The sequence below is a fragment of the Astyanax mexicanus genome, chromosome 14, assembly GCF_023375975.1.
Source record: "Astyanax mexicanus isolate ESR-SI-001 chromosome 14, AstMex3_surface, whole genome shotgun sequence".
NCBI lineage: Eukaryota > Metazoa > Chordata > Actinopteri > Characiformes > Acestrorhamphidae > Astyanax > Astyanax mexicanus.
Window position 1 is genome coordinate 16,409,284 of NC_064421.1, and position 226,648 is coordinate 16,635,931.

Here is a 226,648-nt window from a genome sequence, read left to right on the forward strand (position 1 = left end):
TATCAAGCGTTTGAGTGTTTTAGATTTTTAGACATCACTGTACATTTTTTTCCAAATTCTCCACATATTAATCTATGAGGACAGATCTTCAATGCAAATGGACCAGTCCAGTACATTCACCCTCTTTTTTCAGAGCCATGGCTTTGAAATGTGTGCAGTTTGTGCATTTTCACTTCGTCTTGTTGAAAAAGCTCAGATCCTGGCTTTTGGACCTGCTGGTTACAGTCTAGATGACCCTTTTGATTTTTGGCCCAGAGCTCACAGTGTACATTTCTTCCAAACATATCTGTGGGGTGGTATTTATTTTATATTTATTAACAAATGAAATTAAAGTTGACCAGACAAAACATGAAATAACCTGGGTTCATAGTGATTGCAACTTAAAACAAAAATTTAAGAAACACTGTTTATTAATTTGCATGTTCCTTTCCTGTCCCAACTTGTTTGAACAGACAGGATACTCTGCCACATCAGATAACAAGCTTCTTTGATTAATCTTGTAGTTGATTTTTATCTTTTTTTTCTATTTGATTAAATGCATATATTATCAGCTGTAGCTGTAGTACTGCTTCCAAGCTGTTAAATTCACACAGAGCTAACACTAATGCTAAAGTTTTTCAATGCATCAAGATATTTTTATCCCATGTCTACCGGGACTTATTTGCACCTCAAAGGTGAGATGTGGTATTTTTAAATATTAAAAAAATATCTCCCTCAATGATTCATTTATGAGCTGTGGGTTTTATCACATTTCTCAAATGTGTCTATCTAAATGAGTGGCTCAAGGGAGGGTTACGACTTTAATTACTTTTAGTTTACAGAGTTTTAATTAGATACAAATGAGTCAAGCAATTATCTGAAAAGCAAAACTGTGTATTTTGAATTAACTTCTGATCGAATACGTACTATATGTGGTATCTGGGACCTTAGACAATGAGATATTAAAGCCAATCTTAATAAAACACAAATGTATAGCACTGCTACAGAGCAGCAGCAAGATATACACTAAGCAATATTTATTTTTGATAGTGTTATTTTCAATGGACTGGGTCAATAGAGTAAATAAAAAGGCACTCAGTAAAACACAGTCAATAGTCTAACTCCTGAGATCAGATCTGAAGAAGGGACTATTGCCTTGGGTAAACTGATTATAATAACTTGACTGACGTGTTTAAAAGTGATGTGATTTATTATGTTAGGACCGATACTGTATCTGTAATCCATGTCCTTATGAGACTGCCCTCAGTAATACATTATGGATGAATCAATAATCAGCAGCGAGCCACAGACTGCAGCAAAGAGGACTGGCCAGCCTGGGGCCTGGAGTATTAGACATATGCAAATAAATATAAAGCTAACCAGAAATGTGCAAATTCCACATTTCACAATAATGTTTTATTAAAACCCAATTGCACAGCACAAGCACAACTTACATTCAACAATATTCATCTCTGCAAAATGATATGGTGATATTAATAATGCAACTAGATGAAATCGAAGGTTTTTAATTGTTCTGGTTGTTTCTAAGCACTGTCCGTCAATGGAATTATAAGCACGTCTGAAATAAATAAAAAGTGTCACTCAACAGCATACATATATTCAATAGTTTTACAGTAAATAATTTAAAAGTAAATCTTTAGTATAAATGTCTTAAAAGTGCGTGCACAGTTTATACAAAAAAGAGAGCTCTATACACATCAACACTTTTTACATTCCACATCTAACACAGAGAACATTCAAAGGCACAGAACTTCACTTCAAAACGATTAAAAATAAATTCAGTCATAAAAGTATTTCAAGTAATCTGACATTTGCAAAAAGAGTTTGGTCAAAAGAATAAAAAAAAAACAATAGAACAGACTTGGTTTTGTACCAAAAATAATACAATTAATTTAATACCATGACTTAAAATTTGAGCACAATGAATCACTTTTACATGTAAACTATTAAGTGAGGAAATTAAAAATTCGGCTAAACTTGGTGGTGGTAGCTTTCCTTGTCATGTACTGTACATGTAATATAGGCCTAATAATAAAAACAAAATGATATTATTACTAGACTTCATTAACAAACGTCAACCACGTGATCAAATGGGTTGATTTACACTGCTTCATTTTCATGTTGGACCTGCACATTTTTGGCACTTTAGTTTTTTTTAATGGTCCAGATCAATCATACATTGCAATAAATACAAAATAAGAATATAAAAAATCTCACAAGTTTACATAAAGTTAATGTAACAGGTAGATTAAACATAGTAATCTGCTGAAATCGATCAATGTAAAACCCAAACTATAGAATTAGCCCAAATGTAATAAAACGTTCAGTAGTATGTTAAAATAAGTGATAAAAGTGCTTTGCCAGAGCTAAACACCAAAAATCCATGAGGGAAGTATGGCATAGTCTGCACAAAAAAATTATATATCACAACATATCACACCTGGCATTGTTTATTATACTGTATGTCTAACTATTTTTTTTATACATACTTAACTGAATTAGTCAAATGGAATCATACTTAAACAGAGTTTCACTCAAGAAGAAAGATTGCATAATAATGGCAATACCTCATGAAATTTAAAAAGTGCATATCCATGTTTTTAACATTATCTTTGCTTCATTTCCTCTGATCTTGACTAAACTATTCTTCTTATATTCATTTATAGACTTGAATAAATAAACTTAGAACTCTGTTCACTGAGTATGCTGTAATGAGTTTCAAAGAAATACTGTTTTAATGGAATTAAAAGCTAAAACAAAAGCTTTTAGAAATGGCCCTTAGTAAAATGGCTAAAAAATAAGTGTATTTAAGATACTGGTTAAAACTATCCACAGATAAATACGTACATATTTGTATACTTCTTTAGAAAAGGGAAAAAAGTACCATTGAGCACGCCTTTACAGATAATATAATAACAATAAATCACGTTACGTCACACGAGCTAGAATGATGCATTTACAAATGTAGGCCTATAGTAGCACAAAATGTTCAAAGCACTGTATTCATGCATCCCTGAAACGTTAACTGTTACAGTCCGGTTAACTGGACAGTACATTGGTTCCACTTATAGTTCAACTTCTTATTCTTATACACTGTAGTTTTTAATCAGTCCAAATGAAAACAAAAAGAAAACTAACAATATCAGCAGCAACATTAGCAAGATAATGGATCTGTATATCAGCGAGCCGCCTGGGTTCGCAATCAAAAGCAAATCTAAAGCAAATAAGTCCTAAATTCAGTGCAAATATACAGAGTGAACCTTTCACATACATGTACCTATACTTACACCCGGAAAAGAGAAAGAAAAATGACAGCTACTGTGTGATGTACCTGCGTGAGTCTCTGCTCTCAATGACACACACGTATTACATCTTCTCTTCATTACACATCTTCACAACATGACACGGGTGCACAACATGCCCTGCACCTTCTCAAACGATGATTCAGTTACTGGCCCTACGTCTGTGAAGATGATAATTATATTAGTAATGATGATATAATAATATTTTTTTTTAGAACACCATTCAGATCATATTAACAAACAAACAAACAAAAAGAATGAGTATCATATAAAAGTCCTGTAAATGAAATACTCAATTATTATTATTACAGTTGTAAGAAAGGAATTATGCAGAATGTGCACATAACATTCTCTACCACAAGATTCTCTCACCATGGTCAATCGTCTCATTGTCATTATCACAAGTAATTCTTAGTTCAGCTACTGTACTCTCTCTCTCTCTCTCACTCACTGAAATACAGTTGTAAAATTGTAAAGATGATAAATATATACGTCTAATTATCTTAAATATGTAATTATCTTTTGATAAAAGGTTCAACAAAAGTAAAAAATGAATAAGGAAGAGTGCGTGAAGCACTGCAGAACTCTGAATATGTATTAGTCCTTCTTCTCTTCCTCCATGTCGTCCTCAGACTGCGCTCCCTTATGGCTGAGTTTTTCCAGCGTGGAGGAAGATGGGAGAGACTCCTGATCGCTTCCGTCAGTCTTTCTCTTGGTGGTCTCCTGCACAAACTCCTGAATCTCCACCGGGAGCCGGCGGAACTTGTCCTGATACTCCTGATCCAGTTCGTTTTGCAGCTGCAAGCACATTTCATCACATCCATTAGCTACAAACTGAACACGCGCATTGTGTTAAAACTACAGAAAATGACAGTGGCCCTTCATCAGCAGCATTTACACTTCACCAAACAATAAGATAACAAAAGTACCTAATGCTGCTTTTCCTTTTCTTTAAATTGAATTCCTCAGCATGCAAATTATTCTAATAATTGGCTTTACTGTGCTTCTGGGATAATTCCTACAAAGCCAAATACATTTATTTTAGAAACAGAGTGGTCTGATACATGTAAACTATGAGGTATAGAAACGATTTATTCTGTTAAACTTGGTGGTGGTAGTTGTCCTTGCCATACTGTACATATCAGTGTACATATCATCTGGGACTAATAATAAAAATACAATTATATGACGGTATTAATATACTTGATTACATTGCTTCATGTTCTGAGGATTCATGTTGGATCTGCAAAACTCTAATCCCTTTTTCTTTTTCTTCATACTGATTTCTACAAAGTCAATTCAATTCATTCTAATATAGAGTGTTCTGGTAGGTTTTCTGACAGCCACATTTTTCTGACAGCTTTTGCTGGATACCTGGCAACCCTGGCCTTGCTAATGCCGCTGATGCGAGAGTCACGGATAACATGAAAATTTCTGAATGTCAAACTCAGTCTTCATCTGCTCATTCACACACTCACATCTCTAATCCAAAGAAGCACAGAATTAGACATTAAGAGAGCTGGTGAGCTAAAAGATAGCACAACAGAGTCATTTTCAAAATCACCAGATTAGGAGAAAAAAAAAATAAGAGATCACTTGAAAATGATGAGTTTCTTTGATTTTACCAAATTGAAACCTCTGGAATATAATCAAGATAAAGATGGATGATCACAAGCAATCAAACCAAGCTGAACCGCTTAAATTTTTGCACCAGGAGTGGCACAAAGTTATCCAAAAGCAGTGTGTTAGACTGGTGGAGGAGAACATACCAAGATGCATAAAAACTGTGAATAACAACCAGGGTTATTCCACCAAATAATGATTTCTGAACTCTTAAAACTTTATGAATATGAACTTGTTTTCTTTGCATTATTTCAGGTCTGAAAGCTCTGCATCTTTTTTGTTATTTCACCCATTTCTAATTTTCTGCAAATAAATGCTCTAAATCACAATATTTTTATTTGGAATTTAGGAGAAATGTTGTGCGTAGTTTATAGAATAAAAACAACAATGTTCATTTTACTCAAACATATACCTATAAATAGCAAAATCAGAGAAACTGATTCAGAAGCGGTCTCTTAATTTTTTTCAGAGCTGTATATGTTACCACTGGGCACTAGGGTATAAGAAAATGTGGAAATAACCCATTTGGCCCAGCAGTTATATATAAGCTGCAAGCACTTTTCATCATATCTGTTACAATATGAAAATGTAGATTATGTAAAAACTACAGAAAATGACGATGGCCTTTCGCAGCATTTACACTTGACCAAACAATCAGGCAACTGGGCAATTCAAGATGTTTCTCAGAATGATTTGTTCTAGCCTGACATCCTTAATCATGGACATTACAGTTTGTAAAAGGTCACAGTACACGTGTCAAGCACAAACAGACACAACATTTCAAAAGCTTTTGGCTTTTGGTGGGAAAAGTGTTTGAGATAGGGCAGATGAAAGCTTTAGGAGGATTAAACCGAATCTGCTAGAATAACAAAAAAGGTCCCACTAATGCTGCATACAGACACAAAAGAGCTTCAAAACTCTTTTTTTTTAAAATCAGTAACTACCTTTTGTTTATTGAAATGCTGGAGATTCTCTTAAAAAGATCAGCTGAACACAAAATACTGAATGAACAGCAGAAATGAACAGCACACTGGTCACTCTTCACTGACATAGTGATGAATGCTACAGTATTGACAGCAGCAGATCAATATCCATTCACTGTGATTTAACCATGTTCTCTTTAAAGCAGCACCATCCAGCAACTGCTGCCCAAAGCAGCCCATTTCCACACACAGATTCGATTTGGTTCAAAACTTGACCCAATGACAACTGTGTCATTACTCTAGAGAGCGTAGACTCGTTACTTTATCATGTGCACCTACCCTGTATCTACTCACACTGACCTTTTTATCAGACATACCAATACATTGTATAGCTGTAACTAGAGGTGGGCGATATGGCTCTAAAATAATATCATATTATTTCAGGGTATTTTTGCGATAACGATATACTTGGCGATACAGGAAAAAAGAAAAATAATTAATTAATTTCATTAATATAGTATAAGAGTATGACAGCATAATCATAATGTGGCAAAATAAATAATATAGCATAAAATAATATAATGCAGCAAAAAATATTGCAGAATATTTAGCGCTTGCATATAAACTGCAAACTAAAACAGTTATACAATAAATACAAATAATAGATATGGATATGGATGGATATGGAAACGATATGGATTTTTAATATCACGATATTTCTGTGTCACGATATATTGTATACGATATAATATTGCCCACCCCTAGCTGTAACATTGCTGACCTTAGCTGTACAATTCATCAAACTCCCTGCAACTAAATGTCTGTCAAAGCGCTATCACAGAACCACTGCTGACTAGATCTGATCTAGGTGGTGGATCAGTCTCAGAACAGTTAATCTCATGCCAGGTTTCTATTCAAACATTTTGGAATTTGGTAATTATGCAAGTTATGCAGGATTACAATATTTCAGCATAAAAATGCGAAACAAGTAGTAGAAACAGCCACTAAAGTTATGCAACTAAATATATAAAATAAATAAAAGTTGGCAGGAGTTAAATTCTTTTTTAATCAGGAAACTCTACATTAATGTCGAGTTTCCTGATTAAAAAAGAATTTAACTGCTGCCAGCTTTTATTTATTTTCACAGTCAATTGCAGTCTTTTTTTGCAACCTAAGAGACAGCATTGCAGACAGGATGACCAGTGTCCAGCTAATGAGAGCTGAAATCTCTGTGCCACCTTGAAGAAGTGCAGCACTCACTTGAGAGAGCCAGCTCACCAGATAATACTGGGAGAGCACTGCAGAAACATTTTCAGACTATCCTCTGGTTCAGAATGCATTTCAGAATGTCTATAGCAACCTTTGAAAAGCTGTGCGTGTGGCATGATCGAATCAACCGTAGGGCTAGTCGTTTCCAGTCACTTTTCATAGGAGAATCACCATTGCTTTATACAAGCTGGACACTCGAAACTTCTTGAATTATGAAAACATGGTTGGAATTTCAGACATAACCCTATTTTGATTCAAATCCAACCTAACTGCATGTTATCAGCTCAAAAAATTGCTGATGTATTTTCAAACCGTCACAGATTTAACTCACTCTGCTCATAGGTATAGGGTATAGGGTATAGTATAAAGTAGTATATGGAGTATATAATAATATAGAGACTATTGTTTAGTATATGTAAGTATAGCAAGTACAGAGTAGTATTAACAGTATAGGGTATTCTAGAATAATATAGAGAGCACTGGGTAGTATATGTAAGTATAGAAAATACCGAGTAGTACAATAGTATGAGAGGTATGGTTTAAAATAGCTTAGTACAGAAAGTATAGGGTAGTATAGGAAGTATATGATAGTATAGGAAGTATAGGGTAGTATGATAGTATAGGAAGTTCAGTGTAAAACAGGATAGTACAGAGAGCACAGGGTAGTACAGGAAATATTGTGTAGTATAGAGAGTATAGGGTAGTATTATGAGTATGGGGTAGTATAGGAAGTATAGGACGTTAAGTGTAAAATAGCTTAGTACAGAGAGCACAAGGTAGTACAGGAAATATAGTGTAGTATAAAGGGTATAGGGTAGTATAGAGAGTATAGAGTAGTGCAGTGAGTACAAGGTAGTATAGGAAGTATAGGGTAGTATAGAGTAGTATATGGTATTATAGTAAGTATAGGGTAGTATTGAGAGTACAAGGAAGTATAGGAAGTATAGGGTAGTATAGAGTAGTATATGGTATTATAGTAAGTATAGGGTAGTATTGAGAGTATAAGGTAGTATAGAGATTATAGGGTAATTTATGAAGTATAAGGTAGTACAGAGGCTATAGGGTAGTTTAGGAAGTATAGGGTTGTATATGAAGTATAGGGCAGTATAGAGAGTATAGGGTAGTATAGAACGTATAAGGTAGTATAGAGAGTATAGGGTAGTATAAGAAGTGTTATGTAGTATAGAAAGTAGAGGCTAGTATATGAAGTAAGGGGTAGTATAAGAAGTATAGTGTAGTACAGGAAGTATAGTGTAGTACAGGAAGTATATAATATTATAGGAAGTATAGGAGGTATAGGGTAGTTTAGAAAGTATAGTTTAGTATTGGTAGTATAGGAGGTATAGGGTAGTTTAGAAAGTATAGTTTAGTATTGGCAATATAGGTTAGTATAGGGAGTATAGGTTAATTGGGAAAGGTTTGGTGTTACATATAATTACATGTTTATTTCGAATCTATAATTTATGTTCATAACTGCAGCAAATATTGCGGCCCAACAACTTTGTTCATACTTTCATAAGAACCACATTTATGAAAAATTCTAATCATGATTCAGGTCCCATCACAGCACTGAGCCAGGTCTAATTAAGATAGAAATTATCTTTATCTTGCCTCTTATCAAGGCTGCACGCATATATCCCTGTTGGTGTTATTTGACCTCAGTGCAGCTTTTGATACAAAAGACCACACGTTCCACACATGGTTGGAATCTCAGGCATCGCTTAATCACGATTCAAATCCCAGCTAACTGAAGGTTATCAGTTCATAATGTTAAATATTGCATCTTCCAATTATACAGAATAAGATATGAAATCCCACAAGGCCCTATTTTAGGGCCATTATTATTGACACTACACACTTTGCCACTGGGCACAATTATAAGCATATATGGCAATAATTTCCACTGTGACGAATACATGGCCTGCAGGCAGGAATTTGTCTGATAAGCTTTCAATCTGGCCTGCCAAACAAATTTACAATCCATGTTCTCAACTGTGACTAAATGTGAAGTTTAGCCACTAACTGAAAGAAGTACATTCTCCCTAAACCACACAAACTGAGAAAGTGCCAAAGTCCAAAACAACCAGATTCTTAACTTAGGAGTGAGAAAGAACTTCTTCCAAACAGTGAAATCAACATGAGATCTGATTCAGAAAGAGAACTAATTTAGCTAATTGATCTGGGAATCACTGTGGTACTGGAGTACACTGGAGTACACTGTGATAATAAAGCTTAGTATTATAGTTATTACTAATAATAAAAATGTATTTGGTCACAGCATATCTTTCCTTTTATTTTTTACTGCTGCCTCTTTAAGACAGAACACAATGTTCTCCAGAAATATTAGCTAGCACAGTTTGTGCACTTTAAGTACCTGCAGTTTAAAAAAAACTAAGACTGAACACAACAAACCTATTAGGAGGTTATTATATCATGGCTGTAAGTAGCGTTAGCTGAGGGTTAGACAACTGGGCCTCTGACCAACACTGTTATCAGTCAGAAAAAAGCGTCATTCGTTGGTCAGTCAGTTGGGCCAGACCCCTTGGAATTGTGTAATATGTGGAGTTGCTTACTTCTGGTCTAGACAAACAAAAAAGTTTTTTTTTTTTTTTTTTATAAATAAATAAATATATAAACACTAAAATATTAATGCTGATACTAATAAGCCACTTTGTCAGTTCTTTAGGAGCCAGTAGTGTTTCCACACTCTGTGGGAACGTCTGCACCTGAGGCCGCCCTGAGGCCTACAGGACTGGGGAAAGGGGGAGATCCTGCAGTTTACCACAGAACTGCTTATGAACTAATCAGACACTCAGCTGCACATATTAAAAAGGCAATTTAGCTCAAGACTGTAAGATTTTCACAGCAAATGAATGGATCACTATATGGATCTGTAGCAACATTTTGTGGGTCAAGGACGCTCTGTAAAGCTGTGGAAGTACGGTTCATTAGAGCTAAGTCGAGTTAATGATCCCGACAAGCCTAAGTTCTTAGATATTTACCCGTTTACGCAAAGACCCATGTAAATCAGCTGGAAGCAGCATCCGCCATTAACCATAGAAGACAGAACATCAGTGGTGAATAGTGGATGAAGCCATCTCCTCTTGATGGCTGACGAATTCGCGTACATCTGCAGTGTCATGATGCAACAAATGCTGAACATAATGTAATAGTACACAACAACAGTGTACTGTCACACAGCCACTCTTTGAGTGAGCCATACCGCTCCATCTGTCATCGAATAATCCACTCAAATATGAAAAGACAAACTGAAAGACAGACGCAATCACGCGTACATTCATCATCAAGTGAATTTCCCTCCTATAACATGACAACATTTTTTTTTACCCATATAACAAACATATACAGTTCCAGTCAAAAGTTTTAACACCTTCTTATTCAATGTTTTTATTTCATATTTTTTCCTACATTGTGAATGAATACTGAAGTCATCCAGACATATGAGGAGCACATAAGGAATCATGCATGTAGTAAATTAAAAGTGTTAAACAAACCAAAATAGTCTGTGAAGCATTTAGATGCTCTTATCTGGGGAGCTTGTGGGTTCTAAAGCAGGTAACTCTGATAAACTTTTCCTGTGCAACAGAGATAACACTCGATCTTCCTTTCTTGGGTGGTCCTGATGAGAGCCAGTTTCATCATTCATCATAATGTTTTTGTTGGTCTTTGAGACTGCACTCGACGATACTTTCAAAGCTGAACATTTTTCAGATTGACGGATCTTCATTCCTTAAAGTAATAATTTCTTTACTTTCTTTAGTAAGTTGTTCTTGTCATAATATGGATTAGAACATTACTCAAATAGGGTTATTCACTGTATACCTGTAACTCTACCTCTTCACAACTTTATAACTGATGCTCTCAAACACATTAAGAGGCAAGAAATTTAAGTGTTAACTGAAAGCCATTCTAAGCGACTCTCATTTGAGGACATTCCATTACTGCTTCTCTGCACCATATATGTATATATTTTTTAAACGTTGACCCTTTAGCCTTATATGGAGACACTGCCAGTACTATTTAGTGGTCACATGACGACATTATACTTAACTGATTAAAAACAAGATGGCGAGAATCCCAGGTAAAAGTTTCTACAGCCTGGTAAAAAAATTATAGATTTTTATGTTTGAAACTAGGTTATTTACTTTCTGTAGAAAGACAAAATTATTTTTTTGACTAATTGGGTCCTTCTGCTCTAAAATGGCAAGTTTTTTTTTTTTTTTGGTTTGCAAAAATGCTTCCTATACAAAGATACGTTAAGTTTCTATATTTTTTATACTTGTTAGGTACTCCTGAATAGAAAGAAGATATTAAAAATGCACAACAAGCTAAAGTCTGGGTCTCAGGAGGTTAAGGAGCTTAAATGAATTCAATATTTTAATTTATCAAGTTTATATATATAAACGATTTATATTAGTTATTAGATCCAACAGTTTTATCCCATATCACAATTTCTGTCCATATCATACACATGCTCAGGTCTTCTTCAGTTCCATAGAATGGAAGGTAATGGAACCAAAATATTTATGATATATACAGCCATTGGAGTCAAAGATGTGACACTATTTAAAGAGAAGAGTTAAACACTACCAGAGCTCAATAACGTACGTACCTTGGGTTTCTCGTCTATAATTTGCTGAAGGATGTTCTTGTGCGTCTCTACAAGCTTTTCATGTCTTTTTGTCTGAGCATCCTCCAGCTGTAGGAGTGATTAAATACAAACAATTAGAGAAAAATAAAGCAGATTAAAAACCATTTCAACAGCCTGTGGCCATGTGATCGCAGATGGTTCTCTGATAAAGAACATGCCATACCCTCTTGATGTGCTGCACCACTTCATTAACGTAGGATCTATTGATCTCCAGCTTCTCCCTGGAAGCACAGACAGTTGATAAAATTCCATTTGGAGCATTAATTGAATTCACCCGGAGATAATGCGGCCGATACCAGAACACATCCATTACATTTCTAGTCATGCTGAACTGTGAGAGAAACAACACACTGATTACTGATTATAACATCATATGACTACCTGATCTGGCTAGTAGGGGCAGCATCAAAAATAAGCAGATATTTTATATAGCATTTGTGATTCTAGAATAATGTTTATTCAGTATATAAATAATTTGTCAACTGTAGACTCTGATTCCAGCAGTAGATTTGGTCTTTTACTGCCATCTAGAGGCCACTTCATGCTCTGCAATACTCATTTAACCGACTGAATAACAAACAGGCCGTCATGTTTTCCTTGTGCAAATGTTAAATATTTGCACATGTAAATATTTTTATAATTTAACAGATACGAGGGATTCAGGCTTGCTCATAACATGTTAAACATTAAACCCAGATGCACCAATATGGGAACTCTGGACTGATGCCAATATCTGATGATTTCTTGGCACATACTGGTAATCTACATGTTCAAATGTTTGCAGACACCCCTTTTATTTAAATGCACTCAGCTACTTTAACTTTATACCCATAATAAAATACAGACGTGCAGATGCACACATACAGCTTGCCTAGTGCCTGTAGAAAACAAATGCCATAAGAATAAGGACACTCTGAACCAGATAGAAATGCAGCTTTTGGCAGGATTCCTGATGCCAGGTGTGGGCTAGAGGGGTATAATGCCCCTCAGCAGTAAGCTGTGGAACAGTCTGTTCTCTAGAATGATGGATTGCTCTCCACACAATACTTTTGGGGGTGAGTTGGGGAGTTGGAGATGAGATGAGGTGGTGATCAGCCAACATCCTGACATCAGTAATGCCTTCATCACTAAAGGCAATCAAACTCTCACAGCAGTGCTCCAAAATCTAATAGAAAGCTTCCTTGAAAAGTAGAAACAGTTACTCCAACAAAAGCTAGATAAACAATGGATGAGCTGGAATCCCAATACTTTTTTCCAGTCAGTATATAGTACCAGTTTAAAGTTTGGACATACCTTAAATTTACAGTTTTTTTTTCATTATTAAAGAAAATAAGGAAAAAAGTTATGCTAACTATGAAGAGAAACATATGGAATTATTTAATAAAAGAAAATGTGTTAAACAAATAAGAATAGGTTTTATATTTTACATTCTTCAAAGTAGCATCAAAGTAGTTTAAATGAAAGCTTTGCAGATCTTTGCATTTTTTATGAGGTAGAGTTACCTGGAATAGCTTTTAGTCAACAGATTAACTTTTTTAATTAAGTTAATTACTTTACTTAATTTATTGCCCTCTTAAAGAAGCATTAAACACTAAACTATTTTTTTCATTAATAGCTGAATTGTGTTCCTTTGCAGTAATGAAATATACCAGTCTTGTTTAAATGTTTTCTAAACCTTTCCTAACTTTTAAAAAAGGCTTTTACTGTGGTAATTTTCACCTCTGCAGCGCCCTCATGGGTTTAACTGTGCTATGGTATGCAGAGTTAATCAATAAATCTGACCCCCTGTTCGAATCCTGTTCATGTAGCTTGCCATTGGCTACCGGAGCCCTGAGAGAGCACAATTGGCCTTGCTCTCTCTGTGTGGGTAGATGGCGCTCTCTCCCTTCATCACTCCAAAGAGTGATGTCGATCAGCACAAGGTGTCTTTGAGCTGATGTATCAGAAACTATTTCCTCCGAGCGTATACAGTTAATAACCCTATTTGAGTAATGTTCTAATACATATTATGGCAAGAACTACTCAACTAATAAAGAAATTAATTACTTTAAGAAATGAACACTACTATTCGTTCTCTTAATCAATAAGCTTTGATAAATCAATAAAATATAAGTATAATAATAAAATAAAATTAAACATTTCTAGAACTTTGAAAATATCCTCAAGTGCAGTCACAAAGACCATCGAACATATTATGATGAAATTGGCTCTCATCAAGGAGACCAAGAGTTACCTTGGTTGCACAGGTAATCATCAGAGTTCAATAGAGTAACCAGCCTCAGAAAAAGTTAACAGCTCCCCAGATAAGTAAGATAAGAGTATTTTGGTTTGTTTAAGACTTTCAAGTTTGTTACATGATTTCGTATGTGTTCTTTTTTAGTCTGGATGACTTCAGTATCAATTCATTAATATAGTAAAATTTACAATGTAGGAAAAAGTAATGAGAAGGCGTGTCCAAACATTTAACTGGTACTATATACTGTATATAATATTTATATAAAATGAATAAAATGCATTTATTTAATCACAGCAGGCCAGAATGACCAACTAATCAGCTAATTCAGAGTGAAATAAATCTTTCATAAAAGATGGGTTTAAAATATCCCAGCATGTCTGTCTGATGTCTATAATTTTATAAGCAATTACCTGCTGATCCTGTTATGGTTTGTATATCACTGTGCATCACTAATTGCATCTATTGTTAGTCTGCTCACAGATTGCATTTGTACAGAACAACAAAGCTCTACTCACTCCTCCGTCAAGTGTTTCTCTTTTGATTTGGCTTCATTGAGCTTCTCTTGCCTCTTCTTGTCCATTTTCTTTTTCAGCTCTTTCTTTTCTCTGTGGACATCAATAAAGCAGTTAGTCGTATGTGCAGACTAGACTAAAGAACATCATAAATATTATACTTATGTACAGTTATCAGGCTTACTTTTCACACAAGTCCTTTAACTTCTTCATTTGGTTGCTTTGACTCTCCTCGGCTACCAGGGTCAGCTTCTCCATTAACTGTGACACATACGACAAAACCAAAAGCCTATTATTCAATTTAAAATTAAAAATTATTCTTTGTTTTAATAACAGCCTATTTTACCTGTACTATAATCACACTCTGTACAACATGTAGTGAGATTTGTACATTGACATTTTACTGTACATCCTGTACATTTGCATTCCTAGACACTATTGACACTTTATGGTACATCCTGTACATTCAAACTCCTGAACACTACTTACACTTAAATACAATACTTGCACACGTATATATTTAGTATTGCGATATCTGCTGATACCTGCTTTCATTTTTACCATGTTAATTCTGTATCACTGCACTATAGTTAGGTTACTTTTCTATATTCTTTATTACTGCATTACTGCACTACGGTACTTTCATACTTTGTATAGTTTTTGCATTTATATATTTTTGTAAATATTATTTGACCACTGTAGTAGGTGAGACACTTATCTGAGATTACAGCATTTTTTTAAATATATCTTAAAAGGTATATAGTTACGTTTTGAAGTCTCAGTTAACATCTATAATCTTATATTTCTTACTGTACCACCCCTATTATAGTTGTTTGTTTTTACTGTGTTGTATAACTTCTACTAGCTGTTAAATTCCCTTTGGGATCAAAAGTCTGGGATGAAGTCTGTCTTTCAGTCTGTCTGTCTAATTAAATTTATTACACTTCAGCTTAAAAACAGGTTACTGCATAGAAAGCAGCTCCACAGTGTCACATGTGTACTGGGAATGTGTCATAGAAGACATTACCACCCATAGTGGACAGTGCAGTGTGTGATAATGATTGTGACTGCTGACATCCAGCAGGTCAGTGTAGTGCTCCTTAGATATGCTCTTTAGTAGGGCCGCAACTAATGACTATTTTGGTAGTCGACTAATCTGCCGATTATTTTTTCGATTAGTCAACGATTATTTCTGCCGTCTCTAAAAACGATAGAAACAGAGGAACATGAGATTTAAATGCCATTTAAATATGTAAATTAACATGAAAATTACTGACATTTAATGATTTATCATGTAATCTGTTGTGTTTGCGCACTTTTGGAGACACAAACTAAGTCTCCCATTGCGCTTCTGTCCCCAGCACTTTGTGTAATGTGGTACTGTTACAAATGAACGATTATATCGACTAATCGTTGCAGCCCTACTCTTTAGATATGCGAAAAGTCATGGGACACGGCAGTTCCTGTTCCATGATAACTGGCATGTCAGTGTATAGCTCTCATGCCATTGCGGCAGAATGATCTGAAAGAGAGAGAGAGCGGTTTTTACTGCACCTGCTTGATGTGTTCTTTCTTCAGGTACTTCTCGCTGTAGTACTGCTCCTGCCTCAGGTTTAATAGCTGCTGCTGCTGCTGCTCTTTCAGCTCAGCCAGCTTCTGACCACACTCCTGGTCCAGGTTGGCCAGCTCCTGCTCAAAGAACGAGGCTCCATGCTCCGGGCTGGAGGAGAGACACCTGAGGAACACATCTCAGTTTGACTTCCATCAACCTTTACACTACTGGGTAGCAAACCTTCCCACTTTTAAAGAGTGAACAGAGTAAGAATGTGTGAATAAAGAGCAGAAGAAGCAGACCTACCTCTTCTTACCATCTCTTTTAGCAGATTTCTGTAACACAGCCCTTCTGCGCAGATAGTCGTGCTGAAACTCGTTGTATTTGGTTGTGTGCTCCTTGATCATTTCTGTGGTTTTCTTGTGATGCTTCTTCATCAGGTCCTTCATTTCTTTATAATGTCTCCTCTGCTCTCTGACAAACACCTTCTGCTGCTTTAGCTCCTCTAACGTATGAGCCTCCATCTCTAAGATGATACAAAGTTGAGAAGACTTTGATTAAATGGTCATATCATTAAATTTTATGAAAACAAGGCTGTGCAAAACAGGGCACTGCATATAGTGAGTGTCTCAGGCAGATACAGAAATGATTACAGGAGGGCCTGAGGGCATAAATGTATTTTCTTTCTGGCCTACAAAAAAAGCTCCTAGCTTTTAGGGTAGTTTACCTCTTGGTGAGAGATCAGCTGGAATTCCAGCTTCAGCAACCTTTGTTTTAGTTGTACAGCCCTCTAATATCGTAACAACTTAAACAAACAGCTCTGAAAAAAAGAGATCAGTTAAAAATGATGAGTTTCTTTGATTTTACTAAATTGAAAACGTCTGGAATATAATCAAGAGGAAGATGGATGATCACAAGCCATCAAACCAAGCTGAACTGCTAGAATTGTTGCACCAGGAGTGTCAAAATTATCCAAAATCAGTGTGTAAGACTGGTGGAGGAGAACATGCCAAGATGCATAAAAACTGAGACTAAAAAACAGGGTATTTCCAAATATTGATTTCTGAACTCTTTAAAACTTTATTAATATGAACTTGTTTTCTTTGCATTATTTGAGGTCTGAAAGCTCTGCATCTTTTTGTGTTATTTCAGCCATTTCTCATTTTCTGCAAATAAAAGCTCTAAATTACAATATTTCTATTTGGAATTTGGGAGAAATGTTGTCTGTAGGTTATAGAATGAAACAACAATGTTAATTTTACTCAAACAAAATCAAAGAAAATGATTCATAAACTGAAGTGTTTTTTTTTTAGAGCTGTACATCATAAAGTTTCATTCACCATTTTAGAAGACGATAAAGAAAGAGTATAGAAATACACCTGAGGAGAGATGAATTAGTATTCCAGCCAACTTTTCTTTTCATTTCTTTGGTCTCTTTATTTGGAATACAAATTAAAGCCACAAGTCCCTTAGATATTGACCTAATTTGGATTCCCTGACAGTCATTAGAGTTTCTAGTACAAGCAGTCACTGACCAGTGAGGACGCTCTGAATGAGATCTTCAGTCTTTGCCGCAGGTTTAGCTGATCCTGAAATACACACAAACACACACACACACACACACACACACACACACACACACACACACACACACACACACACACACACACACACACACACACACACATCCCTCTAGAGGTAAGTGTTGGGCATATTCAAGGTGACCACTCTTAATTTACCACCCTAGACAGAACAGTCATTACTGTACTAAGTGTTTATATGAACCAAGGATGTCTCGATCAGGAGCAGTGGACCATCTATTTTAACCTTGATCTAGTTATGTTCTTTTTCTTTTTTTTTTTGTTTAAGGCCAACGCCCTTATGTGTTGCTCACATAGGTGGAACATAGGTTATGTGGCTTCCAGGCTTGCATAGGCAATGTTTCTTGGCCTCAGTTCCCATTTGGAACCCCATGTGCAGTGTACAACTCAGATGGGGCCCATGTTTAATCCCTTCGTCACTGACCCTGATGGGCATCTTTATGCAGAGCCAACATGAAACCCATGAATAAAACAAACCTGGTTTGAAGTTGGGCTACCCATAATGGCCCCAGATAGTGTTCTCTAGGTGTCACACAATTGTTATACTGTGGTGTTATAATACCACATTATATAAGACCTTGTTTAATTTATTATGTAGCTGCATTATCTATAGAAACAGAGATTGGGGGCTTAGAGTGGTCCAGCAGATTAAGGCGCTGCCTGATCAGGAGACCACCAGTTAGAATCCTGTTCATGCAGCTTGCCATCGGCTACGGGAGCCTTGAGTGAGCACAATTGGCATTGCTCTCTCTGGGTGGGTAGATGGCGCTCTCTCCCCACATCACTCCAAAGGGTGGTCAACGCCTTGTGTATCAGAACCAAGTCGCTATCTTTCCTCCTACTAATGAGTGGGTTGGGCAATTGGCCATGTAAATTGGGAGAAAATGGGATAAAAATTAGAAATAAAATTATAAAAAAAAAAAAAGAAACAGAAATTGGTCAGACCTACATTCGCAGATATCAATCAACATCTGCAAATCTAAGGTACTTGGAACAAACTGGATCAGATAGAGACATCCCTGTGTTTATCTGTGTAATGGTGAGCAGTTTATGTTCACAGGTACCTGTAGGCTGAGGCTGTGGGGAGAGCTGGGAGGCCGGTTTGGGCGTGGCACTCGGAGCATGACTCAAGCCATTTTCTACAGGCACAGGTTTTGGCTCACTCTTCACCTCTGAGGCCTGCTCGACTCCAGGCTCAGTCTGGGAAAGAGAGAAGTTAGTAGAATTGAGGGAGGAAAATCTGCATTTTTTTAAATTGTGCATGTACACTGTCAGCCATAAAACTAATAAAACCATAAAAATCTCAAATAATTAAAAAACAACCTCCACATCCACACAATGCTAGTTTCTATTAGCACCCATTGATGTCACCTCCTATTAAAACCATGTGTGTGTATATATATATATATATATATATATATATATATATATATATATATATATATATATATATATATATATATATATATATATACTATATTAAGTAAGGTAATGGGTCAAAGAAAAGGCAGAAAAGTCGAGAAAAGCAGTTTGGAAAGTTCATTTAGATTTTTTTGACACACCCAATACTTCCTAGCCAATTAGAAAGCTCATTTGAATGTACTTTGATATCATATGGGAAAAACATGATAATTGTTTTTTGGTGTTTAAAGGTTTTAACCCTTCTGTCTTCAGTAACTATAATGAGGATTATACTACCTAAAATAAATAAATACAAAAAATAACCCACTCTCAGTTTTTAGTAGAATTATATCTATTATATGTGCAATATCTACATGTGCAATACTGAGTGTTCATGAGCAACTGATGTAAATCTTTTTTTTTAAAAGAGATCATTTTAATTAATTGATTTATAATGTTTATATTGTTAATACTTTGTTTGCTAAGGGATGTTAGGATGCTAAGGGATCATCTCATCTTATCTTAGATTTACTGAGCCTTCCTTAAAGGCATGCACAGCTTAAGCAGTTCTGCGGGGGAAGAACAGGATAAAATTCCTCCTAAAAGATGTGCAGATGTTTGGCAAATTTGGCAACCATTCTTAATATTTGTAGAAAACAGGGAATCTGGAAACGTGACCTGTTAAATCTAGACATATTATATAAAGCAGACATTTATTTTTTATTCTCTACTATCTCGTTGTGTACATATCTGTTTTTTATATATACATTTATTCTATGTATGTATTCCTTATTGATCTTTTCCTTTTTACATGCTTATATTTGTGCAAAGGGTTTCCTGTTTTTTATTATTATTATTATGCAGGTCTAAAGGGAGTGGTTTTGTGGGGAGGGATAGGATTAAAAGAGCACAGAAATGTTTGTATCCTGTACGTGCCAAAAATCTTCAATAAAACAGACTTTAATTTAAAAAATAAGAAGTGTAGGTCTGGTCCTCAGCTACAGGAAGTGGCTGGTTGAGGTTTTTACTGTAAAGTGGGTCCAACCAGCTATTGACTCCCAGGTTCACTTATTTTTTCCACTACCACTTTGAGCGTTGAATGAGTGTGTTTAATAAAGACCTGCAAGATCATGATATTTTGTGTTATTATTTTAGGCACATTATATTTGTACCCTTATACCCTTGACTTGGATGAAAATCAGATAATTTTATGACAAATTTATGCAGAAAACCATGAAATTCCACAGGGTTCCCATACTTTTTCTTGCCACTGTATTAACATTTTACATTCTGCCATGAATAAACCTGTAAAGAAACAAGCACTGCTGCTGATAACTGCTGCAAAGTAATAACCAGGCCCCACCTCTTTGGCATCCTTCTCCTCCTCTCCTTCCTCTAATGTCAGAGCAGCCAGCTGCTTGGATCTCTGCTCCATTAAGTTGACATATCTAATGGGGTTTGACAGGGCCTCGATGACATCTGTTCCAATAAGAAATGCACAGTCAGTTCATCACAAACATGGAGCATTTTATACAAATCAGAGCTTTCCCTGTTTACAAAAACTGACATCTCGTCATCATTTCCTGCATCATTTCCACACGGGCATCGTAATTGGCTTTCCCCCTGCTGTCTCCTAAGAATGGGACTAGAATGTTCCCCGCCACCGACGTTCTTAACGGGAAATGAGAGCCAGTCAAAAAGAAAGTGTGAAATAGTGCTGAAAAGGTCAGAGCTGTTTCCCCTGTACGCTCCTGTGGTTCAACACATTTTAAGTAAAATCGCACATGCTGAGCAGTGTTGGCCACAGGAAGTGCGAGTGTGTCCCACAAAGGTGCCTCACACCTTCATGTTGTAAATGGAGTTTTCCCTCTGAACCACTGGCACTGTGATCACGATAAAAAATTACACTCATACAAAACCATTCCTGATAAAAAGGCAATTATTACATGACAAATTCATTCTGGAGAGACTTACCTGCAAATGTATCTGGAACATAATCTTTGACTTCAATATAAACAAACAGAGCAGGAAGAGTCAGAGACTGGTTTTTCTCATTCCTCAATCCAATATATCGATAACCTGAAACAAAAAAGCACATGTATAATAATAATAATAATAATAATAAAAATATACTTTAGATTTTACATTCTTCAAAGGAGGCACCTCTTGTTTATTTCGTTGCTGTCCAATGAAAAACAAGTATCTTCATTTTTGTCGATTTTTAGTTTACTACATAATTTGAACACACTAATTGTCCCTCAGACTGTACCAAAATTTCTCGATGAAAGGACCAATAGAAATACTTAAAAATTGTACATTGACACTGAAAGTTTAGAAGGTTTTTTTTCTCTCCTGTAAAATTGCTGTTTTGTAGTTACTTGTTTTTCATTGAATAGCGACGATATACACTGCCTGGCCAAAAAAATAAGTCACCACCTGGATTTAACTAAGCAGATGATGTGGGGATACTACAGTTGGTCAGGTCTAGGTTCAGCAACAGTATGTGCTGAAAGAATGAAGTCAGCTGACTACCTGAATATACTGAATATAGACCAGGTTATTCCATCAATGGATTTTTTCTTCCCTGATGGCACGGCCTTATTCCAAGATGACAAAACCAGAATTCATTGGGGCTGGAATTGCGAAAGAGTGATTCAGGGAGCATGAGATCATCATTTTCACACATAGATTGTTCACCACAGACCTTAGAGTCCAGACCTTAATCTCATTGAGAATCTTTGGGATGTGCTGGAGAAGCGCTGCTTTGTGCAGTGGTCAGACTCTATCATCATCAATGCTGCAAGATCTTGCTGAAAAATTAATGCAACACTGGATCGAAATAAATCTTGTGACACTGCAGAAGCTTATCGAAACAGTGCCAAAGCAAATGCGTGACACAATCGAAGATAAAGGTGATCCAACAAAATACTAGGTTGTGTGACTTTTTTTTTGATGGCAACTTTTATTTTTTTGGCCAGGCAATGACTGCTCTAAATGTGGTTTTTAAAAAACAGGAAAAATCTACAGTACCTGGTCGAATGGCGGACACAGGAATTATCCGATGACCAATGAACTTTCCACCTTCCTCAAATACTGCTATTCTCAGGGAGGAAAGAGTGGGAAGAACCACCTGTTCAAAAAGAACAACAGTAAAATACAATAAAATATTTCTTTATTGTTTTGTATATCCTTAAATCTAACTTTCCAGTCAGACTCTCTACCTTTTTGAACACAATCGGCTCCTCATCCCACACCGGGTTGATGGCGTTGTTCTGGGACGTCTTCGTTTTGAATGCTTTCCGTCTAGTGTCGACTGGGAGGCCAAACATGTCAATCTCCACATACACGCCCACTTTCTTATCAGTGAGGAACTGTCCTGATATGATCTGATTGGAAGAAACAATAATAGCAAATTGGCAATGGGTCTTTAAATGTTGTACAAATATACATGTATAGAGTTGCTTTCACAAAAAAAAAAAAAACTTTGCAGAAGAAAAAATGTAAATTATTTTTTTAAGTCATTTTGTAGCTGCCGGATTCAAATTATGTAAAAATGTATGTCAAAATTATGCAAAAATGCTATATGCAGGGCATATAGTGATGGCATATATGTACACTTTAGGAAATACATGACATTTCATGTATAAAAATAATTTTTAAATATAGATAAATAGCAACAAGCAAAAAGTCAACATTTAAAAACATTTATCTATTAAAATCCCAGAGTCATTTTCAGCAGCCAGCAGAAGCGCTTAGCAGATGTGGATCTTCTTGAACTTGAAAAAGCATCCCAGGTGGTTCCTCATGAAACTGCTTGTGAGAATGCCAAGAGTTTGCAAAGCGGACTAGGGCACAGGGAGCTACTTTTTGAAGAATCTAAGAGAGTCAGATTTCTTGTGGGATTAGAAGATTTCACATGATGTAACCGACACATTAATGCCCTTTACTCATGTGAACTCTGAAGAATCAGGTGGGTTTGGACTGCACTTCCCATTTCACACCCATATACACACTACTCTACAGCTGGAAATGTTCCATGTAAGATGTTTTCTCACTCCAGCATGACTCAGCGTGGATTCTGTGTACACACTAACTTGGACACAACTTAGACCATGTACTAAAGGGGGCATCCCCATTAGAAGGGAAACATGGCGACACCCTTGCTCACTTCAATATAGGCATCCTTACTAGTGTTGCTTCATGTGCCTTATAATCCAGTAGCCTTATGTATGAGAATAGGCCAGAAAATGGACGTTTATTGATAGTGCACTTTATAATCTGGTGCAATAAATATGGTAAGAAGGGCTGTATTATATAAACAAAAAATACAATGTATTTTATAATGCTGTTGGATATGAAGATAATGATTTGATTAGTTTGACTGAAAAAAGACTAAAAATACCAAATTGATGGTTCTTCCCTGCTGCCCACTATCCATTCCTCAACCAACAAAATATAACAAAAGAAAAAAGACTCACATTCTGAATTAAAGTCAGTGTAAAGAGACACCTGGGCAGGTAAAAATGTCTGTTTAAAGAACAGACATTAAGCTCTAACCTTTATCGATAAGGTGTTGGCTACAATCCCATCCACTGTGCTCTCTGTGAAGGGGTCAAAGTGCTTGTCTGGTCGTCTCATAAATTCTGGCTTGAGTCTGTAGCCACTTTTCCCATTATACTCGTACATGCCCAGGTTCAGCTGCATGGACAGATCTGAGTGATAAAGATAAAAAGAGAAACAGATAAAGAAACACATTACAAGATACAGATTATTATATTTGGACCATGTTTGATCGTTTGATCTCTATATTTTACATATAATTGTAAATAAAATCTTAACAATGGCATATGTTACCTATTGTCTGGAAATTTAGTGCCACCAGCTGGCAGCCTGCGTTCCAGAACACTTGAGGCATGTAGTTGGAGGAGTCCACTCGAGTTCCTTTAGGGTAGATCCTACTGAGCTGAAGCTTGTTGTATCTTACAGCATTTAGGTTAAGGTTCACAGTGGAAACATTTAGCCTATTGTGACACTATTTTTATCGTTATTGTGAAACACAGAAGGGTGAAGACTAGTACATGTCTCCTCTGATACATGTGAAGTCAGCCACTGCCTCTTTTTGACCTGCTGTTGATGTACCATTACCGAGTAGCATCACAGCACACTCGGAGAAAAGGGCAGTGACTCGGTTCCGATACATCAGCTCACAGACGTCTTGTGCTGTGGACATCACCCTTTGGAGTGATGTGGAAAAAAAAGCATCATCTACCCACCCAGAGAGAGCAAAGCCATTTAAGCTCCGGTAGCCGATAACAAGATACATGAACAGGATTCAAACCGGCCATCTCCTAATCATAGTGGCTGAGCCTTAGTCCGCTGGACCACTCGGAGCCCACACTACATTTTTCTGAACATATTGTGAATATTAGGGTTACACAACATACTTTTTCAGGATCATCATTACCACCACATTACATCACATTGCAAGGATGTTAATTTTTCAGTTTTAGCACAACATTTGTGCAAAAAATTTCATGCTATATTTGCCCAATATTACTTATTTTACTCCAATTTTGGATATACATGGTGTACTCTTAACATGTTAGTAACATGTTAAAACAATGATTAAATGTAGTATTAATCCCTGTACTTTTTTTATATCACAGTATATATTGCATTATCTTTTTGTTCCTCACTTCTGTTTGTTCTACTGTACAGTTGTAGCAGATATAATCAATGCTTAAAAACCGTGATCAACAGAACATTTTCTTTTAAAGAATGAAATTAATCCTGTTTAAATGGAAAAATATCAATGTTGTAAGTTTTGTATAGTAATTAAATGACAGTTAATAAGAGAGTGCTGCTACAAAGGCGTTTTTGCTGCAATTTAAAATGATAAAATACTTTTGAAAATAACAGTTTTCTTACCTGGACTTTGCATTAATCTGTTATTTTTTTGCTAGTGAAGAACTATATTTTTCAATATAACTGCCTGTTTCACTCTGCATTTCTCTCTCTTTATTCCTGAATATTCTGAATACTATTCTTAACAATTAGGTACAAATTATGAAAGCAGAATAACTCTGGCTAATAACCACTGAAATTAGCATCATCAATCTCACGTGATAACGGTACAGTAAATCACTGACATAATTAAGCTTAACTTTTGTGCCTTTTATTCACACCACGATCAGCCAATGACTTGGACAGATTTAATTATTTGGGTCACAAGTGGGGCATAAAAAATGGATGTGCTTGTCCTCGTTTCTCCTCATGTGCCTAATCAGACACCCATATGGGTTACTGGCGGAGTGCTCTTATTAAAACATGAAGTGGTAGAAAGGGAAACGTGTCAGTGCATTCACTGCGGGTAGAAAGGATGCTCCACAAACTCCACGGGAGTCTTCGTGAGCTGCTCCAGAGCCTTGGTTTCCACAAACGATGACATTTGATAACTGCGGCTGACTTCTAAAAAAAACAAAAATAGGAACAGGTGTCAGTGTGTAGTTCTTCTCAGCAGGAGTACAAACTGTTCTCCATACAAAAAATATAATAATAATAATAATAACAATAATAATATATAATAATAATAATAATAATAATAATAATAATAATAATAATAATAACAATAATAAAAACAAGCACCACATGGAATTCTGCTCACTTTTTGAGGTCTCGAAGGAGTGGAACTTGGTAGGTTGGATGTAATTGACTAGAGTGGACATTTCCTCTGTTGCAAAGGCCTCTGAACCTGCTGTCCCCTGAAATAAAGCACATGCAGACCTATCAGATACTATGTGTTCAATTTAGAAATATGTAAAAGTATGTAAAAGTAAATAACTAGTACTCAGTTTGGCATATGGCTCAGAGTTTTCTTAAACTGACCAAGGTGTTAGGTTACCATAACACGAATATGGTGTTATTTCTGTCTTTTAGAGTTTCAAAATAAAAAAGGGAAAAGGCCCAAGGCAAAACGTGAGGCTGGTATATAATCAGTACTTCTGCCAAGTGGTAAAAACTTATAGTAGCATCCAAAACACCTTTAAATTCTGATTTGGGGTATTTTTACTCGTTTTTTGCAATGCTCCCAACATAGCATGCATGTTAAGTTGGAAGCATGTTAATGGGAGAGATGAGAGAGCGCCATATTCCCACTCAGAGACAACATAGCAAACTGTGCTCTCAGGCTCTGACTGCTGATGGTCAAGCTGCATAAGCCAGGATTTACACCCACAATTCTTGGGCCATAGTGTCCCAAAAAGGGCTAACAGGTGCGTGTCCACACATATTCAGATCATTAAAAATATATATATATATAAAAGTCTGCACTTGGTCACTTGAAACAATGCATGCATGTTTCTAGCTAGGCCTGTCACGATAAGATTTTTTTTAGAAATTATTGCGATACACAATGTTTTTGTAATTTTAAGACTATTAAATGCCACTGACAATGATAATAAAACAGCATGAAAAGCAATTAAACATATTTTAAAGACCAAAAAAAATAATTAATCATTTATTGTAATTAGTTTGGGAATTATATACTTATTTCTTCACCTACTTTAGTCCACACTGTGTGTATGTTATGGAGTCACAGTTATCGAAGCTTGACTGGCTAAAATACTGTTCACTGTTATTTATGTGAACAAACATACAAATAAACACTATAGACAATATCATGATTATTAAAAATTATTTAGGTCATTTTCATTTATTGTCGAATAAATCGATATTGTAATTATTGTGACAGGCCTATTTTTAGCTAATTTTTGTTTCATTATACAGTGAACTACATGAGCCCTTAAGCTACAATGTCTACACAAAGATAGCACAAGATTTCAGTATTCAACATATAAATAAACCTAAATACAGTTCCATTACGCAATATACAGCATTATGCTTTGTTTAGATTTAGAATCTATAATTTCATTACTTGTATAGTACACTATTTGGGGAGCAGTGTGATATTTGATGATTTTTTTCTGCGTGTTTCCTTTTTTCTTTGTGCTGTTTCCTCTGAATCCCCAGCTCTGAAACATCAGTTAAAAGGCAGTTGTGTTGTCCAGCATCACAATAGAAGTGCTGAGAAGAGAGAGCACCATCTACCATTTACTATTATCTTTCCCAAGCTCCAACTGTTGATAGTAAAGCAGCATGACTCAAGATTCAAACTGACAAAGTGTCTTAGCATCTTAGTCTGCTGTACCATTTAGACCATCTCTACACTGATTTGTATTAAAGATATTTAGGTTGGATAACTGCAGAATCCATAGCATTGTCACTTTTGAGGTTTGTTTAGGATCATTATTTTCAACAGAAACCATTCTTTTATCTTCAGCTGTTTTTCAACAAACAGTGTAATGTTTGCTTCCAGTTTTTTGTTTCTGGTATTTTATTAAACCCATTCTTTTCTCTACCAGTGAAATATTCCTCATGCCGCTGGCAAAAACACAACCCGCAGCATGATCAATCCTCCCTTGTACAGCTCTAGAGGTATTTTTTCAGCAGAAAAAAAAAATTCTCAAGACATGCCTTTACTCACTGCAGCCAGGAAGTTTTATAAATTCTATATTTCACCAGTCTGCAGGACTTTTGTTTCTCTTGTTTCCAAAAGGCATCAGACCAATTTAGATCTTCCACTGAAAACAGCTGGTGCTTAATTTTGTGGTAAAAAAAATAATAGTGCACCACCACTTTAAAGGCTGCATAAAAGTCCCTTAGACTAATATGCTGCCTTTTTACAGTCCTATCAGCAGTTTGAACTCAAATATATTTTAAAAAGGCATTTTTAAAAAAAAAACCCTGTTTTTGGTCACTGAAAAAAAGGAAATGCTGCTGTTAACCCACCTTCACTGTTACTCATTGATTGCTGCCCACTGTTCCTTGCACGTTTGCTTACACTTAACTATGTGTGCGTTTGCTCACTAGTGTGTACTATGTGTGAATTCACTGCACGGCAGGGTTAAAGTTGAAGTCAAATTTCAAATTTCACCATTGTGTCCAACACAAATGTTTATATATATATATATATATATATATATTTATCTATTGTTGTCAATCGGTTAATATGTCAACTAATATTTTTGTTTATTCCAAAATTAACAAATTTAGCAAAATAACCTCTAAAGATACCCTTAGCCCCTCTCTCTCTCTCTCTCTCTCTGACACACACACACACACACACAGACGTGATGTTACATATTTTTTTCTCCATAAATAAAATGATTAAAAATAGTGCCTTTTCCAAATATTAATACACTTAATAACTGGTAAAGCTGAGCAATACTATTTTTCAACTGACTCCCTCAAGACCAAGTCCACCTATTTGCACATATCCAAAACACCAGGAAAACAGGATCATTTGACATCTGAATACTACATTTTCAAAAATAATACTATCTAAGCACACACATACACACACATACACACACACACAGCCATTAAAACACATGTAGTTTAGATGCCCCGTCTAAACTTCAGTACCAGGTCACAGACAGATGACCTGACATTCTCTTGATGTCATTCAGTGTTGTTAAAAGATAAAGTAGCCCACTTACCTCATCCATTGACTTCTTACAGTCATCATCGTCGTCATCATCCTCATCATCATCATCCGCCTCCACCTCGGCTGAAGCTACATAATGTCAGAATTGAAGAAAAGAGAGGCGTTAAAGAAATGAAATTGCTGATGATGTAAGCTCAGAGTTGGTAATTTTGTATCTGTTCTGTTGTATCTTCCTCCTTCCTGTATCTGCTGTGGCCACATTCATCATTAAAAGCAGATGATGAACCGACACAAAGACAGGGTCAATATATCTCACACATGGAAGCAGGAAAGGCTGAGGAGGTGAAGTCCAGTTTCTTTTCTGATGAGTCATTTAAAACGCCCACCCACCACTTTATGTACAGGGAGAACGTTCTGGAAAGGGCAGCAAGAAAGTGAAAGAATGGCATTGTGGGTAAGAGTAGAATATGTGTGTGTTTCTTTTTTTGTATAAATGGGGTCCACCAATCTTCACAGGAGGTCCTCATTCTAATTCACTTTTGCTGAAAAGCCTAAATGCACTGTGCTCGTATGCAGTCAGCCATGGTTTCGAGTACATAAGGCACTCTGCAAGTTGGGTCTCCAGCGATCGAAGTTAAGTGCTGGAGGGTGTTTTGTCCTGTGGAGGAGCCTGCTGTGCAGCAGCTGTTTTCTTCCCTGAGAACTGCCTGGAGTTAACCTTTAGAAACAGTTCTAACCTCCAGAAAACAGCTTGCAGCGTCTGCCTCACACAGCACAAAAAATGCATCTCTGTCCACATTTGAAAAGATAAAGATCAAATCCTTCACACTGCAATCCCAGAATGACCTCCACCAATCGTCAAATCATCAGTTTAACCATTATTTAGCACGTCCTTCTGCAAACACACCACCAGATGGCATTATAGTGATGAGGAAGAGCTTATCTGAACACCTGAAGCAGGTGGTGGGTGATTCACAAGTCAGCGCTGAATTCAGTCCTACTTACTTTTATATTCTTTATCTTCACACTAAGGCCACGAATAAATTAAATAAAGCAAATACCTGTTTTAATGCTCATAGTATCTTAAAATGGGATAATTAAGACTGCACAATCTTTACATATAGAACCTGAGAGAGTGTATCTCATAGATGCACTTCTGTCATGTAACCTGTACAGAACTCACAAGTGGCAGTGATTTTTACAGTTGCATGTTTAACATGTTATGTATATATATAAAAGATATTTTATTTACAAGCTTGATTATCCCTTTTCTAATTCGCATTAGATTATTTTTGCACTCTGATCAATGTAAAAGCTGCTTGTGAGTTGTAAGAGAGCATTTTAAACAGCACAGTTACATTTTTCATTTGTTTTATATTTTTGTTATTTGTTTTCATACAGGTTTTATTGTGCTTGCACAGTTTTGGGTCCTTTGACTCCTGAAAGGGCTACATACAGCTTTGGAAAAAAATAAGAGACCACTTCAGTTTCTGAATCAGTTTCTCTAATTTTGCTATTTATAGGTATATGTTTGAGTAAAATGAACATTGTTGTTTTATTCTATAAACTACTGACAACATTTCTCCAAAATTCCAATTATAAAAATAATGTCATTTTGAGCTTTCAGACCTCAAATAATGCAAAGAAAACAAGAAATATTCATCAGGTTTTAAGAGTTCAGAAATCAATATTGGGTGGAATAACCCTGGTTATTAATCACAGTTTTCATGCATCTTGGCATGTTCTCCTCCATCAGTCTTGCACACTGATTTTGGATAACTTCATGCTACTCCTGGAGCAACAATACAAGCAGTTCAGTTTGGTTTGATGGCTTGTGATCATCCATCTTCCTCTTGATTATATTTCAAAAGTTTTCAATTTGATAAAGTCAAAGAAACTTTTTTTTCCAGAGCTGCGTAAGACTTTAGAATCATGATGGCACGAGTACCTGCAGGACCCGCGCTTGGAGAGGATGGCTCAAACACACTGGAGGAGTCACTGTTGGTGTTGGAGGCTTGCTCGGACAGCTTCTTTTTGGTGCTTCCATCCGCCGGCTTGGGGTGCGACTTTTTGTTCTTGACGAGGATCTTCCCCATGAGTTCCTGTGGACTGGGAAGTGGAACCCCTGACTCCAGCTACAAAAAATACACAACAAAGAAGCAACTCACACCCTGGAACTTATTACTCATAGACTTATTTATATGAACTGAAGTTGTGATTTTTGGTCAAAAAAGTAAAAATTACACTCCTCATCAAAAAAATTAAAGAATGTGTTGAGATGACCAAGGAATTCAAGTCATACATACAGAAAGCTTGGTGTCATGGTGTGAGGTGCAATTTTGTATGATGCCAGATCACCTTTGTTCTTTGACAGCCCAACATTATGTTAATAAGCTCCTGCATGAGGTCCTACATCATCTGAATGCAGAAGCTGGTGTTCTATTCTAACAGGGCCATGCTCATCCACATACTGCTGTCATTTCAAGAGCTTGCTATGAAGATGTTATCAATATAACAGATGCTTAATGCGCCGAGTGGTCGAGCGGTCTAAAGCGCTGCCACTATTAGTGGGAGGTCGCAGGTTCGAACCCACGCAAATGCAGCTTTGCCATTAAGCGCTCAGAGGGAGCAAAATTGGCCCCGGTTGGGTAGATGGCGCTCTCTCCCCACATCACTCCTAGGGTGATGTTCACAGCAAAGGGCGTCTGTGAGCTGATGTATAAGAACCGAGTCGCTGCGCTTTCCTCCAAGCGCACTGGCTGCTCGGCAATGCTGCATTAGCAGCAGCTCGAAAAGAGGTGGTGGCTGACTTCACATGTATCAGAGGAGGCATGTGTTAGTCTTCACCCTCCTGGTGTGTTGGGGCGTTACTAGTGATAGGGGGAGTCCTAATGAGTGGATTGGGTGATTGGCTGTGTAAATTGGGGAGAAAATGGAAAATATTAGGAGAAAAAAAATTATATAAATAAATATATATATATATATATATATATATATATATATATATATATATATATGCTTAAATGCTAAATGTGTGGGTTTCTACCAGAAAATCTGTAGGAACTGCTTGAAGATATTTAAGTTGAATGGGATGTGTAATTTCAGAACGTACAACTCCATACTGAAACGTCTGGCGTGTTGCATCACTACTTCTGCATGTGTAGCTCAATAAATATTGCCCATATCAGTCTATATGTTTAATCATAAACTCATAATCTTTTTGATGAAGAGTAGGTGTAATTTTATTAATCATAATTATATACGTACAGGATATTTCTCAAGTGGCTCGGTTAAAAGGGCATCTCCAAAGATAGATCGGCAATATTCCGCCATCTTGGCCTGTTGCTTTGGCCTGTGATTAATTACAAAAACATATACAACTAAACAAAAGAACAAAGCACAATGTTAATAATTAAGAATGCATCATTCACAAGCAAGCATGCGCCTATTTATCAGTCCAGCCATTTCATGACCTTTTCCTGACATATGCTAATCGCTCACTTGTACAAAAGCTCTGGTTCGGTATAATGAGCTGTCAGTTTAGTGTGCTGCATTTTCCTGCACGTGGCAAAGAAACAGAGACGTCTCGAGCCGCAACTGTGTATGACATCTCAAGAGAGAGACGACTGAAAACAAATTATGCATTACAGAGTCTTCTATAATCACTCTACTCCTTGTTGCCATAGCTGCAATCAGCTCTTAGTGTGGAGAACATTGGCACTCCAAGGCGAAAGGTAAAAGAGGCTGCTGGAGGCGGGCAGTGTGGCACGTTCACTCACGAGTCCACATGGTTCTCGAAGGACAGGATGATGGGAAAAGGAGAGGTTTTAAAAGCACATTCGGCGATGGCTTCAATTACTTCCTGAAAAAGAACAGATGTAGGGAAGAGAGAAGAACCACTAGTTAAAAGACGATTCTTAAAAAAAAAAATAATGTAATGCTTTAATCAGCTTCAGCATCATGTTCACATTACCAGATTTAAGTGAATCAACTGAGATTTGTTATCTTAATGTGACAATTTATACAGGGTTCTAGATTAGACACAATGTTTTTTACTTTTTCTCATATAATTTGTCTGTGATTTTGTTAAATTGGGTTCATTACATTATAAAGTCAAAGTTTCCACGTTTCTGTGATGCTAATAGAGCATACTGAATGGATTACACAAAATCTCACTGTGTCACTCTAAACTCTCTTAAGCCCTCTCCGGGTGGGATTAGTTTCTCAGGGGGTTCTGGGGTAATTTTCTCTTTTTTACGGTGGGTTCTTTGTGACTTTATTCCCATCCAGAACGACCATGTATGTGTTTTTCTCAGATGTTCCTCATACAGGCTGAATTTCCTACTGTTTTTCACTGAACTCTGTGGTCCTGTCTCCCTTAAAAACTAATCCCATCCGGATGGAGCTAAAAAACTAAAAATGGAAACATTGACATCACCATATCCTTTTACAAATATTCATAGTAGTAATACGGCTAAAATAATGCTACTATTTTTGATACTGCAAGAATTTAAACAAGGGTGTCAATATGAGCATGACCAATATGGTATATTTTCAAACACTTTTGCTATAGCAAAAAAGTATATTGATTCAAAACGCCTCCATATTGCATCGAATGTGAATTATAAAAGTATGAATGCTTAATATTCATAACTTAAATTATCAGTTTAACAGTAATGCCTACTGCATATATATAAAAAAAGGTAAAAAATGATTAATATATGTTGACATATTTGTGCATTTAATGTGTTTACAATGCATTCAAGTCTGGTTTACCTTAAATGAAATTTCAGAGGTCATGGTGAAGCCGTGGGTGATGACCGGCTCCTCCTCAGCCGTGCGGCCCTTCCAGCAGTCCAGCTCCACACAGCGGCATCCTGACAGCAGCACCTGCCTGTACATCTCTACTGACGAGTTCCCCGCCAACTGCCCAGCTGAAACACACACACACACACACACACACACACACACAGAGCCTTAAACTGATTTAATAGGTGAGAACTAAGAGGCTAGTGCACTGGTCCTCAGCTCTGTTCTCTGTCAGTCACACAGTCCTATGCAAAAGTTTGGGCACAGTAGGATAAATAACACTTTTTATGGGTAGTACTGATAGTACAATTTTGTAAATATGTGTTTTAGCTAATAATAATGTACTCCTTTTTTTAACTATTGTGCCTTGCGCAAGTTTAGACACGTTACAGAGTTCTCAGTATTTACTAACACTCCCTCTAGCAGATTTCACAGCTTGCAAAAGTCAAAATTCTTAATTTCTTTTAGCCAAAATGCTTTCTACTCTAGATCTCTGTTAAAACAATGATAGAACAACACTCATGCTTCACAGTTGGCAACGCATTCTTTTCATGAAATGCATTTTCTCTTTTTCCTTCCAGGCCAAACAGTTCTATTTTGACTTCATCAGTGGAACCATTAGGGGATTAATTGGATCAGGTGTGTTAGAGCACAGAAATCACAGGAGATATGCCAGACAGAGGTACTCCATTATCAGGATTTGGAACCACTTAACTAATAGAGGTATATCTGGTTCAGGGCTTATCTCCGGTAGCATATTCAGGCGAGACGAGTGTCATATGTGTGTGTGGATGAACAGTGTTTCTAATAGTCCTCCAGAGCGTTCACAGACTGTGCTGAATTAAGAGCAGCGCTTTAATGAAATCTCAGTCGTACCTGTAAGATAGGTGTTGTGGGAAGAGTTGATGAAGTAGTGGGAGAGAGGGAAGGTCATATCTTCACTCTGGTCCAGTTTCTCAGGCGGGATCACACCATTCTCATCACTAATCAGAAACCTGGAAAAGCCCTCCACTGAAATCTGCCCTGTAACACAGTACGACAAGTCAGTTATTATATATATATATATATATATATATATATATATATATATATATATATATATATATATATATATATATATATATATATATATATATATATCAAGGACTTCAGACATTCAGGTATAAAGGTTTATGAATAATGCATAAAATAGGTTTCTATAAATAAACAGTAAATATATTTTTGTATATGAATTTATGAATTTGAATATAAAAATCACATTTTATTTGTTTTCTAAATGATCCCCACAAAAGCTTAAGTGGGGCTTTTTCAAGCTACTCTCAAAGCTCCTCAAGATGCTCCTCAAAACTCCACAAATGTGCGAAAATCTTGGGGCCCATTTTTTCATCAATTTCATTAATTCGTTTTAATGTGTTCACTGTAATTCCATAAAATTCAAGATTCAAGATTCAAAGAGTTTATTGTCACGTGCACAGTAAGAAACAAGTTTCCTCGTACACTGTACACTTTTGCTCCTCGCCAAGTATGCCGCATAAAGATAAAAGTAGAAAATACACAATAAAGAAAGAAAAAAAAAACATATAAATAATAATAAATTGGTGTTAAATTTACATCCAATATGAAAATATGTACATAATAACAGTAACATGTTATGTGAAAACATTACATTTTAGGATTTTACTGTATTTTTAATTAAAATAGGGTGGGATGCATGTATTAGGCAGCAAGTGAACAGCCAGTTCTTGAAGGTGATATTAAAGTGGTATTAAAATCAGGAAAAATGGGCTAGCAGAAGAACCTTAACCACTCTGACAAGTGGCAGATTATGATGATAACTGGGTCAAACCATCTTCAAAACATCAAAACAGGAGGTTGGGTTTTTCCAGTATACAATGGTCAGAACCAACAAAAAGTTAAACCTGCGGCAGGGTTGAAATCTTACTGATGCAATCCATGGAGGCTCCAACTTACAGGACTGAAAAAAAGAGACTGCTGATTCTGCACCTTGGTTCCAGATACCCCAGAACCCTATCAGAGGTCTTGTGAAGTTAAATGCCTTAAATGCTCATGTCTTTTGTGGTGTCACAGTGGGACCTATTCAATATTAGTCAGGTATGGTGCTTATGTTATGGCTAATTGATATATTCTTTGCCTTTACTCTAATTTTATCATTACTATGGATATGAGTGACACAATATGCCTGCCAGAGTCACTCTGATGGTTTTGCACGTTGCAGAAAATGAGCTGCCTCACTCAGCTTTAGCATTTAGCACCTAAAGTAACAACCTGGCTCATCAAGGAAATTAACGCTGGAATTGCAAACAGACATCAAATTAAACACGAGCTGCAAGATCTGCGTCCCCCAAACAGCGAGTGAGCTTGCAGAGAACACACTCGGAGATGGGTGTCCCCTGTGACAAATTCTCACCAGTAGTTTACATTAATTAAAGCCATTCTTCGCAGAGCTCCAAAGGTAATTAACCGTGGCCCTTTTAGAAAGCGCAGAAGCATTGCATAGCGACACTACATGAAGTGTTTCTGAGTAATCTCAACGGGACTGCCACCGTCAGTGTCACCATGAGGCAAATAGGCTTTGGTTTACATAAGGCAGAAACAAACCACCTTCCTCTCCCTGGAAAAGCGGATTTCAAAAGACTACAATTACTGTGCCCTGCTGAAAGTTAGCAATTGTCTAGTCACGGTGGAGGACAAAGGGAAAGCGCGAGAGAAGTGTGGGGTACAATTCACATAATATCTTTGGCTGTGAATAGTCACATTCAATTAAGGGCACAAAGATCAGTCAGTTACATTTAAATGTAAGCTGTAAATACCCTACTGTCTTCCTACGCATGCAAAGATGCTCCTCAAAAACTTCACACAGTGTGTGTTCTTAAGTTACCCCTGTTGCCCACGCAACAATGCCCAAATTTGTAATAAATTGACACACTAGAACTCGAGAAGATGCAAGAAGAGATGAGACAGGGCAAAACAAGATGAGATGAGGCAAAATTAATAAAGCCAAGATAAGACTCCCCATTTTGAGCCTTGTAGCTAACTCAAAAATGATGTGGAATTTTTTGTAGTCAAACTAAAAACAGGCAAGAAGAGACAAAACAAGATGATACAAGGCAAGATGAGACATGAAAAGACAAGACAATGCAAAATGAGACTAGAAGAGGCAAAACAAGACATGAAAGGACAAGACAAGGCAAAGTAAGACTAGAAGGAGCGAGACGAGAGACCCCTTTTATGTTATGCATGTAGCTAACTCAACAATGTGCTTAATTTTGTGGCCAATTTTCAGGCCACTATTCAGAAACAAGAGTAGAAGGGAAGAAATGAGAGGAAATTACACAAGGTGAAGCCAAGCAAGACAACCATTTTCAACCTGCAACCTCCACCTTTAACCCATCTACGCAATGAATACACACATAAACCATAGAAGAACACAGTGACATTGGGACCAAAGGCTTCCCAAAACTGGGTACTAAACAAACAACCCTGTCAACAATGACCTGATGCTTTAACTTTATGGTCTACACAACCCTCCAAAGTTTCATTCCTGCTGGTTAATTCTTTCTAGGTGTGTCTATTATTTTATGATAAGTATATATGTATATGTTCAAATCCCAGGTCATGCTGTTTGCCATCAGCAGCCGAAGTCTGAGAGAGAGAACAACTGGCTGTGCTCTCTCTGGATGGGTAGATGGCGCTCTCCAGACATTACTCTCAAGGTAATGTTGGTCAGCACAGGCATCTGTGAGCTGATGTATCAAAGCCGGGTTGCTGTGCTTTCCTTCGAGCGTACTGGATACCTGGTGATGCTACATCAGCAGTTTGAAAAGAGGGAGTGGTTGGCTTCACATGTGTCGGAGGAGTCATGTGATAGTGTTGGAGGCAGTACTAGTGATAGGAGGAGAGGTAACTGGCCTTCTAAAATAGGGGAGAAAATGGGATAAAATTAGAAATAAAAAATAAAAAAAATAGACTTTTGCTTTATTGTCAGAAAAATATTATTCCATGTGAAGGGCACAAACATCAGTCAGTCAGATTTAAATGACTGTAAATATCTGTAAATATGCTGTAAATATCCTGATGTCTCTCTAGGCATTCATAGATCCTCCTCAAACACTCTGCAGGGGAACAGAGCCTGCAGAGCTGCAGAGAGCGCGTGTTCGCAGGTTACCCCTGTAGCTAACCCAAAAATGTCTGTGGTCAATCCTCACATCAGTACTCAGAGTGAATCCTGAAGTGTCTGAAGTTGCGTGGGCACCCTCATATGCCCCGGAACCATTGTTCCCTGTCCGTCTCTGAGAGTGGGCTGGGAGAAGAGATAGTTTATAATCTGTGTGACAGCAAGGTGTCATGCCGGCACTGCAAGCTAAAGAGCCCAATGATCACCTTCATCTATCCGCATCTCCAGCCTCTCCAGGCCAAATACGTCTAATCAATCAGCTGTCACAAAGCAAGTGCCTTTCTCATACAATCTGCCAGTGACCAGATCCCCCCAGTGTAGCCCGGCTTGTGGAATTATATAAATAGGCAGGCTCAACTGCAGTGTTGGGAGACATGAACTGCATCTCAGGAGTTGCTATGGTAATGAAACTGAGGGAAATGTGGAGAAATGTATGAAAATGTTGTGTTTCTGTGTATAAGAAAAAGGAAAAAATCTAATTGCAACAGGTTAACAGATTTTTGCTGTTTTGCTGTTTCTAACTCAAACTCATACTTGTAGAATGTGTAAAACTAACGGGTCGCAAGAGTACATCTTTCAACCTATAAAGTGAGTAGCTATTAACACAGCAATACAGCAGAGCTAACAAACGCATATGGTCATGTTCACACTTTAAGCTCCACAGTGCACTTTTGAACAGGAATAAACAGACATTTGCTTTAATATTGCTCAGAGTTCCATAATAGTTTAAATGTAGTTAATTCCAAAAAGTAAACCAGTGTAAGCAAGTGTGCCATGCTCCAGAAAGTCCTATTCTTTTGGCAATACTTCTCTAGAGGGACTAGACCAGCTGTTTTGGCATTTGAACGTCAGTGTCAGTATTGGATGCTACTTAAAGTAATTCTTATTTTAAAATATATATTCTCATTAGAATGGGTGTTTAAAACAATTTGAAAACCAGGTAAATATTTTATTATTCTTGGTTAGGGTTTCAAATTTGGTAAAAGAACAGAGAAGAAAACCTCATCTTACCATCAATAACTGAAAACACACAAGGATAGAAATAGAATTCCAGCAATGCTATTGGTCCTAGTCAGTATAAGCCTTATTTTACTGGACAGTATGGTATGTTTATTCATATCGAATGTTTCTAATGTTTTCAGAGACCATATGCTCATAATTAGTGGTCAAGCACACAGCAAACACGGCTTCAGTCTGCCTATTATAGCACTGCTCATGGCTATCTTGTCATCCCTGGACAGCGTTGGCTGATGTGACATGACAGCACATCAACCAGCTGAAGGAATCAATGGGCACCTGAGGCAGACTCGCCATGATGGCTCAGGAGCGTGCATGTTCATAGCTGACCTTTTTGAATCATGCTGTTGCTGGGCTCAAACTTCTCCATGAGGAGCTGCGTCTGCTCCGTCCTCAGTGGAGGATACAGAATCTCGTTCAGGCGTGGATCCCGCTGCTTAAAGTTGATGAAGTCAGTCATCTGCTCCATGCTCAGGTAGTTCTTGCCCTTGGCTCCACTAAAAGGGAGATATGATAGAGCTATAAGTGGGACTTTTTCTATTTTTTTTAATATTTGGTTCTGTGGGTGTATGCGGTCACCTATTATGATAAAAAAAAAAAAACACTGACTGTAAAAAGCATAAGTGCTGCTGTTTCATTTTGTTCTGTTCTATAGAAATTAAACCAGAATTACAGACCAGGTTGTGAAAAACGTGACCACAGTCTTTGCAGTAAAGATAAAAGGGACCAGACTTACCTTCTCATTTGTTAGAGCCGGACCAAGGCATTCTCAGATTAATAGGGTCTCAGACCACCTTCATTGAGTTTAAAGACCACTTTTCTTATGGATACCCAGTTTGTCTAGTTAGTGTAATGTTTCATCATTAAAAGTGCAAAAATTATTTGGGTGTAACAGTACAGAAAATTCACGGTTCGGTTCACAACTCGGTATAAACCCCACGGTTCAGTATGTTTTCGGTACGGTTGGTGGAAAAAAAAAAGAGGCTGTGGCATAGCCACATTTTTATTAACGTCATGATAACAATGGTTCTTCATTAAAACCATTTTTTTACTTTTTTGGGATGGAATGATGTAACAGGGCTCGAGCTCTTTTATTAAATGCTTGAAACCAGGGTTCTCTCCTACTGTCATCATGAGGGGCTCAATCTTTTGAATCTTGTTTAAACAAACAAACAATAAGCATGATTGTGGATCTTTATTAAGAACAAAAATAAAAGCATTACTGCTTAAAATGCTACAAATGTTTTTTTTTCCTAAGAACATTATTGGATGCATTTCAGTGTTTGAGTTCTTTTTAAGAGTATTAGATTGTCAAAATTAAATTATATTAGTGGTGTCAATCACTTAAAAATAAAACTGAATCATGAGGGAGAGAAAGAGAAAATGAGAGAGAGAGCAAGTAAGTGAAAGAGAAAGACACTACAAGCGCCTAACCCTGCGTTCACACTGGGAAGCGACAGGCGACCATTCATTTTCTATTGCAGAGCGCGATTTCAGTGAAGCGGCGGTCCAAATTATCTGTGTTTCTGCGCACACTCTCTATCTGCTTGTGTGCTCGAGGCTGCACTCTCCGGTGCACTGTTTCCAGCCCATGTGCTCAGTGGTAAACTTCTCAGGGCCAGCTATGGGTTAACAACAGTGCTACAGCTACACTTTCCGGGTGCAACACTCTTGTAAACATTAGTTTTGGATTATGTTCATTGGTTCCACAAGTCTCCTATAGACTGCCTGTGTACTGTGTATTCTGCGTGCATTCTGTGTGTTTGCGCGTACCAAACCATGAACTCCGTACCGTGAAGGTTCTCAAAAAATACACCTACCGTTACAGCTCTAGACTCCAACAACCCGACTATGCTGGTTGGGCACTTTCTTACAATATTGAAGAACAATGCTCTAAAAACTGAATTCTAGGGGAAATTAAAAGTGCCAGTATCAGCACAGGGACACTTAACTGCTAAAATTTAAATAATGGTGTTGGAAACCAGCCAGCAAATGTGCTAGACCTTACTATTGTACAGTCACTGGTACAAAGCATTTAAATCAATTTGAAATTGATAAATACGTAACCATACACAAGACTTACAGATCTGCAAATATTTGGTTGATTTCCGGTCTGGGACAGATATTGCCGATGAAGGACTTGTAAATATCGCAAGTGAGGTCCTCCAGAGGAATGGAATCATTCTGTAGAGACAGCAAAGGAGAAAACAGAGGCAGTCCATGCTTATGAATTTATCCTAATGCATCACACTAATCACTCTCCCAGTCAGCTGCTAAACACACCCATCATCCAACCTAGAGCAGCTTCAAAGAGCCTGGTGCTGTCATATCCATCACACACTCAAACCAATTAATCATAAACACGATCCAAAACATCAATGACTGCACACTAAAAATAGAGGATGAGCCGTTACTTGAATGCCATGCCGTCCAATGTTAATAACGACTAAAAGCTCCGAGCTGGCCTTCAATTTAATTAGCGCTTTCTCTCCGAGACTGAGGACGATCAATGGAATCATTTAACAAAAGCAATAATAAACAAAGTTGTCACAAAGTACAAACATTAGCCAGTGTCATCTCAACGTTGTCCTGTGTTCGTCACTCTCCCAGAAAACTTTCTAAAGATTCGAGCGGGACAGTCAATCTTCAAGGCCGCGCCAAGGCTCAAGGCTGATTAATACTTTGTTGGTTAAAATAAATGAAGAGACCCGGAGAGAAAAAGATGAAAGGCCTGGGCAGTGACTCACAGAGGAAGCACTGGGAACTACGCACTTTCTGCTCCAGTCTCCAGAGACCTTTTAACATTATGGATTGGATTTTGAAGTTTTTCTTTGGCACCAATCCCGTCTTGTATTCCACAAAGAAATACAATAAAGGAAATAGGCCTTCCCTGCTGCTAGAAAGATTGGGACATAAAATGGCATTCGTTGACCTAGAATGTCAACTTGTATTTTCAGTTCGTGAACCTCAAACTGTATTATTGTTCAATAAACAAGAGCAGCACCTCCATACTGCTAGTTCTGGAAATACAGTGTGCAACATGAGGGCACAAGATTTTTTAAAACGGAAAAAAAGATAAAAAGCCTAGTGACAATACAGGCATACTGTCTTGAAAGCAGTCTACTGTATTGTATGTCAAAAGTCACCAGGTGAAAAAATTTAACCAGCGTGTTTTAACATTTTGCGTGTGTAAATTAACTTTTTGTGAGCGCAATTGTGAAGCTCGCGAGCAAAAAAAGGGGAATATCTCTCTCGAGCTTCATTTTTCTCCTCTCGGTCGTTAAATTTTTCTCTCAAATTCACAGTTCTCTTTGCGCGCTATGCGAATTACCTGCTGCTTTTGTTTTTGCTCGAGCAAGTCTTTTACGCTCGAGTTTTGAAAGGGGTGGTTTTGAAGGTTTGGGGCGGGGTCAGTGTCGCCTCCTAGCTTCTATTGGCTGATATCTCCAGGGTTTGTTACGGACCGCCTACCGCCACGAGCCGGAGGGGGCAGAGAAAAAAAGACGACAGGAGAGTTAGCTAGCTGCCTATGCGAAATTAAAAACCCGAGAGGAGAAAAATTAATTAAAATGGTTAATTTTTTTCACCTGGTATTTTTGTGCCTCCGACTTTTGACATTGATGTGACGCCATAATATCGCTCATAAAACCAGGTACATATCAAACCAAAAGCTGTAGAAAGCATCTGGTGATCTACACTAGGCTAAAAACTAACCCTCGGTTTAACCATTGTTTTTTTCTCATTGTTTTCTTTAGGACTTATTTGAGCATCAGTGCCAGATAAAGGATTTTATTCATTTTTGGATACAGCATGGCTTATCTACATTACTCTCTTTTTTGCTCGCCGCGTGGGTTTGCAGTCATCACATCCACTTCTTATATTCACTGGTTTAAATTCCCTATCAACATTTTATAATTGAAAATTCATGATATTTATACAATTTGGGAGCAGCGGCAGAAATTATTTATGTAGTAGAATAACTGCTTCCTTGAAACAAACTGGACAGCCTCAGCTGACCATTAAAGACACACTGGACCTGAACACACATTAAAAGCGAAAAAAGCCTTGGTTATTTATGGACTGGACAAAAATCTGAAATGAAATCTGAGCATTTCATTCCCCATGTAAATTTATGTTTTATAAATTTATATATATAATTTAACTATTTTTACCATTGATCATGTGTCAAAGTTAAACCTAAAATACTCAACAAAAATATGCTGTGGCACCTTTAAAAATGTACAGAGCTAGTGCACTGTGGAGATGATGTACAGCTGAAATGTAATGCATTCAGCATATATAAAGAAAAAACATGCCACAGGCAAATCTTTAAAAGCAGAGAGGTACGTAATGAACTAAGAAATCGCAGTAAATAAAGCAGCTCTTCATCAAATGACACATAACAGTACCTTTCCCTCCGGCACGCCTCAATGCATTATTGGTAAAGAAGATGCAATCACTTCCTGTTAGAATATGAACTCATGCCATCTCTCAGCAGGAACCTGGAGTGATTAGCTAAACATATGCTCACCCTGCCCGATGGGAGATTACAGCTCTCCAGCGCCGTTTCTACACGCTTCCTGTCAGCCGAGAACATGCGAAATATGCTGCACAAAAGATCATAATCAGAGATCACAATCAGATGATTCCCATAGGGTTCTTTATCTTCTCTTTACTGCCAAAGTAATGAAAGTGGAATGTTTAGCATGCAGTCTGTGACTTACTTCTTCACTGGAATACGTCCCTCTTGGTTTGGCTGCAGCTTCAGTCTCGTGTAGCTGATTTGTTAAGCATAGTTTATAGGAGACATTAAAAAACAAAATGTTTAAAACACAACTCTTTAAATTTGACATGACAAACCACAAATTCCAATATAAATAAATAAATAATTAAATAAATAAATGCATGTTGTATAAAGTTAATACTAATTACTTTAATCAAAACCTCAAAAGCAAATGTGTAATGTCTAAAATAGTGTGCTTTGTATCATTCACGATTATGTTGTTAAAAACATTTTAAACAATAGAGCAAATCCACATTGTGTTAATAGCCGTACTTAAAAGCGTCTTAAAAAGTATGTTTTTAAAAAGTGTAATATTGTTTTGCTATACACTTTGAGGCTTTGTATAATTGTTTGTTTGCACTTTATATACATGCAGTGAATACAAAAAAAATGTTTTAATAAAGGTTTTAAATGCTATATTTGGTGGAATAACCCTCATTTTTAATCACAGTTTTCATGCATCTTAGCATGTTCACCTCCACCAGTCTTACACACTGCTTTTGGATAACTTTATGTCACTCCTGGTGCAAAAATTCAAGCAGTTCAGTTTGGTTTGATGGCTTGTGATCATCCATCTTCCTCTTGATTATATTCCAGAGGGATTCAATTTGGTAAAATCAAAGAAACTCATCATGTTTAAGTAGTATCTTATTTTTTTCAAGAGCTGTATATGTTGATATGCTGATATGTTGTGGCTTAAAATGTACTCTATCAAAAAGTTTATTAGAACATAAAACAGCTAATCAAAAAACACATCAAAATCCACACAGATTGAAAAGGTGCATTTGTTACTAGATGAACATGTTTTGACACCCTGTCAGACTGGCAGCATGAATTCGCTCTGGTCTGATGCTGCCCTGGGGCTAATAGTCAGGTGTGAAAAGCTGCCGGTCACTGCCATTTTTCATCCAAAGTCACGGTGATGAATTTTACACCACAAGAGTTTATCTGCAGGTGCTTACGCTTTTTCCAGGCTGGCCTCTCTATTCATGTTCTGAGCCAGCAGGTTGGACGCCAGACTAAACAACTCCTCTGCCCACTCCTTTATGGATGACAAAACACAACAAAAGAGGCAATATCCATTAAAATAGGTCAAGTGCCCCTACAGAAAATGTTCTGCACAGACATTTCAATGGAAAAATTATGAAATACATCATTAGTGAGTAATTCCCACTCTGCTGATGGGGAGCTGGATTATTGAAACGATAGTGTCTGAGCAGTTAAAACACATTTACCTTACTTACTACAGATAATATAGCATTAAATACCTTTGCCACTTCCTCCTGGAAAGCCATAAAGTTTAGATAGGTGATGTTGACCATGTCTGGGCCCGTGACCACAGTCAGCATCTTGTTTTCTATCCGCCCCACCAGGTTCCCAACATCTAGTAACTCTCGCAGTTTGGCTTCCTGCAGGAAAGAAGATGAAAGCACTGAGGCCCCTGACTAATTAGGGTTAGAGAGAGGTTAAAAACTGTGTTTTGTAACGTGTTTCTGTGATGATTCAGCAACCGCAAGAAACTGCCCTCAGCTGCTGCTGCAATCATTAATATACACTGTAAAACACATAAAAATCTTTATTACATTTATAGAATAAACACCATTAGTGTACTGTAAGCACTGTATACTGGATGTACATAGTAATAATAAAGCAGATGCAGCGACAGACAACATCTCTCCTTCTCTCTGTCTCTCTGTTTGAACACTTATCCTGTGTTCTATCCACCTTAGAAGTCTGGTATAGTCAGAACTGGGAATCTCAAAGGTTAGCACTGTCCCAGGTTAGCATTTTCCAAGGTTAGCATTGTCCCAGGTTAGCATTGTTATTGATTCCCAGTTGACAGCATGTTGAACACATCATACATTTTTTACACATTGAAACATCACGGACAAACATTGGGTGGTACTCTCTGTATGACTGATTTAATAAAACACATATAGATAAAAGTGATCATAAATTATATACTACTACTGATTTTACGACTGTTAACTGTTTGTGCAGTATAGCCATCTTGGATTCTAAACTCTGGGTTGGAAACACTTTCCAAATAGGGCTGGGAAACAGGCTATAGGTACAGGCTATATGGACGTAAAATAATATCAGAATATTTTAGGGCATTTTTGTGATAACAATTCACCAGATTGTAACATTAGTCAATGATGTAACATGTCACGATACTAATAGTGCACTCCATATATCCAGAATTGAAGTAAAATACATGATATAGTCTGTCTGTAGTAGATATTTAATGGGAAATGAGAACAGTGTGATTTTTCTTTTGCTACATACATCAAAATGTTACGCTCATGGCACATGTGGCGCTAAAATAATATTACAATATTCAGGCAATTTTCACGAAAAATTTTATCAGTATAATTGGGTATGATATGATGTGGCACAATATATTGTAAATAGTAAATATAGATTAAATCTAAACTACTTATTTCCAAAATGTAATAATATACCAAACAAACATCACAAATGAATGTTTATTCCATCATTTTACATTCCAATCATCATATTATATTGTAGATTGTATATGTATTGTATATGTATATTGAAATATTAGTTTCATAATGATTTATAGTCAGTACTGACAGGATCAAATCTGCACCTCAAACCTTCTTCTATTTGTTTCAATGTCATGCTAGACACTGATGACAACAGCTTCAAATTCAATTAAAATCATAATTTTAAAATTCTCCTTTTCATTAACACTTGACATCTGTCAAAAAATTATGTGACACTTCTTCCAATTAATGCATTTAGCTATTTGAGATTTGAGATGAAGTGTGGTGGTCTCTATTGGTCTCTACTGAACATCCTAAAATACTTTTATTAATACATATTAATGCAAAATCTCTAATAGAATCTAATACAAAGCAATACCTGGTAACAGGTTGAAAACAAGACAGTTACAAAAGCAGAAACAAAAAAAATGAATAAGCTTGGGTCCTAATACTTTTGTCTATACAGCATATTTTAATCGTCGCATTTAGATGCCAGAATTACTATATTCTTTTACAATTAAAATGGAACACACTTGGCAATGCATAGCAGTACAAGCAGTGAACATAAGCGGAATTCAAGGGCAGTGTGCGTACACACCTGGGGCAGTGGGCTGCCACCTCCATGCCTGATGGGTAATTAGGGGTTGAGTGCCCTTGTTCAAGGGCACCTCAGTTGTTAATGTTGAGAGAGGGGGAGGGGGAGGTAGAAGAAAACGCTATTCATTCATTCATTCATTCATTTTCCCAAGCACTTTTTATGGGAGTCAAGGGGTTCAAACCAGCAAACCTTCTGGTCCCAAGTTTATTTTTTCAAACTTTAGGTTACAGCTGTTGACATTTTACTGAGTCTTAAATTTAAAACCCATACTTCAACCCAAATCCTACACCCAACCTAAAGCTTAAGACTTAACTGAGGTTAATCTAAGGGGTCCTAACCAAAACAGCAGGTGCACAAAATATGTGAACTATTTTTTAAGGATCAAAAGAGGTGATCTTGGTCCAGTGGTTTTTAGACTTCTGGAACAATCACAGGAAGTTAAGGCTTGCTATCATCAATTCATGTGGCTGTGCGTCACACAGCAGTATGGGTGCAACATATTACATTTGTGACCCCTGTATCTACTGTAACTGTAGATTCGCTCTTACTAATAAACAGAAATAGGTGAAATTCAAGGGTAATCTATTTTGCTCATTCTGAAATGTGATGTGCATGCAGGTCAAAATGTGCCTCAACACCTGGAAAAGCATCCTTGCTGAACTGACAGCATTCTACAAAACAATCAAATGTGAAATACATTTGAAATGTGAAATACAGAGATGCAGACTATGTAGGTGATTAAGGGATGGAGCAAGTTCCTCAGTCTGTTAAATTAACTGCAGTGTGAAATCAAAGTGAACGTGATGAAATGTATACAAAGTAAGAAACACATAAACCTTGTTCCAGACTGCCAAGTGAGAAAACACCCTGACATCCTGATGACAATTTTAACTCCTATACATAATCAAAAAGGGAACAATCAAAATAACTAACCATCAACATTAGTGGTGGGACAAAATATTGATATTGTGATATAAGCTATAGTTTTGCGAGAAATTATTGATACATGCTGTCAAACAGGAGCTCTAAACTCTCTAAGACAGGGGTGTCCAAACTTTTTTTGTTGGGGGCCAGAAGGAGAAATATATTTGAAGTCAGGGGCCAAAGACTGTAATAAAACAAATAATGAACTATACCACTTTCATTAATACTTTTTTCCTGATTATTTCATTTACACACCATTTTACTTGACTAACTATCTTTATCTTTGACAGTGTTGTATAAACTAAGATTTTTCAAATTGATGTTTAATTTCATGATGTCTCTTAAAATAAAACTCCTAAATTCCGCAAACTTTTAGACTCTTTGGCCCGTTTTTCTGCGCTAGAAATGCGCACCATCTCCGACTCTTTGGCCCGTTTCTGACACCTAGTGTTCAAACTTTGAATCTCACGTTATAAAAACCTGCTTAACAGCGGGCCAACTTTCATTCTATTTCTAAAATACCTCGCGGGCCGCTCCAAAAAAGGAAACGGGCCGCAAATGGCCCGCGGACCGTAGTTTGGACACCCCTGCTCTAAGACTTGTTCGCTCCGTTGCCAAGGGTGATGTGCTGCTGGTGAGAAGTGAGCAGTCAGTAGTTGAACCGTGGGTATAGGTCATGGCTCATTAAGGTGCCAGTGGAAGAATGCGGTGTGCTCAGAGTGAGTACTACCTTTCTTCACAGCGGCTTATCTACTGACTGGAGAATCTGTACAGCCTGGTGCACACTGTAAGATGTGGCATACACTGAGGCATACCACCTAGAACTGTGTGTTACATTATCTGATTAATAAATTAGCATTACATTTGAATTGACATTTTGGGCCAATTTATTAAAAGTTATTTGTTTGCATATACATTCATGACTATTGGTGTAAATATGCCTAGGCATCATTTAGGCCCAATATGTTAGCTGAGAACATGTCTTGGCATTATTAAAATAAAAAAACAGAGTTTCACAAGTTAGAAATGGCAAAGGCATGCAAAAGTTTGGCCACCTCGCCAATTTTTTTTCCTTTTATGAAGAAATGATGTAAAGACAGAAATTTAACACCAATTTTATATCTATATTTAGTTAGTTAATTTCTTGCTTATTGTATATTTTCTATTTTTATCTTTATGCAGCATACTTGGCGAGGGGAAAAGAAAGAATTTCATTGTACGAGGAAACTTGTTTCTTACTGTGCACATGACAATAAACTCTTTGAATCTTGAATCTTGAATTTGTTCATCACAGATGTATTTTATTGATTTTCAAATTGTGTAGACCAAAGCTGTGACTGCTACATCTTTTTGTGGAAAACAGCTAAATGAATAACTAAAATATCTTTAGTTTTACAAAATAATACAAATTAATTTCAATGAATACAGTACAATCTGCTATCATTTGTAGAATTTCCCTAAAGGTAAAATTCTTAAAAGAAAAAAAAAAACATAATTTGGAAAAAATGGCCCTACAAAAGTGCAACAAACATTCTAAAACCTCTGAACTAAAATTAGTTTTTAGCACTGAGCATAAGCAATATGATAATATGACCCGATGCCTATGCACTACGAATATAAAAATCCTGTATTCTGATGATAATCACGTATGAAACTACTGGTAATATCCTCCCTAGACAATACATACTGTATCTCTCTCCTCCAGCGTTTACCAGTGTGTGAGACTGGTAAATGCTCAACAGGTGCACTGGACCCCTTGTTCCTGCATCAGCTGCCAGAAGATAATTACAATGAAATGCAATGACTTTCCAATCAAGAAGTGATTTTCTGCACGCTATCTGCGGCACAGCCCAACGAATGGCTGAACAAATATAATTCAGTGCACAAACACTGAGACTGGAGATTCTGGTTGGATGAGCACAAGCGTGATGAAACAGCAGAGATAAAGCTAAAAATGTAGACAATGGAGACAAAAAAAAAACCCTGTTCCAGGTTTCTAATGTACTGCTGTCTGTTGTACAGAGAAAATGTGCCCACGGTTTGTCATTCAGCTCAAAGCAAATTAGCTGAAATATATCTTTTTAAATAAGCTAAATGCATTTACTATGTTGCAGCACTCTCCATCCAGAATGGCCTCAAGCTGAGCGTGCAGAAGAAGGTTATATGAGGCAAAGCAGCAAAGAGATGCTTGTCGCTTTTGAAACTGGTTTGCTAGACAGGCACCAGTGTGCTTCAGTGATAAGCGGAGTGGAGTTCGCTCCTACACGCCATGACTCATCCCTCTGTTCTGGCCCATGTTGGCATCTTTGATATATTTGGTCCAGACGCACAAGCCAATTTTATACTTTAATTCAATGAAGATTGCCAAGAATAGGTTGGAGAGGTTTCACTTACTGGATTTCCCTGCTCAGTTCTAGTTCTTTATCCTTCTTTATTATTTTTCATAACAGATGTTCCATCAGACTCTGTTAAATGTAATAAAAATGTAATAGAACAGAAATGTTTATGGATGCACTGAAATGAATTTTTGGCCGAAACCAAAAATAAATAAAGAATACAAACTAACAACAAACAAATTTTTTCACATATTTTTTAATTTTGCCATTTTAATAACTAAATTAATGAAATAGCCTAAATGTATTTTTATCTTGCTTATTAAAGAAAAAAGCTAATACAAAACTAAAATGTAAAAATATTTTTGAACATGTTTTATTTTTAAAATGTTTTATTTCCAAACCTACCAACAATACATTTAACTAAACAGTGTTACTCAAGTCACACATTTACATCAGCAGTTCCAGTGTTATCATACATTTACCTCAGTAGTGCTATTCACTACAGTGCTAATCATGAATGCACTTCAGTGCTACTCAAACCACATGTGCACTTAAATTTACACAAAGAAAGTCAGCCAGTCGTTAGGCAAACAAATGCAAAGTCTAGCAAAGTTAGTTTACTTTTTATTTATGCTCCTCAATTATATTTTGCTATATTTTGATATCTCTCTTACGAAGGCGTGCCCACACATGTGCATGCAAACACCCCCACATGCACCCCACACATACACACACTCATTCGGCACATTTTCTCTCCTACCTTCACTACCTTACTAGCCTGAGATAGCACAAAAGGAGAGTACAAAAAGGTAATAACCACACTACACATTTATTTCTGTCTCCCTCCCAAAAATATAAGGAAGTCCCAGCATTTTAACTTAACTGATTTTAATCATAATATAATTCGATTTTGCAATCTTACAATAATTATTTTGTTTACATTAAAATATTTATAATTAAAGTCAGATTATTCTGACTCATATTTTTTATTAATTAAAACCAATAATTTCTACTTTTTAAGCTAAACAATAAAAGTGCTTTTTGCTATTTTCAGACTAATCGTTTTAGTGCATTCCTATTTTTGTATATATTACTGATTTCATGTTACTCATCTACCATTTCTAATTAAACCTCCCCACATACACACACTTCACTGACACACTTTACTGTGTGCCAATTCCACAATCACTGGAGTTCCCTTGCTTAATGAGAGCTCCATTACACGGACAGATCAGATTCCAAGAAAATCGTTTAGAGTGACTGTAAGAGATTTTATCAGAACTGATGATGGGATTGAAAAGTTCTTATAAAGATGTAACTGGAAACAGACAGTATGTTTGATCTCCTTCAGATGTGAGGTGCAAACTTAGGATTAAAAGAGAGGTTTACTGCTTTTCAAAACACATGTTATTAAAATTCCTGACTTTCAGCATTTCTAATCATGCACAACCTCACTGACAGCTTAAGTAATGATGAATGTTCTGCTCCTCTGCAGCTTCTGACTCGACTTTAATACAGTCCAACAGGGCAAAAGGTTAAATCCACATAAATCTCCTTCCTGAAAATGGAAATGCACAGTTTAATCACGCATGTCTTTAAACTGTATATTCTACTGAAAAATCGGCAAATCTGCTTTCTTAGCTACCAGCACATGGGTTGTACTCCTTAATTCTTGTGCAAAATGTGACAATACTTTGTACACACAGATATGGGATTTCTGGGCTTACGGGCTTATGCTTCTGGTATATCTAATTTACATATCTGCCAGTGTTGATACGAATGGTAATACACATAAATACACATTCTACAGTATTGAATCTGGGACTAGTGTACATCTGTCTGGATTAGCATTATTTATAAATATGAAATTCATTCCAAAGCAGTAAAGTTTCTGGTACTTCCAACATATCAACAGCGTTTAGGTCAGGATTTTGTTGAGACCATTTCTTAAGTGTACGTTTAATTTCTCTGATGGAGAAGAATTTATAGCCACCCTGCCCACAATAGAAGCAGGACATCTTGGACCACTCCCAAACCATTATACTACCACCACCACCACGCTTCACAGCTGGCATGACAATCTTACTTTGATTTTTTTTCCAAATGTAACGCAGCTCTTTATGGCCAAAAAGCTCCACTTTATATAATCTGTCTATGGTCACTTGGATTGTCCCTGGATTTTAGTGCTTTCTTCATGGTTAAGTCATGAATACTGACCATAGCTAAGACAAGAGGTTATTTCATTCCTGAAAACTGTTTATTTGGGTGAGTAAATAGCTTCTGTTTATTCACAGTAAGTTTAGATTTCCAAATTAGGTTTTCAAGAGATTGCATTAGCCGTGGTTAGCAGTCTTCCTGTAAGCCAGGGCGATATTAGCTAGCGGTTTGTCCCACGTAGCTTGTTTTAATACGGTAAACACGCAGGCTACAGGCTAATAACACTCACCACTGAACGGCGAAAGAGCTAGCACATAGCGCAGTTAGTGGCTAATGCTAATACTGCTCCAGCAGTGCTTGCCAGGGTTAGGAGCAGGCTACAGGCCGATAACACTCACCACTGAACGGCGAAAGAGCTAGCACTCAGCACGGTTAGCAGCTAATGCTAATACTGCTCCAGCCTTGTGCCTCTTCTATAATGCTGTACTTCAGCGGAGTGGCTTTACTGCTCTTAACAACCCGACTGGTAAATTGTTTTGGAAAATTAAAGGATTTTAAGAGCGCCTTATAGTGTGAAAAATACGGTAATAGCCTTTGCAGGAATGGTGACAAAAGCACATTTATGTTACAAATATTTTACCCCCTTTGCTGCTTTAAAATGGTTAAGAGAAAAGTACATCAAATCACTTTTAGGACTGCACTGATTGCCTTATATAGTCTAAAATACAAGAAAACAACATACTTCATGTTTATGGCACGTGAGGATGTTTTTTATTCTTATTCAGTGAGGTAAGACCCCTCCCTGGACCCTCGCCACCACCCACACACACAGCAAATCTATGGTAATCAATGATGATTCTCCTCAAACATTCCCTCTCTCTCTCTCTCTCTCTCTCTCTCACTCCCTCTCTCTCCCTCTCTTTCTTTTGCTCTCTCTCTCTCTCTTTCTCCAAGCGAGAATGGTCCAAAATGCATATTCATTATTTTGGCTGTGCTGGGGAGGAGGAGGTTTTGGATCAGATGAGTCAGCCGGGCGAACACACAGGGAGGGCTGCAACCTGTCTGCAGTGAAACACTGTTGTTTGTGTTGTCACCTTGTCCTTGCTCCGGCTCCTCGCCATGTTGGATGCCCTTTCTTCCTACCTCATTAGCTCATGTGCCTATGGCTTTGGTCACACACAGAGCGAGCCTTTCCACAAGAGTTTCTATGGCAACAATCCATCAAGGCTCTGCTGCCACTGGGAACTGGTTTTTGCCAAATGTTTAGCCCATCTTCAAGCAAAGTGAAGCTCCACGGCGCCTCGGGTTCCAACAGCTTTGTGCTGGAGGTGCACAATGTCTGCGTCTTAGTGCTGTGTAGAGGCAAGAACTTGGCAATACAATACGTATCATGATACAGGGGTTTAGAGTCAGTTTATTGCGATATATAGCAATACAATAATCAGTAAGGTAAGATGATACTGTATATTGTGATTGTTTGAAAACTGTCATAGTATCAAAAAAAACTATATAATATTCATAATATTCCTTTTTATGCAGTCAGAACTAGGGTTGGGAGATATGGCCATAAAATAATATCATAATATTGCATGGTATTTTCACGATAATGATACCCTTGGCGATATGACAAAACAGTGAATTAAAAAACGAAATATTTTAAGTATACACTACTGCAATACAATAAAAATTCCATTTTACTGTTGCATACAATATGATATGGAAGACCCCAAACTGATATATTAAAAAATACAAGAATTTTATCAGATTGTAACAGAAGTCAATGATCCAGAATGTAACGATACTAATAATACATAATATCGTTCACGATATTCAAAAATGTTGTAGATATTATTGTGTACGATACAATATATCACACCCCTGGTCAGAACAGTGTAATCTAAAGACTGAGTACAACACTGCTATCTAGAGGGCAGGGGTTGAGAACACAATACAAAATGAACCACAACCTGCCACAATCTTTATTTCCAATATTAAAAAATAAATTCTCTTTTGTAAAATCAATACAGTATTGCAAAATTAAATATTGTGATTCTGCAATCTTCATATCAATATATTTTTGCACCCCTACTGCTTCTCCCCTTTCTTTTCTCCCCCCATTCAGCAAAGAAAATTGACTGCTTGCCCTCCGCCACAACGAGACTGCGTGTGCCAGAGAAAACGAGGCATTCAATTCGCAAATAAGATCATTATAACAATTTGGTGGCACAAGCACAATTAATTTCGCAGCTGCATAACTTTAATCGATTATTATAATTGCAAGAAAAATCTGAGAGGCTGTTGAACAGAACATTTATTCTTTTGGTACGACAGCCAAATCAAATGAAGGGCTCTGCTAATGAGTGGTAATTCCATCCTCGATATCATCCTCAATCTAAAAATACATTCAGCTCCAGAAACATCAGTTACTATGAAACAGAAAGGCGAGGTACAATTAGAAGCTGAAGGTTTGATTTAACTTTGACGTCCAAACTGACATTCGGGCTCTCCTCTCCTTTAGAAGCGTGTCAACAGATGGGGTGGCCTGATTTCATGGCAATGATGTTGAGCTGCTAATCCTCCTAGAGGCATTTTTTGCTTGAGAAGAAGTGGGCAGGATTCAGAGAGCAGCCTCTTCCTGCACTCGTCTCTGGCCCAGGTCCTGCCAGTTCCTCTGCCTGCTGGGCTGAGTACGGATGGCTCAGTGCCCAGAGAGAAGAGCTGAGGCAAGGTATATTTTGTGAGGACTGCAATTTACAACATAACGCTATATACATAAAGCTCTGAAAAAAAAATTAAGAGACTACTGCAGTTTCTGAATCAGTTTCTCTGATTTTGCTATTTATAGGTATATGTTTGAGCAAAACGAACGTTGTTGTTTTATTCTATAAACTACAGACAACATTTCTTCCAAATTTCAAACACAAATATTGTAATTTAAAGCATTTATTAAATGAGAAATGGCTGAAATAACAAAAAAGACGCAGAGCTTTCAGACCTCATATAATTCAAAGAAAATAAGTTCATATTCTTAAAGTTTTAAGAGTTCAGAAATCAATATTTTAATCATAGTTTTCATGCATCTTGGCATGTGCTCCTCCACCAGTCTTACACACTGCTTTTGGATAACTTTATGCCACTCCTAGCTTGGTTTGATGGCTAATGATCATCCATCTTCCTCTTGACTATATTCCAGAGTTTTTTTTTTTATTTAATAAATTCAAAGAAACTCATAATTTTTAAGTGATCTCTTTTTTTTTCCCCAGAGTTGTATATACACAGACCAAAATGTGTCCTATGACTTTTGTCATGTCCCGAAAAGGCTAAAGAATGCTGAACTGACTGACTGTTTGAACAGACAATTCTTGGCAAAGAAGGCAGATCCATGTATTATTACCAGCTACTGTGGTAATTTGTGGTACTGTGGTATTACTGTGGATGATAACACTGAGGATTGAGGAATGTAAAATACTTTACACAATTTTGGAAACAGAATATCTTTGCACCTGGAAGCCACTATGATGATTTGCTCTAACTAAATTTGTGTTGTCTTTCCATATAAACAGTGCCATTTTCTCCCTTATTGCTTCTATACGAAAACTTAAAAAAGAGAAAGCAATTTGCTAGTTTAACTTGTGTCAAAAACTAAATAAAAAACAGAAAAATGGAGGCACAAGTTTTGTGTGACAGTGACGATAAATGTGTGCAAATTATATCCATGTCCTTTATAGGACATCCAATAAATAAAACTGCCAACATGGCCACTTCAGGCCATCCTAGCAAGTACAACCCAAGAGCAGCCAGAAAGGTGTGAAGAGGGGAAACACCAGCTGCAAGGGCATAGTAAAATGACATTTACACATTTTAATTATATAAATACATTTTATATAAACACATTTATAGTTATATAAAACCATACCATATCTTAATATTGTTTAAAATGAAAGGGCGCATTTTTATATATAAATGTACGGATGTCTATAGATATGTATCTATTAGCATATTGTTTGCAAATGTCTGGCTCACATACCGAGGAAAAACAGTTTCTAGCGAACCATATGTTCATTACCAATAGCAACGCCATCAGCAAAGCACCAGTGGCTTTTCAGCAGATGGGTACACATCAACAATCCACTGCTTAATCCCTCCAAGTGATCTGTCCCAGAGCTTTAATTTGACTCATATACATTTGTGGTATAAATTGTCTCATTATCTCCACAATTTCCATTTCCAAAGAATCAATCTCTGCCTGTTACAGTCCTTGTAGCGCTCTAGTGAGACGGTCTAACACTCTCCCTGATGCTTTTATGAAATTCTTGGAAAAAGAGGAAAGAGAATTAACAGACAAAAGCAGACGTTTTTAAAAAAGGACTAAAAAAAAAATCTCTTTCTGTGAATATAAGTCTTGTTGTGTATTATTTAACTGATTGTAACTTTAATGGGCTTTCTTTCTTATTAATTTGCACACCTTATAAAAAACTTAAAAGCACAACAAACATAAGCATGGCATTTATGATCCTACTGTTCAGAATGGTGACGACACTGTGCAATGCGCAATCGTTTGCTGATAACGCATTTAAAGCAAATGGTTTTCTATTATGGGCTTACTGTGCCTTTGGGAATAAGAATAGTGATTAGAGATGGAGATCTCATCATAGCTCCTGCCCAGACCGGGCATTAGGTTTTCATTACACCCAAGACTGCATCGGAAGTCAGAGAGCGCGTTTATGTGCACTTCAGAGTCTGATTACTGCAGAACACTGAAGTTTGTCAGTAATCTGATGTATATCACGTTTACATTAATCAGGCAATAATCTAAATCAGCCCATAATATCACAGAACAATGCTTTTCTCTGTTCTAAGAAATCAGAGTATGCTGTTTACATGACTTGAGGAATCGTTGACTGTAGTAACCTTATTATGAATGAATACAAAAAAAAAAAAATTGAGTGCATGTGAAAACACTCAGTTTAAAATATTTACCAGCTTCCATCTGCTGTGTTAATTCTTATATGAGGACAGTGGCAGAAACCAAAATCAAACAAATTAAAACTAAACTAAAAATTTGGCCAAAGAGAGGCCAAAGGCTGAAAATCAATTTTTTTTTCACTGAATATATAAATAGCTTAAATTAAAGAAGTCAGGGGCCCTGAGCGGTCCAGCAGACTAAAGGGCTGCCACTATGAGCAGGAGGTCGCAGGTTCAAACCACCGCACATGCAGCTTTGCCTTTTTCAGCAGGGTGGGTAGATGGCATTCTCACCCCACATTGCTCCAAAGGGTGATGTCGATCAACACGTGATCAGGCGTCTGTGAGCTGATGTATCGGAACCGAGTATCCTCCGAACGTGCTGTGATGCTAAACGACAATGCTGCAACAGCAGCAGTTCGAAAAGAGGCGGTGGCTGACTTCACATGTGTTGGAGGAGGCATGTGCTAGTCTTCACTCTCCTGGTGTTGGGGCATCACTAGTGATAGAGGGAGTCCTAATGAGTGTGTTGAGTAAAATTGGGATGAAAATTGAAGAAAGAAAAAAAAAAGAAATTTTCCTTTTTTAAAGAAAACTTAAACACAAAACTACAGAAATATGACGCTTAGTTAACACTGTGTAGCATTTAATATTTACCAACTGAAAATATTTGGCTGAAAAGGGAAAAAAAAAAAAAAAAAAATGCACTGCCGGTGTTCTATTCAGTTACCAAATAGTCAGTGCATCCCTAGACAATGGTATAAATTTCTTCCTCCAGCATGTAGCATTGGCCTCCCTCCATCACGCTTCGTTTGTCATATTTCATTAGGTGCTGAGTAATGCAGTCTATCATTCCGGGCGCGTTCCCTCAGACAACATCTCAAGCCTCACGACATGAGATTTCAATAAGATTCTCATTCATTTTCTTTCTTTCTTTCTTTCTCTCTTTCTTTTTTGCCTCAACCAGTTTTGACCTCACCCTGCACGGGTGACTGAACAGTTGGGAGTGAGCTGCGGGCGGCGTCATATGAATGAGAATTTCTGAGATTTATTCAGTCAGCGCTGACACAAGACGTTTCCCCCGACTTACTCTCAGCCGTGACCCTTAAGCCATCCTACAGCCCTGAGAAATCTCTGTAAGACGCTGTCTCGAGTGCCGCACAGTTCACCTCAACAAAGAGGGAAGGAAAGGGGAGGAATACTGATTATAAACCATCTTACACACTTCAGCACACAGCCAATCTCAGCAGGGTTTAGGGACATGTATTCTGGTTTGCCCTGGTTTGGCCTGGTTAACCAAAATAGCCACATGTGCTTCACATCACCTCTGTGTTAGTGATATGTTTTTTTTTCTCCTCTCTTTGTCCTTGTCATTTGTAATTAAGCATGCAGTTAGCCGCCTGCCTAGGTACTGGCACTGTGAAATCTCACTATGTTGGCTGTATGTGCGTGCATGTATTTGTGTGTATGTGCGTGCGTGTATGTGTGTGTAAATAACACAAAAACGAGCCTGGGAAATCACTGCTACTTTTTTTTTTTTTTTAGCTTGGAGTGTGGGTCCAGATGCCTGCCTCTGGCACTCCAGCCCAGACTGCATAGCCCATTACCCTCATTCAGAGATTCTTATCACCCATGAGTGCTATTAATCTATATTTAGTACAGGGTCGGGACATACAGTAGGTGTAATAGGTAAGACTGCTCTTAACTGGAATATATCTGAAACCTAATAAAAGAGAGTAGATACAGACAGCTTCTATATTACACTATACTGACAAAAGTATCTGCTCGCCCGCGTTATGTTTGGTGATATAAGGCTTGGATGGAGCTGCTCATCCATGGAAACACATTCCATGAAGCAGCTTCCTATGATCTACTGTTTCAAATCTGAGCTAATATGAAGACCACATGACATCTGGAGGTCTGTAGAGATTGACATTGACAGAGGTTTTGCTTTTGTTCTCAGTTGCTTTTACTTTGATATAATATCACTGACAGTTGACTGTGGAATATTTAGTAGTGGTGAGTAGTGAAATTTCACGACTGGACTTGTTGCAAAGGTGCTGCATCCTTTCACAATACCATGCTGGAATTCAATGAGCTCCTGAGAGTGATGCATTCTTTCACTAATGCTTGTAGAAGCAGTCCGCATGCCTAGGCGCTTGATTTTATACACCTGCAGCCATGGAAGTGATTTGAACCTAAGTTCAATGATTCAAATGGGTGTTTGGGATACATTTGGCAATTTAGTGTATGCTAAAGTTATGGAAGGAATATAAATAGATTATCACATAAAAAGGAATATTATAGAGCCAATGGCCAACAACTCTTACCTTTGGTGTTTTGGTGCATTTTCCAGTTCTTGCATCCTTGATATGGGTGATGTCCAACAAATCAGTTTCCTGTATTGACAAAGAACAATGAACAATATTTATAATATTGTCTCAGATGTCTCCTTCATTTTTGTATAATTATTTCAAAGAGCAGCACAATATTTGAAATAATATAATATAATACAATAGTTTTCTTTTCTGCAGGTACTTTTGTGGTATTAAAATATGACTATTTTTGTATCAAAAATTGGAGTAAAATAACTGCTCCATGTTAAACCGACAAAATCTAAAAAAAAGCACATTTCAGGAACTGTTTGGTTTAAAGAAAGATTTGATTCAATTAAAATCCAATAAAATGTTTTTTTTGCTCTATCAACAACTGAATTTTATGTAATATGCAAAAAAAACTTCCAGGACAAAAGGAAAAAACTAATTAGGATATTTTATTGAAGAGCAACGTTATTTTGTACAATATCTATTTATCCTTTCATCACGAAATATCAGCATAACGTGAATAACAACTATGTATCTAGCCAAAATCAAAATATGTATATATAAAAAAAAAAAAAAAAAAAAAAAAAGCGATGCACTCTCAGACTCCTACTGCTGATGGCAAGCAGCATGACCAAGATTCAAACCAGTGATCTTCTAATGTAGTGGCAGATCATAAGGTTGCTGGACCACTCTGAGCCCAAACTGTTGTATTTTTATATTGCAAGACAGCTCATCTATGTAAACCATATGCAAAGTGATGCAAAACGAATCTAGGGCCAAATGAAACTCCTAGTCTTGAAAGGCTGCTATACAATGCATGAGACAAAGAGTCCAAAAGGACACAGGAGGTAAAAAGAGGTAACGTACAGCAGAACAGCTTATTCCAGGTTATGGGGAATTCAGTTCAAAGGTGCAAACTGACAACTCCATCAAATATATTCTTGAGAAAAATTTGCAATTACTGAGCGCTGCTCTGTCTCCCACAGCTTTGGAACTAGTGACGGTTATGCCTTCAGACAGCTGCAGCCAAACCGAGTGCAATCTAAATCTGACAGCATCCTCATGGCATGGTCGAAGAGCAGTGAACTATGTCCGGGCAGGAAAAAATTAAGAAGACATTTGCTGTTCAAATTCGTTAATTCAAAACTGAAAAATGTTGGGAGCTAAATTTGATGGAATTAACATGACTCTAGCCATCACTTACTGTTACCTCTGCTCTTCTAGCTCTTCATGTTTCCCCACAGTGAAAATAAAAGGTTTTACACTGTAAACAAAATTCCCATTATGACTTTACATCTAATTCTTGACCATAGCAGGGGTGTGCTATATTGTATTGTATGAAACAATATTGTTTACACTTTTTAAACAAACAAAAAATCCATATTGTGATAATAGCAGTATTCTGTCTTAATTGTTGTCTATTCTGTATTTAATTTGCTATTTACTGTAAAATTTTAGGGGATTTCTTTTATATCGTTTGTAATATTTGCAGTATGTTATGCTTATGTTATGGATGCATGAACAATTACTTTGTTACAGTTGTATATTTATATAAATTATATTTTTTAATGTTTTTTTTTTCCATTACCCTGAAATATTGTAATATTCTTTTAGTGCTATTTCCATTGGTGAGGTGAGGTAGGTGAGGTAATCCATAGCGTTTTAGACTAAAAACTAAACTAGACACAGTAGTACAATCCCGGTAATAATAATAATGCAAGATGTTTGCAAGCACAAGAGGTTTTAGCATGTTTTTTTGCACTTTCACTCTGAAAACAAAAAGGCAAGCTTTTCTACAGAGAGTTAACACACTGAACCCTAGGTTAATTATTCAGTTGTTAGTCCAAGTGAAGAAACCATTATGAATTATTTGGTGAGCATTTAGCACACTTGTGCAGTCCCTCAGGGTTCTATTTTAGGGTTTGTGAAACTGATGCAAACTGCAACAGCAAGCTACTTACAAAAGGGATAAACGGAAAAACATAGGCCTATACACAGGGTTTAAGGATTTTTTAACTTAACTGGGGAAGCTCACTGTAAAAATAGCTGGAAGAGGCAGGCTGGAAAACACAGCAAGAAAAGACGTTGTTGATTTTGAGATCTCAGTCATGGAAAAACACTGATAATGCAGTTTTCCAACGCCACTTCTTGTCTCACAACTGTTAAAAACAGAAGGGATGACGTCAAGAACATGATAAGCTGAAGGCTAAAGATACTGATGTGGGTGAGGACTCAAAAAAACCTTGTCCAATGTCTAAATGTTTGTAGACACCCTTTTTAATTAATGCATTTAGATACGTTGAGTTGCACACACAGCTTGTCTAGTCCCTCTAGAGAAATACTCCCACCAGAGCTCCCCGCAACAGATTAACACAAACCTAATGACACCATGTCTAATACCAGGAGTGGGTTAGGGGGTATAAAGCATGTGTCCCAATACTTTTGTCCATATACTGTATTACTCTTTACAAATATCTTGCAAAAACTGTTTAATGTCTCCACTGTAGAGTCTATGTATTTTATTATACAACAATTAAAATTTCTATTATACCACAGTTAATTCCGACCCTGCAAGGTGATTGGCTGAGAAGCTTTCTATGAGTGCCATTATCAGCTGGTAATGCACTGTAAACGAAGCTCTCCATGTATTACTCCGCCACATACAGGTAACCTAGCAATGATGCAGCGCTTACAAGCCAAACAGCGCAGCTACAAACAGAGCTGGAATTTAAACTATATTAAAACCCATAATTTTTAACTCAAAATCTTTCAATAAACAGCGATAATGAAACTGTGGTATAATCGCAATAATACACTCAAGATTTGTGCTATAACGTGTAATATAGGCACTCTACAGTACTCGGCCTTGTGCCTACAACCGCAGCGCCAATATTACACGTTATAGCACGAACTTTGAGAGTATTATTGCTTAAACAAACTACACTACACTACACCCACACACCAACTAGCTAACATCTCTGTAGCTACTCTGTGAGTGGTCTGTTCCAGCAAAGGCTGTCAATCACTTCCTTTCTAAGTGTAACCACCTTCCTAAAATATAGCAGAATTAAGTTTACAAAACTAAGTTACATTAAGAAATTAAGTCATGATAAGTTTACTGTATAGAGAAACAGATTACAAAATTAATTCATTTGAAATGCGTGAATATTATAGAGGTTTTTTTTTTTGCAACAGCTGAAATTCATGCATTTCCACAGAATTCATTTTGCAATCTGTTTCCGTATCCTACTTCAAGGTACTGTGTGTATAAACAGTTGTTTTTTAATAAACTACCTGTGCACTATCAAAGCTCTCAGTGACTATTTTTTTGGAATTCTACCAGTGAAGTCTGGAGCCCACCTACATTCACATCCAGCATTCCGAAATACTTGACTTTTATCCGATGCTCCCAAAAGCCTAACAATGCTTAGAACCTTTGAATTTTACGAATGATGTGTAGAGCCAATTTGAGTTTGTTAGTGGTTTAAAAATAGTGATTTTCTTTGCATGAGCAACGCTATGCCCCTATCACTAGCATTGTAAGTCTGTTGGGAGCATTGGCTAAAAGCGCTATATTTTGAAATGCTGGGGATGAATGGAAGTGGACTGTTTGTCAGAAGTTCATAAACATTATCAGGTTTCATTATACCCAAGACCATTTTAAAATGGATTTCTCCTTTAAAGGAGAAAATGGATAAGAGAGAGAAAAATGGGTTAGTTTGTATTAAAACATAAGATTATGGGTAAAGCTACACATCATACTGCAACCAGCCAGCAGAGGCACTAGATCTAAGGTGGATTTACATTTAAGAGACTGCCCAATTCGTATTTTTTTACAGCCACTGTTTTCAACAAATGGAAGAACATGTTTATCTATATCTTTAATATCTAATAGCATTAAAGGAAAAAGTGATAATTTTCCATTTAAGCTTTTTTTTTAACTGAACAACAACAAAAAGTAAAAAATAAATAAATGTGTAACAATAAGAGCTTTTTTTCATCCCAGAAATCAGTGAGCCTTCACTGAAGACCCAGAAGGCCCTGAGGGTTCCCCAGTGGATACAGTATTGCTTAAATAATTCAGAAGAAAAACAGACATCCTGAACCAGACAACACACGAAGACACACACGGCTGTTGGTTACATTTAACACACTCTATCTTTCTGTTTGATTGCTTCAAGTGAGAATGTCTTCTGTGTCAACGATGCAATATTCATGATGGGCAAATCAATCATAAGGCAGTTTGAATAATGGGGCTCCATCTTCCACGATCTGGTGCTTTTTATCTCCATCACCTGGATTAACAAGACAACTAGGAAAATTCAGACACGGCTGTAAGCGCTTGTGACTAGCACCATGGCAACAGGGGAGGGAGGTTGTCTATGAAGGGGACACAGGGTTATAGCAATTTCAAGGCAGGCATCAGACACACTTGTGGAGCTCAGAAATGAGCTTGTGGAAGGTACGGTCACACACGGCGGACATCACCTAAACTGACTATATCTCAGACCTGTTGCACATTTATTCGGGTTAGGTGCACAGTCACACAGTCTTAAAATTATTTTTGGGTGGTTATTTATTTTAATGCAATTGTCATTAATGCATGTCTTTATATACACCAATAAAGCATAACATTATGACCACCACTTTGTTTCTACACCCATTATACACCATTTGTTTCAGCTTTACTGAGCATATAAAAGCTCTTTTCTTTAATGTTCTACAATTACAGGGTGTAGTACTTTTGTTTCTCTGCTTACTTTAGTATCCTTCCATCACCCTGGTCTTTATATGGTCAGGCCTCCACATAGGAGGTATTATTTAGGGGTTAGTGTGTATTGTTAGTTATTAATTATAATTTGCATGATTATATCAGACAGAGCAGTGCTGCTGGAGTTTTTAAACAGCTTAATGTTACAGCATCCGACAGGCAGTGTCCTTCTCTTTCTGACTTCACATCTATGTGATGAAGAAGCTAGGTAGGAGTGTCTAACAGAGAGGACAGCAGCACTGCTGCAATGTCTGATTCACTCATATCAGCACAACACACTAACTACTTACACACCACCACCACCATGTCAGTGTCACTGCAGTGCTAAACATTACCTACAATCCAAATAGTACATGTTCTGTGGTATAAAACTTTGCACATTGTATATATTTAACCCTCCTGTTATGTTACAGGTCAAATTGACCCATTTTATTGTTTGAATGTCTATGAAAAATATTTAAAAGTATTTTTTTCAGTGTGAAACTACTTCTGCTTGCCATAATTAGTGTAATCATCATATGACATGAAAATGGTTCATCTCACATATTTGAAACCTATGTCAGAAAAACTAAAACTAAAACAACATTGCAATGTTATGTTTCAGTGTTATGTAAAACTATTGTGTTTTATATGTTGGTCTTTCAAAAATAATAAAGTAGTGAAACATTAAAAAAAATTGAACACGTATTTTTTTTTAATGAAAAACGAGTGAATTATCCCAATTAAACCACTGCCTGTTAGAGGTAAGAACCATCATTGCACTAAATAATGATAGAAAGTCAGTAATTAAATATATACACTGCTTACTATGATTTTTTTGGTTTTAGACATCTTTTGGATAATTAACCATGCACCGGGTCAATATGACCTGGTAACACCATTGCTGTTTCTGACAAATGAACATAACAGGTGGGTTAAACGGTGCTGTTTCTATTTTGGTACATCTACAAATAAAAAACAAAAATTAAACAGTCCTTTTTTAGTTCTGATGTAAGAACTAAAATAATAATTGAAATTGTAATTGAGAATCACTCAGATATTTGAAGAATATCAAAGGTTTTATCCCCCCCCCCAAGTATTGCTCATCCCTAGCTTTAGCAGAACGTCGAACAACATGTCGACTTCCTGGGCAGAGGATAAGTCATACAGCGGATACAGCAGCAGTGCTGGTGGGGACTAAATGAGTGTCATGTTTTTTCTTGCCTCTCACCGATGACAAGCCAGCCTGCAGTGCTATAAAAATAGAAGCACAAGTATTGATCAAAAGACCCTTGGTTTGCATAACACTACAGCAAGCTATTATTTTACAGCCGCTGGCAAGTGTTTATGATTTCGCTGCACATTCGCTACAAAAGCAGAAATTTATTGCGAGCTGTGATTTGGTGACTGGATTGCTGCATTTTTCTCAGACACTCTACTAACAGGGAATGCACAAGTTCCGTCCAGAACATCCTGTACGTACCGGCGTATCCTCAGAAGACAAATGACAGAAAGTCGAGGCAATTTCATCTCATTACTGCGTACAAATATCACTCCACGGACATGTCTTATCGTCTGTTCACAGCATGTATTATTCAACAGCATCTGGAATCCAAAAGCCAAATTAATCAAAAGATGCAGATTACTGGTGTAGAAATCTCTAGAGATTACTAAATTGCACTAATAAAAATAATTGTACACAGTCATATCAGAATTTTATGACCAGCTTCTTGTTTCTACTCTCACTATCCATTTTATCAGCTTTACTGAGTCCTTCTGTTTCTTTGAATACATTTATATCCTCCTTCTTGGTCAGGACTTCACAGGACCACCACAGAGCAGGAGTTATTTGGGTGGTGGATCACTCTCAGACACTGACATGGTAATCTTGTGTTAGTGTGTGTTGCCCTGGCATGAGTGGATCAGCGGACCAGTGGATAAGCTGTGCTGCTGGAGTTCTTAAACACTGTGTTCAGAGGGTAAGAAAAACGGATTTATTTCTTATATCACATGTGTTGAGATGAATGTCAGCACTGTTATTTGCAAGTGATTAGACAGGACTCGAATTGGATGATGCAATGAGATTGCGATTTTGAACTATATTTATATTACTGGTTTTAACAATATATTCTGAAAAACTATAAATTATGCTAATAATTAATAAATATGCTAGTAAAATATGCTAGTGTTTCCCTGTATTTTTAGGAGGGGGACAAAAACAGTTGTGCAGTATGGTATGCCTGGTATTCTTTTTTATTAATTTATTTTTAAAATATATATTTTTATGTATCATCACAGGGTAGTTTTGACTATTTTCAAATACAATCTTTGTATGTGTTAAAAAAATAAATAAAAAGCTTTAGCAGAGCAGCAGCAGCAGTGTGTGTGAGTGTGAGAGAGAGTCTGAGGGGTAGTGAGTTAGTTATGAGATTAATCAAATTATAATTGTAAAGAATAAAGCAAAAATTAAAAATTGTAATCTAGCCTAGTCTATCTAGTATAAAAGCTTTGAAACTCAACAGTAGCGACACTGTGTTTACATTGCAAAATAGAACCACTAACACATCACCAAGCTCTGTAAACTTGGTAACAGAATTAATTTGCAATTAAATGAGTGTGTTACACAGAGATGTTTAAAAACTCCAGCAGCACTGCTGTGTCTGATCCTCTCACACCAGCACAACACACAATAACAGCACAACACTATTACTTCAGAATCACTGCAGTGTCAGAATCACTGCAAAATTACTTTAAAAAGAACCATTTCATACAAGATATGTTTGAGTCAGTATGAAGATTCTTTAAATTGATAAGCATCTTTATATCTTGGGAAGGTTTTTCAGGTTTATCTATTGAAGAACATTTTTATTTTTGTTAAATTCAAAAGTGGTTCTTCTATGGTATCACACAAAGGACCATTGGAGTGCACTTGATTTTTTGTGAGGGACAACAGTTATAAGAGGGTTTATATGTTGGCCTTTATTTCCAGGTGGTCACAAAAGCTGACCTACACAGCCCTAGACAGCGAGCAACGTGTCACCAATTTCCTGGATGATCTTTCTCTTTAGCTGTATTACAGGACTCTCAACTGTAGTTGCTATGCCAAGAAAACACATTCAAGGTCAGCCCACCGCATGCGTGGGTGGCCTTGATACAACATGAAGAGCAAAAATTATCCCTTTTGAGAGAAGTACAGCCGGTTTTCCAGACATGCAGTATGCTGTGCGGTTCATCAGTGCAATGTGAGGTCAGTGGAAGAGAGACAGATTTTTCTTCTTTTTTTTTTTTTTACTGTTTTAACATTAAATATATATATAACATATACAGCTCTGGAAAAAGACCCCTTCAGTTTCTGAATCTGCTTCTATGATTTTGCTATATATACTTTTATGTTTAAGTAAAATGAGCATTGTTGTTTTATTCTATAAACTACAGAAAACATTTATCTCAAATTCCAAATAAAATTATTGTCATTTAGAGCATTTATTTGCAGAAAATGAGAAATGGCTGAAATAACAAAAAAGATGCAGAACTTTTAGATCTCAAATAATGTAAAGAAAACATGTTCATATTCATAAGGTTTTAAGAGTTCAGAAATTAATATTTGGTGGAATAACCCTGTTTTTTAATCACAGTTTTCATGCATCTTGGCATGTTCTCCTGCAACAGTCTTACACACTGATTTTGGATAACTTTATGCCACTTCTGGTGCAAAAGTTCAAGCAAGTTCAGCTTGGTTTGATGGCTTGTGATCATCCATCTGCCTCTTGATTATATTCCAGAAGTTTTGAATTTGGTCAAATTAAAGTGGTCTCTTGTTTAAATTTTTTTTTCAGAGCTGTATATACATGGGACTTTTAGCAGGGAGGCCATGAAAGCTAAATGCTATGTTCTTTAATACTATAAAAACAAAATGCAGATCAATGCAGAGAAAAAATGCAATATTTAATGTCTGATCAACTTCATTTTATTTTCGAAAGTACTGTACATCCATCCATTCACCTCTAGCATTCCAAAATACAGGACTTTTAGCCGATGCTCCCAACAGGCTTATACAGGCTCAATACTAGGAACCTCTGGATTTTACCAGTGAAGTGTGGAGCTACTTTAAGATGGTAATGGTGTAAAATAGCTATGCCCCTATCAGTAGCATTGTGGGCACTGTATTTTGAAAAGCTGGGGGTGAAACATTTCACTACACCCCAAGTCTATTTTACCACGGATTCCTCCTTTAAGTCATGTTTGCAGAAAGAATGAGATATAAACATTACAACGTTACAAAGTGGTATTTTTTTCAGACCAGAAATAAACAAATGGACGTATATTAACAAATTAAATAAATTTGATCATACTGTCTGCATTGGGGGAAAAAAGTAAAGAAAAAAGTAAATGTTCTAGAATTTGTTAAAGGCAGGGCTATTTTACAATTGGTGGCATTACCTCACAAACTTTAAAAGCTGAAGAAGCTTATGCCTACTTATCACAATCCATTGTGTAAGTAATTGTGTAAGCCAACAATAACACATTTCTCAACACAATGCCTGACTGACTGATGTTTAATGAGCACCAAAGGTACCATCCCTTTTATGAGAGCACAAGCCTTTTATCTGCACAACTCCCCATGCTATCCTAAAGAGAGATAAGTGAAATGCAGCGCTGGCTCAAACAATATAACATTGCCATTATTTTCTATTCTGGCTGAAGCATCCACTCCCACAAACGCACAATACTGCCTCATTTCATGATGTGATTTCCTGCACTGGAACCTCACCCACTCATAAATCTATTTGGATCATTTTGAAAGCAATTACTATTGAGCACCAAGTATGAGAAGCTGTTCTAATCATCAGACCAGACATGCTCTTTTTTGGAAAGATACTTTTTGCATTATTGTAATAAATGAGCAAAACTTTTTAAAATGTTGCTGAATTCATTTAAAATAGCAATAACTTTCAATGTTAGGCATTCACGCTAGGCCATTTCAAGTTAAGAATCATTAAACAAATCTTAAAAATGCTATGTTCATTGCTATCTTACACACTAAAAACGGTCTTTTTTCACATTTTGTATGTGCATCATAATGAAATAATAAAATGTGAATAAAGAGTTTTAGAATAATTTGCAAATGTATTTAATAGGGGTGGGACAAAATATCAATATTGTGTATAGTTTTTATTCACAGTAAATTATCGATAAATGGCCTTAAATATCAATACTTTTATTCAAACACAGGCACTCTAAATGTACTACTGCTCACCCCTCAATCCTTAAGTCTTACTAAAGTCCCTGCTTTGCTACTCCACAAGGTGTTGCTAATCAAATTAATAGGGTAATGACTATTGGTGATCAAATTCTGTTAAACTGACACCAATAAATCTATAATTTCTGGCAACTGCTTATTCAGGAGTATTTATCCTCTTCACTAACACAGATGCCATGAAGTATGGCACGTTTCTGCACTTTGATAAGAGTCCACCTTTGCTAGGTTCAGTTGATTGGACGTGATTTGAAAAGGGATGCCCCTTTCTATATATAAGGTCTCACAGCTGATGATGCATCTTAGAGCAAAAACCACAAAGCCATGAGGAGGAAAGAGCAGCCTGTAGAGCTCAAGAGACAGAATTGTGTGAAGGGCGGCACAGATCTGGAGAAGGTACAGACATTTTCTGAAGGTACTGAAAGTTCCTGAAAAGAGAACAACAAGGACTTTTCCTACAGCTGCCACCCCACCAAACTAAATAATCAGGGGAGAAGGGTCTTGCTGAGAGAGGTGAACAATGGTAATATGATGTATAAGTTAGGTTTTCACACTAATATGTGTCCATGTGTGTTTACAAACACAGGGGTAAGCATATGTAGCATGCTTGCATCGCCAAGATAGCAATAAACATCAGATGGTTGACTGTTGTCCATTTCAATCAGTTGTGCACCTGCGTTTTCTGTTGCCAAGATAGCAATATTCTTGAAATTTACCTGAACACACCTCATTTCCAGACCACTACGCCCGTTAGCATAGATATAGTCATAAGGACTATTGCTATTTAACTGTCACAGGTGCAAGGCGTGAAAAGATGTGCCTGTTGGCAGGGTGTAAGACAGCAATTAGCATCTCAACTTGCGCAGGGTGTTAGTTAAAGCCTTAAGAGTCCTTTATGTGCTTTTTTTGGTAAACTCCTGGTGGGCTTTCATCATGTGTCCTTCACTGAGTAGGGACTTCTGCCTGGGCACTCTGCCATAATGCTCAAATCGGTGGAGTGGTGCTTTTAACAAATTAGCAAAAATAAAAATAAAAATAAAAAACAACCAAACAAAACACACATAAGAAAACAACGAAAAAAAGGTTTGAATGTTTTCTGAATGTACTGTATTTTTTCTAAAATTTAAAGGCAACAGCTGTGGACAAATAAAACAACTTAAAACCACTCTTTCTCACAATGCCAGGGTTAATCACTAAAAACCTTCAAACTCCAACAATCTCTTGGTTGACTGGAAGGAAGCCTCTCTTTTATTTACTACAGACTGGAACAAACTTTGCCAATCTCAGAACATAAACAACCGAACAACTCACTGGTGTATATAAAGTGATCTGCACCGCTGGAAACGCACTGAAGCCTGTCCCCCATGCTGCAGTCTGCTAAATTAATCCTCATGTCCAGACTTCACTAAAGTAACACCCACATGCCCACGCTGTTGTGTACAAAGCATGAGACCTGCCACTGCTCTAAATAGCTGTGATACAGAGAATATGCCTGGCTAGTCATGTGACTCCTACAGGCCATCCTCATCTTACTGCTCTACTAACTTTAGATTATAGTGTTTATAGAGATATACTGACAGCTGTCAGTTTTGAAGTTTTAAGAAAATCAATCTGGCAACCTGTTTTCTGTGGCCGCACAGTGCTAACTTGGGCTGCACAATACTGTGTATAGTTTCAACAATGCTATTGTCAATGTGAACATGCACAATAGATCACAGGATACAGGATATGCGATATCAATTGATCCACTTTTGAGCTTATTGATGCAAAAAAAAAAATCATTTCTATGACACGTCTACCAAATTCTGATTCTATATTTGTCTGAAATTCTTGAAAACAGTCTTTTTTTATTTATTTTGCTACTTACTTTTAATTGTGTGTTTGCAGTTTACATGCATTAAATATGCTACACCTAGTTTATTTTTTATTTTTTGTTTCATTTTATTTCACTTTTTTTTATTTACACAATTTACTACAAAAGCAGGGTAAATAAAACTTTTTTATTTTAATTTTTTTTCCTGAATGTATAAAACTCATATTTATACTGAATAAAACTTAAATTCTAGACATATTCTAGAAATTAATTTTAAAAATCATGTGATATTATTGTTATATTATTTTAGGGCCGTATCGCTCAGCCCTACATGACACCATGCAGATGCATAAAGTCAACTGCATTCTTTCAGTTATGTCAATGCATTTGCATTACATGCTGGACAGTCTGGGGCTGCTACGTTTACTATGTAGAGAAAAAAACACCAATAAATTCAGATACGTCTTCCACATCATTAAGATGTGTTAGCACTGTTGACAAAAACAAACATAGTGTGGGCACTATTACAACATTTCATTGTATTGTATTGTGATATTTTTTTATTATGACACACAATTAGTGCTGGATCGCCTCATCAATGTGATCTACATATTCCATTATGGAAATATGTGGATTTGCATATCATGCATGAATACATCGCAAAGATTGCCACATACATAAAAAATAGGGCTCTTGTTCCAAGTTCATTAATGTGGTAAGTATTGTAAAGGGTAAATCAACAGTTGCAGGACAGCATTCTATTTCAGAAACACAATATGAGAGCTTTCCAGGTGGGGGAACCCCACACCTATTACTTGCTGGGGTATTCAGATTTGATATGTTCCCTTTCATTTAGTTTTCCTTTTGTTTCTGAAGAGATGTGACGACATGGTATGATAGTGCAAATCTTGCTATTCACTTTGATATGTGTATTGTGTCTGTGAATAATTCTAAAGCTGACACTGCTAACAGGGAGGCTTGACAGCGGATTTAAATAATTTTGTTTGAGGAAAACTCATTGCATCTCTATTAGATATGGTCAGTGCTTAAAGAGCACTGACTTTTTCAATTAAATTTAACTTTCTCATTAAACTGATACTGATAAATATACTGTGTCTCACAAGAATGTGTTTAAATATCAAATATACGTCTAATTGTAAACAAACCTGTAATTGGTTGTTTCTAGGGGTGTAACAGTATGTGTATTGTTTGCGAACCCTCATGGTACGGGGGTCACAGTACGGTTCGCAAAAACGCACGCAGAATACACAGTGCAGCCTATAGGAGACTCTCTCTTTCTCTCTCTCTCTCTCTCTCTTAATATGTTTAGAAAAAAATATTTATAGTTTAAGCAGTTAAAGTAATGCTGTTGTTGTTCTTAATAAAGCTCCGCAATCATGCTCATTGTTTGTTCGATTCAACAAGATCCAAAAGATGGAGCCTCTCCTAGGACAGTAGGAGAGAACCCTGGTTTCAAGCATTTAATAAAAGAGCTCGAACCCTGTTACAACATTCCAACAGACAAACTGAATAGAGCGTGAGAACAAGAGGTGAACACGTCTCGCGAGAGACCAGGGTTGAAAACCAAATGACGCGGGCGAAAAGAAGTGCGGTGTGGGATTTTAAAATGGTTCATTTAGAAGTCAAATCAAAGAAGTCAAATGTTCTCTGTGTAATGCGGTATTGAAATACAACAGTTCCACTAGCTCACTCAGTTATCATTTGAACACCGTCACAGTAACACTGGGAGCGCGAGCGGGTGATTCTCACGAAAAACAGATTTAAAAGGGTTCACACTTGAAAAATTTCAAAAGGCATTTAAATATAAAATTTCTTTTTGTTATGCAAGACTAGGGTCTGAACTTTTTAGAAATACTTTTTTTTTTAATTTTATAATTTTTTTCTGTATATTTTGCACCATTTTAGTCAGTCAGAGCACACACATTCTCAGTACCGCAACATGATAACACAGAACAGATATGGTTTAAAAGTTACACATTTGTTACTTTTTAAATAGATATTATTAACAGTTGTGCTCATATGTGTATATAACCCAGAAAATATTATATTTATAAGTTTCCCATTTTTTTTTATTTTATGATTTGTCTCATTACCGCAACAGATTTCATGATTCATGTCCTGTCTTTTCAGGATATTTAACTGAAAAATTACATGTATAATTTCTTATTTAGTACAGATGACCTATGAAGAAATACAATTTATCCAAATACCATTATAAACTACAATTTGTTTTATAACAGTAAAATAATTAGTAAATAAATATGTGTTGCGGTAAAGAGAATGGTGTTTCGGTAAAGAGAGTCAATGTTTCGGTAAAGAGAGTCATTACAAGGATTCCTACTTAATTAACAATAACACTTTACACAACAAACACAGAGTGTGAATGCTGTGAATAAATAACAAATTCTAATGATGTACTTCTTGAGTTTTGTATGGAGTAGTAATATTGAACAAAATGTGGTATTTGCTGTTGAAAATTATTCTCAGTAAGACTCAAGCTGTGAAAATATCCTATTTTGAACTGTGTATTTTAATAAAACAAATTTCAACATACCTCATTAGACATAAATTCCTTAAAACTTTAAACATCACTGTATAACTAAATTGAAATGGAATGTTTAAATACAAAATAAGTAATTCAACATCTCATAAAACAACTTTTTTATTAAGTATTAATTTCATGACAGATATAAACATCAATGTACAACTAAATTGAAATTAAATATTTAAGTATGAAACAAGCAATTCAACATCTCATTAAACATCTCTGTATTAAGCATTAATCTCATGAAAAATGTAAACATCAATGTGCAACTAAATTAAAATTAAAGATAAAATTAAAGAAAGTTGTTTAATGAAATGTATATATGTGTGTATATATATAAATTTCATATATATAATATATACATTTCATGAAACAACTTTTATTGTTATAAACTGTTAATAAAGGTTGTTTCATAAAATGTGTATATATATATATATATATATATAAATATATATATATATATATATATATATATATATATAAACAGTTTATAACAATAAAAGTTTATAAAAATAAATTTCATGAAACAACCTTTATTAACAGTTTATAACAATAAAAGTTGTTTCATGAAATGTATATATTATATATATGAAAATTATATATATATATATATATATATATACAGGTGCTGGTCAACGAATTAGAATAATTTGAAATAGTGCAATCATGAAATTCTTTGAATGCATTTTTTGTGCAGAAAGCAAATCAGGTGTTCACCGCACCTGTCCTACTCGTTAGACTAATCACAGAACTCGTTACCTGGAAAAAAAATTGCTCAGCTGAGCTTTCCAAAAGGCCCATTTAGGCCATTTAACTGTGACACTGTTGTTTTATTGAATTAGAATAATGGAGAAACCGTTTCATTGAATTAGAATAAATGCTCGAATTTTTGTTTTCTGTGAAGAGTGTTCACTGTGCAGTATAAAGTCAGGGTTGAGTAGAATTTCTAAGTTGTAAAATCAATCATGGGTAAGCAGCGCGACCTCTCAACCGGAATAGTGGCTCAAATTCAAGCCCTTCGCCAACAAGGCTTGACCCAAACTAAAATTGCTGAGCAGCTCGGCATCAGCCAGTCTTCCGTCTGCAAAGCTCTCAAGAAAAACTGCAGCAAGCGCACCAACTGTTCTGGCGTCCGAAAAACTTCTGCTCGCGACAACAAGCAGCTGAGAAAGATCGCAGTCAGCAACCGGTTCAAGTCCACTTCCGAGCTCACCGACTTGTGGAACAAGCAGACCGGCGCTGACGTCTCCAGATCAACCACTTACCGTCGTCTGCGCGAACTCGGCTTCAAATCTCGCGTTCCAGCAGTAAAACCGATGCTGAACAAGAAACAAATGGAGAAACGGCTGAAGTGGGCCAAAGAACACGGCGAGTGGACTGCTGAAGACTGGCAGAAAGTGGTCTTCAGTGACGAATCACGCTTCTGCATCTCCTTCGGTGACCAAGGTCCTCGTGTCTGGCGTCGTGGTGGCGAAACCTACAACCACGAGTGCGTGAAAAGATCCGTCAAGTTTCCCCGGAGCGTTATGGTCTGGGGATGCATGTCCGCTCGAGGTGTAGGGAAATTCTGCTTCCTCAAGAAGACTGTCAATGCTGCCGTATATCAAGATGTTCTGGAAACGTTCCTGATTCCGACTGTTGAGGAACAGTTCGGCGAAGAAGACTTCATATTTCAACAGGATCTTGCACCGGCTCATGCGGCAAAGTCGACCAAAGATTGGTTCACTAAAAAACAGCTTGAAGTTTTGGCATGGCCGGCCAACTCGCCTGACCTCAATGTCATTGAAAACCTTTGGGCCATCGTCAAGCGGAAAATTCGCGACAGAAAGCCTACTACGCTGGACCAACTGAAGCAGAACATCGCCACTGCCTGGGAAGCTGTGAGTGCGGAAACTTGCGACAAGCTGGTCAAATCGATGCCGCAGAGACTTCAGGCAGTCATACAAGCCAAGGGGGCAGCCACAAAATACTGAGAAAGTGATGATTGTAATTATAATAAAAATTATTCTAATTCAATGAAACGGTTTCTCCATTATTCTAATTCAATAAAACAACAGTGTCACAGTTAAATGGCCTAAATGGGCCTTTTGGAAAGCTCAGCTGAGCAAATTTTTTTCCAGGTAACGAGTTCTGTGATTAGTCTAACGAGTAGGACAGGTGCGGTGAACACCTGATTTGCTTTCTGCACAAAAAATGCATTCAAAGAATTTCATGATTGCACTATTTCAAATTATTCTAATTCGTTGACCAGCACCTGTATATATATATATATATATATATATATATTATTTTTATATATTATTTTTATATCTTATGCGGAAGTTATATGGGTGTCACTGCCCTGCTACATAAATCTGTTTTTTATCTGAAATTGCATCATGTATTGTTTTATATATTGTTTATTATAAGTAAATAAAGGCTTTTTTATGAAACAATAAATATATATATATATATATATATATATATATATATATATAAGTTCATGTCACTTAAAACATTAATTTCTCTTTACCGCAACAGTGAATCTCTCTACCGCAACAGGCCTTAAATTGTTGCGGTGTATGAGAAGGCTGTTGCGGAGTATGAGGGACCTTAACCTTCTTTGATCTCTGTGGGGCCACCATGATGCCTGGCTAAACTTTTGCTAGCTTTTTGTATTTAGACTTTAAAAACCTTAAAAATTCCCAAAACACAATAACATTTTCATTTTTTTAAACATTAAAAACTAGCTGTTTCGGTAATGAGAAACAAAAAGTTGTGTATGCTCGCTGACAACCAAGTTTTTAACATTTATCTGGAGAGGTATAAAATTAGGTGCTTACCTGGTAGCCATCTTGGGTGTCATACTAAACGGTGTCCCCCCTCTCAAAATGGCTGTTTTTTTCTGTTCCTTGTGGTCTTAAATGGTGCTTGAAAATTGTTGCGGAGGCTGAGAACATTGGTTCTGACCAAAGTTATTTTTCTAAATATTTTCTTTTCTTTTACCAATGAATTCCAAGTAATACATTTTTATTGACTGTAACAATTTACTTTATGAGATACATTTAAGTTTTTTATTATTTATTTATTTTAAATATTAAAATTGTGTAATTGAAGAGCCGAGATTCAGCAATGGACGCGTTGCGGTACTGAGAATTTCACACTAAATTATAAAAAATACATAATTTAAAATATCACAATGTCTACTTTTAATCACTTCCAATATAGCCTTTGATGAGATGTTTATAAACCAGTGTTTCCCAAATTGATAGCATTTACCTGTTCATCACACTCCTTAATGCCACCTCATTAGTCTGATTTCGTGAGAATCACCCGAGCGTGTGATGAGAGAAGGGCGGAGGGCATTACAGAGAGGATATGCAGCAGGATCGAGAGAGATTTGATGCCAATCAACACAGTTGACGGTACAGGTTTTCAGGATCTCATTGTATTGAGGATTGTTGCGGATTTCCTAATTAATAGCCTAGATGCAGTTTCTTCATAATCTATAGGCTCAATAATATTCTGTTTGGCTCTCTATTTAATTTCTTCAATTCTTTTTTTTATATGTCTAATGTTACAAAAACGCAAAAACTGAGCCAGTCCTTAATTAATTTTTTTTTTTTTAATTAAAGGATGTATTTTGTTATACCATAAAAAAGTCTGCTTTCTTTTCCTCATGCATAATTACTTGAGGAATATATAATATAATATAATACAATATAATTATCATAATATAATATATACTTTTTGAACTCAGTGTTTTAACTATTTAGCTGGTATTTTAAAGGCCCAATTGAAACACTAAAATTCAGGTGAAAAACGCAGCTTATCAATTAATCGAAAGTCTAATGATTAATGAATTAATCGATAATTTGCATCCTTAATATATATATATATATATATATATATATATATATATATATATATATTTAATTTAACCTTATTCTTATACTGGGTTATTCAACAGTCCGGAAATATGCACTCCATATGAATTTTATTTTTCCATTTACAGTAAAACACAGTCTCTGACTATATCTAATCCCTGTTCTGGAAACTCCCGAAGGTCACAAGAAGCTTTACTTACACAAGATATAACACCGCCTAAATGTATTACTTTTACCTCACAGCTCTAGTCTAACAGTACAAATACAGTTATCAACTTCCTTCTTTCTAATGTATTTGAAAATATTAAATCGACTTATTAAATCTTGGAAGTCGTGAGCTAGGTGATCATTACATGGCACACCCCTACAGCGCACACAATATTAAACCTTTCAGGAATTCTTATTACCAATAATGTACATCTCTCAAACACTAATCTATCAGTCTTCAAAACAGTTTTAAAATATTAATATATTCTCAACAGATTTGCACTCTGTTCCCATTTCCCTGCTTTTATTTAAAGTGGGACATCTCTATAACCCATACTCCCAGGCTATCTGAGCAGTTGGCAGCACGCCGTCCATCTGGAATAAGGATGTATTCTCCCAAAAATCTCCCTTAAGGCTAGACTTCAACTTCAAATCTGAATGTGACACCATATTCCGGCTAAAATTAGACTGTCATATTGTCATTGCAAAACATATCACTATCACATTTCTCTATGTATGCTTTCTATTAAGATATCCAATATCAAAAGTGCTAGGTTTCACCCTGAGTTACCCCGAGTTACCCAGAGTTACGTATGCAGGCCAGTGAAAAGACAATATGCATTATGATAACAATGCCATTATGATAACTGCTAAAGAAATCCAGCTCAAGAACAGGTTTTGTTGCTAGCTGGCCTTTAGTCAGCCTTTGATAATCAAGGTGGTTGAAAAGCTGGTTATAAACATCTCTTGACCAGCATTTGATTTTGATTGTCATTAGCTTGGTCTTGCTGCTAAAGGTGGTTTACCGGGTTGATCATGGTGGTCAATTAGCCGGGCCTCCCGTATGCTTTTGCTGGTTATGCTGAGCAAACAGATTTGAAGTTTACCAGCAAAATGAGGTGGGTCATGCAGCAAAATGATCAATCTTAGTAAGACTGGTGGTTTTGCTCGGTCAGGTTGATCAAAACTGTAGACCAGCTAATCCATCAAACCTAAGAGAAAACCTCCCCTATGCTGATCAAGAGCTGAGCTTGTTCACCAGCTTAACCTGCTTGAACAGGGTTGGCTGTTTTTTTCTGTTTTCAGCATGATATTCTTCATTCTAAAAATGCACAGCAAACAGCACAATATTATTACCTTATTCTGGTCTGTCCAGTATAGAAAGTAGCCCTGAGGATCCACACGTAAGGTCACTGGGGTCACTGTAGATGAATCCTAAATAAAACAAGCAAATACAAAAAACATATAAAAATATTTATTTTAAAATAATCACAAATAATCAAACAATCAGAATTTTACTTCATTTGCACAAATGCAGGTTGTTAATGTGTTTGCACTGTGAGCAGCAATACATTATTGCAACAGCTTTAAATAGAAAATAGGTTAAGTTGTGAGCTATTGCACTTGGAATTAGGCTACAATAAATAATAATAATAATAATAATAATAATAATAATAATAATAGTAATAATAATAGGAAGAAGAAGAGGAAAACCAGACCTATGCATTTTCTGAAAGAAATAAATTGAGAGGAAAACGACAAACAATGAGTGTGGGTCAGCATGTCTGTGTACTAGAGCTGATTAACTTGCCCTGATGGAGTACAAAAAGGTTAGTGGATGATGGAACACAGAAATGTTATGGCTTCTGGAGTGTTAAAAAAAATGAGAGTAAATAGCAGGAACAATAGATGAAAAAACACCAAAGAGATAAGTGCAGGTCAGCATGACTGTGGACTAGAGCTCGGGGACCTCCCCTGTAGAAATACATTCAATTGATGTCTGTCAGAGGAAAGGGAGAATGAGGTTTTAAAAGGCAGAAAATGAATTGGAGTCAATGGGAATAACAAGGGATGAAAATAACATTACAAACCAACAAGTGTGGGGACAAATTGACAGTGAACTTACAGTGAATTGCTAAAGCAATTTGCATGTGAACCACAATAATCTTTAAATATTGCATGAAAACCCACAAATAACACTGATTTTTCAGGCTTGCTTCCTACAGTAGACATGCGTTATTCCTTTCCAATCCTCTTTACAGCAGACATGGAATATCCTCTTTAAAATATGCGATTTAATGCGCTGCGTGGCCTCCGAGTCTTGGGCAGGATCACAATTTGAAGTTTGAGTCAGTCATTGCATAAGTGTTCCACATAAGTGTGATTCATGTTGGGTTTTTAATAATTTCCCCCGGTGGAAGTCAGAAAAATCATCCAACATGGACTGAGTGCACCTCCTCCACCGAGATCTGAGACGGTGGTCTTATTTTAAGATTACATGGACCTTCCCACTCGCAAAGGACGTTGAAAATGGTGTGGCAGTGAAGCGAGTGTGTCCTCTCTGGAAGGAAAAAGCGAAAATTCCCCCCCCCTCAGCCTAGAGCTCTCTGTCAACCAGCGCACTGTGTACCCTTTAGAGCTCTGTAATTGTGTTATTTTAGATCTTTTGAGGATCTGCCCACATACACGCGTACATCTAAGTTGGGTGGCAGAGCGCATCTTAGCTAATGTAAGGCAGGGAAGACGAAGGAGGATTAAAAGCATGGAAGTTGCCATAGCAACAGACCAATATTTGCAGTTTTATGGGTAGGCTGAGCTTTGAACAGACAACATTTTCACTGCATACAGCATACAAGCTTTATGTGCTGTCTTCCCTTTTGGACAGCTTTCAGGAATCTGCTGATATAAGGACTAATAGATCTGAACAGCTTCTATAGGATGTGTGCAGCCCCCTACTCTCAACCTGCCCTCCCCATTTCAACCCCCACAAGAATCTGACTACTGCTTTCCCTGACCACAATTAATCAGGTGAGAGTGAGACCACATGGACAAGCCTCAGGGATGCATTTATATATATTGATTGGTTTAGCATGACTGGTTTCTTCTGATAGGACATCAGAAAAATCTTCCTCTTGCAATATATATTGTATGTAGAGTATATATTGTGATAGATTTTTTTTTTCAGTAAAAGTGATTCAATTTTTTTATGTAGGTTACAGCATCTGTCAATGACTCACATTCCTTACAGTACACATTACATGAAACGGCAAACTCATTTTCTTAAAACCAAGTTTGCAGGTACTGGTGTGAGTATTCCTGGCAGTTTTCCGCAATATCAGAATTATATTATCCTGACCAAAAAACAAATATATTATGGTTATAATAATATTATCATTAATTATACAGTATTTCAATACATCTAACTGCTTTGTCTTTGAAGAAAGATAAAAGCAAGATAATATACATGTAGGATACTTAAGTTAATCAACAGTGAAAAAAAACATTTATTAAAACCTGTAGTTCTGTGTTTAGCCTCCAGTCAAATGTTGTAGTTTTCTTTGGTTTTCGGCCTAACAATAAAAATTTTCTACATCCCTATGACATTGTCTACATTATCTGAAGGATTATTTACAAAGCTTCAAGGTTAGCAATACTTCATGATGTGGAGAAAAGACAGCAAAATTGCGATGTGGAACTAGAGAACAGGTGGCACTGAACAACACCCCGAGACTTGTTGCAATAGCAGCCTTTCAGAAATGTTCAGAGTCACTCCTGAGAAATCCTTCCAATCACTGTATTAAATTTTATTTCTTTGCATGCAGGATGAGTTGCATTAACTGACATATCTGCATGAATAATTAACGAGATTAAGATCCTCTACTCTGTTAATTTAATTATTTACGGCTCATCTAAACCAGTGTCACAAGATGTATGTGAGGTATGTGCATGGCAATCCCTTACTTAAATGTCCAAGCAAGCCCGTAAAGAGAACTCTGCATCAAAACAGGTAAAAAAAACTGTGAGTATGTTTTCTTAGTTTAGTTTTGGGCTCAGCAGCAGTGAGTTTGAAGTGCCTTTGAAGAAGAGAAAGCTCTGAACTCTCTTTCTCTGAACCAACAGGTGACACAGCAGCAGCAGCAGCAGCAGCAGCATCTTCATTAACATCAGCCTGACTCGCCTTCCCCACCATTTACAGACCACCAGTAAAGGACTGCACAGTGGTTCTGTAACGTTAATCCTCAACATAGGCTACACTGCCCCATGCACAGGGGTCTTACATAAAATCAATAGAAAAACTATGTAGCCAATATAAGTAAATATGTGGTAAAGCTTATACTAAAAGTGGCAGATGATTAGAATAGCTCTAGAAAAGTAAATAGAGGCTACATCTGCTACTAATTCCAAGACCACTGCAATGGATGGGTGCAAAAATAAAAGATGCAGCATGAAATGTCTACATCTACATCTACGATAAAGGGCAATAACTGCATTAGTACAAAACAATTTCAGTACATTTAGCTATCCTTCTGCTGCTTATGGACGTCCAGACAGCCAGTGGGGTCAAATTCAGGGCTGGGGACAAATTAATCAAGGCACATTCTCCCTCAATTGCCAGCAATTGCTCAATTTGTGTTGTTTCAACCCTGCTGAGAAATCAGACCCCACAGATCAAGATCCAGCCTCCTTTTGCTGGTGGTCAAGGTGGTTAAAAAAAGCTAGCTATACAGTCAATAACAAACCCTATGTTGGTAATTACGCTGGTTTATCAGCTCTTGGTAAGTGAAGAGTGCTTGGCTATGCTGGTCAACTAGCATGGTCTTTTTGGTTCTGCTGGTCAACTAGCTTGGTTATACTGTTTATCAAGCTAGTTTGGACAGGTTAACCAACTTAAACAGAATACCCTATACTGATGGTCAGTTTATTAGCATATGATGTGTGCTGCATTTGACTTCATGGCCAGCTTGGTCATGATGGCCAAATATCTTGGTGAGATTGACCAACTCAAACAAATGAGACACCCTATACTGGTCAAGAGCAGCATTGGTGGTCAGTTTAATTAGCATATGGTATGTGTTGTATTTGTTTTTTGTTTTGCTTGGTTGTTCTCAATCATGCTGGTTGACCAGCTTGGTCTGGTTGGTTATGCTGGTCAATCCAGCTTGGTCATGATGGTCAACTAGCTTTGTGAGGTTGACCAACTAAAACAAAAGACATACCCTATACTGGTCAAGGGCAACACTGGTCGGTTTAATTAACATATGGCATGTGTTGCATTTGGTTTTGGGTATGCTTGGCTGTTCTTGATCATGTTGGTTGCTCAGCTTGGTCTGGTTGGTTATGCTGATCAAGCCAGATGTCATTATTAGTAATTAGATTGGTCTTGTTGGTTGTGCTGGCAATCAAGCTTAGTCTTATTGGTTGATCCAGCTTGTAGACGAGCTAAACCATCAAAACCATTAAACAAAAACATTCATACTCTGTGACAGACAGTCAACCATGTTAGTCAGTTTGGACTAGCTGGACAATAGACACACACACATACAGACACTGAAGCAACAGCTTTTGGATGAACTTGCTTGGCATGGAAAGCAGCGCCAACACTGCAGAGACTGACTGACACATGATGCACCACCGACACCACCACCACCAGCCCAAGCACACATCACACGCACGGATGATGCATGCCTTCTTACCTCATCCCATTTCATAAACCTGCTGCCTTTCTTCAGACTCTCCGGGACGGACACCGGCTTGAGCTGCAGCGCGTGAACCCCGGGCTGTGCTCCTGCCATTCAGCCTGCACATTTACCTCCACAGCACGCGAGAAGAAGGAGGAGGAGGATCCAAAAACAAAAACAAACCCCGCCAAACGAGCGCGTCCCTTCTTCTCTCCCTGTCTTCTGTTTCTCCAGGAGCAGAAAAAGATCTCAGCTGAAAAGGAAGATCTGCATTCACACACACGCTCATCTATCTGCTCGTGCAGCCTCTACTGTGGGTGCCGCGTGCTTTCTTTCATAGTAAAGGACGGTCGATGCCGGTGATGCCTGGCATTCCAGCAGAGCACGAGGGGGGAAAGAGCAGCAGAGGAGGGGAAATGATCAGAAATGATGGAGAGTAATGGGGGCAGCTGCCAGCACGAGTGGCCTCCGCACATTGACTCATGAGCAACAGCAGCAGCAGCAGCTCTCAGAACGCGAGCAGCAGGGGTCCAGCACTGGGATCCAGCGCCTCCTAGTGGGCGTGAGAAACAAGATCTACGCTAGGGGACTTGAGAGAAAGGAGGAGGAAGGGAAGGAGAGAGAGAGAGAGAGAGAGAGATGAAGGGAGGGGGGAAGGGGGAGACCCTGCAACTAGTGGTGTGGAAATCTGATTCTGGAAATCGATCCTGGTATCGATCCAATACCAAATATTAACTACAAGGCCAATATCACCAATATCAATTAGGTCTGTCACAATTACAATTTTCCAGTATAATATATACTACCCAATGAAATTATTGAACTTAATGATATACCTGTCATTTTAAAACCATGAAATGCCACTCACATAATGAAAATGGAAGACACATAACAAAGCAGCTATACCCTTTTAAATACAACCTTTTAATCATAGTTTTATCCTATTCTGCACTACTAGTTTATTTATTGTCCACTCTTGCGCACTGCTAAATTATTATATAACTGCATTCTTGCATTGTCTGTATGGTTGACATCTTCTCAATATGCACAGCAAGTGGTGTTTATTGTTGTTATTATTGTTGTTGAACTGCTCCATTACACACACTAAAATACTCTACTTTTATACTGTATATTTTATTGTTTAATTCTATCGTATCCTTCTTTTGTAACGTCTGTGTACTATGTATACCTGCTAGATCTCTCTATATATCTTTTTTCTTCACCTACTACAGTCCACACTGTGTGGATCACAGTTATTGACACATTGCATGCACTAGTTAAAATACTGTACACTGTTTTACATGTGAACATACAAATATACAAATAAACACAATAGACACAAAAGGTTTTGAATTCTGTTTCTATTCTGTTTTAATTAGATTGTTTCGTTTTGTTTCTAATCAAGGCTACTGATGTGTTTACGCATGACATTCTGCTATGTTGTTTCATAATTTAACCAATGGCTGGTCTCCTCATAAATAATGATGTACATTGAGTATACTTGTGGGATAGTTCCAATCAATTTGACTTTGACTGAACAAATAAGTGTGACAAACTTAACTGTATTTAACTAAAACAGCAGAGCACAGAGCAGAGAAGCAAGGCGTTTGCTTGGACATGTAAACTTTGACTAGCACTGACTAAATTATTGATCCAGTATCAATATGGGTATTGAGAATATCAACATTTCTATCAATCTGTCCATCTCACAACAAGCTTTCTTCCCGTCCTTATCCATGCATGTTTTGAGTGCACTCCCAGGGGACTTTAAGATGTGTGAATATACGAGTTCAGTGCTGGTCAGGGCTGGAGTTGTGAGAGGTCATGATGAGGCTATAACGAGTGTGAGTGGGCATTTCTCAATTTGTGCTCTTAAGTGTTCTCGCTTTCTTATGGAACAAGGTTCACTTGACAAGTTCAGTTCCATTAATGGTGCTGCTGTCCGTCACAAGCACACTGGGTCCCAAGGAGAACTTATGAACCCAGCTGGTCACCTTTATGTTGTTTATGTTAGAAGGGCAGGAAAAATGGATTTTTAAAATGGTTTTGTATTAACCAACACTTAGATACATACTTTATAGCAAGTGCACACATAGCAAACTGGAGTAAGGCCACGTCAGGGACTGGGGAGCGGTGTGAATGCTGATGAATAAAAAGCAACATTCCTAAATCATACTGTAGTTAACATTAACATTTCTACAGCTTATTTGATTACTGTTAGTGGATGAACTGGTTGCTTCCTCAAGCAATCCATTTGATGATTTTTGCTGTTGCTAGTCGTGCTGGTCGACCAGGTAAGTCAGGATGGCCAGCTTGGTCTGACTACTCTTACAGGTACAAGTGTTCTAGGCATTTACAAATATACACATTAAAAGCTACAGTATGAGAATTCTATGTGAATGTATAAGTACGGAAGTGAAGTAATTCATTTCTGGCCATAATATTATACAGTGGTCACTTCCAAACGTGCCAAAAGTTTTCACATTTATTAGTCAGGTATTACTTTTTTTTTAACTCAAGCTTTTTACTTCAGTAAAGGTTTAAATAACCAGGAACGAAATAGAAGTAACAGGCTCTTTTTAAAATGTAAGGATTGGAAAGTACAGATAATTGTGTGAAATTGTAAGGAGTAGGATTAAAAAGTTGGCTGAATATAATTACTCCAGTAAAGTATACATATATTTGTGTCTCATTAAATCATTTGTACACAGTATACTGTCCAACTTGTATCTGTGGACATGTTGCTGTCTTTTTTGGCTGCACAATATTATGTATAATCAACTGTTAGCTAGTTAGCTTACTACCAGTGACAATGCTAGTCTGTGACAATGCTAACATGGCACACAAAAAGTGGTCCATGATTTAAAATTACATTTACCTAAATGTTCAGATACAATGCCGTCCACTCTGCTAACATCTGATTCCTGAGGTAAACGCTATGGAGCAAAATGTTAGCTAGCTAATGCTAACCATACACTAGATGACTTTGAAAAGACTCTAAAAAGACTTTTAATAGCTTAAAGTCTGACCCTCTCACATCTAAAGACTTTTCACAGACTTTTTAGTCACAGACTAAAAAGACTCTAGCAAGACTTTCGTGATTTTATTCTGACTTTGGGAATTTGTCTGCGACGGTGAAATTGCTTAAAAATCATTCGGTGTAAGGTCGGCATAAGAAGCATTAGCTAATTAAGGTTACCTCCTACTGCTGTTAGTTAGGTTAGCTAACATTAGCTAACGCTAGGTTAGCTAGTGCTAGTTATAGCTGGCCCAGCTGATACAAAAACAGTTAACTAGCTAGTTTAGCTAGCATAGCTAATGCTAGATAGCTAACATTGTATACTAAATTTTAATAAAGGTTACTAGCCAACTAAGTTAGGTTACAGTTTATGTAAAATATTATTAGAATTAGTGAACACACCAAGCTCACTATTTTCACTCCATTTGCTTTAATTATGTTTTAGATTTTTTTTTTAGGTTTTTAAATATTGTATGTTGAACATAACCTAGATAGTAAAATTACCACGTAAAGGCTGCTGCTGCTGCTCTCCTACACCTGGCAACCCCGCAGATAGCAGATGTTGAGCTGTGGCGCTAATGCTTCAGTCTACCTTAAAAACAGAGGAAGCGATGCGTTGTTTCCTGCTCGCTGGCAAATCATGTGTACTGGCAATATGGCGGGACAGAGCTGTGCAAGGAGGCTGGAGTGTGGGAGAAACATGCTCTGGCTCGCTGTTGTTTTCGTTATTTTGACCGTACAGCTCCCTAAAGCCCGGGCTCAGGCCGAGAGCCGGGTGGTGCCGGTCGGGGACGCGAACTGGACCCTTATTCTGGAGGGGGAGTGGATGGTGAAATTGTGAGTAGCGCTCGTGTCTCCTGTGTGTTTGTGAGTAACGCAGCGCTGCAGAGCTGTGGATATCAGGCTTTTGTGACTCAGAAATGGTTCAGTCTGTGAGTGTGTGATTGAGGGGGTGTTTAGGATATTTGTGATTTCAGGTTTTTGGTGTGACACGCCCCATTCCTCAGTGCTAGTCTCTGCACTGAACGGAAGTAGTTAAAGCAGTCTAGCTAATAATATCAACCCTGATATCAGCCTGTTCCAACACTGAGACCCTTTACCCCTATTCCACACTGTACTGAGTTCATTACAGGCTCTGTGAATAAGATAAAACAGCCTGCAGGTCAGAGGGTTTCATTATTTTTGTGCTCGGCAGCAGACTGTAGTAACAGTACTGTGTAGAGCTGCTGCTGCTAGTGCTGCAAATGCAGCTGCTCGCCTGTGAGCAGGGTTGCCAGGTCCAACAAAAATGTCCAGCCCTAAGTCAGTCTAAAACCCGCCCTTCAGAATCTTAAACTAGCTCTATATATATATTATCTGTGACACGTTTGCAGCAAATGGCAACAACCAACTATGAGTGTACGACTTTATAGTATTTTGTTTATAAGGGATGTATTATCAGTATATTGCTAATTATCATAAAGTCTTAAAACATTAAGGTTTTATTAGTAATTTAAAAACAGTTTTATATCTCAGTCAAGAATAATTTATAGTAACAAAATTAGTAAAAAGAACTGAATTTTACTTTTCATTTCTGTTCTTGCCCCTCCTTAACTCTCTTTTCTCCTCTTCAACTTTTTTCATCACCTTGAAAAATGAAAATGCTAGCACCGTCTTTTTCCGAACGTGTGGAAATATTGACAAAATTAAAAACAAAATGAAATTACTTCATTTTCAATTTAATTTTTCACCTCAGCATGGGTCATATGTGTACCATCAAAGGCAACACCCTTTGAAAAAATATCAACTAAAAAACATCACCCTTTGAATTTTCACCCGCAACTTGATTTTCAAACAAGCCCAATTTGCGGGAAAACCGTAAACCTGGCAACTCTGGCTGCTAGTGCTGCAAATGCAGCTGCTCTCCTGAGAGAGGGTTGCCATGTTTGCACAAGTGTAATACAAAAAAATTACCTGTACGAGAAAAGGGTGTGCAATATGGCCGTAAAATAATATCACGATATTCACAAAACGATATTCTTGGCGATGTGACCAAATATAACTCTTTCAACTTTATACTACTGCAACAAAATAAGAATAAAATTTTATTATAAAATATTTTTATGCATTCAGTAATATTAGAAACAAAAATATATATCTATAAATGTATGCATTGTTTTAAACAGTATCCTACCAAAGTAATGTGACAACAAAAATCTACTACAAAACTTAATTTCAAGTAAATACAATAAAAAGCAAAACAAATACAAAGTAGACTCCTTTCATGAATATCACAATGGAGGTTTTGTATCTAAGTTTTTTGATGACATTGTGTATGATTCAATTTGGCACATCCTTAATATGAGACAGTAATAATTAGGGGTGTCACGATTCTCTAAATCCTCGATTCGATTTCATTTTCGATTTGAGGGTCACGATTCGATTCGATTCTCGATTTTCTTGTTTTTTTTTCTTGTTATTATTTTATGCCTCATAAAATTTAAATAATATATTTATTATTATTATTATTATTATTATAAATATTATAAATATTATTATTATTATTTATTAAGATATATATGGTAATGCCATCTAGTGACTTTTTTTGGTAGCAACAGTGTGCACTATTAAAACAAGCAGTTTATCAGAGCTGTGTGTGGATGGCTGGTGAAACTGCTCATTACATGAAGCTGCAGTTCTTCATCCAACCACTAGCAGCAGCAGCACAAGCTCCGCTCTCTTCACTCAGTCACTACTTCAGTACAGCCCAGCCACGGGCTACAGAGCTCAGCCAGTCCGTTTTTACTGTTTCTGTAAACAAATAAAGGTTTTAACCCCACTAACCGGATAATACAGCTCACTACAGTTCATCTTTCAGCCCAAGCAGCTAACAGCAGCAGGTTAGAACAGCCGACACGGAGTCACTGCTGGGATTACATTATAAACAGGTCAGTTAGCGCGCTGCTAACCTCAGGATGTTTATAACTACGGAGTTTAGTGGACACACCACGGCCGCCAGGTAAGTCTTTTAAAGGCTACTGAAGACTATTAAAGGCTATTAGAGTGTAACCCCTGGCTCCCAGGGGTTACAAGAGGTTATTGAAAGCATTATTGGGGGGCAGAAATCAGTACAGGCTGGTTAGATAAGTGATGTGGGTATTGTCTTATAAATATTTACACATAACTTATATCTCTCCTGAAAAGCTTTTATTTTAGTCAGAAACACGCTTGTGTTTACTTTATCTGAGAGAAAGATGTTTTTTTAATTCAATGGAAAGCAACAGGTGTAGTCAATTATAAGTTTAAGATTTTTGATCCACCTCACTGTGATCTATAGTCAGTGTTCTCAAGTCACACTGACACACGCATTTCAGCGAGTTCACACGCTCTCACCTGCGCGCCCCCACCCCTCCGTTAGATACAGATACAAAACCTGCGCAAAAATCGTAAAATAATATTTGATAATGGTAATATTGTAAAAAAAAAAATCATATTGTGAACGGCCTAATATGCTAATGCTGATTTTATGCATTATTTGTCAATATATGCATATTATCTGTCGTTTTTATTGACATAAGTAGTGAATGTTAATACCAAATTTAAAATAAATGAATAAATTAAGAGAGAAATTCAGAGAGAAGGTCATTCTTGATTCTGCTTATTCATTCTTCATCCTGATATAACATGAACTGCAAGTTATGAAGTTGTCATTTAAGATTTTGTTCTATAAATCGTGTCAGAACTAGTTACGTAGAACAAAAAATTAAAGAGTTTAAATGGTTAAAATTGTTGGAACAGAGCTGTAGAAGCAAGAACACACTTTTAAAAGGCGCTCATTTTACTCCAACACCAACTCTGCACTTCTACAATCTGTAAATAAGGTGAGATGAACAAGCACACATTCACACACTGTGCTGTGATGCTCTCAGGATGTTCAGTATGTGTCACTTAGTTAATGTGACTGGGAACGTTCTGTAAGGAACAGCTTTTAAATGGTCTGTGACGCGTCACCATGAGCACTTCAGGGATAAAATGACAAAAATCTCATTCATGAATTATTTCAGGGGCAATATATCGTCTAAACAACTATCGTCAACTAAAAATCTCTGTTTCAGTGTCTTCCTGACCTCAGATTGATATCCAGTGCATGCTCTGTACATTTTACAGTGAATTTCTCCATATCTTGATAATGGTTTTGCTCTGTCTCTTTGTTTTTTTTCTTTCCCAACAGCTATGCCCCATGGTGTCCTGCATGTCAGCACATACAAGCAGACTGGGAGGCTTTAGCCAAACAGAGCGACAGCCTTGGGATATCAGTTGGAAAGGTTGATGTTACACAACAACCAGGTTAGTCACTGGGTCACTTGCTTTCATTCTGAGTTTGCAGTGTGCTGCTCAGAGAGCAAAAATGATCTCACCATGGTTATTCATAAACAGAATTGAGATAAAATACAGAGTTTACAGTGTATTAACAATTTATGGTTTATAAAAGCCAGTGTTATGCAGCCATGCATATTCTTAAATTTTTTTATTGGATCTGACCTTTTAAAAAAAGTATTTGTTGACTTTCCAGAGCTGTAAACAGTATGAGTGGACATACAGGATAAAAATAAAAGACAGGAAAAAATGCAGGATGTTTGCCCTTTAAGAGAAAGATGGACATTAATGTAGCCATGCGATTTAATAAGCAGTCAAAGCCTCAGTAGCGGGTACAAATAAACTACACCATTAAAATAGAAAGCTCAGGTCGGCTGCTTATTAAAACCAATCTTTCAAAAGGACAGCACAATAACCTTGGGAAAGAAAGACTAACGTGGAGAGTGCCAAGGGAGAAGGGAAAGGACGGGACAGTTAAGGGCGTCCAGCACACACATGCTTTTAGCTGCAGCTCAAAACTGGATGAGTTTCTACAGAGAAAGGAATTGCTCAATATATTCTGAGAGACAGAAATCAGAATTTGTTACAGCTGTGGAAAAACCTGCATGAAATGTTGCAAAGGAAATACAGTAGAATTACTGTTTTCTGTGATGGGCACTTCTGAGTGGACACGCTTCTAAAGCTCTCATTCATCCTTTGTCTGAGGAACAGGAGCAGTCCTTTTGTAATCAGTGTTTCAGTCCACACCAGCTGTGCTAGACCCACGTCTCCTCACGCTCCTGTCCGTCAAAACACAAGCCCTTCTGGCCTGCCTTGCTGTTTTTGCTTGCTCTTGCCTGTGTGAGTAAGACCCAGTCAAATCCCCACTATCTACAGCATTTCTAAATTTGATTTCAGGTAAAAATATACTGAAATATGATGATCTGAATGGCCTAGTGGTTGCAGAGAAGTACTTTCCTCATGAAGAGGCTGCTAGTATAATGGGGCTCTTATGTGATACTCGCAGCAAGAAAATCTAAATTTGAAGATTAAATTTAGCTAAAGTGCACATCTTTTAATATTTTAACCTGTGCATTTACCTGCAAACAAATTAAACTGGAAACTGACATTGATTTTAAAATGACAGAGAAAGCGGTTTAGCATCAGTAATTTAGTTCTTTATGTTTTAAAAGGGATGGTAAAGGCTGGAAATAGAAAACTTTTTAGGATAACAAAGTGATTACTAAATTGGTGATGAAATAAAATTAATTATAATTATGATTACAGAAAATTATAGTTTTTGTTTTGCTTATTTGGGAAAATGAGTAACAAACCTAACTGAAATATTTTATGTTAGTTAAAATAGCCAGCCATCTAAAGTGGACTAAATGGAATAAGTACATTTGATTATGAATTGTTAAGGAAGGGCAAGGGAACACACCAAGTTAATATAAGTTTTGAGATGTTATCTAGTGTGTGAGCATGAACACTGGCCAGCATGTTTATTGTATACATTTTTATTATTTAGAGTGAGGTTTGTGTGGGCATTTATCGTTCTGCAGATCTGTGCAGCATCCTTTAGCTTTTTGTGGGCCAAAGTGTATTGCTGTATTGCTAACTAGCAGTTAAATTAAGAACTTAAGCGTCATGCAGCAGCTCAGAAATGATTGATTTATATGATCTGACCAGCTCTCAGGATTGTCCGTCACATATTTTGGCTAAAAGTCAATTGAAACAGGTGCATAACCCATAGATCTTTCCATCTGCAAATATTACCTTTTGTACTTTTTGTTTCTTAAACTGAGATAAATATAATATCTAACAAATACTTAAATTGTACAAATATTAAATGTCACAACAATAGGGGTGTCACGATCTCGATATTTTATCGAAATCGAATCGAAATGAGGTCACGATCTCGAGTATCGAAGTCAAAAAGAGGATCGACGATCCCTCCCGCGCGCGCTACGCAAATAGCGCAGCGCGCTACGCAAATGGCGCGGCACCAACACAGCGCATCCTATTCATTTAAATAGAGATAGCCACTGCATGAGCGCAGTCGGCGGGAGTGTGATCACTGTTTTTATCTGTCCAACGGGGGAGGGGGGGCGGGGGTTGGGCGCGCAGGTTTTGTATCTGTATCTAACGGAGGGGTGGGTGCGCGCAGGTGAGAGCGTGTGAACTCGCTGAAATGCGTGTGTCAGTGTGACTTGAGAACACTGACTATAGATCACAGTGAGGTGGATTAAAAATCTTAAACTTATAATTGACTACACCTGTTGCTTTCCATTGAATTAAAAAAACATCTTTCTCTCAGATAAAGTAAACACAAGCGTGTTTCTGACTAAAATAAAAGCTTTTCAGGAGAGATATAAGTTATGTGTAAATATTTATAAGACAATACCCACATCACTTATCTAACCAGCCTGTACTGATTTCTGCCCCCCAATAATGCTTTCAATAACCTCTTGTAACCCCTGGGAGCCAGGGGTTACACTCTAATAGCCTTTAATAGTCTTCAGTAGCCTTTAAAAGACTTACCTGGCGGCCGTGGTGTGTCCACTAAACTCCGTAGTTATAAACATCCTGAGGTTAGCAGCGCGCTAACTGACCTGTTTATAATGTAATCCGAGCAGTGCCTCCGTGTCGGCTGTTCTAACCTGCTGCTGTTAGCTGCTTGGGCTGAAAGATGAACTGTAGTGAGCTGTATTATCCGGTTAGTGGGGTTAAAACCTTTATTTGTTTACAGAAACAGTAAAAACGGACTGGCTGAGCCCTGTAGCCCGTGGCTGGGCTGTACTGAAGTAGTGACTGAGTGAAGAGAGCTGGGCTTGTGCTGCTGCTGCTAGTGGTTGGATGAAGAACTGCAGCTTCATGTAATGAGCAGTTTCACCAGCCATCCACACACAGCTCTGATAAACTGCTTGTTTTAATAGTGCACACTGTTGCTACCAAAAAAAGTCACTAGATGGCATTACCATATATATCTTAATAAATAATAATAATAATATTTATAATATTTATAATAATAATAATAATAATAATAATAATAAATATATTATTTAAATTTTATGAGGCATAAAATAATAACAAGAAAAAAAAACAAGAAAATCGAGAATCGAATCGAATCGTGACCCTCAAATCGAAAATGAAATCGAATCGAGGATTTAGAGAATCGTGACACCCCTACACAACAACATATATGAATAGAAATGTAAAGCAGCATTATACAAGAATCTATGTTTCAGTCAGAAAGTAAGTGCTTTGACAGACCGCCAAAAGCCATGCTATGTCCATGCGTTTCTGGGCAAGCTGAACGATACAGAATCCAGCATCCGCAGCATGAAAAGCATGAAGACTGACACATAAATAACATTACTGTAGTATTACACTTTTACAAGACACACTTCACATAAATCCACTTGATTTCAGTAGAAATGCTGGATGGGCAGATGGACACTTGTCGTTTAGACATGCAGTGTATGCTCGCACATTGCACATGTATTCATGCACTTCATCATAATGTTGAGTCACACAGCAGTTCACACAGGGTTCACCACATCATCTGGTCACTGCATTTTTCATGGCACTCACACTCCAGTGCTGCAAATCAATTTTTTTTTTCTCCAACATGTGAGGGAAGACTTGTGTGCTTCCACAAATAGCAGCTACTCTTCAGCACAGCGCTGCCTCTCCCAGGATGCCTGAATGCGGAGGCTCTCTGCGGAGAGCTCAGCTGCTGCGGGAAATGAGCTCCTCAGTACAGCTCGCTGCCACAAAGAAATGGAGTTACTTTTCTCATATTGGAGCTCCACTACTGAAGTGATGGAAAACTCCCACACCAGGGAGATCTGCCTGCAGGACCATCTGTAGGGTACTGCATTCTCGATCTTCTGTCTATACTGTACACTGTTCTGTAGAGCCTCATTTTTTTTTCTCTCTCTGCCTCTCTATCCCCCACCACCACCTCTTCTCTCCCTCTCTGCAGGCCTGAGTGGGCGGTTTCTGGTTACCACACTACCCACTATTTTTCAGTAAGTCACAATGCTGGAGAAGTCGTTCACATTTCTTTCTTTATGTGTCTTTTGTGCTTCTATGTCACGTTAAAATTCAGAACAATCCACAGATATATATACAGTCATATCACAGTTTTTTGACCATCCCAGTCTTTCTACACTTACTGTCTGTTTTGTTAGCTCCACTGAGTATAGAGGAGCCACTAGGTAGTTTGTAGCCTTGTCTTACCCTATTCTTCAATGGTCGGGACCACCACAGGACCACCACAGAGCTGGTATTACCGTATTTTTCGGACTATAAGGCGCACCGTATTATAAGACGCACTATCAAAGAACGCCTATTTTCTGCTATTTTTCCATACATAGGGCGCATCGCATTATAAGGCGCGTTAAGTGACACTAGAAAGGGTGCCTATATCGAAGTGAACAGGGGTGGCGCCATGTTTCCCTTCCCCCACCGGGGGTGGTCGCTTGCCGGTGGAGCGTCTCAGTATACAAATCTAACGTTAGCTCTTTCAAAGTCAAACGAGTGCTGGATATTAATCTACACAGATTCCTCTCCTGAAAACTGTTTATTTGGGTGAGTAACTGCTTCAGTTTATTTACAGTAAGCTTAGATTTCCAGATGTCCACTAAGGCTTGCTGCACCAGCGTTAGCATAGCTATCCGCTAGCACGCTAGCTAGTCACCTAAACTAGTAAAGTTAACCCAAACTTAAACGACAGCGTTACACTGAGTAATCCTGCGTGTTCTGGTAAGACAGTGAGATATTAGCTAGCGATTCGTCCCCCGTAGCTTGTTTTAACACGGTAAACAAGCAGATTACAGGCTGATAAAACTCACCTCTGAGAGAGTTAGCGCTTAGCATCTAGCTAATGCTAGCCAGGCAAAGCAGCACAGACTTACAGGCCGATAACTCACCTCTGAACGGTGAACGCTTAGCGATTAGCATCTAACTCTAATAATACTGCTCCAGCAGTATTAAAAGTGCTAAATTTAGAAAATACTGATCTCTGAACAGTGAAAAAGCTAGCTAGCTAAGCGGTTAGCATCTAGCTAATGCTATTGCCTGCTCCAGCCTCGGAGCGGCACGGCTCTGCACGGAGTGTGTGTTTACTGCTCCTTACACCTGACGGGTAAAATTTAGATAATACTGATCTCTGAACAGTGAATAAGCTAGCTAATGCTATTTGCTGCTCCAGCCTCGGAGCTGCACGGCTCTGGACTCTGTATAGCACTGAAACTCTGTATAACGCTGCACGGAGTGTGTGTTTACTGCTCCTTACAACCTGACGAGTAAAATTTAGATAATACTGATCTCAGTGAATAAGCTAGCTAGCTTAGCGGTTAGCATCTAGCTAATGCTATTGCTGCTCAGCCTCGGAGCTGCACGGCTCTGGACTCTGTATAGCACTGAAACTCTCTATAACGCTGCACGGAGTGTGTGTTTACTGCTCCTTACAACCTGACGAGTAAAATCCATACAAAAGGCGCACCGTATTATAAGACGCACTGTCAATTTTTGTGAAAATTAAAAGTTTTTAAGTGCGCCTTATAGTCCGAAAAATACGGTACTTAGTTGGAAGATCATTCTCAGCACTGCAGTTGACACTGACCTGATACGTGTGGATCAGACACTGCAGCAGTGCTGCTGGAGTTTTTAAACACTGTGTTCACTCACTGTCCACTCTATTAGACACTCCGTCTACATGGTGGAACAGCTAGGATTTAAAGTCGGAGACAAAAGTTCTGTAATCCTCTGTTCCTTCATCAGTGCACACAGGATGCTGCTGTCTGAATATTTCTGGCCTCCAGCAGTGTCAGTGTCACCAAATATATGGTGGTCCTGTGGTGAACCTTTGGAGTCCTGACCATTGGTGAACAGGGTAAAAGGAGGATAATAAAATATGCAGAGAAATAGAAGGAATAAAGATTGTAATTATAGAATTACACAGTGCTCCTGTATGCTCAGTGGAGCTCATAAAATTGTGGATCTATTGTTACTTAAAAAGGTAATAAATATGGAGTGCAAAAAATCATGTCTGAGCAAGAAGTCATCATTAATGTTGATTTTATATCTGATACTTCTCATTCTGAAATAAAAATATGGTTTTATATGCTATTAAATATTTTAGTGATGCTGCTCATCCTAAACCCGAGAGCAGGAGCTCATAAATGTCATTCACTCCCATTTCCATTTTCACTTTCAGCCCACCAGCTTTTCTATTGCATATGATTATATCTTATGTAAAGCTCCGTGGCTGACCTCTCATCTCTTCTGCTGCAGTGCTAAAGATGGAAGTTTCCGAAGATATATGTCGTCACGGACCATTGAGGATATCCAAGCGTACGTCGTTCGAAAGAAGTGGGAAGCTGTGGAGCCTCTGCCAGGATGGAAATCTCCATCATCTATTTTGTAAATCAGTCCTCTCCTCTCTGCCTGCTTTTAATATGTATAGTACCAGTCAAAAGTTTGGACACCTTCTCATTTATTGTTGTTTTTTGTTTTATTTAATTAATTTTCTACATTGTAGATTAATGTTAAAGTAATGAAAACAAGATACACATAGAATTACGTAGTAAAAAGTGTTTGGCATCCACAATCCTCTGACCTAAACCCAACTGGTTTTGGAAGAGCTGGAGCTTCACAGTTTGAAGGAAAAGCAGCAACTATTGTTCAGCACCTTCAGGAACTCCTTCAAGAAGCTAAGAAAACTTTTTCTGGTGACCCCACTCAGAAAATGCCAAGAGTGTGCAGATCTGCCCTTGAAGTTAAATATGCTGTTTAGAAGAATCTTAACTATAAAACATATTCAGATTTTTATTTACAAGATAATTAATGTGTTTAATTAATGTGTTCCTGTATAGCTTTAATGTCTTCAATATTAAATGTACAATGTAAAAAAATCTCATTGATTGAGAATAGGTGTGTCCAAACTTTTCACTGTTTCTCTGTGTTATATACATATAAGTGTGTATATATTTATTTATTTGATTTGCACACAAATTGCATGTGTAACAGGACATGCCATTCATGTTTTTTTTCATGTTTCCTTTATTCTAATTATGGGTTTTCTTTAAATACAACTTTAAGGACATAGAGAGCTTTGAAAAAGTATTTATACCACTTGAACCTTTCCAAATATATTATATATTTTTTTACATTAAACCCCCTAAACATCAAAAGAATCTGATTAGGATTTTATGTGATAGACCAACACAAAGTAGCAAGTAATTGTGAAGTGAAAAATAAATAAAAGATACATGGGTTTTTAAAAAATGTACTAATAAAAATCTGGAAAGTGTTACATGTATTTGTATTCAGCCCCTCTCAAGAACCACCAAGGTTTTTGGGGTTTATCTCTACTAGCTTTGCACATCTAGAGACGGAGATATTTGCTTTTGTTCTTCTGTACAAAATGGCTCAAGCTCTGGCAGGTTGGATGGAGAGCGTCTGTAAACAGCAATTTTCCAATCTTTCTACTGATTCTAAATAGAATTTAGGGCTGCACTAAATTGACTCATTCTAACACAGGTAGGGCTGGGCGATATGGAAAAAAATCTTATTACGATATAGTTTTTCATATCAGCCGATATCGATATGTATCACGATATAAATCAAATCACTTTCTGTTACACTTAAAGGTTTCTATTTTTACTCAGAAGTGACAGAATAAGGGAGTTATGGACAAAATCACTAGCAGGCTCAGAGCCTTGTGGACAGACACTAGGATGTTAACATCTTGCCAGGTGGGTACAGCTTTTAAATTAATTTTAAAAAGGGGACAAATATATAAACTAAAAAATATGTAAGACCCTTTACATTATATGTCTGTTTAATTTAAATTGCAATAACACTTTATTTATTTTTATAAAATTATATTTAATCAAAAGATCATTCCCCTCCCTGAATGCAGGCAACTACATAAAGCAAAATACAAGAGTATATCACAGTGTTCATTTTGACAGGTGATTTTGATACAGTCTTAGTCTTTTCACTAAAATGTATAATAGTTTTAGTTACATTTTAGTCTATCGGATATTATTAGTTTTAGTCAGATTTCAGTCTAGTTTAATTTTGGTCATATAAAAAGTATGTATTACATATGTTTTACTGTTTTTCTATTTTCTATTTGTTGTAATTTTAGATAATTTACTGCTTATGTTTTTTTTTAAATAAGAGCCTTTAGTTTTTTTTTTCATTTAAATTAAGCTAACATTTAAATATTTAAAAAAAAAAGTGGCCTATAATGGAGGTGGGAGGAATAAAGTCAAGTTTCTGAAATGATCCACTTCTACTGCAGTACAGATTTATACTAACATTACTGGCTTTCAGTAGACTAGACTTACATTACTTAAGTGTATTTAAAACTCCAGTTCAGTAACAGCAATGTTTAGCTCAGTTCAAATACAGCTAGACAGATTATATAATCTTCTGTATTTAGTAAAATATCCAGCATAACAGACTCTCTATCTGTTAAAAACTATAAAACACAAAGACAGAGGAGAATGCTGCCCTCAGGGTTTTCTAACAGAAACAGTGAGAGTTAGGAAAAAAGATGGAAAGTGCTTCCTTTCTGTGTGTTTATATACTAACCCCTCACTCGTGCTGAAGTTAACCTTAATTTACACGAAACGTGGATTAACACGGCTAACGTGCGTTACCCATTAGTTTATTAGAATGTAAAAAGCAGTGAAAGCATCTTAGCTAATGATGACAGATTGCACAGATCCCTTTTACACCTAAACATCGCTAACTTTAAACTGGAGACAAGCTAATCTAACTAGCAGCAAACAGAGCAGCGTTTACCTGCCTTCAGAAATCTGAACAAGCTCACCTCTCTAAATATCTTGGAGACGCATGCCTCATATTTAAAAGGTGAGTTTTCCAGTGTAGCGCCGCTGAATAGTATAAATGAAGTTTATCCAGTAAATGGGAGAGAAGGAGCCGCTATGTGAGGAGTTCAGAGTGGAGGGGCTCGGGGGGTGGGGCGGAGGGGGATGGTGGAGAGGGGAGGGGAGGGGTTGTACTGGGCTGAGCAGCAGTTCAGCGTGCTGCCTGATCTCGTGCTGCGCCTTTTCACAACGCTACTTAAACGGGAAATAGAAAATTTAGTTTATCGAATTTCTCGCCCCGACTTATCGCGATATATAGTTTCCTCGATAACTATCGATATCGTTTTATCGCCCAGCACTAAACACAGGAGTATGATTAGATCTCATGTCTTTTGCAGCATCAAACAGACTCTGACCAGCTTCCCTGTCCATGCTGAAGTATATCATCCTCATAGCATAATGCTGACACCACCATGTTTCACGGTGGGGTTGATTTGTTCAGGATGATGCAATATTTTGCCTTTTTGCCTGGGTTGTCAGGTTGTCTGTTGTGTTTCTTGATTTTAGAGGATTCTGTTTGATCGGTGAACATTCTTTAACAAACCTTGAGACCTTTACAAAACATCTGTAGTTACTAAGAATACTGAGAATAAATTACACATGCATGGACTCTCAGTTGTGGACTTATTAGGTGATTTCTGAAGGCAGTTGATCACATTGAATTTTATTTAGGTATATCTGAGTAAAGGGCACTGAATACAATTGCATGTCACACTTTTTAGATTTTCATTTATTAAAGAAAAAATCACAATTATTACAAATTGTTTCTTAGTGGTCAATCATTTACAGTTTCAATAAATATGTTTAACTTTGTGTGTGTAAAATGAAAAATGTGTGTGGAAGTTCAAGTTGTATGAATTTTTATTTTTTAAGGCCCTGGATAAAAGCTGTGTCTAAAACATAAGAAATGCCTCCTACTGACACAGAATTCTGAGACAGGAAGACACACAGTCCTGCCTGAAGCCATGTTTAGTAGTCTAGCCTCATTTTATTGGGCAAAATGCAAATGCATATTGACAACACAGCTAAACATATAAATAATAGTGGATTGTCAATACCTTGAGAATATCAGGAAGAACTGTTGTATTTTAGGACCTGTGTTGTAGAAATATTAGAGTTTTTTTGTGTTTAAATGAAAGACACACACTACTAAAGGTGCATTATACTGTTCTGTTCAATCCACAAGAAAATGTCAAAATTGTCAAAAACAGCTATAAACTCATACATTTGTATATAAACTCCCTGTAATGGATGAGACAAAATATTAGTATTGCAGTATATCGCATTGTTTTTGTTTGTGATACATTATCAATATGTGGCATTAAATACCATAGAGTATCATAGAGAATTGTCTTGTAATATATCAATTATCACAGTATAATGATATCATTACTATTTTGTGGGATGCCCTCTGATTACTACCCCTATTGCCTATAAAATGATTATAAATCCTTTATTGATTTTATAAACAAAATCGTGGTCAGTTTAATTTAGCTTTTTTTTTTTTTTTTTTTTTTACAAGACTTTTAAAAACATGAACCTTAATGTCAAAGTAAAAACAGATTTCTACAAAATAATGTCAGTATAATATATACATGTAGTGCACGAAATGTGATTGCATAGTATTCGGTAGATGGTCCAGTATATGCAATCATAGCACTGCATTTCAATCAGGCTTGCCCATCTGCAATTTTATTTTGTTCCTTTATGCAGAACAGGACTGTTTTTTTATAAATCTGTATAAATCACACAAATGTTGTAAGTGCATGTCTGTGGGCACAATACATATGGGCTCTTAATAAACCACAGTTCCGTAAGTTATAAATGTAGACGTATAGAGTCAAGTTCTGTTGATCATTCCTGATTTTGAAATATTTTGTTCTTTCTCCAGAATGTCTGGCATGGCGGGTCTCTTCCGGCTCTCTGTGTGGATCAGGGTATGATGTATTGTTTTGTTTTGACTAGTGTTGGTTGTTTTTTTGCATATAATAACACATTTATATATGTTTAAAATATTGCATATAAAGCACAACAGTAGTTTAAAAAAAGAGAGAAAAAGTGTATTTGGAGTAATGTAGGAAACTCTCTTGTCTCTTCTTGTTAAATTTAGCAAATCCACACGTACCTCACTGACAGTCTTGGCATTCCCTCGTGGGGCTCTTACATAATCTTCGCCATCATCACGCTCTTCATGGGACTAGTTCTCGGCCTGGTAAGTTACAAATGCCTGTCACTCTTTAAAATGGTAGAGTGGGATGTCCTATCTTTCGTATGAAAGGATTTCACGCAGAACTTTTCACCGGCTGCTGAGAGTGCAGCCCTAATAGGGCTTTTGACATGTACACTGCATTAACATCAGGGAGCTCAGAAACTCTGCTCGACTCCCTTTCTGATATTCCAAAAGCTCTATTAGGCAAATGGAGAAAAGAGGTATGCGATGACTTGCACCATTAGGAATTATGTAATGAAGTAAAGATGTTTGGCTTCCGTATTATACAACGCTCGGTTGTGTAACCATTGTCGGTTCTACCACACTTTTGAGGTGGAAGTGGGTGGCATAGGCACCTCACGTACTGTTAAAAGAACTTTTGATAGTGCACTTCAAGCATGCTTTTTTTCCTGTATTTCCGACAGATGCTGGTGTTGATCGCTGACTGTATTTGTCCATCCAGGCCAAAGCGAAGTGAGGAGAAACCTGGTGAGAAGAATTAAAGTTATTAGAAGCTTTATTATTGGCACAATTCATTGACATGCCATAGGATAGCAGCAGCAGGATGTTATGTTCATGAAGAGGTACCTCAGGCTACAGCTTGGTAATGCCTGCGCCTGTTTAAGTTGTGAGGTGTTATCTTGAGGTTGTGAGTTAGGTTAGGTTAGCAACACTGGCCAGTGTGTTTATGGTAAGGTGACTTATATTATGTTATATGATTTATATTATGTTGTCATTTAACAGCAAATACACCATAGAAGGGACTACTGCCCACAGTTGACTGTGCAGTAAGTGGTAATAATAAGAACCATCCACATGTTAAGATAAAGATTATCACTGTAAGATACTGGGGTTGGATAATGAAACTGAAACACTTGTCATTTTAGTGTGGGAGGTTTCATGGCTAAATTGGACCAGCCTGGTGGCCAATCTTCATTAATTGCGCATTGCACCAGTAAGAGCAGAGTGTGAAGGTTTCATTAGCAGGGTAAGAGCACAGTTTTGCTCAAAATGTTGCAATGCACACAACATTATGGGTGACATACCAGAGTTCAAAAGAGGGCAAATTGTTGGTGCACGTCTTGCTGGCGCATCTGTGACCAAGACAGCAAGTCTTTGTGATGTATCAAGAGCCACGGTATCCAGGGTAATGTCAGCATACCCCCAAGAAGGATGAACCACATCCAACAGGATTAACTGTGGAAGCAGGAGGAAGCTGTCTGAAAGGGATGTTTGGGTGATAACATGGATTGTATCCAAAAAAACATAAAACCACGGCTGCTCAAATCACGGCAGAATTCAATGTGCACCTCAACTCTCCTGTTTCCACCAGAACTGTCCGTCACCACAATAAATTATTGTGGTCTAAAACCAGGTGTTTCAGTTTCATTGTCCAACCCCTGGACGTGTACCCACTAGGGGTGTAATAGTACACGAAACTCACGGTTTGTAACAAATACAGAATAATAAAGAGTCTAGCACATTATTCCTTTCATTTTACTCACAGTCTGTTGCAAGTTCCAGTTATTCCTTGACTTATGCCTCAAAAACTCTAAAGTTGACAGAGCAATACCCTTCAAATCCAAGGCTTTACAGCATAAGGTTTTTGAGTGATACACATTTCTGCAAAATGACAGTATTTACTCTTATAGCAGGAACCATGTATTCTCTATGTGACTGTGCGCACTACGTGAGAGATGATCATGATCCCTGTAATATGATGGTTTGAAATGAAAACATGTACCATTACATCAATTGCAATTGCTCAGGAGTCTCTCTAAGGCCCCAATTTTTAACATAAACGTATCAAACCAATCATATGTTCCACTACTGTGCATTTTCTTTATTTGTCCCACTGAGCTTTTCATATTTTCTACCAGCTATCAAATTTTTTTTCACTCTTCAGTTATGTACGCGAAAGACGAAGGCTCTGAAGACGAGGCGGACGACACTGTGACCGAGGAGAAGCGCACATCTGACCTGGAGAATGAGAGTGAGCGGGTGTCTGGTGAAGAATCTACAGAGGAGGAAGGAGGTCCCATCACAGAGGTTGCAGCTAGCAGCACTGACCAGCCTCAGGCGGAGGGGACAACAGACAGCTCGCTGAGGAAGAGGAAACCTCAGGGGCCTAACAGTCCAGAGGGGACATAACGTCTCAATGCACACTATCTTCTTTTATCTTCTGTCCACAACACAGTTTAAACCAAAATTTGGGAAATTCTGCAGCTACAGGGCAAAGCATAATCCATGCTGTAAGTGCAAAATGCTTCTATTCCTCTCTATGCTCTATGTTCAGTCTATATACAGTATTGCCTATATTTTCTCCAGCCCGTCCCAGTCTCTCTCTCTCTCTCTCTCCCCCTCTCCCTCTCCCTCTCCCTCTCTCTCCAGGCTCCACTTATGGAATCTACAGTATTGTTTTTGTGTATTAGGAAAATCTTGAACCTACTTGTATTTGCAAACAGAATTGGTTGCCAAGGATTTTCACCAAGCAGGTGACTTATAAGACTTTTTCTTTTTAAAAGAAAAAGAGTATTTTTAAGAATAACCAAAAGTCTGGTTAAACGTATGTTGAATGTTTCAGCTAAGTGGGAAATCTTTGTTTACACCATTGTTCTTTACAGTAATGCCTCCATCTTTCCATTATAACAAATGACTTATTGAAGCGCATGCTTAACAACATTCCAGAGACGACGACTGCAGCAGCATGTAGAGTCACACCTAAAAATGTGACTGACTGAAGGTGTCTAATGTACGGTATATGGTGCTGAAGATACTCTGAATGTGTAGACAATCATTGTAATACACACAGTGTCAGAGTGGTTTAATATATGAAGGTCTCAGGATATACATTTTCCATTGTTTTAATTGTTCCTTATGTGCAGAATATTAGAATATATATATGTTTTTTTTTCAGTTTACAAAGGGAGGTTCAGGCAGTTTCCTGTAGTTCCCTGTGATCGAAATCAATGGACATGTGCTAAAGCACTAAAACATGCTGGGGAAAACATGACAAAATTACAGCAGTAGTAATTACCATAGTAATAGACTGTATGCAGTGTAAAGAGATCACTTAGAAAAGTGATGGATAAGCCCTTTAAGGCTCTGGAGCCCTGACTAAATATTAACAACACACAGACATGTTCTAGTGTTGACATTTGGCTTTATGCTCCTCTAGAATAAGAACAGCTTAAAAGTTGAACCAGTCTAAATGAGGTGAACTATTCTATAATTAGAGATGTCTAATCTGATTACCTTAATGCTACTGTTGATCAGTACCTTTCAAATACTTTTTTTAACTGCTCAGTTTATTATATTTACTTAAAACACAATTGTAAAGATTATATAATAAAACATTTTAAATTAGTTGATTTAATTTGGTTTCAACCTTTGATTTAATGAATGTTTTAAGGATATTTTACAGAAAATACATTTTAAATAATCCTTTGCACACCGTATAAATGCCACTCTTTTATAGGTAGAATGGAGATTTAGAATAGAAAGCCAATTTCAGTCTGGTTTTCCCTGCTAATTTAAAACAGTTAAAACAGTTTTGTTCATTATATAAAAGCATACAATAGCAAATAATTAGGCATTAAACATTGTTAAACTAACTAACTAATGAAATACCAGCTGTATCTAGTTCACACCACAGTAGTGTGAACCATGTTGGTTTAAACCACTGGAGTCCAAACTACAATCCAATGTTTTATCATACATTTTCGAATGTAATTTATTTGTATTTTGTAAAATGTATTTTTTATTAAGGAGTCTCTTACAGAAAAGAAAATTCATGCATTCATGCATTGTCATAAGACACAATGCGAATGAGAAATTATCGCTGAACAGAAACTAATTTATTTCATTAATATATTTTACATTTATTACTTTTCCATATGGATTAAGATCTACATGTTCAAAACTCTTGACCATTCTAAATGGTCATACAGCAAAATCAATGTACATTTTTTAGTTTAATGACATTTATGACCACTCTCTCTTCACTAAGTCTTCCAATATTAGTGACTTAGTCTTCTAACCACAGGTCCACAGCTTTCTTGTTAACCACACAGCTTAACGTCTGTGGTTGTGAACGTTTGGTGGAACTATGGTTTTGGGAAAGTCCTGTGCAGCCTAATAATGCTTCACACTGTGTTAGTTATTAAGTTATTAATATGGTACTTCTGTAATTCCAGCTTTAGTTTTTGGATGCACCTGCATCACAACTTAATCATTCAATCTATGTAAGTTGCTAACTAAGTTAGTAGCAATGCTTTTGGGAAAAGCGCCCTGGATCAGGACATTTCTGAACAGAACACAGTGTTTTAGAGCAGTAAAATGAGGGAAATCCTCCTAGCATTTGTGTTTGTTTGTGTTTGAGAAGTTTGAGTCAGTGTGCTCTGGGTTTTAAAGTCTTACCCCCCCATCTGAATGCATTCTGTAGAGGAACTGCATATTAGAACCGTTTTTGCTGCAAGTTATATTCAGACTGTTAATGATTTAGATTATGAGATAAGATTATGAGACAAAGCTACAGAATGCTGTAATTTACTTGTTTGTGTGTATTTTTCAGAGATTTATTATATTATATAATTTTTGTGTAAGCCTTCCCTTCCATGCTGAATTTAGGTTTGTATACCTTAGATTAGTATATTAGGACAAATTAATTTAAAAGTTAAGAAGGTGGATTTATACTGTAAGTTAATATTAGGTGACATGTTCCTCATCTGCAGTCACTACATTAAAGAGCCTTGGAACGTATAGAGGCCTGTAGGATTTTATTGAAATTGTTTATGCAATATGGAGTGAAGATAAGACTATCATATGATAGGAGTATATGATCTATTTTATACTGTTGACTGACTGTTTAAAATTTGAAGTGTGATCCTTATCAAGTATGTTTGTTGTATAAAAAATTGTATTGGCTTCATTGTATGGGTAAATTGTCTGCAAATTAAATTAAGGTCGATACAACATTGTGTGCAAGACTTTTTTATTTTAAGTAAACTGACATATATTTGTTATTACACTCTAAAGTTAAGTGAACTCAAATGGTTTAAGGAAACCTAATGCCTTTATCTATTTAAATGTTAATACCTTAAATCAGGACTGAAAACTGGAATCAGTGAGCTGAGGCTGAGCTTATAGTTTACTGATACAATACCTAAATTCAAGTAACTGATACTCATGGCATAATCCTGCATAAGTGACCACTGTTGCATTTAACCAACATAAAGCTACTTTCAGCTGGAGGAAAAAGTGTAACTTGCTTTTACAGCCTTTAAAACTGAGGACAAACAGCTGTACCACAATACACAGCTCTGGAAAAAAATAAGAGACCACTTCAGTTGCTGAATCAGTTTCTGTGAGTTTTGGTGGAATAACCCACAGTTTTCATGCATCTTGGCATGTTCTCCTCCACCAGTCTTACACACTGCTTTTGGATAACTTTATGCCACTTCTGTGGCAACAATTCAAGCAGTTCAGCTTAGTTTGATGGTTGTGATCATCCATCTTCCTCTTAATTATATTCCAGAGGTTTTCAATTTGGTAAAATCAAAGAAACTCATTATTTTATTTTTTCCAGAGCTGTATATACTGTATTAATTATAAGTGACCACACATGACTACACATGGTCAGGATGGGCAAACGTGGTATTCAAATACATGGTCCCACACGGCATTGGAAAAAGTTGTTTTACTCATCAAGGTTGCACAACTCAAGTATGAGACCTACCATAAATGTTGAGTCCTTGGTATTATGTAAAGAACAAAGAGATGTTAATACTGCCGTTTTTCTCTTAGGCGAAGGAATACAAGTAGGGCCTTGAACAGCAAAATATAATGCTTTTAGGTACGATATGAAGTACTCTATACATGACAATAAAAAGCATCATATTTTACTGATTCAACATTGAAACATTTACCGCACTGAACGTTTAACTAACTGAATTAGTTCACCATCAGAATTACTCATCATTGCCAAAGGTGTGTGTATCTCAGATAATCCCAAAATCTCAGTTCTAAAATATTTCATTAAGTTAACATAATTAATTCAATAAGTAGGGCAGTTTACAGATTTTACAGTGTGGGTCCAGTGTCCTCCTCTGAACTCAGAACGGTATCGTGTAGGATCCAGAGATGAGAGGAGCACTGCAATACTGTTATATAAAGCTGCAGAGGAGGATATATAGAGAGGAGGATTCAAACGGCCAGGAATATTAACAGCCTACAACCTACACAGCAGAGTGATGCAGGATCTGTGCTCCGAGGGAAATCTCTGCAAGTGTGAAAACGCAGCATATGCCCATTATCCTAGAGCCAAGGGATACTGTAATACTATAAAAGCTACTAATTTAATCATGCATTTTGTTCCACATCATTGAAAGACTCCAGAATGTCATTTTCTTTAAACATTTTATGTCCAAAACAGCAGAATTGTACTTTTTCCCCCCGTTTATCCTTACAGAAAACACAGGGCATTGATTTTTATTCCGCTCAGTGTGGGCTGGCTGCTCAGCATATTTGTGAACCTCTTACAAGGCAAAAGCCCTGATAGCTATTTCAGGAGGACCTGGGCCCTGGGTAGATAAACATTAGTTGTAAAACTCTGGAAACGTTAACTTTGCAGAGTTAATTATTTATAGGCAGTCCAGTGATCCCTGTGAAACACAGCAGAGGGGGGTGAAAGCAGCAGATTAGGGGTTGTCTCTCAGAGGAAACATGTCTGACAGGCCTGTGTGTGTTCGTGACTTCGAGCACCATGCTAAGAGGCTCTTACCTAAAGCAGTGTTTGACTATTATTTCTCAGGAGCAGACGAGCAGGAGTCTCTAGCTGATAATGTAGCTGCATTTTCCAGGTATGTACCATTATGTGGCAGAATTCTTCAAAAGAATGGAACTTCAAAGAACAAAAAAACTGCACACTAGAACATCTAGTAGTATCAAAGTGCTTTTTTGAGCTGTGATTCAGTAGGGAGCTTATTGATTCTAGACCTTTGTTGTCTCTAGACAATGGAAGTCGTGACCTTACCTGAATTTTTACTGATGTGATCTGAAGAAATATGATCAATTTTTTCATTTAATATATTCTGACTTTGAGTACCTTGATACATATATTAAGATGCTTCTGAGATGCTGATGACACTATTAATTAACAGTCCAATAAAGCTCATTATGACTAAATGCCATACATGTGCAATCCCAAATCAGAAAAAGAAGTTGAGTTCATCAAGCTGAATTGACAATGTGAATAATTGATTTTCTTTTATTTCATTGCGGACTGTGTGAATCCAAAATATGTCATATTTTCTTTTCATTTGTTGATTTGCATCCATTCCTGCATTTCAGACCTGCAACACATTTAAAATAAAGTTGGGACATGGACAATTTTGGGATAGAAATGAGTTTAAAATATTAAATTATGTAAATAGCACATACACTGTCTGGCAAAAAAATTATAAAAGCTCCTGCAATGTAACAAGATCTATTTTATTCCAGTGTTGCATAATTTTTTTTTTTTGCATTGCATTGCATTGATCTTTGTCAAGTATGAAGTTGCATTCAAAAAAAGAAAACTTAGTGTGTAAAGAGGGAGCCTTATGATAACCATGTCTAGAAGCAGTGCCAACTTACTTTGGCTTGAAAGTCAGGGATGGATCATAACACAGTCAAAACACAGAGTGTATTGTGGCCAGACTAATCAATATTCCCATTTTTTTGTAACAGGCTATTGGATACCGTTAGCTTACCGTTACCGTTAGCTAACATTAAAAAAGCCTATCCAGACTGTTGTTTAAGCGGCAGTCCATATTTTTTTGTTTCTATACTGAAAGCAAAAGCATTTTTTAATGTAGAAGGGATAAAATATTGTGTTTAATGGTACCAGTGTGCTGAAAAGACCACCCCTGCTAAGTCTAATATAGTCATCCTAAAAACTGGGGTCTCAGGTTGCTTTTTGTGGTAGTACTTCTGGCCACGTCGGCTCAGTTTTACTGAATGTGAGTGGCTGGTGGAGCAATGGAGACTTCAGAAGGGGAAACTCGGAGCTCAGTAGCATCACACCCGCCCAGTTTAAAACGATTCTTCCGCATGCTCGTGCAGTTACCCATTCTCTCCAGAGAAGACCCTAAATCCCAAAATTTACAGACATTAGCCTTAACAACAAGACTAAAAGAGTCTTGGTATGGGTTCTGTCATGGTATGGGATGGTTTCAATACACTTTGGATATGGAAGCCTTACTGCAGAAAGGTACAGTTAGACGTCCAAGGTCTTTTCTAGGGGCGTTGATGCATTTTTCTCTAAGAGCATGTAAAACCACATGCTGCGCACATTACAAAGACATAGCTATAGAAGTAAAGGGTATAGATACTGGACTGGCCTTCCTGCAGTCCTGACCTGCCCCTGCATTGTAGAGAATTGTGAAACAACAAATGTGACCCTGACAGCCATTAACTGTTGAACATCAAAATATGTTGCATCTATCAAGTATTGTACGAAGAAATGGCAACATACAAAGAGGTAAAAGCTTTGCCATTCCAAACATTTTTTGGGAATGTGCTAAAGTCAAAGAAAGCATTTCAAACACTGCCTTTTTTGTAAAAGTAAATGTGCAAATCTAGCAAATTATGTTATGCTATGCACACAATGCAGGTGTCTTATGTAGAGGCCTGATAAGCAACCATTTGGGCAAATCGTGCCATTGTAAAAGTGAAAAAGCATTTCAGAAAGGACTGAAGACTATTTCTCCATATACAAGAGGCCTTTTAAACTGTCATTCTGAGACAAGCAACACAGACATGTTCTTTAGTGGAAATGAGCCCAAAAGCGTTCCTCTGAATGGTGGAATATCAAGCAGGTAATACAGGACATCACAACAATGGCTTTGGGAAATTGCTTTTCAGACAGCAAGTTAATAGTTTGAGTCATTCCATTACAGCACACGTCAGTCTGTGCCAATTCAAACACTACAATATGCCTTACCTATTTCAAAAAACTACGCCCTCGGCCTATTTTTAAGAGGCCTCTTTTTGGATGCTTGAAGTCAGACACAGTTATCATTACAGATATTCCTCCAAGCTTTGACCACTTTGCTTGGATGTGTGGGTGGTCAGACATTCCACAGAGAGCAATTGAGGTGAGGAAAGTGCCCTGCGGCGGTGTCAAAGAGAAAGAAAAGGCTATCATTAAACAGATAAACAATGCTGCATTATTTATGGAATAATCAAGAGCCAACTACAAGTCCTGGTTCCAGATGGTCATTACGGAAAAGTAAAAGGCTGTAGTCCACCAACACAAACTAGATCAGTCTGACTACATCGGCCATTAACTGTGGCAGGCAGCAATTAGGAGTCCAGCAGAAGATTCTGTTAATCACATTAATGTGTCTGCAGCCCACAGAATTTAGGAGTTCAGAGAGTACAACTTGGACAAATAACATGTCTGTGATACTTTATATATAGCCTGAACAATCGGACAATCATTTACTTTATGGTAAAGTCTGTGTTGAGTTACTAGCTACGTTCTGCAGTGCATTCTGTCTTTTTTAAGTGGTAAAGGCCAACATTTTAAACAATAAAACTGAAGCAAGCAACATATGTCTTAAAAGATGTAAAGATGTAGTGGAGTAAAAGCATCCTGAGCAAAGAATAAATCACACACCCTTTATGTGTGTGTTGTTCTCTCAAGACAGTGACTGCCCACGCTACACTGTGCACTGTGCATGCTGGATGGCAGGGTGCAGGACTAACCGCTTGTGATGCTAATAGCTGGCCTCGATAGGTTAGACAGGCGAAAGCCACAATGCTAAAACTGCAGTCACAGCAGGCGGTCATGTCAAGGTAGTATGTTTGCCACAATGCTTTTAAAAGCAGCAGCCAGGATCTGCAGGATTGGAGCAAGTTAGTTGTAATGCTAATAACCAGCCTCATCGGGGTTAGAGTTGAGATGCTAACAGACACAGCAGCAGGCCTCAGCAAGTCTGGAGACTGTTAGCCAAGTGCTAACAGCTAGCTTAGACTCATCATGATAGGTAACAGACAAAAAAATTGAAAGGGAGGAGGGAGGCATGGCTGAATGGTATGCTGGGATTTTAATTGTTCCCTGCTAGTAGGACTTTGAGGAGGATATTCACACAATATAAGGAACATTTAACATTAAGCATAACTGGGATGAATTTTATTCTTATCAATTTATACAGTAATTTACTGCCAGTGTGTGTGTGTGTGTGTGTGTGTGTATTTCCCCCCAAATATCTTCATAATTCAGTTGCTAAGATTCATTTATTCCGGGGGGTTTGATGTGAAATGCCCTGTTTTAGAGAAAAGTCAGAATTGTTCACAGTGATGGTGATAGAATGTCCAAATCATTTAAATCCTTTAAAAGCTCCCTCGAAGAAACTTGCTACACAAAACTGCTATGGATTTGCTGCCTGAGGCTTCAGAAATTGTTTATGACAGTTTTATGACTATTTTGAGCAGGTTTGACCTTATACAAAGAATGTGTTTATTCAGATCCATTCGTTAATGTTAATTGTTTCTAATAAGCTCAATTCAGTTCAAATATACTGTCATTGGACTGATACAAGGTTGTACACCACAACAAACGCTTTTAGACTAAGGATAGGTGATAGTGCAGTATAGGTAGGATGTGGTACAGTAATTAAAAGACAATAGACAAGACATGAAGGTAGGGAGCACATACGATAAGTACAAAGGCGATAAATATAAAAATTCAAATATATGCGTGAACACCACCAGTCTAAATTTATGTACACCCTTATTGTTAGTAGTCACTTGGTGGTGCTGCATGTCCCAGACTAGCTGATATTTTGTCATTATATTGCTGCCAATTTACCTGTCAGACTTCTCTTCAATGCTGAAACTAAAACTTTAACCGGGCTAAAGGTGTCGTTGCCATGTGGGTCAGCCAGACCTCTTCCTGTACCAGTTTTCTCAAGTTTCCAAGAGTATGTAAGAAGCAGTACTCAAAGTCTGGCTTTACCAAAGCTTTGTTTATTGTCATTTTTTAAGAATATGCATTTTTTCATTTTTTTGTATACTGTAATATATTTTTTATATATTTTTTTCTTTCAGTTTTTAGTTAATTTGTTTTCCCACTTCATTTTAACAATTTTAATTTTTAATACTTTTGTATAAAAAGAAGCAGGCATTAATGCATGAAGACTGTGTGATTAAGGTGCAAACTAACATAATATACTAATGTAAACGCTATAAAAATGCAAAAATTTTATTATATTAAAACTGCTGAAATTCCTCTTAACTGCACAAACCACACTAATGTCATTGCTGTTTGATAATTGCACAATGCAAAACTTCTGTTCTTTATGTTCTGGTGTTCCATTACCGGCATTTTGTGATCAGTGTGTGGGAAAATACATAAAAGCACTGTTTATGTCCCCTGAGTAGAATGTTGTTCTAGTTTGGTGGATACTTTAAATAGTAAAGAGACACTAAAAGAGACATCATTTAGAAATATAAATAACAGTGTGACAGTACCAATACATTTGTCTAAAGGTTTTTACAGACAGTACATATAGAGCAGGGAAAAAAGTAATGGACTAAAGTTAACCCCTTAACGCCTGTTGTTGCAAATATGCGACTAACCGTTTGATTCAATCAACCTGCCAAGATAGCGCCTGCATTCCCCCAATGCCTGTTAGTGCATATTCGCCACGGACCTAGGAACCTTTGACAGTTTACAATTCAAATGAATCTAGAATTCAAATTAATGAAATGTTTCCTGTAATATTTGTGTATATTGTGTTGGTGACAGTAATTGGTGTTATTTATTATTGAATGCCTGCTGTTGGGTGCATAAATAAAACATTGATTTTTCACTGTTATATTACTCTGTTATTGTTATCTTAGTATGGACCATTATGTCTGCTGTAGCAAATTTGCAACATACCAAATTTACCCCAAATAGACCATATTGCCTGTTGTTGCAAATTTGCAACATACCAAAATTTCTATTTATTTTTGTGCAAAAGTGAAATTAATAATCTCAACAATATTTACTATCTACTTAAAGGTAAAACACACATGAAACATTTTTTCATATACAGCTACATTAATTCAGGCGTTAAGGGGTTAAGCGTGAGTACAAAAACAGCCTTATTGCCCTGGAATAGTGTGAAGGTCCAGTTCAAAGTTTGCTGGATTTAACAGCAGAAAAGAATCAGGTTTTCTAACAGGATCTATGAAGAAGATATGAGGCATTGATTGAACTGAGCAGGGATAACTTGAACTGCCTGATGTGAAAAATCTGTCCACCCTGTTGGGGTTTGAGTAATATTGTAGCAGTGAACACAGCTGTAAAAAATGACCATGTGAAGGAAAAGAGGGAATCACCAGATGAGGAAGTTGAGCAGCAGTTTAAACAGGCTAGTGTAGACCACAGTTATGAAGCTTTATTTGGGTCTACTTTTCTACAGTCCACTGATTTATAATGATGTATGCATACTCAAATCTGTAAGATCTAAACTAAGTCATTCAGAGTTGTTCAATTCAGTGCAATATTGAATGTTGAAAATGCAAGTCACAAGTGTTCACAGTGGAAATGGGATCCATAGGGAACAAATATGTGAAGCATGTGAACCTCTAAAAGCTCTCTCACAAAAAACTATAGTTATAAAATCCCTGATGACGTAGACATGACAGTTTTGCGAGGCTCTGTTCTAATATGTAATATGAGTTTTCATATTAAACATTTAGTTTCAAAAGACAATTGTCAATTACAAGGATTCAAGGAGATTTTATTGTCATTCGCATCACATGAGGTGGAACGAAATTGTGATCTCACGATCAAGTTTACACCCAAGAGCTGTTGTTAAAATAGATAATATAGATAAATTAGATTACAAAATAAAGAGCACAATAAAAGAGAATAGAACATAATAGATAAAGATAAATACCCAAAAAAATAAATAGGGAGAGTAGTCAGGTAGCAGCAACATCAAGTCCAGAGTGCAAGATTGCTAGGGCAGCATGATAATGTGAATTAAGAGCAGTACAAGATAAAGTGTCTTAGTGCGGTTTAAGGTGACAGTGTTTGTAAGCAGTATTTGTGCTTGTAAAGTGTCAGTGCAGTGTGTTGTTTAGGTGGAGTTTAAGAGTCTTACAGCTTCTGGAATTAAGCTGTTTCTGAGTCTGGTTGTTTTGCACTTGATGCTCCGCAGCCTCCGGCCGGACAAAAAGTGCATGTGCTGGATGGGTGGGATCTTTCCTGATGCAAGTGGCCCTTTTCCTGCATCTGGAGGTGTAGATGTCCGTGGTGCTGGGGAGGCTGAGGCTCCAATTCTATTTTACATTTTATGGATTACATACACTGACATGCCAAAAATCATGTGATGGAACCAATGATCGTATCCCATGACTTTTGTCATGTTCCATGTAGACTAAAGAAAGCTGCACTGACTAGAGGAATGTGTGTGTGCGGTCTCCTGCATTAATCAGACACCGCACAAACACATTAAGAGGAAAGAAATTCAAGTAATTAACTCTTGACAAGTTCAGCAAAGCTGACTGAGAAAATCCAGCCAAGATGTGCAAAGCTGTCATCTAGGCAAGAGGTGTCTACTTTAAAAAAATCTAAAATACAAAACATATTCTGTTTTGCTTAACACTTTATGGTTTACTAAGTAATTCCATGTTTTTCTTCAAAGTTTCAATGATTTTAGTATTAATCTACACATTTTAAAGTAATGGAAAAACACTGAATCTCTATTAAATCAAAATCTAGCACAAATCCTCCAACTCTGACATTAAAGCTAATGCTGCTGAGAGTTTCACCACAGGACCTGTTAATCATCTGAACATCTGTAGATAATCTATAGGAGACCCAGACAGTGTGGGGTCATCTTTTGCACTGTAGGAAGAGCAACAGCAGCTCAGTGATACTGTCTAATCTTCATGATCCAGCTTTCCTCTGCTTGTATCTGCCTTCAGGTGGCGCTTGTTCCCTCGTGTGCTTAGAGATGTGTCCAGGCTGGACATGTCCACCACAGTGCTGGGCCAGAAGCTCAGCATGCCTGTGTGTGTGGCAGCTACTGCCATGCAGAGGATGGCTCACCCAGATGGAGAAACAGCGACAGCAAGAGGTAGAGCACACTGCTGTCAAACAGCTGTAATAAAACTCAACACATGGGGGAGCTCTAGGTCTGTGATAGACACACAGCAGGTTGCGCCCCAGAAACTGTTTCAGTACAGCCAGCATGTTCATGTGGGGTCATATGGGTGGGGTATGGGTTAGATGGGTTCTGTCTAGTGGGTATGGTGGGCTCTGAGTAGGTTTGTACATGTACCCAAGTTGGGCTCCCAACACGGATCTTATTGTTACAGCTTAGCTCAATCTTAGTTTCACATGGGTCCCATCAAGGCCCCATGTGCAGTGGTCCCTGAAAAAAGTAAATGTTAGCAAGTTAAATCCTGTTAAATCTAGTTTAAATATCTGCAAATATCTGCATGTTTGCCTTGTTGTCAGGAATTTAATAAGAATATTCAACTTCATTTCAATTTCTAACTTATTTAAGTTATTTATTTTTAAGTAATTTATTCTACTAAAAGTGTCTTATTGTATTGGCAAATATTTTTAATTGATTCAAGAAAACTAATTATTATGTTTTTGCCAAAAACAATGTTTAAACATCACTAAACCATATTTTTTTTAAACCTTTAAAAAGACGCTTTTATTGTGGTAATTTCTGAAGAAGTGAATGATGGGTTAGTGTACTTTAGTACGCAGACAACCTCTAAACCCATACATCACCCAGTGCCCATCCCAAACTAACCCTCCCTTTTTGCCTTTTTTCAAATTTGAGCTTTACACTTTACACTTTAATGTAATAAGACACTTTTTGTAAATTAAATCACTTAAAACTAAGTTATTAATTATTTTAATAATACTTTAAGAATCTACAAATAGGAAATATTAGATTAGATTAGATTTAGACTGCATTTAAGAGGATTTCTCTCCCTAAATCTATCATTTTTGCAGTGTACAACCAAGAGAGGGCATGTACATATGTGGGGTCAACATGGAACCCATGTACAAAAGATCTGTCTTCTAGCTCACAGATTCCTGGTGCAGATGAAGTGTATTCCATTAAAGACTGTTCAAACCGAGATACTTTTACGTGTATTAAAGGTTTTAAACAGTATTATACTGAAAAAGCTGTGATGTTGCTCTTACTTAACACTGTGTATTACTGCCTGTGTTAGTTGTAGGAAAAAGCCTAATAGTCATACACTGTACATTAGGTTGGGCCTAAAGTTGCCTAAAATAATGAAATTATTTCAAGTATACACATACTGTATATTTTTCCTCTATATTCTTCATATTCTTCAGACCTTCTCTACTCATTCCAAGTCATCTCACAGACTGTTCTACTTTCAAAGCAGATTAATTAATAATTACAGTTAATCCTTAATAGAGTTTAAAAGCCTCGATCCAGCACTGTGAAGGAGTTATTATAAGCAGGGATGCAGAAGTGTCTGCAGAGTGGTCAAAACCATATTCAGGCAAAATAATTTCAACTTTTATGAAATAATGGCTACAGTAAATGAGCGAATGAGTACAAAAGAAGCAGGTTCAAAGGTTGTTGGACACCCCCTCCATTTTAATGTAATTTTTTATTAAATATTTTATTTTATTTATTTAGTAGAATTATTATTATTATTTTTTTATTTTAGTTACCAGACAAACACCACATGTAAAACACAATAAATTGATAAAGATGGATGGATATTGTATATGGCATTCTTTATCAAGAAAAAAACATCAACAGACTAAATTATATTGAAAAGAATTATAAAAACATATATTTCTAAATAAGACAATTACTGATAAGACAATCTAACCAAATGCAACGCAAAAAGTGGGTTCTGCTATGATACAAAAGGTTTACAGGTTCCTAGTTTTTAAGGGTTGCCAAGTCCTACATAATTTCTCAACAGAGCCTAGCAAGATGAATCTGTGTTTTTAAACCTTAATATGCTACAAAACCTTTTTTATATTAGTTTAAAGAATAAAAGAAAGGTGCTCTCCCCTGGTATCCTCAAACTTTGATTATATTCCACAATATATTATAAATACATTTACGGAGATTTTAAAAATTGGATAATTTTGGACATAGCCAAAACATATGTGGCAAGATACATTTAAGAAAAAAAATTAACATTAATTAGAGCAAACCTTTTAATTAAAACATTACGCCACCTTATGTTGCACCCATTGCTGAAATACATGTGCTAATGCACACATGCAGCTTGTGTACTCCCTGTGCATAAATCCAGCCAGGAGAATAGGACTCTCTGGGGCAGATAAACATGAACCTGTTGGCTGCATGACAAGCTGAGGGTGTGCATTTAGTGCACTCAGTGTCAGAAATGGGTGCAACTTAAATGAGCTGATTGCATTATTCAAAAGGGGTGTCCACAAACATTTGTACATAGTGTCTGTTGTAAAAGGACAGATTTAGAATAATCATTGAAAGACTTTAAACATCAACAACCAGCAGTTATTGAATGAATAATATATTTTAGCTTTTTTTTACTTATGCAGCTTCTCTTACATCATTTATTTGTACAGAAATCAAATGTGTGAAGGTTCTATTAATAGTTTGTCCACTATATTTGTTTTTTATGGCATCACATCATCACATCTGCTGCAATTCACTGGTATTGTGTTTTTCTGTATCTCCCAGCTTGCTTGTCTGCTGGTACAGGTATGATGCTGAGCTCCTGGGCCACTTCCACTATAGAGGAGGTAGCTGAGGCGGCACCGGGCGGCCTGCGCTGGATGCAGCTCTACATTTACAAAGACCGTGCTCTGACTCACTCTCTGGTCAGGAGGGCTGAGGAGGCTGGGTATAAGGGTATCTTTGTCACTGTGGACACACCTTATCTTGGCAAGCGGCGCGATGACGTGCGCAACCGCTTTAAGCTGCCCTCTCATTTGAGGTAAAAAGCTGAAGCAACCACACGTGACATGCTAGCGAGCCAAGTTCTGGGTTTTTACAGCCATTCGTGGAGGTTAGCGGAGAAGTCTTGTTGCATGGCAGTCTAGAGGCAGCACTGGTCCATCCGACAGCTTTTTTGTAAACTTCTTCTTCAGATTTTTTCATCTGCATCTGCACAAAAAAATGTTTTCCTTATATACACAAAACCCAAGACAAATTATAACAGAGGGGAAAGTATGTAGGTCACCACTCCACCACTACACTTTCACCACAGCGAAAACAGCCTGTGGGCAACTGACCTAAACTCAACATTAGAACTCTTAACCACTCCTGACTGATTGCATGTCTGAGAGAAGAGTCTAATACTGAAATTCTTGGGCCATTTCTTTAACAACAAGGCCTGTCTGAATTTTGCCCCAGACAGACAGACTTTCTTTTTTATTTTAGATTATTTTAGTGTTTGTGTTATTACAGCACTGCAGTGCCACTAACTTTGCGGTGGTGTGTTAGTATTGTGTGCTGTGCTGTATACAGTATACATACAAGTGTATTAGATGCAGCAGTGCTGCTGGAGTTTTTAAACACTGCATGTCTACTTACTTACTTTATTAAGTCCACTCTATTAGACACTTCTACCTAGCTGCTCCACCTTATACAGCTCTGAAAATATGGATGATCACAAATCATCAAACTAAGCTGAACTGCTTGAATTTTTGCACCAGGAGCGGCATAAAGTTATGCAAAAGCAGTATGTAAGACTGCAATTAAAAACCAGGGTTATTCCACCAAATATTGTTTTTCTTAAAACTTTATGAATATGAGATTGTTTTCTTTGCATTATTTGACTGAAGTGGTCTCTTAATTTTAATCCAGAGCTATAGATGTAAAGTCTAAGACAGAAGCTCTGAATCTGTTGGTGGACATTTTGTGATGGTCATCCTATAGTCTTTATCAGTGATCACTGGTCACTGGATATGTCTGTTTGATGCATTATTCTTAGTTGTTCATTTACACTGAGGTGCTTAAAAGCTCCAGCAGAACTGCTGTGTCTGATCTAAGATGTGGAATTAATATTATGCTTGACCCATTTACTCTCATTAATGTTTATCAATACACAACTAATAGTTTTTCATTTTGGTTTGTAGAATGTTAGTAATACGTTTGGCGAGTTGCTTTGCCAGGTGTTGTGACAAATTCTAGCTCTCTGCTCTACAGCAGAAAGAGTTCCTTTAGTTTCTGTTTAGAAATAAGAGTTAATCTACTGTTACAGTAAATAAATGAATTTGTGTCCATACTGCTGCATGAGTTGGATGTCGGCACAACATCAATTATTTTTTTCTCCATTTTGTTCAAAGACAGCATAGGCTTTCTGTAACTGGTCCAAAAGTCCGAACCATCTAGAAAAGTGTTTTCACACTGGAGCACACAAACCGGAGCATGCTCAGTAGATCCAGGCTGCATCCAACACTTTTGGTTGGACCAAACTCTGATTCTTTGTTGTGTCCCCTTTCGCTCCTAATGTGACAATAACAGTCCAATAACTCCATTAAAACTTGTGTAAATTTGTGTCTTACCAAAAAATTTAACTTAACATTTCCAATCACACTCGCAGTTTAAACTTGAAAACTAAACCCCTTCCTCTGAAGAGCTTTATGTATTTATAGAAGCAGAAATCTGCCCCCTAAAACCTGGGGAAACCTTCACCCCACGTCATACAGTAGATAAGCTAGATTAGCACGTCGCTCATGGGGATTAATAGGAACTTGGTTAATCTTGGCTACCTCTCATTACGTTATGCTAAAGAAAAACAGCCCAGTGAAAGCAACTTCTTCCTGTCCCACACCGCTGTCTGACTTACTGCAATCAGAAAACTGAAGGAAGTTTGTGAACAGATCATATATTCTGCAGGAGTTCCTCCCCTTTCCATCAGCAGTGACACAACACAAACTTCTTATGCCTTCCTGAAGATCTTTTTCTTGGCTTTGCAAATCAAAGTGCGGCAGCAGCAACGAGGTGCCATTGAGCTGCCGCTTGGCTGCCCGGTTGGCAAAGTCCTGAGCTCAGCTTTCACACAGTGACCAAAAACAACACTCTCAAAATTAATTCCATTTTTTTCTTCTTCTTCTTCCTCTTCTCTTTTTGCACTTTTTCTTTTTCAGGATGACCAATTTCGAATCCCCTGATTTAGCGTTCTCCTCAAAGGAGGGCTACGGGGAGGACAGCGGGCTGGCGGTGTATGTGGCTCAGGCCATAGATCCCTCGCTGAAGTGGGAGGACGTCGCCTGGCTGAAGCGGATCACCTCCCTGCCCGTGGTGGTCAAAGGGGTTTTGAGAGGTGAGCGCTCCAGCTGGGAGGAGCGAGCTCAGCGTCTGCTGAAGGCTGCGCTGTGGGTAGACTCAGCAGTCTGCGGCCTCTTCCTCTCCATTATGCTCTCTCGCCCCTGGAAGCGGATCGCTGATGCGCCATAAAAGGAAGCATTTACATAATCCAATCCAAACACAAACAACGTGTGACCCGCATGTCAGGGAGAGGGTGTTAATTAAAAACGCCATGTTGCGCATTTTATCTCATGGTCAGGAAGATAAGAAGCGAAGAGCACAAGCCCTATGCATAATTGCCTCCATATGGCTGAGAAACCAAACCAAGTTATCACTTTTTTGTGACAAGCTTTATCTCTCAGGCCCTGCAGGGTCACGAGCTAACAGGCTTGTGAAACTGAATTTAAAACGATATTTTAGAATTTGAAACAAAATTAGACATTAGCTGACCAGCCAAGATATTATTGATGTCAGAACTTTGCTTCTTTAGGTTTGCATTGAAGCTAAAAAAGCCCATATATAGTAGATATTAAAAAAGTAAAGTTATGCCAACTTAAACTGATACAGCTACTAAATTCAAATTGTTCTTCTAATTCATGATTCTGTATCCCAGTTTGGTTAACAATTCATATTGAGTTGAGCCTCAAAAACATTACTAATTGAGCTTAAATATATTTGTAATTGTTTAGTCAATTGTGTTTCTCCATCTCATATTGTTTTATTGTTTATTGCTTATTCCTAATCTCAAACTCCTGGTCATCGTGCTCTAGTCCATGGTTTGGTAATTAGTAATCTCTCTTATCTCAGTATGTTACGTATTTCAGTAATGAGTGGTTCTAAGTGAGAAGTTTTTTACGTCTATATATTGTACAACACAGTCCTTTCTGGTAGTTGTAGTGTAACATTACAATTCTGGATTGGCACAACAGTCTAACTGCTGCTAATCAAGTGTGAAGAAATCATAAGTTCAAAAGCCATTTTAATGTGTCAGTTCATTGTTTCGTTGTTATTAAGCGTGATATAACAATGCCAGCGGGACTAGGTATGGCACCAGGATGGCTAGCATGGAGTTACATTGCTATATCACGCTACTGCAGGTAGATAAGATGTGCAGTAGGAGTCAAAATTTTAAAGAGTAAAAGCAGGGGACCTCAGAACACCATGTCTGTGATTGGTCCAAAGAATGTCTTTGGCCAGTCAGTTTAGAATGTTGCTTCACTGCGTCATAATTCTTTTGCATGATGTTAAGAAAATCCCTACTCGATTTTTTGCTTGCCGATTGTCGCTAAATCATGGCTACAAATTTCTTCAGCAATGTTATTGATGAGGAACCCAGTCACTGACTGCAATATGAATAGAAGTTGTCTTACCACTAATCATGGCGTCCATCCCGCCCTTCAAAATAAGAGTCTATCGGCATGCTGGTGGTGCTGAGAGCATATTAGTTAGGAAGCAACCTTTACTGTGGAGTTCTGCACAGGAGCTGTTGCCATATTAAGCCAAAAGTATCAAGTGTTTTGTGCATTATTGAGTCAAGTGCTATAAACTTTTCATTAGGTTTTTATTAGATTTTATCAGTGATTTAAAATACAGATCTGAAAAAAATAAGAGATCACTTCAGTTTCTGAATCACTTTCTCTGATTTTGCTATTTATAGGTATAAGTTTGAGTAAAATGACAATTGTAGTTTTATTCTATAATTATTATTTTAAACCTCAAATAATGCAAAGAAAACAAGTTCATATTCATAAAGTTTTAAGAGTTCAGAAATCAATATTTGGTGGAATAACCCTGGTTTTCACAGATTTCATGTATCTTTGCATTTTCTCCTCCACCAGTCTTACACACTGCTTTTGGATAAGTGGTCTCTTATTTTTTTTCCAGAGCTGTATGATTCTTACCTTTGATTTTTGGTATTCTGGTATCTCTCCATTTAAATTTGCCTATAAAGACTTTAATTCGTCACCTTGTAGAAAATGACTCACTCGAGACAGGGTTACTCACTCGAGAGACCAGTGTGGTTAAGTGATATATTAAGTTGACTTCTAATTTGAGCCTTTTAGGAATGTTGAGGGCTTAATTTAACTTTAATTATTAGCTCAGTTAGAATACGATTAGAGTGGTTGATTAAAATGTGTACATGTCATAAGCACTAAAATCTCTTTTTAGTGCAACTGTACTTTTTAGCCTCCTACCTCCAGAGCAAAACTAAAGGAGCAAATTTCACACAACAAACATGACTGAAGAGCAATGAGTATACGTTCACCATACTACTGTAAACATCAGCTTGTGTAATCATTTTCCATGTGTGGGAAAGGCCTTAGGTGGTCCGGCTGTTGAAGTGTCTCAAACACATTCTAAATAAAACACTTTACACCACACACTGTAAAATATTGTATCTTGTTCCTAGTGTGAAGGCTAATGCTACCAAAGACGAATAACCAGACATAGACTTATTAACAGTTTAGAACTCTAAACAAACATTATCTGCATCCTGTACATGTCTATATCACACTCAGAGCAATGTGTATGTTTAACTCCACTAACAAGAGCTGCCATAATAAAGGGATTGCAACACTGTGTTTATGTTTAATCTCTGTTGCAGCTGAAGATGCCAAAGAAGCTCTGAAATACGGTGTCGATGGGATACTTGTGTCAAACCATGGAGCAAGACAGCTTGACTGCGTTCCAGCCACCGTAAGTGCCTGGCGAAGAACTAAAGCAGTATTTATTCTTCAGAGCTCTCCAGGCCACATGTCGTCTTTTCGGTAATCTACTGTGGCCCGAAAATTATAACTCAGCTACTTCCAAACGCAGTCGTTAGCTCCCTAAGATGTGACACTGGGGAGTGACTGAAAGCATTGATTTAACATACTCTGTTAAATAGCACAGTATTATAGTTACCATATAGTGCTGAGGCTGTTCATAAAGCCAGTCATAATTCAGTCATAATGTTTATTTAGTTCAGGTTACTCATCACTTTTATTTTTAGAGATCAGCGGTTTATTTCAAACCCAACACCAGCACAACTCACGATTTTCCAGTTTATTTAAAGGGATGGTTCACTGGAAAATGTATTGAAATGTAGACAGTGTTCCCAATAGTCTGAAGGAAGCTGATCAGCTAAAACATGTTTAATGTTTGAAAATTGCTTCTTTAGTTTTAGACTGCCGCTCGAAGTCTAATTAATATAAAATGTATATTAATGTAAAACCAACTACCAGTGAACTGTATTTGTCATCAAGGATAAATTAGCTAAAAAAAATAACACATTTGCTAACAATTAATAATATATTTGCTAATATGTTTTCTTCTAAAACTAAAAATGCGCTACAAAAGTGTATTTGAGCAGTGGCTTAGTAAAACTTAGTCAACTAAGTCAACTGGCACAAATAAGGATTTTTGTAAAACAGTAAGAGTTTCAATAACATTTATTTTGTTAGAAAAAAAATCCTTTCACATCTCTTTTCCAAAATGATTCTTTATAGAATTATAAAGTAGTACATTTCCAAAAAAAATCATCTAGTATTTTAATCAATCATTATTTGACAGATTACTTTATTTTACTTTATAAGTTTATTTTATTTGTATTTACTCTATTTCTATACATTTATTTCATGCAAAATAAAAATGTGTATTGAGCAAATTGTTTTTAACCACAGATCATCTACAACATGCAAACATGCATTGGCCAGTCAATTTTTCAGGATAATATTTGCCTTATGAAAAACTGCATTTACTCATTCTGACATTTCCTTTGGCTTCTTTACAGCTTAAATTACAACAATATTTTTTTTGTAATTTTCTCATTGACAAAATTATTCAACCATTCAGTCACATACAACATTAGTACTAGGTAGAAATAACATCCTTCAGATGTAAACGTAGCTTAACAGAAGTTTCTTGCAGCGATCAGCAGGTATCTTAGCCCATTCCTCATGGGCAAAGGCCTCTAATTCTTTAACATTCTTGTTACAAATGCCTTCTTTAAGTTCCACCTGCAATTTTCTATGGGGTTTAAGTCTTGTCTGCTTAGAAATGTAAGATGACTGTTTCTGCGAGAGCAAATTGATGCCCTGCCTGAGATTGTGGAGGCTGTGGAGGGTCGGGTGGAGGTGTATCTGGATGGAGGGGTACGGAGGGGTACAGATGTGCTGAAGGCTCTGGCACTGGGGGCAAAAGCTGTGTTTGTGGGGAGACCCGTCCTGTGGGGCCTGGCCTATGAGGTGTGATTTTTAATACTTCTATTATTACAGACTCACTATATTCACTATTGTACAGGATAAAGCATCTTACAGCTTATTCAGCATTGCTTCTTCTTCTTCTTGAGTTACTCTCCAGATAGTGCTTTTTACTAGATTTAGAAGCATTGCTGTGGGGATCTGATTACATTCAATGACAAAGGAATTAATAAGATCAGGATGTCAGATGATCACCACTCCAGCTCATCCCCAACTCCTTAAATGAACTCATCCCTAAAGTATTAGATGCACAGTCCACCATTTTAGTGATCACAGTTCCTTCACTACCTCACAGCAAGGGGGGGCTTTATATCCCTCTAGCCCACGCCTGGCATTAGACATCCCAGCGAACAATTTTAACAGAACATTTTCTGAATGTTACAATTAACTTTCCTAGAACATTCAGTAAATTTCTTTGTTTTTTAAATGTTATTTTTAATGTTCCCATAATATTATTATTCGCCTAGCCGGGAATGTTGTGTGAGAAATGTTCTAATAATGTTGTGATACAAACCAGTATTATATCACACGTTTTGAGATCAAGGTGAACCTTCCTGGATCCTTGCTAAACATTCTTATAATGGTCTCTGTTAGCTGGGATGGTGCAAATAGCTTCCTGCTTATCTGCTCCAGAGGGGAATAGACCAGCTGTGTATGTTTTTTGTGTCTTTGCACATCTGTGTCAGCAATGAGTGCAACTCAAAGCAGCTGAATACATTCATAAGAAGGAGTGTCCACAAATACTTTGACATATAAGGCTAATTTCAGTCCTGCTTTCCAGAACTATATTCTTTCTTTTAATAGAGAAATCTGTGTAGCCCAGGAGTAGGCTTAATCGTCTCTTAATCCCTGTCCCTTAGAGTATTAAGTATATTACGATGTACCTCATTATAACAGTCACCAGAGTGTGAATAATGTACCTGATGTCCATCCAGGAAGTCAAGACTTTATATTAGTTAATATTTCTTCTGCTGTCAGGGTGAGAAAGGAGTCAGTGAAGTGCTTCAGATGCTACGTGAGGAGCTTCAGCTTGCATTAGCACTGGCAGGTAGGTTATTTTACCTGATTATTTATTGCATTACATTACATTAATAGATTTATTGCTAAAAATAGTATTATTGTTTGAATTGATATTGTTTTGTATTATTAATATTCTGAAAAGTCAGTGTTACATCCTACATGATGAAAATGTCGAAAAATGTAGGGTGTCCCATTTTACTCTTTAGTTGACTCAGTTCCACTGCTCCACATGCATTTATTACAGGCTTTATAACCCTCTCATCCACACTTGTCATTGAGCATGGTGTAACTGTGCATCTGACCAGTTTACTGGCAAAGCTTTTCTATGCAGATTATACTGTACAAGCTACCCTTTTCTGTTCCAAAAGGATGCCGTTCACTGAAGGAAGTTGACAGAAGCCTTGTGAGAAGATCTGGACACTTCTCAAGGATATGATGGTCTGGATCCTGTGTTTTGGTAAAAACACCACCCAGTTTAAATGGATGCCAAAATGTCATTAAAATAAACTTGTTTATTTGGTTGTAGAAAAAAATTGTGTCTGGTTACACTGAATTCTGGACAGTATCCAATCCCTTCTCAGAACTGATTGCTGTGTACACTGTCTGTGATTGGTATCAGTATGTTCATTGATTTACTGTTTACACATTGTTCAATATTTCATCATATGATCCAAAACATTACATCATAATAAAATGTTTAAATATTTGTGGGCTCCACTGAAGGTTTAGATTGTTTTTTCTTTCCTGTAAAGTTGTCACAGGTCTGTGTAACAGCAACCACATATAGTATAGTATAATAGCTATGATAGAAGAATTTAGATGCTACTGAATAAGCCACAATATTTTTTTTGTGATAAGCATTTTATGTAGCATTTTATAGTTAGTATAATTTATAAATCCTGCTTAAAATACTCAGTAGTAAATACTCACAGTAAAGAGAATAAAAAGAAAATTACAGTATGTTATAACAATTCTAGTAATTATAATAGTAGTAGAATAATTTTAATATCCAAGAAAACAGTATTTTCCCCTAAAAAAAAAACTGAAATAATGCTGTCAACTATTGATATCATTTCCCCTCTCTTATTATTATTATTGTGATACTCTCCTCACTGCACAGCTGATAAATACAGCAGCGTGCTCTCCTGGCTGGTGGGTGGTGTTTGGGTGTATTCTAGGTTGTGGTAACAGTAAGGAAAAAGCATGGCCTGATATAGCCTCCCATGCCACACTGCTGCTGCTGCCGCTGCTGCTGCTTCTGGGTGTCATGAATACGTAAACTCCCCCCTCGCCGGGGCCCGAAAGGCAAACGGGTTTGTAAGAAGTTCAGGAAGGTCACCCGAATGCTTTGGGATTTCTTTACTAGCTCTTTCCATGGCTGAGCCGCCGCTCCTGAATGAAGCCATTATATGCGTGGACTAGGTGCAGGAAAACAAACTTTGTCAGGACTCTGTTCATTAGCACCTAGCACTTTGTTTGAACCTCCTCCGCTCTCGGGGGCCGGCGAGGGGGACGTTTCCCTCCTGCTGAAATCAAATGAAATGTACAGTTTACCAAGGAGGCACCAGGGCTTTTCCACAGTGAGCTCGAGGCCTGGGAAGGAGCAGAAACCTGCAGACCACATCTGAGCAATTCAGCGTGAGAAAGTAAAGTTTACTAATGATTACTCAATAAAACAAAATCATAGATTAAAATAAGGGTACTTTAAAATAAAGACATTCAGGATAAAGAAACCCAAAGCATACTTCACATTTCCAATAAGAAAAAAGGCATTATAAAGGTATTGCATAACAAAAATAACAGATTTTTTTGCTATCAGTATTTTTTTGTATATAGTATATAGTTTTTGCTCATAAGCTCCCCCTACAGTGGCAGAGTGGTACACTTTTACTCCACTGCAGTAAACACAAATCGTGCTTTAAGCTTCCTCTTGTGGCCATATCTAGATTTGTCCCCTAGGCTGGAGCTGAGGTGGGCTGCAATGTGAAGGATATACAGAGGAAAATTGCAAGTTCTTATACAGTGACATCACCATGAAGCTATGTGTAACCAATATGCTTCTAAGAAAAAGTCTTAATAGGACCCACCCTTATTAGATAGGAATAAGTAAAATGAGTAATACAGTCAGCAGTCTTATCCTGAGCATCACCACCATGGCTGTCATATTTCAACCAATATACTGCATATATATAGTGGTAATTATTGTTTTGAAGGATATATTTGACACTGGGTTATATTTAGTCTGGCTGTGGTGGAGATCTTTGGTGTGGTAGCTGAAGCTAACCCACTGCTAGCTCTGGCAAAGCTAAGCTCCAGTTTTCTGAATATATCTCTGCCTCAGAGAGAGAGAAAAAGAGAGGGTGAGAGAGAAAGCAAAAAAAAAGTAAAAGGGAGAAAGAGACAGTACAAGAGGAAGAGAGAGAAAGATAGAGAAAATGAGAGAAAGAAAAGGAGAGAGAGACAGGAAGAGAAAAAGTAAGAGAGAGAGAGACAGTAGCAGAGGAAAAGAAAGAGGATGAGAGAGAAAGAAAAAAAGTAAAAGGGAGAAAGAGACGGTACAAGAGGAAGAGAGACAGGAAGAGAGAAAAAGAAAATGTAAGAGGGAGAGAGAGACAGTAGGAGAGGAAAAGAGAGAGGGTCAGAGAGAAAGTAAAAGGGAGAGAGAGACAGTAGGAGAGGAAAAGAGAGAGGGGAAGATTGAGAAAAGAGAGGGGGTTGGAGGGTAAGAGATATAAAAGGTAAGAGGGAGAGAAAGACAGTACAACAGGAAAAGGAAAGGGGAGAGATAGAAAAAGAGAGGGAGATAGAGGGGAGAGCGAAAGAGCAAAAGAAAGAGGGAAAAAGAGACAGTACAAGACGAAAACAGAAGGGGGAGAGAGAGACAGTAAGAGGTAAAGAGAGGTATAAAGAGATGTAGAGAGAGAGACAGTGAGAAAGAAAGAGAAAAGGTAAGATGGTGAAAGAGACAGTAAGAGAGAGGGAAAGAGAGCTAAGCATTTTGGGAATCGCTTCTATCCCTCCACCGCTCGACTGAGAAAAGTCAGCATCACACAGCTGTTGTTCTAATTTGCTTGAACGTTTGCAAATAGCACCGAGGCCACACTGGCCGTAAAAGTTCACAGAGGTTTTGCTTAACAAGGCACTTTGGCCTGACCAGAGAGAGGGCAGTCTGCCCAACACGCAGAGCCGAGGAGCAGACAAAAGCCACTCATCACAGCGCTGGAGAGGGAGAAGATTGTGATTATTGCTCTCTCTGTGGGAGTGCACTTAGTAGGGGTGAATTTAATGCAGTGCAGAGGGTACTGAGGGACAAACCAGAGCCTTTTCACAGCTGAACTCTACCACTAAACCAAACTGCTTACATTAAATTACATTCAAGAGCTGGCGGGTAAACTTTTGGTCGTGGTTTGAGGGGGGTGTGACAGTTCATATGAGTATATGTTTGCTTTCTTTTCACTTTTTATTTTTCCCGAGCAAAAATATACATGGGATCCAAAAATGGGATGAGATCTTAATTATTAAATAAAGGTCCTTATTGGTGCTTACAGTGTAAAACATTTTCTTTTAATATTTTAGTAAATTTTACGGCAAAAAAATTGCCAATAAAGTTTACAGTAATTAATTCTTGAGAAATATTACAGCATATTACTATACAATTAGAATAGCAGTTTATAGCATAGTCATCATAGTAGTAGAGTATTACAGCTTTTTAGAGTAGAGTACATTTTTAATATTGTAATTATTCTTTACTATAACCAGGGATATATTGTGGTACATTGCAGTTCTCAGCCTGCATGAAGTCATGCTTTGCAGTAAAGAAAATGATAACTTGCTTTTATGACCTACAACACTGTGACCAGAGAGTCAACCAATATATAAAATATAACTGTATGCCCTGGGGAAGGTAGCTCTGTTAGACAAAACTCCTCACAAATTATACAAAAAAATATGTCAGGGGCCAATCAAAAAAATGAATTTTATTGTAACATACTGAAAATATTAGTTAGTGTTTAGAAGTGTTAGTTGTACAATTTAAGTTATATTTACTCAAAATATAAGTGAGTGCACACTGCTGCTTCAAATTGATTTACTTTTTTACTGCATGCCTGAAAATAGCATTTGGTTACAGTGTATGTTTAAGATCTTTGTAATAGCATATCTTGACTGTGTATAAATATAAATGTGTGTGTGTGTGAAATACAGTCTATGGCCTGCTTCCAGTATATATGGCTTTAAATATTTCCACAGTAAGATCTGAGGGTGTCTGTATGGGACAGGGTGTGCCTTGTTGACTCTTAAGTTCTTACGACCAAAGTGACAAGACACTGCCTCAGTTTCCCACCCGCAGTGAGCCTGTGAGTAACAGCCTGGTCTTCACTCCACACCTGTGTGTTTGACTGCTTTACTGCTCCCGGCCCACCAGAAAAACATGCACATTCACACACACACACACACACTTAATTGGTCCAAGGAACATGTTTCCAAAATAAATCATGTTTGTTTAGATGGTGTTTTTAATTAAAACTGAAAATTGTGTCCCATAACTTTTGCAATGTGACTTATCACCAACCACTCGTTATTGCAGCTCATAATTCAATCAGAATATATATAATACCCTAGAACTTATACAGGTGTGGATGTTCCCAAGCTGTCCCCCAAGCTTAACTTTTATAATCAATTTTCATAGTGCTATCCATGACCTTTGGCATGTTATTTGGTATATTACATTTGTGACCCCATGTTTCTGTTAGCGATTTTCCACAAAAATAACCAGTTCCGTTCGCGCTTATATGAACTGTGGTGCTTTTCAGTGACCCAGCCCACGTTTTCACTAGTTTTAGTGGAACCGGCAAAACGTCACATCATACATCAACAGAGGGCGTTGCACAGCAGTGGTGCTCCTGTAGAAACAGACAGATGTTGTCACGGTTCACACTGAAGAACCTAGTATTCTTCGGTTCCTGGTTCCGGAACCTACTTTTGTAGGTGGAAACACAGCAAACCAGTTCAAATTTTAATTCGTGAATCAGAAAGATGCCGGTTCCACGATGGTGGAAAAGTGCTATATGTGAAGGCAACTAGATGTCAGCACAATCCTGTTACCCATTTAAAGACTGAAAATCAAACAAACTATAGTATCTATTAAATGCATTTAAAGAAAATCACTTTGTTTGGGTAGAGTTCACCCCATATTTCAGTAAATATTGCACTTAAAAAATGAGGTAACGTATACCTATTTCTTACTACATTGAACAAAACTTAATTTTCCTACTAGCTTCTGCCTGTATTTATTTGCATAATAATTTGCATAATGGCGTATCCCCCAGCCCTACCTCTTCATCAGGGTGCACATCTTGAGTGTTCAGTTATATGTAATATAAGGATGGGTTGGTCACAGTGTTGTAGACTGTAAGAGCAAGTTATCATTTTCTGTACTGTAAATTATAAAGTGCTGGCAATATACTAAGAACTGCAATGCCATAACTTTGTGCTGGATTACATTTTCCATGCATTGGAGAGGGGATACAGGGATATTTCATAGAGTATTAAGATTTTTAGTCATTTTGCTTGAATAATTTTCTTCTTATTCGTTTGTAACTCTTTAATTAATGCCAAAGAGTGTGGAACAAGCCCTGGAAAACAGTTGAAATCGGCTCTTTAGGAGTTCATTTAAAGTTTTATTTTTGCTGTGACATTTAATAATTCTGGTGTCTCTCTGATTGGTTTACAATCCAACATTTGAAGACAACTTATTAACCAGTTGTCCAATTACTTTGAGGGGTATAGGAAAATGTTTGTATTTTGTAAACTGATTTACAAGATCATGATAACCTTTTTTAGGCCATTTAATTCCACTGATAGAATCATAATACAGGAGTATAATACATTTAATACATTTATAGATTATATTTAAAGAGGCACAAACATTTATTTATTAAGAAAATGTGGACATTGGAATTGGAATATAAAAAAAAAGTACATAAGTGGAGTTATAAATATAAGTTAATTTTGGGAGATTGATCCATGCCATTTACTCCTCCCACTTGACCTATATAAACCCTCACTTCCTCTCTGCGTGTTGAACAACTTCGTACCCAACTCCACCCCATCTTCCTCCTTTTTTCTTCTCTTTTCTTCTCTTCCTGTATCTCTTACCATGGGGGCTTCAGCTTCACGCTTCCCAGCTAAACTGCCCCAAACTCCAGCCCAAAACAGTTTGCCCCCCCTTTCCATTCCTACTAAATACTAGGGAGCAAAGCGAGCAAAAACAGTACTATGTTTTAAACAAAATTAACATACCTGTTTATTCACATTCATGATTTTTTTTTTTACATTTTCAGTAAACGAAGTGTGTTAAAACAATATTGAGGTTAACAAAAATGATAAAAATATGTCCACATTTTTTACGGTAAGCTGATAATCTGATAATTGTGACAGACAGGCCTACCATTTACCTGATTTCACTGATTTCATTATTACAGTGTTCATTCAAAAAAGAAAAGTGAATGTCCTCTGGCCTCTTTTATGAGTTCTAATTTTATTTTAAATCAATGTTTTTTTGTCTCTATGGAGAAATGTTTTGAAATTGTTTGTCATTTGTAAGCAACCGCAAGCTACAGATGTGGCTAACTGAGATTATTCTGGAAAGCACCAGTGTACTCTTTAAAACCTCCGTTAAACATGTGTGTACACACAGACTTCCTTGTTTGCGTAACATACCTGGGAAAAGCAGTCTGACCCAGACAGCTGCAAACATCTGTCAGCAGAGTCAACAGAGAAGAAGGAGCAGGAAAAAACTTCCTTTTCCCCCAAAGAAATCTGTTTACCGTGACATTCTGTAATTGTACAAAAGCAAAAGCATCATTGCTGACTGTGGACTGGGACAATAGATAGGATTTTATTTTCTGGCTTTGTGAAAACGGAACATTTATTTCACATATTCTATTTGCAAACATTAATATAGCAGGACAGCACAGCCTAATTTTGGTTGTGGATTCTCCAGCAGAGGGTAGTGTTCCACTTCTTACCTTTTTATCCAGAAGAACATCGAAAAAGGAACTCTTGAGCCTTAGAACAGACTGATAAGGATATAAAAGATATACAGCTCTGGAAAAAAATAAGAGACCACTTAAAAGTTATGAATTTCTTTGATTTTACCAAATTGAGAATCTCTGGAATATAATCAAGAGGAAGATGGATGATCACAAGTAATCAAACCAAGCTGAACTGCTTGAATTTTTGCAGCAGGAGTAAAGGCATCAAGTTATCCAAAAGCAGTGTGTAAGACTGGTGGAGGAGAACATGCCAAGATGCATGAAAACTGTGATTAAAAAACAGCTATTTCAGCAATTTCTCATTTTCTGAAAATAAATGACAATATTTTTATTTGGAATTTTGTTGTCCGTAGTTTATAGAATAAATCAACAATTTTCATTTTACTCAAACATTTACCTATAAATAGCTAAATCAGAGAAACTGATTTAGAAACTGAAGTGCTCTCTTACTTTTTTTTTTTTTTTTTTTTTTTTTTTTACAATTTCTTAGACTTAACTTTTAGGTTTTAGAAGATAAGGTGATAATCAACCCTCGTTTAAGAGTGAAGAGAAGAAAAATGAGGGCAGCTTGAAGTGTGTTGAGTTGCGACTGTGTGACTCAGTCAGTCAACAGCTACTGTATCAGATTGCTCGTTTATTGGCCTCACATGTGATGGTAAAACAGTACACTCAACTGGTCTGGTGCGCATGATGCAGCACAAAGTAATGAGCTGGAAAACCATATCATTGTGCGAGTAATTATCCCATCATACTTTCCTCAGTAGTCAGCATCGGCTCCTTAACTCTGAAAACTGCAGCCACTCCGAGAAGTGGATTTCTTGCACCTGATTCAACAACTTGCGGAAAACTGAAATAGAACTCATTGACGCACAATGAAGGAAAGATTGGGATTGAATGAAACTTTATATGTGTGAATGTAATGATGATATATGTAAGTGATTACAATATAAGAGTAGAAGGATTAGGAAAATTTATTGGGGAAAACTGTAACATTAAAATGAGGCTCTGGTTCCCAGTTGGGCGTCTCTAGTCTGGAATACAAGATGAGATACGTCTGGACATGGAGGTATAAAGGTTCTATATGGCAACCCAGAAGCAAATTTGCCCATAGATGTTGCAGCTGGGCCTGTAGATCCTGCACACTGGCATGCTGGCATGCCAGCTGATCCCATAAATGCTCCATTGGCTCCATCTGGCAACCAGATGGAGCCAGCATTATTCTGCCAAAAAAATCCCAAATTGAAACCCTGCCATGAGATGCAACACAGATGCAGAGCTGTTAGTGTCCCTCGTGTCACCACTAGGGATGACTAACTGTCGTACACTAAGGCTCTCTAGATCAACATGTCTTGAAGTGTGTCATAAAGGCATATCTACCAGTTATAGCATGCTTTCTCACCATGAGGTACACTACCCAAAAGTTGCCTTTAAGAGCCTTTTTATAGGGTAGTGCAAAAAGTACTTTTTTTACGCCTTCTTGTGGCACAACCCAGTGTTTAATCAGTCTTACCACACCTGTATTAATTTACATATCTTACTGAGACTGTAAACTTTAAACTAAATTCTGAGCTTGGCTATATATATAGCTATATATAGATCTATAACTATATCCAGGAGCATTATCATATTGCCACTAACAGCCTTGCAATATGTGCAAGACGTCCTGCGGCCACATGTGTGGCCTCTCATGGCAGGACTTTTAAGTAGCTTTTTTCAGCAGGATAATGCTCACCCACACACTAAAAAGACTTCTTAGGAATGTCTTTGCCAGACTGCAACACTTCCTTGATAAATCTTGCAGGGTTGCAAGATTTTCCATTAATTGAGCATTTAAAGGACCAGCTGGGATGCCAGTTTTGGCAACCTGTGAGTCCACGGCCAACTGTATCTCATATGGTACCCAGGTTAGAGTCAGCACAACAGGGTAAAAGAGGGTAACTCCATTTAATTAATTGTATTTTTTTGTTCCAATAAACCTATCCTTTTGTTCTTATGTTACAATCACTTTAATATATATATATATATATATATATATATATATATATATATATATATATATATAAATCATCATTACGTTAAGAAATATAAGGTTTTATTTAACAACTTATTCTTGCTAATTGCAATGTATGCAGTTAAATATTTTAATTCACGGATTGAATTCTAAAAACAGAAAATACAGAAAAATGCTGATGTAAAAATGATTTATAGCTGTTTTTGGTTTATAACCAAAGCCACACAAGTGCCTTAATGAAAAAAACAAGAGAACTGCAGGAACTCGGCACTTTAAAAACATAATATGTGTTATACTTTATTAATCAGGACAGCGCTGTTGCTTGTGTCAGTGTGATTTAATAAGGCAGAGCTTTCTTTTTGTGCTTTCTCGTCTCGTCCGCTCGAAATCTTTGTTTTCCTTCGCTGCGTGTAAGAATGTGCACGTTTCCAAAATGAGCGTTTAAGTTGTACCAGGTGAAGAAATATGATTATAGGGAAAGCAATTTTGATCCAGAGGGAAAACACTCAGTGTCTTTTTCACACTCAATGACAATTGCCCTAAATTATCCATTTATTTTTTTGCGCAGGGCCGGTGACAGTACATGTTTTCAGATATGGACCTCACAGCTGCAGCCAGTTAATAACAGCTCCATGTGCAACATTGTAGCAGTAAGGAGGAGAAAAACGAGAGGGAGACGGGGGAGAGCTAATTTGGTTTCAGAGCAAGTTAAATGTTCAGGGGAGAGAGAGAGAGAGGGGGGGGGGAGGGAGAGAGAGAGAGAGAAACATGTGTTGACATCAAATTGTGGAACCTTGGATTTTTTTTTCCTCTCATTGTGGTATTTTACTACCACGTGTCCCAGTCCAACATCTGGGCCTGTTGTTTTATGAAACATTTCCCACAGATCCTTCTGTTTAGTTTGCCAATTCATAGACGTTTGGAGCGAGATAGGGAAAAAAAAAACGAGAATCAATAAGACATGAAAGCAGACAAGGGTCTGTGTGGCCTCTCCCCCTGACATGAACGGGTCTGTTCGATATCCATCTAAAATCAATATCTGAGCCCCATCACTGCCAGCACCGCTCCGTCTCCTCCTCCTCCTCCTCAGGATGGGATGTGGCCTGTGGTCAGCAGATGTTCGGTTACAATTTGCATTCCTGTTTGCTTCCCATTTACCAACAGATGTGCACATGTTCAAAAATATAAAAGTGTGTGTGTGTGTGTGCGTGAGTATGTGTGTAAACTCAAGCTGCCTGCCATTAGCTAAGCATCTGTCCATAATACAGGTGGAATGCTTTAATGCAGCTCAAAGTCCAGAGAAAAATGGCTTTATGAAATTTTGTGTGTGTGAGTGTGTGTGTGTATGTGTGTGTGTGTGTGTGTGTTAGGGGGGTGGTCTGCAGCTGTAACTGGCTCAAAGATTGAATAGGAGTTACTAATAAAGTCACTGAAAAACATCTGAATAGAAGCCAATTAACATCACACACACACACACACACACACACACACAAACACACACACACAAATCAGGATTTCTACTGACTGTTATCAATAAAAAAGAGGTATTACACACCCTTTCAGTCGGTTTTCTGCTCTCTCTTCCTGTTTCACTGTTTTTCTTTCTTTCATTCTCTTTCCCATATTCTCTCTGTTTCTTAGTTCATTATTTCATAAATCCCCTGCCCTTTTTCCTCTCTTTATTCCTTCCCTTTCTTGCTCTCTTTCTCTCTCCCTTTACTTTCTTGCTCTTTTTCTTTCTACCTTTCTTCTTTCTTTCCTTTCTCATATCACCCTTCGCTCTTGCTCTCTGTCTTTATCTGTTTTGGATTTGTTTTTCTTTTTCTTTATCTTATTCTCTCTGTTTTGGTTTATTTCTGTTATTTCTGTTCCTCTTTCTTTTGTTTCTTTGTGCCCCCTGTTTCTATTTTTTATCTTTGTTCTTTTCTCCCTGTCATTTCTCTTGGAGTTGAGAAGTTGTGGAGTTTGGAGGTGTTGAGTGTGGAGTTTGGAGTTTTGTGGAGTTTTGTGGAGTTGTGGAGTTTTGTGAAGTTTGGAGTTGTTGAGTTTTGTGAAGTTTGGAGTTGTTGAGTTTTGTGAAGTTTGGAGTTGTGGAGTTTTGTAGAGTTGTGGAGTTTTGTGGAGTTTGGAGTTGTGGAGTGTGGAGTTTTGTGGAGTTGTGGAGTTTTGTGAAGTTTGGAGTTGTGGAGTGTGGAGTTTTGTAGAGTTGTGGAGTTTTGTGGAGTTTGGAGTTGTGGAGTGTGGAGTTTTGTGGAGTTGTGGAGTTTTGTGAAGTTTGGAGTTGTGGAGTGTGGAGTTTTGTGGAGTTGTGGAGTTTTGTGAAGTTTGGAGTTGTGGAATTGTGAAGTTTTGTGGAGTTGTTGAGTTTGTGGGGTTGTAGGGATATGGAGTTTTGTAGAGTTGTGGAGTTTGTGGGGTTGTGAGAATGTGGAGTTGTGGAGTGTGGAGTTTTGTGGAGTTTGTGGGGTTGTGAGAATGTGGAGTTGTGGAGTGTGGAGTTTTGTGGAGTTTGTGGGGTTGTGAGAATGTGGAGTTTTGTGGAGTTGTGGAGTTTTGTGGAGTTGTTGAGTTTGTGGGGTTGTGAGGATGTGGAGTTTTCTGAAGTTTGTAGGTGTGGAGTGTGAAGTTTTGTGGAGGTTGTGGGGTTGTAGGGATATGGAGTCTTGTGGAGTTGTGGAGTTTGTGGGGTTGTGAGAATGTGGAGTTTTGTGGAGTTGTGGAGTTTGTGGGGTTGTGAGAATGTGGAGTTTTGTGGAGTTGTGGAGTTTGTGGGGTTGTGAGAATGTGGAGTTTTGTGGAGTTGTGGAGTTTGTGGGGTTGTGAGGATGTGGAGTTTTGTGGAGTTGTGGAGTTTGTGGGGTTGTGAGGATGTGGAGTTTTGTGAAGTTTGGAGGTGTGGAGTGTGGAGTTTTGTGGAGGTTGTGGGGTTGTAGGGATGTGGAGTTTTGTGGAGTTTGGAGTTATGGGGTTGTAAAGTTGTGGAGCTTTAAGGGGATATGGAGTTGTGGGGTTGTGAAGTGGCAGAGTTATGGGGTTGTGGGTATGTGGTTGTGGAGAGTGGAGTTGTGGAGTTGTGAAGTGTGGTGTTGTAGAGTTTTGTGGAGTTGTAGGGTTGTGGAGTGTGGAGCTGTGGGTATGTGGAGTTTTTAAGTTTTTGAAGTTTGGAATTTTGGATTTTGGAATTATGGGGTTGTAGAGTTGTGGAGTTTAGAGTTGTGGAGTTTTGTGGAGTTATGAAGTTAGTCATGGTCTCAGTGATATGGACACATAAACCGCGTGGTGAGTTGAGTTGGCTATGTTATGAGAGCAGTTAGTAAATAAGTGTGGAGTTTAGAGTTGTGGAGTTTTGTGGAGTTGTGTAGTTAGTTGTGGTCTCAGTGATATCAACATATAAAGTGTGTCTTTGGGCGAGTTGAGTTACTAGACTATTATCAGAGCAGTTAGTATATGAGTGTGGAGTTTATGGTTGTGGAGTTTAGAGTTGTGGAGTGTAGAGTTGTGGAGTTTAGAGTTTTGGAGTTTTGTGGAGTGTGGAGTCAGTCGTGGTCTCAGTGATTTGAACATATAAACCGTGTCTCTGGGCGAGTTGAGTTAATAGGCTATTATCAGAGCCGTTAGTTAATGAGTGTGTGGTTTGGATGAGCGTCAGCAGGAAGTGATGTAGGGGGAAGATAAAGTCAGTGGGTATGACTGTGTCGGAAGGGCTGACTCTGACCTGTACTCCAGCTTGGGGCCATGACGCATAAGACCATTACCTGAGTTATAGTTTGGCAGAGGTGCTGCCGCTTCAAAGCAAAGCACACAACACGCAGCCGCAACAACAAACAGCTGAGGGCGTGGAGCGTCTGCAGGGAAAAAGTGAGGCGCTGAAGTGTGTGGGCACTGGCTCTCGGGCAATCCTGCATATAAACAAGGTAAGCCCAGAGGCGCAGGCAACCTCAAATCAGACTGCAGAAATAAACCTACGACACAGAGCACACAGGAGGAAAGAGTGTCAGAGAGATGAGTTATGGCTCTGTGAAGAGTTACACTGTACACAAACAGTGGCTTACACTCCTAATGTGGGAAACTATGGCAACAACACCATCTGTATGAAAACTGTACTTTTGCATGTTTATCTTAATTGTATTTAAGAGTTAGATAAATATAGTACACAGTCATTAATACACAGAGGAGGATTTAAAATATTATACTTATAAGTAGGAAACTTAAAGCAGTAGTCCTTATGATTTGTTATTTTTAATTGAAAGGAATTGAACCCAAGTATCACCCATAATGTGGTATCTCCCCGGCAGGAAGTGGTCCCCTGTAAAAGAAATAAGTATACTTATCATGAAAAAAGCACATACTTTTTATAATTAAAATACGTATGAAATACATACTAAATGTACTATTTTGGAACAACTTATGGCAACTTAGGTATATTTCAGTTGTAATAAAGCTATATTTTAACACAACATAAAAACATTAGATTGTGCTTTTAAGTGCTTCTTTCATACAACCTCTGCAAGTTTAAGTAGATTCAAGTATGTGTTTTTTAAACACCTTTTTAAATACACCTGAAGTATATTGTAAATGTACTACTTTGTGTATTGATGCACATATTGTGTGCACCTTAATGCTACTGGGGAAAAAATACACTAAAGTGCACTTTAAGCTGTATTTAATGCCGCTATATAGTTTTTCTATCAACACAATGTATAATTTAAAGCTTAATGCTTAAAACTACATTTTATGGAAATACAGATAAAGTATATTTAATGTGTATTTTTATTAAGTATATTACATTGAAAATGCACTTTTATTATTCTTTACCTAAATTGAACATACTTTTAATGCAATTAAGTATACTTCCTTTGTCACGTCTCCACGTGTCTGTATTCTGTACCCCATCATGACATGCCTTGAGCCTTATCAGCTAAATAGATGTTTTTTGTTGCAAATTTTTTTCACATTTTAAGTAAGTAATTGTTTTGTGTTACAAAATGTAGCATATTTCTTTTTAGTATTTCTAAATATCAGTTTGAGCTATTTCATCTTGAAATGTAATGCTAGCGTATTTGTATATAGCTATTTTATATTGTAAAAACTGGTTAAAGTATCATCTATCCTTTGTTTTGCATTGCAGAAAATAGTCACAAATGTTATGATAAAACTGGCTCTCATCAGGAACACCCCAGCAAAGCAAGACCAAGAGTTTCCTTGGTTACACAGGATAATTTCATCAGAGTTATCAGCCTCAAAAACTGCAAGTTAACAGCTCCCCAGATAAGAGCATCTAAATGCTCTACAGAGTATTTGGGTTTGTTTAACACTTTTAATTTTACTACATGATTCCTTATGTGACTGGTACTATAAAAGTTACATATCTGTTTTTTTTTTTATAAAAGTTCATCTACTCATAAAATTAAAGTACTCTGAGAGCTCCCCTCCCTTCCACAGTGACGTGGTGTGTGTGTGTGTGTGTGTTTACAGAGGAAGCCTCTCTTTATTTGAAAGCCATTAAACTCAGTCAGAAACGACTCTGCTCTTGCACCTGCAGCTCGACCTTCAAAGCAGGCCTCAGCCTCAGCCTTTAGCTCAGCTCCATGACTGACCCGGCCTTACGTAAAAGCCACGCATTTACAATGCAGGTGTACCGGTCTGACAAATTACACAGCTCTGAGACCACTGCCAAACAAACAAAAGCCCCTGCCAACTCCACCCGGCTTCACTGTGAGCCGGGGTGAAGCCTCACTTTCAGTCCTGCCCTTTCCTTACATTTACTTCTCATGATGTGAGACAGTAATTGGCCTGTAAAAGAGCTTATGAACAACATCGGCACAGCAGACCTCAGCAGCCTTCATCTAATGGCCTTCACCAATATTAGCAGATGCACTTCAGTCTTTCATTTAAAAATAGTGTAAAAAAAAAAGGCATTTTTTTGCTTTTGGTTTTAAAACAAATTAATAAAAAGTTACCTAAAAAAATTAACATGACATGACATGTGGGATATAAATATGCAACATTAACTAGCAATTTACTAATATTGTAGTTACATTTCAAAGCATAAAAGATTCATTAACCGCTGGTCCAGCGGGCTAAGCGATGCCACTATGATCAGGGGATCGCCGGTTGCAATCCTGTTTATGCAGCTTGCCATCGGCTACCGGGGCCCTGAGAGAGTACAGTTGGCCTTGCTCTCTCTGGGTGGGTAGATGGCGCTCTCTCCCCACATCACTCCAAAATGGTGATGTCGATCAGCACAAGGCGTCTGTGAGCTGATGTATCAGAACCGTGTCTCTTCACTTTCCTCCGAGCGCAATGTGATGCTACTCGGTATCGGCAATTTGAAAAGAGGAGGTGGTTGACTTCACATGTATCGGAGGAGGCATGTGCTAGTCTTCACCCTCCTGGTGTTGGGGCATCACTACTGTTAAGGGGAGTCCTAATAACTGACCCTGTAAATTGGGAAGAAAATGGGAAAAAATGTAAATAAAATTATAAAAAAAAAAAAGATTAATTTACGAATAACTTAGAACTAATTACCTTAATTATTAGTTGACAGTAGTCAAGACATTATTATACATTGCACAATTTTAATGCTTAAATATGTTGTAAATAATGCATCTATAAACTTATACCACATGCGTAAAGTTGTTGGTTATATATTTAGATATAAAGCAGATACTCACTGACACTGTCACAAGTTATTTAAAAAGTTATTTATTAACACTTTGAGTATTAGTTTTTTGTTAATGAAAGTATCTGCCTGGAAATAAAGAGCTTTAATTTGCTTAAGCTTTGATTAAACAACGATTTTTTTTATTTTCTTTAAACTCAATTTACACGGCCAGTTACCCAACCCACTCATTAGGACCCCCCCCCATCACTAGTAATGCCCCAACACACCAGGAGGGTGAAGACTAACACATGTTCCCTCCGATACATGTGAAGTCAGCCACCGCTTCTTTTCGAGCTGCTGATGCAGCATTGCCGAGTAGCCAGCACGCTCGGAGGAAAGCACAGCGACTCGGTTCTAATACATCAGCTCACAGACGCCCCCTGTGCTGCAGACATCACCTTAGGAGTGATGTGGGGAGAGAGCGCCATCTACCCACCCGGAGGGAGCAGGGCCAATTTTGCTCCCTCTGAGCGCCGGCAGCTTGATGGCAAAGCTGCATGAGCGGGGGTTCGAACCTGCGACCTCCTGCTCATAGTGGCAGCGCTTTAGACTGCTGGACCACTCGGCGCCCCCCAGATTAAACAATGATTTGACAGACAAACTTTTCCAAACTATTGTGTATGTGAGTTGGCTGTATTCCAAATTCTGTGCATTTTATTAAGTGGTCTTTAAGATTGTCAGCTTTTCTGAATACAATTAGTGAGGTTTACAGCTTTATTTAAATTAAATATAAAGCTATGTATTCTCAACTGCTAAACTGCCGTTTTAATGGTTGTAAATGTAAATGCTAGAAAAAACATTTGAAGGCCTAGTTGTACATGATAAATCATGAATTCTGTAAGCAGAAATGTAAGGGGTATGCCATAAATATTGGACATAACCTGGATATAAGAGATGCATTACACCCTGGTAGGGTTTAGGCCTTGCAGTCAGTGATATAAAATAAAGGTACAGTAATGCACCCCACTGGATTAGCCCATTCAGCTGCTACTGGTTTTCATTTCCATTTAACAAATTCCTCAATAATGAATCCCATCTGCTCTAATAAAGGACTTTTAGAATTGCTCTCTGTGTCTTGGCAGCTGGCTTTAATGGTATGCTCCGTGTGGTTTATTAACAGTTCATGCTCTTTAAATGGAAGAAACATTTGACATTCATTACTGCGGAACTCATTTCGGTTTTATTGTGTTTTTGTGTGCATGGTAGCAAACCATGTCAAATGGTGTAGCAAAACTGAGGCGAGCAGCACACTGTGGCGGTGACTTGATGGTCAATTAGGTAAACCATCCACAATCGGTAATGACCTTTCTTTTTTATATGCTAACAGGATAAATACGGCACTTATTACCAGAGCACGAAAACAAGCTGCGGGCCTCCATCAGTGAACTGCAACAGTTACAGCACGTAAATATTTTAAAGGCTTTAAGCTCTAGTGCGTACAAGAGACGTTTTAAAACACATAGAGCAGTCAGTTATGGAATGCGAGAAATTATTTAAAGCTGTAAAAACCACCACGCTGTGTATATTTCTGATACATTTAGACAGGGTCACTGCAAAAAAAAAACCCATACATATAAATATAGAACTATAACGTGATGAAATATTCATATCCTCCATAAAGCACTGAGCACATTTCATAGAAATCAGAGATAATACAGGCTAACACAGTGCAGAAAACTCAATTCAGAGAGTTGAACTTGAACTGAGTAATGGAGTGTCTGAGTGGCATCATTTGGCATGGTTGTGATTTGAGCAGGGCGACTTGACAGGTGCAGTTCTGACATATTTGGCAACCTGTTTCCCATTTAAAACATACAAGGTTGAGGCTCTAAAAGTAATAGGTCGAGACAGTCCAATCAGAGAATGAGAGGGTGTGACTTTTAGACAACTTCAGCCTCCATATGAGAGACATTACAGTAGATTCAGTGGGAGGGTCAAGATAGGATTGGATACGGCAACAAGTCAAAAGACATTAACATTAAGGGCTCCTTTTAAAGCGAGTACCTGCTATTACCAGCGTATATAAAGAACCGTTATTTAGCTTTTACAATGACTATGGCTCTTGTACAATCAGTACTAGCAAACTCTATTAATCAGTTTGTGCAGTTTTGATGCTACACTCACTGACAAAGTAACTCCAAGATTGCTGCTAAACTCGGCAAGCTGTTGTGTCTCAGACAGATATGTAAATGATTACAGGTGTGGTCTGATTAGACACTGGGTCTTACTACAAAAGGGCTCAGTCGCTGCCCCATCAAAAGGCTTTGAGAGGCTAAACTTTTGGGTAGTGTACCTCTTTGTGAGAGATCATTGATTGCAAGACATGCCTTTACGATGCACTCAAACGGTTTGGGCTGTCAGTGTGTCTTTGCTATCATAACGATGGGAAAAGTACACCTTGTATGAGTACAAAAGGCATGTACTCATTCTTTTAATTAATCATGTGTGTGTGTGTGTGTTTTAGGTGTAACATGCAATAAACCAATCAGTGTTTCACTTGCCTTGACTTGCTATTCCCTTTAGGAGCTAGCGCACTATGACTTGGGGGCATTGCTATTTCAGGGGTGCAGATACCTGAACATATCCAACGCTTCTTAACAGAGGAAAATGACCTGCTTTTTTGCCCTTGTTCCTTTTGTTTAATGCTGATGTAAAAGTTTACACAGCTATGGGTTTGTGCACGGCTGCATGTCCATGTGTGCATAACAAGCGGATGCGTATGTGCGTTGGGTACACGCCTTTATTGACAATTTACTGCCAAGGTACAAATGACTATATGACTGTTAATGTCTGGCTAGATTTTTTTCAGTCAGTGGAACTGACAGTGTTTTCTGTTGCCAAGATAGCAATACGCCAAAAATTTACCTAAACACTGAGCCTCTTTTAAAACCATGATGCCTAACAGTATAGATATATTCAGAACAACATTGCTATTTAAATGACGCAAGCGGTGTAACGCTACAGACATGAGTCAAACGATTGCGCTAAAAACAAACAAGCCTTTATTACAGGGCACATAAACAAAGAATGTAGTCTAATAACAAGCATGGGTCAAAAACAGATTGAGAACGAGCTGAAACATCAGAGCCGAATCAAACCAAACCAAATCAAACTGAAAACGAAACCATAAGCCAAAATCAGCGATCAACAAACCAGAAATTTACAGATATAAACAGAGCAGAAGGGCTAGGCAAAAACATAGTTAAAAAAGCAGAAAATACAGACAGAAAGTAAATGCTTAGTATATTGCTGGTAAACAGGGAAAATACTTCGCAAAATACATGACTAACAGACAGGATTATATACGTAAGTAAATTATACATTTCCTGAATTCTGACAATGTGATGTTGTCAGGTGCATGCTGGGGATTGTAGTTTAGATTGAGGTTTGTCCATAGATGGGAACGGAAGAGTTAGAGTTTAGAACTACAGGATCCATGGTAGGCGTGGCAGGCGGAAGATGTGAAAACACTGAAAAGACTGTTGGCGGAGTGTAAGATAGCAATGAGCATCACAATACATCTTGTGTAGGGTGTAAAATAGGGCCCAAGGACATTTTGCCCACTTGACAGTAAATGTGCTGCAGAATCTCATCTTGTTTCAAAGTTAGAGGCTCTGTCTAATTGTACAGTTTCCTCAATAATTGTATCCTTATCCTCACTCTGATCTGACATTATACAATTAGTTTGATTAATCAGAGATAAACTGTGTTCCTACCAGTAATTGTGTATCAGTTGTGTAATCAATTGTACTTCTACCCTAATTTCCAAGTAGAGACATTTTACGATTTTTTTAGAAATTATTTAAGCTGTAAAAACTACCGTGCTGTGTATATTACTAATATATTTAGACAGGGTCACTGCAAAAACCCCATGCATATAAATATAGAACTATGACATGACGAAATATTCATATTCTCCATAAAGCATTGAGCACATTTTATAGAAATAATCACAGAAATAATACAGGCTAACACAGGGCAGAAAACTCAATTCAGAGAGTGGAAGTAACTGAGTAACTGAGTAATGGAGTGTCTGAGTGGCATCATTTGGCATGCTTGTATCATTTTGCTACATAGCGTATAAAAACTCTTAACCAGAAACACTCTAACAATGGCATTATTCAATTAGTTCGATTAGTCAGAGATAAACTGTGTTCCTACCAGTAATAGTGCTGCCACTTGTTCTTAAAAAACATCTTCACTATCTCCAAGTAAGCTTTGTTTGCTCCCGGCTGAGGATTCAGATGAAAAGGGAGATTATCAGGGAAGGTTCAGCTTCGCCATTTTTTCACACAAAGGAAGTTTTGTTGTCTAACAGTGCTTGTCCTGTTTCATGGAGGTTTACACTGTTCCAAAGGCGCATTTCATGGAACAGTTAACAAGGTCAAAGCAGCGCATCAGCTAATGCGATACTACACATAGCAGAGCCAGCTCAAGCACTGGCCTTCCTGTTCACAGGCCTGGAGACTTTTCACAGCCCGACAGAACTTTACACTCACTTACGCACATGACACACACACATGCACACGCACAAGGTGCAAAAACACAAAGGGTCCTGACTGAGGGGTTCTAGACTTCCTAATTAACTCTAAGAACTACTAAAATCCTCCACGAAGATAAACTTCAAAGAAAATCCTCAGAAATACGAGTTGATCAGAGAAATGTTAGGGTGTCTACATCAACCAATGACTACATGGCCTCGCCCACAGGCGGCGCTGAAGCTGGGCTACAGCTTTTGGAGCTATAGCTAATGAGGAGCTAACAGCTCTGTTTAAAGAGCTAGTTAGCGTTAGCTATCTTGTGTAAATAACTATAGGTTTAAATTGGATCTATGGTTGATTCCACGTTTTTGCCGAGACCTTAAATAAACACTAGGGAAGCACGGTTTGACAAGGTAGCACAACTCAACAGAGCACCAGTCAAAGTGGGCGCCATTCACGTCAAATTTTATGATATAGAGCGGACTCTGGGGTTTTGCCGTGGTGAAACTGCCCAAGTACCGAATCAACAAGTCTGAAGTAAGAGTTTTGTAGTGTTTAGTAGTGTTTAGAGGTCAGTGGCTTTACCTAGCACTCAGTGCTGTATCTTTATAACTAAGAAAAATTGCCCTTTAAAGGTTTTTAGAGCTGTAAAATTGACTATAGGGAGAAGGCAGGAAGGCATTCTCTGCTGCATTGCTTTTAGCCAATCAGAGGCGATATATTTGCATGTATAAATATTAATGAGACCTCTAATTTAGTGATCTAAAGCAGGGCTAATTAGAAATACCTGAGCAAATGGCTCACATAGCTCTGCAAGACAATAGCAATGCACAGTCATTTTTCAAACAAGCTTTGGATTCAGCATTTCATAATGTGGAAAACAACTGTATGATATTCTATGATTATGTTATGATCGGACCACCTGTAGGGCCAGTTGTTTCCAGTCTCTGGCAACCTGAGCCATAAGAGGATCCACAGTGCTTTATACAAACTGGACTTGAGTAGTATAAAGTATAAAGTGGTGGAAAAAATGTTGTAATGGTTCATATTTGTGAATACAATGAAAAACTATAAAAATGATGCTAAGGAAGAGGTACATTTGGACACAGCTTATTCACAGCTTGATATATTAGCAGCGTAGTGTAATTGAAAAACCCCTTTTAGTTTTTTGTCTTTGTCCATAAAAAGTCTTACAATATCTAGACCTAGTGTAAAAAATATTTTGTAACATTTGAGTGTATTGTTTAATGTTTGGCTTATTTCATTCACAAAAAGACTCACACAACATTAAGCGTTTGATATTATATTTTTTACATCTTTATTTAATTTTTAGTTAATGAAGATTTTTTCCTATTTAACATACTTTTTTTGTTTTTCTGAAACAAGCTGAACAATTTGAACATGTGGTTCCTTTGACCATTTTCGTCCTGACAACATACAAATAATTTACATTTTGTACCGTTGTGGATTCACATACACACACACGCTCACAGACTCACATACCCGCCTCACATCAGTGTCCACTCTGTGCAGCATGTCCGCTTGTGTGGCTCCACAGAGTGCTTTGCTTTGACTATTCATGATTGCAAAGTTATGGAACTGCTTCCATGTGTGCAAATACAAAGCAAAAGGAAAAGCATTTATGATGACATGCTGTAAGTGAATCTGTGTTCTCCGTATTTTCATACATTAAAGTCGAGCCATTAGAGAAACAAGAGGCTCTCGAGTCTGGCGTGATTTGTTTGTTTAAGCTTGTAATACGACTGCATAGATGTGGTAGTGCTCCTTGAAAAACAAGCACCTCTTTAATTGGCAGAGGATTTGGATCCGGCGAAACACTACCATGTAATTGCTTTAACTAACAAAGAATCTTAGCTCCTACATGCGATACCAGTCATTTGCAGCATAGCGGAGTAAGACTTCAATTGATGGGGGGGCTTTATTTCTCTGTTAAAGATTTGTTTGTTGAAAATTCCAGTTTAGCCATGCACGTTAGTATTGTCATACACTCTTATAAAGAAAGATTCCTACATGGTTCTTGGCTTGGACATGTGCTTACATGCTGGAAAAGGTTTATATTAAGTGAAATGTTGTTTAATTTTAAAAGATTCTTCTCATTTATACAAAAGTAAAAAAGTTATTTATGGCTATAAGCCCATATCATGAACAATGGCTGTTATTTGGAGTAATGTTATATATATATTATATAACCACTTTTAAATTTTTTAAATATTCACTTTCAAAATATACACTTTTTGTTCATTGACCAGAAACATGCACCAACAAGTAATTATTTGAATCAAATGAAACTGGATGATTTGTGACAATGTATAGATAATATATGTCATATAAGTGATTTCAAAATTAGAATGAAAGAATGTATAATGGGGAAAACTCTACTATGAAAAGGGGGCTCTAGTACTCTGTTGGGCCACGTCTAGCCTGGATACAGGCATACAGGTTCCATATAGGATCCTGAAGTACATTGGCTCACAGATGTTGCAGCTCGGCCTGTAGATCCAGCACACTCATGAGTTGTAGAATCTGGCATCCCAGCTGTTCCCATTAATGCTTAATAGCCAATAAATCAGTTTTAACTTTTAGTGTAAACTAAATCTTAACAGTTTGATCAGAAGTTGATCAAATAATTTGAAGTTAAAGTCTTTGGCGTAGGCGCGTAGGCCCCAGGCCCTGTTGCACCTGGACCCTTGCAGATCCTGCCCCTGTAGAAGCCAGGGGGCGGAGCCAGCGTTCCTGGCAAATTGCATGGGACCAGTCTGGTGGTGGTGGGGAGGATGGAGGAGGAACGTGAATTGGCCTCTTCTGAAAGCAGGAGGGCAGGTGTGATTAGATGTCTTTTAAAGACAGGTGAAAGCTGATTGGTTAAGGTAAGGTGACGCAGAATTGGAATCTCCTGGCAGAACAGCGCTGAGCTTGAATTTCTTACATCACTTCCTATGTGCTACATTCTGCCAAAAATAAAATGTAGAAACTTTTTTATTAAACACAATTACTGTAAAGTAAGAAATAAGACAAAAAAAACATAAGGAACCCTATCGTACAACCTGCGAAAGGTGCGTTGCGATGCTTGCTGCTATCTTACACCCCACCAACAGTCACACCTTGTGCACACGTCGCTAAAATAGCGTTGGAGGTTAGGAATATATTAACGCCAATGGGAGTGGTGGTCCGGAAATTACATGTGTTCAGGTAAATATAGGGTGTGTTTCTATCTTTCAGGTGCGCCCCTGACTGATTGAAACCACCTCAACAGGCAACAGTCAATTCTTTAAAAAATAAATATTAATTAAAGTCTCGTCCAGCACTCTAAAATGCCACTGGCTGCTGGAGATCCACGGTGGACCACGATGCTAAGGCACACAAAGCTCAGTGCTCTTAAGATACAAACGCGCCAAAGTCAGTCCATGTATGGCTCTTAAAGGGAATGACTAGTTGCCCATTGATTGGTTTATTTCATGTTACGGCCAAAACACATCCATGAATAATTAAGAAATTACATTTCTAAATCAAGCTGCGCAAAGCGCAAATGACCAGTGTGCTATAGATCGCTAAAATAGGGCCCATGGTTTCTTACAGTGAGCACCTTGCCACCAAGTGTTAAATGCAGCACAGCTAATGCAGAACTAATGTCATTTACATACAGTATACTGCATAGCAGTTTGAAAGACAGACCCTAAGGGTGAAAGAGAGATAAACAAACAAATCATATAAATAAATAAATATATAAATAGGAAAAGTGGTAGCATATGGGCCCCTTAAGGTTCTCTGTGTTTCCTTTTGCTTTAAATGTGGTTGTTTTATGGCACCGCTTCAGTACGAAATGTAACGTACGAGTGTATGGTATTTTCTAGGGGATTTTCCATCACTGCAGGCACTCACGCTCCTGCCTTTTCCTTTCTTTTTCAGTGCACGTTCTTTCTGTCAGGCAGGCCAGACCAGCACCAATAGCACAAAGGAGAGCAGAGAATGGGGACTGGGGGAGTGTGGTGCTAATGTGCAGAATCTGAAGTGAGAAACGTCTGCACCTGGACCGAGAACATAAAGACTTACATTCACATGCCTGATGCATACTAATGCGGGGGATAAAGACGCTGCAGTGGTTAATTCAACACTCTCCAGTGTAAATATACTGAGATTTAACCTAAAATATGACATTTTAGCTGTGCCTGTGTTTCTGTGTATGTGACTGTGTTTGAGGGTCTTCTCTTATGATACCAATGTCTAATGATGATGCCCATCAGTGGATGAGATCACACAAGGAAGGGCTTCATTTGGGCTGGAGCAGCTCCTGAAAGAGGCTTAATTGACTGAACTTGGTTTCTGCCAGACCACAAAAGGTGTGCAATTGGGAATGATCTACCAGTGCCAAGCAACTGAGCTAGTGGAGTCAGACTCCTGACTAGAAAAGAGCACAAGGCCTATATCATGGAAAATCATGGAATGTTTATCACAACTACCACAAACTCCTTAACTAATGTTGGTAATGCTAGTAAACCAACACTGTTATCAGGAACATGTTGATATTTATGCAGAAGAAACAGCAGGACTTAGCCTATCTAACCAGGAAATTACATTGATCTGTTATCAAAAATCAGCTTTTAATTTAGCTTTAAAAACAGTAAACATGGCAGCTAACACATTAAAAGCCTACAGCTGGATGTTAGCTAACATGGAGCTGACAAATACTTGTCAGTATGCTGAGTTTAATAACTGAGTACTCAAGTGATCTATAGTCATAATCCACATAGCACAAACTTCCAACTTGATGTTAACAGTTAGCATAGCTAGTTAGCCAATAGCCAGCTCCATTGTTCCTAATCTGCTTTTGCTTCATAATAAAAGTTATACTAAGATGAATACTAAAAATAATAAAGAACATCCAACATTCTTGATTATTTTATTGTATATTGTATATTTTTGTTATTTGGACTGTACCGAGAACATGTTTGATTAAAATATGGCTATAAGAGTTTTAGAGTGAAGTTACGGTTAAAACGTACTGTATTTTATTCAGTCTAGGATCTCCTGAAACTAACACCCAGCATGTTTGACTGTCTCCTATAAAAACTTTGTAATTTCTAGGCAAAAAAAGATATAGTAAACTATTAAAATGGCGTAGGTTTTCATAAGAGACAGTAATTGTGCACTGCCATGCATGTTTATGACTGTACTCAGCCAAGCAGAAATGACAGAACCCTCTTATTTTCAAACATATTGTGATAAAAATACTTGCTCTGGATTATAAGGCGCATTTTAAGCAACAATTGTAAGAAGCAAGGGTGTCGTACGGTACTCTATACAATTTTCTTTCCTATAAACTGTCTATTTGGGTGAGTAAAGCGATTCCGTTTATTTACAGTAAGCTTAGATTTCCAATATTTTCAACAGCAACGCTAGCCGCAGTTAGCAGCAGCACTTAGCGCTAGTAAATGCCACCCAAAAGCACTATGCTAAGTGTACCGGTAAGCAGGGGTACACACGCAAGTTACAGTCCAATACTCACCTCTGTGAGTAGTGAAAGAGCTGGTACTGCTGCAGTTAGCGGCTAATGCTAATACTGCTCCAGCCTCGGTGCTGGAGAAACTTCACTGAAGCTCCTTTATTACACTGCACTTCAGTGGAGTGGATTTACTGCTCCTTTACTGCTGCTTACAACCTGATTGGTAAAATTCATACATAAGGCGCACAGGATCATTAGGTGCACCGTAGATTTTTGAGAAAATTAAAGAATATAAAGTGTGCCCTTTAGTGCAAAAAATTCTTCAGTGCCAAAAAGTGTTAATGTGTCAATTTATTTCTTTTTTGGAATGTATTGCAGGCCCAAATTGCAGGAATGGATGTATATTAACAATTAAAATTGAAGAAAAAGTAAGAAGTATAAGAAACACACATATTTTTTATTTTGATCCAACTTTTTCTTCTTTTCTTTAGAATTGTATGATTCTCAGATGAGAACAACATTATAACACTCTGTAATTATCAATGTATCAAATGCTTCTATTTAATCTTTAGTAGGTAAAGAATGACTGACTATATCCCACAATACTAAAATTACATGATGCCACAAAATAAGGTTAGTTAGTGTAGTTGAAGGGGATATGCCACATTGTGTTATATGTCTTGTCCTGACTTCTTAGGACACATCATATGAAGTGTTAAGTCTGCTTATGACGAGATGTGTTGTGTTGAGGAGTGAAGGCTGAGCAGCATGGCGTGATGTGGGTTTAGAGCTGAGCGTTGTTGTAAATCAAAGAGCCGTTTCTCTTTGATGGTAAGAGCTCACTAATTAGTATGTCTCAGGAGCTCAGGATTAACCACTTCCGGAGCCTTCTGAGATTTATTACTCATTGGAGGCTCTCTGAGTTTTGAGAGAACTTGTTAAATCTGCTTCCCTTCAGCCCTCCTGTCAGGTTCTGGTCATCATATCAAATTAGACTGTGACACATCTGACAGAATCATGACTCAAGACGTTTATCGTGGAGGTGTGATTTATGGGGAGGAACGGGGAATAGCTGTAATAAACTGAATTGCTCTGACTGGAAGACACATTTTTATGATTTACAGTCTATTGTTAGTTTCAAAGTCAAAGAGAGAGAATATATTCTTCACACATGTTCGACTACATTGCCATAAAAAACATTTATGTACAGTTTAGTCTGTAAATAGATATATATTTTTATATCCAATATATTGTAACTGTCACTGAGATATAAAAATAAAAATCTCCATTTTGTTGTCATCAACAGTTATGTACATGTAGAATTGCTCCATAGGTTAAAATAAAATCTTTTTGGATTGAGTTCCTTGGTTCCAACTCCAAGTTACTTTGCAGATAAAGTTTCCTTCTTCTGCTATTTTTTTTTTTTGCATAACAGTGATGTTATGACATATTATAAAAATATAAAATAGACATGAAAAGAGACAAAGTGTAACAAGTCTATATTTACAGTAATTGATACCAATTGGCACATTTAAACCTTAAAATGTATATTGTTTAATCATAAATCAAAAAACTGATTTTAGATAGAATTCAAAATTATCCGAACCAAGATATTTAATGTTATATCAGGATAGATTTGTACTGTACATATTTTCCTGCGTTTTATGCATTTTAACACATTCCAAAAAAAGGAGAAGAGAGAGCTTTTGCCCCTTTGTAATGTTGGCATTTCATTCTAACAAGACCTAAGAGACACATTTGCACTAAGGATACAAGCAATGAAATATGTTTCAGGTGTTATTTTGCCCCATTCTTTGGTTCACAGCCATTCTTTTGTAATGTATGCATACTGTGGTTTTGCATTGTCTTGTTAAAAGTGTTTAGACATTCTTAAAAAAGTTAGGCAGCGAATGATGTTCTAAGATATTGGTGATTTTTTTTTTACTTTTATGCTGCCCTTATAGAAGTTTAATGACAGACCCCTATACCATGACAGCTGACTTCTGGTCTGGACCTTCCAAAAAGGATCTATCTATCTATTTCTTCCAAAAAGGATCTGGAATATTAATTAATGATCTATTACAGATGCTTGCGAGCCCAGAGAAGTTGATACCTCTTCTGGTCTAATGCTTCTGTTTTACACAGTACAGTTTTAAGTGGCATTTGTGAATGTAATTCCTTGGTCATGTGGTTCCTTGGTTCCAGTGGTTCCAGCTTTAGTTGAATTAAGGTTCTTGGTGCTGTGCCATCTGAAGGGTCTGAGATCACAGGTGTTGAGCTTGAGCTTGTGTCCTTGCCCTTTACACACTGAAATGTTCTTATTTGCAATTATCCTGATTTGGGTTTGTATTAAAGAAGATGTTTAAAGGAAAAGGAGTCAGTGACAGTAGTTCAGGAGCACACAGGACATGTTCCTGCATTTGCCTGTTTACAAAGCAGGTAGCAGGCAGGCAACTCTGAGTCAGACAAACAGGCCCTGCCGTCCGGCGCTCCTCTCAGTCAGGGTTCAGCAGTCGCTGCCAAAGCCCAAATGAGCTCCACCACACACCTGCAGCTAGGAACATCTAGCAATTACAGCACCATCTCGCCTGAAATCCCCAGGAAAAAAAGCACTCACCATGCCCTTTAGAACCCTTTAACCTTTACCAGTGAACATAAACTAATTACATTCCTGATGCAGCGGAAGCCTTGGGACAGCCGTGAACGGGAATCACCATTGACGACTTAATTAGCGTTTGCCGATCTGGAACATGTAATTCCACTAGAGCTGTTCTTCTGAATGCCTTCTCATTATCTCAGTTCTATGGTGAAGTGCCCTGCTGAAAATGGCACTTGCTCAGATGGAGGTGGGGGCCCGCGAGGGAGGGGGCCTGACATTCATATTATTCAAAATGTCAGCTCCGAGCCTATGAGAGCCCCCCTCGGCTGCCACTTCCCCTCCCCTCGCACAATGGAGGCCATTCTTCTGTGTCACTTAGTGATAATTTCGGCCCGTCAAAACAGCTTGTGTTTTAGCAGCGATGTGTTAATGGGCCCACGGCTGGGTGTGAGAGTGTTCCAAGCCACACACATCAGATGGAGGTCGGAGGTTAATGCGGACCCTCTGATTCGGGCGGCTGGGATTTTTGCAACCTTTCCACCGAGACGGAAAACGGGGAGGCAGAAAGGACGGGCTTGATAATGTGATATAATTAGTCAGACAGTTTCTGGGTCAGAATCTCGCCGGCTGACTGTGAGACATGCAGCAAGTGAATGGGAGCAGATGGGCCACCTGGGCCTCAGCAGGGGCCAGAAATAGGCCCGGTCATCTAGGCCCAGCAGGTGTGCTCTGAAGCTGCCTCGGCGGAGTGGCAGCGCGAGTCGCCGTGCCAAGGGCTTCATTAGGATTCTGGACTGGATGGATTGGTCATTGCAGTGTTAGTGTTAGTGGAACTTTTAGACCTAAACAGCGAGATAAGTAAAACCAAAAAAACAAATCTTATTAGAGAGCAACCCAAAGTCTGTGGGAATCTAAGCCTACATACTAAAACTACGTGATAGTTTAATGAATTGCATGATAATAAAAAAAAAACTTTTGAAGACCAGGACCAGCTGGTTTCAAAACAGCTTTTTCCCACAGACCATCAGGCTGTTAAACATACAGTAGCAGTTTTTAGTCTACAGTCCATCACTAACTTTTCTTATCTATCACACTAATAAGACATACATAATAAGACCGCATCCCCACCCCTTATTAACCCACTATGTACCCTTCATTTTACTTTATTTATTTTAATGTAACAAGAGATTATCATACTATACATATAATAGCAGTGTATACATCTGCTTCTTCATAGTTTTTATATATTTAATACCTTCAACAAGGCAATAATTAAGGGTGTGTTTAAAAGTCGATTTTTCAAATCGATCTTCATTTGAAGGATCCAATATCAATTTATATAAACCCAAGAACGATCCTTAGAATAAGCCTATTTTCCCCAAATATGCGTAAAGTTTTAACACCTTGTGTTTTATCTCTTGAAACCATCCTTTTTTTGAGCACCGCCCTCTGTCTGGGGTGATCAGATAAAAATGGCTGGAGCACGAGTGATAGCGGCCCATTAAACGTAAACATTAAAGTTGAGTAAAGTGACCATTCCAAACCTGTATAGAGATGTAAAGTATGGTGTTGCAATTAACTACATTAAATGATGTGTAAAAAAGTATGTAACTGTTGTTTTAAGTCTTTATAATATAAACACCATTTCATATTTAAAAAAAAAACATTTTTATTGTACCTGGAATTTCCCTAAATGAATCGATATTAAATCGAATCGGGACCTTAAGAATCAGAACCAAATCAAACTCAAATTCCTCTAAAAAAAAGTATCAGTAGTTCTCAGTATCTTACTGGTCCTCATGGTGGCTGGTGTGGTGCAGTGGATAACACCACTGCCTGCCAGTGAGCTACCCAGAGACTGGGGTTCAATTCCAGGTCTGGGTGACGACACCAATACTGAGCTACACCAATTAGAGTCCTTGGGCAAGACTCCTAACACTACATTAGCCCACGTCTGCAATAGGTATAACCTTTTAAGTTGTTCTGGATGAGAACATCAGGTAAATGTCATACATTTAAATGTAAATTACATTCATGTGGGGTGTCAGCACGGATCACAGCAATGACAAACACAAACACAAACACAGCTCTTCTGCAAAAGTACAGGTTGTTCTGTTTGTTCTTTTTTTCTCGTTCTTTTTAAGCCATGCTGACACGCCCCCAAAATCTTCATCCTGTGAGTGATTACTAAAAACTGCCCCAAAACATCCAGCCAACCACATCAAAACCCTCTTTACAACATACAAAATGAGAATACAAAATGAAACAGCTTAATAAAAGTGCTATTATACAATTATACAACTCAAACCCCTCCCAAAAAAACAGAAGCATCATCACAGCTAACAGAGAAATTTATAAGAACATTTAGCAATGTTTTAAAATGTTCCAGGAAGGAATGTTCTCATAACATTTTATAAACAACGGTCCAGTAATAGTTTTCATTACAACGATATTAGAAAATTTCTCACACAACATTCCCAGCAAGACACATGCTAACAGCATGGAAAAGTTAAGAGTAACATTCCCAAAACTAAAAATTCACATCTGCATAAGTGACATTGCAGTAACATTATCAGAATGTTAAAAAAAACTTGACCGATTGAATTTGAAATGAACTTGAAATGTTAAATGTAACGTTCAGAAAACATCCTACTAATAAAAATTGTTTGCTGGGATGGGAGCACTCCATTTTCACTAAAATTTAAAATCAAACAAATATATATATATAAAAAAATGTGACGACGATCACATAAGGAATCAACATCGAATTTTTTTGCCAATCTGACTTTAGTAAAATGAATTCTATGTACAATTTTACACTGAATCAGCCCATGCTTTGCGCACATAGATGAGGAATGAATGCAACGTAAAATAATCTCCCAAGTCTCAGTTGAGATCTCACTCCCCAACTCTCCCTCCGACTGTGTTTTAATGGAAAGAAGTGTAGTGGGACATAAAGAATTGATTAAATTATATAATGTGAAAATAAGTCCTCTGGCTGTTGATAGGGGAGTCACAAAACTATCCAAATATGTACTGTTTGGGAGGTTTGGAAAAATGGGATTTACGCTGTGAATCTGAAGGTATCTAAAGACGTCCAATCTGGGGAGAGTATACCTCTCTGAGAGCTGTTGAAAATATGTACATATATTGTCAATATATAGGTCTTTCAGAGTGTTGATGCCAAGAGCGAACCATGAACCACTCAGTGGATTATGGAAATATTGAAATGTGTCAAAATGAAGAAAATCAGGTACACCATTAGAGGATGGTTGAACACCTATAAGAAAATGTGGGAACCTTTCTTTGTATATGTGAAAAGCTTACATTCCTTTGTTATTCCTGAGTAACTGTTGAATATTTATTATATAATTGTGTTTTTTTCTCTTTCTATTATTTTATATATGTTCCCTTTTTCAGTATTTTTAAGGATACTATGTGTCCTAGATATCCTTTTTGTTTTGTTCTATTTTTCCCCCTATTTTTGCTTAGTCTTATTTGACTGGATTGGACTTTGTTCTGTAATATTACATGAAAAAATTAATAAATAAACCTGGGGGGAAAAAAGTAAAACTTTTTGTTAATTTATACAGTACTTTCTGAAAGGAAGAAACTTTTTGGTAGCTGAACTGAAAGAAAATTATTATTTTTTTTTTTTTTTTAAAGATGTTTACCGGAACTCTTATTTTTGTTTATATATTTATATCGTTGCATATTTCCATGTAATTATGAAGCAGAAAATGTATTAGCATAACTGTAGTAAGTTTTTTATAGTTGTAAAAAATGATGCAAATTTTTACAATAAAGAATACTTTTTATTTTACAGTTAGTTTGTCACAATTGAAAGCTAAAAACAAAATCACATGTTCCACTCATACATGTTTTGTAAAATAATCACATTACACTTTTTAATATAAGGTATATTATTGTAATTGTATTGTGATTGAGCAATTTTACATTGAAATCACTGTACATTTCCCCGGTGAAATCTTATAAATTGTATCATTATTTTTGTAATTGTGTGACGCAAATTGTGCTGGAGCCCAATCATACAGGAGCTTCCAGTAAAGCTGTTTTAGAATCACTGAATTAATCAACAGCATTTAATTTAAACAGAGAACACGCTTAGTTTAGTATAGTGCAATGAATAGAATGGTCTTTAAAACCTGCTAGTTAGTTCCTTTCAGAAAGACACGCCGAGCACCATTTTCCTTCATTAACGTCTCTGTATTGTTCAGGTCCATCTGGCTGCTGTGGAAGGAACCCAGAGCTGACTGTAAAGAATAATGCATGAATATTTAAAGGACACATATTAACTCCACGGCACCAGGCACAATGCTCAGCTGGAAAGACCACGGCCAAGGACAAAAATATATATAATCCTTCCTAATGCCTATTGCCATTGTCCCTGACAGCAGCAAATTACTGCTGAATATGATGTGAACAATGGTGTCATAGCTTCAGTCGGAGATGGCAGGGGTCAGACGGCTCCGGTTTCAGTCTGCTCTTTCGCCACGGGAAAGAGGATACGTCATACCTCTGATGGCACACTAAAATACAGCCCAAATGCCAGCTCTCATCAGTCAGGAGCCATTTCTCTTAGCAGTAGTTCAGTGATCAGCCAGCAGTCAGCTTTAAACACTTAAACACTACGTCATGTGTCTCCACAGACACACGGATTATGATGTGACAGCGGTTTAATTTAATCACAGTTCAGAGCGTTTATGATTAGACTGCAGTGATGCTGTAGTCTTCAGTATTAAACTGGCGTATCTGTCCAGAGTTAAGAGATGGAAACAGTCTGCTAAATTCACATTTAGCTGATAAAATAAGTTCTCATAATCAGAGACTGCAGCACAGCATTAACTGTTTGAGACTAGATTTAAACAGCAGATTTCAGCATGACATTGGAAACGGAAGTTCAGATATCATCAGCTTCGGAGTTTGCCAAAACTGCAGCGAGCAAATCAGATACAAATTACCAATTGCATGAGTTGGTAAGCTTTGACATTGGAAATAGCAGTTCTCACATTCATACGAGGGTAAATAATAATACAAATTGCTTTTAGCTTTTACAAATTCACACAAACGCAGGGCTCCCAGTGGACTAAGGTGCTGTCGCTATGATCAGGAATTTGCCGATTCGAATCCTGTTCATGTAGCTTGCCATCGGCTATTGGAGCCCTGAGGGAGCACAATTGGCCTTGCTGTTTCTGGGTGGGTAGATAGCACTTTCTTGCTCAGCACAAGGTGTCTGAGAGCTGATGTATCAAATCCAAGTAGCTGCGCTTTCCTCCGAGAGTGCTGTGCAGTGGCTGACTTCACATGTATCGGAGGAGGCATGTGTTAGTTATCACCCTCCTTGTGTTTGAGCATCACTAGTGATAAGGGGAAAAAGTTTCATACAAACATTGTATAACAATACATTTTCACTTGGGTCTGCACCGCCCCTGTAAACACTCCAATCACAAAAAAATCCTTCCATCACTTTTCTGTTAGTAATCTAAATGAATTTTTTGTGATGTCACAATAAAAAAATGTGCAAAGAAACACCCCTCACTCGTCAACCCCCACTAGATCAGCTAGATTAAAGATCTGCCATTTTTGGCCTGCTGGGTGAGACAACAGCAGGATTAGCCAGCGGACTTCTTCTGAGGGAGGGATCTGTGGCAAGTCAGCACATGAGGAAGATGTACAGTACAGGCCAAAAGTTTGGACACACCTTCTCATTCAATGCGTTTTCTTTATTTTCCTCCACAGTCACCCGACCTGAAGCCAAACGAGATGGTTTGGGGTGAGCTGGAGCACAGAGTGAAGGCAAAGGGGCAACAAGTGCTAAAAAACACCTCTGGGAACTGCTTCAAGACTGTTGGAAAACCATTTCAGGAGACCACCTCTTGAAGCTCAGTTAGAGAATGCCAAGAGTGTGTTTTGTTAAGTACAAAACTCCACGTGTTAATTCATAGTTCTGATGCCTTCAGTGAGAATCTACAATGTAAATAGTCATGAAAATAAAGAAAATGCATTGAAAAAGAGAAGGTGTGCCTGTACTGTATGTACTTAGCACAAAAAAATTAGCACAAAAATAAGCAACAGCTTATTTGCATGAAAATGACAGAGCCCTTAAACGGCTAATTCTAAAAGGGACTGAAATGGGACTGGTACGAATAGAGCTGGTGAGTGATTTTGTGTAAAGAAATTCATGAACATGTTTTGTACTATAGCCGATAGACCTATTCTAACTTGTGTAAAAAGTTGTAGAATATGTTCCCTTTTACAAAAGTCACTTTTGACTTAATTATTATTTAGGTTCTTTTGCCAATAGAACCAGCCAATATAAGTAGAACTTACTGTGATTTTCATTCCAAATAACAGGGCTAGAAATGTTTTTTTAAGTGACATACCAAAGTCACATAATTACAGTTTAAAAGTACAACAAAGTACACCTTCAAATACTCTGTAAATGCATTCTTTGGCTCATTTCTTAAATGAAAAAAATGGAATAATAGGAAAGAGGAAAATGGGAACACTAACTGTGGCTTGGCTTTATTTTTGCTGTACACTATTCAACAGCCTATATCCAAGTGCTGAAAGATCCGTGAATTCTTTCTCCCCTGAGCATGTGTGTCTTACATAAACAGTTTACATCAAGGAAATTATTCTTTTGGGTCATTTTGTGCAGTGGCTCATCAAACAGGAAGGGCTGAGGCACAGCCAATAATTACCATCTAAAAGTACTTCCTCGGAAAAGACATCAGTGGCGTTTGATATTTCCTTTTACAGGCAGCCGGGGGTGAGCTGCGTTCCTCCTTCTCCAGCCTGCCCGCCCGGAGCCGAGCGCAGCTACGCCGGGGCTACACCAGCTGATCTTATCCGAACACGCACTCCGCCTTTGATCAGGACATTGTTGGGGCTGTGGAACACGTTTATTCTAAGCGGCTGCTTTATGGACAGCATTTTAATGTCCCTACAGCTATAAAAGATCAGTGGAGGTGGAAGGCTGAATCTGCGCTACACAACAATGATAGAGAAATCATTTAGAGATTAACAACACTTATTCTGAGACTGGAAAAAAAATATAGAAAAAAAATACACTTTGACATCATGTATATCATGTATGTCGTATAAATCTCTGGAAAAAGGAAAGGTCTAATTTTCATCCTGTAAATTCCAGCTTTACCAGCTTTCAAAATGTTAGCAATCTCCCTTTTGTCCCCTGTTTCCTAACCTAATTACCTAATTTCTCATTTACTCTCGTCTTTTAGCTTCAATTAGAGGCCTTATGAACTCCACCCCAAAGTTCTTGCTGTTCTTGCATATTATACAGTATTTTTGAGCTATTTGAGCTACAGTGCTTTGAAAAAGTATTCATATCTCTTGAACTTTTCCACTTTTTTTAAAGTTACAAACACAAACATTAATTGCACATTTTGCTTCAATTACAGCTGCAAGTATTTTAAGGTATGTCTCTACCTATCTAGCTTTAAGCATCTAATGACTGAGATTTTTGCCAATTTCTTCTTTGCAAAAAAGCTTAAGCTCAGTCTGATTGAATGGCGATGGTCTGTGAACAGGGTAACACTTTATAATACTGTTCCATAGTTAATAGGTAACTAAGCAGGAACTAAGCAGTAACTAATTAATAGTGCTGCATTAACACCTAAATATTTTCTATTAACTACCAGGGAGTACTGAGTAATTACTCAGTAGATAGTACTGAACTAATGATTATAGTAGTTCACTATTAACTCCACAATAATTACTGAGACTTACATATCTCCCAGAGAACTACTTACTAACTATGTCTGTAATAACTATTCATTAATTACTGCTCAAATCAACATTAATTACTGAAAACCCTTACATGCCACCTGGGGAACTATAGATCTAAATCAGTCTACACAAACAATTATTCTATCAGTGGTGATATTAAAGGCATATTTGAGTGACACCATTTGTAGTAGTAGTAACCTTAATTACCTTATTATCATCATTATCTTCCAAATATTAGCAACATATAGTAAAATACTACAGTGTGTCGTAATCTGCTTAAACCCCATTTTTGAAAGAAAACAAAAACTTAATAACGTAATATTATTACATAGTAGACATTATTTATGTTCTCCAGAAGACTCTAAGACTGACTGTACTCAATTTTGTTTTAACGGTCACTGCTTTAATTTTCAGCACCAACCTTATAAACGTTCATCTTTAGCCTTGCAGTCTCACAGACTTTTAGTGCCCATTATTAGGGTAATTACGGTAATTCCACAGCGCCGGACCCTAGCCTCTATCAGTGTGTTCATCTGCTGCTGCAGGTTATTCTATCAGTGGTGATATTAAAGTCAGTGACACCACTTATCATATATTAACCTTACTTACCTTAGTATGCTCAATATCTTCCAAATGTTAGACACACTGAAATGTGCAGTAGTCTGCTTAACCCCCATTTTTTGTAATATTCTGTCAGTGTGTTACAGGTGTTTATTCTAAACCTGTGCTCTTCTTCAGTCCTCCTGGAGATGTGCTCAGTAGAAGTGATGGCTCACGTACAGCTTTACTCTAGGCTGTGTCCTAGATCCTTATTCTGGGGGAAATCATGTTTAAATGAATAAATATTTGTGTTAGATAACGGACTAGGCATCCCTGTGTTCTTCATAGATAATTAATAAGGGGTCCCTGTCTTCTTTTTTCGGGAGTTAACAGCAGCACATGGTAGCCCATTACTAATTACTGAGGAGTTACTGTGTTCTTCTTTAGGAGTTACTGTAGATCATACCACAGTATTATAAAGTGAGAAACATGTTAACTAATTACTAATTACTGAGGAGTTACTGCAAATCATACCACAGTATAATAAAGTGAGAAACATGGTAACTAATTATTAATTACTGAGGAGTTACTGAGTTCTTCTTTACCAGAGTTACTGCAGATCATGTCACAGTATTATAAAGGGAAATATACATTAATAATAATAATAATAATATCAACACACATTTAACCTAGCTAACTAACACACACACATTTAACCTAGTTAACTAACACACACATTTAAACTAGCTAACAAGATTAACCTAGCTAACACACACACATTTCCCCTAGCTAACTTAGCTTGCTAACTAACACACATATAACCTAGCTAACTAACACACACGCATTTAACTTGCTAACACACATATAACCTAGCTAACTAACCCACACATAAAAGTTAACTTAGCTAGTAAAGAGTAACGGTTTATTTTACCTTGAGTGTATTGACAAATATCTTTCAATAATGATTACTTATCTTAGTATCTATAATTACATAATTATTGTGTGAAACCTTGTATTTTATAGGCATTAACCAATACTCACATTATATTTGATCATTTTTACTCACAGTGTATTTTACACGCATTTATATAAAAGATTAACCAATAATCACAATATATCCTTTACACATATAGTAAAACATTGTTTGATATGGCATGTGACTAACACAGACTTTATTATATGACAGATTAACCCACATTAACATATAACATATGAGATGTAGCTCAGGCTTGAAGTATTTTGTTCTACTGCATGACCCTAACTAACGGTCATCAATTCGACTGGTACGGGGCTAATTTGCTACAAAAAGGCTATTAGATCAAAGCAGCCTTTTGGTCAGTGAGTGCCTCCCTAAAAAACCTCTACTTCAAAGCGGGGGGTGACGCACACACACAGATAGTGCCATGAGGTTCCATTCTGGAAGAATACAGTCAAGGTCAAACACTAGTGGTCCAGTCAGACACGTGAAACTTCAGTATTAACACGTGCATGCTAACATGAGATGATTTTAACAACGCCTCATCAACAGGCTTACGTCATTTTGGGTATAAAACATGGAGTCAGATCAGAGGGGGGTCAGAACTCTTACTTAGACGGCTGTAACACTGTCTTATATGTATTGGTTCTCCTGAATATTCAGTACTTTGTAATAAATACTTGGTTCGCTTTCAGCTTCACTCCACCTGTCTGACTCTCTCTATCAAACGAACACGCAGGGGAAGTTGTACCCCGGACGAGAGGTGGGGGTAGCCCACCTTTCATTTTCTTTTCTACAACACTAGCAAACGAACACACATAACCTAGCTAACTAACACACATTTAAACTAGCTGACTAACACACACATAACCTAGTTAACTTAGCCAGTTAACTAACACACACATAACGTAGCTAACTTAGCTGGCTAACGCTAACTACACACACAACTTAGCTAACTTAGCTAGCTAACACACATCCTAAAGCTGGTTAACAACCCACAAAGAGTCCTCCTCTGATCCGGGGGTAAAATAAGCTGGAAAAGATCTCAATATCTTGATTACTAGTTTATTTTCAATCAAATACAGAAATATGAAAGCAGCAGACTTTCTCTTAATCCTCCCCCAGCAGCAGCAGCAGCGCACAGCAGAGAATTTACACGAAGGACCAGGAGAGCTGCGTCCGCTGTGAAATTACCGTAATTACCCTAATAGTGCGCAGTAAAATAAATCTCTGTGAGACTGCAAACGCTGAAGATGCACTTTTATAAGGCTGATACCTAGTATTAAAGCAATGATTGTTACATTATTACAGTCTTACAGTCATTCTTAGAGTCTTAGATGCTTTCTGGAGAACTTTCATCAATGTCTTCTATGCAATAATATTACGTTATAATGTTGTTTTTTTCTCCCAAAAATGATGGTTAAGCAGAGTAATACACACTGAAGTATTTTACTATATGTTGCTAATATTTGGAAGGAACTGAGGATAATAAGGTAATTAAGGTTACCACTACTACAAATGGTGTCACTTGCTTAATTCAAATATGCCTTCAATTAATATGCATTTAACTCAAATATGCCTGATTTAGATCTATAGTTCCCCAGGTGGGATGTAACGGTTTTCAGTAATTAATGTTGATTTGAGCAGTAATTAATGAATAGTTATTATAAAGGAGACATAATTAGTAAGTAGTTCTCTGGGAGATATGTAAGTCTCAGTAATTATTGTGGAGTTAATAGTGAACTACTATAATCATTAGTTCAGTACTATCTACTGAGTAATTATTCAGTACTCCCTGGTAGTTAATAGAAAATATTTAGGTGTTAATGCAGCACTATTAATTAGTTACTGCTTAGTTCCTGCTTAGTTACCTATTAACTATGGAACAGTATTATAAAGTGTTACCGTGAACAGTCTTGTCAAAGATGCTCAATAGGATTTACTGTAGGTTTGGATCTTGACTTGGCAATTATATCACATTAATATATTCTTAACCTAAACGTGCTGGAAGATGAAGCTCCAGTCTCAGGTCTTTCGCTGTCTCTAACAGATTTTCTTCCAGGATTGGCTTGTATCTGGCTTCATCCATCTTCCCATCAACTCTGAACAGCTTCCTGTTCCCTACTGAAGAAAAGCATCCCACAGTATGATGCTGCCACCACCATGTTTCACAGTGGTGTGAGACTTGCTACTTTGTGTTGGTCTATTGCATAAAGTCCCAATGAAAATACATTTAAGTTTGTTGGTGTAACTTGAAGAAATTTGGCAAAGTTAATGGGTTATGAATACTTTTTCAAGGCTCTGTATGTTTGAGATACTGTATATTTGTTTTTCTTTATGACTATTATAGTCATAAGTTTAGTAGCATCTGTGGGATCCTATACAGCTTCATGAAATGTTCAGGGAGGCTGAGATGGTATGGTCTATTATCTGTACAGGCACCTTCCTTTCCTCCAACTCTGCAATAATCCTTTTTAACTCATGGAGAGCAGTAAATTAAAGTGAGGGATCACAATGTGTTGTGGGAGTCCCTTACTCTATCTCTCTTACTTTGCCTTTCTTTCCATCACTTTCACTCTCCTCCATGTCCGTGTCTTTTATTTCTCTTGTCTCTTGTGTTTCTTCCAGTGATGTTCTGAATGGCAGGTGTGATAAAGTCAGAGGGTCCGGGCCGTGCGAGGATAAGAGAATGGCGTTGGGGGGCGACAGGGAGGCGGGCGTCTGTCAGTTCCACAATGAAAGGGCAGGCCGGAGGACACCAGGCCTGCGCTGAGCTCACACAATAGCAACCCAAACCTCTCCCTTCAACCGCTGACAAGATAGCGTAATGGGAAGGTAATCATCGAAGAAAAGCGCCATCAAATATTCAAAAGGCGCCCTGGCATGGGGTTGATTAAATATCGACTCCTCTGTTCCGCTGTCATGCTCCGCTTAGACTCCTCACACAATCCCCACGGCCGCGGTCTGTTGTCATGCTGGAAGGCATGTGAGTCTTCTCTGCCTCCCTGTTTGGCCTCTTGAAACTGTATCCAACCACTTTGAATCCAACACCTCCAGAGACGAGACTGTGAGGTGATGGCCGTGTGACCCTTTTCTCTTTGTTCTTATATACAAAAAATAAAGAAAAAGAGAAAATGAGAAATTACTTTATGAAAGTTAATATTAACCCTCCTGTTAGGTTCCGGGTCAATTTGACCCGTTTTAAAGGTTGAAAATCTAGGAAAAATTGTTAAAAGTATTTTTTTCAGTATGAAACTTCTTCTTCTTGCCTTTAATTAGGGTTACATTGCCTTCAATTACTACTTGCCTTCAATTAGTGCACACACATACTCAGCATCCTGACACCCCTTCCTATCAACACAGTACTGGAACTTTTTTAAGACCTGATATGCGCTCACACACCCCATACCTACACTACTGCTTACACTTGTACTGTCATACCCCCTTTAATTCTTCCTACAACTGTGACATTTGAAGAACTGTATGCACTCGTTCACTTTACCAGCCTTTTATACCTCTATATTTGCACTTATGTTTATACAGGTTCTGTTTATACCGTTTCTGTCATTCCCTCCTTAATCCCCCCAGCTGGTACACTCTTACTCTTATATCACACTATTGTTTTGTGTCCCTTGTCTCACGTATGCCTATATCTGTGACCTTGTTGTATTGTTCATTTTGTGCCTCTCATTCTTTTATCATATATATTTTGTTTTGCTGTACTTGCTGTAACTGTGGGAAGGAGAATAACGTAATTTCAATCCTCTGTATATCCTGTACATATGCAGTATTGATAATATTAAAACTAATTGACTTGACTCAAAATGCAATTCCAATCAAATTTTAACAGAAGAGTGTGATTGCAAATAGTTTTAAAAGTGTGGACAGTCATCTTACCAGATTTGCCTGCAGTCTGATCTTAAGCTTTGGGGGACCTCTATTCTCAAAAGAGGTTCAGATACAGATCTCTGTACAGATGTTTTGCAACAACACTCATTGTGAAAAGCACTATATAAATTAATTTGAGGTGAATTTGAATTGAAATGAAATAAAAATAAATGACTTCCCTCACAAATACACTTGGATTTACATAAAATATGTATGTAGTATAAAAGAAAACGTTCAGATCTCCAGATCTATCAAATATTTGCTTAAGTACATGTAACTGAGTAGAGTATAACAGCAGAGAGATCCTCTGAACTCAATAGTGTATTCAAATCATACAAGTGTGGGGGCAGCGGTGACATTTAAAAGTCATTTACTTTACTGCTGGAGTTTATAAATCACTTTAGAGAACAGAAGTTGTGAAGGGAGAAGATCAGATGGGCGCTCCATTTGCAGATGCGTCAGAGCCCGAAACATCAAAAGAACATCATGTGTCAAAAGGGAGATAGTGTCCAAAATGATAAAAGCCCATTTCATTGGGAGAGAGACCGCCTCAGGGCACGAGAAACCGCGGTTGAAATTCAAGCTCACCAACTTAAACAGGGCAGTTACTTCAAACATGCCTCATTACAGCCAGTAACTAAACCCTCTGAAATAAAATACATAACCTGCTGTTAAGAAGACACCTGTAAGAACATTAAATAAAGACAATTTGTTCTTTTGATGAAGGCAAAAACAGCTTTAGCTGCTCAAAATGATCTGCCGGATCTGTTTGTGGTGAAATGAAATTGATCTGAACACGTTTAACACGTTCAAAGCTCGGCTAAAGTTGAAGCCGAAGACCAAAGGCACCCCGACTCCTTATTTCTGTTATATTGCCTGGTGCTTCCATTATTGTGAATGGTAGGAAAGATCTCAGATATTATTCTTTCATTTGAAACCATTTCAAAGGGGTAGTATAGAGCCTGAGATTAAATTAGAAGTGAATATGTTTTGGATAAAATCCAGCACATGCAGGGAAGGGGCTACCAGACAAATCTCACAATCTATCAAAAGGGCTTTTTGGAGAAATGCCACAGAAGAGCCAGGTTTTGTTTTCTAAAGAATCTATCAGCTATTAAATATTTAATAACAAAAAAACAATTGTGCCATTGTGTATAAAAAATAAATCAGGATTATTGGAGTAACTGTCCCTACTGTCTAGAAAAGGTCTGAAATAACAAAAAAGATGCAGAGCTTTCAGACCTCAAATAATGCAAAGAAAACAAGTTCATATTCATAAAGTTTAAAGAGTTCAGAAAAATCTATATTTGAGGGAATAACCCTGATTTTTAATCACAGTTTTCATGCATCTTGGCATGTTCTCCTCCACCAGTCTTACACACTGCTTTTGGATAACTTTATGCCACACCTGGTGTGAAAAATTCAAGCAGTTCAGCTTGGTTTGATGGCTTGTGATTATCCATCTTTCACTTGATTATATTCCAGAGGATTTCAATTTGGTAAAATCAAAGAAACCCATTGTTTTTTAAGTGGTTTCTTATTTTTTTCAGAGCAGTAGCTTCATCAATACCTTTGACCCAGAAGATCCCCTAGTAAGAAACTACCTTTCCACCTTAGTTCATTGTACTAACAATGCTTGGTGGAATATTAGAGATAAAAAGAGTTAAACATTGTATGTAAATAAAGTGCACATAATGTGGCTTCTGTCTCAGGAATGATCCCATATTGACCTCATTAAGCTCCTTTATTTATACTTTAAACGTAAAAGTGAAATGTATCCTTGTCGTTGTCACGTCATATCTGCTTTTTCTGTTTTTCATATCATATTTTGGCATCATGCTGAACTGGCAGCTGTCCTTTAAATAATTTGGAAATTTTATGATGAATAGACCAATAGAAATGCTCAAAAAAGGCTTCCATTGACTTCCATTGAAAGTTACAGATGTTCTCCAAAGCTGAAGATATGAGGTTTTTGTACATCTGCAAAGAGTATAACTAAAAAAACAAATGGACCTCCAGGTAAGTTACCTGATATTGCTGGTCTTTTTTTCTTCTATTCTGAGTGTGTTCTATACTGAACTTGAACTTTTCAACACATGCCTTTGGTTACTATCTACAGGCTCACACACTCTGTGTGTTAAAAATAACATCATTCATCCTCCCGCAACTTAAGTCAAAAATCAAGGGCCGTGCATCGGGTGAAAAGAAAGGCAATATACAGAACTTCTCTTGTGCCTTACATCCTTGATTAAATTGAACGTTTTCTGCCGTGAAGAAAAACCACAATGCAGGTGCCTGCCATGCTTTATTAAGCTCAAATAGTTTCCAGACCTGAGGACAATTTGTATCTGAAAATAGAAACTTCCATCCCAATATCTCAAATGTGTTACAGGTTGTAAAAACATGAAAAAGGGCTTTATATTCTGTTCATTTGGAATGACCTATTTGTGATCGACTGTGATATGTTTTCACATGTGTTCCAGGTTATTCCCTACTTCAAACCCCGCTCTACTGATAGGGCAGGGAGACTGCGGGGGTCTAGACTGCGAGGAACGTTTCTGTTTCTGAGCCGCGGCGTTTAACGGAACAGTGGAGAGGAGAGTTTACACTGCTTCACCCAGAGCGTTCCATATCACCTTCAAAATGACTAATCTGTAATTTGACTGTCTGGCTTTGGTGTGAGCTGTGGTGAAGTGTTTGCTGTTTGAAGTGTGTCGTCAGGGTGTTGTGCATCAGTACGACGTCAGTGCGACTCTTTAGGAAATTATACTTCAATTATGGTCATAGTTTACTTTCCACTGAAACCATAATCCTATTTCCACATGGCTTAAGAGCTACAATAAACTGCACCTTTCTTTAAAAACCTTTTTTACTGAGAGTTAGGTAAGGCCTTTTTTTTACTGATAACTTCTTTTGTCTTTTTCTTGTTATTTTCTTCTGTACTCTGTTAATTCCTACTCTTCTTTACCATACTCTTCTTTTCTGTACTCTTCCTTATTTTTACACTATTTTACTAATCTCAACTCTTCTCTGCTTTATTCTTTTCTACTTTCATCTTATTTACTTATCTGTTCTACATACACCTTTACTTCTTTTCTTCCCTGACATTATTTATCTCTACTCTTCCCTGCTTTATTTCTACTCTACTATTCTTTACTTTACTTACATCTACTCATCTACATTACACATCTTTACTATCCTTGTTTTACTTTTTCTCTATTTCTATTTTTATTTATGATACTTCTCTGTCTCTGTTCTTTGCTTAACACAGCTCTAATAATATATATTATCTATCTAAAATATCTTATCTAATTTGTTTATCTCTTCAGTTTTTATCTAATGCACTTGAATAATTTCTACTTTTCTCTATTGTACTCTTCTCTTCTTTATATTTTTCTACACATTCCTGCTTTTCTCCACATTGCTTATTTTTACTCTTCTCTTCTCTATACGTCTCTATTTTTTCTCTATATTACTCAACTGCTTTACTTATCTCTACTTGTCTACAGTTTACTCTAATTATCTTTTATCATGCTCTACTCTTCTCTATTTTACTTTTTTCTATTTATACATTTCTACTTTTCTCTGGTTTACTAATTTCTATTTATACATTTCTATTGTTCTCTACTTTGCTCTTTTCCCAATGTATATTTGTCTTGAGTTCTCTATCCTTAAACCTTTCAGTTTAGCTGTTCTTTCCTCTCTATTTCCTCTTCTTTCCTTCACTCTTCTCATCTCTTTTCTACTTTAAACTTGTGTCCTCTCTGTTGTTTTCTGTCCTCGTCTCTTCGCTACAGTTCTGATCTCTCCCGTGCTGTGTTTGTGCAGACGCTGTATGAAGAGACGTGTGCATGTTTGCTGTCTCGTCTGTGCTATCTGAGCGATCAGTTTGTTAACAGGATGTTTATAAATCTTACATTTGCGAGGAGAAACTCTAGCCCGTTCGCAGGCCTGACCTAATTGAGGGTCCGGCGCGGCTGTTCTCACAGTGTAATGCGTGTTAGGAAGTGGGGGTCAGAGGGCCATGCTGACACATTGTCCCCCCCGGTGTGAACATAAACATTTTAGAAAGGCTTTTGACCAAATTAACTGCTCTTATAAAAGCACAGAGGACAGACAAAGATCCGTCTGTGTGCCAGTGCACTTTCACAAGTGACTAGAACACTACTGCACTCTTAGGAGAGATTTCAGTCATCAGGTTCTCTGTGTAACACACAGGACATGCTCAGAACACTTTACAAAATGTTCTTTAGCTTTTAACATATTCCAAAACAGTTTATGAAAACAATATTATTACTTTTTTAAAACAATTTCTCTAAAATGTCAGAATATATCTAAAATCCATCTCTACAAAACAGTAAAGCAGGTTAACTTCACTTATTTCCCACCTGCACTGATTGACAGGCATACTGAAATATACCACTTGAATAATGGTGGTTAGGGGTATTAGATTCTCTGTGTTATCAATTGCACAAATGAAAAATAAGCCTGGACATACAAACAATATATAACAATGATTTACAATCATTTTAGGGCCTGTATCATGCAAAAACATGGAAACATGGAATGCCCCAGTTTACGTGATGTCACAAAACCCAACAAACACCTTTACATTAGTCTGTCTATGTAATTTACAGTCACTGGCCCATTTACACTCAGGATCTGGAGCTAGTTGTACACATATTTTGCACATTACATTAATGTATTGCCTGACAATAAGAAACATATCACAGTACAGGGGTTATGATTCAATATATTGCAATATATTGCAATACTACTAGCCCGAAACCAGTGCTCTTAATCTTAATAATATACTGTAAAATAGATGAATAGATCTAATCAAAATGAGCTTATAAGTACAAAAAGAGAAATAAATATACACTGAGAAACACTAGTAAACTAGAGCAACCCAAATAGATATGGGAAGGGCGAAACCATAAGCAGCGTCAACAAGATTAAAAGGTCAAGATTTAAAGATTAAAATCAAACTAAGCAACTAATCTTAAAAGAGGTCAAGAAAATAGTAAACAGGTAGAGATAAATGACAAACACAGGAGATAATACTCTGTTAGTGCTTTTCCACCGAAGTGAAACCAGCACCGCTCTGGTTTGCAAACCTAATTTTGAAACCTTCTCCACGTTTCCACCAACAAAATAGGTTTCGGAAACGGTATTGTACATTTACAGCGGGAATCGAAGAATACTAGGTTCTTCAGCACAAACAGTGAGCGCTTCTGTTCACCACCCTCTGTTGATGATGTATGATGTGAGGTTTTGACAGTTCCACTAAAACTGGTGGAAACGCGGGCTGGGTCACTGAAACGATTCTTATAAACCTGAATCAAACTGGTTCAAGAACCAGAGTTATTTTGGCGGAAAAGCGCTGTGTGTGCAATGGACAGATTGGCAATACTTTGCAAACAGACAGGTACTGTATGAATATATACACAGATTTAATGACTTAATGACTAACAAGTCAAGTAATCTTAGAATGCAGGTTTCTATGATTGGTTAAAGGCAGGCACAGGACAGAATAGTCAGGAGAAGGTGGAGTGTAAGAGTTGTCAGTAGTCAGTAGAGTAGGTGTGTCATATTACTCTTTTATAGACATATATTTCTTTCACATTATTTACAGTAGTAGGCTATGCTCAAAATAAGTTTGGTTTGTACTCATGAATGGTACTGGTTGCATTCAGTCAAATACTGTAGTATAAGCACACATTTATCCTCATACTAAAATAAATCATGAAATTGTATTTAATACTGACATATTGACAGTTTGTAAGTCCCACAACCCCTCAAAAATTTGTTTCCAATTCATTTAAATAGAAATAAATCGAATGTCTATTTCTTTTTCTTTCCTCTTGTCAAGCATATTTTTCTACAGTTTTCCCCTCAGAGGATCTGCCACTGCTCTAGAACAACACTTCCCCTGGTGTGAGTTACATAATCACCTCACTTCCTCTCCTTTGACTTACAGCTAGCTGTGTGGCTGACCTGCCGCAAACCCACCGGAGGGGCTGTTGATATAGTGGATACACACAGGCTTAAACACCTTTCGGATCCTGATGTGTGTTTTTCCAGTAGTTAAGCTAAACGCTCTCACGTCCAAGTGAAGCCTGTGACAAAGAGCCGTATCACATCTCCGGCTGCACGGTTTGTGGAAGCGGTGGGGTGGGGGTAGAGGGAGGGGGTGAGGGGTGGCTGAGCAAGGGGGAGAGAAGGCCCGGTGAAGAGCAGACACTGAATGGCTGGATGCAGTTAGACAAAATGAGAGTTTTGGAAAAACTTACAACAAAATCTGAGGCGAATAGGAAATGACATACTCTTAAAACTAAGTAAAAGGAACACAGAGTGACATCATAACTCACTCACGATGAAGTTGTTTCAGAAAACAAATTTAACATACCAGCTCTTGGCAGGAGAAAATCTTTTCTGAAAGATTTTAACATATGCTGAGCGCACCGAGCCATGCTGAGGGCACTAAGCTGCCTTTTAATAAAAGGAACACTTGCTGCATATAAATGTCTGAACACTTTATATAAAAGGCACACTTTAATTATGGATTAAAATATTAAATCTTTAATGTTTTGAAGAGTTTTTCAACAAGATTAGGTTTCATATTGCTCTGTTTGATATATTAGTATTTTTAAAACCCAAAAATCATCTATTTTTTTTTTGCATTTTTTTTTTACAAAGCGTGAATGTAGTAGTTGCTTTCTATATCATTTTATTATGTCATGATGAATGCACCAAAAGAAATGCTCTGAAGAAATTCCTGACGAATCACTAAATTAGTGATTAAAATATACTTAAAATAGCTGAGGTTTTTTTTGCATTTCTTTGAGAAAAAGAAAAAAGTGAAACTGTTTGGATTACAAACAAATGGACTGATAAATTAAAATTTATTTGATTATTGACATTATTTAATGCAGTAAATTCTGTAATATGGAGTATATGGAGTATAGTATAAAACTAGAAAAGTAGAATGTTGTCCATTTCCTGCTTCCTTGCTTTGATATTTCAGGTGGTTTCTATGGTGTTGCTAGCTGGTTGCTATGGTGTTCAGAGCGGTTACTATGGTGTTGCTAAGTGCTTGCTAGATGGGTGCTACAATCTTTCAGTGGATCATTAAGTGTTACCTCAGGGGGTGGCTTGGGAGCACATACAGTTGTGATTGAAGCTGAACATGAATGATCAGAGATCAAGTGGGGCCTGGTAGATGGGCTTTTCCTTGATTTACAGTGTAAAAGCATTACATCATGCAGGACATTACTTACTTATGTTTTAGTGTATAATTAGCATATATATAAAATGTGTTTAAAATGTGCATCCATGCTAACTTATAAAAACTGCTAACTCATAAGAAGTGCACTCTAAATTCATCTGCTATAAGGTGATAACAGCCATCATATAATTAATATGACTTTTTCCACAAGTTTTATTTATAAATTAATTTACTGTACAGACACAGTTTTTTTTTTTTACCATGATATAATTTACCATTTTTTTTTTTTTTTGGCCCAACCACCACCCCCCGTCTTCGGAGGACAATTAATACTTTATTTTTATTTATTTATTTATTTATTTAATTTTTTATTATTATTATTATTATTATTATTATTATTATTATTATTATTATTATTACTATTATTATTATATTTTGTGTGGATATAGTTGTGGGAGTTCAGGGTTGGAAGGATCGGAGTGTGAGGTACAGGAGGGGGGTACAAGAAGAAGAAAAAGAAAAGAAAAAAAGAAAAAAAAACTTTTTTAATAGACATCAGTTACACTATGAAGATGCTTTCCTGTCCTCTCCTCAGTCTTCTCTTATCTGCTGAGTGTTCCTCCAGTTCTTGTGCAGTGCTGTGGTGGTGTGCAGGCTCAGTGTGGTGGTGGGTGTGTTGGTATGACGCGGGGACATGTGGGGACAGGCTCAGCTCACACATGCTGCCTCTATTAAAGGCGTTCTGGCCGTGCAGACTGCAGATCCCTGGTCGTGCTGCAGCAGCCCACATTGGCCCTGCTTTCATGTGGCCGAGCGTGTTTAGCATATGACCGTACGGACCTAAAGAACTGTGCCCACTTGGCAAGAGGGCCGATCAGCCAGTGGCCTATTTTTGAAAGTCAGATTAAAGGTTTCTGTTTGTCTTTGGTTACTTCCAAGTTATTATAGGAAGACTATGACCTTGGTATATTCTAAATTAAAAAGGTTATGTCATGCATTGACTTCAAGGACATATAATCTTCTCTCTCTCTCTTTCACTCTCTCTCTCCCTCTCTCTTTCTTTCTGACAAAATAATTAAATATATCATCACAACAGACCTCTGGCAATCAGAATAATCAGAAATAACGCTTTGTAATGCTGGTAAACCAAACAATTACTCGCCACGTGTGTGTAAAAGGGCTTTATATACTGTGGGTAATCAGTACTCAGGACTTCCTGGAGGTGTCATGTGTGACGTCATGTGATCGGGTGAATGTGTGATGTCAGTGTGTGGTGCGTTCTGGGTAGTGTAGTTTGGAGACTGAAAATCACAGGCAGAGCTCGGTGTGGGAGAAACAGGAGCACTTTCAGCACCAGACGTGACACTCTCTGTGGATGAGAGAGCTTGTTGAGAGTAAAGAGCCCAGTTTTGGTTTATATATTACTAAAACAGTTACAATACTTATTTCCATAATATCTGTACTGATTTGGGATGGGACAAAATATAAATATTGCAATATATAATTGTTGTTGATACTTGCCATCAAATATCTATATCTGAATTGAAACACAGCCACACTAAACTCCCTTAAACTCACCCCCAACTGTAACACCAATAAATACAACACTGAAAATCCTGGTATTTGATTATTTGGGAGTATTATTTTATCCTCTTCAGTATCACAGGATCACAGTATCAATGTTATCATCATTATTGTAGGCAATGTATCATTTTAACATCATATAATGAGATGACCTTGTGATTCCCACCCTTTAGTTTTGATTGGCTGCCCCATATTGCCCTATAATCAATAGTCATACTAGAGTAAAATCTTGTAATATCACTGTCCATAACACTAACATGGCAAAAATCTTGGGATAGCAGTATATAAATAGATCAGGCTGCTTGGGTACACCCACACTCATTTGCGTTGTGAGGTGTTATCTTGTGATTCACAGTCTAATGTCACGCAGAACATTAATTACCACCTACAGTGGACAGTCACGATTGTGACCGGCAGCATCTGGCTAGAATTGTCCATGCAATCAGAAAAGCAACATTTACATTCAATGCAGGAGGCTCGGTACACACATCCTACAGGTCAAATCAGCATTTACTAGCTTCCACAGAACATGGCAAAAGTCATGGTACACAGATACTAGCTCCTGTTATGTCAGCCCTAAAGCTATATTCACTTCAGCATGTCAACAAATGCATGTGTACATTCTGTATAAATGTGTTTTTGGCTCTGAAAAACTTTATCCAAATCAAATGATTAAATGATTTAAAACAGAGATGTGTAACATTTGTGTTACTCTAAGAGTCCTAAGCTAATCTATCCTTTACCCCTGGACTCAGCAGACTCAGTTTAGATATTGAGACAAGCATGACGAAAGCTTTGTGCATGTCAAACCCAACGGCTTTCAATCTTGCAGGGTTCTCAGCCGTCCGAAACGATGCTTGCTGATAGGATTTGTTCAGCTGTGACAAAAAGCCTTTCAGCTAAATAAATCAGCTTATCCTGAAATCTCTAAACCATGCGTTTTCTTATGAGCTGGTTGTAAAAAAACAGCTTTATGCATTTTTTGCAACTCTCTGCTATCTCTTTTGTGCAGAAAGAAAGCACCTTCTGTTTTCAGCAGATATGAAAGACATGCAGATATACAGTATATCCCACTATAAAAAGAGCAGCACACACAGTCCTCTCCACAGTGTTCTTTACTTTATCTTTTCACTAATTCTGTATAATTGCACAAGTGGATACTCTGAAAGGACAATTCAATTGTAAGAGGATCAGCCATCTTTTTCAGACACCATAAGGAAGGAAGTCTAATGTTCTTGGCAGAGTTTGTGTTTGAACAGTGTCGATTTAGGGCTTTATAAGCTCTGCTGTTTCTGAGCTGCAGCTCTACTTCCATAGCTTTTATAAGAGTGAAATCTGGACATGATGCACTTTAATTAAATCTCCATTACAGTTCAGGCTTAGTAAAGTTAAACTGTTTCATGCAAAGTATATGACGATGATATCCAGCTGCTTATAAGATCTGCCCTACTGTGTAATTACAAGCACTCTTTCCGATTGTCATATTAAATACATAGTCATTTATTACGCTGAGCTACCAAAGCTTTCCAGGTCTTTGAATCCCCTCTTTAAAAGTATCAGTTTAGGAAATATCTTGGATCATTTGCATGTTGGAATCTGCCATCCATTATCCAATATATATATTAACGAATGCTAAATGCAAATGCTAAATATTTAACAGGCCTGCCCCTCTACTTGCTGAAGCCAAGGTTGTCTCATGGGGAAGACGTAATTAAGTAAGCCAAGTAAGAGCTAATAAAACAGTAGGTCCAGATGGACTCTCCATAACTCACTCAAGTGTGCTGTTAAAGTGTCTAAGCAACAAGAAACTTAAAGCATTTAGAATGATTACGACTTCCTTAGCAAAGGAAATGACGATTAGGAGACTTGCAAGCTTTGACTTCTCACTAGAGTGAAAACCAGACCAACATTACAGAAAATAAGCACATGGAAAAATAAATGATGCATTCTGTTACTCTTAATTTAGCATGGATTGCACTGACTTCATATCCACTCTTTTGTGTAGATAGATAGATATGTAGAAAGATAGATTGTAAGATTTTAGTGCAAAGGTACAGTAGTGTGCTGTGTTGACATTGCAAACTAAAAAGGTCTGTGTAACGGTCACCTGATCCACTTACTGGAAAGCAATTTTAGTTTTTTTTGTTATACTAATTTATTTAACTTCTTGCAGTGTTTGTCCTTCAAGTTTTATACCCAGCATACAGTAGCACAGAAGAGATCTACTGCCACTACTGACTGGTAAAACATCTGCATCAGGCCATCAAGACTGGCAGTATAGCTGGTTGGAACTTTTTTTAACAACACAACCACCATCCGCTTGTTCTTAAAAATGTTTACCTAGAGATGATTCCTGCTACACCAGTCCAAAAAATCCCAGATTAGTCCTCTATTCTCCTCCTCATGAGCCCCCTCATGAACCTACCACCTCAAACGAACAAGCCAAACTCCAGCGCGTCATCAGGTCAGCAGAGAGAATCATTGGTTGAAACCTGCCAATGCTTTAGGAAATCTACACCAGCAGGGCGAGAAAGCGCGCTGGCAAAATGACAACTAACCCCTCATATCCTGAACATCACCACTTCCAGACTCTCCCTTCTGGTAGAAGCTTCAGACCATCAAGATCAGCACAACACAACACGCTAACAGCTTCTTCCCCAGAGCTGTAGCACTCCTAAACCACAGTTAATATCTCTGAGTCTCCAACCTCACTCACTGAACTGTATGTAATGACTGCTTTTACAATTCGCTCACTTGCACTTTGCTTATTTTCAAAGCTGTAAAGATGTTCTTCTGTAATGTAAACATCTGCAACATTCTTTAAACAATATTTAACATAAACCTCAATATCAAGAATTTAAAATGTTCTTATTTTTATTTTATTTTATTTCATTCCCTGTATCTCTTAGCTTCTATTGCTCTTCAGTGCTCTTAATTCTTTTAGTACTTTTAACTATATTTTTATTCTATTTATTGTTTTTTGTAACTACTTTCGTAGTGAAATTTTGAAGTGTTTGTCAATAGTCTGTGTAACTGTTACATGTCATATATGTGTTGCTCTCACCAAGCCAAATTCCTTGTATGTGTAACATACTTGGCAAAATAAAGTGACTCTGATTCTAATTTTATAACGCTAAAGATTGCATTGATTCAGACACTGTATTCAAAATTTAGGACTTTTATTTCAACTATTAAACATGGGGGTGGAAGTATCATTGGTTTGGGTTTGCTTTGCTGCCTAAAGCCAATGATGGCTTTCCATTACTGAAGGACATATGCTTTTCCTGGATTTTACCAGGAAGTTCTACAGGAGAAAAACTGTAAGTGGGTCATACATCAAGACTTCTAATGACCTCAGATACATTAATAAGTTACTACAGATAATATAATACATACAGGTCCTTTAAAGAATGCTCTTCAGAAGGCCTTATTTAGTGTCCCAGCCTATGAATGAGCTTGGTCCCCCCCTTTAACACTTCTGTACAGTTTCCAGCAGAGGAAGGGGTGTGTGGCTGTTGAAAAGTCTGTAGCACCACAGAGGGAAACTGATCCAGTGCACTCCCTCCGTGTGCCTCCGGACCTGTCGTAACGAGGCACAAAGAGACGGACGACGCTCGCAGTCTTCCCAGGGCCACCTCCAGCTGTGAGCCTGACACTAATGCAGAAGCCACAGCTGAGAGACTGACATCTCAGCCACCGCTGACGAATATTAAAACCAGGCCCTGTTTTAATGGGCTGAACTACAGCAGAGAGATGATCAGAGACTGTAGAGCACAAGTGTACTAATGCACCTTCTCAAAGTGCTGCAGAATGCTGGAGAAACAATATTAATATAAATTAAATTAACATATAAAAAGGCTTGGTCTCCACGATAACTGTACTATTATAACATATTTTCATATGCTTTTATAAATTGTATAACTGTAAAAAGGTTGTTTTTTAATGTGGCTCCTATGTTGATGTCACTAGGTGGTTGCTATAGGTTTCAGGGTGGCTCCTATGGTGTTGCAATGTGGTTGCAGTGGAATTAAAGTAGCATATAAAAATGCTCTGTCTCCTGCACAACTGTACAATTACAACATATTTAAATATGCCTTTATAAATTGTACAACTGTAAAAAGGTTGTTTTTTTAATGTGGCTCCTATGTTGATGTCACTAGGTGGTTGCTATTGGTTTCAGGGTGGCTCCTATGGTGTTGCAATGTTGTTGCAGTGGAATTAAAGTAGCATATAAAAAGACTCAGTCTCCAGCACAAATGTACCATTATAACATATTTGAATATGTCTTTTTGATATAAATTGCATCACTATAGTAAAATTGTATAACTGTAAAAAGGTTGTTTTTTTCCCACAGGTGGTTGCTATAGGTTTCAGGGTGGCTCCTATGGTGTCAATATGATTGCTGTAGATTCTTAGATGGTTCTGAAGTGGTTGTTTCTGTGGTGTTGCTCTGTTGCTATGACATGCCAACTGGTTTCTATGGTGTTGTGTAGTTGTTGTTAGCTGTGGTTGCTATATGGTTTATACGGTGTTGCTAAGAAATTGTGGTTGCTAAGGTATCCTATTCCAGCTGATTGCTTAAGTGTTGCCATGTGATTGTTAGATGGTTGCTAAATGTGTAGTAAGGTGATTACTCTTGCATTTAATCATTTAGCTTAAGGTTTTTGATAGTTGGTTGTTAAGCTGTTGCTATTATATCTTAGGTGGTTGATCAGGTGTTGGTAAGTGCTATATTAATGAGTATATTTGTAGCATTATTAAATTTGAATGGTGCCAAAGCTTTTGCACTCCATTTATTCCTATTGGTTAAATATTCTGCAAAAATATGTTTTGCAAAAATGAGAAGGACATGAACTGAATAATAATTTTGTTGTTTGCAATGAGGTTTCTAATGCGTAACCATACTAATACACCAAGGAATTCACTAAGCAACACCACTGCTTGGACAGCTTGGACACTGTGGCTAGGTGCATGTAAATTCTACTTGATACCTGGCGAGTCATGACGCATTACTGTGAAGCATGTTCGCGATTATGTCATGCCATTTGCTTCAATAATAAGTCAAACTTGCAGCTGTCAAAAGCACTTACACATATGCTAAGCTCTCACCACATGTTTTTCTTTCTAACTCACCTTATTTTCTTTCATTTTTCTGCTGCAGTGCCAAATCATTACACTACTGCATATGTGCTTTCAGCTTTGGGGGGTTCAGTTTTGAAAACTTTGAATACTTGAGAACTTTATGTTGGAGACAGAAGCTGAGAGACAAACAGGAGCTCCACAGTCTGAAAAATATATGATGAAAAAAATGCATATATTGCATACTTTCTCTAGTTAATCTTTCTTTTTTCATTCTACCTCATTAAGCTCATTTTCTTATTTGTACAGATCAAGTATAACATTATGACCACCTCATTGCTTTCAGCTCCACTGATAATATAGGAGCACTTTATAGTTCTTTAATTACAGACTGTATATCTCTGGAAAAAAGTCACCACTTAAAATGATGAGTTTCTTTGATTTTACCAAATTGAAAACCTCTGGAGTATAATCAGGAGGAAGATTGATGATCACAAGCTATCAAACCAAGCTGAACTGATTGAATTTTTGCACAAGGAGTGACCCAAAAGCAGTGTGTAAGACTGGTGGAGGAGAACATACAAAGATGCATGAAAACTGTGATTAGAAACCAGGATTATTCTGAAATCTTAAATCTCTTATTTGAGGCCTGAAAGCTCTGCATCTTTTTTTGTTATTTCAGCCATTTCTCATTTTCTGCAAATAAATGTAAACTTTTTTCTAAATGAAACTTTTTTAAACACTGTGTCCACTCACTGTCTACTCTATTAGACACTCCTATCTAGGTGCCTCACCTTCTAGATGTAAAGTCAGAGACAGAAGCTCTGTAATCTGTTGTTGCACAGTTTGTTAGGGTCATACTCTAGTCCTTCATCAGTGCCCACAGGTTGCTGTGCATAGGATCCAGCAGCGACAATGATGTGTTTAAAAACTCCAGCAGCACTGCTGTGACTGATCCACTCATACCACTATAACCATGATGAGTGTAACTGCAGTGCTGAGAATGACCCATCACCCAAATAACACCTGCGCTGTGGGGGTCCTGAGGGGTCCTGACTATTAAAGAACAGGGTAAATGGAGGTTACTATTTAATTCAAGTCAATTCAAGTAAATTTTATTTATAAAGCACATTTAAAAGACATCAAGTTTCGATTATAGTGCTGTACGATAAAACAAAATTAAAAAGAAAGCAAATCAGTGATAAAACTATAAAATATTCTTAACCTAATCTATGATATAGGGGGAAAATTAATTTACTTGAGAAAACAACAATAAAAAAAACAAGGGCCACAGCATCAATCACTAGGAAGTTTCAAATGCCTGGGCGAATAGATGAGTCTTTTTTAATGTAGGGGAACATTTTATGAAAGATGGCAGGCTAAACTCTGGAATAGCCTTGATCTTGTACTTACTTTGCTTTCTCAATGACACTAGTTGAATCAAATCTAAATCTAAGAAGGATATGATGCTTTTTCATGTATGCTAAAAAGGAAACCTCCGCACTCACTTGCTCACTGGACACCCTTATGACTCAAGGAAATCTCTGCAGCACATCAGCAGCAGCAGCAGAAGGAGGCAATGGACTCAGCAGGCCTGCACTTGAAGCTATTTCGGTCCACTCCCTTCACACAGAGCACACTCTGCATTCAAACAGAGCAACAATCTGCAGACAGAAGTCTGATCGCACACGTTGAAGTGGTCAGCAAAGTATTTATATCGGCCCGTATTTTGTTTAAAGTGAGATGGACTAATGGTTGCCATCTGCTGGTGGGATCTAGAGGAAGTAAAGCATGTATTTACACAAAATAAATCTCCACGGATGCAGCCAGCGGCACATGAAATTACAGCTCTGCAGCATCTAAAGCATAGACAGCTGAGTATCAGGAGCTGGAGGGAACTGGGTGTGCTTGTTTTGGTGGAGTTCTCCTGTTGCTAGCTGCTCGGCGAGGCCAGATTCACTGGAACTCTGGGGGCAGGAACTTTCGTGGGGGCCAGCGGTGGCTTTGCTTTGTTTGAACTTGAGACTTTCTTCTTTGTTATTCTTACAAAGTTGGTGTCTCCCAGTTTAAACTGTGACAAAAACTTTCTCCTGGTGTATAATTTTTGGAGGTTCCCATGACTGCTGTGTGACATCAGACTGGAAAAAGACTTGGAGAACGTGACAACTGAGGAGAACTGAGGAGAACTGAGGAGAACTGAGGAGAACTGAGGAGTCAAAGTACACAAGGAAAGCAAGGCAACCTCTAAGCACACATTTTACTGGCGAGCACTGAGGCACGCTGTGTTACCATTTTTGCAATAAAACTTAAATTATTTAATTACACCTTTCAAAATATAATTTAGCAAAAAAGATGTATTCAACCTAACCTGGCAGCAATATGGACATGGCAAAAAAAATACATTAAATCAGAGAAAACTATAAATGTACAAAAATGTACAAAAACTATTTTTTTAGGTCAACATTCCTCTATATTTGTAATAATCTTGAAAAATACATATTGTCACACAGTGTTTGTATGAAATTTTATCTACACTACACTGTGAACACCTAAAGCACAACACATTGATATTGACCCAATATTGAACATCATAATCAAAGCAGACCTTATCTATACTACAGAACATTGTATTCAAATGTGATCCATTAGATAAAAACTGGAAGCTGCACCTCAAAGCTCTGACAGAGCAGGATGGAAGATGGAGGGAGGAGACAGAACACATCAAAGGATAAGTGCATGCTGCAATGAATCATGCCAGTTTCCTCAGCCCTGCAGCAAAACCAAAAGGGAAACCCTACTGCTCTACAAGTCAATGTTTCCAGACCTGCCCTGGTAAAAATATATCCATATATACTGTACGTCTCCAGAAGCTCCTTCTAATTTGTGAACTCAGCCACTTTAAGGTGCACCCGTTCTTGACACAAGCAATTCAGTGACACGCACACAGCCTCCATAATCTACATACGAAAAGATTTGACAATAGAAAAGAACAAGTATCTGAAGAAGATACTGTATATACTGGATTACCCCAAGGTCACTATGCTCAATGCCCAGAATCAATGCCCAAAGCTAGAGTGGTATAATAGTGATTTAAATGGTCATTCGTGTGAGTAAACATTTTTATCTATATAATGTTATATATGTGATGTTATACGTTTCTGTCTGAAATTGACAGAGGTGGTAAGTAATGAATTACATTTACTCAAGTTACTGTAGTTAAGTAGATTTTATGAGTAATTTGTAATTAAGTAGTTTTTAAAATAGGTCATTTTACTTTTACTCAAGTACATTTTGACACAAGTAATTTACTTTGCTACATTGGAAAACTCCCAATTACTGAGTAACACTTTTATGGTTTGGTCTGAACAAATACTGCCTGAAAGGTCCAAATTATTATGTGGAATAATAGTTCATTAAAAACTATTTAATTTATGATTTGTTTTTACTTTTTTACATCAAATAATTAAAAGTAATTATGTAACTTTTATTCAAAATAAATCTTAAATTGAGTACTTTTTTACTTTTACTTGAGTAGATTTTTAAATGGGTACTTTTACTTTTACTTAAGTAGAATTTTAGCAAAGTAAAGGTACTTTTACTTAATTACAATTTTTCTGTACTTTTTCCACCTCTGGAAATTGATGTAGCAGTTGTTGATTGCTGGATTTTTGTATTCTATTATGAGAGCAAACACATTCACATGGGCCCAAGCAATGAGCACTATTATGGAGCAAGTAGGTCAAAATGATTTTATCCATGGAAATATTTTAGCGTAGCCTTTTTTATAATAGAGGTGGGGTCTCAAAAGATGATTTTAGAAATGTCCTGAAATGTCCTGAATGCTGATGTAGTATGTAAGTTGGAGTTGCATTTATATCCCAGAGCTAATCAATTAAAATCAGTACCTGGTCTAAATAATGATTTTGTGTGTCACTATAAATGTTGCAAAATGTTCTTATAACATTGTCTGTTAGCTAAAAAGATTTTTTTTTTTTAACTGACTCAAACAAATCGTGAAATCATAGTGAAAACTTATACAAGAAGTTTTCCTTTTGTGTAGACAATTTCCATATTACCAGGCAAATAACCATCTCTGCATTTAAATGGCTGTTTGAATGTAATAAATAACATTTAAAGGGGCTTTTTCTAAAAGTACAGTGTAAACCTTAGAATGCTTAAATTCTTAAAAAAAAAAATCAACAAAACATGTCATCTGAAGAGATATGTCCAAATATTTGCATTCAGTTGTATTGTGTTAATGAGGGAAATAGATTCATAAAAATCTATTGAACTAAATTTGTGCATTGGTTGTATATGCGTGCACAAGATTTGTAAAAAGCAGTAGTTTATTCAGCGGTTTTACAAATGATACGACTCTTTCTCAGTAATCCAAACCCCTGTAGTGGGCTCTGGTGGCAGCCACAAGAGTTCCTAGGAGAAAACTTCAGCGGTTTTAACAAGAAAATTCCAGAGAATTCTTGTGCACCCTCAGATAAAAAAAAAAAAACAGGGGCGGAATTATTTACTTAACCAACTATGCAAATTCAGGTCATGTCTAAAAATCACTTTTTGAGGCCCACATCTATTAGGAACATGAATAAACAGAAAACTCTAGTTTTGCCAGACCGTCATTGGTTTTAACAGGGGGCCCAGCTTACACAGAACATATAGGAACGGTACATGAATACTAACATTATAGGATTGAATGTTAACTGGAACTGATACTAACCAACAATTTTTTTTTAGCTGGGCAGTTTGGGCCTTAAATACATTTTTTTTCTTTTTTAAGAAGGTGCTGTAAAATACATAAAATGTGATATCTATCATGTGTTATGTAACCCTGTGAGGTAAAGGACATGCAAAGGTAATGCAAGTGTCCATTAAGCTCGCTGGGTCCTGCTAATGCTCCAGTAGCAATTTTGAGAAGAGTGTGTGTATTTGATGTGCTAGCGCCCAGTAGGGATGCTACACTGTAAACCCATACGTTGTTTGAACTCAAATGATTTAAGTCTGTTTTACATAAAATTGGATATTTCTAAACAATACTCAACTAATGAGTGAGTTAAACATTTGTGGGCAAATAAACATTCAAACTGAGATCTTTGAGTTAAATCAACTTATAATAACTGAGTTTAGTCTGTTGCCATTGGCAGCTTCTTTTCCATTGGCTTCTGTCACAATCTATTTGCATACTGGGTGTGTCCAACAGTTTCTGACTAACACTCACCATCAGTGTGTAGTCATTCCCTCCTGGCCTACCTTATAGAAATAAATCAACTTCCCCTTTAGTTTTAATAACTTGATGTTTTAATTTATGTTAACTCAAGTTTCATTCCCCATTACTTAAAAAAATTGAGCAAACCAGCTGCCTTAAAAAGTTAAGATATAAAAAAAATAAAAAAAGTTAAATCAACTTCCCCTTTAGTTGTAATAACTTCATGTTCTAAGTTGTAATAACTTAAGTTTTTATTACCCATTACTTAACTTTTTTAAGGCAACCGGTTTCCTCAATTTTTTTAAGTAAATTCAACTTATCCGGTCTTACAGTGTAGATGAGGCTGGTAGCCAGCATGCTAATGCTGCTGAGCTGTGAACAAGCTGTGAAGCTTGAACAATAAAGCATAAAACAATAATAGCAAGTCATTAAAAACATCTATAAACCTCTGGCAGATGTCCACTTTAAGAAAGCAGAGAATCCGTCCAGATCTTGTGGCATTCTTCATTTGCTTTTACATGTACAATCTTTTTCAGCCCTCTTCTATTAGGAAACACTGTCATTACTTCAATTCCTTCTGCAGAGACGTTGCAGAAGGTAGCCCAAGTTCAAGGGTGTGTTCTGCAAGCAAACACGCATCTTCACAAGAGGCTTTGACTCATGTGAAGGATGGTATTTGAGGGCTTATGTGGGAGAATAGGTAAATGACACAGTAAGAGCTCATCATAGAGGTACTGTCACTATGGTTAGGGAATTTCCTCTGTAATTACCTCTGCAATCTCTCTGCACCTGGAGACGACGCTTAGCAAACCGGCTACCTTACTGCAACCACTGGAATGTAAACAGGGGACCATTGAAGGCTTCCTCTAAGAAAGAGTTTACAACAGAACAAAATGGCTGAAGGCCCTGACTTAGACATGGCTGAAGGACGTAGAGGAGCTCGTCCGAATCCCGCTGGCTTTGGATGTTAGATTCCAGGTGAATACCACATTTCTGAGGTCCACCAGTTAAAACTACAAACGCTAGAGCAGCCTTTGTAATTACATACACAGAAAAGACCAGCTATATATTTGTGAATGACGGCAGCAATTATCGAATGTAATGGAACTATGAGTTGTACAGGGTCAATGGACCTGAAGGGCCTGTAGCAATCTCCTCTACTGAAAGCACAGCTGTGCACAGGCCCGAGTGAAGTAAGGCAGGAGCTTTTGCAAGAGCGGCCTGTAATGCAGAATGAGAGAGGAGTTTCCACACTCACTGGCTCATGCAAAGTTTAAACACTTAAGCAATGAAAACAAACAATTAAACTAGCAAGGGTCTAATACCCTCACCGGCAAGAGGCCATGTTGTTCTGGTGCCGCGCTCCAAGCCCAGCGCTTGCATGCGTATAAATTAACTTGTTGCCTCCTGAAGTAAATAAAAATACCAACATTTGGCCACTGCCTCTGCAGCGCAGCAATTTTGGGTCTATGATTTCCTTGCACTGTGGTCAGGCCCCTATGGTGCAAATGCAGTCCAGATGAGATCCTGGTTCATGGTTATGAGCTAAATGAGAGGCTTCGGGACAAATTCCCTCCATCAAACTCCTGTGCCCAAAATCAGGCCCTGCTGGAGCTCCAGCAAGGCCAGTGGTCTCTGCACATGTGCAGCCCTGGGTCACATGACAGATGGAAGAAGGAAAGGTGGAGGGGAAGAAAAGGAAGAGAGAGGAGGCACTTCTAATCACTCTTGGAAATGAAAAGCAGCAAGAGAGGTCTCTTTGGAACAATGCCACAGAAGAACCACGGTTGGGGCTCGAATGAACTCTTCTTTTGAAGAGTCATTTTTTGTAAATGAACAAGTGTGAAGAGCCTTTTCTTCTTTGAGCTAAAAAAAAAAACTCAGCTGAACCACAGCTGTGTTCAAACTGCAGGCAAATCAGATTTCTGCCTAAACTTATATCTCTATGGATTAGATGTAGTCATTGTTTGTTGCTTTACAAGTGACGCAACATACACTTTCAGATCGGATTTGAGAGTCCAGAGTGTCCAGACTGCAACAGTTCAAGTCCAATTGTAGTTGCATTTCAAACCACCTTAAATGTAGTTTGTATCCAATTATCTCCAGACTATCAAAAAGCAATCTCGATACAATGACAAAAAATGGATTTGGTCTGGCAGGTTGAATGTAGTGCAATGTCCCAACCAAAAACTATTAAGGAACTATTAAGAATGGCACAATCTTATTTCTCTTTTCTACCCCTACCCCTTGTTTTGGAGTGAAATCCTTCCTCTAAGAATTGGAACAACTCTTGAAGGTTTTGAGATTCGCCAATAAACAATAAATAAATAAATAAATAAATAAATAATACTGCTTCATTATCAGGCTACTAGCAGTGGTCCATAGGTTACCCTGCCAGGCTGATGTGGTAGCGATGAAGCGCTAAAGTTCAGCAACCTAGCTGCTGGTTAACTAGTTAACTTTAGGGCATCATATGTCTTTTGAAATTGAGACATCCTACCCCAGGTATGAACATGCAAAACATAGGGATTGGGCTAAGTGGTAAAATGAGATTGGGCCCAGAATTTGTCAAGACTAGCATTTAGTCCTGGGCATGTGTATTATACAATAATACCTACAGTAGATTAACCCTTTTAGACCCTGTATCCATTACAATGGACATGTAATTTCTTTATTATAAGATATTTCGTTGCACATAACACTATTTGAGAGCTGTTGTCCACCAAAAAAAACAGTAAGGCAAAGTAACAGCTAATGTTTACTAATTTTAGTGATTTAGAACACTTTTTAATCATTTGTAATTTGGATAGTTTATGAAATCAAAAAGTCAGAATGAAATATAAATTATTACACACAAGCTTTCAATGCAATGGAAATAAAAAAAACTTTTATATTTTATTTAATTGGATTAATTGGTTAGTTGGATTAATTTATTATGTAGATTTTACAGTATAATATTAGTGTCTTCTATTCTGTGCATTACAGACAAAAAAAAAACATTCTTACATTTTTTCCCCATTACTGTAGATTATTCAGGTCTGAAAGGGTTAAGGCTAAGGAGCTGACCAGAAGACTTTGTTAAATAATGAATGATTCAAGTCAAGTGAGAGAGAAAATCTATCACAATCTATATAATTTAGTAGATAAATTGTAAAAATGTTATTAAGAGGTGTATGATGTAATTTTTTAAAAGAGAAAATTAAATCAAATGAATATACTATTTTTAGACACCACAACCCCAGTTTCTGCCATTGCCACAGTAAGGAATCCAGTACTTTTCCCCTCTGAACTACTTTGTTTACATCAAAATGACTAAATTACTTAGATATTCTGAAAAAATAAGGAGGAAAATTGTTGGAATTCCCCATAGAAGATCATTAAAATTTCTGTTCCTCAGGTCAGGGCAATAACATTGCATGAGAAGCAGACAGTTCCCACTGAAGTTGGCCTGGGACCAAATAAAAGCAGATGATTATCTGTTGTGCCATCAGACCGGAGGAGTGCTCTTTGAGCAGCAGCTGGGAAGTTCCTGTGCCCTTATCTCAGCCATTAAACATAGTCTCAACACAAATTATGAACCATAAAGATGGCCATCTTCACCACCTTATCTCTGGAATGTTGCAGGCATTCAGCGCATTAAAACAGTAATGCATGTTTCACGACCCCGATCAAACTCCTTACAGCACTTACTAATCAATCAGTTACGTCACGCATCACTTCCAGTGGTTTAATTCTGGGCTGGAGAGAGCAGCACGTTTCCAGCAGATGCTGAGTGTACACAGTGGGTTGTCCAGCCTGCACCTTGATAGGTAGGGTGTGTCAGTTCCTCAACATCTGTAAACCATACACTCTGATTTGAAGGCGGAAGGAGTGACCATGTGCTGCACGGCGTACCGGAGATATCAGCTACATACTGTTACTGACCTTCTAGTGAACTTTAAACATCTTTCCTTAAACACTCATTCACTCTTAAAAAAATAGAGTGCACTACAAAGAGGGATTTGGGCAAGTGCCTATATGGACCACTGTTGGTACCATAGACAACTGCTTAGAAACTGGTAACTTCATGTACCTTGAGTATCAGGATTACATATAAATGAGGCCAATCCAGTCCATTTAAAACAGATGCAAATCTAATTGCTCAAATAAGTCCGGGTAACAATTTTTTAATACTATAGTGTATATTGTGTTAGAAAATCTATACATTATACAATAAAATGTGTTGATCATACATACAATGAAATATACTAAATACACTATAAAAAGGCACTAGGGATGTGCCATATTGTATCGTACACATTAATACTGCAAACGATTTTGACATGATAAAAAACGTAATATTGTGATAATATCAATGTTCTTAAAAGTCTATTTTTTTATTTGTTTTGCTACTGTATACTGTATTTGTTTTTTAATTGTTTGTTTACAGTTAATATGCATTCACTAAATATGCTGCACTTTACTTTTGTGGTCTATTTTTGTTGTTTTTTTGTTTCTGCTATTTTATTATACTCTTATTATTTACACAAAATCAGGGTCTTGGTAAGTTACTGTTTATAGTAAAAAAAATAGTCAAAGATTTAAAGATTTGTTTTTGTTTGTTTGATTCTACTGAGTGCATGAAACTTATATGTATAGTAAATAAACTTTTAATATTTATTTTGTTACAGTGAAATAATCTTGAAATTCTTGAAATTAAAGAATAAAGAATAGAGTTTTTTCGTATCACCAAGAATTATCGCAAAAATACCCTGAAATATTATGATATTATTTGAGGGCCATTTCACTCAACCTTCAACCCACTCAAATATATATATATTTTTTTAGCAAACAGCCCCTAGCAGTATCACTTAGGCCCAAACTGGGCTATAACACTGCTTAAAGAACCCAATGTAGCACCTTTTTAAAAGTGTATGCTAAGATGTTTAATACCCAGTCAAGAGGAGCATGTTCCATTTTAACAAAAGCAATAATTGAGATACAGAAACGTCCCATATACTTGCTTTTATAACCAATGGGGAAGTGGAGTTGTCTTGTTTTACTAAGTAGAATTTTTTTATTTCGTTTCGTAATATATATATTTTACTTTTATTTTACTGTCAATAAGAAACATTGATGTTCCATAGAGTGAGTCAGCCAAGTATTATTAGCCATCTTTCCTGTGCTCTCTGTAGAATTCAAAACATTCTTCTACATATTTACGTCAACCTTTACTGCCGCTGAGCACCAATAAATCTTGGTAAAGACTCTGGACAAGAGCTGTTTATTATTTTCTCATACATTTTTGACATTTGAGTTCAAGTAAATGAGAAGTGGGAGGTTGCACCAGTTTTCTTGAACAAGTAAAAAAAAAACAAAAAAACAACCAACCATCCAAAAAAGAAAAAAAAAATCAGGACAGATGTTGGGAAATGGTTAAATGCTATAGTGTTTTACCTCCAGCAGCATGAGAATATTTTGGACAAGTAAATGACAAGGAACCTTGCTTCTTTAACAGTGTCCCCCTCCCTTTCAACCCTTGCAAAACCATTCGTGGCATAATCAGGGCATTAAATTAACTCTTCTACCATCTTGTGAACAATATAGATTCATTTAGGGAGACTGGGGAGGCTTTACTAAGACTTCACTATGGCCCAAACACATTTCAAACTTTTGCCCTACCACTTACCCTTTCACTTTGTGCAATCACACCTAGGGGTTTAGGGAGCTCCAATTCTCGTTGGGATAGGGGAGTAGGGTGAAGCATTATGGCTACATTTATTTATTTATGGCCCTCCTGATTTTTCTTCCAAACAATTTGTTACAATAAAAAATCCACAGGCAAGATGGCTGCACAAGTGACCGAAGAGACCCACCAATGTTGTGCTTTCTTTGTTCAAAAATATGATAACCACCCTTTCTTATTAACAAGAATAAACATTGCTAGTATAGTTCAGATACATTTCACATTCCACCTTAAATGATGCAGCAGTTACATTCAGTTACAACTGCGGCTCCTGCATGATTTACGGTGGAACAGGCAAATTATCTGAACAAAAAATAGTGAATGTCTAGCTAACTTCAGCTCCCTATCACAAATGAATAAGGAGTGGCCATAAACAGGTGACAGGGTTGCCTTCAGAGCATCGCTAACAGTTTTGACAACGTATCACAGTGTCCCTTTTCTTAGAGGGAGGATTTCAACACTTAAGAGTGAAAACAAGGGGTTGGTTACAATTGAGAAATGGGATTGGGTCTATAAAGGGGAATGGATTAGCCTTTGGGAAACCCATGCATCAGAATGAGAAGGACATATAGTAACTGTCTGTAAGGCTATTGATAGATTTCATAGGCTCGCACTGTAGACCTCACGCACACCAACAGTTCCAAAGTTCCTGAGCATTCAGTGTCAACTACCTGTCACATTGCTTCTAGATAAGTGCATTCACATTCACCACTGCTTCTCACTGCAGGAAAGGCCCAACTGGAGTGCATGCTTTTGGATTACTCAACTAACTGAACCAATTGGACTGGTTTCCCAGACAGGGATTAAGCCTAGTCGCAGAGCATACAGCACAGTGAATGGGGATTCTCCACTGGAAGAGATACTAGGTCTAGAGTCTAGGACTAGGCTTAATCTCTCTCTGGAAATCCAACCTATTCAGTGCTTCATGTGACACTAAAAAAAATTAAGGCAGATGGGACTGTCACTGAAACGCTTAACATTAGGTTTAAATCTTCATCAACTCACAATACACAAGCCTTGCTTTCCACTCTAGAAATGATAGGAGACACATAAACCAATCTATGGTGGTACGGTGTGTTGTGGATGTTTTACACATCTATATGTATATATATTTTTGCTTTGAGTACACATAAATAGATATATAAACTATTTAAACTATTCCCTAAAAGTGGTTATGCTAGAAATAAATACAAAAACAAAAAATCTGAGCTGTATACTTCATATGCGGAACTGTACTAGTTGAAATGTACATCAGAAAAATACATTAGCTGAACTCCAATTAAAAATATTTATTTTCCCATTAATGGACATAAATATAGCTTTATATACTTTGTTTCCAAAATATGTGTTTTTACTTTAGCATAAATAAAAGTGTAGTACTGGGTCATAAAGTGTCTTCGCAAAAAAAAAAGTCTCTGCTTAAGGTCCATCAGCGGCACCCACAGCCTTCCACCACCATGTCCTGGTAGTTTTTCAGGATCACCCGCTCGTACTCGTCCAGGTAGAGCAGGGACACGGGGCTCAGGTCTGTGGGCACGCAGCAGGCCTTGGGAATGTTTGTGTTCACTGAGTTCACCAGCGTCTGTACTATCGCGTGGTTTGTGGAGTTGAGGTGGTCTGCCAAAGGGAAGGGGCATTCTCCTTGGCAGTAAAAGGCGTGGTAACCTGGAGGAGCCACTATCCAGTCATTCCAGCCCACGTCGCTGAAGTCCACATAGAGGGAATGCCTCCTACAGTTGGCTTTGTGCTTCTTCTTCGGCTTGTTGATCCTCGCTTGCCGCTTCTGCCGGCTGTGGAGCACATGTCCTTTCCCGTCGTGGCTGAACGTCACCAGCAGAGGCCTCATCTGTGGCCACGAGTCCTCGCTGTCATGCAGCGATCTGCTGACTCGGACGTGCTTCTTGTAGTCCCCGTCTGCGTCTTCCGGGTGAACCACTTCCACCACAAAGCCGTGGTTGGCGTGGTCCTCGGCAGTCCACCGCGAGACGGCCGGACTTACGTCAAAGCTCTCCCACTTGCTCAGGCTGTGCTGCACCAACCTGGTGTCTAGGAGTCTCGTAATGGGCTCTTTCAAAGGACGCCCAGGCTTCATGATCTCATAGATGTTAATGCGATGGCGCCCAGCGAGGCTGCTGCTGTTGCTGCTGCTCCTGCTATTGGTGGCCGCCATGACCTGCTCCCTGTAAATCCTCAGCTCGGCTGAAGTGACAAACTCCTCTCCAGGGATGGAGCTCAGATTGAAGAGGAACCTTTGAGTCGTCTTTCTGCCATGACTCAACAGCTGCTCTGTAGATTCTGAAAAATATGGAGGAAAAAGAGATGAAAACAAGTTTAATATTTATTTATCTTATAATGAAGGCCCTACTAAAATAAAACCCAACAGAAAAGATAGAAAGAGAGAGAAATATCACATCATTTTTTGCCTCAAATTATTAAGAAATACATATAAAAATCTGTCTTCATGATACAAAGAAACAAAGAGATACAAGGTGATTTGAGACCCTTCAAGTAATGCACTTAATTACAGGAACTTTGAATATTTGCCAGTTCTTGCAGTGCATCCCAAGTCTGTGTTTACAGTCACAGAGAAAGCGTGACCTCTTGCTAGTGACACTATCTTCATTACAATAACACAAATGCAGCTTGACCTCCCTCTGGACTCCTAATGTTTAATTCCTCCATGTTCCCTGTGTCAAATCCACCAAAACTGGTTCAAAGACATTTCCAAATTGTAATTCCTCAGCTCAAAATGCATTTCTTTTATTCAGAGACTCATATGTAACTATTTTAAGTTGCTATAGTAATTAAATACAATATTAAATATTAAGACAAATGCATTTCTATTGAAAGGCAAATAATATTCACCTGTTTTCAGATTATTTCAGGCAGAAATGTGTTTTAAGGGTAGTCTCATAAGTACATTTCGTTAAATAAACATATCTCTACTATTATCTGATTATTTTACCTACTTTAAGAGGCACAGTTGTATCTAAAGGACTGTGTATCTAAAAAGTTTCAAATTTGAGTGGATTTTAAAACTTTCGTTTTTTACAGTGTGTGTTCTTTTGCGAAGGTTTGCGAAACCTTCAGATGTTTCTGATCAAAACAAATCAAGCTTTTATTTCATTTAGTTCAAAGGCACTTCTGAAAAACAATTCTTAAGCCTTTCTTTTAATTGAAAGACTATATGGATTGTCTAGGTAATACATTTGCAGAAAGTAAAATGAATGCATGGTTTAATGGCAAATATCCACTTGTTTGCAAACTGCTTATTCTTCTTATTACACAGTTATGTTTGAACTGTGCAGTCACTTTAATATTTATTTATGTATATACGTATATATGCCTTATATATAATTTTGTCTTCTATTTATGCATGCTAAAGAACCTGACTGGGCTAAGAATTGGGAAGAGGTGTTCAGAGAGCAGAACAGAACAGAACATTTGTGTTTGTGAGTGGTTGCAGGAATGTGCTGCCCGTGTTCCTTCTCCTGCCCTGTTGGTGTTGGTGGCTGGCTGGCTGGCTACACCTGTTCCTTATTTTCAGTGAGGACACTGCGTTTTCTGCACAACCAAGATTGCGCAAACATCTCCATAAACAAAATGAGTTTTTTCTCTACCTATTTTCTCCCAGGATAAGTAGTAATTTAGATTGGTGTGTTTGTATCTTTACCATGGACCTCGACCTCACTCTACCGCCAACTTAATTTGCTATGTCACATGATTATAGTCCGCAGTGTGAAGAGCTCTCTCTTGTGAGGAATGAAGGTAATGCAATGTGAAAAGCATTATTGCATTTTTAGCAATAAATAAACAATAAAATATGATTTATCTTATAGCTCTACCTCCACCTTAATTTGCTATGTCACATGATCATAGTCTGCAGCATGAAGAGCTCCCTCTGCTGCACAGGTAATGCAGTTTGAGTTTGCATTTTTGCAACTTTTTGGATGTGTTTATCCAAAAAACTTGTATTGCGATAACAATAAAAATACAATTTATCTATTTATACAATTTGTCTCCAGAATAAAGAGATCTCTCTGCTGCATAAACATCTCTGGAAAAAAAATTAAGAGATCACTTGATTTCCTGAATCAGTTTCTCTGATTTTGCTATTTATAGGTATATGTTTGATTAAAATTAACATTGCTGTTTTTTTTTTTCTAAAAACTACAGACAGCATTTCTCCCAAATTCCAAATAAAAATATTGTAATTTACAGCATTTATTTGCAGAAAATGAGAAATGGCTGAAAAAAAAACAAAATAATGCAGAGCTTTCAGACCTCAAACAATGCAAAGAAAACAAGTTCATATTCATAAAGTTTTAAGAGCTCAGAAATCAATATTTGGTGAAATAACCCTGGTTTTTGATCATAGTTTTCATGCATCTTAGCATGTTCTTCTCCACCAGTCTTACACACTGCTTTTGGATAACTATATGCCCCTCCTGGTGCAAAAAGTCAAGCAGTTTAGCTTAATTTGTTGGCTTGTAATCATCCATCTTCCTCTTGATTATATTCCAGAGGTTCTTAATGTGGTAAAATCAAAGAAACTCATCACAAGAGGTCTCTTAATTTTGTCCTGAGCTGTATGTAATGCAATTTGATTTCAATTATTGCAGTTTTGGGGATTTTTGGTTTATCATGGAAACTCATATCATGATAACAATAAAAATATGATTTATCGTACTGCCCTAGTATGCAGCATGTAGAGCTTTCTCTTTTGATGCAATTATTATTTTCGCACTTTTATCTTGATCCCTATGAAAATATAATGTATTGTACTGACCTTGTTTATATTATTAACACTAACGCGATAGTTTTTTTTTTTTTTTTCAATTTCTGCTCGCTTACCATCATGGTGAAAGCTTCTTATGGTGTTCGCGCGGCTGGCGGACTTCTCGGACTCTCTCCCGAGCGCGCGCCTGCTCGCGCCGTGCTTTGGCTCCGCGTTGGCGGAGTACGCAGTGAACAGGTCCAGCATGTAGCGCGGAACCACGGCGGACCTGCTGGGGGTGGGCCTCTGCTTGAGGCCGAAGAGGCTGAGGAGTCGCGCCTCGAAGGTGCTGAGGGTGTCCTGCGACAAGGGCGCAGCGTATCTCCTGCGGCCCGGCTCGGGCACGAGCCCCGCGGAGCCCCCGAGACGCGCGTAAGCCAGTAGCAGCAGCAGGAGGGGCAGCGCGCGGCGCAGCGCGGCGGAGCGCATGGTCACCCAGCGCCCGGTCGGTCAAGACCTGGGGGCTGGTGGCGCTTAATCACACGGGCACGGGCAGAGGCGCGCGTCCACTTGGCGTCTCCGGTACCACTTAGCCATGTCCGTCACTGTGGGTCCTCCTCCTCCTTTATGTCCTTCTTCTTATTATTCTTCTTCTAGCTTCTAAAGTTGGACCTCATCCTGCTCACGTCTGCTGGACGTTAACACGCAAGCGTATCGTAGACGGTTGGGACCCTAAGTCATAGTCCCAGATAAAGAACTGGAGAACCTCCTCAGCAGGTTCTAACCAAGCACTCGCAGTCTGTCCATCAGTAGAGGAAGATAAGATGTAGAAGCCTCCACTGAAGAATCAATCCAGATTGTACCAGAAGTTGTAGTCTACCTTCACCACCTTGTCCAATCGAGTCCAACTGTGTTTTGAGACCTTGAGTGCTGTGGTGGGTGTATGCAGTATGCGCGCGTAAACGTGTGTGCGTACGCGCGTGCCCTAACTACGTGCACGCACTGCTAGCTCCAGAGGAGAAAGTCCAGCAGAAGAACTCCAAACTCTTCAGAACTCAGCTGCCCAGCACCAGTAATTGGCTACTTCCTTTCAAATCATTGCTGGTTCCATCTCAGGGTCCTCCATCCAAAACATCCATCTCTGAGAGCTTCCCAAACGCATGGACCTCCTGAAGTCAAGTCAGAAGAGCAGCAGAAGGTCTGGTTTTCCTCCTATAGACAGATAGAGAGAGAAAGAGAGAGCTTGGTGGAGTCTGGTGTGCGCACTGTTCTCACTGACACTCTCTCTCCTTCTCTTCCTCTCTCCTTCTGCCCATGTGGCTTTTAGTGGCTCAGTGATGTCACGAATGAACACAGCGAGCAAAGAAGAAAAGAAGGAAGAAAAAAAAAAAAAAGAAAAGAAAATCAAACACCACCCTATCCATGCTGTCAAATAAGGATTAATAATGGTGTGGTGCTCGGGTTCCCAGTGGTTGAAACGGTACAGGTACATCCAACACATGAGATGACTGATGAAATTCCCTCCTCTCCCTTCATGATCCATTATCTCTCCTAAAAAGAAGCAAAAAAATACAGCTTACATATAAAGCCTTAGGATCATAAAATCCACCCTACCTTAAATACAGCAGAATTCAGCCAGAAATATTTATTTTTACTAACTCAATTGCTGCTGTGTTCCACTACAATAGACCAAATCTGGTTATAGAGCACCAACCAGTGGAGGGAATTGAGAAGTACATCTCCCACACCAGCACAGCACCACTGCAGGGTTCTTTAATCCTGGTCCTGGAGGGCCAGTGATCATTTTGGTCTCCTTAATCCTCAAGCCTCAAAATACTGCAAACCTCAGTTTCTCAATTATTCATCTTCGGTCCAAATGTTGAGGATTCCCAACAGAAACGGCCCTCAGCTTTTTTCTTTCTGTTGGCAGAGGTGGCCAAGTCTCATACTTAAGTACATAAAATTGAATATTTGTACTTTTATGTATGCAAGTAAAAATAGTAGAAGTATGATTTGTATTACTCAAGTAAAAAGCATGTCTTTAAACAGGGGCCTCTAATTTTTTTTATTCCCTTTTTATTAAAAATGAGAATAAATGTATACACACTTTGAGCTCAATTGAATTAAATTAAACAATTAAAAATACTAAAGTTCACTATTTTTCTATTTTGCTCTTTTAAAAATGTACTCCACCCACTTAAAATTAACAAACAATCCTCTCCTGTTTAACTGTGTTGGTGTTTAGGTATTTACTGGTGGTAAATATAGTTTATTCAGAAAACTTTTGACAGTGTTGACAGTCATTGTTGTCCTTATAGATTTGAAAACACCACGAGTGATTGAACTGTACTGGTATACTTGTAAACTGAGACTTTTCAGGGGCCATACCAACAGCAGTGCACACAGTAAGAGGCCTAAATGCATGTATAAAAGCAGCAATTTAAAATAAATTAATTAATAAATCAAACATGCAATCTCTGTAAAACTTGTCAAAAACAATTTAAGTTTTTTTTTTATTTTGTTATTTGCCACCTTTGCTTATTGGACTGACTGAACCTTGGATTTAAATTAACAAATGTCTAAAAATGGGATGAAGAATCTGAAACAAGGTAGGTTATTTTTTGTTTAAAAAAAGGCAAGTTTTTATTATTTTCCATTCGTAAAATACAAACAAACAAAAATGTAGCTCATCTGCAGCCGCATTCATCCACCACCATGTCCTCATAATGCCTGAGGACAACATTGTCATTATTGTCATAGTAAAGCATTGAAATAGGAGACAGTTTGACCGGGACGCAGCAGGGCTGAGGCGTCCCCTTTGGGTCAAAGGAGTGGACCAGGGTCTGCAGAATGGCGTGGTTAGTCCCATTCAGACTCTCACTAAGTGGAAAAGGACACTCTCCATGGCAGTAGTTGGCCACATAGCCCTGGGGCGCGATGATCCAGTCCTGCCAGCCGACGTCTCTGAAGTCGATGTAGAGGCGCCTGGGCTTGCACACATTGCTGGGGCTCACAGGCACATAGTAGGCACTTCTCTTCTTCCTCGATCTACACTGGTAAGGGTTCAGAGACACAACCACCAGTGACGTGACCAGTTCAGGGACCCCCACAAAACTAGAGTCATAGTCCACTGGGTCCAGCTGGTTGTCTAGCCGAGTAGACTGCAGAACAAGCACCAGCCCAAAGTTCTTGCCTGGCTTCCTCCACCATTCAGCCAGGTCGGTCAGGTTGAAGTGGACGGTAGTGCTGTGTGTGTAATGAACAGACTGGGAGAGCAGCAGTCTGCGGCTAGAGTCATGGCTCATGCCTTTCAGTGAGGTCCTCAAGACCTTGTAGAGGTGCATGCTGAAAGTATGCTGACCAACCTGGTGGGACAAGTGGGAAAGGTCTGGCTTGAACTTCAGCTCAAGCTGGGCAAAAGAAAGCTGCTCCACATCCTCCAGAACAGACATGTTGAAAAAAAGATGCTTCTCCACACCGTGGCTGATTGAGTCAGAAATGAGTCTACCTGTTGAGAAAGATAACAGATCATGTTCAATATTTATTCAATAAATAAATATAAAAATAAATAAATAAACAAACACCAATAATTTATATCATGTTACACAGGTAGGCAAATGCAAAGTATATGGATTCTGCTTAAAGACTCTTAACCCAGCAGGATGTGGTTGGCTAGCTAGGTGATCAAACCAATTCTCCCTGCTACACTAGGGATTGTAGCAAATATTGAGACTCCAGGTTCAAACTAATTTAAAATCCTGTATTTCTCAGAATATTTACTGACCAACAGTGGAAAAACAAACTAAAAACAATACAATGTTCCTATGCCTTTTTATCTTTGCTATTCTTTTTATAATGTATGATAAATGATACAAATACCAGTAATCATGCACATGTTTCATATATAAAAAAAAGTTTAAAACAAAACAAGAATGATTAAACTTGCATACATCTGTAAATAAAATCATTTTAGCAATATTTGATGACCTATTCAAGAAGTAAACCAATTAGAGGAGCAACTGACTAAGAACTATACACATATATAAAGAACTAGACTAATAGAAATTGACTAAGAATTTAAAATAAATAAATAAAATTATATATATATATTTTATTATAAAAAAAATAATAAAATAACTTGATTTAAAACATACATATATCCACACACACACTCCGCATAGCAAAGCAGCCGGCGCCAGAAGGCAGGCTATGCAGAGCTTAAGCTATGGTTATAGGATGTAAACAGTGCTTTTTAATAAGCTTCTTGTCTACTTTTTAAGTTATTAATGCCTCGTTTTAAATGTCAGGGCTCTCCGGATTCTAGCAATAAGTTGTGGAGCTTCTTTGAGCCATGATAACGGTGGAAAAAGCGATTTATTGTGGAAGATTTTGCCCCGTGTCACCCAGTCTGAAGGGTGTTTGGACAAATTGTTAATTTCTGGATCTCGGAGCGCTGTGGGAGAGCAGAGGTGTGCTATTCATCAATGTTAAGTACTTTTTATCATGTTTTACTAAACCAAAAGTCCATTTTACACCGGAGTTCTCCTTTAATGATGGGTTAATGGGGCACAGGGAGGTTTGTGGTGAGAACAGGGGCAGGGGCAGGGGCAGGAAGCTCACCTTGGTCCAGGACATATCTGACGATGTTGCCCCTCACTCCGTACTCCGGCACCGTGCACGGATCCGGGTCAGTATCCGGTCGCTTCTCGTCGGTTTTCTTGAAGATCCTCCACAGTAGTGAGGGCACAGGACCCCGAGCTGACGGCCTCGGCCGACTGGAAAGACCCAGAGAACTTAAAAACAGCTGCTCCTGAACCTGCACGTCCTCCGTGCTGTCAATAAGTCCAAACGAGCAGAAACACGACAGAAATAAAAGCCTAAAAACCGCCATAGTGAGCAGATACTGAACAGAGAACGCTAACGAGTCTGCCGGCTGCAGGCGTCCAGATTAATCATTTAAAAAGTGCGCCTGCGTGCGGTCTGACGTTTGATTGGCCGAGACAACGAAGGCGCGACGATTAGACAAGGAATAAATTGAATTGTTGTGCAAATTAGGAGCGTTTGAAGGTACGTGTGAACGGAGCTAAAAAAATCCAATTAGCCCATCACTTCCAGTTTGCTTTGACAGGGACAGACAGAGTAAAGGTCTAATTAGTTTATCCTTTTTATTTTTTTACCTTGGCTACCTTTATTCTTTGGCTTTACCTTTATTCTTGGTTTCATTGTGAGAACTGAGAGAGCTAGGTCAACATTAGGAATAAGGAACTTTTTTATCCTTCCCAGCTGGCAAACAACCAACCTTCAAGGGTGAAATGTGTTTGAAATATGGTAATGTCTATTGTTGTTTCAACAGCAAGAGTACCACGAGATAATGATAAGAAATAAAAATATTTAAAAATAACATTTAATAATACAAATAAAATTGTTGGTAAAGTGTTGTTTTATATTTTGATACTCAGCACACCAATACTACGTTAATACATTTCTGCTGTTGCCTGCTGCCATTGACAGAGAAAATTTCTAATTACCTTATTACTGCATTCATTTTTTGTAATATTAATGTTGTCAATAAAGATGTTTTGAAAATATTTTTTTTCAGACAGATTTGTATCTGTTAACCAACAATTCCTTTAAAAATTACGTTATACATTTGGGAACTGCAGCAATTACAATAGCTTATTTTTTTGTTTTACAACTGTCTTACCATAACAATTCCAGCATTTTTAAATAACATGTCTTTATTGTTCCAAATGTAATATCTGTAAGATGATAATTTATGCTTGTAGACCAATTGTCATGCTAGCAAAACCTGCTTGTGAAAAATAATGGTATCAGCTTTTTTTTGATGGTTACGGTGTTTAGATAAAAAGCTGGTAATCAAGGAAAAAACCTACCCTATGCTGTAAAACTGGCTTTATTTTCCTATATGTTCCCATATGTTCCTGATGAATGGACCAATAGAGATGCTCCAAAATTGCTCTGAATGAAATTGTCTTACATTGAGTCCCACTGAGAGTTGGGATTTTTCTTTCTCCTGTAAAGCTGACAGTTACAGAGATACAGAGAGTTTTTAGTGTGACAGTGATGTTATGCAAACCTAAAGCTAAAGTGTTTTGTGGGCCTAGTCTGAAGCCTTGTGCCTGATGTTGTGAGGCATTTGGTGTTGAGTGGGAAGCTGCTGTTTACTAGAAATCCTTTCATGCTTGTCCTCATGTCTACTTACTGCATCCTTTCTCGGACTGGGAAAAACAATGTTTTTTTATCAGAAACATTCCAAGAGGCAATCCTAAAAGCTCTGACAAGACACAACAGATTGATCCATTAGTGTGCTCCTGATAAGTTTCTTGGCTGAACTCTATGCCTACATTCCAATAGTTGAATAGCACTGAGTGAAAAATAGAAACCAGTGAGTTGTGAACAGGCCTTGAAAAGTGGGTAAAAGTTTGTGTTTCAGTTGTTTTGTTATTCATATTTCAAATCAGATCTAGATATATAGAGACCTGTGTATGAAGGCTGTTCTTTGTTATTAATAAACATTAAAATATAGTCAACCCCAGCTTTATTCACACATCCTGAAAAGATACATGCTGTCTGATATGATGAAGAGTTGACTTGCAGAATGCTTATACACTGTTGCTGCTGTTGTGTGGTTTGGTTTTGCACTGATATCAGTGTAACAAGGAACACAATAGTCTCAATAGTCCTTACAGACAAGGCAGGGGTGAAATATGGGCAGCGTTAAACAAGATATTGTACCCACCTCTTCATTTATCACAGTCTCACTTTGTGTTCCGAGTTTACTCATGAGCTCGCATTAGATAGAGTTTCAAACACAGAAGCCACAAAAAACGTTGTGGTCCATGTTCAGAGATACAATGAATAAGGCCTGTACAAAAAGAAGTGGGCCTTAGTCATGACCAAGTCACAGTCATGATATTCTCAAAGTCTCGTATTTCACTTGATAGGATAATGTATTCACTGCTATGGTGGATTCGTTGATATCATGCTACAGAAAGCCCCCCTTTTTAATGCTTACTTAATGACTGTTTTCTGAGCACACTATGAAATATCTCCAGATCTTAGTGCAGTGTTAGACCCTGTTTTTTTATAGGTCCAGTGATGTGAAAATTATTTTTTTAAGAATTGCAATCAGGGAGATGTTTAAACATACTGTGGAGATAAATCAGCTAAAGTTAAATAATTTTAAATAGTTCTCATTTTGCCTGACCATGATGAAAATAAGCTAATTCACTTTATTTTGGTTTTATCCATAATAAAAATATTTAAACAACTGTAAAATTAGTAATTTGGTCTTTGTGATATCTTTGTAGTATAAACATCATAGAATATATTATATACTGTATCTCAAATTGTAGTGTTTTTCACATTTTGACATTTTCAATAATTTTAAAGTTATTATTTAAAAATTATTATTTCAAAATGTTATGATAAATGGGCCAATAGAAATGCAGTAAAATGGTGTGGAGTAAAAACCCTTTTGAAGTGAGTTTTGTTTGACTGTGACAAGATAAGCTAGGATCTACAGGATGTTCTTTACATTCTTCGCATTTACAAAACTGGTTAGTATGTTTTCCCTTCATTAAAGCAAATACTGTGTTTTATAATTAAGTGTATTGTTTTATGAGACATGTTGATTTCAAGAATATTATTTAGGAGGTGTAATATTACTGACTGCTTAAATTATTTGGTCTACTGTCCCTAATATCAGATGGTATCTATTTTGTTCTCTATTTATAATACATATTATTCGTTCTAGATTACCTGCATTGACATTACATGTTTCAAAATGAGTGCAGAAAACATTAAATACATGCATGAATGTAACAAAGCCCAAATATGCTTATTTTCACATACAGAATTCTCTGTTCCTTAACATTGTATTTACTATATTGGCTGTATTGTTAAGCTACACTACACATTTCTAATGACAGGATGAAATGCTTTACTAGAAGCAAAAAAAATTCAAGCCCAGATCAAACTAGCTATCACATGACGATGGAATATGCATCCTGTGCTCTCAGTGTCTGTCGACCTCACCAGTACTTCACTCAATTACAGAGTGGAGACGTGCTAGACATTACATCAATGGCACAAACAATCATCTAGTGTCTGCTCCCTTAACGCAAGGTCAGCCATGGAGGTGGATTAGGAAGATAGCAATCTTGACCAACACTGAGACACACCAGCAGGACAGAAAAACGCAGAACTGAATTCAGATAGAACACTTTTTTCACTGTTTTACCATTATTTACACAGCAAAAACTGGAGAGTTAAACAGAGTCAGACAGCTGAGAGTTGATTTTTACTTTCAAAGTGTAATTTTAACTAATTCAGATATAAATAGTGTTCAGTGTTGGAGTTATTTCACAGAGTTGAATATTTCAGTGTTACCCCAAATAAACCAAATAAATAATGCCCAACTCTGCTCAATTAAACATATTATTTGCATAATGGGCGTGCCCCCCCCAATCCTAATTTACCATCAGTGTGTAGTCTTGCACACCAGGGCTAGCTTCCAATGGGTATTCCATTCTGTTCTACATAATGGTTGTTTGCCTAGCCAACGTGTTGTTGGCTAAAAGATTAAGTTAGCATCTTGGTTGATAATGCAATGCAGGATTAAAGTTCCCATGCAATCGAAAAATATACTAGTGGGACGTGAGCAGGGATGTTATATCCTGTATTACAAACTAAAAACACACGCTAACCTCTCCTAAATGTTAATCTTATAATAAGTAGTAATATCAACGGACTAATCTTCTTCAAAATTATTCTTTTTTTTAGTGTTAGCCCTAACAATTTAGAGAGTTCAACAAATACAAATGTGTTGATATTGACTTCTTTCTGTGTAGGGTTCAACATATTTCGCATGATTAAATCAGGATTAAGTCATGACTGTGGATGGATGTAAACCTTGTCCCGTGATTATTTTGTGTTAAAAACAATTATTGCATTTACACTCTTAATAGGAGGATGGGCCTGCATTTAGACACAAAGATATTCCACATGTGACTTAGTAGGACTTAGCAGGAACAGTTGCAAATCATGTTCAGTATAATCATGTACAGTAAGACACGCTCTGTATTTTCATAATTTTTTATGTCAGAGTTTTTATTTTCAAAATGAGCCTTTTCTGCACATGTCTCATATTTATTAAACTTCATATTTATCAAACTTCAAGAATGCTGGTCTGGGATCAGTTAAAGTTCACTGAATTCTATTAAACAGCTTACTGTTTAATCTTAGATCAGTACTTTTACTCTGAGATAAATTGATAAATTATCTTTTGCATTCCTGCTTCCAATTCTACTTTCTAAAAGCCCTCTATTTTTAGGCAAACCTAGATTTTCAAACACCTGAAGCGCTTGAGCAAACCTGAATCAAACTGAGTTAAAGAGCCAATTACAATGGCAAGTCAATCAGTTTAATTATGTGAATTATGTCCAGATCTAATTATCTGTCAGTTTTGTATAGAAAATGCTATTAATTAAACTAAATAACGCGGAATTCGAATATAAAATCAAATTCTGATAACCTTAATAAATAAAACATAATTAAAATTAAATATTTTTAAACAAAGTCAACATTCCCCCTCATTTCTGTTAATGTGATCTCCTTTCTCCTCAGTAAACACAATAGGTCATACTGTGGTCAGGAAGAATCATTGAGGTTATGTCTATATATTATACAACAATATGATAGTGTAATTATTGTGACAGGTCTACCAAAATCCCCATTAAAAGGGTTCCTGCAATGACATTCATTGATCCATTCATGGGTTTATGAGTTGTATTTCCTTTCCTTTAATGACATGATGTGCGTAAAGGGGATTTTTAACAGGGCTCATGAATAACTAGATAAACACATTCAAAAGATAGTCATGTTGTTATTTATATGTTAATCCTTTTACATTATGCAGAGTTCTTTGCCACCTGATATGTTGACTTAGTGACCACAGAACCTGAGCTGACAGCAATACTTCCTTGATACGTGGAGAAGGGGAAGCCCATCAGGTACAATTCAGGATTTTTCTCCCAGAAAAAAAAAAAAATCTTGGCAACTGATAAAGATTAGAAACTGGAATTAGTTACATTCTTATATCTTAGTATAGTGTAGTTCAGTTGGACCTACTGAACTCTGTACTCACACTGTACCAAAACTAGGTTAAAGGAACAATCTGTAACATTTAAGGATTAGAGACCTCTTTGGTGAGAATGTGTAATTGCTCCAAGCATGTTGAGTTCAATGCAGGTTAATGTAAATAAACTACTATGTTTTTGTTGCGTTTATTCTGTTCCTTTATGAAATTCTTGCAAAATGTAGAGAGCATTTTCATTCAGTAAATTTAAGAAACCACTCTGTTTTCAGAATTTTAGATTGAATATATTAGATTGAATATAAACATTGCCGGGATGGTCAACTCAGGAATACTGGCGGCTCTGAGTGGTCCAGCAGGCTAAGCGCTGCCACTATAATCAGGAGATTGCTAGTTTGAATCCTCTTCATGTAGCTTGCTAGCGGAGCCCTGAGAAAGGACTCAGAGAGGCCTTGCTCTCTCTGGGTGGGTAGGTGGTGCTCTCTCCCCACATCCCTCCATAGGGTAATATCTGCAGCACAAGGCTAATGAATGGGCTGTGTAATTGGCTAAGTACATTGGGGAGGAAATGGGGAAAAAAATAGAGATACAATTATATAAACAAAGCTGTAATCCCCTTTCTGTCATGTACAGTTACTCTGAATTTTTAGATTTAAATGGTTTATTAAATGCTATACTAAACTTTAAATATTCTATGACCTTGCTCTTTTTAAAACACTTTGCTGGCAAATCTAAAACTCTAAAAACCTCACATTATTTATGAAAAGGAAACAATTATCACTTACATCTACAAGACGAAAACAACCTATTGAACATCAGCAGTATCTCCAGCCAACAGACGGCTAATTAAACACGTGTTTGGGCTGTTTGTGTTCGTGGACCGCTGCACTTTGTTAACAATGTTTCTGCTCAACCTCATAAATCATATTTTAGAACAGCAACATGGCTTTTCATTTGAACTCATTATTCATCAGTCTGTTTCCAGAAGCTTGGGAACATCAAGAAGACATGTTCAACAAACTGCATGCTCCAATGAATACGGCCTTTGTTCTTTACAAACCTACTCTTCCAAAGAGAACTGCCCTGAACCAACAGGTGCAATAGGAATGGAGCGATGAGTTCTCCAAGAAAAATGTCTGGATATCTGTTAAATATACACTCGTTAACAAAAAAAATTAACCCACCAAGGAGGAGTTCTTGAGGTTGTTGGAATGAAATGATGAGAGCAAAAGGATATGTTTATTACAGGACAACTGTTCAAAAGACAGAAGGTCTAATCTAGTACCCTATTGGGCCACATCCAGCCTGCATACAAGATGAGAGATACATTTGGGCATGGAGGCACACTTTTCATATGGCATCTTGCAGCACATTTGCCTACAGATGTTGCAGCTGGGCCTGTAGATCCTGCACACTCGTAATCTGCCAAAGCTGGTGTCCCAATGATCCCATATAGAACTCTGGAAAAAATTAAGAGACCACTTCAGTTTCTGAATCAGTTTCTCTGATTTTGCTATTTATAGGTATAAGTTTGAGTAAAATGAACATTGTTTTATTCTATAAACTACTGACATTCAAGTTACAATTACAAATATTGTCATTAAAAGCATTAATTTGCAGAAAATGAGAAATGGCTGAAATAACAAAAAGATGCAGAGCTTTCAGACCTCAAATAATGCAAAGAAAACAAGTTTATATTCATAAAGTTCAGAAATCAATATTTGGTGGAATAACCCTGGATTTTAATCACAGTTTTCATGCATCTTGGGTTTGATTTTTTTTATGTGTAATTATCTTTATGTATAATATGATTGTAAAGCCATAGTGTAATTACAAGGAATTAATACTCATGCATATTTGAAGAGCAGGGTTGCAGCAAATCTGCTCTTCAGGACAAGGAAACAGCTTCCCTGCCTGTGGCTCCACAGAAAGGAAGGAATGGCATGCCTCAAACTGAAGGCCGGACAAGCAATTTATATATTTCACCACGTTGGCTTAGCCACTGGACCAAAGCCGCGACAGTCAATGCATGCGTCATCGATCTCTGCGGCTTGTGCTCCGACTTCCCAGTGGAATTTTGTGGATTTCTGCAATCATTCCAGGATACTCATCAAGGGTTCAGCAAACATTTTACAGGACAAATATAGCCATTAATGGTGCAGTCCCATCCATTAAATGACAAGCAGAACACAATAAAAACACCACACCTTAAAAAGAGGTTATTTATTGATGGAAATAGTTACTGACTTCCTGAAAAAAAACTAGAAAGAGTAGTTTTATACCCCTGTGAAAAAACTCTGGTCCGCACTGTGCAGAATTGCAGTGTTATTCCAACAAAAGCAGGAACTCTCTTTATTCTTGGTTTAAAAAAAGGATAAGCAAGTGTCCCTATATGTTCATATAGTATAGTGATTTAAACTGAATTAATCTATTTAAATCCTAGTTTTGATACACTGTTTTAAAGTCTGTATCAAAATGAAAAAAAAAAAGCCATGTGACCGTCCCAAAACAGGGTTTGTTACATCATACAGTTCTGAAAGTTTCTCATGTTTTGCATCATTGTTCACACCTAAAAAAGTGCAGGTCCACAAATGTTTCTAAATGAGGGTTGAAAAATCAGATCTCTGATCTGTGTTTGTCATTAACATTTACATTTAAGGTACTTAGCAGATGCCCTTATCCAGAGCGACTTACAACAGTGCTTCAATGTTACTTCAAATATCCAAAGCTAGTTTGTAGACTAGGATCAAGAGATACACAGAGCTTGATCATGTTTAGTACCCTAGGAACCTTTTATTTTTATTTTTTTTTTTTTGGATTAGTTTAGGAACTTTGAAAAGATGTGTCTTCAGTCGACGTTTGAAGACCGCGAGTGACTCTGCTGTTCTGACAACCAGTGGAAGTTCATACCACCACCTTGGTGCCAGCACAGAGAAGAGTCTGGATGTCTGTTTTCTGTGTGTTTTGAGTGATGGAGGTTCGAGCCGAGCCGTACTGGAAGCTCTAAGAGCTCTTGGTGCAGATCTGGCTTTGACCATTGCCATCAAGTATGAAGGAGGACTTTTTTGGTGGGACTTTTCTGGACAGGTTTCCTGCCAAAAAAGCTGGAAGTGACATCACAGGACTTCCTGTTTGGTGCTATTTAAGCCCCATGCAAGCTATATGGTGGGGCTCTTTTTAAAGCATGATTAGAAAAATGTTGTAGTGGGATTTATCTTCTAAAGCAACTTACTAGTAATTGCAAAAGTGGGGGTTTGGGAGATCAAATCAAATGAACCAAATAGATTTTTCTTCACACACACAAAAAAAAAAAAATACATTTTTTTGCATCTCTTTTTAAGTGTATGAGGGTGTAATAATGTTGTGTGTCATGTTGATGAAACACACAGTTGTAAGATCAGACACTAGAATTTTCAACACTCATCTAAAAACATTTGTGGACAAAACATTCTGATCTCAGATCACTCACTTGCTCTTTCTTAGGCGTGTACCAAAACATGCAAAAAGATTTGAGTCACATGCCTTTTTTATTTTGATATGACTTTGAAGCAGTGTATTGAAACACTTTTTAAAATGAATTGATTTGTTTCAATATTTTTATAGTAAAAATGTAGTTTACACATTTGCAGGGATGTCATTAGAGATATATAAGGGAGTGCTAATATTGAGAAAACCCCCAAGGACAATTAAAATGTACACAGTTTTTTAATGAAATTGCCCCATATCAGTAGGTTTTTATTGGTAACAAATATTAAATGAATTTACGATCCATTCATTAAGAGCTAAAAATCCCTATTAAACACCCCCCCCCCCCCCCCATGAGTTCCGTTATCAGCTGGTAATGCACTGTACCCGAAGCTTTCCATGTATTACTCCGCCACATACAGGTAACCTAGCAACGATGCAGCGCTTACAAACCAAACAGTGCAGCTACAAACAGAGCAGCAATGGGACTATTTTAACTTGGAATGTTTATAACCAAACAGAACATATTTTTACATCCTCTTTAACTCAAACTCTTTTAATAAACAGCGATAATAGAACTGTGGTATAATCGATAACATAAATTTGGTGGGTGCTAAAGAACATTTAGAGCTATCTATGCACATTTTTGTCTGTTTGTTTTCACTTGGAGAACTGAAAATGAATGAACACCTCTTACATCTAACCTAAAGCATTGCTACATACCTTTCTGCCGCACCATTACAAACAAGTGTACTTAAGCCTTGGTTCCTTTTTAATAAAATTGTTGCTCATTGTGGCCACATGACACTCATTGTGTCACCTGCTAGTCAGCATACTAATTTCTGCTTGCGTAACTGTATACACACACCCACAACACTTTCCATTGGCACTTGTGCTGAGTGTGTTAATGAGTTTCTGTGGCACAAACAGTCACTCTGGTGTTCCTGCCAAATTCTGATTATCATCATCATCATCAGTGCAGGAGCTTCAAAACCGGAGAAGTGAAACTGTGTGAGGATGCTCTCATGTGGTTCATCAGGATCATCCTGCGACAGGATAACCACACACTGCGCTACGAAGCCAGTCTTTTCTACAGCTGGCTTCACCCATCGCACAGAAGCTACAGAGAGCATTGCACACATTCCACTCTAATTGTACACTTGTTGCCTTCAAAGGAAAGAAGCAGTAGTCTAGATTCAAGGAATCTGGGATACAACAATAAGCCACACATCCGTCCAGCCCAAACCCGCAGGCTATTTAAAGATACAGTAGGCTGTACTTTTTTGCCACTAAATGAAGCACCCACCCTTCCGCTACGCTACATATTGGAAACAGATGCTGCTGGTTGTGATGCTCAGCTAAATTCTGTGGACGCTGATTTTCTTTTTCCTTTCTGTGTGAACTGGGATGCTGATTTACAAATAGAATATGAAAAAAAAGGACTATGAGAGTCAGTGATTGGTCAGGGAGAAACACAGGCTCCAATAAGGGCCTGTTATACTAAGAGCTCATGCTCAGTATATTTTATCTCAAATCTTTGAGGGATGTCTGTCAGTGAACTCAGTAGACCAACTGAAATAACTTAGGGATTTATAGGGAAATGTATTATTTGTATCACATTATATGACTAAGAAGTTTAGGATATGTTACACTCAATTTATAGAGTGTTACATATGTACTGGTGCATCTCCAAAAATGTGAATATCATTAAAAAGGTACTTTATTTCAGTAATTCAGTTAAAACGTGAAACTCATATTATATAGATGTATTACACACAATGTGATTTATTTTAAGCATTTTTTTCTTTTATTGTTGATAATTATGGTTTACAGCCAATGAAAACACAAAAATCAGTGTCGCAGAAAATAAGAATACAATATAAGACCAATTGGTATTTTTGGAAGTGTGCCAAGTGCTGCTGGAAAATGAAATTCACATCTCCAGGAAAGTTGTCAGCAGAGGGAAGCATGAAGTGCTGTAAGATTTTCCTGGAAAACACTGCACTGACATTGGACTTGATATAACACAGTGGATCAACACCAGCAGACGACATGTCTCTCCAAACCATCACTGACCACCAGTACATTTTGCAAGGACTTGGACTCGGCACACTACCCACATAAGTACCAACAGGTCTAAAGGTCTAAATGTTTACACAAAATAAAACAAATCACACAAAAACATATGTATATATAATTAAATAGACTATGTCCTTTTTACAGGTACAAGATGAACCCAGAGGACAGAAGGATCTATACCGCCCAAGTTAGTACGCTTTGATTATTAGAAGGATTACATTAGAATTAGAATTAGAATTAGAAATACTTTATTGATCCCAGGGGGAAATTACAGTTATTACAGTAACAACCATTTATGTTGAATAATAATCACTCAATCACTCGAAAATTACAATATGTACACATATAAAAATTAGCTGTAATAATAAGTACAAGAACACATACTGTGATTTAGCAGAAAAAAAAAATAATAATAATGAAATAATAATAAAATAAAATAAACAATAATAATAATAATTATAATAATAATAATAATTAAAATGATTACACAACCTATTTATTCCAGACATTAACATTGTATTAAGTCTTGTTAATTACTATCGCTTAGTGATAACCGTGAGAGAGGAGTTATAGAGTTTGATGGCCACTGGTAGGAATGACCTCCTGTGGCGTTCTGTCGTGCATTTAGGATGAATAAGTCTTGCACTGAATGTGCTTCTGTGTCTCATCACAGTGGCATTAAGTGGATGGGAGCCATTATCCATGATGGCCTGCAGCTTAGATAGTATCCTTCTCTCAGACACTGCCATCAGAGAGTCCAGGTCTACACCCACATTAATATGTAGTGATACCCGTACATCATCACACCTATTGATACTGTATTTCCACCAGTGTCTCTGGTATTAGGCTACATAGTGAAATGTCTAAATCAGAATTGGGGAACTGAGAGCCTGAGTTTTCCCTGCTGTAACACACCTACTAAACCTGCCAATTAACAGGTGGGTTGGGTAAGGTGTGCTTGAGCAGGAAAACCACAATCCTTTGTGAGAATCTGGCCCTCCAGGACCGGAGTTCCCCATCCTTTTGCTCAGGTGAATAATTTGTTCAGTTTTGTATAGAGATGAGTATTTAATGAAAGCAAACTATTAAAAAAAGTTGTACTTCCCTAAACGCACAATGTACACAGCTTCTGCGATGATTGACAAATAATGAAACTCCTTCCTCCTGACACTCATCATTTCAATGTTAGGGTCAGAGGTCATGACCTGACAACCTGGAGTACTGGATCTGATAACACATCTCTCATCTAACTCGAATGGAATCTCCTGTACAACCTCCTTTTAGCTCTAATTTGTCCCTCGTTTACGACGACAGTGGAAGATAAATTATTTCCCTTTCTGTGGCCCCGCATTTGTCATGTGTTTGAAGTGCTCAGCTGTGTTGTGGGACTACTGTTCAGCCCGCCTATGAAACTCAAGTAATTACTGCATCTGCTCCCCATTAAAAGACCTCCAACTTGATGTTTTGACAAGTTTATAGGCATTGAAACACGAGGATCTAAAAGGTTCATGGCAACATGTTTTGGGCATCACAGAGCAGTGGCAAATTACAGGGCAAAACACAATTTGCTTATACATAGGTTAACTCAAATTTAATTTGAAGCTTTGAAGAACAAATGTGCTGCGGGTTGCTCTGGTGTCTTGCTCAGCAGAAAGGCTTAAATCATCCTCAAGAACCTCATTTGACTTAGTGCAGTAAGTGATGTTAATCCAATACAATTTCTGTCACATTCAGTCTACACGTTCTGTCAAATTATGTCTTTATGTTTCACAGGCTTTCAGTTATGTGTACAGTAGTGTTCTTTATACACTGCTGTGGCTCTGTAAATAAGAAACAAAGTGGTTTTGGACCTCTTGAAATTGAATGCCCCAGTTCTGTTGCAGGTAATCAGTAGCAAGGGACAAATGTACTCATATACAGCAAAAGTTGAAGGATAAATGTTATGGCTGTGTCCCAAATGTGTTCATACTAATACAATGAGTAATAGACTATATACTGTATATATATCATACTAGTGGCAAGTTAGTACACAAAGTATTAACAGCACTTGTATTGCTGTCACTGCATTGTGGTAAAACATAGTCTATTAAATCCATCCTCAAATTAAACCGTTCTGTGATCTAAATATGCACTGTGGATTTTTGAGTATACAGTATTTTCTTCTATATTACATACTCAAATAATACTGTTTGATATTGCAAATTAGTATGCAGTTAGGACACACTATATCTGGCAAATGCTACATGGTGCCCTTCAAAAAACGCCAGAGAGGTAATCTAAAAAACAAAGATTGAGAATGAAGCTCTTCAATCAGACGAAAATTTGATCGTAACCGTAATGCATACTAGAGGTGGGAATATTATCTCGATTTGTTGCCCAGAATAACAATGACATCATGCAATTCTCTACATTACTTCACGCCATCTATGTTACTAAAGAGGATAAAATACTCAAAATACTCAAATTAGCAAATACGTGCATTTATTAGTGTCAGTTTCACAGATGTCATCATGGTTCGCACTGAGGAACCTACTATTTTTTGGTTCCCACTGCAAACGAACGTTCCTTGTTTGAGAAACCTACTTTTGTTGGTGAAAACGCAGCAAACTGGTTCAAAATTAGGTTTGTGAACCAGAGCGGTGCCGGTTCCACAACGGAGGGAATTTAGAGAACCAAAGTTTTGTGGCGCGAATAGGCGGGGGAGCCGTGGGTCCGCCCCACGCCGGAATGCACGGCTCTACCTGTCCCAGCTGATCTGCATTCGGACTAATTAAACAGCCAGCTGGGACAGGTATAAAAACGCAGCCTCAGCCCTCACTCGGGGAAGCACTATGGGCGAGGAGCAGGCTGAGGAAAAAGGGACCGCTAAAAAAACTTTAAGTAAACAAAGCGACTTGAGCCCCATTGGACCGCAGTATGTTGTTTTGAGTTCTTTTGTGTATGGTGGAGGGCATTTTTGGGCAAAATAAAGGTATGGTTTGAGTTCATTTACTCCCCGTGTCTGTGTTCTCTGTGTACTTCCTACTACCGGGTCACAGTGGCCACGCCCCTTTCCCCAGGGGTCGGTCTCAGTTTCAATAAAAATATTGATATTTGACAACACATATCAATATTTTATTGCAAACAATGACTATACTTTATATTATGATATTAATATTTTGTCCCAACCCTATTGGATACTAATAAAAACAAAACAAAAACTCAGGATACATATTTGCCAGTTAATTGGTCAATTTTACCTTGTGTGAGACTGTTGGCTGCTGGCCAAATAGAAATCTGATTTCTGCCTGTGAGCTAGAGCGGTATATGTGTGCATGAATTTTAAGGGGCGGAGCTTCTGAATGAGCGCTGAAGGAGGGGTGTGTTTGTTTTGCCACTGGGTTCAAATATCAACTGTCAATCAAATGTTGTTCTTTAGAATTGCTAACTCCTTTTTAAAGGCCAATTCGGTTCTCTTTTATCAGACAAGACAAAAAAACAAGTTTTTTTAACAGGTAACAGGCTGGCTATAGACCAGCACATTCCACAGCACACTTTTCACATTTAGTCCAGTAGGTTCCTGTAGCAAGAGGATGAAAGGGACGAACTGAATGGGAGGCAAGGATATAATCAGCACTGGCAGAGCAGCAAGTGATGCAACCTATTTTGAGGATTTACAGGCTGGCAGGTGGAGACACGTTCTGTGCTACGTCTAGAAATCAGCTAGTCAGGTTGGACTTTTAGCCACACAGGAGAGCATGCTGAGTAGCATGTAGGCCCATGTTTGGTTTTACTAAATTTTTAGTTTTCTTGCTGTTCTGGAACTTATGATGTGCCAATGCATCAATATTTGTATTAATATAACTCATTAAATGAGTAATGAAATAGCTGAGATTTGGGGAAAGTTCCACACCCAAATTCCTCCTCTTTATTAGTAATTATCCTATAAAATTATCCTTCTCTTCCCTCACCTCCCTTTGATGAAAATTGCACCAGAGGAAGCTGTTCAAAACCCCAGTCCAACTTCCTCTTTCTTTCCTTAACTCACAGTGTAGGTTGTCAGTGTGAATCTGACATTAAAGCTGATGCCTGTAAGTTTTGAGATTTGGTGGATTTAGGGCCCTCTCTGGTAAGAATAGGTAACTGCACAGAGCATGCGGAAGAATCAATTTTAAACTGGGCGGGTGTGATGCGGTCTCCTTTCAGAGCAGATAAATCCGATTCCAGGTTATGTTCAGTCAGAGAGAGAGAGAGAGAGGGCGCTCAGTCAGAAACTTCACTTCAACTACACACTTTGTTTTTACTATGAGTGAACGAGCTAATGAGCTCTGAGTTCCCCTTCTGAAGTCTCCATTGCTCCACCAGCCGCTCGCTTTCAGTAAAACTAAGCCTGATCCTCTTTTAGAGTCTGTACGTGTGACCTAAGCAGTGATGGTATAGTTACTTTGAAAAAGTAATCCGATTACTGATTACTGATTACTCCTTTAAAAAGTAACTTAGTTACTTTATGGATTACTTGATTTTAAAAGTAACTAAGTTACTTTACAAGTTACTTTATTAGTTACTTTCAGCAGCTGCAGACACCACCTCCCGCCACCTTAACATAAACATTATAACCAGTTTTGCCAATACTCCCTTTATTGGAAAATGCATTTTTAACAGCAACAATTTATCTCTATTAAGTTGAACTATTTACAAAAAAAATAAGTTTTTTTTTTATAAAAATAAAAAAATTAACTTAACATAAATATTTTTTTATAAAAAATAAAATATGGTCTTTCTTGATTTTACTAAACATAAATACTTGTTTTTATAAAAAAATATATAAAATAAAGAAAGTCTTTCTTGACCTGACATACTTAACACTGTAAAACTGAACATTGAACTTGTTGTTCTCTGCAGGGCAGCAAGGAGTGGTTTTATAAAACAGAACCGTGTATATGGTCTAGACCAGGGATCACATATTTGCAGACTGCGGTCCGGGTCCGGACCTACTGAGAAGGATTTAATTCTGACAGTGTTCATTTGAAGCACCGGAACTTTTCTTCCCTTTATAAAGAGATAGTGAGCGGAAAACGGGCGGAAAACGAAAACGGGCGGAAACTAAAGACACGCCCAGCGCGAGAGAGAGAGACAGGGGAGAAAGCGAGACGCGTGTGATTGGGGAAGAGCGGAGGGGGAATGGGTAAGGGAGCGGTGTGTGTGTGTGTGTGTGTGTGTGGAGGAGATGAGGTGGAGAGAGAGAGAGAGAGAGTAATGGACTGCCACTTTAAAATAGTAGAACACATTTTTTCCCTTTTTTCCCCATTTTCTCCCCAATTTTGCACGGCCAATTACCCAACCCACTCATTAGGACTCCACCTATCACTAGTAACTCCCCAACACACCAGGAGGGTGAAGCCTAGCACATGCCTCCTCTGATACATGCGAAGTCAGCCACCGCTTCTTTTCGAGCTGCTGCTGATGCAGAATTGCCGAGTAGTCAGTGCGCGTGGAGGAAAGAGCAGCGACTCGGTTCCGGTACATCAGCTCTGTGCTGTGCCCTGTGCTGCGGACATCACCCTTTAGTGATGTGGGGAGAGAGCGCCACCTGGAGGCGAGCAGGGCCAATTTTGCTCCTTCTAAGCGTTGGTAGCTTGATGGCAAAGCTGCATGAGCGGGAGTTCGAACCTGCGACCTTGATGTACCTAAAAATATATAGAGCTCTGGGAAAAAAAATTACCAAATTGAAAACCTCTGAAATATAATCAAGTGGAAGATGAATGATCACAACCATCAAACCAAGCTGAACTGCTTGAATTTTTGCACCAGGAGTGGTGTAAAGTTATCCAAAAGCAGTGTGTAAGATTGGTGGAGGAGAACATGCCAAGATGCAAGAAAAATGTGATTAAAAACCAGGGTTATTCCACCAAATATTGATTTCTGAACTCTTAAAACTTTATAAATGTAAACTTGTTTTCTTTGCATTATTTGAGGTCTGAAAGCTCTGCATCTTTTTTTTTTATTTCAGCCATTGCTCATTTTCTACAAATAAATGCTCTAAATTATAATATTTTAATTTGAAATTTGGGAGAAATGTTGTCAGTGGTTCATAGAATAAAACAACAATGTTCATTTTACTCAAACATATACCTATAAATAGCAAAATCAGAGAAACTGATTCAGAAACTGAAGTGGTCTATATGGTAAACATATACAGAAATGCAGACAAAATGCATAAGCATGGGCAGATTCTTAATATTCTTAATAAAAAGCAAAGTGATGCCTTACACTGTATATTGTTGATAAGAATATTTATCATGATACAAAAAAATATGATCATATTATCCACTTTTTTAGAATTATATTTGTGTACAGTTAGTGTTAGTGTACACTACATTTTATGGCATTGTGTCAAATAATTATAACTTGTGTTGATGCTCAAGGCCCTGATCTGAATCACTGTAACCTAATAACACATTTACGCCAGTTCGCGTTGTTACAGAATGTCCATAATGAAGAGCATATTGAAATGGAACAGGGGAAAGTACAGCTTCTTTAATGGGTTGTGAACATGCAGCAGCTTGATCCACGCAAAACCACTGTACACAGTGTGACAGCCTATTTGGAGCATCCCCCCACCCCACACCCTCCTTCCCCGTGCCCTTCTTCTTTTCTTCCCAGTTTCTACTGTATGAGAGGCAGGTGCCTGTGGCCTTGGGGGTTTGGGCTGGCTGCCACATTATTTTGTTTAGAAAGACAATAGGACCGGTGAGGTTTCAGATTACTGAGGATGCAAAAGAAACCACCAAGGAGTCTGTGCAGCGGAGGCCGGGACGTCTTCCCACTGTGTCCATAAAGAAAAACTGTTAGCCAAACAATACCATTATTATTATGGGAGGCGTGCGGTCCTAGCACGTTGGCCACAGGTGGTTATGTGAATAAAAAAAAAAAAACATTCATACTCTGTTGATGCACGTCCCGCTCCTTTTTTTGCATTGTAAGTAGACAAACCCACAGTGTTTCCACTGAGGTTCATACCCTCTTCCAAGCCTCCTTTATCCCTCACACAAATCCGCACAGCTCTGGCTTGGAAAGGTTTCTTGAATGTCACATTAGGACTGAGATTATGAGAATTCAGCATTGAGTCAATGCATTGAGGAACCTGTGATTGGAATTAAAGGTGTAATAGGATTAGCCCTATTTACCAGATAAAGCTCAATTGTTTAATTAAGGCTTTCCCTTTCTGACCTCTTTCACTGTAAAACGTGTTCTTGCAAAGAGCCACGAATTACAGAGAACCTTCGGTCAAAACAGTTGTTCTTTTGGGTGCTGGAACAGGAATATAAAAAAAAAAACACTGCTGCAAGTTATAACAAAAATGGTAAGCTACTTGAGTTTTGAGTCACACACAGACTCTACTGAAGCATTTAATATAATACGATTGCATAAAAATGTTCAATACTGCCTGGTGATTGAAAAAATTCAATGTTTTAGGTGTTTAAACGACTTCCTAAATGATATAGCATGCTGAATATATGCAGAGACATACACTAAAAAGAGGGAAGAATTTACCCTGATTTTAAGTTACCTTTAGGATCTTTTAATCTCCTGAGTAGTATTTTTTTCTGGGTTCTGGAACAGGAATACAAAAAAGAAAACTGCTGCAAGTTATGACAAAAATGGTAAGCTTTATGAGATTTGAGTCATACTGAGGCATTTAATATAACATGATTGCATAAAAAAGACCTTCTAAACTCCTGAGAATTATGTTGTTGTTTTTTTTTGGGTGCTGGAACAGGAATACAAAACAAAAAAAACTGCTGCAAGTTATGACAAAAATGGTAAGCTACTTGAGTTTTGAGTCACACACAGACTTAACTGAGGCATTTAATGTAATATGATTGCATACAAATGTTCACTACTGCATGGTGATAAAATAAATACAATGTTTTAGGTGTTTCAATGATGACTTTCTAAATGAAATGATAACATGCTGAATATATGCAGAGAGATAATCTAAAAAGGGGGGGAATGATTTTCTTGATTTACCTTCAAGATCTTTTAAACTCCTGAGAATTATGTTGTTTTTTTGGTGCTGGAACAGGAATACAAAAAAAAAAAAACTGCTGCAAGTTATGACAAAAATGGTAAGCTACTTTAGACTTGAGTCACACACAGGCTCTACTGAGGCATTTGGAAAACCTTTAAAGGATGTTCTGTAACACAGAAGATAAAAAAGGAAAAGGCAAGGCCTTGATAAAGCATGTCTTTGGCTGTGGTCATGATTAAGCATGTCCAGTTGGTGCTAATAATAATAATTTCCATTTTTCTGCAGTACAGTATATGAATGACTGGAAGGACAGTTAATATGACATCATATGCTTTAAAAATACATTGGTTACTCTGTCATCAGAGTAAGAACTAAGAATTAAGAACCATTCATACAGCTAAATTTTCTATTTATATGTATATGTTTGAGTAAAGTAAACATGTTGTTTTATTCTATAAATTACAGACAACAATCTCCCAAATTCCAAATAATAAGTCATTTAGAGCATTTATTTGCAGAAAATGAGAAATGGCTGAAATTAACAAAAAAGATGCAGAGCTTTTAGACCTCAAAAAAATGCCAAGACACAAGTTCATATTATAAAGTTTTAAGAGTTCAGAAATCAATATTTGGTGGAATAACCATGATTTTTAATTACAGTGTCATGCATCTTGGCATGTTCTCCTCCACCAGTCTTACACACTGCTTTTGGATAACTTTATGCTTTATAATTGATGGCTTGTGATCATCAATATTCCTCTTGATTATATTGCAGAGTTTTTCAATGTAGTTAAATTAAAATCAAACTCATCATGTTTAAGTTTTAACATAAGGTTTATTATGTGTGGTGTTATTAAACTTGTTCAAAAGGCAATGGCTACAGATGATTGCCAAAAAACTGGGCAATGCTGCCCCCTGTTGAGTTATTCAGCATCCCATAAAAGCAAAGTCTAAGTGGAAATGGAAAGATGGTTGAAAGAAAAATAAATCAAACAACCAAAAAAATTGTTGGTTTTTGTATCAGTTGTAGTTTAGTTGTACTACATACAACTGTACAGTATAAACTTAAAAGTGCCAAAAAATGCATTTTTAAGACTTTTAAGTGTTTCCTTTGATGTAAAAAATATGAAGAATATGTGATTATGGATATTATGAAGATAAACATATTCAGGTGTGATTTTACAAGCCTATTTACCACCCTGTCATTTTCTTTTTGGATGAACACACTGATTTAAATTTTACACATAATTAAAAATGAATGACCTGATTTTATTGGCTAGTTTATGCCACCATTACAGTCCACAGTAGCTGCATAAGCATAACAGCCTAGCTTAGCCTACTTATTGTTTTAGAACTGTTTCATTATTCATCTTTGCCAAAATCAATACAGGTTTTACTTAATTTTTTCTTAATAAAATATTTATGTAGAAAGCGTCATTCTGCTTACACAAAGTCCAGACCAGAGTTACAGTTTATAAACACATTTATACATTTATACAGTTTATACATTTGGACTGGTTAGTTTTGGTTTCACACTGCAGTTTACTGAGCAGATTAAAGAACTTTTAGTCTCTCTTGAATTCTTTTATTCCTGTTCATAAATAATGGTTAATCTACAGTTACAGTAGATACAGAAATGTCCAGCGGAAGAGTTTGTATCCGGTTCTTTTTTTCCTCTGGTTAGTTTTAGTCTGTCTCAGCTTCCAGCTTTTGTTCTGGACTGTTGTTTTCTACCCTGAAAAGTCTGAAAGTCAAGACCAAACAAGGTAGTTGTGAAGCCACTTTTAAAGCTTTGACAGCTTATAACAGACACAGTTCACTGAAAGTTCAGCTAGAGTTCAGGCCGCAGGTATAAAGGCTGTTCCCACACCCGGAGCAGTGTATAGTAGGTTTCTTTGGGAACAACCCCTCCTGTTGTCCTGTTGACGGTTGTAGAACAGATGAGAAACAGAAAGAATTTTAATGTCGTGCCTCATTCTCATAGAGACATCAGAGAAACCGAGTGCTTCAGTGAGTCATACACAAATTCTACCCTTACCTCTATTAAACACTATCATTAGATTAGTCAGGTAGGCGAGAGGTCACGCTGTTCTGATGACTTTTACAGATACTTTTAACATAGTGAAGACCTGCCGTGAGACAGGCTGGTTTTGATTTTGCAACATCAAAAGCTTTCAGTCAACATTTCAAACTACAGACAACATTTCTCCCAAATTTCAAATTAAACTATTGTCATTTAGAGCATTTATTTGCAGAAAATGAGAAATGGCTGAAAAAAAAAACAGAAAAGATGCTGAGCTTACAGACCTCAAATAATGCAAAGAAAACAAGATCAAAATAATAAAGTTTTAAGAGTTCAGATATCAATATTTGGTTCCCACCTTGGTTTTTATTAATAGTTTTCATGCTTCATGCATGTTCACCTCCACCAGTCTTACACACTTCTTTTGGATAACTTTATGCTACTCCTGGTGCAAAAAATTCAAGCAGTTCAGTTTGGTTTGATGGTTTAATTAAAGAAACTCATAATATATAAATTAAACATGTTACCCATAGCTCTCCTTTATTATGTCCTGTAATAGACTGAGTTGTTTCCTTAATGAAATATCACCATTTTTAAAGACATACTTCTTGAATCTCTTCAGAAATCTCTTATCGTAGCAGGCTGTCAGTTAGAAATGCAGGAGTAGCCTGGGAGCAGAGTGTGAGCTGGGTGAGCATGGTACAGTTCCCCCTCCTGAGAACACTTCCAGCATGACTCACACTCTCACCCAGTATAATGAGCACTTCTGCCACCCAGTCCAGCACTCACTGTGAACAGTGCATTCAGAATGTGGAAGCAAACCACACTGGCCACATCAATATACCTGAGCATTTCACCCAACCTGCCCCCCTTTTTCAGCTACTTATTCTTTTTTTAACATAATTAAACCATAAGTCACTTTCATGCCCTTGGGCATGGGCATGTTTTTTTTAATTACAGTGACTGCCCACAAACATCATATCTTTTGCCAACATGTTTCCTCACCGCTGCAACATTACTATAACAATATACATAACAAACTATATATATCATCCCTGCGAATCCTTAAATCAGCTTGTTCCTGGTCAGTATGATGGTGGGTCCAGAGTCTGGAATAATGCAGAGGGCAGGAATACTACTTAGCAGGGCATTAGGGCATGGCAGGGTACCACACACACAGACGTTTGATCACTTCTAGACGCTAACTAAGCATAAGTATGGGTTTATGGGGTAAAACCACTTTCACCTCAAAATAACTGGATAAGTGGGCTGGTTGGTTGCTTGGATAAGTGGGTGCATGGCTGGGTTGGTTGGAAAAATGTTTGAGTGTATTGGTTTGTTAGTTTTGGATAAGTATGTGGGTGGATTGGTTTGTTGGTTGGAAAAATGTGTAGGTAGATTGGTTGGTTTGTTGCTTGTTGGATAAGTGGGTGGATTGGTTGAATACTTGAGTTGGTGTATAGGCTGGTTGGGTTGGATAAACGGTTGGGTTGGGTGGGTGAGTTGGTTGGATAAATGGGTGGGTTGGGTGGGTGGGTTGGTTGGATAAATGGGTGGGTTGGTTGGTTGAATAAATGGGAGGGTAGACTGTTTAGATGGTTGGACAATTGGGTTATTGTTTGGATAAGTTAGTGGGTGGGTTGGTTGGTTGAATAAGTAAGTTGGTGAATAGGTTGGTTGGTAGTATAAGTGGTTAGGTGGGTTGGTTGGATTAGTGGTTGGATAGGTTGTTTGTTGGTTGGTTGAATAAACTGACTGAATTGACTGAATAAGTAGTTGGGTGGGTTGTTGGTTGGTTAACTGAGAGGGTAAACTAATTGGTTGGTTGGACACGTGGGTTGGTTGGTTGGATAAGTGAGTTGGTTGGTGGGATGATTTGTTGGTTGGATAAGTGGGTGCTTGGGTTGGTTGGATGGATAATTGCATAGATGGATGAATACAATATCAATAATTTACTCTGTCACAGATTAATTCATATTCTTATTCACATCTTCCTGGTCAGGGTCACAGATTTATAACGCTCTCTTATGTGCCCATTTGTTTTAAATCATGTTAATCAGATAAGATATTGTGCAAATGCAACTTAATCCGATCAGTGTGTTTGCATGCAGACATAATTCATTCTTCACAATAGAGACAGAAACAGGACATGTATACAGCCAAATCTGATCTGAGCAAAAACAGAAACATGCCCAGAGTCTTTTTGCACTTCACTTGCAAAAGGAAGTGAACTTTTGTGTTCTGTTTACTGAAGATCTTCAACTTGCCTTCATCAGTACATAAGAACTGACCATAACTCACACATAGACAGTTTATCAGTAACAGTTTACTCTTACTGTTAGTTGTTATCAGTCTCCAAAGAGGATGGGACAGTTTGTATGTTTTAAGAGCTGATGGTCTGTTCCCTGTAGACAATAACTGCCCATGTAAAAAGATCAGATAAATATCGTCACTGTCCAATAAAAAACACTTATCTCCCAAACAGCAACTTTACAGGAGAGAGAAAAAACCTTGTAAACTTTCAATAAAGAGTATATTTCAAGTAATTTTTAAGAGTTTCTATTGGTTCATCAAGAAATGTTGGCACAGTGTAAGGGACAGTTTGTCTGTTCAAATTATGTAGTAAACTACAAATCAACAAAGCAACAATATGAACCTACTGGCACCATGCTTAATGTCAGCTGCGGGCAGGAGGGATATATATATATATATATATATATATATATATATATATATATATATATATATATATATATATATATATATATATATATATTTTAAAAAAACCCACTCAAATATTTTGAGATGATTTGGGGAATTGGATGAAAACCACCCCACTTCATTATTCCCAACATCCTGAAGATAACCTACCTTCTTTTCTCAGTATAAAACAGAGAGACCTTGCAACCAGTAAGTACCTTACATTGCCACTGTCACACATTAGCCACATGTTTACTATCCTACTGTTAACAAAGTAACTCCATTTTTAACTTCAACTTTGAGGCTATTGTAAATATTTCTACAACTCCTGTTACCACTGCCTTAAAGTGGCTGACAGGCGCTTAAAGTGGCAAGTACCAGCTGATTATTTGAATAGGTATAGTACCCCCTTGTGGACAGCAAATGCAGACACAACCTCCATGAACAAACTCCAGGCAGTGGTGCAACCCTGTGAGCACCGAAGATAAAAGCTTGTCACCACATGCAGTGACAGACTCCAAAACTGAATAACACCCTCCACAATGCCAAAAAAAGTTATTTCAGATATAGCATACTGTATATCCTTCCAATACTGCAAAAAAGCAAGAGCCCACTACAGCAGTCAGCAGTAGATTTGAACTCTCAGCAGAAACCTCAGTAGAGTTTCAGCATAACCGTGCTTATAAAACCTCTTTTACAGAAAAGCCGTTAGGAAACCCTACCCTGGGCCCACAGGTGTCCAAATGTGATTCCAACCACAGTGTAACCTCTGAACCTTTCCACACATTGTAAATGCCCATCTCACACACAGTTCAACACTCAAATCATGTGCCTGGGTCTTCAGAGTGGAAGGTGATGCCCCAGCACAGCAGTTCAGAGCAGAGGATAAACTCTACTTCCCCATTTCACAAGTGTTCCGGGTCTGCTCACATCCAAGCAGAAGCATCCTTCCCAGAATGTGCCTGCAATATGAGAGACATGCTGGGGCTGAAAGGGAAACCTATTAGGCCATAGCCCTGTTCCATTACCTGTTCTTGCATCCTTGCCCCCCTAATCTGCATGTGGCCACTAGAAGTGCAAGGCTGTAGGTT

At 37.6% G+C, this 226,648-nt stretch overlaps 5 protein-coding genes across 6 annotated transcripts; 2 read left to right on the forward strand and 3 right to left on the reverse strand.

Moving 5' to 3' along the window:
• Positions 1-1,380: 1,380 nt before the first annotated feature.
• Positions 1,381-83,677, reverse strand: LOC103033987 (1-phosphatidylinositol 4,5-bisphosphate phosphodiesterase beta-1). Of its 2 annotated transcripts, XM_007257442.4 has the most exons (32): positions 83,148-83,675; positions 78,811-78,888; positions 59,221-59,289; positions 44,669-44,809; positions 44,363-44,442; positions 43,342-43,395; positions 43,149-43,224; positions 40,701-40,801; positions 38,948-39,114; positions 34,282-34,428; positions 33,373-33,530; positions 32,376-32,458; positions 31,864-31,948; positions 30,545-30,731; positions 28,649-28,725; positions 25,756-25,852; positions 25,475-25,559; positions 23,946-24,070; positions 23,649-23,803; positions 22,313-22,477; positions 22,122-22,221; positions 21,066-21,170; positions 20,455-20,570; positions 18,755-18,890; positions 17,625-17,678; positions 16,396-16,615; positions 16,092-16,272; positions 14,722-14,798; positions 14,541-14,630; positions 11,953-12,010; positions 11,751-11,837; positions 1,381-4,100 (listed from the first exon to the last, which is right to left on the reverse strand). In XM_007257442.4, exons 1-32 carry the CDS (start codon positions 83,244-83,246, stop codon positions 3,900-3,902), a joined length of 3,654 nt encoding a protein of 1,217 aa, XP_007257504.1. In that variant the 5' UTR covers positions 83,247-83,675; the 3' UTR covers positions 1,381-3,899. The 2 variants fall into 2 exon arrangements, with proteins under 2 accessions (XP_007257504.1, XP_007257505.1); XM_007257443.4 differs by lacking the exons at positions 1,381-4,100; positions 11,751-11,837; positions 11,953-12,010; positions 14,541-14,630; positions 14,722-14,798 and having other exon boundaries at positions 16,097-16,272; positions 16,406-16,615; positions 83,148-83,677.
• A 3,037-nt stretch (positions 83,678-86,714) lies between these two features.
• Positions 86,715-106,581, forward strand: tmx4 (thioredoxin-related transmembrane protein 4). The gene is made up of 8 exons (XM_007257444.4): positions 86,715-86,988; positions 90,362-90,477; positions 94,475-94,520; positions 96,790-96,918; positions 101,290-101,335; positions 101,509-101,610; positions 102,033-102,096; positions 103,514-106,581. The coding sequence occupies exons 1-8, from the start codon at positions 86,792-86,794 to the stop codon at positions 103,756-103,758; spliced, it is 945 nt and encodes a 314-aa protein (XP_007257506.3). The 5' UTR covers positions 86,715-86,791; the 3' UTR covers positions 103,759-106,581.
• Positions 106,582-108,298: 1,717 nt separating this feature from the next.
• hao1 (hydroxyacid oxidase (glycolate oxidase) 1) lies at positions 108,299-126,872 on the forward strand. Its single transcript, XM_007257445.4, has 8 exons — positions 108,299-108,467; positions 115,576-115,727; positions 118,332-118,587; positions 120,746-120,921; positions 123,511-123,602; positions 124,973-125,131; positions 126,125-126,194; positions 126,535-126,872. The coding sequence occupies exons 1-8, from the start codon at positions 108,331-108,333 to the stop codon at positions 126,600-126,602; spliced, it is 1,110 nt and encodes a 369-aa protein (XP_007257507.3). The 5' UTR covers positions 108,299-108,330; the 3' UTR covers positions 126,603-126,872.
• Positions 126,873-191,967: 65,095 nt separating this feature from the next.
• On the reverse strand, positions 191,968-198,548 carry bmp2a (bone morphogenetic protein 2a). Its single transcript, XM_007252060.4, has 2 exons — positions 197,300-198,548; positions 191,968-194,740 (listed from the first exon to the last, which is right to left on the reverse strand). The coding sequence occupies exons 1-2, from the start codon at positions 197,649-197,651 to the stop codon at positions 193,875-193,877; spliced, it is 1,218 nt and encodes a 405-aa protein (XP_007252122.1). The 5' UTR covers positions 197,652-198,548; the 3' UTR covers positions 191,968-193,874.
• A 1,228-nt stretch (positions 198,549-199,776) lies between these two features.
• gdf3 (growth differentiation factor 3) lies at positions 199,777-202,157 on the reverse strand. Its single transcript, XM_007252046.3, has 2 exons — positions 201,783-202,157; positions 199,777-200,670 (listed from the first exon to the last, which is right to left on the reverse strand). Exons 1-2 carry the CDS (start codon positions 202,051-202,053, stop codon positions 199,850-199,852), a joined length of 1,092 nt encoding a protein of 363 aa, XP_007252108.3. The 5' UTR covers positions 202,054-202,157; the 3' UTR covers positions 199,777-199,849.
• Between the last annotated feature and the right edge of the window lie 24,491 nt (positions 202,158-226,648).

What these genes read in the sequence shown, in the direction of transcription:
- tmx4 (XM_007257444.4), top strand. Translation starts at nt 86,792, where the DNA reads ATGTGTACTGGCAATATGGCGGGACAGAGCTGTGCAAGGAGGCTGGAG. An exon ending in GGGGAGTGGATGGTGAAATT is followed by an intron (nt 86,989 to 90,361) that starts GTGAGTAGCGCT and finishes CTTTCCCAACAG; the next exon opens with CTATGCCCCATGGTGTCCTG. An exon ending in TGATGTTACACAACAACCAG is followed by an intron (nt 90,478 to 94,474) that starts GTTAGTCACTGG and finishes CCCTCTCTGCAG; the next exon opens with GCCTGAGTGGGCGGTTTCTG.
- LOC103033987 (XM_007257442.4), bottom strand. Translation starts at nt 83,246, where the DNA reads ATGGCAGGAGCACAGCCCGGGGTTCACGCGCTGCAGCTCAAGCCGGTG. An exon ending in CCTCTGAAATTTCATTTAAG is followed by an intron (nt 32,459 to 33,372) that starts GTAAACCAGACT and finishes GTTCTTTTTCAG; the next exon opens with GAAGTAATTGAAGCCATCGC. An exon ending in GTAAGAAGTCAATGGATGAG is followed by an intron (nt 25,853 to 28,648) that starts GTAAGTGGGCTA and finishes GCTTTATTTCAG; the next exon opens with GGGACAGCAGGTTCAGAGGC.
- bmp2a (XM_007252060.4), bottom strand. Translation starts at nt 197,651, where the DNA reads ATGCGCTCCGCCGCGCTGCGCCGCGCGCTGCCCCTCCTGCTGCTGCTA. An exon ending in AAGAAGCTTTCACCATGATG is followed by an intron (nt 194,741 to 197,299) that starts GTAAGCGAGCAG and finishes CATATTTTTCAG; the next exon opens with AATCTACAGAGCAGCTGTTG.
- gdf3 (XM_007252046.3), bottom strand. Translation starts at nt 202,053, where the DNA reads ATGGCGGTTTTTAGGCTTTTATTTCTGTCGTGTTTCTGCTCGTTTGGA. An exon ending in CAGATATGTCCTGGACCAAG is followed by an intron (nt 200,671 to 201,782) that starts GTGAGCTTCCTG and finishes CTTTCTCAACAG; the next exon opens with GTAGACTCATTTCTGACTCA.
- hao1 (XM_007257445.4), top strand. Translation starts at nt 108,331, where the DNA reads ATGTCTGACAGGCCTGTGTGTGTTCGTGACTTCGAGCACCATGCTAAG. An exon ending in AATGTAGCTGCATTTTCCAG is followed by an intron (nt 108,468 to 115,575) that starts GTATGTACCATT and finishes ATCTGCCTTCAG; the next exon opens with GTGGCGCTTGTTCCCTCGTG. An exon ending in AGAAACAGCGACAGCAAGAG is followed by an intron (nt 115,728 to 118,331) that starts GTAGAGCACACT and finishes TGTATCTCCCAG; the next exon opens with CTTGCTTGTCTGCTGGTACA.